Source organism: Centruroides vittatus, unplaced genomic scaffold (genome assembly GCF_030686945.1).
Source record: "Centruroides vittatus isolate TY-2023 unplaced genomic scaffold, ASM3068694v2 contig_549, whole genome shotgun sequence".
Classification (NCBI taxonomy): domain Eukaryota; kingdom Metazoa; phylum Arthropoda; class Arachnida; order Scorpiones; family Buthidae; genus Centruroides; species Centruroides vittatus.
This window is the reverse complement of record NW_027122325.1, coordinates 2,081,097-2,324,889: the sequence shown is the minus strand read 5'-3', so window position 1 is coordinate 2,324,889 and position 243,793 is coordinate 2,081,097. Positions and strand designations below refer to the sequence as shown.

At 29.5% G+C, this 243,793-nt stretch overlaps 1 protein-coding gene across 1 annotated transcript; it reads left to right on the top strand.

Moving 5' to 3' along the window:
* Positions 1–5,590: 5,590 nt before the first annotated feature.
* On the top strand, positions 5,591–178,175 carry LOC136978694 (C2 domain-containing protein 2). The gene is made up of 22 exons (XM_067274458.1): positions 5,591–6,249; positions 32,978–33,079; positions 51,953–52,060; positions 59,750–59,842; positions 61,947–62,096; positions 69,712–69,784; positions 74,612–74,720; positions 78,034–78,095; positions 83,536–83,663; positions 92,213–92,348; positions 102,976–103,440; positions 110,430–110,539; positions 118,705–118,728; positions 125,402–125,443; positions 129,899–130,013; positions 142,722–142,922; positions 163,270–163,293; positions 165,273–165,408; positions 170,314–170,421; positions 171,576–171,646; positions 172,657–172,738; positions 176,081–178,175. Exons 1-22 carry the CDS (start codon positions 5,740–5,742, stop codon positions 176,118–176,120), a joined length of 2,889 nt encoding a protein of 962 aa, XP_067130559.1. The 5' UTR covers positions 5,591–5,739; the 3' UTR covers positions 176,121–178,175.
* The last annotated feature ends 65,618 nt before the right edge of the window (positions 178,176–243,793 follow it).

Here is a 243,793-nt window from a genome sequence, read left to right as displayed (position 1 = left end):
GACAAGAAATTTGCTGCAAACTGAAAGGTAAATTGTACAAGTCGGTTGTTAGACCTGCAATGTTGTATGGAGCTGAGACATGGGCTATAACAAGAGCCCAAGAAAGATTGATGGAGGTGGCGAAGATGAGAATGTTGAGATGGATGTGTGGAGTATCAAGGAAGGATAGAATAAGGAACGAGTTTATTAGAGGTTCTGTTAAGATGGGTCCCTAGAGCAAGAAGATGCAAGAATGCAGGTTGAGGTGGTTTGGTCACGTAGAGCGAAGTAGTGAAGATTATGTTGGAAAGACGGTCGGAAAACTGATAGTGAAAGGAAGGAGGAAGAGAGGAAGACTAAGGATGCGTTGGAAATATGAGGTGGAGGAAGACTTGAATCAGAAGGGATTTAAGAGAGACACCTTTGATAGGAAGAAATAGAGGAAACATATTAGAAAAGGAAACGCCGATCTTATATAAACATGGAAAACGCCTAGATAAAGAAGAAGAAGAATAATATTCAATCCTTCTGACCATAAGTTATATTCATGATATATGCTTATTAAAGTCTGATTAATCATTTATGCTCATTAAATCTGAATATAAATATCTAAACAAGATTTAAAGTTTAATTTAAAAAAAATTGATTTTCTATAAAAAATAGAGATGGGCGAATACTATCTGTGATTACTCGAATACTAGAAAGTATTCGAAATTCGAGATCTCGAATATTAATTAAGTTGATTCGAATACTACGAATACGTCCAATATCGCACAATACATAGAGTCACAGTTATTGATCCAGAGTACCAAAGAGGAGGACAAAATCAAAAATTAAAAATATTTGAATGATTAATAAGTATAATCAGTGCAACTAGAGTTGACCATTGGGTTGGTTCATTTCAGTATGCTATAGGGAGGATTCATAGGACGATACTTTTTTTTGTAATTAAGAATTTTTAATAAATATAAATATTTAATAAAAGATAGTAATGCTGATATAATCTACTAAATTAGCCATACGCACTCGACCCCTTTGCAAGACAAAGTGAAACCTAAGAGAATATATGTGCATTCATAAACAATACTATTACCCCTTCAGTTGCAAAAATGAACCAACTCAAGGGTCAACTCTAGTTGCATCGACTATACTTTTTATTAACGTGGCGATTGTATTGTGGATGGTCCGATAAAACCATATTTTTCATCAGAAATTTTCATCACCTCTGGTTTAATTTATGACAAGAAAAGTAGCAGACTTGATATATAATAGATGTTTGAAATCCTGGTCTTCAGTTTCATTTTTGTCTCTTTCTTCTTTACAAGTACTAAGAAGACTGTTTTCCTTGCCTGTCATGGATTTGGCCAGGCCCACTATTATAAGTTCCGATGGTGATCCAACATATTCGGAAGACTGTCCATGAAGAATTTCTGGGATTGCTTGTCCGGTTTCGATCCCGGGTTCCCCAGAGTGGTAGACTGAAATTAAAATCGGTGAAATTAAAATCCGACCGCCCAAAATTTTGGGAATATTAATAGATGTAAAAACCGCATTTTCGCATATTACTTTCACGATTTAACGTTTGAACTTTAATTGTGAAAATAAATGTAACTTTTAAATTTCAAACGATAGCCCATATCTTATGACAAATTGATTTAAAAGAGTTTTCATACTTCATTTATTTTCCTAATTTGCCAATCAGCGGCCGAGTGGATAAAACTAATAAGAGTAAAAGTCTCTAGTAAGAGGTTGGCATTCTCAATTGGACACTTTATTTCGTCGGATCGACATTCCTTTTTAATATTCGTAAGAAGAAAACTCGCATATAAGTTTTATTTCCGTTGCAGTTTCCCTCGCAGTAATTAGGATTTTTGCGTAAAGTCACTTCAGAAATCTATTGTACATTCAAATTTAAAAAGTATTTAAGAGAATTGACTCAAATTATTTATAAATGAAAAATTATTGTTGTTTCATGAAACTTTTAAATTGAAAGTACTGGCTGTTTTTTCTTCTATGTAATATTCCCTAATTATAGTGTCTGCGAAAAAATAACGTCATATGTTCTTTTGGTCATAGATGTCACTCAATAATCAATATCCATCATTGTTGAATTATGCTGGGCGCATTGTGTGATAAAGCGGATTTAATAGTTGGATAAACAAACCAATGATGTAATCCGTTTCGAATGTTTCAATGTCAATGGTTTGCTTATCCAGCTGTATTAAAGTCGTTTTACCAGGCAACATACCCATTGAGACATTTCATAAACCCAGGTACGTTATTTAATAATAGTAACGACCACTGCTGATTTACTCAGAAAGATGAAAGATTATTTTGTTTCAAAAAATTGTATTATTGTTTAATTAACCAATAATATAATTTCGCAACTTTATCTATTGTCTACTAAAAATTACTGCGCTGCTCTTATGCTGTATAGGCATATAGGCCTACACTTCTTTTTTTCTCAATGTGCATAATAACATCGATCACTTTTTAGAAGTATTTGTATTTGTATCGATCTCTCAGAAGTATTTCAGAGAATTGTTTTCCTGATGACAGGAAAATATTCCAGTCTAATATTTTGTAATGGATCATATTTGTCATCTCTCCAATTCATTATTATTATTAAATATCAATGACCCGTTAACATTAGTATCGTAACAATGGCAAGTTTAATGCTGTCAAAGTTAAAAATTCATTATAGGCCTACTCATATTTTAAAAGTTTGAATATGTAATTTAAAAATATATTGAATTGCCTAAATACGTAATGATAATTGCAAACAATTTGTTAATAGAAAATGATTAATTTTCGGAAATATTTACGGAGAATAAAAAGTATCATGTTTTCGGTTAGTACGCCTACTGTATTACCAAACTTAGGAAATTACCTTATAATTTTACCTAAGAAATCCGAGAGTAAATAACTCGTAATAAGTTTTTCTAAAATAATGTTATATATTATTATAAATAACATAATAAAACAGAAAGAGATAAAAGTTTTAGAGGGAAAAATATTTGTGTCATTCTACAGTAATCGTGATAACAACGCTCATGATATACAAAGATTTATTATTAATTATTAATTAATTAATTATAAATATACTCGTACATGTTCATTTTATCGAAATGGTACACATTTTTACGTCTAATCGTCGTCATATTTATACTTTCTCATTACAAATACTTAGAAATCACGTTAAATTGACGTAAAAGAATAGGTTACGCTAGTCTGATAAAACATGAAATCACAACACGGATGCATTCGTCATCTTCTATTGCGGTAATTGTAGAAATATAGATCTATATCTTGTAATATTTAAGTTTAAATTTTACCTATATTATATAAACAATATTAACTTTTAAAATCATATTTTAAAAATATAAAAGATCGCTACACGACAGTCAATTGGTACAATTTTTTCCAATATCCCTGTAAATCAAAAATAATAATGTGGAAGTGATCATTTCCTACTAATCACAGAGTTCTTGCTAACTTAATTTCTGAATAATTTTATGAATGAATGAGCAAACAGACATACAAAGGAATGCACGGATTAATAAAGTAATATAGAATATATTTTTTTAATTAATTAAAAAATGTAATTGTGATTAAAAAAGTAATTAAAATGTTTAAAATTTAATAATTTATATCATAATAATGTTATTTATTGTAATAAAATATCATAATAATATTATTTAAATGTTTAAAAGTCAGTATACCATATTTATGTAGAAAATATCACACATCATTTACAACGCAGAATACGACTCAAATTTTTGAGCATTAGATATCTCCGACCATTCCAGGTTTATCTCTGTATAGCCTAATCCTTATCTATACAAATAAATAAAACAATAAATTAATGAATATCATGTGAATGTATGAGATCAATTTAAACATTAAAAACTTGCTATTTTCTAGTAATTTTAAACGCTTACTACTCTTGATTTTATTTTTATTTGTGAAGCACTAGCATGCAACAGGCAATACAGTCGACTTCAGTTGTACTCATTATAAACGAAAATATCTACAATAAAATCAGACAATATGATTGACAGATTGAAATTATCATCAGAAACATCATTGAAAAATTATGGATTCAAACGGATTTGAGTCCGTCTACTCACAAGAATTCTTATTTAGCAGTTATCCATCTGATACTAGCTTTTAAATAAGAAAAATAAAAATTTGGCATTGATTAAATCATTTTTCCTAATTATTAATATTTGATGCAAACTAAACTACAGTATTATAACGGCAAGGTTTTGATAAAGTTTTACTCTTCAATTCCTAAAATGAAAAAGTATTTAAATTAAATAATTTTTTTTCAAATAAACTAGTTCTTAAAACAATATAAACGATTTGTATAGGTGTTACTATAAAGATAAGAAGAAGAAATACAATAAATCGCATTTTGACATATATTAACTAGGATATGAACTTCTGAACCTAAATTCGTGTAATTAACATTAATCTACATAAAGTTAGGATTTTTTCTTACAAAAAGTGGACGAAAGATGGACGTTTCAAGTAGGAGTTTCGTTAATACTTGAGATTTCCACTGAGAAGGATTGTTTTTTATTTTATAACAGATAAAAAGTATAAAATTTTTTAATCTTAATTTTAATATTTGAAAAATAGTATTTGAATGTTCGTTCATTTGATTATTAAAATCACTCGATACTTACTGCGTACTTATTATTGCAATAATTTGCTAAAATCATCATCAGAAACACTAGCTAAAAATAAAAAAAAATATATGGGATCATTAACTACAAATAAAATATAATTTTATGAATTAGTGTAAATGATGAAAAGTCTATGAACACATAGGTCCATATGGATAGTTGTATTTATATATTTAAAAAAAACATCCTGTTTCTAAAATATAATCTATATAAAACCATTAAAAAATAACTTCATAAAAATCTTATTCCGGAATATTTTAAACACAGAAAAGACTAGAAGGTATTTTAAACGAACTTACACAATAGTTTTGGTGGTTTTTGTAAAATATTTTCCTAATACAATAAATTAGAAATAATTAATCAGGAAAGTTTAGGCTAATTTATTTTGAAAAAGATAGACTATTGATTAAAGTAGAATTTACAGTATTTTCTTCTAATAGGTTAAAAATTTTGCTCAAAAATAAACAAATTTATTACACGTAGGCTATATTAAGAATTTCAGATAGCCTAAATCGAAATGAGAAAAAAGGCGGCAATTTAAAATATCGATGCAACTTTAACGCAAAATTACAAAAATATATGAAAGCAATAACGAATTTATATTTATTACAACAAAAAAACAATTAAAAATAACAATCTAAAGAATAACCGTAGCACCATTTTATAGATAATAAGCTATATTTACAACTGCGTTTCGCCTCACTAAAGTTAACGCTACGATTTAGACGCGATAATTTTGAAATGAAATTCACACCGAGATTTTATCTGACCGATTAACATAAGAACGGCGTATTATAGTTTATTTTAATTCGCAAGCTAATCTTGGTTTATATCAGTCACCCCGTCTGATCCTTTTCATTTTGACAAAGTGAAGGAAAATCACTTAAGGTTCTTATTTTCTTCGCTAGATGTCCCTACTTTAAAAATACGCAATGTAGCAGAGGAGGAGTAATAACGCTGTTTCTCTGCCATTTTTAGCAAGTATTGGGCGTAGTTTCAAAGGCGGGTTATCGATCTAGTAGTTTGAAAGAAGGAACGAGGGCCAAGAAGCTTCCTAATTCGTCGACGAATGGCTGACATCACGCCCGAATTAATTTTATGCCGACTGAAGGGGATTTGGTCGAATATGGCGGACCGGCTGGAAGATCTGGTGTACACGGACGACTCGAAAGAAATGATTGATATTATTAATGTTTTGTTAATAGGTTGGATTTTATTGGGTTTAATCGTTTACATCGTCGGTAACATCATCGCTAATCAACTTCATAAGTATAAGAAAGGAGAGAAAGCGAAAGAAACACCTGAGCCGAAAGACAGTGCGATAGAAGTATCGTCGGCCAAACCACCTTTGCCTTCCGATTCATTAGTTAATCATAAAGCGAACATTGTGAAAGATGAACATAAATCGACAATCGAACAAACGGAGAAAACATCTATAGCCTTTCCTTCAGCTGAAGGTTCGGATCCTGATGTTGTACATTGGACCAACGACCTCTTGGAATGGGTCCAGCTTCCGTCTTCAACCCCTTTCCTAATCCAAGCATGGATTCGATGTTTGAACGAAAAGATTAAGAAACAGGTAAGTCTCATACTGCTATACCTAAGGATAATATTTATTCTTAACATTTTTCATCATGCAAGATTAAATTTCTTTAAAAATATTGATCTGTCAGAATATTTTTTTATTTTCTAAATCACATTCTTTCAATAGTACAACAATAATCAAGCTATCAGAATGTTTTAAGAGATAATTTTATTTAGAACCTTTGATAAAAAAAAAAAAAAAGAAAATAGAAGATTTTAGTTCAATTAATAATAATAGCAAGATAATGAATTATCTTCTGCATACACCCAGTAGATGATTAGACACTAATTATAGGTGATATTATACTGAATTGATTTTTGTACTGTACCAAAGAAAATTGACTAAGTGCACGTATGTGCTTGTATATTTTGAAAAAGTAACGGTAAACATATCCAAAATATAACCAGTATATGGAAGTTTGTGTGTTTTGTACTGTACGATTGAAGTCTAATTAGGAATATCATAATAGTTTTCGAAATAATGACAATTATATAACATTTATTTAAAAAAGAAATAAAATTTATGAGCATTACAAGTTTTATATCCAATTGTTTGGATTGCATTATGTAGGTGCCATGAAAAATACTTCTACTAGTTTCTATATTAACAGTAAATGAATATTAAAATGCATGTATATTCATTAAAAAAAAAAAATATGCAATACTTAAAGGGTTAACTAAACAATGAAAAGTCTGAAAAATAATGGATTTAAAATTCATTCTTGAAAATCAAAAATAAATCATGAGGGTTAATTAAATTTTAGCATAAGGTAAATAGTGCAAATAATATATTAGTTGACAGTAGATGTGAATTTTAAATTTGAAAATATGCAAACATTTTGTTGAAAAAATTTTCATCACTAGATTAATTTTTCAAAACCTTTTCTGTAAAAATATGCAATTAGAAAGAAAATATAAAGGAAAGTTAAAATGCTTTTGTAGTAATAGACCATTTTTAGAAAGAAAGAACATGGTTTATATTTTTATTTGTTTCTTTACTGATTAATAATAATTATTATAATTAAATTTAGTGTAATTATTTGAACATTAACTGGAAAAAAGCTGACTACAGTGCAATGTACCAATGTGCAGTTGCTAACTATGGGATGTACTGCTGTGAATATATAAGTTTATGATTTATATGCAAAATGATTGTCTACTTTAAATGAAAGTTATCAACATGTATAATAATAATATAAAGATCAGTAATGATGATTATATGTTTCTTCATGTAACACATGAAGTATCCAACAAAAAAAAAAAAGATTTAAAATAAGAAAAGAAAAGATGTAAGACAAATCAAATTTATGCCAATAATGTAGAAGTCTTCTGCTTTTTTACTAAAAGAAGCTGTATTTACAAATGCTTTCTTCAACATTTATAATTTGCAAATTAATGCCTATCAGAACAAATGTTACTTCAAATATTTTGTAACTGCTTGTAGATTTGCTTCGTAATAGATAATGCAATATAGAATAATCATCAATAATGATTAGTTATACTGTATTTCTTTGCATTTTCTGTTATTTCTAATGATTAAACTAAGGATTTAACTAAAATATTTCTGTCAGGATAAAAAATAAAAGTCAATTTATTTATTATTAATTTTATTGGTAATAAAAAAAGATAAAAATGTATATTGCATTAAAGTTTTAAAGTTTTTCTTGCTACTTTTTATTTGTACTGCACTTTTAGTTTCTGAAATCAATGTCCAGCAATAGTCAACTAACATTGTTTGCACATGTTAATGCCATACATTCCTTTTAAAACTTATTTATGTAGTGACACATTAGGAGTATATTAATAATAATGAGAATTTCTCAAGAATGAGATGATAGCTAAATTTAAAATTAGCTTAATAATCATCATAAAAAATATATATAGTACACCTAATAAAGTGTGAGAAAAAAATCATGTTGACCAGTGTACAATTTGACAGTTGATCATAGTAGTTTACAATTTAAAATTTAGATAATGGTTTATGTAAATCCTTGACAATTATTAGTTGTGCTATATCATTTGTAATGCTTACGCATAAGATATTTAATTAATGATCCCTATGTTTAAATTAAACAGTATGTTGCACTTTCCTATAAGTATAATAAAATATACAATGTTTAAAAATAGGTTAAGGAATATTGTAATAACAGCTTAGCAACTAGACTGTACAACTAATAGTCAAACAAATAAGAAACTTTAGAGGTGATCTCACAAAAAATAATTCTAGTATAGCATACTATATTTTGCAATTACTGAAATAATAACATATCTGGTATAAAAAATATTTAGAAATTCTTTTTTTGTTGTTATGATTATGATTATTGATTCTCCAATTGCATTTAGTATCAATTTTATTGAAATAATTGAGGAATGATATGACAAAATTGAAACTGATGATTTAGATATTAACTTGAATTATCTAGCATTTTTTGATTTTATGAAAATTGAGTATTAAAGAATGTCTACTACACATTTTGATATTATTTAATAACATAACTATAAATTTTTAAATGAAATCAATAACTATTTCATTTTTATCATATATAATATGTGAATTTTGAAATTAATAATATTATTATTATTAATAATATTAATAATGAATGTTATATAGTTTTGTATTAGTCAAGATAACATTCTGAATAATTATTTAATTAATATATTAATTATTCTAAATGTTAAAACATAATTAATTGATATTGAAAACATATGAGGTAAGCAAGTTTATTTATTATGAACAGTGGTGGATTTCTACACCGCACACAAGGCATGCATCTAGGGCCTCATAAATCAAGGGGGTCTCAAAATTCAGCTCTCAAAATAAAAATCAGTAGTAAATTTGAAAATAAATTATTCTTTATAGCCATGGATTACTAGATTTTTTTTTGTTTTTAACACTTTTACCTATTGAAACTTAATAATTCTTGAACCAATAAGTTTCAGTTTTCACAACTAGTATAATCTAAACATCAGTAACCTTTTAAATATAGCCAGCCAGATGTAATTTTATATTGGTTAATTTTCAATGTTGTTTCTCTATGTCTCAGTTTTTTTGGACCACTGGTATAATGCCTACCAGAGTAGAATGCACACTGTAGGGTGTAGGGGTAGTGAAAATATTTAGAGGGGCCCTCAAAATTGGATTCCACCTGGAGCCTCTCAAGTGCTAAATCCTCCATTGATTATAAATGATACACATTTGATAGCATTTATTCAAGAAATCAAAGAAGCAAAATTTTCACTATTTTTGAAATTTATAATAATAATCAAAAAGTTTAAAAAATAAATGAAACTTATATATGTAAATATACAAAGAACAATTAGTATTTGAATGATAACATATAATAATTATATGTTATATATAAGAGAGGAAAAAATAACTGAAACTTAGACAGACTGGACAGACTTTAGATTTTATTTAAGGCTTATTCAGAAAAGTATGAGAAGTTGTTGATCTGTCTAACATCCTTAAGTTACAGATTCATTTAAAATTATTCAGTTTGTCAAGTTGACAGTTTAGTAGCTACATGAAAAAAAGATATTTTCTAATATTCCTATATTCATTTATTTTTAAATCTATTATGTAGGGAATTACATCAAACAAACATATTTAGTTTAGAATTAATTATTTTTCATATACTTGAAAAAGTTTTTTAAGGATAGAATATGTTAGAAAAGTTCTCTTGTTCTTTTTAATATTACTGTGTTCATTTATGTTAGTGAAATACATACAGTGTGTTTCTATACGAAAGTAATTATTAATAAAACTTCAGTTTATTAAAAGAACAACAATAATGCATAATAAACAATAAATATTCTCAATAAGTTTTCATTTCCTTGTTGTGCTATTGCTCAATCAGTATATAGTAATTTGCTTCATTCATCAAAAATAATTATCTCTTTTGCATAAAAAGTAGCTATGGGTTTGTAGTTAAAATAGGTGATCCATTTACATTATGAATGTCAGGAACATGAATCAATTTGCATATGAAAAATTGATGTAGATAATTAAGTAAAACATGCCTAATTATTTTTTATTTTAAACTTATGCTTTTTAAATTTTATTAATAAATTACAGATATGAGTGTATATGAATGTAAAATAATACTTGATCTTAACATCAGATGAAACATTTTTTACTGTAAGATACTTTTTACATTTAGTTATGCTTCATAATTTGGACTTAAATTGAACAATTGGAGTATAACTTGCTAATATTATTTTAATTTATTTTAATAACTTCTTTCTTGTTTATTATAAAATTACTCAGAAAAATATATATTTGGTTATAAACTGTCAATATACAGTATTTGTAGACATTAACAAGCTTGTTTATAAGTAAATATAATTGTTTTTCATTTTTGTCATATCAATTGAAATGAATTAAATTATTATTTTAATTTTGATATATATATTGAATGAATAAAAGATTATTTATAAATTTATGTTCTAAATAAAAATAAAATTTATTAGTTTATATTTATGTTGAAACTGATTTTAGGTAAAATTTATTTACAAACTTTTTAAAGAGAAAAATCATATTTATAAACGAAGAATAGATGTAGGTGAGGAAAGTAAAAATTTGTATAGTTATTTCATTCTTCATTAGACATTTACTACATTAAAAATTTGTATATTAGTTTTAAGTTTATATTTATTTTTAAACAACAGTTCAGTCTTATTCTTACTTTATAAAGATTTGTTATGAGCTTAGTTACAATAAGTATCTTTATTAAGAAACTGAGTTAATTTGTTTCAAATTATAATAATTAATATAGGTTAATGATTTTGTCACTCTTTTCATTTTTGTGAAGCATTTACATTTTAAAGTAAGTATAGCAGATTTATATTATATTTACTTTAGAATTATACATACTTATAGAATTAAATTATTTACACAATAAAATGTATAAGTAATTATTTATACAATAAATGCATCAAATTACTTAAAATGCTTTGGAATTTTATCTATAATTAATTTATAATTGTATTTATTTTCATTATTAATAAATTTTTAAATTACAAAATATAAAGTTCATGACTAAATGTAGAGGCTATTGAACTAGGTACTTTCTGCATTGCAGAAAAAGTACTTTTAATATTACTGCAGTGTATGAAGATATTGACCTGTATATTTGTAGACACACCTATGACAATCAATTCCTATTAAGATATATAAGAATTTATATAATGATTGTGCAGTTTTCTTTTAATATAGAATTATATATTTGTTATTCTTGTTATAGATTAACAAATACATATTCTAAAATTTTGATATTAAAAAATTTTAGTATTTATTACAATTACAGGCATTAAATAACCACTAATAAAACTTTTATGATAAGAACTGATTAACAAATTTATAATTGTTTTTGTTCAGAAATATTTATATACCACGTAGCAGAATATTGTCCTGTTTTATAAAAACATTAATAGTAGTAAGTTTAAAAAAGAAGTTTTTGTATTTGAGACAGTCATTAATTAATAATTAAAAAATGAAAATACTTTTAATTAAAATAATAATTGTAAATCAAAAGGGAAAAGATAATAAAACAAATATTTAACATTTTGTAAAGGCCAGAATGGAAATGTGTATTTTATTACATTTTTCCTTCTGATTTAAAGAAAAATTTAGTTCTAAAGTCTACAATGTAATAACAATTTTGTGTTCTGTGCATTTATATATGCTTATTTATGTATATTTTATGATTGTTTTTTTGAATCGAACAATTATTGAAAACAGGAAGGGATGGCATAAACTTGAGAAGGTTTCTATCCAGCATTGAATAGATAAAAACTTAAAATGATGATTTAAGTATAAACATAATTAATATAAAATGTTAAGAAGGATATGGATTGAATATTTACTGACATCATTAATATTAATTTGAAATTGTTCTTTATGTTTTTATTTTCTTGAATTGGTGTCTGTTTTGTTACATTTTGTATCAGTATGTTATCAGAATTATGTATGAATTAATAAGGATATGAAACATCTCCAACTTGAATTTCCTTGACTCAAATGTTTTCCAAGTTGAAGTCTTTTCATGGTCCCGTGACACTGATTTATATTACTTTCAACTTCTCTTACTCAAATTTTAATATTTATTCTACTCAAAGTGATTTTAATTATTGGATTTCCAAGAAATTTTTAGACACTTAGTTGTATATACTGTCCAATATCCATTTGCAGACAACCCATTTCCTGTCCAAAGCGAGAAGACCTATTGCTTTATCTCAACATGTACCTCCAAAACTGTTTGATTCCATTAGTTACATTGAACATTTTGCTGAAAAGTGTTTACATGGACTGTTTAAAACAAAAAAACTATTAAAGATTCTTTATATATTGCAAGAGAGTAAAAAATACAAATCTAATCAGAATTGGCATTTTTCACTCTATTCTCTAACTCAAAGCATCTATAAGTCAGTTTTTTCCTGTCCCTTGGAGCTTTGAGTTAGAGAAGTTTTACTGTAGTATGGTTTAACAACAATTTTTTCATCTTGCTATCTAAGAAAGCAAAGAGTCAAAAATTTAAGATGAATTTATATTATTGTCACATGTAGAATAAAAAAACAAAAATTAATTTTTAAAGAATGTTTTGGTTTAATTTTCAAACAGAAAAAAGACAGTTATGGTAATTTTAGTATTTGCATTAATAATGTAAATATCAAATTACTTTTGTATATTATAGATTACTAAATATAGATTTAAATGTATGTCAGTAGACACTATTGCATAAATAATTCAAATGGTTTTATATTTTATATTTTGGATGCTGACTTATTTTTAATTTTCTAAAAACCACTTAAACTTTTTGGTTAATCAGTTTTTTAAGAATTGCTGTTTTAAGTCTGAGTTTGTGCTACAGTTAAAAAGTTAAGGAATCAAAAAATTTAAATTGCCATTAGGAAATTTAAATATTCTTTAATGAATATTTAAAAAGTTTGTATGTAATCCAGTGATAAAGTATAAAATTATACAGTATTTGTTTTTATTGCAAACATAATATGTTTTTAAAAATACATAATACAATAATTAATAGTTTGGATCTAAATAATAATATAAACTCTATTATTTATTATTGATATAATTTTTATACTAATCAAGTATTTAGAATGAAATTAAAAAAACAAGAAAACACAAAGAACAATTCAAAATTGCTTTGCTTAATTAAAAATTTATACAATGATAAATTTATAACAATTGTAAAGTTTTATAAATTCTTTTTCTTTTCAAAAGTTTTTCATATTTAAACCTTAAAATATTTAATTACTGTTTAAAAATTTATAACAAATATTATATTATTATTATTATATTTTAAACAGCTTAAAATAATGTTTTTCCATTGTGATTTAAGAAATTTTCTTAAAATTTGAACTTTTTAAAGAAAGAAGAAAAAATATATAAGGAAATTACCATAATTTTACTATATTATTTTGGACATCTACAAATTTATATTAATTTAAATTTTCTGCAAAACAAGTTATTTAGAACAAGCAATTATTTATTGTGACATTCTCACAATGCTGGGCTGCAAGCTTTAATTATATTTTTAATTTAAAATATATGCTCTCCACCTCAAATTAGTAGTGGTTTGCCCTTGTACTGTACATCATACTTTTTCTTTAACAGTAGAGTTGTGCTGGTCATCTATTAACTACTTTCAGAGGAAAAGTTTTGAATTGAGATAATGTGACTTTTGGTTTGCATCGGAAGTTCATATATAGTTAATCGGGACCTCCTGCCTCTAAGGTTTCTATATCTGGTCTTGTCTTTCATCTATCTAACTCTGTTCTCAAGATTAAGGAAAGACAGATAAATGGATGGACAGACAGATGACTACAGTGGGAATTTATAGGTCTACAGTGTTTTCAAATTGCAGCCCAATGAAAGTTCTTGATACCTTATCTGTAAATAAATGTGGAATTTTTTGATGTTTAGATATTTTGTATAAAAACATAAGAACAGGAATTCACCTTAGGAAGGTCATTATTTTTATTATTTTTGATGATATCAAGGTTGACTGGTCTCATCAAAAATAATAAAAATAATACCTTCATAGGCCAAAAATAATAAAAATTAACTTTATATTTGAAATTAATATTAGTGCTTTAATTTCAAACATTTTGTCAATTTTTATTAATTAATTTTAAAATATGATCTTGATTTTATCTTAACTCTTGAACTGAGGAATCAATTTTATGTTCAACCAAGGAGAAACATCAAGAAGTAGGATGTAGAAATTACTCTAGTGGAAAATACTCTGATTTGGAACGTTCAAATTAAAATTACATAGTATTTGTAACAGAAATTTTTTTCATTTCAAATTAAACTTCAATAATGATTAAGTAAAGTATCTGTAGGCTAAAGGTCTTAGTTTTATTTTTTATAAGAATAACTTTAATGTTTTAACAATTATTTTAATTATCAAAACAGTATTTTAAAGCATTATAGTAATTAACTTTTACTAATTTTTCATCAAATAAAAATATAGCAAGTTTTACAAAAGAACTATTAAATGATACATTATTTTAATTGAGGTGTTTATGAAATTGATTATTTTAGTAATTTGTTTAGATGAATATTAGTGATTACCTACATATAATTTAATTTATTCTATTTCTTCTTGCGTTATAAATTTTAAGATTAAAAATAATGAATGATATATAATTTTTAGTTTTAATTTTAAATCAACTAACTTGTCAAGCAATTGTTTTATTGGAGTCAATTTAATCTTACACAAGAAATTCTTGAAAGTATTCAAGAAGTCTGCATTCTCAGAGGCTATACAATTTAATTATACTTACCTTCAATGATGATAGAATTGATATCCTTTGAAGATGCGAAAATTTTTTTAAAAGTTTAAGAATTTCTTAATTAAAACCATTTTATTCTTAAGTAAGAAATTCAGTTTAAACTGCATTTTCATATTAACTTTCATATAAAGCATTAATAAATTCTTCATTAACATTTTCATTAAAAAAAATACCAAAATAAAAAATACTGAGGAGTTGTCTGTTTCTGAAGTCATTAGAATATGGATTTTTATTTTATTATTTATAACATTCATTAGAAGTCAGAAAATACTAGACTCTATGATAAAAGCAATATAATATTCAATAAATTATCCTTAAATAGTGATACATAATATTTAATTATATAGAAAACCTAGTCCACATTATATTAATAATCAAATGCCAAAGCCTCAAATTCGTTATTAGGCTATAACTTTATAATATACAGATATTACACAATTTGGGAAAAAAATTAGACGATTAAATTCTATCTTTGTATTAAATTTAATACTGAACACACTGAAACCTCTCTGAAAGCGGACACCTCCATAACGAACAGTTTTCGTGGTCCAGTATAAAAAGAATGCAATTTCATTACAATTGACCTCTCTTAAGCGGACACAGTGGCTTCTCATCGAGTGGACTTCCATGTTTCGCATTTCTGATGTTGCAGGGAAATCGATTAAAAAGAAACTCAATACTGTATTCCCTGTTGAGTTCTTAAAATCGATTTGACTACACAATTTTATTATGACATAATAAAATTTCTGTTGGCAATTTTCCATTGTAAGACAGTTCCATAGCCAGGAGTAAATCATTGGGAAAGCTAGAGGGCTAAGCTGAAAAAAATTGACTGGTATTTTTCTGTTTTTCAAGCAGCACTGGGTCAATTAACTACAGTTTGAGTTTAAAAAGAAGTCACAATAAACTTACACTATTGTTAAGAAAGCGAAAGCATAGTCTATATTATATATATACTGTATGTGGGCTCTGTCGACTAGGCAGAGGTGGCTTAGCAATCTTGTAGATCCCTGTAGCTTTTCGTTTTTTTGTAAAAGTTTGCTTAAGGCACGGTTTCCCAATAGGGTCGGCATTGACCCCTTAGGTTTTTTGAAAGTTTGAGGAAAATATAAAACTTTGTAAATATAAAAAAAAATTATTTTTAAAATAAATTTTTTTATATTTACAAAGGTCATTAAAAAATTTGCAGATTTTCTCGTCTCAAATAAATATAGGAAAATATCTTTTAAAAATTATGTAAGAGACTGTTGTATATTTATTTAAATATAATATGCAATATTGAAGGAAAACAACTTTTTTCTTAAAAGCGGTTGATACACGAAAAAGGTTGGGAAACCCCTTTTTCATGTATCGACCGCTATTATCTGTTATGTCTGTCCTTAGGAAGACGAACACCTTATGACCATAATTACCATGAACAACTTTTTCATTTTACTAACATATCACATTGATGAGTCGGTAAAAAAAAAGGTCCGTGGACATTCATTTAGTCCTACAATTGTCAAACCTGGCCTCTTTTTATCTTATAGTTTTTTTTCACATTTTCGTATTGTTTATGACGGATTAAAAATTTTCTAAATAGCCATCAGCAATATAAACAGTTGTTTTTATCGGTCAAACGTATAGTAAACAGGAAGGACTCCGTATAAGGTACTGGTCCTATTCTGAATTGGAAGAATCCAGATATGTATTATGTTCGTAAATAAAAATAGTGCAGGCTACGTAAAGGATGTTTCATTTAAAAGCAACTTCCACAAAACTACTTTTGGATAGTCACCTCTCTACAACGGCTAGTTTTTCGGCCCTGAAAGTGACCGTTATAGAGAGGTTTCACTGTATTTATATTTAATTAGCCAAATTATAGCCTGATAACGAATCTGTCTTTTTATCATTTGATTATTGGTATATATAGTATTGATTGACTTATCAGTTTGTTTATTTAATCATTATCTAGTCTAAAGTGATGTTAAATTTATTTATTTAATCGAAACTGCTACAAACATTTTAAAACCACAATTTAAAAAATTGAAAAAATGCAATTTTTAAATCAGACTCATATCATTTGAATCAGACTCATATCATATCGTTTTCTTAAGTAGAATTTGTAATATACATATATATTGAATATTTTTTTAACAAAATATTCAATATTTTTATTTTTATTTTAATAATAATGCATTTATGACATTGTTACTAGAGATTACAAAATCAATGTTTTGTTTATGAAATCTGAAATGATTTAGATTTTATCAAATATAGTTTTTATTCTCAGTATGTTTGGATTATTGATTTAATTTCGTATTTATTTCTTAACATTTCAGTTTATAAACTTTTATAATGGCTAAATACTTATTTTCTGTTGCAATTTATATCATCAATTTACATTAAAGATTAATAGAACTTCTATACGAAAAATAGTAAATAAATCAGTTTATATTTAATTTAACATTAAGAAATAATAATAATTCATATAATTTTGTGATTCATTTTGAACTAATGATTAAAATTGCCTGATATATGAGGAATCGTTATCAAACAATTTTAATCAAAAATCGGAAATAGCAAACATTTTAATGTAGTTACAATAGTTATCTCAGTTTAGGAATGTTTCTAAAATATGCTCATATGATTAGATAAAAAAATTTCCTTAAAATTTCTTCAATTTTCTAAGTGGATCATTTTATTATTTACTCCGATAGGATTTTATTACTTAAGATAGATTTATTTACTTAGATATATCTGAAAATTTCAATGAAAAAGTATTTAATTACATTGTACAGTTCTTAAATTTTCGACTATGAAAACAAAGATTGTATTATTTCATAACAGGAATAGATTTGACTTGGATAATAATTTTTAATACTGTATAATGAGTAATTTTGGAAGATGATGATTTTACATCTTCTAAAATTTGCTAAACTTCTAAATACGTGAAATGTTTGTGCAACCGTTGAAAGTTAGCTAATCTTAAAGAGAATATTTTCTTCTACGATAAAGATCGAAAGCACACTATAATATTGATCATTTTATTTTAAAATATAACATTTTAAGTGCGTAAGCCAGTTTGTGTTTGCGCGATTGCTTATATATAGAATTTTACCGTGTGTATTATTTAATGTAACATAAAAAATGTTACATTAAAAATAAAGTCTTCGATCGATTCGCATTTATATTATAAATTTGAAAATTTTAATGTTTAATAAAGATTTTTATTTATTTTGACTTCATGTACAGTACTTTACAGTATTTGTCATCAGTGTATCTATTAATAACTGTGTATTTAGTGGTGTATGCTCGTAAGTTGACCTTGCTTCTTACGTGATCGTATTCGCCTAAATATAACTACCGATAACTTCTTTGTTTTTATTTAAGTAATAATTTGATTAACTTGGATGAACGTGAACATGTTTTTTTTTTTTTTATATTCGATGTACTATCAAAGCGTTTAACTATGGTTCACCACAAACCGTTGAAGTATAACTCCGGAATAGAATAGAATAGGGTGGAAAAATTTAAGTTTCATTTCAAACTTCAGTAGTTTTATAATAATCTGAATTAAAACTATTATAAAATTATATTATTTTTAGTATTTCAGTTTATTGCTCTTATGGAACAATAAAACTAAAATATATTCTTTAAGTGCACACGTTTTTTTATTTCTTGAAATTTACAGATATAATATGAAAGAATTATTTTTGCAAAGAAACATGTAACGCAGAGACACGCGTTATTATTTCGCATTAATTTCTCCAATAATGGGTCATTCGTTAGAATATTTTAAGATTTAGCTTTATAACGTATTTCGAAATCATTTTGCGGTAAAACAAAAACGTTAGATTAGATTTGATAGCTCGTTTCAAAATCTGTTACAGAATTCAGAAAAATCTAGGCTATCTAATCCAATATAGGATTCCCGCTACTTTATTATGATAAAATAATATATTAAAAGTTTTGTTCAGATCTGTTTTAAATAGAATGTGTTCTCATGATGAAAACATTAAAAATTTTAGACGAATTTTAATTCATTTGGGGAAAAGCATTGCGTTGTCTTCAGTCTATGAAAGATGAATAATTGTTGGCACTTTATATACTTGTTTTTGGATACAGAAATGTTCAAATCGATTATTACATAATATACTTATCTTAATTGGTCATAAATATTTATCATTAAATCTGAGTAAACTGTATGAAGTATGCCAGCAAAAAATTGATATATTTTTCAATTATTGTGTAAAAGCAACATAGAATAATCGGTTTAAGTGAATTTTTTGAAATTTTTTAAAATTTTCAAATCAAATTTGAAAATTTAAAAAAATAATTACTTTTTATCAATACTTAATTACTTTGCATCAAAAGTAATAACAAGCTGAAAATTTTCATACAGTGATTTAGATATGACTGGCAAAAATGAAAATTTAAAAAACATTTATGAACTAGTTTGAGATTGAAAACAGATTTGTAATATGCTGATCAATATTTAAGAAATACATTTTAAAAAGCATTAAATCTTAATAATACTAGTTATGTACAAAATGTATTTAAAGTAAGTCGTATATATGCAACTTTTTATCATTCAAATTCTTCCATAAGGAAGCTTAAAATTATAGTTGTTTCCTCAGTGAAGGTTTTTTTGGAGATTTTTTTTTAACAATTTGCTCAATCAATTAAGCATACTGAGAGTTGTCCTAAAGTTGCCGCTTTCTCCAAAAGCGCTCCTAAAGGCTACATTGTGTAAGCCATGAGTGGTGCGTATCTCATTAATTAGTCATCGAGCTCAGTATGTCCGGAGGTGATGAGCTCAGTGAATAGTTTTTTTAAATGAACTCTGCGATTACGTCACTACATCTTAACCATTTATTGATGAGCTTCCATTGATGACATGGAAAACGCTTATTAAATGAACGAAAATATTAAATTAATGCCTTCCGCATCAATATAGATGTACTTGTACAATTGTTTAAGTTGCAACATTTCTATTATTGGATTAGTTAATGAAATCTTAACTGAAATATTTATCTTTATATTTGCTGTTATTTTAATAACGACATCATTATATTTATTTTTTTAAAGTTGACTTGTAAAATTACAAATTATTATATAATTTATTTATTTTTTGACCTGAATAAGACAGAATTTTTTTTTTAAATTAGATAATAAGATTAAAATATGACTTATATATATATATATATATATACTTATATATATATATATATTGTAAATGTTTTATCCTTATAATAAACATTCCTTAAAAGTTTTTTAAAAATAATATTTCACTATTTTTATATTTTAAATTTATTTCTACATATTATTTCTACTTATATTTTTAATTTATTTTACACAAGAATGTTTAGACGGATTATATTCGTCGCATTTTATATAAATGAATCTGTAAACACACAATTCAATTTGTAGAATTTATAGTTTATATACAAATTTATTCTAAAAAAAAAATTATTATTCTTATTATATTCATTTTCTTCTACGAATACGTAGTTTGTATTTATAGAATAACTTTAACGACAGTTTTAATATAAATTTTATATTAAATATAGTAAATATAAAACTTTTTAATATTTCGCACTTTTCCCGCTCTTTTTATATATATAAAATAACGATTTGTAGTAAAACATTCAATATTATAACAAATCACTTTTTCGTAAGTGATGATTTGCCAGCCCGAAAGTACAGTACTTAGGTTAGAAGTTTGTATATAGCTAGAATACTTGTAAAAAGCAGAACTTTTCTCAATTATTAAGATATATTAAATTAGATAAGTTGACGCGTTTGCTATTAAAAGTTTAGCTGTATTTAAATACATCGTTGAAAGAAATTCAAATAAGTTGTGATTCATCATATTTTATAATTTGTTAAAAATGAATCGTTATTTATTTGCACCGAAATGAATAATATACAGATATTTATGATGTCTACGCCATCAGTGTTTATATATAAATGTGAGCAAACTGAATAAATTAGCAATTGTATGAAAGTATGTACTTGTGACAGGTTATGCGTGAAGTTGAGGAACTTGTTTGTAAAACATGCCATTATATAATTATTTCTTAAAATGTTAATAGTATGAATTTAGGACTTATATGTAAGTTTAAAATGGACACAATGAAAGTTCAAATAATTAGCATTTTGAATCATTTGTATATTAAATATTAATACGCATTTATAAAAATGCATACAATTAAATTATTGATGCATATTATTAAGATAAAATGTTTGCACTGCTAGGTCTTCCATTTTATCTGTCTGCTTTTTTTTTTCTTGTGGATGAAGAATTGTGTTATTTGTCTGTTAATTGCAAATTAACTTTGTTAAACTAAAACTTGGTCACTTTATTTCTCCCATAAACCGGAATCAACGTGATAAGATTAAATATAAGTCAATTTAATATCTGAAGGAACGAAATAGAGAAATATGTCACAAGTATAATCTTATTCAGAAAAGTTCATTAGAAAGTTTTTCTTCCTAGAAATAGTTGCTAATATTTATTCATCTGATTGATTTTTAATAGTCAATACGAAATTATCAGTATGTAATTTAGTCATGTATTAATTTTGACAAAAGGGCTTTTTCGTTATTTTTGTAATCTTTAATGAAAATATAATTCTGTTTTTAGTTTTAACTTTGCATTTTTAATAAATAAGTAATACATTCGTTACTTTTATATCCATTTCGTATTATATCAAAATAATTTCTTGATTTAATGTATTTAAATTTCTCTTTGTCACATTTTCGAAAAGCTCAATTTAACCTCTAAAAGCAAACTTAATTGAGATTTATTCTTTATTTGGAGCGATTGCTTATTTTAGTAATTTCCATTTATATTCTGAGCCTTAAAACGAGTTAATTATTCTTTAAATTTTAATTGGCCACCTGCGATCTTTAAATCAACATTTTTATTCGACAATTTTTTCTCTTTTCTTGGTTGAATAATTATTATTTAGTATACACTCTTTAAAAACTATTTCTTATGAAGCACACCGAGGAAAGTATTTTTAATTTCTATTATAAATATTACGATAGAGTTGACCTATTTTTTTCACGACGAAATAAGTCGATGACTCATCTAGATTGAGGAGAAAAAGGAAAACTGCATCAAATGTGTTGCTAGTTATTTTTTCTTATGTTTTGTATGACACGTTAATAAAAGTGTATGAACGTTTTTAAGCATATAAAAAATATAATGTCAATTTACGAAATTTTTAAAGAATTTATAAAAAGTTTATAACTTTACAGTCTGATTACAGATTATACTAAATCTAGGCTAAGCTAAAAGTTTAGTTTAGATTCATAATATTCTGAAACTGATCTAATTTTCAGCAACTGGATCGGTTAAACCTGGAAAAAATAATTTTTTATGGTAAGTCTGTGTAGATAAAGGTCAACGAATCTACTAAACCTACTTCACTAGAAATATTCCTCAAGAAATAAAAAAATAATAAGCTTAACTATCTCAACACAATCTTGACAACATAAACAGAAGAAACGGGAAGGGGTTCTAAAAGGCTTATTAGTAATTAATCTTATTTTCACTTATAGTTGACTCTTGTATTAAATTTATGCAAAATATAAAACAAAACATTTAAAGTATACATTTTTGGTTTTTTTTCATAGAAATTGTCGTGAAATCTCGCAAACCACTCAAAAACATGTAAGAGAGACTATTGTTACCATATACACAACGGCGATACACATGCTGCAACTGCATATCCTGGGAGTTTTGCCGTGTGAAGCGGATTACTTTAGATAGTAAATTTTGTAAGGCATGTTGTGGCCTTTCTGCATCTTCTCTAAAGGTTTCTGGATTTTCTATTGCATACACATAATAATAATGTTTTCTTTTATTATTTCCTTTTATCAAATTTGCAGTAAACTTTAATACTGTACTTCATTCGTTGCTATAATGATGATTTGTACAATATAAAACTTTTATAGAGAGCAATGAGCGAACATATGTAGGACACATATATATATGTCCTCTATATGTTCGCTCATTGCTCTCTATAATATATATAGCTAACATACATATAGAGCAAATGTTTGAGATGAAAGTTAATAATTAGAATAGAGTTTTATTTGTTCATAATACTACAAGAGTGAAATAGAGACCAAAAAAAAAAAAAAAAATACATTTTTTTCCTGATATTAAAAGTTGATGGCTATCATAGTACTGTCACAGGTGATTGCGTCTGCTATTTGACAAATTATATTTTTTAAACGTTTTTTTGTTCTTTTAACATTTTATATACAAAAATTATACAATACATTTCTATTCCTACAATTATATGAATGCAAATAAAAATTTAAGCCGTTTTATCTCATCTCAAATATTAGTAAAATATTTGAGTGTTATATTTCATTATTATATTGATACTTTTGTAATTGAATAAATTTTATTTAAATTATATTTTTTAGATAATAATGTAACATTGTTTTATATATTCGTTTGAAGCTTTGTTTAAAAAAAATTATAAAAATAAATCATCATTAGAATTATTTATATACGTAGTGAAAATTTAAATTTAATTACACAAACACGCGCGCTCACACACGTATATATACATCTATACAATTCAGTATTATCATTATCACTTATTGCGAAAATAATTTAAATTTTGTAGAGATTAATCTTGTTTATTCAAAGTTAAATTTATCTTATAACTTACTATTTTTATTTATTCTTCATTTATATAATTTTATATTTTAAATATGTGTTAATTATAATGTATATAGGTTAATATGCAAATTTCAATATTAAATGTATCTTTTGTTTTTAAACTTATTCTTGATCTTTCTCTTTTTATATTCAAATAATAGTATTTTAATTAACTGAAATCTGTATCAATTATCAGATAAGACAAATTAATTCGAGTAAATCAGCCCTTATTTGTTAATAAGATGTTAATATTTTTAATAATTAACCTTACATTTAAATGACTAATTAGATTTTTATCGTAAATTTTCTTGAAACGTTGTGAATTGTCACATAATATGGTAATAATTCGCGTTTCAAGAAAATTTACGATTTAGACTTTCTAAATACTTCGTTTAATTTTTTAGTCTATTGCTGGTGTAAATTAAGATGAATGAAAGTGAATTAAAACAATTTCCTCGTGCTAACTTAATTTTTATTTCTGGTCAATTTATTTCTTTTTACAAAAGTTTAATTTTAATTTAATTAGTGTATCTATGCTTTGTATGCGTGTGTAATTGTGTTCCACGCGTGTTTATAGATACGCATATACAGGGTGTCTTCTAAAACGCAATCCAGGCCAATGGCTCAAAGAACCGTCAAGAATCATGTTTGCTTTCATACATTATCGAGCAGGGACTATTCATTGGTACATCAGTTAATTTCCCCTTAACCCCAAAAAAGAGGGACTAAAATTATCTCAGCTCCTATTGCAGATCGAACAATAGTTTCAATTATAAAGTTGTAAAGCGGGTCGAATTAGTGCATTTCATATTTTGTTCAATTAAAAAAAGATGAAGTGGGCCCGTTACATACTCCTGAAAATTTGAAGGATTGTGTAAGTTCGGCTTTACTGTAGTGTTGAGCTGCTTTGTAAGTATTTGCGCATTTAAATAGTTTGTAATAAATATGTAAGTGAATAATATATTTTGGTTTCGTTAAAAATCTCACAGGACAAAAGAAGGATATAATTTAGAAGTTAGCATTTTATTCACGCAGTGTGTGTAAAACAAACGAAAAACAGTAAAAGAATTTCCCACCTCACAAACATACGTACCTGTACCTGTATGTACATCTAAACAAAATATCGCTTTATCACGTTATACAACAAAATACGGAAACACGTCCATTTAGCAGTACCTTAAAGAAATCGCCCAGACCTGTTTTTCATTAACGACAAGTGTGTATTTGTTTAATTGTTCACTCGTGAACACGGAAAATCACGTCTGGAGTTAGTATTTGACAGGTACAAGCGGATAAAGTTGACATCATCCAAAAATGGATGGCTGAAGCAAGGACAAAATTAAAATTTGGGCTTTATTCACTCCAGTTTGGATAAAATAAGAAAAACTTTAGGATTTCACTTTAGCTGCATTATCTACGATCTTTCCAATGCAGATTTGGTAAAAAAGAATTTTTCTTTAAATTAACTAGAATTTATTATTTTTCTGTTACATAAAAACTGAGGTGAACGAAAAAACGTTGCCAGTTATTTTACCAAAATATCACTAGAATTAGCTTAACCATCGTATCTTTAAAGCCAAAAATCGTAGATTTAGCTTTAAAGGTTTTGATTTACAGAATACCGATAGGTACTGTACATAGATATCGATAGGTTAAATGGCGTAGGTGTACCCAGAAGCGATCGTAGTAAAAATCTTGTATTACTCATTGTATATATTATTGTATAGGGCCTAAATACAATTGAAAAGGAATAAATGATCAGCTTTTAACGTTTTACTTTCCTGGCTGTTATATATAACAAAAGGAAAGTATGGCGATTGTCAAAAAATGACCCCTCCCAAGATTTTTACATTTTGGACTCAGGACCTTGAAACGTCGAGAAATGCAAAGAAGTTCGGGTATTTTTTCTTTTGTGTGTGTGTGATTTTTTTCCACTCACTTTGTGGCTTTATAACTTCTGTGTCTTTTTATCGAAAATTTCTGAAATTTTGCAGGGAGGTTTATGTATTGGGTGAAATATTTCTAGAAATTTTCAGGAAAATCGGACTATTGGTTCGGGAGATATGGCCGCATCCCCTTAATATCTCCCGAATCAATCTAAAAACTTATAAAGATGAAGGTAACAATTATTAGGAATGAAAACAAATAAAGAATGTCGGGACAATCTAGCAACAACGTTGTCAGCTGTTTTATATTTTTGTGGCACTTAGAAGAACACGTAACTAACTTTATTTGAAGCCATGTGTTCGAAAAAACTTTAGAACACTCATTTTTATTTCTCTTCAATTTTATTTATTAATATAATATAGTCCTGAAGTTGACAAGTTTATCAGAGGCACGAAAAAAAATCACTAGATTGAAAACATCGTCGCCGTATCGCCAGTTGGCGTAAAATTTGGTGATAAATTGTTAGATCTGGTAACATTATCCTGTTCCCACTATCCGCGTAGTAGATAAAATCAAAATACTCATGCTTATAAAAATGCAACATCCGTATAAAGCTTGAATTTTAGGATTTGTTCTTGTTTCATCTACACGTTTTTGATAATATTAGCTTTCTCGCTTGTGACTTAGATAAAGTTAGTATTAGCTGGTTAATTCTTACTATCCGATTCACTCACTGGCTTTAGCCATAACATGTAACATTTGAAAATGATAGAGTATTTGCTTTTATATCTTATGAAAAGTATTATTTAATAATTAATTTTTAAGAGTTTTAATTTTGTTTTTAATTTATTCATAATATATAAAATTATAGTATTAAAATCAAACCTATAACAATTTCATCATCAAGAAATTGAATTGTCATAATACTATAATCGTGATAGATGTTAAACATAAACTCAGCTATTTGGAAATAAATAAAATGTTTATTAAGATTACAGGACATAATTTATTCTGTAGCCAGTATATTAAATGGAATAAAAAGAAAAATAGTAATTTTGTCTCTTGTACTAAGATATAGCTTGAGGACAGTCTAAATCTTAATGAGCAACTATTTTATTGTGACATCGTCACACTGCCGGGCTGCAATTTTTAATCATATTTTTAATTAATTTATTTTAAAACATATGCTCTTCACCTCAAATTAGTAGTATCTTGTCCCTGTACTGTACTGTACTGTACATCATACTTTTCTTGTTAGCAATGGAGTCGTGTCGGTCATCTAACTCCTTTCAGCCCTAATATATGAATTAAAAAGACGTGACTTCTGGTGCAAGCCGGAAGTTCGCATTTGGTTAATCGGGAACCTCCTGTCCCTAAGCTTTCAATATTCGGTTTCGATTTTCATCTAATTCTGTTCTGGAGATTAAAGAAGGACAGACATACGGACGACAGTGGGAATTTATAGGTCTACAATTTTTTTCAAATTGCAGTCCAAAAAGAGATAAGGATATCTGAACAAAATTAACTATCAAGCCATTTTCAAAAACATCACAGATTACTACGAAGACTTGCTACAATAGTTTTTCATTTGTTGCATCCGTGAACTAATAGTATTTCTTGAAACTAATTTAAAAGAAAAACAGAATTTAAATAATTCTGTTTTTTTAAATTAAAAAATGGATTAAACTTTAAAATAAATTTATTTATGAAAAATTTACATTTTAAATGTGCATTTACTTTTTTTTGCACACAACACGTAATACTACAACAATTACAGCGCAACTTGGCTTTTCTTTTACAGAAAGAGTTTGATCTTTTTAAGTCTTTTGCCTATTTTTACCTTAACGGAGACGTCATACAACAATTTTTATTAACTATTGTACGTTTTACAAGCATTACCTGAACCAGTTGAAATTTAATTTTGATAGTTATCAAATTCATTTCATTCGTCTCGTGTTTTATTTAATATTTCTCTTATATCGGTTTGTATAATCATTTGATTAATAGCTCATTGTAGATCAGTATTGGTTTGATTGAAAATTCTTGGCAGAATTCCCTTCTTGAATCGATAAGCACATTCCTACTTAATTATTCATTTTCTTTCAATATGAAAAATAGTTAATTGAATTGTTGAGCTAAAATTTGAAAAAATTATAGACCTATAAATTTCCACTAATTTCTCATAATATCTAATATAACAAATATCTAATAAAGAAATGAAATATGATTTTAAAAATATAAAGTATGATAGAATAATAAAAAATTTAAATTTTAAAAAATTTTAAAATAAAAATTTTAAATTAGAATTATTGTTAATTGTATAATAATTATTATTACAAAATTGTTATCAGAGTGATTGAAATGAATTTCGTATAAATTTCTGGTCGTATCGTGAGGTAGCATTATATAGAATGAATTTATTTTGATAAAATTCAAAATATTCAAACTAAACATTTTTGCTGTAACATCTAATTACTATGATCATATTTAATTAGTTTCTATTTGATATTTGGCATTTTCATTTGAAAATACCTATAAAAATAAATCGAAATGCCAAATAAGTAAATGAACTCTGTATATTAATATATACAGTATAGCTATATGCTCGCAAATAAATGAATCGCATGACACTGCTTGAAATGCCAAACTGGCCGCATAACAGACCAGAATATAAATACTTCAAATTTATATTTTATGTAGCCTATATTTCAAGTTTTATGGAACATTTACACATCTTGCTGTAAAATGTCAACATAACTTACACTGTACGAAGTTGTGAAACTTGTGTATTCCAAAAATTACAATAATTATCGAAACATCAAACGATCAATGTAATGTTTAGATTTATGAATAACGATCAAAATTAGACTTAGCAGTGAGAAACAGTTAATAATTTTTTAATTTTTTTTCATAACCACCTTATGATTGCTTATGAGAAATATTTATATCATCACAAACAACCCAAATTCTTTAGGTCATCGGCAGACGTAACACTGAAGAACCTATTACCTGTCTATAATCTATGCTGCCTGTTAACATCTATGCTGCCTATTACTTGCGAACACTTTTCAAGAGTCGGCCAGTCTGGCCAGTAATCTGTGGTTCTAATAAACATAATTTAAACATATAAATTTAACATATAGAGTACAAAAAAAAAAAAAAACACATCTGATGATAACCTATAGAAGTTAGGTTGAAAACCTTTATTAATGATAACGATGACAACTCTTATGATAATATAAATAAATATTTCTCAGCAAGCATAAAGTGGTTATGAAAAAAGTTTTAGATTTATAATTTTGATGCATTATGTTTTTCTTTAATAAATGTATTTAAATAAATTTATTTCGCAAAGTGGACAATAAACTTGTTTAAATTTCATAACTGGTTGTTAATCTTCTTGTTTGGATAATCAAATACTAAAGATTTTGTGCGAAAAATTTTATACTTTTTTAAATATAAGAGAAATTTAACAGAAAAGAAATAAATAAAAAATAAATAATTTATAATGTTAGTTTAAAATTTAGAAAAGCATATTTGAAAAAATTTTATCAGATATTTAAAATGTTCAAATTTAAATTAGTCAATAATAATATTTTAGTAAAACATTTTAATATTTTAAAATATAAAAGATTTTACGAAGTTAGCAATTATTTTGGAGCATTCTTTAATCCAATTAGAAATAAAAAGATATTGTGACCTGGGAATTTTTAACATTGAAAATACCTAATTTTCATTTGTGTATCGTTAGTATACATATGAACATAAAATATAGACGTCTGTATAATTTCACACTTATAAAAGTTTTGTTTTAAAAATGGAATATGATTACTTAAAAAACATTGTAACTGAAAACTGTTTTCTAAGAAAATATTTCCCATTATTATTAACCGTATATTAATTAACACACTATAAATAAATGATATAAAGAATTTTTATTACACTTTTAATTATAGATTACTGTAACTAAAATAGATTTTTGTGCTTCTAATATATACACAAAAATTAATGTACTGTACAGTATTAAATCGCATATTTTTGCCGTCATATATTTGCGATATCTTTGGGATATATTTTGTTAAAGAACTATGAGAAAAATAAGAGCAAAGCATCTTAAGACATTTTAAAATAAACGAGTTACGCAATATTCGGGGGGGGGGAGAGAAATATATATAGAAAACATTTCGCTTATCAACTTTGCCGGAAGCAGTACTGCAGGAACTGATTTTTATTATGGCAGTGATATTTTTAGCTAGATATTTGTCTAGCAAATTCAATAATTTATATGCAGTGTAATCATATTGCATATAAAGTATTAAGTTACAAAAGAACTCGTTAAAACTAATTAAGATATAGAGGAATATTAACGTATAGGCCAACTTACAAGGAGAGGGTCAGACGTTCGGATCTTATTCGAACGAAACTTGATGAGCACGTAGCTCCAAACACAAACAGCTTCTTGTCCAAATAATAGGACCCACTTCTCAGGTGTTTCCGAAAAACGGACCTCTGAAAATTGAGTATTTAGCTTAAATCTTTGGAAGTTTTATTTCTTCTTGTAGCAGTGATGGCCAGTGGATAAGATGCTAGGCACTGGAGCTACACTAGGTAGGTTCAACCTTTGCAATTTTAGTTCCCCCCACTTATGTGTAACAAAATTATTTTACCGTATCATTTATTACTATTAATGTTCCTCACGTTTAAAGCTTATAAAACGAGATTTACGAAACGTGACGTCATTTCCTGTTTAGCGAAAATGAATATAAAAAATAAAAATTTTATTTAACATTAATTTTATGTAAAATTTTATTATAGATATAACTCTTGGATATACAAGAGTTATATCTAGAGACTTCGTTTTTGCTAAACAGGAAATGACGTCACGTTTCTTAAATCTTGTTTTATAAGCTTTAAACGTGAGGAATATTAATAGTAATAATAATTTTTGTAAAATAATTTTGTTATATATAAGTGTGGGGAAAAACCTAAAATTGAGAAGGTTTGAACCTAGTATGTAGCTCCAGTGCCTAGTATCTTATCCACTGGTCACTACTGTTATAAGAAGAAATAACTTCCAAAGACTTAAACTAAACACTCAGTTTTCAGAGGTCCGTTTTTCTGAAACACTTGAGAAGTGGGCCCTATTATTTGGACAAGGAGCTGTTTGTGTTTAGACCATGTTTTGTTCAAATTGGAGACCTGAAAATTGGCCCTCTCCTTGCTAGTACCTTCAAAAGTAATCGTTTCAATGTTTAGGAAAACAAGCAGCTATTTGCTTGCTTTAAAATATTTTCATTTTGAAACACCGATTTATTTTAAATACTACTTCTAGTGTGATAAGGTTTTAAAATCCATTATTAAATTCATTTAATGTGTTAATTTTTTCAAAGGTCTAATTTGTTAAACCATAAATATTTTCAAATGACAGTCATTAAGATGTTTAAAATTCATTTTAAAATGAATGTATTTAATTAATTATTTATTCTTAATTATTTCTATACAAATTAGGGAAGTTATTGTCTAATAATAAGGATTTGCATGACTTTTTGTTGTAAGTCAATGTTCATATATTGTATATCTATTACACTGCACTACATCTTCAAATTTGTTTTATATTATCATAGAAATAAAGAATGCTGAGATAATGAATACCATAAATTGCCAACTCATAATTGAACACATACTACAGTTGGCTGTTAAAGTAACCAGTGAAGAATTCAGATCAGTTAAAAAGATGTTATTAGCCCATGTATTAAATTCTAGAGTTGAAAGGCTCATTTTTTTTATATTACTACAATTATTGTTAATTTATCATACAATTTTTTTCTTTTAACTTGGATTTTGTGTGTGCATGTATTAGACTAAACTGCAAAGTTAAAATTTATTTGTAAATAATTTCATAAATTTACTAATTTTTTTTATGAATGTGATCTAAATTCTTGTATGAGCAACACTGATTTTTAAAATTTTCAAAGATTTTGTTTTGTTTGATAATCTTGAGAAATTATATCCTGAAGAGGTTCATGTGCAAATGATAACAAAAGTACTCAATTTAATAAAGATGATTTTTGATTTTTCTGCATGATATTAGAAAATGAAGAACAGTATTTCTAGTAATCATGTATTTTTTGAACAAATTATACATTTATACATTTCATATTTTTGGTATTCAATGATAGTTTTGGTATATTATATAACTATCATTAAAATAATTGTTTTTGTTGATTATTATTTTATTTGGAATTATTGATAAAAATGTCATTAAAATATGTTATATTACTTTGATTTTAAACTATTAATAACATCTAAAAATTTCTCTGTTCTATATTAAAAGAAATATATTTGTTAAGTTGGAGACAAACCAAGTTTCTATATTTAATATTAATATTATTGATATGGTTATAATTTTTTAAGAAATTCTAATAAAATAAAATCACAGTGGTAGATAGGTTAATTTTTCACAAACAGCAATAATTCTAATAATATAAAATATGTAAAATAAGAATAAAAATTTTGTCGAAAAAACTGGCATTTATAAAAGCAGAGTGGAATTTTCTTACAAAAATAAACTTAGAAGACTCTCTCTCTCTCTGTGTGTGCCATATCAGAAATCCTGACGTCGGCAAGCACCTGGTGCAGGTTAATAAGTTGTTAGTTAAAGGCACCAAGGTATATCCTAGGGGAAGTTACAACCAGAGTGGTTCCCCGTTGTCTTCTCTGGTGCGGGGATGTTACACGAGGGGAAATGCCTTCCAGGAGGTCTTGTAAGGGAAACTGGCCCCTATTCAGGTATTACAAACGTAGAGAAAACCTGGAAAACTCTACGTGGCCAGCCTGTCCGAGCGTGGTGCAAACCCGCAACCGAACTCCCAGTGTTTAGTGACAGAACCGCTCGGCCACTGGTGGGCTAGAAGACTAGAAATATTTTAATAAGATACAACTTCTATATTAACTTAGAAAAGTTTTGCTATATCTATAAATTCTTATCATTAAGAAATCAGAGTTTTTTGAAAGTAGTCACAAGTTAGGAAAATAGATTCAAGTAAACGTGAATGACTATGTGTTAATTATTTCTTTACCTAAACTGAAATGAATCTAAATTTTTTATCAAAAACTAAGAAATGAATTATAAAGCAATTTATTCAAGTCATTATATATAAAACATGCTTATTTTATATAAAATATTATGTTCATTTCATTTCAAAAATATTCCACTTTGATGCACTGATCCACTTTGGATACTATTTGACAACTGCTGTTTAATATTAAACATATTTAAAATGGATTTAGGCATAGCTGTTAAGGATTGTATTCAAAAGTTTATAATATAATTTAATTATTTTCATTTAAGGATATGAAAGAAGATATAAAAGTGAATTTTGAAGAAATTCAAGCAGATACTAGGCCTTCTTTGACTAATATTAAAGCTGATGCTGAATCTGAAGAAAAAATAGTAAGTTTTAATTTATTATGATAAATTTACATTGAAATAGTAACTGAACATTTTTATTAAATAATTTATATTTTTGAATTAAAAACACATTAACACATAATGTGTTTTTAATACAGAATGAATTACGTAAATACTTCAAGAGACATTAAAATATGAAAGTTTAATGCAATGAAAAAATAATTTTTAATTTGATATACTATATCTTAATGAGAAACACTAGAAAGCCAGATACTTTTACAGGGGTGCTGAAAACATTGCAACTTTTTCTAGAAAAGAGAGATTTGATAAACTGAATATATTCAACAATTACCCCTCATCTCTACATACTTATTACAGTATTCCTTCAATTTTTTTAATCCCTCTGCAACCCAATTACCACTTGATTGGAAGCAAATCTTATCCCTTTTAGGTGTTTTGTTAAAGTTGGGAAGAGGTAATCAAAACATGCAAAAAAAAATCACAAATTTTTGGTTTTTTGCATGGTTTGGAGGACTGTGTGGGGAGCGCTGCTGTCTTGCAGAAGGACACACTTTTTCATTCAGAACCTCACAATTCATCCAATAGATACATATAATAAGTGGTGTTGTTTGCCTGGTTCTTTGGCAGGTTCAAAAATCCTTAGCACTAGCATGAAACCATGCCACAATGGATTTTGAGGCAATTGTGTGATTCAGCTTATGGCTGCATTGAGAAGTATCAGAATCTACTTTACAGAGAACTTTTACTTGTCAAGAACATCACAGATTAGTGGGAAATCTCAAGATTTTAGCAATCATCTTGACTGAAATGTTAGTCTTTGAGGATCAGATTATGGATTTCATTCACATTTTTACCTGTTGTTGCTGAAGTAGTCCATCCAGAGCATTGCTCATCCATTATCTTGAAATGGACAGATCAGAAACATACCACTTATTTCTGAATCATTGTTGAGGGAAGGACAGTCCTGTGCTACAGTTGCCATCATCTTGGAATGTACCTTGTTCACTCCTTTTCCTGTAGGAAGAAGAACTTTATGTCCATGTGCTTCTCAGTGTTGCTAAATTCCAGTCTTTATGCAGCTATCATGAATTCAAATTGTCAAAATAAGTAAACTAACAGTTATAATAGATTAGTGAGAATTTATGAAATTGTGAAAAATGATCTCTGTGCTGTATCGACTCCTTCAAATCAGCAATTTCTGCACTACCTTCAGTTCTAAGATGACAGGCAAAACTCTTCCTTGTTAAAGTTCAGTGAACAGTAGTAAATGCCTTGTAACAAGTACTCCATCAAGTAATGACTGGTACAGATGGTAAATTGCTTGACTTGCCTGCATCATTTAAGTAGTATTGCAATTTTTGACTTCTGCTAGGTGCTTTACATAGATATATAGCAGCTATAAAGACATGCTATCTGAAATCTTGTTTTTCCCTTCTTATTTCTTCCTTCAGCCTGCAGGTGTAGGTGAAACCCAGCAAATTCAAATTCAAATGAAAATGAAACTATGTTCTGGAAAACTTACTTTGCATGGCATCTTAAAATTATGATCAATAGATGTCACCAATATTACAAAATGCCAATGTATGGGTGGTAATTGTACTAAAAATGTCAATTACTAGTTGAAAATACATTATGTTTTATACTGGAATTTTTGCTTTTGTTAGTGCTTTTCAACTTTGTGCCATTTCACTGCATTTTCCCTAACAGGCACACGCCAAAATTTCTTATAGCTATCAGGAGATATAAATGCCATTATGCTTTTAATGTACAGTACTTTGTGGTTAATGTTAGCTTTATTTGTTAGTGAGACTCTTAGAAGTCTTAAAAAATTTTAAATTGCATTTGCCTAACTTACAAATTAGTATTAAGTGATTAGACATATGTCAGTTAGTGCTATGGATACATTTTTGGGAAAGAAAACATTTAATGAAAATGCTATTACCAGATCATCAATACATTGTATAGATGTGCAGAAATGAATGGAACGTTAATGCAATTTGAAATATGTATTTATGCAAATATATAATATATATTATATATATATGCAAATATGTTTTTAAATTTAATTCTGTAAATGTCATTTTAATGAACAATTGATAGATAATATTTGATTTTAGATAAATGTGTAAATTTTAACAATATATAAAAAAAGTAAATCAAACTTGACACAAAAATTATAATATAAAATAAGTATACACCTAAGTGAAAGAATGGAGCTCTTGTTCTGTTCGTTTTTAAGGAAAACATCAAACGTTAATTTTTTTTTTTTTTTTATAGAATTATTTGAAAGGATAAAAATAAATTATATTGAAACTCATAATTGGGGAAAAAACGAAAACGCACCTCTGAACGAGCAATTACTTATGACATTGTCACAATGCTGGACTGCAATTTTTAATATTTTAATTTTAAAAAAGCACCTGACATCCGGTCAAAACCGGAAGTTTGTTTGTTTTAAATTGGGCTTCTGGCTCCTAAACTTTTCATATATGGTCTCAATTTTCATCTACTTAACTCTGTTCTCGAAATTAAGGGGAAATGGACGACGAGGGAATCTACAGCTCTGTAATTTGAAAATTGCAATTCAAAAACGTGAATTAAATGCTAGGTAAAGAAACGGCACTATATAAGATAGCACTAATAGATATACAGTAATACCCCGACATTATTAAAGACTTTGATACAAAAATGAAAATTTGTGAATTGGCAAAGAAGTTTGATCTGCCGGAATCGACAGTCAGAACAATTATAAAAGGTAAAGAAAAAATTCTCGAAGCTGTGAAAACTTGACAGAAGGCCTGAGTTAAATTGAAAAGGGGTTACAAATTTTAGAAAATATAGACTCCAACGAAGAGCGCATTTCTTCTACAAAACGAGAAATAAAAAAATTATTAGCATGCTACGAGGAAATTTTGCGGGAGAAAAAAAAATCTTTGAGCCGTTAGACGAATTTGTTAGATTTTATAAAGCCTTCTACATCAAAATAACTTCAGTTTATGATTTTAATAATATAATTTGTTATACATATGTATTATCTAAGATTTTATTAAACATTTTTTTCTAAATTATTGTTTTCTTTAGTCTCCACCCCCAATTAAAAATAATTTGTATGTATTTATATGCGAAATTATACCCCGACTTACGCGAATTCGACTTATGCGGTTATCGCGTAAGTTCGGGATATTACTGTACTATTCGCGTACTGTACTATTCGGGGTATAATCATGAAATGCTGTAATACAGCATTTCATGATTATATTATTTACAATTTCAAATTTATTTAATATCGAAAAATAAATTATTGAAAGAACAATATTTTCAGTATTTATGAAACCGTGCCGGTGCTTATTCTGCAACTTGAACACAAACTATATGGTGTATTTTCTCGGACACATGGCAAATTTCATCACTAATTTTTCTTCTGAAGAACTGAAGAAAAATTAGTGATGAAATTTGCCATGTGTCCGAGAAAATACACCATATAGTTTGTGTTCAAGTTGCAGAACAATATTTTCATTTTTGCACTTTTATTAAAATCTGTTTACAAATGCTTTATATAATTCCACTATGTTTTTAATGCGTAGATTTAATTTTATAGCAGTTAAATGAACTTATAATTTTATTAAATCAATATTGAAACTAAAAAAATACGAATCAGTCCATATAAGTTAGTTAATCTGAATTTTTATCAGAACGAATTTAATTTGATAACAGATTTAAAATAAATTTTTTTACAATAAAATTCGTTTCATATAATATATTTTATTTAAAAGTGATCATTTGGTTATCTGATTTTATTATAATGAGTAAATGATACTACAAAATACACGTTTATTCAAATATAAATTTGAATATACAGTTTAGGCTCAGAAATAATATTTTTATCTGATATTTATTAAAATTATCATTTCAGTGTGATTATTGTCCACCTCATAAAATTTGAGCCTTGGAAAGGTTGATGTAATATAAAAATCAATGCTATTTATACTATCTGTTTCTATTTATCAAAGAAGATAAGTGGGAACGGCTAAAGATTAATAGAATGATGACACAAATGTATTAAGGTGATTTTGCAATGAAAGAATTATCAATAATTAAAGGAAATATTAGTAATATCATTGGAAAATGTTGGTACAGTACATATATTACCTGAATGTAATATACTGTAAATTTTTTGTTTGTTTTGAATTTGTTTCAAACAGTTAGTTAATTTTGAATTTCGTGAAAATTTAGCATTTTTAATTGCATTTAGCAATTTAGCATTTCGCATTTTTTACATATTTAATTTAATTTAAAAAATAATTGATTTAATTTGTAAATATGTATAAATGTATTAACGTAATAGTTATAATTTGATTTTTTTCCCTCATTACATTTTGGAATATATTATGTTGAAGAAAAATCTTTCTTAAAAAAATCCAGCAACGAGTTGCTTAACTTTCCCGGCAACATTTTGTGGCACCAACTGTTATGATATTTTATTTAGAAAACTTTTTATATTTTTAACTATTATAAAATGGCAAAAAGCTTAATTTTGAGTGTAGGGATGAGTTTTATAAAAAATTGTAGATGCTTATAATGAGTAAATCGATTTACTCATTATAAGCATCTACAATTTTTTATAAAACTCATCCCTACACTCAAAATTAAGCTTTTTGCCATTTTATAATAGTTAAAAATATAAAAAGTTTTCTAAATAAAATATCATAACAGTTGGTGCCACAAAATGTTGCCGGGAAAGTTAAGCAACTCGTTGCTGGATTTTTTTAAGAAAGATTTTTCTTCAACATAATATATTCCAAAATGTAATGAGGGAAAAAAATCAAATTATAACTATTACGTTAATACATTTATACATATTTACAAATTAAATCAATTATTTTTTAAATTAAATTAAATATGTAAAAAATGCGAAATGCTAAATTGCTAAATGCTAATTAAAAAATGCTAAATTTTCACGAAATTCAAAATTAACTAACTGTTTGAAACAAATTCAAAACAAACAAAAAATTTACAGTATATTACATTCAGGTAATATATGTACTGTACCAACATTTTCCAATGATATTACTAATATTTCCTTTAATTATTGATAATTCTTTCATTGCAAAATCACCTTAATACATTTCTGTCATCATTCTATTAATCTTTAGCCGTTCCCACTTATCTTCTTTGATAAATAGAAACAGATAGTATAAATAGCATTGATTTTTATATTACATCAACCTTTCCAAGGCTCAAATTTTATGAGGTGGACAATAATCACACTGAAATGATAATTTTAATAAATATCAGATAAAAATATTATTTCTGAGCCTAAACTGTATATTCAAATTTATATTTGAATAAACGTGTATTTTGTAGTATCATTTACTCATTATAATAAAATCAGATAACCAAATGATCACTTTTAAATAAAATATATTATTTCTTTTCTTTTCTTTCGAAGACACAATGTAGTGACGTAAACTTAAACACTGGGCGAATTTTTCATCCTTTTTATTCGGTTGGAACGCTTTTTTATTACATAACGCGTTTCGGGCCGATGCCCCTCTTCAGCCAACTAAACATTAAAAAGTGAGAGATGACTATATACAAATATTTAAAATAAATATTCGTGACAATATACATAATTAGTTTTTTAGAGGTTGTTACCTTCTAAATCCTGGTAAGAGCTTGTATACCGTTAAAAGCTGGTCCGTACCTCATTCGGTAGTTTAGACGGATGTAATAGTCCAAGGGTACGAATCTTGATAAAAATTCCATAAAAAAGGAAGGTTTAGTATCAGTCTGTAGAAGTATACGGGGTTATTCTTTCACAAATCATATTCGTGAAACCATACCTGAGATTCGTCTTCCGGTGTGTTGTCTAACACTGAGCTCGTACTCCTCCACCTCAACTGCGGAGCACGATCTATTTTTAATTTGCATATGTCTGGTCGAGCATTAGCAGGGGAATGTTCCTTTTTTTTTTTTTTTTTTTTTTTTTTTTAATAGGTTTCTTTTCCGATAAAATTATTCGGGGGTTTAGCGTCATTTTGCATAGCGACAAATGTACGTCATTTGCATAGCGACAAATATTAAAAATACTAAAAGCGGGAAAAAATAGCAATGGCCACGTGCTATGTTCTAAAAAAATCACCGCTAAACCCCCCGAATAATTTTATCGGAAAAGAAACCTATTTAAAAAAAAAAAAAAGGAACATTCCCCTGCTAATGCTCGACCAGACATATGCAAATTAAAAATAGATCGTGCTCCGCAGTTGAGGTGGAGGAGTACGAGCTCAGTGTTAGACAACACACCGGAAGACGAATCTCAGGTATGGTTTCACGAATATGATTTGTGAAAGAATAACCCCGTATACTTCTACAGACTGATACTAAACCTTCCTTTTTTATGGAATTTTTATCAAGATTCGTACCCTTGGACTATTACATCCGTCTAAACTACCGAATGAGGTACGGACCAGCTTTTAACGGTATACAAGCTCTTACCAGGATTTAGAAGGTAACAACCTCTAAAAAACTAATTATGTATACTGTCACGATATTTATTTTAAATATTTGTATATAGTCATCTCTCACTTTTTAATGTTTAGTTGGCTGAAGAGGGGCATCGGCCCGAAACGCGTTATGTAATAAAAAAGCGTTCCAACCGAATAAAAAGGATGAAAAATTCGCCCAGTGTTTAAGTTTACGTGACTACATTGTGTCTTCGAAAGAAAAGAAAAGAAACGAAAATACAAAACACGGTTTCCTCAAGATAGAACTAAAATATATTATATGAAACGAATTTTATTGTAAAAAAATTTATTTTAAATCTGTTATCAAATTAAATTCGTTCTGATAAAAATTCAGATTAACTAACTTATATGGACTGATTCGTATTTTTTTAGTTTCAATATTGATTTAATAAAATTATAAGTTCATTTAACTGCTATAAAATTAAATCTACGCATTAAAAACATAGTGGAATTATATAAAGCATTTGTAAACAGATTTTAATAAAAGTGCAAAAATGAAAATATTGTTCTGCAACTTGAACACAAACTATATGGTGTATTTTCTCGGACACATGGCAAATTTCATCACTAATTTTTCTTCAGTTCTTCAGAAGAAAAATTAGTGATGAAATTTGCCATGTGTCCGAGAAAATACACCATATAGTTTGTGTTCAAGTTGCAGAATAAGCACCGGCACGGTTTCATAAATACTGAAAATATTGTTCTTTCAATAATTTATTTTTCGATATTAAATAAATTTGAAATTGTAAATAATATAATCATGAAATGCTGTATTACAGCATTTCATGATTATACCCCGAATAGTACAGTACGCGAATAGTACAGTAATATCCCGAACTTACGCGATAACCGCATAAGTCGAATTCGCGTAAGTCGGGGTATAATTTCGCATATAAATACATACAAATTATTTTTAATTGGGGGTGGAGACTAAAGAAAACAATAATTTAGAAAAAAATGTTTAATAAAATCTTAGATAATACATATGTATAACAAATTATATTATTAAAATCATAAACTGAAGTTATTTTGATGTAGAAGGCTTTATAAAATCTAACAAATTCGTCTAACGGCTCAAAGATTTTTTTTTCTCCCGCAAAATTTCCTCGTAGCATGCTAATAATTTTTTTATTTCTCGTTTTGTAGAAGAAATGCGCTCTTTCGTTGGAGTCTATATTTTCTAAAATTTGTAACCCCTTTTCAATTTAACTCAGGCCTTCTGTCAAGTTTTCACAGCTTCGAGAATTTTTTCTTTACCTTTTATAATTGTTCTGACTGTCGATTCCGGCAGATCAAACTTCTTTGCCAATTCACAAATTTTCATTTTTGTATCAGTCTTATAATCGATAACTAATATATAATGGAATACATGTAAGAACTCAACCAGTGCGTTCTGAGAAAACGCGCTGAAACAAGAAATGATTTCGTATGAAACACTAACTGCAAACACATTTACAAGATTAACAACGAAGGGAAAATACCAATAAAACTCCATGATAGAATACAACGTCAGCAGAAAGATATAACGCAACAACTAGGAGGAATAATCACAGAATACTATGATAGCGCACAACGATAAAGACGGGAAACCCCTATCCTCACAAAGTAAGTATCGGGAACGTGCGACAGAATATGCAATGGGAACGACAGAATGGCACGATGAGAAAGGATAGAATACAACGAAACGGAGGACAGGAAAACAGCGATAAAACACAACGGGGAAGAAGAAGAAATACACACCAATACCATAGAACAACACAATAAGACATAAGAATCCTCTTAATACCGAAGTGAGTATTGTGCACAAAGTGTTAGGGGAGTTCATAGGAGCTTAGACAAGGAAAAGACAAACTGTCACTACTCAAAAACTTAACGAACATTCTAACACGAGTGAACTTTCGAACTCATCAACATTATCCGGATACAAATAAATTATAAATTAGATAACAATGTCGGGATAATAATATAGCGGCTACGTCCGCATGTATGTATTTAAACCCTTGCAAAGCAAGATACGAAGCAAGGTCGTGAATAAAGTTGGAGTACCAACCTCCTGACGAACTGTCAGGAAGGATGGACTGCTCCATTTAAGGTAAGTGGTGTTATGCGAGGGAAATAATGTCTTCCGGGAGGTCTTTTAAGGGAAGCTGGCCCCTATTTAGGCGTTACAGACATGGAGAAAACCCGGAAAACTTCTCTATTATAGTTTTTTACAATAAGTTTGCTGAAACTAATCCATTTAATCCCACTTACTATGTGCAGTGAATACAGGAAAACAGAATGCTAAGGAAAATGTTTTAAATTAAAGCCTTAGGAAAATATCTAGAGACTAGATTTGACACAGATGGATTAGTAGAACTTGTGGAAACAGTTGAGAAGGGAAGACAGTAAAATAAAGTACAAATCAATAAATAGTGGATAGATTGACTGGGCTGAAGTCTTGATATCGATATGGATGGATGAGAGGAAGTTTTAGGGTGTGGTCAGTGTAATTACTGGAGAAATAAGAACTAAAATATATCGTTTGAGAAAATGTCATTGTGTGCCATTTTATGATTTTCAAATCAAAATTTTAACTAATCTGAATTTCCTTATATAAATTTCATTGAGAATAAGTATACAGTAAATTTAGATGTATTTATGTTCTAAGAAAATGTTACTAAAAATCTGTAAATTTAAATGGAACCATGCAATTACTTTAAATGTGTTTACAGACATATTTCGCAAATACGGCGGATAGCTACCGCATTAAAGAGAATTGCGGCCTTTTTATCACTTTCTACGTATATAAGCAGTGTGGTGGAGTCGGTAAACAAAAAGTCCGACACTGACCTTACCCTTTTTTTAAAATATCACACTACGATTCCTTTTATAAAAAAGATACCACTGGATATCCGAATACTAATACTTTTATGTAAAATTTCTCTATAAAAAGTCGTACTAAAATTCATGATGAAAATGAAAAAATTGATATAACGATTTTACTTTGGAAAAACTTTCCGAGTACATAAAGAAACACACTACATCGTAATAGCCAAAAGAACTCCATTTTTATTAGTTAATTATGAAAAAATTGATTTAAATTTAATTATTTTCGAGAAAGAAACTTAAATACAATAAAACGCAAAAAATAACAATTAGATGAATGACGTAATAAATTAGTGCGTAACATAGCTTCTCCCGCTCCAACTACAACGGGAATAAGTAATTTCCTACCGATGGTTGACTAAACTGAAGTATACAGTAGAATTTTAAAATATGAAATTTGAAAAAAAATTAATTATCGTGAACCGAGGAGTGCAATCGGCTCGAGAACTTAAACTAGTGAATAATAAGCTGAAATAATCCAATTAATTACATTTTGCAGTTTTCTCTTCCTCTTAGTTTGTTGCAGTTAAATTCTGATCTCGGTTTTATTTTTTACATTGTTTTTTATTGTGTTTTAACGCTAAATGATGATATCGAAGCTATAATAGTCGTAAATAACTCGAAACCAATAGAAGGGAAGTGAAAAAATTAATTCGTCAAATCAGCAAAAACAAAAAAAGATATTTAAAGTAAAACATCTAAGATGTAAAAAATATTGTGCTAAATAAAAATTATGGCACCCGAAATGAAAGTCAAAGTTTTTGGTAAATAAAGATAAGCTTGGCGCTTCGAAGCGATACCACAAGCGTTTACTTTCCAGGCGCGATCCCACAACTAACTACAAGTGTTCAGTGGATTTATTCACTGAACACTGGGAAGCCTTAAATTAATAAAATTATTTTTTGAAAGTATAGAGCATATCACGTGAGCTACGCATAAAATTTTGCTATAAAACGGCCTTTATGGGTTAATATCATTTTGATATCTAAATTTATCGAAGTGTCTATTTTTTAAGAGATTTCTTTGGATGATGATTGATTAAAAATTATTTTTCTCACTTCACATTTTACCAATACTAAACTTTGAGGTCGGAGTCGAAAGAATTTTACCGACTTCGATTCCACAACACTATATAACAGCTTAAAAACAGTGGTTCCGAAACGTGGTCCGTGGACCACGGGTCTGCGAGATATTTGTCGGGAGTCTGCAGGCCTATTTTCTGAAAACGCTTTTATTTTATTACTTAGCTTTAAATATTTGCTATATTAAGCTTTAAATGAATGTGATAAATTTGTATATTACATATTAAAATGTTAGGTTGTAATAACTTTTGAAAAAAATAAAAAGTTGGTTATTTTTATTGAATTTTATAATTTATCAATTCTGTTGTTTTAACAAAACTTTTCAAATTAACGCAATCGAAAACCGTTAAAAAGTAATATAAAATACCTCAGATGCTTATTATAGTTTAACAACTAATGAGTAAAAACTAACGGCTGACAATAAGGTCTGCCAAAACTTTGAAAAGTCGCGGATCCTCTTATAAAAGTTTCTGAACCACTGGTCTAAAACATATAATTTATTAACGCATTTATTTTTATATTTTTGAGTCCAGCGTTACTGCTCAGGACTCAACAAAATATACAAAAGTAAAAATAAATATATAACGAGTTTTCTGGGTTTTTTTTTTTTAATTAAAGAGCCTGGCAAGTACCGGGAATAATGAAACGACAATTGAAAAGTGAAATACTGTACTTGAAAGCGAGTACACCTATAACTTATATGTAAAATGAATTGTTTCCTATTAATTTAACCTTGAAACGTTTTAGTCAGTCTGTCGAATATCAAAGGTTTTTATATATTTAATAATGAATTAATTTTTTTCGTAATTTTACTAATGCTTGCTAGAGATATTTTTGAAAATAATTTATATATATAAACAGTGTACAGAATAAAAATCTTGAGAATTTTAACACAAACTTTAAGAGTTTGTGTGTTAAAATTCGAATTTTCATATATTTTCGTGTTTTAATTATTTAAAAATGTATTTATTAACAGAAAATAGTGATAAGATTTGTATGTGAATTTGTAATGTATTTATATCAGCCGGACAGGAAAATGGTTTTAGTTCCGGAGCTAGTAAAAGGGTAACTTTTTTAACCTCGCGATCGATTTTCTTTCACATTCTCAAACAATTGAATATATATTTAATATAAAAATATATTATTTAGTATAGTGGCAAATTTATGAAATCGATGATAAAATTGTGTGTAAATTTTTTAATAAAAAAGGTATTTTGCTATGATACTTATTAAGTGGTTTAATAAATTCGAAGTACCGCGAACATGCTGAAAATAATTCTACTGTTATAAACAGCGAAGTTCACTAATTTAATAAGACTATATTTTATTGTCAGTTGCTGATGTTAATCGTTATTTTCTTGGTAATATTTTATTTATTTATAATAGATCGAAAATCGATTTTATTATATAACTTATTTACAAAATCCGATATTTGTCAAATTAAATACAGAAATATGTTAAATTTTCTTATAATCTTTTGAACAAAATATTAAAATGCTTTTTATTTCAAATTGCCAATGAAATATTTTTCATCGAAATGTGTGAAATTAGTGAATGGATTCTAAATATATTTTTTAATCAACAGTGGATCCAGAAAGTACCCGAAGGGGGACTAACTGAAAAATTTAAAATATTTGAATCATTATAACTTATAATGATTCTTATAATTTATAAGTACTGTACCTGTTATTAATTAACTCGTGCAGGGCGATTGTATTGCGGACGGTCCAATATGCTATACTGTATTTGTATAAATGGTTTTAAGAACATTTTTACTTTGCCGGCTGTTATACAGAGGAAAATATGGCGATCTGGCAAAAAAACGCCCACATCCCCACATTTTTACATTTTTGGACCTAGGACATCTTGAACTTCGAAAAATGCAAAAATTGGGGTAATTTCTGTACGTGTGGATGTGGGGGGAGACACGATTTTGTTAACCCTGTTTGAGGATAAATAACTCCTGTGCTTTTTGTCGAAAATTTCTTAAATTTTGAAGGGAAGTTTGTTTATTGGGGAAATTGATACTATTAAATTTTAGTGGTTAAAGGTCGAGGTGTGGAGAGATAATGGGAGTCAGTAGGGTCGGACTTAATGACGATTTTACTCGTTATTAGAATTTACAGTTTTTAATAAAAACTCATCCCTACCCTCAAAATTAAGCTTTTTGCCGTTTTATAACAGTTAAAAATATAACAAGATTTTAAATAAAATATGATAACAGATGGCGCCACCAACATTTTAAATGTTGCCGGAAACGTTATTTTTTGTCAATTGTTTATAATGTTATTTCGCAAATTAAGTTATAGTTATCGAAGTTATTATGAATTATAGCTTGTTCTATAATGATTTTCATTTCTATGAGAAAATTAAATTTTTTTTTAACATTTCGGGTATATTCTAGATTAAAATATTTTTATACCTTTATTATTAATATTAAATGTTCGTTTTTTATTAAAAATTTAGCTGGAGGTTTATTATATTATGCCATTATATTAAACACGTTTACATTATCGTGTGTGTAAACGATTTTAAAAATTTTCCGATTAAAAAATATATACTTTTAAATTTCCTATTTCCTTGACGTTGCGTAATAGTGTCAAACCAATATATTTTTATAATATTAATACATTAAATTTTGCTCTTTCTTTAAACTATATATTTCTTTTAAAATATCTTATGTCTTTTCGAATAATGACTTCTTATTAAAAAAAATTAAGGTCGTTATATTTGAAAATTTATAAGGGAAAAATTTAAGTTAATGTTTAACTTTTAATAAATTTGAATATGATTTTAAAAAATAAATAATTTTCTAAAGACTGATTCTTTTATAACACACAAGGTATTGTAGTCTAGTGAAATCACATAAACTTGCATCATTCCTACAACTAAAAATAATGATAGCTCTTATCAGTTTCCAACTACTTATTAATTCTTTATTATTGACCTTGAACAAATATACTATAGAAACCATAGCATGATTAAGTTTTATAAATTTTTTAAATTATAATAATAAAATTCTAATGCCAGGAATATTAATGTTGAGTTAATTATATTTTGTATTTTTGTTATGTATAATGAAGTTAAATGGTAAAAAAAAATTATTAATTAAACATATCATTTCCGAATATATCTGCATATTTTTATGTTATGAAATAGCAGTTATTTTTATGTCAAGTTTTTGTGATTTTATGACTTATTAAAATTTTTGGAGTGTTCATTTAAACAGTTAAATTTAAAATAAAACCTGTTTTGAAAAGGAAAATGTATGAAATGATTGTAATTTAAGATATATGATATGGATATTTATGATTAGTTTAGTCATAATAATAAAAAAAATTAGCTCTTTGAACAAAGGCTTATAAATTTAGATTTTAAAATAAGATACTGGATAACTGAATATTTTTTTTTAATCAATCAAACAATCAATCTTTATTATTTGATATAACTTTTGTTATTACAAAGGGGATTAAAAGAACATTATTGTTTTAAGGTAGCTACATGAACAAAGAAATTGTATAATTTATACAAAGTTAGCTTGGAAAAATTATCACCGAGTATAATTTGATAACAAAAATCAGATGGCAGAGTAGCAGCTCGGGTATCCAAAAAGAAGTTACAAGGATCGAGAAGGTATTTTCTCGTATCCATCACTACTGATCCACAAAAAAACACTTTGAGTCGTCCGAGATATTAATTGATTTGCCATTTAGGTTTATGGAGAACCTATTTAATCTAAACTGTGCACCAAATGACTTTAGTTTATAACTAAAATCAGACAATAAATAAGGCATTGGACTCCACATTCCATTAAGGAAGATTTCACTGTTCCAACCTCTTTCAGTCAAATATTGAACATCCCTAAACCAATACAGGTCTCTCCATCGTCGATCACAGTCCAGAAAGAACAGACTCTCACTTAAACACATATAGCTATATGACAATCCTATATTATTTAATAATCCTTTAGTGATAGCAGGCCATGGCTTCAAAAAAGAATTACCATCCATCTTTGAAAGTCTTGTATATGTCAATTTTCGATAATCGTCTTCCGGTAGGTCAACTAGTTTCCTCCAAAATCTAAACAATTTTATCACCAATCCAATTGCGAGGGGAGGTCTTCCCAATTCCATTCTCAATGCAGACCCCAAGACAGATCTGTTAATATGGAACACCCGCTTAAAGTAGAATAACTGTATCGATTCAAACTTGTCCACTAAAAGACCGCCCCAAACTGGGAAAGCATAAAACATACTTGGTCCAATCAAAGAATCAAATAGTTTAAAGTAGTTATTTAATGAAGACGCTTTGATTTTAATAAGTAACGTGATGAGATTGGAAATCCTAGATCTTGCAGAGTAACTTGTTAAATGATAGAGAATGTACCATGTGAAGAAAAATAAATACCCAGATATTTAAAGTTAGATGCAATTTCAAATCTATAGTTTTCTAAACTGAAACTATTTGTTTTTTTAAGTTTTCCACCTCTACGAAAGATCATAAGCTTTGTCTTTTCCAAATTAATTGCCAATCGATTATCTTCACAGTATTTTCAAGTAAGATTAAGTCTTTCTCTAAGCGAAGAAGCCGAATTAGCCAAGAGAAGGATATCATCAGCATAAAGAAGACAGTTAATTTCAACATGAGAAGGTAAAGGTATCATAGAACGTTTACCTCTCAGAAGCCCAGGGAGATCGTTCAAAAACAAAACAAAAAGGATAGGACTCAGTGGTTCTCCTTGAGGTAGCCCTCTATTGGACTCAACATAATCAGTGCTTAATGAAAAAGTTTCTATAAAATATCTAGTATTGGAGAAGAGACTCTTAAGTAAGTTGACAAAAAACGAAGAAAGACCAATGCTTCTAAGCTTATACCATAACAAATCATGATCAACTGTGTCGAAAGCTTTCTTGAGGTCAATAAATGCAGTATATAATTTCCCTCGTTTCCTCGATAGTGATATATGAATAAGATCAGTCAAAATAAATAAATTATATTCGACACCTCTATTTTTAACAAATGCTCCTTGAACAGGTGTAACAATATTAAATTCGTTCATCCAAATCCGGAGCCGATTTGCAACAATAGTTGAAAAGACCTTTCTAAATACATTAATTAAAGCGATTGGTCTATAATTAGTTGGTGTCTGCCTACATCCCTTCTTATATATCATTCTCAAAGCAATTTGTTTCCAAGATAGTGGAAAGGAGCACCTAGACCAAAAGGAATTAAACATATCCAATATATCCAATAGTATTTCTGTAGAAAGGCATTTTATCATTTCATTCCTTATATTATCAGGACCTGGGGCCTTAGATGATCTTAGTTTTCTGATTACAACTTCTAATTCGCTCAGGGTAATAAAGTCATCCAAAAGAGGTACAGTATTATTAAGACTTAAATCGATATAAATTACTGTATCTGGTCCAGCGAAATACTTTTGTAAATAGTTTAACCAATCCGAGGGAGATATAGCATTTTCACACGGTTTCTTAATTCGAAACTTATTGACTAGTGACCAAAAATCTCTAGTATTTTTTGTCTTCAATAATAATGAATTTATTTTAGCCAAAAAGATCTTTTTCTTCGCCTTACATAGCGACTTGTAGCTTTTATTTAATTTACAATATTTGTCAAAGAGGTTTCTTACTTTTGTTTCTTCGAAACATTTGTAGTATTTGGTTCTTAGATTTCTTTAAACGTAGACACTGTGGATCAAACCATTGATAACTGAGTATTTTAGAATTGATTAATTTTTGTTTAAGGATTTTAGTATAAAGATGAAATATTAAATGTTTGAGAACTTTTTTAAATTAAAATTTAGATAAAATTATTGTAAAGTTGAAATAATATAAATATCAAGTATAATAAACTCTGCTTACTGTTATCGTGAATATTATTATTGTTTAATGATATCAAAATTAGGAGGTCTCAAATATGCAAGTTAAAATATACTTGCAAAATGTTGTAATCAAATTCATTTATTGTAGTAGGATAATACTTATTTCTGGGTAAATAGACATTTTTAATATAGGCCTATGTTTATAATTGAAAAGTAAAATATGACGAATTTCTTGTTTTTAATTGAAGATAAATTGTTATTAAAAAATTATTTAAAATACACTGATATTTTAATGTGTTACATTAAATAAAAGAATAGTTTTTATACTGGCTCTATTGTGATCAAGTTTTTGTCACAGTAGAGTAAAAATACACTTGAATCATGTTTCAAAACACTTCAGTAAGGCAGCATGCATTTATTGCTATATCAATATGGGGGAGGATGTCAAGAGGGTGTTGATGAATGCTAACACAGAGAGAGAGAGAGAAAGGTCATCCAAGTGTTTTTGCATACAAAATAATTCATTTATTTTGGAATATTTTGTTGTTAATTGACATTTGTTATATATATGATTGTGTAAATGGTGAGGGGGATGATGAATTGTATTCAGAAGGTGGGGTGGGAGTAAAAAATGAAGCAAAATCTGTCATTTCAATATGTAAATGTCACCTAAAGGGGAAGTTAACTCTCTGTTTTGATGCATTACTAATTGATGAAATCACACATCCACACATTCCACACATTGAATTGAAACTCAACCAATGAGTATAATACACAACCCATTTGATACATCAAAACTCATGACTCTTGATAATATATTGTAAATGTTCAGTTTGAGCGGCCGGATGGCCGAGCGGTCAAGGTTCGCAGCCTGTCACCCTGGGGGACCCGGGATCGAATCCGGACGGGTCGAAAAATCCCCAGGAATTTTTCGGGGGGTGGTGCATCCAGATACGTCGGTCCCCGTCCCTCACCACCCGGCCGCCCCATTGTGAGCCTGGCCGAACCCATAATGGGCTTGCTATAAGAGGCCCTCTTAGTGCCCACAGGGCGGAAAGAGTTACAAAAAAAAAAAAAAAAAAAAAAAAATGTTCAGTTTGTGCTACTGTTTTTGAATTCATAATTTAGACTAAATGAAAAATTCATGCATATTTGTGGATGAGTATAATATGAAATTTATAAATGTTTGAAAATATAAGAATGGCTAAATGTAATATTTTATTCACAAGCAAAAACTCAATGATTGTCATTTCATAAAATAAAGTAAGATTTAACAGTTTATGGGAACCTGCTTTCAAGCTTATTAATACAAAGTCTCAATCTATGAGAACAGCATTCTAAAACAGTTGATGTTTCTAAAATAGTTGAACATGAGATGCAACTCACTGAAATACCACTATTGATTTGATTCATTGTATTGACTTACTTGGTCATTGACCAAGGCTGTTTGTCAGTCAATGGAAAAATAAATGAAGTTTATTACTACAATAACAAAAAATATGCTGAATCTGTGAAATAAGCTATCAAATAGAAAAATTGAATTTAGTATTAAAAATTGAAATTTACTGTCTATCAAAATTACTTGTAATCTGGATTATGTGAAATGTATTTGTGCTTCCAACACAACTACAAAAAATGAATTACAAAATTTTTCTATATATCACATTTAAGGTAGTAAATCCAATATAACCTAACTTTTTATGGCTAAGGCCAATTGGCTAGCAATTCAGTGAACCAGATATTGAATTGTTACAAAATCCCAATGATGCAAAAGTTTATTGACTCCCTATACAAAATGATAGGAAAATATCAGAAAATGTGGAACCTAATATCTCCAAAATGGATTATCAGATCTGAAAAGAAAATGCTTATTGCACATCTGTAGACCCATCTCTATCTATCAATACCTGACCCTCTAGAAGTTTAGGGAACAAATATCTGTTTAGCTCAAGCGAAAATTCACACCAAAGGTGTTAAGGCATAAACAAAACAAATTTCAAACGTGTTTAAACATGTTTGAAATTTGTTCGTTTTTAATTACTGCCTGAGGACAACATTCTTATCTATGTTGAAAGCGCTAACCAGAAATAAAAAGTTAATTCATACCAAAGGTGTTAAGAAGTGTTTAAGTAACTTTTTATTTCTGGTTAGCGCTTTCAACATAGATAAGAATGTTGTCCTCAGGCAGTAATTAAAAACGAACAAATTTCAAACATGTTTAAACACGTTTGAAATTTGTTTTGTTTATGCCTTAACACCTTTGGTGTGAATTTTCGCTTGAGCTAAACAATTGTTAGTATGACATCCACAGTACATATGTAAATATCTCTTTACTTTAATATATAAAAAGTGATTTATAAAGAAAAAAGTTATATATTTATTTATTGCAATTATAATTTGATATTAAATCAATAGTTTTCAATGTGCAAGGACATTTTGCCAATATAAACTAAGATATTTTTTATACATAATTATTAAGACAGATATTTTTATAATGTGTTTATATGTTATTAGATATATTCTTTGATCATTTTTGGTACTTAGTGTCAGTTTTTAATATATTAAATAATATTTACAGATAATAACAAGTCAAATAAAAGTAGAGCAGCTTAGTTTTGTTATTTCTGTAGAAAAAGAATCAGAAAAAATGTTATATAATGTTAAAGTGAAAGACCTGGATGGAAAGGTAATTTTATTTCATTTTTTAAATAGTGTTGTAATAGTAATTATATGAGTAGAAAATGTTGAATTACCTGAAATAAATGAATAATCTGCTTTTTAATTCAAATATCTGTAATTTAGAGTAAGTAACACGGAAATACACAAGATTTTAAATATTTTTAAGATGAAGCTTATCTTGAAGAGAAAAGTTTTAAACTTATTTTAAATTGATAGAAGAACATTCTGTTTTAAAAGTTTTCTCCTGAAAATGAACTTAATTTAAAATTGAGATTTTATATATTTAATTTGTAACAAAAGTTTATGTTTTTTTATTTTATCAATGTAAACAATGAAAATGATATTTACAATATGAAATTTCTTAATAAATTTTTTAAATGAAAAGTGATATATAAATGATGAGAGTATAAAGGAGCTGTCAGATTGATCAAATATAGACATAACCTGTTCAATATTTTATATGTATGTGATAGCTGATCAATTTTATTGTTCTTCTGTGCCTGTTAATTTAAACAGTATTTGTTATTTGAGTCATATATTAGAAATTTTTATCATTGTCATAGTGAAGATCCTTACGTAATCCGTCACGATCTTTACGATGAATCGTCTCGAGTTGGGTTTTGTGACTCGAGAATGTCCGTAAGATGGTTCGAGGAAAGCTACACCTCCACACTCAACAAGTAAATATATACAGTTTATTTACACAACAAATATTTACAAGATGTACAAATTCGACAACATTACATACACTATGCAACAAGGATGAGGTATCTCACGTCGGCTTGTCTATTGGGGACTGTTAGTCTCCAGGGAATTCAGGACGCTTTCGGAGTTGGCTCAACTATACAGCCTGTCCAGTCTCCGCGCTTACCCGTCCTTGAGATCGTTGTCAGAAGAGAACACTCTCTCTACGCTCAGCGGGCTGTCCAAGTGCCTGAGACCACCGTATTATCAGTCTCTTGCCCTTCTCCTCGTTTCCCTCGCATTCCTTACAATTTAAGGGATTCTACCGCGACAACTTGCGGCCAATCAGATTCTTCTTCTCCCCTGGGAGCTTCCAAAGACGTCCGCCCTATTTCCCGACGACGTAGCTTACGTTCGCGTCTGTCCCTTGTTTACATTTTTCCCCAAGCCGGCCGGCACGTGGCAAACACATTGACCCTCAAACGGAGACGCCACTCCTTTGATCTTTCCGGTCGTTTATGGCCCCAACGCCAGGTGTGTCCAATTATCTCTGTCGCGTGGCCTTTTGACTTAGGACGCTAAAAGCGACCTTTACAGTCATTATATACTGAAGTGCCAGTAAAACTGGGATACCTCTCTAATATCTTATAGGTCTATAAGGAGTCGATTCCAACCCATTTTATTTTGCTTGGGGATTATTTTTAGTTAGTTTTTGTATTTATTTTGGGGCATTTTTTATTTTGTTGAGGATATACTACTGCACCTCATTTGGACAAAATTCTAAAACAAAAAGAAAATGAAACTCAACTCGCCACAATGACTGGCAAAGGCATCATCGACCTGGAATTGATATTTTTGGGGGAGATCTCTGAAGGGAAATTAAAAGAATTATGTGAGAGTGATGACATGACATGAAAAAAAAAAAGATCACTAGTCACATAAATGTTAAATATAAGTTTGTAAATAGGGTTGAGTGGTATATCAATGTAATGTCAGCATCCCAGCACTATAAAAAGAGAGATGAACTATGAACAAGCAAGGTGAAGCTAAGGATCAAGTGAGGTTAAGGAAAAAGACTTTAGATTTGGACAGCAGATTAGAAGTTTCTTCATGGTGATAGGTTAGTTCAGGGGTGGCCAACTTACAGTCTACGTAATGGATTTATCCAGCTTGCAACTAATTATTCAAAATTAGCTACTTAACTTCCAATAATTGGTGGAATGGATTTGCAATACTTCTTTATGGTTTTTTAAAAAAAAATTCCATTGTAGGGATTTACAACTTTTGTATTCATCTGTTATAAATTTACACTATTTGAAGAACCAAAGAAAGACCCCACTCACTGAAACTCATCTGCTATTCCACCATGTCACTCATGCTGACGTGTGATGCACAGTGCCTGCCTGTCGACCTTTTTTTTTTCTGCTTATATGTTTCTTCACATTGTAAAATGACAGTGCATGCGTCAGGAACTTCTGTTATTTAACATGATTTAATTTTAATATTTCGTTTGGCCCATGAAAGAATTTTTCTTTCCAATCCGGCCCGGGGACAAAAACTGTTGCTACCCTTGGGTTAGTTAATTGTAAGAATATTTTGTGAAATTCCTGTACACAGTTCAGTTTCATATTTTATTGTCAGTTCTTGTGGAGTTAAAGTGTACTACTTTGTGCCAGCTGAACACCCCCCTTATCATTACTGAGCCACCATTAGCCTGTATGACATGCTGGATCTGTTGATTCGTGGAGTTTTATGCCCACATGACTCTTCTGACATTGCATACAGACAAAAACATTATTAGTAGATTACTAACATGCCCTCAATACAAAACAACCATAGAACACTACCTTTCACAAGAAATATTTTCAGTCCAAGCTCTATGGAAATATACCAGACAATAATGGACAAAAATTCAACCTACACTGGCATATCTGAAGACAATAATCTTACATACAGAACTCTAGGACATACAACACAATGATTATGACATTAAAAAACCCAAAAAGGCATACAGAGACATAACTGGCTAGGGCCTGGCACTCTTTGATCTACCTAGGCTCTTGTGTCAAAAAAACTCTAAATTCAACCAATCATGTATGCCAAACCTCCAAAGTGCCCATTTCTGTTAAAAAATTTTATATTGATTTTATCTGAAAATTAGATCCAGTAGGCTGTATTGAATAAATTTCCATGTAAAATAAATGTTTATTTCAGTGGTTCCCAAACTTTTTTGATTCTAGGCACCCTTGCTAAATGCAGATTTTCCCAAAGCACCCTATGTCAAATTCCAACAAGTACAGTACATTATACAAATTCTAACATTATAAAAATTTTATAACATTTCGTGGCACCCCTGTGAGGAAGCCATGGTGCCTAAGGTGCTGCGGCGCACACTTTTGGAACTACTGGTCTATTGGATAGCAGAGTATTGAGTTCAAGTTACAATCTGATACATCCATATAATTCATAATTGTTTTTAATAACAAATACTTGATTAAAATAGATAACATTGTTTTTGAAGTTATTTTTAATATGTATAGATATTTATATAGTGAATAATATATAAATATAATTCACTAATATATAAATAAATATATACAGTAATATATATAACATAAATAATATAACTGTAATATATATAAATGTATGAAAATAACCAATTCTGTACAGAACAAAATTCAAATAAATCAAAACTGGAACATACTGAAAAAACAACACAATCATGAGAATCCAGCAGGATTCATCTTCATAAAATTAATATTTTTGATCATATTTTAAAGACCATCTTTAGGTACAGTCTTTAGAACAAATGAATCGAATGTAATTTGAAACATAGACCATTTAGGATGTTAGATTGTTTGAATGGAAGGTAACCAGAAATAGAATAAATACAAATTTAAATAATGTTCCATGCATACAGACAAATACAAAAATATTAAATGAGTAATATTAATCCATACAGAAAAAGAGAAATAACATAGAATAAAATACAATTAAAGAATACAAGTTAAAATATATGCCAATTTGTAAAATATAATAAAAGTAAAAAGTAAGATGGGTAAAAAGTTATGAACAAATATCAAGTGGATGTACTGTTTTAAAGTAGTAAGAAACATTAATTTTATTAAATTGAATCCTGCTGAATCCCATGGTTGTGTTGTTTATACAGAATAAAATTTTTATTAATTAATAAAACAATTATTTACATTTATTTTATTATTTTCTGTTTAAAATATTCTTAATATCAGCTGTTTTTTCGTTTATCATCTTTTATATTTTCTTAAAATTATAACTGAGCTATAATAATTTTTGAATTTTAGAAATTTTGCTATTAAAAGCAATTTAAAAGCAGTCTTCAAATTAAATAAGTTAAATTGTTATTATTTTAAATATTAAAAGTTTTAGATAAATATTATTTACATGGAAATAAAATGTATGGAGTATATTAATGGTTCCAAATTATTTTACAGATGATTTTCCACCTATAGCAATTAATTATGAATTTGTCAAGAGGACATACTGTACTTACTTGCATATAAGACGATAAAGTCACACCTCACATACACGATGAGGTGTGACTTTAAAGATAAAAATAAAGAAAATTAGATTTATTAATACAATTGTAATTTTATTTCATTTAATCACAAGTAAAATATGAAATGCATATATATGCCAAAATAATTGACTTACGCAAACCTTTAACTACTGCGTAATACAAATTTCACTTAGAAATCAAATATTTTCTTAACCCCTTCCGGGTTCTTCTTCAGGAAAAAACAAGCTGGATCTTCTTTTCATGTAAATGCACACATCGTCCTGCAAAAATTATTAGCATTTTAAACTTTAAGGAAAAATTGACAATATAATTTGTTCCTGTAAAGCTGGACAATCGGAAATCTTTTTTCCCAATTCTTAACAGTCGAATCCACTCTCTGTCGATTACACTTATGAGTTTCTCCAAATTCTGATTTCCGAATAATCATCCATTTTCACGTGGGAATGGATTAAAACTTATATCAGGTTTTCGTGTGATTTTGGAATTTCAATTTGAATTCAATTCAAAAACTTTGCTTTTCTTATTGCTATTCATCGTTACTGCTGACATTACACAAGAATGTCTGAAATGATTCAGATAAAATACTTTTGTTTTTAAACACCAGAGGATGAGCATATGGTAAAAAATGCGAATACACAGTTTGCAAAAATGCAAAGAATCCTTCGCTTGTGTGTATAGAATGACCTAGGTTTTTGAAGCAATGAAAAATGAATAAAAATATAATCTTATATGCAAGTAAATACGGTATTACAGCATTGGTCTGAGGACACTGCTTTAAATTAAGTTTTAATAACATGAACATGAAGTTTTAGAATGGTACATATACAAGGAACCAGTAACAAGAAAAAATAATTATAACTTTAAATTAACAGCATACAATATGGCAAATATACTTTTTTCTTCGGATATTAAGAGGGTCTTTTTTAATCGTACCCATTATTGATTCATAATGAGGGCGAATAATAGCTGGTTCAACATATGCTGGACAGATCATCCATGAAAAATTTTTGTGGTTGCTTTTAGCCTTGATATTACCTTTCTGTACTTTCTAATGGTTAGTCATATCCTGTATAGTTTTTCTTCAAGTATTGCCTCTTACTTCATGCTCCCACCATCTCCTCTCTTCCCCATTTTTATCCCATTCTATCTTCTCAACCATTTTCTGGGGATAAATCATTTGAGGAATGAAAAACTATTCTGTCATTAAAAAAATTTATAGGTTTTATGTTGGTTTTTACTAGAAGAATCAAATCAGAAGACACTAGCAAAACATTCTATTGGTATATATATGCTATTACTCTAAGAAAGACAATAGAATTTCATAACAAAGTTTTAATGGGATAACTGTAACAATTAAACTATATTTATATACTTGTAGAATAGCAAAATGAATGAATTTTTAATGTGACATACATTCAAACCTGTTTTTATGCGGTCTTTTTTTGTGCGATTTTTTATACGTGCAATGTGTTTTGTGCAATTATTTTTGTGCAGTATACCAATTTGATTGAAATTCATATACCGCGCACGAAAAATCACACAAAACAAATCGCACAAATAAAAAATCGCACAAAAATAGACCGCACAAAAACAGGTTTGCGTGTACATCAGTGATGGTCAGATGGACAAAGGGGTTAAGGTGTCAACCTTCAACTCTGGAAGATCCAGGACCATGTTCAATGCAAAAAATAAAATAAATGGCACCTGTGGTCTAATTATTTATTTAGTACAAGGTACAAATACCCTTTATATTTGTACCAAGGTACAAATATAAAGGGTATTTGTACCTTGGGTTCTTATGGGGATACCCAAGGTATCCCCATAAGGAACAAATATAGTAAATATAATACAGTAGAAAGGTAATCTATGTACAAAATCTAAGTCCATACAGTACATGCAAAAACCAAAACATAATATACAATAAGCATTAAATATATGCAACATTCTGGGCATAATACAATTTCAGCATACAGTCAAACCTGTTTTTATGCGGTGGATAGGGACCGCATAAAAAAAACGCATAAAAAAATCTCACGAAACTTCACGAGTGGCTATAAAAAATAGTTTTCACAACACAATTAAAAAAATATTTTTTTATGCGGTCAATGGGGACCGCATAAAAAAAGTCTCACGTAGAAAATAACTCAAAACCGTACGAAATAGAATTTATTGACAACAATCGTCTGTTTTACATATTTTTGTCCAAGTGGTGTTTTGTTGACTTAAAAAATAAATTATTTCATTTTTCGCATATTCATGCAATAATATTACTATAATAAGTTTATTTAGCTATAATAAGTCAACGTGAGACATGACAAATTGCACGAGACTAGTCGCCAACTATACCGCACAAAAAAAATCGCACAAAAAAAGACCGCATAAAAACAGGTTTGACTGTATAAATAAAATCTCCAGTACAAAAAAATCAGTTTTGTCTAATCAGTGTACTTAAGACATCCCTCAGACAGAGATTGAATGATAGGAAATTAAACTGCATTAAAAACAATAAGAACTATGTTAGTTTAAATATTTTCTTAGATTACTAATATAAATTCAATTGGCTTTAATTTGTTTTTATATCACAATTTAAATCAATACAGCATCAATGGAATTTTCTATTGTTTTTGTTAAAAGAGCAAACATAAAAAATGTAACAAAAGACACAGATAATACATTGCTAGCAGTAAAAGTCTTGCATAAAGACATGCAAATCAATCGGAATACAAATACAATAGTAATATCATTTGAAATAATGCCCATAAAACTAGAAAAAGAACTAATTATTTCCCATAACATAAATACTAACAGTTAGCCATAAGCTTTTCTACCTTAATTTGGGCCCTAAAGAATACTATACAAATCACAACAAGACTCATTTTAATAGCTAATAATGAAAACAAAACAATATACTGTTGTAGAACAACTAACTAAAGTATGATTATTATTGGTCTTGTGGCCAAAATAGTATAGCATAATCAGAATACAGACAAAAAGCAAAATATCGATGTTGTAGAACAAATTTAATATAATAATATGTAATAAAATTCAATATTTTTGACAAAATTTATACAAACATGCCATTTAAACTGTCACTGTGCATATATACAGATATTCAAAAATATTTTGTAAAACTTTTCACACTGATGATTGAGGAAAGCAAATTTCAGAAAATGTTTTGGAATAAAAAAAACTAGAGCTTTTGGCTTAAAAAGGCTCAATTTAAAAGTGACAAAAATAAGTGACTCAATAAACAAACATTTTAATATTATATTTATAAACTTGATATAACACTATAAAAACAAAATTGATGCATATCAAAAACAAAAATTTTGAAGGATTTAAAGGATTCATAGTGATGTTGAATAAATATTAATTTAAAATAGTCAATTGTATTTAATATAAAAAAATAAATAAAAAAATATAATAAGAAATAAAAATTTTAAATTATATTTTTAGTTAAAACTTGATGCCATGGTTGACGAACTTTTGTTCATTGTGAGATTTTCGGAACATCCAGATTTTAAAATAAATGTTTCACCCCAAGATAATGTAAGTAATAATATAAAATCTATCTGAAATTTGTAACATATAATTCATAATTTAATTTTAATACAAATTGAAGTTGCTTTTATTTCTTGTAAATATATGTATGCATATTTAAAAAATATATTAAAACATATAAACCACAGCTAAAAGAGAATGTAATACTTGGAAACACGTTCCTTATCTGCCTTTTTTCTTAAAGCTGCTAGTTGAAGAAACCAGACATAAATAGATTTATTGGAAATATTTTGACTTTGTAAATTCATCTTCAGCTGATATTCTTTTGTAAACTTCCAAAAAAACATTAATGAATGTGAAAAGTTAAGTAAAAAGATAAAACATCTATAGAACTTCTCATTTTAAAAATTTGAATAAAATAATATAACACGTGAAAAGGAATAAATATTCAACATAAGAAGAATAATTTTTTTAGTATTTTAAAAGAATATTTAGTTTTAATATTTTCAATAAGTTACTATTATTAATGATTTGTAAAATGTATAATTCATAATTTTCATTTAACCATGAATTTTTCCTGCAAGTCTTTGAAGATGTCATTTTGTTAAAGATTCAGTCTAATTATAAATTGTATTTGGAACAAAGAAAACTTGTGTGTTTTAGATGATAAACCATATGAATAAAAATAGAAGCAAAGCCTTATACTTATGAGCATGAAGAAAATGCTTTTGAATGAAGCTTTTGCCTTGGTAATAAATATTCTGTATGAATAAGAGTAAGCATTTACTTTGAATTATAAGCATATCCTTCAAAATACATACATCTAGTCAGATGTAGACTCAACTACAAGAAGTGTGGTTTGTTGTTGCTTTTATCTAGGTTTATTTTCTGTTAATGTTTAATCATGGCTGAAGTAGTTAATCTAAGGAAGGTTAAATATTATAAACTTCATTCTACTCCACAAGTTAGTGATTTCATGGCATTATTTAGATTTCAAAAAGAAAGTGCTAAATGGTTGACACACAATTTTTTAGAAGTAATGACTGAATCATGTGGTGGTGTGCTAACTTATTTACAAAAAATGAAAATATGTTTAAGATATTTACCTGATCCTTGATTCCAAAAAGACATAAGAAAAGAACGTGGTTTTTTGTATTGTTAATTTTCTTCATTAATTTTGTTCCATTAATTTGTTTTCCAAATATTGCTTCATATTTGATTAATACATTTTTGATGGCTTTATCTGTTTCTTTTTATGTTAGGGGTTTGGGATTTAGATAAAACTCCTGGATATGAGGCCAACTCATCTAAAATAAACTTTAGTTCACATTCCACTGCAAACTTCATATCATTGTTTTCCATCATTTCTGGTTTAATAAATTGCAAAATTTGGATATCTACACTTATTAACAAAGACCAACATGCTTATGATTAATATGAATTGAATACAGCTAATAAAATGGAACATAGGGAGGAGATTAAATATGTCATAACCTGCACATTGAGAACCTTTTACTCGTTTACCAAAAGCATTTGCTTGGAAATATAAGATAATCATTATTCATATCAAACAGAGGAGATGCTTTTGCTTCTGCCTTTTGCTTATTAGCATTTTATTCATATGGGCCAATGACTTTTTTAAAGTTAAAGTAAAATCATGTTACCAGAAGTAAAAATGCAGTGAATCTTCAACTTATGCATATTTATAGATACCTGTTATGACCCTTAAACTTAAAAATATCAAAGCTTAAACTTAAAAGTATAATCAAAAGGTGTTTAATTTTAATTATCCTTTGAAGTGAATATGTATGGTGTATGCTAAAAATATATTATTTAAGCACCATGTGACTTGACCAGAATTCTTTGGATCAAATTGACCAAATAAGTTGAGAACTTATTACTGTGTGTGCATTTTATTTCATTTGACTGTTATAAGTTCAAAAATTTACATGTGAATTAATAATTTTTATTTAAAATTAGTTTTATTAAAAATAATTTTTAAATGATTTCTATTTTCTATACTTTAAATGATTTCTATTTAAATCTATACTTAATGATGATTAAAATTTTAAAATAATATTGACTAAATTTAACAGTAAAACATAATTTTATAAATTTTAACATTTGAAAAAATTTTTTATTGAAAATTTAGGGTGTTATGACTGAAAAAATTCAAAATAAGGAATCATTCATAGAGGCTTTACATCAAGTTATTGCTACAACTGTGGTTGATATCAATTTTTCTGATGTTGATAGTTTTCCTCAATTCCAAAAAACTAAACCTGGTATTGATTTAAGTAAAGTATGTATAACTTTACAAATTATACAAAGTAATAATATAAAGTTAAATAAATATTATTCATTTATTTTAATTTAATGTCAGCAAGAAATTAATGCCACTCTATTAATTATAATTTATATTTTTGATTCATCTTTTTATTAATGAAAATTAGATGATATCTGGAAGATTATATTATTCAAATAATATATAATTTATATCTTAAAATTTTGTCTGACTGTTTTATGTAATTTATAGTGTAATAAGTTTATATCTTTTTCAGTCTGAATAGAGAGTATGGTGATACTATTAATATTATATTGCTTTTTCATCAGGTTTCTTTCTTCAGTCATTTGCACTATTTCAATCCCATTTGTTAAACTGTAGATCATTATGAGAGAACTCTTTTTCTGTCATTTTTTTCACTTCTGTTTCTCTATTCATAATGCATATAGCAAGAAATAACAGCATAACATGTTTGAGGTTCATTGAGAAATAGAAATATAAGCTACTTTTTTAGGTAGCTAATTTCAGAACATTATATTTGTATTTTAAATATAATTTGAAATTTAATTTAAACTGTTGTTTGATTCTAAAAATGGAACATAACATTCTCAACATTTTAGAATATTCAGAATATAAAATATGTTCCATTTTTAATATAAAACAAACTGGAATAAGATGGGCTGAAAATGTTTTTCTTATTTTAAAAATTGTGGAAATTTGATAATTAGTTTGGCAACATATTGTAGAAAACAGAAATATAAAGTTTTTGTAGTTTAAAAATGAATGAAATAGTCTGTCCAAGATATATTTAGGATACATTTGCATACCTACCTATATCTCAAAGACATCCATTCTCTTTCAGTAGCGAGTTTGAGGCCAAAGTTTTCAATGTGAAAATGTGTATGTCGGACGTTCAGTGTCACTCTCCTGTAAGCCTAGAAGTTTGGCAATGATGTTTTGGAAAGTCAGTGGAATCATGCTTGACATTCCAAAGGCCATTGCCAAACTTCTCGGCTTACAGGAGAGCGGCGCCGAACGTCCGGTGTACACATTTTCATGTTCAAAACTTTAACCTCAACCTTGCTGGTAACTCATTTGGATGATCCAAGTTTCTGGACCATCTAAATGAGTTATTGTAATGGGAAACACAAAAATCACCTTCATAATCCTAGCAATGTATTTAGATGCTAATTTTAATTTTGTTTTCTGTGGTATGGTCATATCATGTTTCTTCATATTAGCATAGAACTTGCATAAAATTTTACAAATATAATTTAAGATCATTTTTCTTTTTACTGATTTGTATTATTCATTATTCACTTTTTTTTCTCTTAAATTTATTAAAAGAGTGTATTTTTTCCCCGCACCTAACATCATACAAATAAAATACAGCTTAAAATATATCTGAGTGTCTATATTTTAAATTGAGAATACTGTGTGTTCATGCACATTTCTCTTCTATTGTTTTGAAGTATGAATCCTAGTAAGAAGAGAATAACATAAAAGGAAATAGTCGTATTTTCTCTTTTCCATTTGCATGAAATATGAACTGGCATTAAGTCTCCTCCTTTTATAAATCCATTAGACTGAACAATTTGAACATATTATTATTATTATTATGTTGGGTTAAGTTAGATATACTCGGTTAACACCGGTGGCTGCACCACCTGGTCGTGGTGGGAGAGCCCAGTAATTTTACTGATCCATAGGGCAATGCAGGCTGGAGCATAAGCTCCTGGTAGGGACACCCATGCCAGTAAGGTCTATGGGGAGAAATGAAGCTAAGAGTGACCACACCCACATTCTGTGGAGATATTTCATCATGGTAATAACTAGATCAAAGTGTGATACCGGCTCGGACGTCGCCCGGGTTAACAAGGTCCGCGTTCGTGGGTTAGGCAGAGGCTCACGTTCGAAAAATAGGCCACAGTCTCCCTTGGTTACCGGTGGCGAAAGCAGCACCGGCCCAAGCATGGCTACTGCAATGCCCTCAACAGATGTGAGGAACAAACCCAGCCTTGGTGTTTCTGTGGCAATGCATCCACAGACCACAAAGGCTGGAAAACCACGCCAACGGATGAAATGGACAGTAGAAATGAACAAGTTTATCATCCGTAGTTACTACACCATCACAAAACTCGAAACAAACATGACAGCATACAGACAACAACTACACCATAGATTCACACAACAGTATCCTCACCTCACTGTCACCGAACAAAGGGTTGTTGATCAAAAAAGAACAATTATACACAACAACCTTATTCCACAAACAACACTTGAACTTATCAAACAACAGGTTGCTGATCAAATACATCAACAGACAGAAACATCTAACATTAATGAAGATCATGTAACCTGTCAGGATAATCCAGCAACAAGCATTGATAATAACACACATACAACAATTACCACTAATGATACTACAGACATTTCCTCATCCATCACTGATAACATAGACATGGATTTAGTTAATACACTCTCACATATATTTCAGGAAACACTCACTAAATATACAGGCACAGATCCCACACAACGACCACGAATACCAAAAATCAACACGTCAAAGGAAGTAGGAAAAACACTAAATTACGTAAACACTCACTTACTACCACACTACATTCATTCAATTTCTACACTCGCAGACATTCATACATTAGTTTATGCTGGAGCAGTCACAGTAGTGACACACCATGGGCTGAAAGTACAATCACAGACAAACACACAGAAAACAAAATTCTATCACAAGCCTGCCTGGCAGAGAAGAATAGAAACACAAATAAATGACATTAGACAGCAATTAGGCAAGCTGACACAATACGCTAAAAACAACATAACACCCAAATTAAGGAAACAGCTCAAAAACATTTTCAAGAAAATAAAAACACACACAAAACATGAACATCACAACACACACATTACAGAATACATTGATACACTAAAACAAAAACTTGCTGCCAAAGCACGTAGACTCAAACGATACAAAACATGTACACTACGAAAACAACAAAATAAATTATTTACAAACAATGAAAAACTCTTTTACAGACAAATCAATAACAAAGCAAACACTGTTACACAGCACAGTGGCACACCAACAGAAGAAGAACTCACAACATATTGGTCTTCTCTTTGGTCCAGTGCTGTCACGCATAATGCTGATGCAGGCTGGATCGAGGAGGAGAACAGAAACTTGCACAACATACCAACTATGCCCTGTGTTGAAATAAGCATACATGATTTCCAATACACTGTTAACAGAACACACAACTGGAAGACACCTGGTGTAGACAACATTCACAATTTCTGGTACAAAAAGTTTACATCACTGCACCAGGAACTAGCTAAACATCTAACACACATCATCATCAATCCACAAGACATGCCAAATTTTCTTACCCAGGGCATCACCTACATGAAACCTAAAAACAACAATACCACAGACCCCACACAATACAGACCAATTACATGTCTTCCAACACTCTACAAATTATTGACATCCTGTATCGCAAACAAAATATACAAACACGTTGAAGAACACAACATTCTAACAGAACAGCAAAAAGGTTGTCGTAGAAACCACAGGGGATGCAAAGAACAGTTACTCATAGATTCAGTCATTCTACGGCAAGCACACAAACAACACAGAAACATACACATGGCATATATAGACTACAGAAAAGCATTCGACAGTGTTCCACACAGTTGGCTGCTACATATTCTACACATGTACAAAATACATCCATCACTCATTGCATTCTTTCAAAACACTATGCAGCACTGGAGAACAACACTACATCTCAGGGTTAGTAACACTTCCATACAAACAAAGCAAATTTTTATTAGGCGAGGAATATTTCAAGGAGATTCCTTGAGTCCTCTCTGGTTCTGCTTAGCCCTGAACCCATTATCCAACATGTTAAACAACACGCAATATGGTTACAATATCAGACACGAAAAAACAACACAGTTTACACTGTCACATCTCATGTACATGGATGACATAAAACTTTATGCATCCACACAAAAACAACTTCATCAACTCCTACAAATCACACATTCATACACCAAGGACATACAAATGGAATTTGGCCTAGATAAATGCAAAACAGTTCACATAGAAAAAGGAATCCTGAAGAAAGAAGATTTTGCACTTGGAAATGGAGACATTATTGAATCCATGGAAGAGGGCGAGTTCTACAAGTATTTAGGATTCCAACAGGCCAAACTAACAGAACATACACAAATAAAGCAAAGATTAATTAAAGAATACCAAAGTAGGTTAAATGCTATTCTCAGAACAGAGTTAAATGCAAAACACACAGTTAAAGCAATAAACACATATGTCATCCCAGTACTCACATATTCTTTTGGAGTTATACATTGGACTCACACAGATCTCGAGCAACTCCAAAGGAAAACAAGAACTACACTTACTAAGCATAAACAACATCATCCTAAATCCGCCACAGAAAGATTAACCCTTCCACGTAAAGATGGCGGACGTGGCCTGATTGACATAGTTAACCTTCACTACAAACAAATACAGTCACTGCGAGAGTTTTTCTACAAAAAACAAGAAACATCACAATTACATAAAGCAGTAACTCTAGCAGACTCAAATAACACACCATTAAACTTACACTCACATCATATGGACACAACACAACATATAAAAAGCATAGACACCATTAAGCAATCGTGGGCTCGAAAGGCACTCCATGGCAGGCATCCTTATGATCTGGCCCAGGATTTTGTTGACAAAACTGCGTCAAACAGCTGGTTAGCTCGGGGATGCCTCTTTGGGGAGACGGAAGGATTCATGATTGCCATACAGGATCAGGTCATAAATACTAAAAACTACAGAAAACACATACTCAAAGATGCAACACTCACAAATGACACATGCAGAAAATGTTACGTCATGCCAGAAACTATACAACATATCACCTCTGGTTGCAAGCTCTTGGCACAGACAGATTATTTACACAGACATAATCAAGTAGCAAATATAATACACCAAGAGCTTGCAAAGAAACACAAATTATTAGACATCCACGAACCATACTACAAATACATCCCACAGACAGTATTGGAAAACAACACGCACAAAATGTACTACGACAGAGCCATAATCACAGATAAAACAATTTACCACAACAGACCAGACATCACACTCATTGACAAACACAATAAAATCACATACATTATAGACATATCCATTCCAAACACTCACAATATACAAAACGCATGCACTGAAAAAATTAGCAAGTACACAGAACTCGCCCAGGAAATAAGGCATCTGTGGAGGATGGATAGGGTGCTTATTGTACCTGTTGTTCTCTCCTCTACAGGTGTCATACCACACATACTACACAAAAGCCTGGGCACATTGGAATTGAATAGAAACACATACATCACACTGCAGAAAGCCACTATATTGAATACATGTCATATTGTGAGAAAATTCCTGAATACAGACACACACACTGATACACTTCTTTAATTTCTGTTTTGGTTACTATGCCTTGACTCTGGTCCGGCATAGTACACAGCCACCGGTGTTAACCGAGTATATCTCACTTAACCCAACATAATAATAATAATAATAGTCTTATAATCTTATAATGTGTTATGGAAACAAAATTCTCATAATAGATTAAGTGATTATTTGAATTTAATGTTAAATTTATAATGTCAAACTATTCTAAATACATAAAGTACTACAGGACAAATCATTTAACTAATATTTACTTTATGTAATTTTAGTGTATAAAATTTTATCATTTTAGAATTTTAGATATAGAATGAAAGGATAAAAGAAGTTAAATGCAATTGTTTTGGTATATTGATTTATGATTTTATAATTCAATTAGTTGAACTGCATCATTTGAAGACAGTTTTAATGAAATTATTTAATAAGCAGTTCCTTTAATGCTATATTGTAACAGATACAAAAATGCATTACTTTTATTGTTTCCATTAGATCATTCATTCACTTTTTAGGTTATCCTTGTATCATAATTTAGATTCATAATTATATCACTATTATCCAAGGATAAATAGCAAGAATAAAGGGAAAGTTTTATTTAGTTGTTAATTGCTGTTTCTCTATTTGATTCTATTTTTTCTAATAAATATTAATTATTTGGTCTTATCTCAAGAAATCAGACTTTTAATGTTTAACATTTTCTTGAAGTAATGCTAACTAGTATATACCTTAAAATAGTATATTATTTTGAATAATATAAATATAGCCCAGTGAATGGATAATTCTTGCAAATATAGTTTAGTTTAATTTTAAAAATAAAATCTAATTTTGATTTCCTTTTTGTTTATAAAAGTTTTATTGTATTATTTAAGTTATTATAACCAGTACCAGCTCAATGGTAACTTGTGCTTGAAGCAAAATTGTTATATGTTGCTAGTATAAATGTCTGTAAGCCTGAAAGTTATATTAAAGCCAAACGATTGCCAGATTAGATCATAGCCCAATCTAATCCAACAATCACTTTGATTTTTGATGCCCCTGCTTCCAGAACAGTTGCCAACAGAGAGCATTTCTAGCACTGGCACCCTTATAGAAACTATTTATAAACAACTTTAATGTACATTTATTGTAAATGTACATTAAAGTTGTTTATAAATAGTTCAGCTTGTAATTTTAAGTGTTACTTATTTTCTTCTTCTTTTGAACATTTTGGCCAGTCATTTTGCTGCCCCTTTTACTTTACCACTTAAGACAGTTGCCTTATCACCTCACCCATTGAGCTGGCTTTGATCATAATACAGTATATCATAAAAGTCTGTAGCAACTGGAACATAGGTAAATTAAACACTACCCATCATGCATACAATCTTTCAGCAAATAATATGTATTTGAATTAAATACAAAACAGAACATTTTCAGTCTCTTTTAGGGCCTGCATCAAGCATTGAACTTTACAGAATGTTACAGACTCTATTTTAGAAGGTTTTTTGAAATTGCTTTGTTTTTTTTTTGACATTAATTCATTTTTAAATATTTAACATGTGTGTGTTACATTTTACATATACTCTACAAGAACTTTGGGAACTTCAGAAAACTAAGAACCTTGGAGGCCTGGGAAATTTTTAATGCATCAATCAAATGGAAAGTACATTAATAGTAAAGACTGTGAGACAATATCTGCCTGTGGCAGATATTGTCTCACAGTCTTTACTATTAATGTATAACAGTCATAACTCTCTAAAGAGAAGCAGATAAATGATATTACAAGATGATACTATAGATAAATAAGTTTTTGTACTACTTGCATGTATCATCTTGTCACAATAATTTTATTTGTTTAACTTTTATTGTATAATAATAATTTGTAGAGTAAATGTCAAATGTAACACATACCCGTTAAATATTAAAAAATGAGTTGACATCAAAAAACAAAATGATTTTAAAAAGCATTCCAAAATAGAATTTCTAACATTCTGTAAAGTTCAACACTTTATGCAGGCCCCTAAAAGAGACTAAAAACATTCTGTTTTGTATTTAATTCAAATACATATTATTTACTGGAAGATTGTATACATGGTATGTAGTGTTTAATTTACAGTATATCATTTTGCTATATTAAAAAATATTTATTTTTGGTTTTAGATAACAAGTGTACAGACTTCTGGAAAATTAATATTAAAATTAATTAAAGCAAGCAATTTAGGAGGAAGTAAAGGTTAATATTTATATTTTCTTACATTAGTTAACAGTAAATTAATAATATTGATACTTAAATTTAAAAATTAAATAATAATAATAATATTTTTTTTAAATATTAAAATAATTGAAACTCCCATGAATTCGTATAAAGTTTATTCCATTATATTAATGATCAATAGTATAGATCAGGGTGGCAAATCTTTTTGAGCCTACATGCCATATAGTAAGCATACTTTGCTTTAAACATGTTTATGTTCAAATTAATTAGAATAAAGTTTTAAGCTTTTAATAATGATATTTAAATAAATTAAATGAATAAATTAGAATTCTTTAATTAGAATAAATGTAGAAAAGCTGTTTGAAAAAAGGATGATCAGGTAATAAATCAAAATGATGATTAAAAAGAACAGATGATAAATCAAAATAATATGATAAAATAATTAACACTACAGATTTAATGCCACAACACTACAGTGTTGTGGTGTTACAATCATGGTTTACAATTAAGATGTACTCGCTACACTTTTGATAGCTTATAGCCACTATCCTCAGGTGAAAAAGAATTGAATACCTGATACGTTACTTGTAGATGATTTCTCCTTACATACCACAGATTCTCTGCCCCTGCTATAGATGAACAATCTACAACTCATGGATCCTAATATGTTGCCTCCAGGCCTTTGTCAATGTAATTTTATTTTTCTGTTCTACATTGTGCTATTCTGCAGCATTAATTAAGAGCATTCAAACTAAACTTAACCAGTGAAAAGATGAGTATGAACTGTATACATTTATTACTAGTTTGCCTATCTGTAGCATATATTATTTTAGTATCTAGTGTACTGATGTTTGTACTCAGCAGGTTTAAAGCCTGCAGCCTCGTAAGAAAAAATGCATGCGACCTACTGCATGCCAATAAAGTTCATTTGTGATCCACTTCCAGAAAAGGTGCTGTAAAGTACTATTTTTAGTATCTTAGGAAACCGACAAATAATTGCGGTCGGCAAAACTTCCGTTAACCTAATGGGTACTTTACGTGGATTCGAGATTAGTGTGCCAGGCCTGGGCTTTTAAGCGTGCACCGAAAAATTAGTAATAATAACGATAAATATCAAGTCAGATCAAAAGTTCAAATATATTTAATTAGCAACTAGAATGTACAAATGTCAATAATCCAAACAAAATTTATTAACGAAATTCAACAAGTCAACCCAACAATAAACTTAGCTACTTAGCTTAACTTAATAGTAATTCCCCTTTGAAAATTCGACAAATCAAATACTTAGAAACTATGAACAAAATCTCTTACTAATTAAATGTCTATCCGTCACCTCACTATACGAAGAACCTATTTCCTCAATCCTTTCGATATCGTCAAATCATCAATCGAACTCCTTTTTAACACCTTGGATCGTCCAATTATCAATCTGGACTTCTATCAGAAAATACTTCGCTTTCGAATTCACCTCGCTCTCAAAGTCACCTCGATTTGGAATTCACCTCTCCTTCTTCGGTTAATGTACGGGTTTTATACTGTGAGGTGACATCACACTTGAGCTGAGTTACTCCCCTTATTTACATACTTAGTTGCTAACATTAATTTTCTTTTCTGGCAGCTTTAAGTTTCCGCAAAGCTTATAAATCGTTTACAAAGTATTTATCATAATTTTCTGGGATGTTAAGACGGTTTATCAAGTATTTCTTTATTAGTGAATGTGGGGACTCCCCCTCCATTTTTTTTTCTGCGGACTGTTACTTCCGCCGGGCAGCGCAAGTGTGCAAGATTTTCCTACGGCGCTTATTTTTTCCGTGAGTTGTTTTATCTTCATTTTTCATTACTAACAAGAGAGTGGTGGGGAACCTTCGTCCTAAATAAACATAAACCCCAAACAAAAGATAATAAAACGGAAAATAATAATAAAAGAAAAATAACGCTCGGACTCAGTTCTTTACAGTGCTCATCACTCAGAATGAATGATTAAAAGTTTTAATAATCCACTGGATTATGCATTGGGTTATTTTAAGGCTAGTAAATAAATAAATACAAATTAATGGTAAATTTAATAATTAGAAATAACTTAACTTTAATTTTTAAATAGGATAAGGCTCGTACCAGAAGATCCGTCGACTTCGACGACGGATCTTCCGGTACGAGCCTTATCCTCCACACTAAAATCATTGTTTCTAAATCTTTCAAACCACTTCTGTGCAGTCCTTGAACTAATTACGATTTGATTATGTACAGTATTTATTTTTTTGGCTGCATTTGTAGCATTCTCACCACTTAAAAATAAAAAGTATAAAACGTGTCTTTTATATTCGTTGGTTACTTCCATTTTAACGAAAATAAACAACTGAAATGTTCACAATTCTGAACAGTATTATATGAATGAGATCCAATTTAACACTTTGATGTAAAAATTATCACACTAGACTGACATTTTTAACAGCAAAACAAGATTTTTCTCAAGGTCATAAAAATGCACACGAACTTATGGACTGACCTGATACATCATCAAACAATGACAGTATTGCATGATCTGTAACTAGTGTTGCTGCCAAAACATCTGGCAGAGCTTTCCACCTTCTCAATTTTTTGTTCCTGTGGACTTGTTTGTTGTTCTTCTAATTCTTGGTCAGGTATAGGTTTGAATCCTGCCTGCACAAAACATTTTTCAATTGTCTTAGTAGGAACAGCTTCCAGGCAGTATATATCCAGCAGATTGCATCAATTATGGCTTTCACAAATTCGGCAACTGTCTTGCATTGCTTTGCTATATTAACCAGCTTTTGAATCAATTGCTTCCTGTATCATAATTTGACCATTTGAATAATGCCATTATCTGACTTGCTAAATTAGATGGTAAAGAATTGGAGACAAACATGTGACAATGTCATGCTGACATTGTCACATGTTTGTCTCCAATTCTTACCATATAATTTACCATCTAATTTGCTGTATTAAAAAATATTTATTTTTGGTTTTAGATAACAAATGTACAGACTTCTGGAAAATTAATATTAAAATCAATTAAAGTTCCCACACAGACTTTTAAATGTAATGCGTTACTCTTTAAAACATTGTAACCAACCATTGCTTTCTTTGAATTCTTCCAGTTTAAGATGTTCTGCAATCTTCTCTGTACTCACCTGTAGCAATCTACCACTTATGGGGATATTTCTTGCTTGGTGGGATTGAAAAAATTCTAGAACTTTCTCATCTGGACTGTCATTCATGCAACAAGTAACTATGTTCAGTTTGGATTACAATTTTCCATCTATGCATGCATTATTGCCACCTTATTCTTACTGATTTGTGATACACTCCTATGATGCTCCTGCATAATTTTCCTTTGGTTAGCCTATGGAGGACATCCTTCTTTTCAATAGTTAACTTAGGTCTTGGTTTAGCAGTTATTTGTAATGTACTGTACAGTACACCTGTTTGATTCAGGATTGCCAGATAGAAACAAAAGTATAAATTGACAAAATTGAGTGCAAAAATTACCAGAAATTTAAAATTTTTTAAATTTAATTTTAAAAAGTAATTTTTTTCTTCTTTCTACTGATACTGTACAGTATTTTGTCCAAATGACTGCTGTATTAAATTGGGTTATTTCTTCTCAATTATTTTTATTTATTTATTTTTGGCATACTACTAATATATCTAGTGTTTTGATGTCTGTATATGTATTTTGTCCAGTTTTCTCCTGGTTTTTTTTAGTAGTATCCCACTTAGCATGATGTGAAGCTATCCCAGATGCTGAATAGAGTACCCCATATACTGAGGAAGGGATATATTATAAATGATAGGATTTTCTCCAGTGCAAAGGAAATACATCTCCCATAGAGAGATTTCACTACATTTATAAAGACATATATATATATATATATATATATATATATATATGTATAACATAAGCAACAACCCAATTTATTTGTCTCATCAAACAATCTTCTGGATTATGTCATTCACAATAGAAATAAATTGAGTTGTCGTTTATATGTTATATATATATTTTTTATAAGAATTAAATTGTAATATTTGAATATTATGTGTAAGAATTTTATCAGTTACTAATATATGTTTTTAATAAATAAATTTATAAATTTGTTTGCTGGGATGCTTGGTGTTCAGAAGTAGTTACATTTTAATAAGAATACTAAAAAACCGATAGAACAAAGAAATACTTATTATTGTATCTATTACTAAAAGCTTTGCGTTGTCACTGCAATCAATGCTCTCTATCCACTGTAGTCTTTTTTAATTCATAATAGTTCCGGAATTTATCTTTTTTCTATTTATCATTATACCTTTTGTCTTACTCTTCATTTTTTGTATAATCTCTAGAATGAACATATTTAAACAGATAAGAAGAAAATGGGCAGCTCTGTTTTACACCCTTCTTTATCTTTACTTCCCTCTCCATCTCATTGATATTTATTTATACATATATATATACACTGGTTCTTCTATAACTGGTAAATTATCCTTTTATCCCTCCTATCTAAATTTCAGTTCTTCATGATTAACAGATAGAAACAATATTTAACTAAATCTACCAAATCTAACATGATTATGTTTTTTGAGAATAAACAGATATACATTTGCAGTTTATAATATAGGCACTTGATGCCTACAGGCTGTTCATTTAAAATAAGTACAGTATATTGTAGAATATTGCTGATATTAATAAAATTGCAAATAAAAATTTGTTAGGTAATGATTATAAATTAGATTTAATATTAAACTTTAATAATAATTAATGTAATATCTTTTTATATTACATTTTAAAGACTGTGTTATATAAAGTGTATAAATATAAAATTTATTTCTTATTAGGTTGTATTGAGCCATATTGTGTAGTTGAAATTGATGATCCTGGTCAAAAGTTTGAAACTGTAGGAATCAAAAATACTAATAGCCCTGTATGGGAGCAACAAATTATATTGTAAGATTATATTATCATATTTTAATAGACATTTATATTAATTAGTTAAAATAGATTAGTAGTATTTTTGAATTTTATTATGTATGACAAGTACTGATTAATTTTTTTTAATCCACTTTAATACTTTATCATTGAGTTTCAGTTAGACATTTCTTTGTTTGATAAACTTTATATAGATTTATGACTATTTTATATAAACTATGTTTGTTTTTGTTCTTTTTAAATATGCAACAGTTACATGATCTTAGATAATCTTATTATTTGTATAATTTTATTAGAATCATTAAATTCTATATAAAGCTTAAGAAAAACACTTTTATTGTAATCAGAATTCAGTTTTGAAACTTAACTGTTTTTATGTGACAGAGAAAATATAAGAAAAATCAGTGTATAACATAAGCAATAATTTTTCAGTTATAATATATTGTTGAAACACTGGAACTTGATCTGAATCAGATATTTTCAAGTTGATATTCATAATCAACAAATTAAAAACATGATATTTATAAAATTTACAAATTTCTAAAAGAAAAAAAATAGTGAAATGCAAGTAATTCTATAAATTTATAGATTTGGCATATAGCAATTGTATGAATTTCAATGATGAAAACTGCAGATGATGATAATTAATCCAATGCTGGATGTAAGACACTTCAAGTTCATTTTACTCCTTCCTGTATCTTCAGCTTTTGTTTTTTAGTTATGCTTTCCTTAAATTAAATCATTACTTCATATTCTTTTCTTTTCTTACTTGTCACTATTCTCTCTCCTTTTTACTTACTGATTTCCAAATGACTTGTAGGTAGAAGGGTCTTTGTCTACCTGTTATCAACTCTTCTAATTTCTGCTCTACCCAATTTTTTTTAGTGATTTTGCATGTATATTGCATCAATTGCTTTAGTCCATTATTGTATCCATGCATTACTACTTTAGCTTTTAATGTTGTGGTCATTACTTTCATTTTCCTCTAAGTTATTTTTCTTTTCCAGTGATTTCATCAGAATGAAAGTTTTTCCTATATAAGCTAAAAAAGTAAAATATATTGATTAAAGGATTAATTGATTGATATATTTTCTTATTGTACATATCGGTAAATTTTCTTTTTTAATGTATTTTAGTTTGTTGAAACTAACTTAAGCAGCTTTATTTGTTTAGCTTTGTTTTCCTTTCTTGTGTCAATATCTATAAGCTGTTCCAAGTAGCAATAGTTCTGAATTTCTTCAATTTCTGTTTAGTTTATGTTAATTGGTGCTGGATTGGCAAAATTTTTAAACATCATTTTTATAATTCTTGATAAATGCAGTAGGATTATTATTATTTAATTTATTAGTTTATAGTTCATATGCATTGTAGCAAATAAGATGGTAGCAACAACAAATTGCAGAAGGGATAAATAATCATTGTTTATTTTTATTTCTTTTCTAATCTAATTTAATCTTCTGTAAACTAAGTGTATGACTAATGTAAATAGTTTTGATGCAAGTTGACCACTTTATCTTATTTCTTTTTTATTGATTATTTTTCTAATGATGTTGTTTACTATGTTATGGTTACTATGAGACTGGTAAATTTTCTCTTTGATATTTATATAATTTTTGTATATGTTCTATGCATTTAAACTGTCAAAAGTTTTCACACTGTCAAGTGCTTCTTGTTCTATATTTCATATTCTATAAAGATTATGCAAAGTAGTTTCTGATATTCTTTAGTGTTATAATTACTAGTTTTACATTTTGTGTATGATCTTGAAATGTGTAAGTTGATTTGAAACCTGTCTGGTTTCATGATTGTATGTCTTTCAGTTTCAGAATTAGTCTATTAGTTATTGATATTAATTTTACAAACATTGTTTATATTGTATATTGTTGTACCACTGTATAATGATGCCTACATGTGCCTACACAAAATTTCTGTAACAACCTTAGTATAATTATTTCTCAACAACTGTTCTGATAATTTTGTTATAACAATTTCTTATCAGGCTATATTACTGCTACTGTTAATAATTATATAGCCTGATATTAATATTTATAGCAGTAATATAGCTTGATCTAATCCAGTAATCATTTGGCTTTAATATAACTATCCGGCTTACAGATGTTTATATTTGTTTAATGGTGTTTTGTTGATTAAGCAATTTTCTCTATAATTCTGTTATGTGGGATATTTCTCCTTAATGAATTAGCAGATAGAAATTTTAATCGTTTATTAAATCAAAATTTTGAACTTAATGATTCTTTTCAGCTGATTGTTTTAGGTAATATTTTTAAAATACTATATATATTAGAACACAATAATGTTCATTCTTTTATTACAATATCTTCTTATGTATATCATAAAATTATCATAGTTTAACATATTTTTGATGTTCTAGAATAAATAAAAACTAGGCCTTTAATTTTACCTATTTAAAACTTAGTAATTTTATACCTCAAGAACAGAATAATTTACTTAATTTTCATTACTTGGCTTTACTTCTTTCTAGATTGATTATTTTACTATATCATTTGGTATCTTAACCTATGTTTTAAAATGACTTAAATTATAAAAAAAGAAAATTTTAAAGGATTTGTTAAATTTATAAATATTATTTATTTATTTAATACCAAATATTATTTTTAAGTATACTAATCTTAGATAATAGAGAAATGATTTGGTTCGAATTGCATTAAATTTTTGATACGGTATATCAGTACATTGAGCTATATAGTTTGCTTAATTTTGTCCATTACAAATAGGTTTGCTTAGCAGTTTCTGTCTCCATAATGACATACTGAATTCAACTGCTTATGAAGAATCACAAGAATCTTGATTGGATAGGCTTACAGAATAATATAATTTTGTAATCCTTTTCATTTTATCTGATAATGAAAGATTATGAAACATGCAAAGATGAAATATTGCATAATATAAATATGATATTAATAGGCATTAATATAAAGTTTGGATTTTAATAATGCTGAATTTTTAATTGAAATATTAGAAAGCAATTTTGTTTACCTATTAATGCAAAAAAGAAACAACATTATCTTTGTATTTATTAGTAATTTGTTTCCTTTTACAATTTTCTTTTTTCTTGAAGCCAATAGATAGTATTAAGTTTAAAGTAATTTATGACTAGAACCTATAAAATATCAACATCTTTCATATAATGTATGTTTATCTGGATTATACTAAGTAGTTACTTTATATTGTAAGAAAAAATAATCTAAATATTTTTTAACTGAACTAATCTGTATATTATTCATTTTTCTGAAATGTTTATTTTAATATTTTATAGATCTAATTAAATACAATAAGAATTTTTTTCCAGCAATTTGAATAACATTTCTTCTGAAGTTTTATTTGAAACTTATGATAAAGGGAAAGAAAAAGGTAAATATGTAAGATAATTCTACTATAATTTTAGTTTTTTTTATTGTAATAAAAATTGATGTGAATTGCCTAAATTTGTTTTCAAAATTTTTTGAAGAAAATTTTTAAAATACCAAATTATAAAAGCATTAAGATATTCATGTAATATCTTGGTGAATAAACAGAACTGCATCGAGTATCATAGATTTCCCAAGATGTAGAAGAAATGGCAAATTATTTTTCAAATTGATATAAATATAATAAAAGTATATATAATACATTGAAGCAAGGATGCAGATAGGACATACACTCAGGGCACCAAGTAAAGAGGGTCTGTAATTTATTTGAATTATTTAAAAAATAATTTATTAGTGCCAGGTAAGAGGGCACTGTGAGGAAAAGTGTGTAAGAGGGCATAGCCTAGCTGTGACAGGGACTAACTTATCACATATTGTTATGTACCAAACATCTGGAACAAGAAGGGTGATGTTGGGATCTTAGTTTGTCCTGGATGACAGAGAATCTTGTTACACCCTGCAATGAACACTTTAATATGGTTACTTTTTTTTAGAGTAGAGTAAGATTAATTTTAGATGAATATACATTAAAACCTGTCTATGGAGACCATACATGGTTCCTTTCGAAAAGTGGTCTTTTAGACAGATGGCCAGCCAAAACAGGTGATGCTGTAATACCATATTTTCACATGTATTTTGCACACTTTTTAGTCATTTCTACTAAGCAAAACTTGAGGTGAGCAAAAATAAGCAAAATTTTTTCAACGATAGAGCTATATTGGTACTGTATTTTATTTTTATCAGATAACTCCATTAACAGGAGTCGTCATGATTTTTATAAGACAGATTTAATACCAATATTTTAAAGATTAATACAGTATTTGCATTTTTCTCGATTATACTGCACACTTTCTTTTTTCCAATGTAATTAATTCAAATTGGTTCTCTCTGTTCCCTCTTCAGTTACATGTATTACGTCATCGATATAGAAGCGTGTCATATCTCTCCACCACTTCTGTTTTGATTTTCATTAGTTTAATCTTATTTTAACTTTAAAAATACTGTATTTTTTAAAAATATTTAATATTTTCTTAAGTACAATAAGAAAAATTATTAATTAATAATAAAACAATTTTATTATTTTTTCTTATAATATGATTTCATTACATCAATGACAATCATGAAATTGAAAAAGGAAGGTTGCCCATAAAACTGATTTTTGCATTAATGCGTTTATTGTTTTTTGAATATTTGCATGTGAAAATTACTTTGATATTATTTTTCTAAAAATATTGCGAAAATAAGATAGGTTGGTACTGAAACTATTTATCACACATGTACTGTATATGAGCTTGAAAAACAATAAATAAAATAAATTTTATCAATTGATGAGATCAGCCAATTAATTGTATTGTGTACAATATTTTATACCCCTAAGGAAAATACTGTAGGTCTACAGTACAATAAATTGTGTTTTCCCACAGTTAAACTTCACCACTAATTGCTGTGTGATAAATCATTTTCACTTTCTCTGATTAACTTTAACATGACTTTCTAATGAAAGCACTTCACATTTCTTTTGTTTTTCAGAACAAACTGAAATGAGTTCCTTTGTAGCCGGACTAATTCATTAACACCTGCACCTAATTTCAAGAGTGGGCGAAGTGCCCGAGGTGGGTTCAAACAAGAGTTTGGACTAATTCATTATATTAAGAGGGGAAAACATTGTTGAGATGGGTTCGAATAATAGTTTAGATTAGATATATTTGCAGAAGTGGTCACTTATTACAGTTGTTGTATGTTGTTTCCAATCAAAAATTATGCCTGCGGTCATGTTACACAGATGATCGTTTAATACAGGTAACTTATACGAAGATTCTATGTATAACTATTTCATGCCAGAAATTTTTGCCCATTTTGACAGGTGCCTGTCAAATGCAGATGGTTGCCTAAGCAGTTTTTACTGTATTAATAAAGAATTAACTTTATCATTAGATAGGGAAACTTTATAACTTACATAAAAGGAGCATTTCACTTTTTTTCTACTTTCAAACAAATGTTTCAAAAATAAATATTTCATATACAGGAATCATTATAACTATTTCAGGATAATACAAAATGTTTTGTATTAACAAAAAGCTTTGTTATCTTGAGCTTCTTGTTTGTTTATTGCTTTATATAAAATAATTATTCAAAAATAAAAGAGTTTTGAATGATAACTTACCATATTTACTCAAATATAAGATGATCTCGTATATAGGATGAGGTGTGACTTTCAAGATCAAAATAAAGAAAATTAGATTTATTAATACAATTCTAATTTTATTTTGTTTAATTACAAATAAAATATCAAATGCATATAATTGCACACATTGTCCTGCAAAAATTACTGGCATTTTAAACATGAAGGAAAAATTTTGTAAAATCAATTACATAATTTATTCATGTAAAGCAGGACAATCAGAAACCTTTTTTTTGCCAATTCTTAATGGTCAAATTCACTCTTCATCAATTACACTTACGAGTTTCTTCAAATTCTGATTTCCAAATAATCATCTGTTTTCATGTAGGAATGAATTAAAACTCATATCGGTTTCCTGTGTAATTTTGGAATTCAATTCAAAAGCTTTGCTTTTCTTATTGGTATTTATCTTTACTCCTGACAATACACAAGAACAATTCAAAGACCCAGATAAAATACTTTTGTTTTTATATACCAAAAGGTGAGAATCTGGTAAAAAATGCAAATACACAGATTACAAAATTTATACAAAAACAAAAAAAATCCTTTGTTCATGCATATAGAACAACCTAGGTTTTTGAAGCAGTGAAAAATGGGTAAAAACCTCATCTTACATGCGAGTAAATATGGTAATTGGTTTGTAATACTTTTGTGAATGTCAAAACTTTTTAATTGTAACAAGTTCATAAAAATCCTATACATCTTTTATTTTGTGTATTGCTGTTTCAAATCTGCTGAGCTTAATTTTTCTAAAAGGAATATATTTATTTGCATTTCCATTGAAAATGATGGGAATTCTGGAATGCAAGTAAATGATGTATTCTTTTAACAATAGGAAAAAGTATATTTGACAAGAAATGCTATTTTTCAAATATTAATACACTGTTTATCACATGCTTGTGTGAGATAAGCAGAGGGTCAGGGGGGAACCTCGCTGACCACTTACGCTGCACGAGTTGGTAAAACCCGACCTCGTTGTCGTTGGATGGCTAGGAGGGCAAAAGTGAGTGGTGAGGTGCGTCAGTAAGTCGACAGTTGTCCTTACTTTGACAGGAGACAGGTTTGACAAATAACAATAAAGGTTTATTAACTAACAAAAGTGCACATACACTGAAGATACACATAAAATAAAGAATACATATAATTACTGCTAACATGCGGATAATATATGCCTAGTGCTAACCGCGAGCTAACCAATACAGTCTAGTGGGAGAGAGTTTACAAAGTCAATATACCTTGATAGGTGGTCCGATGACAGTATGCGATGACCTCCTGGACTATGGAAGCTGGAATCAGTCTTATGTCCGGGACTGGAGACACTGGATTCAGACCTTCCTGGACAATCGCGCCTTTTCCAGAGTTTCTCGGGTTTTTATACAATCGTTGTTGGCATGGAGCCAGTCTATTATTCAATGTTCGATGACTAATTGGCTGACTCGTGATGACTGTGGCTTTTGTTTTCTCTTTTTGATCTGATCCCGATGCCTTGGATATTTGGTTTCTCTTTCTGATCGGATCGGATCTTTCTGCGGGCTCACACTTGCATTTTATAGAACTAACCTTCCATATGTAGGAACATTAATGACTTCATTATAAAATATTTATTTGTATTTCATGAGGTTTACCACTTATTTTGAGGAAAATGAAATGGAAATATTGGCCTTTAATTATTTCAATTTTGTATTTTAATGAGCTGAATTTTGCAATGAGTTATGCATTTGATACTGCAGTACATTCTGTGATGAATTTTAAACTTGTTTATGCAATCTATAATGTCAATTATATTAGTTGTTTCCTTGAACACTTACAACTTTAATTTGAATTTTACCAATGCTAATTTAGGAATTTGTATATATATTTTAGATATTATATTTTGTTTTTATTAACAGTTGTTAATAAAAACAATTGTTACAAAATTATTAAAAAGTTGTTAATCTTAAAAATCCATTTACACACATTAATTGTTAAGTATTTAAATTTTGAAACATTTAAAGTACAAAAGCTTTCTATTTTAACCCACAGTTGTATGTGATTGTGATTTTTCCATATCTACTAGTTTTTCATCATAATTTTTCACCAAGTTAACTTACTAAGTTGTGCTTTCATGATATTCTCATACTACACGCTGCCCACCTGACAGTGGAAAAATTTAGGTTGGAAAAATATTCCACTTGTCAAAGACTCTTAAAAAACTTCTGTGAAAATGTGCTGCTTTGTACATGTTCTTGTGTACAATTTTTTTCCATGTGATTGAATGCATTAGGCAATGATTTTCCACTAATTTTTCATACATAATTGCCATTCCTCAAATTTGATGATTCTGAAAAATGATGTCATTGAACATGACATCAGTCATGGAGGCTTTTCAAAATTGCTTCAAAAGTGAGTCATGATATCATGGATGTTTGTCAACTATGCATGGCATTATGACATGGTTTCATTATGATCTTGAATGCTTGTCTTCTTTAAATCTCTTTTATGAGATTTATAGAGATTAATATGATCTTTAACAATTAAAATTTTTTTCTCGCAGCTTTATTTCATGTCCAAAAAATAGAAGAAAAATCATTTTCTGATTTTGAGAAACTCTTATATCTTCCATCATTTATTTCCAGCTGAACTCACTGGACATTAGTCCATGCTTTCTCAAAGTTTGGAAGATTTCCTATGAGAAAAGGGTTGAAGATATTGTTCTGTAAAAAAACAATATACAACTTTAAAATTTGGCATATGCAGAGAAGACACATTATGGGATTTTTCAGAATCATCAAATTTGAGTAGAAAATTGTTACCTTATGCATATAGCCATGTTAAAAAACACTGCACATGATAATGCATTATGTCAATTTCATTCTTATGTAGATCTTTTTCTTTGTATATTTATCATTTTACATTAAATAAATTTTTGAGCTAGCTTTATTCACGATTTTTAAAAATATAGAAATTAATGAATACCACATTACTGAATTATAATTTTGAAATATTCTATTTTATATTCTATATTCTATTCTCAAAAGAAGAATTTATAAAAAAAGAAAGTACTAAGACATGAACTTATGTATCTTTTTCTAAGCTGTACTGAATTTACTGGTGCAATAATTTGAATTTTATGGAAAAATTTCTCTAGTAATTATTAGGAAAAAAAAAAACTTTAAAAAAGTATCAAATTCAGTTTATTGTTAAAAGTTTTTCTTTGTTTCAGATAATTTTCTTGGTTTGGGCATTGTAAATCTTGAAGAGTTGTCAAAAAATTCCAGTAATAGACATGTTATTCCATTGCAATCACGTCCTTTAGAAAAAGATGATGTTACTGGTGCACTTACAGTTGAGGTTAGTATTATTTATTTATTTTTTCAAATATTAATTGTTTTTAAACGATTATGATAATATATCAACTCTGTGTTCCCAATTTGATTTAGAAAGTGACTTTTTTATTAGAAAAAATACTTTTAATATGTAAGATTTGCCGACTAAAAAGGTGATACCATCAATCCTGCGTCAGGATGAGTCCAAGGGAAACCACATATATGGGCTGTGGTGAAGGAAGCAAATGAAAAACAAGTGTTTTATAATTTAAAACTGTTTATTTGGGAACGTCCATAGCTTACATCAGGTCTATAGTTCTACTTCCTCAGTCCTTTGTCTGTAGAGGCTTTGGGGCGGATGAGTTCAAGTCCTTGGGCATTGTCGACAGGATGAGAATCGCTGCAGCACTCTAGGTGACACAAATTTTCACACTAGCGCACGGTGAACTATCTCCCGGGAACGGTTAGAAGAGACTGTCAGAGAGAAATCCCTTTTGACCTTGAAGTCCCAATTTTATACATTTTCTTCCATCATCCGTACTTGTGATTGGTTTCTCGTCCCCTTTCTCTTTCTCCGATTGGTCTCTCCCTTGTCTCCAGGTGCAAGACGAGACCATCTCGGGTCGTGGGAAAGGTCCGATTTGAGGTGTCCATCTGATACCTCTTTGTCGACTCTGGTCGGAGATTGTTTATGAAACAATAACACCTGCACTCATAATTCAGGCCGTTGTTTGTAATTTCTTTGGCATCTAGAAATTTTAATGATCATTTTTCATCTATCAAAAATTTCCCTTTTTTGAGAAGGTTTATCCTGGTCAAAAATTTATAGATACTCGAGTCAAAGCTATCTGTTTATGAGCACTCGTGCTAGAGTTTACCTTTCGGTTTGACATTGACAGATTGTTTAATATGTGTTTGAGCAGTTCTGAATCTCATTGTTTACATTTTTTGTGTCGCGTTGTTTAGATCAAAGGGTTTTTTTCTCTCTCTTGACACAATTTATCGCTGTAATTTTTAGCGCAAGAATTTCGCGATTTACTCAATTTCGAATCTCATCTGGGAACTCCCAAATATACACAATAAAAACAGTTTGTTTAAATTTTGAAATTGTTTACATAATTTTAAAAATTTATACAATTTTACTTTTTTAAACAAAAAAAGAAACAAAAATATAAATCATTAAATAAATAGTAAAAATTTCTTTAAGAACAAGTTTATGTAAAGATAATATCTTTGTCTAACAAGACTTTTGGTTATAGGTTAAACCCCTACATTTTGTCTCATGTCACTTTCTGATGTGCCATGTTCCATAATATTGATTCATGTCAGATTCAAAAGAGCATGCTTTTTAAAAATTCTAGTGTCTAGTTGCATTCAGGAGCTAGGGTTGGAGGTGATAGCTTGTCCAAACATATTGCAGAATTATGGTCTCTGTTATTTTTAAGTTGATTGTGTGGATCTATGTTCACTCCTCCTTCGATAAACATGCTACTGGACTGGAACGCTTTCTCCTGGATGTTGAATATATTATTGAAGGCCTAAATAAACCCAAAGGAATTCTACAGATGGAGAGCTGTTCCCTCCATATGCAAACTCTCCCCACTTCAACCAGAAGCACTTTTGGGAGAATATACATATATATCTAAGAAATGGTTTTTTTACAATAATATAGTCATCCTCAAAGTGGGATATGATTCTTTTGATATGGGATAGATATACAGTTCTCCGTCAGGTTATGAGCTGTTACATTACTTATGAAATGACACAGCCTAATTGCATTATTTCAAATGAGTAATTAAAGTGTGCAAAAATAAAACTTTTAAGTAAGAATTATTTGTTTCTAAAATTTTAAAGATATTTTTTTATTTAGTATCTGAATCAGTTTTATTTTTAGCAAATGATTTATTTTGCAATTAACCCACTTCTACCTGCTGATATGCAATTATTCCATCAGTTTGGCATTTCAGGTTAGACATAATGTTGAGAAAAATGATGTATTTGTTTACTATTTTTAATTTATATAAGAATAGAATGATGTTATTTGTATTCTGCAGGAATATGCTACAGTAGTACTTTTGTTTTCATTGATAATCCATTCAAAAACAATCTGTGAAATCCAAAACTGATGAAAACCAAGGCAATTATTTCCATATGAATCAATGTAAATCCAATTAATTCATTCTAAACACTCCAAAATTTATACCAAAAACACATTTTATAGAGAATAAATATAGTGTTTAATACTAAAAACAATAAGAAATTAATATAAAATGAATGACTTGTTGGGGAATGAATCCTATAAGAATGAATGACTTGTTGGGGAATGAATCCTATAGCCTCTACGTAATCTTTGAATTTGGACATAAATTTTTCGGTCCCAGACTTGTCCAAACTCGCACCTTCTCTGTGCCTAGGTATGCTAGTTCACCTCTTGAATTTTTCGAATCAGTTTCTGCTGACCTTAAAATCACTAAGTACACTAGCACTTGTCCCAGGCGTTTTCTTAATGAGATTGGCATACAACAGTCTGGCCTTTTCACATATGATGGCCTCCAAAACAAAATTGCCATCTAACTGTTTTTGATTGATCCAAATTAACCTCTTGATGTATTAATTAATTAGAACTCTATATAAAAATCAATAAAAAATACTTAAAACTGAAAAAAAAACGAAAGAAATGTGTTAATTTTGAAGAAAAAGCTTCAAAGTACAATTTCCTTTTTCTCGCCTTAGCGCGAAATCTGACACCGATGAGTCATTGTTTACACAGCTGGATGACCTTGAGAACAGCTGGTGTCCTCTTTCGCGGGACATTCTCATGAAACTCTCAGGAGGAGAAGGGTAAAAAGTAGGGTGAATACTAGATGGCGGTATATTTCTAAATATTTTTTTAAAATTACGATTTTAATTGAAATTTCCGACCCCCCCGACTTAATTAAACGTATATATAATAAAATCTATTAATTAAAAAAATTAAAAAACTATTGGATGTTGTTTTTGACAACAGAAAATAGCTTTAAATAACTTTACCGAAGTAAAATCGGCGCTCTAGAACTTTAGAAGGATGAATGAAGTTTTATAAAAAAATCCCATAAAAAAACAATTGAGCGTTAATCGTGCGTCATTAAAGGTTAATTAAAATCGCAATAAAATTTTTTCGCGCGGGTAAAAATTTTTCAAAAAATTTGGAGACAGAAAACATTCCAAAGATGCAAAAAAAAAAAAAAAAATTTTCCGGGCCAAAAGTACCGTTTTGTTTGTAACGCTATGAAACTTGCCCGAGTTAACTCGGGTCCGGACGGCAAGTGGTTAATAACTGTTCGACATCTTCAATTGTTTGCAATTTCTGTTTTGTTAGCACATTTATGTCTTTCGCTACATTAGCTTTTTTTATTGCTTCCTTTTTCGCCACAGTGGAATTTATCATGGATTACAACTTCCTGTACATGCGACCAATTTCAGCAATCCTAATGCCACTCGTATTTTTCAATGACTTCCTTTTTCAACTTGATCATGTTCCTGGCTTTCTTCTTTGAAGGGCTGCTGGCTCTGGAAACTTTCTTTGGTCCCATGATAGAGCTAAAAGGAAATGAAAGAAATGGAATTGTTTGGTTAGACATGCAGGGTAATGCTCACATGAGAAACAATGCCACACTGAGCAGAAAACGCATGGGTTGCCTTTTGTTTTTGAAAAATTAGCAGCGAGGTCATGTGGGCATGCTGATGAAAACCAAGACAAATTTTTTGTGTAAATTTCCAATATTTTTCTCAAAAAAGGTAATAAAATGTAGTTATACTAACTGTGTTAAAAGCCAAGTTGGAGTTGTAACAAAGCAGTGTGTAGGTGCAATTTTGGTGTGGGGACTAATAAGTGGATGTACTTACATATCAAAGGTTAATTTTGTCATTTCTTTTAGATTTGAGTTTTTAAGGCTTGAAGAATTGTTGTTATCTAAGTTTTACCTGCAACTTTGAAATGTGAATTGTTATTCTAAGTGAAGGAAAGTATAAAGTAACTAGTAATCCTTTAAATCAGTGGTTGCAAACTGGTGGTCTGTGGAGAAATTTTGAGATCGATCAACTAAAGGTTATGCAAAGTATTATGAAAGAAATACAAAATGCTTGGCTGCTTTTCTCACTTATTGGAGGTTTTTATATGAATCTAAACCAAACATGAAATGACGGTTATCAATAAATAATAATGTCAATAAATCAATAAACAATCAACAATAAATAATATTGTGAGTTCGATTGTCGTCCTTTATGGAAAAGAGCCAAGAATCCATAAACTTATTTTGGTTAATGTTACCTTAGGTTCCGAGATGGCGGCAGGGGAAATTTTTCCCTATCTTGGCGACTGCGGCGGGGAAAAATTTTTTCTCTAGAGTCGTGACGTCGACGCCATTGAGAATTTTTCCTCGTTCGGTTTCAACCCCGAGTTCGATGTTGCCGAGTATCCTGTAACCTCGAAACGGCGACGGTTGTGTGTAAATTTGCGACGGTAGAGGGAGCCTTTTCGTGACGTCGTGCGAGAGTAATGTCGGCGGGAAATTCGTAGTGGTGTTACGAACAAATATGCAAATGCTCGATCTGTGACGTGATTTCTGTTCATTTCAATGCAATTTTATGCAAATCGACTAGTTTCCAGTTGGAATCGTTTACTGCAGTGTTGCGACGAATTGCGTATTGGAATAATTGCTGTGGTTTTTTTTCTGGTTACGATATTTTATTTTTTTTTCCACACCACCTCCCCGCGTTTAGTTTATTGGCGATTATTCGATAATGAGTAGTTTTACCGATTTGAGTTTCAACGACGAATTTCGGTCAAGTTGCACCACCCGTGATTTCTACAAGTCAATGGAAGACGACTTTTTGGAGCTATGTTTGCCTCCTCGTATCGATAACGCATTGAAATTTTCGAAATTTGCTGTAAAATTAGGCATACAGCCGACCGAGTCCATTTGCATTCCGTGCGATTCTAAATACAAATTATATCATCGGAGTAATAGAGAAAGCTGTTTCTTGCGATGTAGTAAGTGCGGAACGAAGACTTCTGCCTTTGAAAAAACATTTAAAAGTAAATTTGGCCACATTTCTTGGGGTTGCATTCTGTTGTTTATATGGCCAAGTAGTAATAATTCGAACACAAGGAAACGCCAATCGACAAATAAAAGAGCAGCCGAATCGAAAAGAACAGGGAAGAAAAGAGCCGCACCAAGAGAAAAGGAAAGTATCCAAGCTGGCAAAACCGAAAAAAGAATGGATTGGAAAGGAAAAAAAAAGTAGGAAGAAGTAGGCAACCACCATCGAATAGTGAGTAAAAAAATCATCTTTTTTTTTTTTTTTTTTTGGTTATTTCGGTTAACGTCCGTGGAGTCTGCAGAGAAAATCAAGATGGCGGCCGGAAACGCGGCTATCTTGAATCGAGGGAAAAATTTTTTTCCCCATCGCAGTCTCCAACGTAGGGAAAAATTTCCCCCGCCACCATCTCGGAACCTAGGGTAACATTAACCCTTATTTCAAACAAGCAGCAACAAACTTCAAACTAATTTGTTATATTTAAACAAGTGAATTTCATATTAATAAAGTAAAATTGAACTTTTATGATTATTATTCTATAGATGTTTGTATTGTTTAAAAAAATTTGTGATAGTGGTCTGCAGGATTCAAAACTGTGTCAGTTTAGTGGTCTATGAGATCAGAAAGATTGGTGGCCCTGCTTTAAATTGTCATTCAAGTAGCAATAGTAAGTGTTTTAACATAACAAAAAGTATTTCATTGCAATAAGTTGTTTTAATTTAATCATTTTAGTTCATTTCAAATTAAATTTTGTTGTTTTGAATGTTGTGCTTTATTTCAACAATATTGTAAAATTTCTCTTTTTCAAATCTGACATTAATTAACTTTATGGAACATGGCATGAAATTGGAAAGTGACACATGACACAAAATGCAGGGTTTAACCAATAAATACCAAAATTTTTTGTTAGACAAAGATATTATTTTTACATAAACTTGTTCTTAAAGAAATTTTTACTATTTAATGGTTTATATTTTTGTTTAAAGAACTGCATAAATTTTTAAAATTATGTAAACAATTTCAAAATTTGAATAAACTGTTTTTATTGTGTATAATTAATAATGAACCAGGATAATATTTCTATAGACTAAAATTCTTTCTTCCACGTAAAACCTTCACAATCCAGTATTAGGTGTTTATATAACTGCTAACGTTTTCAACCCCGTCGGGGTCTTCTTCAGGCACAGCACAAACATAGTTTCAAATGCCAGTGAATGGAACGAAGAAACCGAAGCAAATTCTATTCCAATTTTGGAATCTTGAAATTGGAAGATAAGATGGAACATTATGCTCGAGCTGGGATGTTATCTACGCATGCGTACTATTACGTTCGCTGATCCTTGAATGTAAAACGGATTAATACAATATTAAGTTATTTGTGGGTGCGCATTTCCCTCATAGCAATATTTCCAGGCTTGCGAGATGTTGATTGCATCCTTGTAGTTGATGCATGTGTTGTGCAAGCCCGCTTTATATATCTCTAGGGTCTCAAGTGTTCTGAGTTGGTCCGTGTGGTTTGACATTCTGATTATACGAGCATTTTGGAGGTCGGCAGTGATTCCCTGCTGTGTGGCATACGTTGCCAGTGTGGTAGATAGTTTATTGTTGGCAATGTCGTACCTGTGCTCACGGAGGCGCTGATGGAGGGAGCGTTTGGTCAAACCCACATAGACCAGACTTCTATTAAATCTGTCATCCCACAGGGGAACCATATATATGCCCGGTGCGTTTTTCATGTCCAAATTGTCCTTCCCATTTCGAAGTAAGCTGTATACTGACCTCGGCCTCCTATAAGCTATTTTATTTTGGGTGCTGGATGCGATTTCTCTGTATATCGCATCTAAATGGTGGTTGTACTCAACTATTTTTCTTGCACTATTATCAATGGATCTTACCCCGGCTTGTAGGTTGTTACGAGTATTTCCCCGTGTGTACTTGCATGCTATGTTGTACACTATGTTCCTCTCATAACCGTGTTGTGATGCCACTTCCTGGATACGGCTAAGCTCGGCTAATGTGTCTTCATATTTCGAGTTATGCGTGAATGCGCGCTTAATTAGTGCCCTAAAAGCCGCTATCTTATATGAATATGGATCCTCAGAGAAAGCTGGGATGAACAGAGGTACATGGCATTTTTTGTAAAATACCTTATGCGTGGTCTTATTGTTCTTTATTTGAATGTCCAGGTCGAGGAAATGCACGGAGGTGTTGCTTTTTTGTTCCAATTTAACGCTTAGCCCATACCCGTTGCTGTTCATTGCGTTGATAAACCTATTGATGTCCGGTTCTGCCTTCCATATGATAAGGATGTCATCTACATACCTCCTGTAGAGGAGGATGTTGGTAAGGAATGAAGGGATGATTTGTTGTTCATGTCTCCTTATCACTAGTTCGCATAAGTCACCCGATAGTGGGCTGCCCATGGGGACACCTCGTTTTTGTACGTATGTTTTGTTACTGAACCGGAAAAAGGATGAGTAACAGAGGATGTGCGCCAATTCTAGGATCTGCTTGCGGTGTGGATAGGCGTGGGGTCGGGCTAGTAATACATCCCTGATCTCGCAAAAACACGGCTGTATTTTAATGGACGGGAATTGAAAACATTAGCAGTTATATTAACACCTAATACTGGATTGTAAAGGTTTTATGTGGAAGAAAGAATTATAATTCATCCAGTTTACAGTAAGAAGTATAGTTGCTATAGACTAAAATTTTAGAATTTTAAATTTCATTCTCTATAGTTTTCTGATTTAATATTAAAAGTATATTTTTTTAATAAAAAAGAGAAGACACTTTCTAAAGCAAAGAGAACACAGAGCTGACATAATAATCATTTAATAATGTGTGTTCAGGAAGCCCCAACTAAAAACTACAAAAGTTTTGTTCAGATTTGTATTTTCTAACATACACACACACACACACTCTTTGTCAGTATAAGTTGTCAATTAACCTTTCAACAGTGGAACAGTCAGATGTGGCGCTATCACTTAGTTGTGGAGAAGAAATGTGGGAAATTTTTAGTGTTTTTTCTCATTACCGTTTCGGAAAAAGATTTTGTAAACAGTTATGTCTAGTAAAGAAAAGTCTTTTTTATTGTTACATAATTCATTTTTTATGTGAATTTATTTTTGTGGTAGTTTTTGGCTAGTTTTTTTGCGATACCCCCAAAAGAATTTAGCGAATATATACGTCCCTCACCATTGCCACACGATCACCCTTGACGAATATATTGGTCGCTCACTGCTGAGTGGTTAATATAGGATACCAGAAGTACATGAAGTCATTGTGCATTTTGTGTTTTATGCACAATAGCATACATATTTATAATGATGAAAAGTTTTGGATTCCATCATGTTATATTTTCTATTGAGTATTTTTCCTTTTATAGGCTAAATTAATTTGATTTTATATTATTAAAATATGAAAATATTTAATGAATATAACCAGTAGTTTCCTAAATTTTATAAAAAATTTTTTTATTTTTGAATGGATTAGTTTTCATTTCTGGATGAAGAAGGCCATTCTGTATCTGGTATTAATATAGGTAAAATAGTTGAAACAAATAGTCGTGTCACTCCTGGTGGCACTGTTATTACAACAACAACAATTAAACGAACAGTGGATGGAAAAGGTATGATTTGAAGTTTTTTAATGTTGTTTATAAATTTTAAAGATTAACTTACAATTTAGGTATATTTATTATTTTTATTTGCAATTAGAATTGTCAAGATTAGATATTCAGAATACAACTCTTAAAGTTGATATTATTTTAAAGAAATGGCTTTCAATAATAAAAATGCAATAATTTATAAAATAGTTATTATTTACTTCATTTATTTCATATGAAATTAATATTAGAAGATGACTATGTATAGTAAAATTTTAAATATAAATTTTTTCTTCTTATGGATTAGCTAAAATTATTTTATTCTAATAAGATTAATTTTTAGGTAGGTACTTGAATACATAGATTTAAATGAGAGAAAAATTAATGATAGAATTTAGTTATTTGAAAAGTTGTAGCAAGGACTGATATTAAAGGCTGATTACAATCTGCAGTTAAAGCAGTTGTTAAAAGATATCATAATCATTAATTATAAGATTGAATTGCTGGGTAATTTTATATATGACTTTTAATTTGCATTAAATTATGAAAAAAATCATTTTAACAATAATAAAAGTTATAACAGAATATATTATTGAAATGATGTTTTTCTCAGTTTAATAATAAAATAGGCAGTCATCTATTCTATTTCTTCGTGGCTCTAAATCATTATTACAAAAATGTCAGAATAAAATCATAATAAAAACTTATACTGTTAAATGATTTTACATTAACTGAAAATCATTTAACAGTATAAGTTTTTATTATGATTTTATACTGACATTTTTGTAACAATAATTTAGAGCTATGAAGAAATAGAATTAAATATTCTTAAAAAAAGTTAATTAATCCATATATTATAAAAAGCAAAGTACAAGGATTGATTGATAAATAAAGTTTCCATTACTATAAAATTAGTTATGAAAGAGAGAATAATGTGACCAGTTTTACAAAACAGTAAAATCATTTATTTTAATTATACATAGTCACTTTTCAACACAATCACCATTAACAGTGTCAAATTTTTCAAATGTTTAACTTTTTCATTTCCACATGAAAATTCTTCTGTTTTTTTTTTCTTTATTCATTTTTGAATAGCAGCTTGAATTTCAACACCCAAGGAAAAGCTTTGACTTTTCAACACCACCTTTAATGTTGGGAATAGAAAACATCCTTTTTTTATCCAGCAAAGAAATTTCTTTGCTGAATAAAAATAAGATGTGTTTTCTGTTAGTTTTGGTTATTCACATCCAGGAAACAGTCACAAGTCTAAGGATACTGATCAGGGCTATGGTCGGCGGCCGGATGGCCGAGCGGTCAAAGTGGCAGCCTACTGCTCTGGGGGACCCGGGATTGAATCTGAACGGGTCGAATAATCCCCAAGAATTTTTCGGGGGTGGTCTGTTCGGATATGTCGGGCCCCATCCCTCACCACCCGGTCGCCCCATTGTGGGCCTGGCCAAACCCATAATGGGCTTTCTAAAAGAGGCCCTCTTAGTGCCCACAGGGCGGAAAGAGTTTAAAAAAAAAAAAAAAAAAGATCAGGGCTATGGAAAAACCTGTAATTTTAGATTCTTAGCATCTTTGTTGTCTTCTCATTACAATATAGTTTTTTTATCATTGTGCAAGAAAAAATTCTGTTCTTTCTCACATTACCCTGTAAATGCATAAATTGAGTAGTTATAAAGTTTCACAATACTTTAACAGATTGATTGCTTTCCCTTTGCCAGATTGTTGCTTTATACAGAATGAATACAAGTCAATGTTTAAATTTGATTGTTATGTATAAATACAATGCAAAAATTAAGACTGCTCACATACAGACTAGCTACTTATGGTTACTATTAAATGATGCTGGTTGCATTTTTTTTAACCTTGCATTTAAGGGAATGCTATGGTAGGAGACTCCCTTATTTATCAATCAACCTTGGTATATTAATTTTTGAAAGGTTTTAGTAGTAAATTAGGCAAATATCTGACAATTGGCATCTAGTTTCATTTTAGCTTTATTCATTTCATTCTGTATTTTAATAATAAATAAATCATTTATATTTAATTGAAATTATTTATACATAATTCCAGAAACAGATTTGCCAGTTTTATCATTAAATAATTTAAAATAATCCTTGAAAGTAGAATGTTTTATAGGTAAATAAATTTGTACACAGGTTGTCTTCTCATTTTTCATTAATAATTTTATCAGCTTTCCAGCTTAATGTTCTCAGAATTTTGAATTTTGTTAAACTATCTTTAAAATTTCATGTTTAAAAAAATGGATTTGAAAATATCAAAATTCTAGAACCATTAATCTCTTTCTAGGTAATTTATTATACAATAACAAAATTATATGTGAAAAAATTAAAATTTAATTTTTCTTTGATATTATGATGTCAAAATGAAACAAGTTTCATATTAAAAAATTTGCAAATGTGTTTTTATAAAAACCTTTTATAAATATTTTACGAAATTATAACTATCATTATGAAAAAAATAATAAAAATTAATATTTTATTATTTAATTCCTGCCTGTAATCTGTAGCAACATAAGGTTTGCAGGAGTAATTTTTTATTGACAAAAAAGTTTATTATTATCACATAATTTCTGCAAGTTATTGTTATAGTTTATTTGTGTTTTGGTACATTATTTTCTTAAGCAATGAAATACAGGTATCCCTTGCTTAATGTGGGATTTGATTAACATGCGAAATTAATTGTGGCAATCTCTCTGTATAGGCAACAGAAGTTTTAATTAATGTGGCTTTAACATCTCTTCACTTAACATAGATATGTTTTTTCAGCAAATAAAGTATTGGTGAAGTTACTATTTTGTGCTGGGGGTGATTCTAATATATTGATAGTTATTAGTTTAAGTATGATACTTGTGAAATTTAATGCATTACTGCTAATATGATATTGTATTCTTTGTTTAGAAGTTTATTTTAAAACTTTACATTTTTATATGTAAAGGATATAATGCTATACAAACAGTAAAAATACTGTTATTGTATGGGGAAGATACTCATAAACATAAGATGTGCCAAGTGTGGTTTTGAAAGGTTCATTTGGGAAATTTTGGACTAAAGGATACAAAATGTGTGAGGTACCCAAAAGCTGTTGAGAAGAGAAATTTCAGGAAGAAATTGTAAAAAATCAACAAATAACAACTTGTGAACTTGCAATGAATCTTAGTGTGTCACTGACATAATGATTATGTTTTACATGCATTAAGTGGAAAAAAAACTGACTGAATTGAGTATAATTTTATCTTGTGAAGGTAGGCAGCTCTAAAATTTCATTTTATTTTTAAATTAGTTACACATTTTTATCATAGAGAACTTTTCTTACAGATGACGAAATTAAAATAAAAATATTTGTTATTAACCAAAAATTTATTCTAGAGAGTGGTGGTTCAATCAATTACCAAGGTACCACTGTATTTGATATATGCAGTAGCATCAAGGAATGAATTAATTGTATTAATCAAGGAATACCTGTAATGCAATTTGAAATAATGTAGCATGTTGCAATAATCTTTTTATTTAATAATAATTAAATAAAAAGAAGTATTCTCAAATCTAGGAAAGAAATTAAACATTTCATTTTAACATGTACACTGAAAGTTTAAAATTTAGAATTATAAAATTCAATTAGTCCTTGATATATGCCAAAACTTGTATCATAATTTTTTGTGTGTAACTTTTACCATGTACATGATCCAGAAAAATTGCTAGCACATATAATATGTATTTTGTTTTAAATTGTCTTTAAAACACAAATAATCTGTGAGTTATAAACAGGAAATTACACTATATTAAAATTATTTAAGTCTAAACAATTAGTCATATTCTCAATAGGCTAGAAATTATAGTACATCTGTATAAAAAAGTATATGGAATTTTACAAAATTTAAAAGGTTAGAATAAATGTATCACTTAGTTATTTTAACCTACTATAACCATTTTTCTGGGTGGATTTTGACTTTTTCATTCTTTTTATTTTGTTCATAAAATATCAAATTTTAGGTTTCTAAAGAATTTTGGTTTCTTTCTTTTCAATTTGTACCTGAGGAAGCCAAATTAGATTTGTTCTAAAATATTTTTATAAACTTGTAGCATTCTATAGACTTTTCATGCTTTTAATATTCAAATTCCACAAACATTTAAAAACTAGCAACATTTTACAAACAGTTTATTCTTTTTATTCAAATGTTATGTTCCATGATATATTTTGGAAGTTTGCAATGAATTGTTTAGCTGAAGTTGACTCAATGAAGTCTAAAACATTTCCAATGGGTCTTTATCTAGTTTGGCTTCTTCAAATAGCAAATTAAAAGGAAGAGAGGTGTAAATTAACCAATGTATCAAATTATATTTTTTAATAATTTAATAAACATAAGGAACTGGCAAATTTGTTTTTGAAATTATTTATTTAATTTTCAAGTTGTTTCAAATGATAAGAATAAAACAAAAACTATTCACTATTACAGTGTATATACATATATCTGTAGTTCTGAAATTAGAATTGCCAATTATATTAGATATCTGATAAATTATTACTAACTAATTTACTATTATTATAAACATTATTAAATGCAAAATAATCAACTATAAGTATCATAAATTAGCTATGCCTGATGATTTGAAAACTTTAAGCAGATATCATTTTTATAATATCACATACCTAAGTAAAATATCTAAAATAAATTTTCTTTATACAGAAAAGTAATTTTAGTTCAGAACAAACTGAAATGGCAAAGCCCAAAGATAAAACTGCAATGCACAGAAGCTTACACAAAATCAAATCTTATGTAGACAAAAGTCCAAGTGTAGAAAAATCTCATTGATCAAAATATCAAATGTTTATTGTTATTATATCAATTGTTTTATAACTTTGCACCCAATTATTATTTATTTAAGAAAAAAGATTAAAACTGAAGTTGGCCAAAATAACATTATATTTTTTTTATGTGTATACAGATTATTGAAGAAGTTTAGTTGCATAAATTTGTGAACTTCAGTCTTACAGAATAACATTTTTATTTTTAATATTTTAATAAAATATTATAATAATTGTTTCCAAAGTAAAGGACAAGTCACATGCAGAGAGTTTGGTTGATATGTGAATTGCTTGTAAACAAAAGTAAATAATATTTTAAAATTTACAAAATAACTAAAATGTGATTGCAAAATACTCATTAAATATTATTATTCAGTTTTTTAGTGATTTTTACGTAAATTCTTTCAAAAATCATTAACAATTATATATGTATATTAACACTGGTTTTTGTTTGGTCCTACAGGTGTCTAGACTCTCACTTCGACACCCTTCCCTTGATAATTTTGAACTATGCAGACATACATATAAATATAATACTTACTCTTCAGTTAATGTAATAGAGAAAAAACTTTATTTTGAAGTAACATGTGGTGATATAAAAAAGATATCTTGAAGTTTTTAAAGTAGTATTGATATTTATTCATAAATAATTTTAATGGATATTGACTTTTAAATGAGGCCTAAATATTTTGATTCAGTGAAGTTCTTATGACACTTTGAAATAGAATTTATTGTTAGCATTGTAATTACTTAATCAAAACTTTATAGATGTTGTTATATTTTTACTTTATCTAAATATTTGTATTTATAACTCTACCTTCAAATCAAACATACAAAACACTAAATAAAGGCTCTATTATAAAATAGTGTTAAAAATTCTTGAACTATTGCTTAATCTAAGAAACATAAATGAAAATTTTAAATGTTCAAGAGAGATAATTACTGCAGATTCTTTGATGTAGTGTTGCCTGAAGCTTGATGATATGCATATTACAAATCTAATAACAGGGCTATTTTGTAGTTATAGTCTAACTTAAATAAGTATTCAAAGTTTTTCAAATTTCAAGATCTGACTATTATGCTCTATGAGAGAATCTTTTCAGCTTGAATTCCTTTGAATGACACTAGCAATGATGATTCATACATAAATTAACTTAAATGCAACCCTAAGAATAAGCTCAGAGAAATAAAGAAAAGTTTACTGTAAAAAATCCAAACTATCTTTGTCCAATACACTTTTGTGAAAAAATAATTGAATTACCATAATTCTGTACAGATAACTCATAGGTTATATGTTTATAAACATAAATTTCAAAGCACTTGTGGATTGTGCAATGATGTGGGTTATCTGCTGATTTTAACTTGTAATTACAAGTTCTTTAGTCAGCTTTTCTTTTTGTCTATACTTACCAAGAACATTTTTATAAATTGTGAAAAATCCTTTGTACACAGACAGATTCATCTGCTATCATAATTTTTCCATAAACTATCAAAGATGCATTGTATGTTTTGCATTTAGTTCTCACCTGTTTGTTTTCTGTGCATTAATTTAAACTTTAATTTATATTACTAAACATTTCTATTTGAACTTGAACTTCTATCCTGAAAGCTGATAAATTTTTGATAAGCTACATCAATTTACATATTACTTCAGTCAATACAAGGCAGTCTACCTGTATTTCTGTTCCTTTTTGCTGTCTTGCCATTTCCAACGAATCCCTTTTCTATCATCATTGTAAAGTTACTAATATAATCAAAGATAAACTTTACATTGGTTTTCATAAATTTAAATTGTTTTATAAAAGAATTTGCTATTTTTCTTAACTTAGTTATTGGGACAAAATTCTGAAATTCTATTTGTTGTTTTTAGAGGATTTTGTTGTTTTCTTATTTCAGGGTGACAAATTTTGTTTATAGGAACATCGCCTTAGGATTTTAAATAAAAAACATAAAAAAATAAAAATAAATATATAATAATTCTTAGAGAACTATTTAGAAGTTTATTTTTATAACACAACTGTTGATTTTCTCCTATTTTAATTCTCTATAGTGAATAAAAGCTCATCAATTCTTGAATCCATGTTAATGGATGTCATTGCCATTAAATTTTTTCTATTTAATTTTTTTAGTTTTTTTTAACATTTACTATAATTATAATTATTATTAATTGTTCAGCAACCATTTTTTTATTTTTGTACTTAATGCACTTTAAGTAGCTTTGTCTTAAATATTCTCTTCATATATTTCATTTATTTTATATTTGCATCTATAATGAAACTTCTAATAGAAATAAACAAAAGAAATAGGAGAGGGGAAAAACAATGCTTGAGATGATTGCATACTGATAATTATATTTTTTACTGCACTATGCCATTGTAGGATATACATTGGGCAGGATATGAGAAGGTTTTGTTTCTGTTCTACTAATTTTTTACAAGGCATATGCTACTATGTGGGTTATATGCACAAAATTATGGTAATATAGGATCAATCTAAACTTATATTTCAATAGAGTCAATTATAACAACAGAGAATATGTCAACAGAAAAACAAATAAACTGGATGAAAATAAATAGTTTAAATGGAAACCTTAAATTTCAGTAGTATATTTATAACAAATAAACATTGTTAGCCATCTTAAATGGCCACCAGATTCTAGAACAAAATTATTTAAATACAAATGTCATGTAGTTGAACAACAAATATTTGACCATTAATATAAATATAAATTTACATTTAATGGTTAAATATATGGTAAAAAATCTACTGCTGGATTATAAAGTTTGTACAGTACAAATATAAATATCTATTAACTCAGTTTTTGATTAAGGCTAAATGATTGCTAGATTATATCAGGCTTTAATATGGCTGCTATTAGTGGTAAGCATTAAGCACCATCGTAATAATAGCACCAAGCTTTATAAATAAATTAAATGTTAATTTATTTATAATTATTTATTTATTAAATTTATCAAATGATGACTCCTAATGCTACCTCTAAGCAGAATTCTGAATATTTATTTATTAATAATAGCCATATTATAGCCCAATATAATTCAGCAGGTTGTTCAACCTTATAAGGTTTGTTTCAGTTAGAGAAAATGAAAAACATTAAGCAAGATCTATGTAATAGTAAGCAAAAATGAAATGAATAATCTGTTCATATATATAAACTTATATTAATAATTAAGAAACAAAATGATTTATTTTAACTACTTTAAATCATTTGACTATTGAACAAATTTAAACTTTAAACTTTGCTAATTTAAGAAGATTTTTAAATTTCATTTGATTGTCGTCATTGTAAATAAATCACTCCAAAAACACTGAAGGGCTTATTAGTTTATAATTAATAGAATAGTGGAGGATTATTAATTTAACACTAAAATTTATACAAAATAAAAAGTTTTGCTGATGTCACATTTAATATAAATATTCATTTCTTGTTTAAAAACTTTTGTATAAATACCTTACAGTTACTTTTATTTATTTCTATAATTGTTTTCTTTTAATTAGTTATTTCACTTTTGTTAACTACATTGACTTTTTGTAGCAATAGATGTGATAAAGATCATAATTATTTCCATGTGGAGTAATAATAGTCTGATCTTGTAATTTAAAAAGTTCAGAGGTTTATAAAATCAAAGGTTAATAATAAAAATGAAATTACAAATTGTTATAAAATGGGGTTATAAATATTCTATAAGTATTTAAATAAAGAAGTTAAACAGACAACTTTTTATAAAATTCTGATTATTTAATTTTCTTGAATAATGGAAGAGGAGTATGCTGTATGATATAAAATATGCTATATAATTTATTAAAAATTGATTTTAAAATATAATAATAATAATAACTAAATCTATATTATTAACTTAATGAAAATCTAATTATATAAATCACTTGTAGATAATCAATTTTTCTCTCTTATTGAAGTTATTTCAGTATATTTATGATTTAAAATAGTAACTCAATAACAATTTTCAGAAATATTTACATAAAAGTTTTTGAATAAACTAAAGAAACATGTAAATAAAGCATTTTAATATATTAAGGAATTAATTTCTTATTTGAAATTTAATGTCTATAGTGCAATTTCGATAAAATAACAATTTGATTGCTTATACAAATTATGCTAATTAAAATTCTAATTATACAAGGTTTCGTATATATAGCATTCTTAATTCAATTTTATGGAATATTTAGTTTCATTTAAAAATAATAATTATAATTATTATATATTAACATCAAAATCTTTTTATATTTTCTTTTTGACATCTTTATGGATAACAGGGAGCTAAAATGAAAATAAAAAAGTACAATTTAAAAAAAAATTAGAAATGAAGACTAGAAATAAAATTTATTTTGTTTAAAGAAATTTTTTAAATATTGAATTCATTATTACAATATTAAAACTTATTTGCTAAATGAATCATTGAATTGAGGGTTGGATGTCACACTGATCTTTTGTTTAAGAGAGAAAGGAAGAAATTATCACAAAGGTGTTAATTACGTATAAATATTGCTATATTTGCAAGAGTTTTCTAGGTTGAAAGCTCTTGCAAATGTAGCCATATTTATATGTACCGTACGGACTATAAGACGCACCTTAATTTTTAAGCAATTTTTCGAAGAAAAAAGTGCGTCTTATAGTCTGTAAAATATGGTAATTAATGCCTTTGTGATAATTTCTTCCTTTTTCCCTTAAATGAATCATGAAAGTTTGACAGAAATGAAGTACATAATGTGTGTCAATGATCTCTTTCAGGCAAGCTTTGAAACTTTTTTTATCTCATTTATATAGTATGTTATTATTTCTTTACATTTTTTATGTTTATAGTGGAAACAGATTAGAATTTTCACTCCAGTATATCTAATCTGTATAGATATAGTAAAATTTTTATAAACATTAAATTTGACAGAATGTTTAATAGAGAGATATATTTCGTATCTTTGTAAAAATTATTTTGAATTTGTGAATTCAATTACTGGAATCAAAATTGCCCCATAACCAGTAATTCAAACTGTTAGAACAAACATGAAGTGTTTTTGAACTTACATTTTTCTTTTTTAATTACAGATTATACTTTATACATCATACTGAACAAAGCTTTCTTTATTGTAATAGAATAAAATAAATATAAATTAATTATATAAAAGTAAAAAATTAACAATAATACAAACAAAATTTTCTGTTCTACTGGAATGACAAATGAATGACAGCTAAGAGAAATTTTTATTACACCTCTATAAATACTCTGTAAATGAAATTAATTGCCACTTTAGCTGGTAAAAATTAAAACTTGAATTCTACATTTTTATATAGAATTTCAATTTAAAACTTAATGGATAAAATTATCAAACTTTTATTTACCACTATGAAAAAACTATTGATCTAAATTTCAGTGTTAAACCTATAGAAAAATTTTAACAGTACTGTGCTTATTATTCAATGTAATTTCCAAAAGTTGTTAAAAATATGTAAAAAAGTTTATAAATGAATGTTTAATAAACTTTTTACTGAAAATTAAAAATAAACATTAATTTTTTTATAATCATGTTATCTATATGTTTCATTAGTTTATTCAGAAAATATATTATAATACGATAAAATAAATTATAACTAATTAATTTTTTATTTATAATTAACTTGCTAATATTTTTATTATATAATAATAATAATTAACATTTGTTTTAAATTTTCTTTTGCTTAATCTATTTATTTAAGTTCTAATATTTTATTTTATCCTTATTTTTGCATGTTTTCTTATGCATGTTTTATTTATTTTTCTACTTACAAATTAAATAAATACTCTAGTGGAAACCAGGGTGATATTACCAGATTCGACACATACTTCTGCACCTTCTGAAGAACTTCAAAAATTTCAAACTACATATAAAATAGATAATAAACAAGATTGCAGCACTAAATTTTCTGATCAAGAAGATATTTCTCATTCTTCTCAAACTGTCTCTAAACTAAATCATAGCATGAATGATTATTCCAATTTTTCCACTCCTAACTCTTCACTTTTTTCTGATCTTTCCATTAATCCAACTATCTCAGCTTTTAACAAAACATCACTTGTTTCTAATTCCATTTCTGATCCGCCACCTGTGTCATCTGCTTGTGAAACTCCATCGATAGACACTGTAGTTTGTTTATCTGCTCCAGCTGGTTCCTCAGATCTGCCACATGGTATGGCAGATACTGAAGAAATCAACAAAGAAGAAGCTATTATTGACAGAACTGAAGCAAACCACAAAATTTCTGCTACTGATGGTGAGCTTGTCTATGCTATCAAACAAAAAAAATTATCTTGATGCTTTTGATTTGGCTTTTGATCAATTAACTAAGCATTCCATTTATATCAAAATTTATATATTAATATCATTGATATAATTATTTAATTGCATGTTTAACATTATTTTTACTAACTTAATAAATTTATACAAATATTTTAAAATTATTTAATTCAATAATCTTTAATATTCTTAATTTATATTAAATAATTTTTTTTGCAAATTTTTCATTTTTATGAACCAGTGTTGAAATGCATAAATAGCATTAAATTTAATTTAAAATTTTAGAATATCTATCAGTTCTTATATCATTTGAAAGAAACCAAATCTGAATAATACTTCAGTAATCATGGTATACATTTTTTAAATTATTATAGTTTTTAAATTTTTTTATTTTTTCAGATGATTATCTTGAAAGATTAACTCAGACATTTCAATTACAAAATTTTCATGTATTTCTGCTTAACATAAATAACAAAGTTTTAGATTTTTGTACCAATTTTAGGATGAATTATTAATTTTGAAAACATTAACAATGATAATATACTATTTAATCATATAAAATTATTTATTAATTTATGTAATGTTATCATGAAAAGATGTATTAATATTGGGCTTATGCAATGTTTTCAAGCCAGAATGAATAAAGAAAAGGCTCTGGAAGCCTTTTCTTTATTCATTCTCAGAAAAACTGGCATTTAATTTTATGTCTATACAAATAAACATAACATCGTTAATAATATGCCTCAAATTATGTTTTTGAAACTTTGCTAGATGATGATTGATAGTTTTTTTTCTGATTCCTACTTCTTTGGATGCTACATTTGTATTAAATAACCACACCATTATAGAAACCTTAAAATACAGTGATATTTTTAATTTTAAAACGTTTTAGTGGTGTTTTAGCAACCTTCTTCAGGATAAAATGGCAATCTGAGTGATTTTTCATTTGAAACAAACAGAAGATAAACATTTCTGTTTGTTAACATTTCTGTCTGATAAACATCTATACACAGTAAATATATAACAAAAGCTACATGTCATTCATATGTGATCAAAAATTGAAGCTGGCTGTTAATGAACATTGGAACCAAAAGTGAAACTGAAACTAGAAATGCAAAACAAAATACAATGCTGAAAATGTAATAAAACTAGAAATGCTACTCAGTTGCCAATGTAATTGATTAGATAGTCAACTTCTGAATTTTAAATTTAATGCTATGATGTTACCAATAGAGAAATTCTATTTTTAATCTTGTTTTTTTAAACAAATTTTTATCTCTATTAATTTCTATAACTTTCTATTTTTTCTATTAATCCTATTAATACTTTTTATTTTTATGTGAGCACTACCAGAGTGAAGGGGAAAATGTTTAATCACTGGAAATGTAGATGAAACAGGGAATTCACACAAAAAATTGTATGAAAATATTTCGAATGTCATCATTTCATACAAACACCTTATTTTGACACTCAAAATAAAGTGTTTATGTGAGGAATTGTGGTAACCCTAGTTAGATATTTCTACAGCTTTTATAAGCTTTTATGTCCATATCTTCACAAGATTGTAATTTCTTTAAAATCAAATTGGTATTCACTGTATATAGATGCATGACATTTTCACATATGAAATTCACAAATGTTTGCTATTTTAAAAAGTTTAGATTTGCAGATTGTTGGGTTTTTTAGACTTTTACTATACTATAAAAATGTTATCTATTATTTTACAATATTCAGTACAATACATTTCACAAAAATCAGATAAAACAATGTTTCAACTTAAAAAAGCTAAATATTTTTGTTCCATTGTTCTATTTTAAATCCCTGATGAATGCATTGTAATGTTATCAAAAGTACTAGCAAAAAATATATATTTTAATTAGCTTAAATTACATTTATTGTGTTTGAAAGTTAATAACATTGTAAGACAGTTCTGTAGTTTCTGATTTAAAAACATGATGAAGTGATTATCCATTTTTACTTTTTACACAACTGCTGTTTTAGAGTGAGAATATATAAGACACCCAATTGTTTGTTCCAAGAATTTTCAACCCACTGCAGTTCACCTTCAGGGAATTCACTCATAAGTCTAACTTCCAGAATGCTTTATTTGATAATTTGAATGTGTTGGGTATTTTACTTTAGATTGCATCTTTATAAGTGAAAGAATATGTAGTAGAATTAATGGATATCACATTTTATTATTAATATTAACAAAAACTTTGTTTTTTCCCCACAAATTCAAGAATTTAACATTTTAACGCTGTGAGTAGAACTACTTGAAAATTTTGATGATTGGAATTTTCTCTATATATTTCAGAAATTAAAAAGTAGATATCAAAACTTTATTTAAAGATATTGAAATAATATTTATTGAATTTAGTCCTTTTCAAATGTTATAGTAACTGATAAATATTTTAAAGTTTTCAATTACTCGAGACATTATTTTTGATAGTTAAACCATCAGTATATATTTAATATATCACAAAACCAGTTGAGAATAATTTACAGAAATATTTAACATCAGAACATAATGATTGAATTTAATATACGTAAAGATTTGTAAAAAAAAAAAAAATAGTGACTTTGATTGTTCTTATCACAAAGAATCATTTCAGTAATTATAAAACATAATGAAAGATTGTTGTATCTCTATGCAAGCATAATATTGTTATATATTACAAACATGTGTTTTAATCCTTATGATTTTTAAAATAATTTTCAAATGTTAATAAAGTGCTATGCACATAGTTATATAAAACCATTTAACAATTAGCAGATATTAAGAATGTTTTGAAGTAATTTAGTTTGATTGAAAACTACACAATATATTGGTGTCCAATTTTGAAATCAAATCAAATTGTGTTTTCTACTTTACTTATTCAAAAGTTTCTTATAGGTGGTTCTTCATTCATCTAAATTTGGCATTTAAAATTGATGTTAATTTGAAATTTCAGTATTTACACTATAACCAGAATTAATATTTAAGCTATAAAAAAGACACACAACCTTTCATATAAATCCATAGGAAATTTTGAATTTATAAAAGTCTCCATAATAATGATATATTGAAAGATTTTTATATTTAATCATGTCAAATATTTCGAATCTCTTCATTTCATCTTCAGGATATGTAAAATCATAAAAATAGTACAAGTAATAAGAACATTGACAGCATGAGATTTATGAAAATATAAAAGATTAACTTTATAATTAAATACAATTTAATTAATTTGAAAATGATATCATCATTAGACTATTATATGAAGTTTGATGTTAAACTGTTGTTTTATTCTTTTATTGTTTTTTTTTTCATATTATTTGATTTTATTTGGTTCATAAAAATTTTATTTATCCAAAAATGAATTCATGATTTATAGTATAAAGATGTATGAAAATATATAAACAGAAGGATGAACGAAGATCAGTTTAGGTTGTGAGAGTTCAAATGTCGAGTTACAAAGGCGATTTATTAGCCACTTCAAGGGGTGGAAATGTATTTGGCATTCTTGCATTTATGTCATTTATGATCTAATGACTAATAAAAATCAAAATAGTGATTTGTTTTTTATAGTTGTAATTTTTCAAACAATTTTGCTTTTTTCAATGAATGATTTTTTAAACATTACGCCTAAGCTGCCACAAAGATGTTAAGATCATAAATGTGAGAATACCAAATATCTTTTCACACTTTAAGTGTCTGGCAAATCACCTCCATAACATGACCTTTCAACTTTCACCACATAAATGCTGTTGTCATAATTGTAATAAGTTTCTTTTTCATTACTATTATACTACGGTTCTTGTTGAATGAATGAATAACTCAGGAAAAGTTTATGGTTTCTTCGTACCATAAGCTTAATTCCAACAATAACACTAGTTTAATAACATTAACCTGCATGAGAATAAGTAGTGATTAACAACTTAACCAGATTAGTTTTTTCTCCAGATTAAAGAATATTGTTCAGCTTTTTACAATCAATCCTTCTCCCGTATTCTTATCTTCAGCTAGTCAATGGCTATGGTTAAAATTCATCATCTGTAAGAGTATTTGAACTGATTCTTTGTTGTTGTTTTAAAATATTTTGTATGTAATTAATTGTTTCAGAATATTGAAGGTTGGACATTGTGTTTTTGTAAGGTTGGTTATGGACATTAATAATATGACATTCTTGTTCTTGTTGTCTACTATTTAGAGGTAAATATAATAGATATCCTATTTGAAGGATATGGGGATTGTAAAAATGTCCATCTAGAGGTGTGTTATTTTGGAGTGTTCATTAATGGAGGTTTCACTGTACTTGATAAATTAATAGCAATATGATTTCATTAATCTATGTATTAATTTCATTGATTTTTATCAATCAGTTAAACATTTCAAATATCCTTTTTTCCACAGTTGTGAAAGTGTAATATATTTTTATAATGTAAAATGTTTTAAATATTGTAATATTTCAAATTAATATTGTTAAATATTGCATCTTTAATATTAATATTAAGAGATAAGAAATAGAAAATGATTAATTTCAGAGATGTTGAATGCATGAAAAACCAATATAAGTAATTCCTAAACAATAATAGTAATAATAATAATTAATTTATATTCAGGATGAGGATTATACCTTTTCTTCATCTGTAAAATAAAAAAATTAAATCTCAGTAAAATTCATTGGATATGCTCTCCGGAATAAATGTGGAAAAAATTTATTCCAATTTTCATTAGCAGAAAAGGTGTTATGCAACACAAGATGTCTCTTTTGTAATAGCTTAACAGCGTAAATCAGAGCAAAAAGAATATAAGGAAAAGATGTTTCTGGAATGCATTGATATTTTCTGATAGTTACAACTGTATTTCTATGATTTTTGTGGTGGAGTTTAAGAATGTATGGTTTTATAAAGTTATAGTCATATCTTCCAGTATTTATACTTGAATAATGAAAAAAAGTATTTTATTTACAGCAGATTACATTCCTGTACTTCATCTAATAATCAAAAGTAGATTTTTTTCTGAAAAAATTGTCTTTAGCATATTCTGAAAAACTTATTATCCAAATTTTATTTTAATTCCTATTCCAGCAATGCTGTATAGGAAATTTTAATTATAAGTAGCCATTATATTGTGAAAGCATTTACACAATAATATAGAATTACAGTGGTATCTTGTACTTCAAACAACTCTAACTTTGAAAGCTTAGAGTTCAAATGATGATTCAAAGTTTGAACTGCATATAGAATGAAAAATGCACTGGAAGCATAAAATAAGCTTCTGAACAAGTATATAATCTCAAATTAGCAATAATGTGTTAAAATTCACCACTGTTATAATTAAATCACACATTTATGTTAAGTAACAACAGCTATTAAAAATACTCAAAAAATTTTTCTGTTTAACCCAATGTTGCCTTTACTTATTAATCATGGTATCCAAGAAGTGTGTAGAGGCAACAAAGTGTAACTAGTGGAGGAAGGCTTGAAAAAGGCTAAGTTGAAAAAGGAACTTGTCATGAAGCATGAAAGCAGTACATGTGTGGTGGATCTGGCAGCCATGTTTAAGATGATGAAGTAGACAGTGTATGACCAGTAAATGCAATTTTCATTTTATTATACATTATTTACATATTTTATTTATTGTTTTAGTGTTTTTATTTATTATTAGGGCATTTAATTTGTTATTTTTGTCTTAAATCATCTGTATTTTTGCTGTTTTAAGTTAATCAAAATGGGTATTGTTTAGGGTCTGAGAATGGATTAATTCGATTTCCATTATTTCTAATGGGAAAAATTGCTTTAGAGTTCAAACTGCCTCCTGGAATGAATTAAATTTGAAGTACAAGGCACCACTGTATATATAATTTGTAATTTTCTGAAGAAGAATGAATAAATAATTGAAGTCTTAAAATCTTAGAATATTCACTTCATGACTCCTGTTTTCTTATACTACATTACATTATTTTTGGAATAAACATGAAGTATGTGATTAATTGTAGATAAGAAAAATAATATATAGTTTGAGAATTATTACAATAATTTTTTTATCAACTTTAATGATCATATTATTTTGATTATATGTTAAATAAGGTTGAATTGCAATAAAATACAAACCTATATACTGTATGTAATAGAATATACATTGTTTTCTAAAGTTATTTTGAATTTTATATTGTTTTTCTTATCAAGAAAATTAAAACTTTTTGTTGAGATATTAATAATATGACGTTCTTGTGAACTAGGACTTGTTATACTGAGTGAAGAGAAAAACACAATTTCAATTAAAATATTTTTACTGTAACAAGATTATGTTACAGTAAAAATATTTTAATTGGAAATTGTGTTTTTCTCTTCACTCAGTATAACAAGTCCTAATTCACAAGAATGTCTCAAGTAGACAAAAGTATAATAAAAACAGGGCCATGTGGTAGATTTTCTCAGTATGATGCAAGTCTTTGAAATGCTGCCCCTTAAATGTTTTATATACTGCTCCCTTATGGTGTCGCCTGATGCGGCTGCCTCTCTGTATCATAGCACAGCACAGCCCTGAATAAAAATACAGTATTTAATTTCTGGCTAACATTTTACAGTGTTGTAAAAATTAGCAAAGAAAACTGAAAGTAAACATAGTGGTTACAATCATTCTCAACTGGTTTACTTTTTATCTTTTCATTCTATGAAGAATTTAGAAGATAATTTTAATTGAAATTTATTATTGTTTTATTTCCATATCTGTAACAATAATTTTTAATGTATTTTCCATAGTTCATTTTATTTTTCGTATTTTCCATAGTTCATTTTATTTTTCATATTTTTAATCATTCATTTAATTTTTATTTTTTTTTACATATTACTATTGTAAACAAGCAATTACTATAATATAAAATAATTAAAATTGGTTAAACAGGTTATTTTTAGTTTCTAATTTATAAGAAAAAATGTATAAGATTTGTTTTGTTAAATAAATTTAATTTAATTTAGAAGTAGCAGAAGAATCTCTAACTGATGCTGCTCTTCGAGAATTAGAAAGTAGAGGAAAAAGTGGAATGCCTGCAAGTAAAAGTACTCTAATAATACACAGTGTTGCAAGAGTAAGTTACTTTTTATTGCTTTTTATTTTTTTTAAAACAATAATTATGAGACACGTTTTTAAAGTAATTCTGGTCACATGTAGTGTCTGTGCAGATGACACATTCAGTTTTGTTTAGTGTATTTCAGTTGTTCACAATGATATCTGAAAATGAGCAAGAAAATTTAAAATTCTACCAGTTATGAAATAAAACCTGTAATCAAGTTTCTGAATGCTTATGATGATTGTGTCTCTAAAATTCATTGACAAATTTGTGAGGTGTATAGTGACAATGCCATGAATGATGGAATGGTAAGATGCTTGTGTATACATAGTTCAATTCTGGGAGAAGATATGTTTGATAAAGAATGCAATGACTGTCCAACAGTTGTTACAGATGAGTTGGTCAAGCAGGTGAAAGAAGAAGTACAAACAGAAGATTTACTATTTCTGAATTGAATATGACATTCTCTCAAGTTTCTTGTACAGTAGTTTATGAAATCATTACAGAATATTTGCAGTTCCAGAAATTTTGTTCAAGACCAAAATTGCTGACAAATGAGCACAAACAAAAGCACACAAATATACTTAGTGTGATTTTGTTGAATGGATAAAATTTGCTTTGGATGATAATTTTTTGTAAATGATAACATAGCTTATAGACAAATAGGCAGTGTAACAATAGGGCCCGTTTTTGGACCTAAATTAGCAGAAATAGTTATAAGTAAAATAGATACACAGATTTCTAAAATAAATGGTATAATTTCCCTGTATTGATATGTAGATAATTATTTAATAATATATAATGAAAAATTGATAACAGCATATAAAATTTTGAATAGAGTAAATACTTTTAATACCCAAATTAAATTTGAAAGAGAATCAAATAACTTTAAATTATTTAGATGTAAAAATAGAAATGAGAATAAGTTAGATTATAAAAGATACTAAAATCGTGTAACATAAATAAAGCAATAGGCTTTTATTCAAGCATGCCCAATTATGCTAAGTATAATACCTTATTTACTCTATTATTGTCTTTACCTGGGAAAAAGAAAATGGGGAAAAAATTGCATTTTTAGATCTAAACATCTCCAAGTCTCAGGGAGGCATAATGTACTTTGTGTTTCATAAATTTAACAACATATCCCCTTTAATCCCTGCCACAACATACCATTTGCAGCACTACATCAATGCAGCTATAGCCCCTTTAATTAGAAGGGCCTTTCTGTTGCCTTCCACACAAACTGCTATCAATATTGAACTTATTGCCATTCACTCAGCAGTAAATGCAGCGGGTTATACTAATTCCAAATATAAGTATATCTTGAACAAGGTTAAAAGATCTCTTTTTCCCACCACCACTTTACACATCCCAATGGAATGCACAATTGTCCATCCCTCATTACCATTCTTGGTCACATTACTGCCTGCATTTGCCGTATTTTTAGACAACATGCACTATTTCTGCTGGTTACTCCACGACTAAATCTCAGGAGGCTGCTATGCAATGACAAGGATGCTACTTCCATACTAGAGAAGTCTGGGATATACTCTATCCCATTGGGAAACACTTCTTTGTTTGAAAAAATTTTATTTGAGATTGTGTCTGCCTGAGGATGATGTTTTATAGCACATCAAAAGCACTTGCAAATATGGTGGTATTTATATGTAATTGACACCTGTGTGATAATTTGCTCTTCTCTTGCTATAATACCTTTTGTATGGATATATTAATAACTGTTAATAGAACAACAGACCCCATTGCTACACAAAAAGAAATGGAAAATATAATATTCAAAATACTTTTGAACATCTATCCATATAAATTATTTATAACAGTATTGTAAGATTCTTAGTGTTAAAATAGAAGACAAAAAGCATTACAACAGATATATAACTTTCCCGCATATTGAAAATTTTTAGAAAATATTTAAAGTAAATTTAAAGAATAAAATATCTTATTAATTTCAGAGATAAATAATTTATCAAGTAAATTTTTTAAATTGAGTAATTTAATCAAAAAGAAGAAAAATATAATTAAAACAGATAATATAAATGGTAGACAAACAGGTGTAATTTATAAATTCAATTGTAACAAACAGGATAACTATTCATACATATCTAAAACCAGTGGACAATTAAAATGCAGAATAAAAGAACACTTAGCTACAGTACATTTAAAAAAATTAAATATGGCAATATATTTACATACATTACAGCATAATTGCTATATTGAAAAATTGTAAAAATTATTATATAAAAAAAAAGTATATTTAAAGGAAATTGTTAGAGAATAGAGAGGTTAAGCAAATAAATGATCAGTGTATAGAAATTGTTGTAAACAGTTACTCAATATGTAGATTATCTGACTATATTATGGTTTACTGTGACTAAACCCGTGTTAAAAAATGTGTGGATACTGAACTTGCAAATCATCCATATTATGTTTATAGTATTTTAAGTTGCTATAAGCTTTTTTAAAATGTAAGCTTTGTATTATTTTATTTGTATTAATTAAAAAATTTTTAGAACGTTGGTGTTCAATTTTAAATATATTTTTTTTTTCTACTGTTGTTATGTAATTATGCCAAAAACATCTTGTATTACAGAAATTTTTGGAAAATGTATGATTTGTAAAAAAAGTTATCTAAATGCTATTTTGTAGTAAACATCAGAAAAATACTTGTTATATCTCCATTTCAGTGAGCCATATATTTATCTATAACTTATGTGTAATGTATCACTTATTGAAAGATGTATTTTTCATTTATTTAAGTCTGATGAGGGCAAAAAATTTTAATACAAGTAATCTTAAATGCAAGTCTTCTGGAAATATGAAATATAAAAATCCTCCAGTTTGGATATTTTTCACAAAGCATTAAAAAAAATAGGAAAAGTCACATGGCTTCAGCACAGACATTCTTGAGTCATTTTTGCAATGAAGGTGATGACTTCCTTGGTCATACTGCGATAAATGATAAAACCTGGATGGTTCATGTGATTCCAGAGAGTAAGAAACTGTCAATGCATGGCATCGTGGTTCATTTCTAGTGAGACAGGTGAAGCAGACACTTTCCACCATAAAAGTCATGTGCATTGTCTTTAGGACAGACATAGCACTTTGCTCATTGAAGTTCTGGCTTGTGAAATGACAGTAAATACAAATTGATATTGTGAAACCTTGAGGAAATTGCAAAGAGCTATTCAAACCGAAAGGTGAGGCCTACTCTGTTCTGACATAGTTTTGTTCCACAATAGTTTTAATGCACAGCTGCATTCTGCAAATGAAACAGCTAATTTGCTGAAACAATTTAATGGAATATTTTGATCATTCACCTTATTCCCCTGATTTTGCTTCAACTGATTTCAGTCTATTCTTTCAGATAAAGAAAGTTTTGACTGAAAATTATTTTGGAAGTCATAGCAAAAAGACAAAGAAATATGAGAGATTAGATGAATACTTTGGTGGGTGACTTCTATGAGAAGAAAATAAAGAAACTTATTTTCTGATATCAAAAATGCTTTAATGTCAGAGATGATTATGTTGAAAAATAAGCTCAACAGCTAATCAAACTTATAAAATAAAAAAAGTAGTTTTTTTCTTAATCCTGTTTTATTCAATCTGAACTTACTTTATGAATGTGCCTCATACATATATTTTAAATTGTAACAAATACAGTCAAACTTCTATATAATAAAGTCACTAAATCCTGAAAAACAAATTCACTATAGGGAAATTTCATTATATAGAAAATACACTTTTTGGTAAATAAAGTATTATTTTAACATAATTTTTTCATTATTTTATATAATTTAATATAAATGTGATATGCAGTAATAATGTAATATAAACGTAGTTTTAATTTTAAGTAAATTTACATTTATATGTTAAAATATTTACTACTTAGTTTAACTACATTTTTGTTAAAAAAAAATTGTAATTTTTTATTGCACAGAAAATTAAAAAATGTTCTCTCTTTGTAATATGCTTTACACTTACTAAGAGCATTAAAACTGCTTTATCTACATCAACATAAACACTGGTTCTAGCACATTTTTCTGTAGATCTCACATCATTGGCTAATTTCAAAATTAATTTGCAATTTGTTATTATGATTGGTATGATTATATATGGATATTCACAGGAATTCCAAACTTTGCTACAATGTCTTTCTTTTTTGAGCCTTTATCAACTTACAACAACAGATTAATTTTTTAGTTATGCTTAAACACTATATTAACCATTCTTCAAATTCTAACTGGATGACTTATTAAATAAAATAAAATCTCACTAACCTCAAAAATTAGTCCAGCAGTTGTCAAAATTATTACCTTTAATTACCCAAAATTATTACCATCTTCAACATTCATTAATTGTAAATGGTTTATCTGTGATTACAGCATTTGGTCCTAATTTCTCTCTTCTCTCTCTCTCTCTCTCTCTCTCTCCATTACAACTGGTAGCCATGTGGGGGGGGCAGATTATGCAATGGTTTTAAAAGCTAATGATCAGTATTTCTCATACCCAAGCTGTGGTTTTACACAGGATTTACAGATTGATACCTGAAATTGAACCTAAATTTGAACTCGATGGAGTAATTGACTTTTAATGATTAGTAATCTTTACAAATCCATCCATCGAACAAAGCGATAATAAATACAAATATGTAACCTTGTATATCTTTGCAGTTAATTTTAGAAATGTAACACTAATGTTTTCGATCCACCCTAGGACCTTTTTTCAGGTGTTCTGTAAAAATTTTTTGGTGTGATCCAAGTTCAATTTAGCTTCTGATTTTAAACGTTTCAGTTTCAAAAGAAACGTTTGAAATGAACATTTAAAATCGGAAGCTAAATTGAACTCAAATTGCACCAGAAAAGTTTTTATAGAACATCTGAAGGATTAGGGTGGATTGAAAATGTTAGTGTTGCATTTCTAAAATTAACTGCAAAGCTATACAAGGTTAGTGTGATGTATTTGTATCTATAATCTCTCTATACACCGGAATTTGTAATAATTAAAATAACCCTTCTAACCTTTTAGACCGGGTAAAATAGAACGACACCGGGTAAAAGGTTAGAAGGGTTATTGTATTTGTATCTTTACAAATTAAAAAAATTTATTATATAGAAATTTAACTGTTATTTAGAAGCAATTTTTACATCATCTGTGGCTGATAGAGCAGTGTACAATGCAAAAATTCATTATGTGGAGAAATTTGCAATATATAGAAGTTCATAATATAGAAGTTTGACTGTATTTGAATTTATAGTTTATGACTGAAAAAACCAAAAAAATCTAAAAATAAATTTCAATACTTTTTGGACAACTTCATTTACTGTTGTTTTATTTATACGTATTCTTTACATAAGTAAGTTTCATAAATTTCATGTAATCAATGATACACAAAATTAAAATATTTAATGAGTACTTTTATCTGACAAAGCTTGAGTGAAACAAGCAAAAGTATTCATTAAACATTTTAATTTTAATTTTGTATATCATTATTTATGTGAAATTTATGAAATTTACCTAGCCCTAATGAGTTTTAGCACTATTATGCTTAATTTTGTATCATATTTTGTAAACAAATGCTAGTATGTAAAACTACTTTTGATTCAGCTTTTTTTTTTCTTTGAGAACATTCTAAACAATTTTTCTTGTTTAAGGGCTGTTCAAATGAAACTGAGAATTCAGTTATAAAACAATGATGAATGTGTTTATTCGAAAGAAATCTTCATGATCATTAAGACATTTACAAGCCAATGAATACTATCTTTAAGAACTGGGCTAGCTGCTGAAAGAACCAAGTTCTTACTGCTTCTTGAACTTCATTGTTTGGTATGAATCAATGTCCTTTGAGATGTTTTTTAAGTGGTTCAAAAATGTGGGACTAAGATTGGAACTGTAAGCAGGGTGTCTAAACACTTGTATCTGTGGAGAAGTGGGTGATGTGCAGTCATTCTTTTTCAGCAGTAAAACTACACCAAATGAAAGATTATCGGGGCACTTAGTTTTTATGGCTTCTTCACAGACACATTGCATTATTTTGGATGGAAAGTGTTAAGATACCTTACATATAGTCCCAATCTTAGCCTGTGGGCTTCCAATGACTTCCACTTTTTTGGACCTCTTAAAAAAATCTTGAGACAATAATTTTGCATCAGACAACAAGATTCAAGAGATAGTGAAAACATGGTTCTCTCTGCTTCCAGCCTAGTTCTTCAAGGACGGTATTCATTGGCTTGTAAAATGTTGGAATAGATATCTAAATTATCATGGAAACGTCCTTTGAATAAACACACTTATTGTTTTACAATCTGATTCTTACTTTCATTTGAACTTTCCCTATTTGATTTTCAATTTTATGGAATTTTTATTTCTAAAATTTTAGATTCACTTTTAAAGTTATAAATTTATAGGTTTCTGATAAATCATATGTAATAATGAACATAATTATTGTCAGGATTTTTCAAATTAGTTATATCTTAATGTAGAATGCTAATGATATATAAGTTTACTGTATTTTTATGTATATAACTTACGGTAGCCTGTAATCTACAGAAAATTACTTTAATGAAAATAAAACATTTGCATAACCCATCCCACATAAAATCTACAACAATAATATAGAACAGCTATTGAAAGCACAAAACTTACTGCTCTGCTATTTAGAAGATACCATCTCACAGGCTAAAACATTATTTACCTATTTCAATTTATTATAATTATAAAATAATTGAAACAAAAAAGCAAAATGTTGGGGAGAAATAGCCTAAGCTCCATGCTTTCAATATATAAATGTCAATTAAACAACAAATTGTTTTTATCATATTGCTTCATTTCTGTTTTATTTATCAATTAATAATAATAAAATATGTAATAATGAGTTTAGATATTCCAGTGATCCATACAGTGATGCCAGAGGGAACATAAGCTTCCAGTTGGGCCACTTTTGGAATTCATTTTTTGTAAAATATTAATTCTTTGTACACTTAATAGGTAAAACACTTAACTTTGTACATCTAGTAATTACAGATTGCAGTTAATCAAGCATATAAAGATCTGTGAGCAAAATAAGCAATCTGTGGTCAACCTGATAATAAATGATCATTCAGGTTATATCTGTAATTTTAAATATTATATCTGTATTTTAAATATAATTTGTAGTCTAAAAGAAATTCATTTTGGCAAAGTTTGAATAACAAGTATAATATATCCATTTAGAATATGAAACTTATACATCGATTCAAGAACTATTTTTTAAGATAATTAGAAATATGTTTATTATTAAATTTATTGACAGACGAATCTCTACCATAAATAAATTACTTTAAGCATTAGAAAAATAGAGTAAATTTTATATAAGCTTAATCCTTTTGCAAATATACATTTATAAGCAACAAATTTTCTCAATTTTGTAGTGGTGATTTACCTGATTTATAGATCATATGAAAAAAGTCTTTAGATTACACTTCAGTAGATTAAGTTGCTTTTGCATAAGCTGAGATTAAAACATGACATTTTTATTTCTCTGGGTAAGGAGTGGTGAACATATGGCAAATGTGCCCAAAGTGGCACATAGTGAGAAATCATCTGGTACATAACGTATCATATATTTTCAGTTTATCATCAATCACCTTCTTTACATTTATTCTAATTAAAGCATATTCATTTAATTTCTTTAAATATCATTATTCAAAGTCAAACTTTGGCATGCACAAACATTTTTAAAGGTAATTATGCTTAATATATGGCATGTACACTCAGAAAGGTTTGCCGTCCATGCTCTAGGTTATGAAATTATCTTATATACATAAGAAATGTAAAAATGTTTCAAAGAATCAAGATGATACATATTGATATTTATGTGCAAAACAATCATTAAGATAATTTCATACATTTCATGCTAATATTATTATAAGGCTATATCTTAGTAAAAAAATTAATTTATATATTGAATTAGTCATTTGAAAATGTTGAATTATTTTAAAATTATTAAAAATTAATGCTTCATATAATAAATATTTTAATTTAAAAAAAAAGGAAATCAACAAACAATTGCCTTTGATTATTTTTGGAATATTTTAAAAAATTTTACATCTTTCAATTTTTCAAAATACTTTATAATACTGTTTTTAATTAATTTTTTTTATTTTTTATTTTGTGCTATCCTTCTTCAGGAAGCTATTCGTCCAACTGTAAAGGTATGTTCCCTTGAAAAGCTTTTGTTACCCTCCCTTTATGGTATAAACATCAATGTGGTATTAACAAACTCTAATTAGTTTTTCTGTTTAAAATTTTAAATTTATAGTTATTTTAAACTATTATGTAATATTAAATATTGTAACTAATATAAATTTTAAGAAGTAGCTTAAAGCAAAATTATTTACAAATGATCAATATTTTATACAGGTATATATATAAAAAAATTACCATATTTCCTTGATTAAACCTCAGGGTGAGTTTATTTTAAGATATGGGTTTTTCTCTGAGGCCAAGATTTCGTTGTAACAGGAGATGAATGGGTAAAAATTGAAATTCTTAAATTACTATTAAAGCCATTTATTGACTGTATTTATGGGTTACAACTACAACATTTGAAATAATTACTCTTCTCATTGTTAACCCAATTCAGTGTTTTCTGATTCAGTTGTTATATTATTATTCATGTCTTTTTGATGTCATTGTTAGATAAATAGTATCCTGAAGACCAATACATAGATACTCAACCAAACAATTGTGTTAATCACTTGGGCTATAAATCTGCTACTATGAATGATTAGTTACGAAGTAATTTGGTACTAGAAGTAGATGTTAAGTGCAATCTCTTATCTAACTAATCATTAATAATAGTGGTTTTTTAGCTCGATTAATTGAGGTGATCGTTTGGTTGAATGTCATTGTTAGATTCAGAATCCTGACTACCATCTGATTCAAACTCACCATCTCATTTCAATTCAATGCCCGGCTCATTTCTGATGATGGTTAGATGTTGTCTTCCTGTCATACAAGGATATTCATTCTTGAAGCAATGGATCATATTGTTCTCACCTTCTGGATTTGTGGTAATAGTGCATGACTTAAATGGTGATTTTCAGTTCTAAATCCTCCCAGATCTCTTTCATCCGAGAAGTAACTGTGGAATATACTGTGGTTTGTTTTCTGCCAGTATACTGCTTGTTGGTGTCTTTAGCCACCCAAATATATTTTCTCAAAGTTTTTCTTTCAATGCATCTTTTGTTTAAGATGCATTGAGTGCTTGAATGTGTTAGGTACATCCAAATAGAGTGATGGTGGTCTTAACATTGTAATTTTATTTCCAAAAATATTCCTGTGAACTTTGTCAGGAGTACAGTTGATAATTATCAAAAATTATTTTGAGTCTCTCATTGAAGATAGTATTTTTGTAAGAACAGAATTAGCTAGAACTTCAATTAATTCATTCTGAATTCTTTTTCCTAGATAATGGACATGAGTTTCTCCATCTTTAATTTTTTGTCAATGTTTTACCAAAAGAGTGTCAAATTTACTTAAAAATTTGATAAATTTTCAAAAGTTTCCATTATTGTGGATAGTTTGTCATGACTGCCTCTATAATGCAAAGTTTGATTAGAAAGAACTGTTACTAAATATATCTGATTAATACATTGCACCAATGATCCCCTTTAATGAGTTGTAATTTTTGTTGACCGGTTTTATTTTTTCTAACTAAATTGCTAATTCCATCCAATTAACGTAGTTATTTTTCTTTTTATAATTTCTTTCATGTGATGCCAAAATGGAATGAATATTTTTTCAATAATTTATTCCATCCTTAATGAAAGATGTTACAAAATTACTTTCATCAAAAAGTTTATAGCAAAACCAGAAAACTTTATTGAGCAACATAGAATATCATAACCAATTACACTGTCATTCTTCTCCATTAAGCAATTTTCTAATGTAATTAAGTAAAAATTTACTTTTCTTTTATTTGATGAAAAATTATAGGTTTTAATCTGTTGCAGACCATGTTCTAGTAAAATTTATAGTATTCTGTCAAATCCTTTGCAACTATGATCAGGCCATTTAGCAAATTCATCATATTTTATATTGAGCAGATTTTCTTTGGGTTCATCACTTTTGTTGTTTTCAGAACTTTGGGGTTCAATTTCACACCAATTGTATTTTTTTTGAGTAAGTTGTTGATGTATTTGCATTAGCCTGTTTAATTTTTATTTACTTCTGAAATCTGTTAATTTAAAAATTTTAGGTTCCTACTCTTTTTTAAAAGTTTTCTTTTTCTATTTTGTGCTCCTGCTAATTTTTTCCTTTTCTCTGACATCTCAATATATCAAGGACTCTAAAAATGAAAATAAAAAAGTAATTTCGAAATTAAGCATTTGACCTCAAAAATAACATTAAAAATTACTGAATTTTAATAAACAATACTTAATTGATATCTTTGTTTTATAATCAAAACTACATTAATGTAATTAATCTTTATAGACTGATATAATAAAATCTAGAAATACAATTGCATTTCTTTTCTTGCTCAAAATCTAATAAATATGAAATATAATAAAATATATATATTATAATTGTTTTTAAAATTCAAATGTAATCTATTTTGTAATCATTAAAATCAAAAAAGAATCCCATTCAAAAGTTTATAGTTTTTAACTTTATATTAATAATTTAGAAGAACTGGAAGATTATAACTATTAATAATATAAAAATTGTCGTCGTGTGTGTGTGAATTCCTTATAACTCTTGCAATTTTTGTCCAGTACAGATGAAATTTTGGTTATAGCCATTTTTATGTTCTGACAGAAAGTATATTCTTCTTATTTTGTGGAAATATTAACTATAGAATAAACGTTTTATCGATTTCAGATTGGTGATCACACTTATGTTGCAGTGGCATCAATGACCTCATTTAGTTCGTGATTGACGACAGAATTTCCCTTAAGTTGCATTTTTAAATATTTTGGCAAATGTCATATTTTAAACTTTCTTCATTAAATTTAAACTTTAAAAATAGATAGCTGCATCATGTCACTTCTTTAAAAAAACCATTCCATAGTGACATGTGAAGTTCTAAAGTAATGATTTAATGAGCTCGTTATTTAGAAATTGTTACTGCTCATGTAACTCACGTAGGCCACATACAATTCATCTTTTGTGTTTATCAATGTGGAATAAAAATATTGACTATTTTGTCAAAAAATGCCTAGGGGAAAGTATAAGAGTAAAATTGGTCAGGTAAATTCTAGATCTAAAAGAATAAGAATAATTGAGACTTCTGAAGGCCCTGAAGTCTGACTTGAGCAATATAGAGTAAGAATGGCTTTGTCAAGGGCTGCAGAAACAGCATCACAATGTCAATCATCAAAACAATATTAAGGTGTTTATTACTAAAGGAAAGACAGCAAGGAAATCTTTTAAGAGACAATAGTGTTTACTCAGAATGTAGTGAATAAAGAAATTTTATAAAGAAAGATTTTAATATGAAGGCCTAAATCTGTTTGTGTGTCTGTAAGGGAATTCTCTATAACTCCTACTATTTTTGTTCACTCCAGTTGAAATTTTTTTTCCCCTTTATGTTACAACAGATAGTATAAACTTGTAGAAACATTAGCAACTCTTCTTGAATTTCTTGAAATCTCTACTCTTCTCAATTCTTCAATCTCTATTTTCTCATAAAAAAATATTCTGCCATGCTTGACAGGGAATTTCTACTGTAATAATAATGTGCAAATTCCTCCTTCCTTCATATCATGCATTTTGTTTTAACTGTAATCTACATAACACATTTCATTATCTTGCTATTTTTATAAACAGTGTTCAAAGAAAATGTTCATCTAGTCAGCTTTGTTGAAGAGAGAATTTTCTAGAGAGAGAGAGTTTTTAAATGTAAATGTTTTGCTCTATCTTGGGTTGGCAACCTATAGCACACAGGATGATTTTCAGTGGCACTCTGGTTGAATAGAAATATATTAAAAATCATACTTTAATTATTACTTATACTTTTAAATAAAAACCATAATTTAGTATAGGCCATGGTACATTAAAAACAATTCTCTTGCTTGTATATTTATATTACAGCACATGCGTTTACACTCTGTGTCACCCTCTACATGTTGTATGTGTGCTTCACATGTAAGAACATAATTCAATTAACAACTTAACTTCAAAATTATATATTTTTGAAATCTATTATAACCAGACCAATTTTGATAATATATGTAACAAAATTGGTAGAATCATGTCGGCATCTGGAATAACACCACTTGGAAGGTTGCCAACTCCTGCTCTATCTTTTTTGAACATTAAATAAAAGCCAACTAGATAAGCTTTTTATTTGAACACTTTTAATAATAATAAACAAAATACCAAAACTACTTGTATTTTATAAAGAATTGATTTAGGACTGTAAGTTTTCACTATACACTATATAGATGCAAAACAATAATATAAATCATGCTTTCTTTCTTGTTTTTTTGATGTTATAATGTGAAGTTAGGAAGTTTGAGACTGACACAATTTCATCAACTAATTGTTTCTATTTTCCACTATCACTGTTTATTGTCTAAAAAATGCCTCTCCTTTTAGTACTAGATTCCTCATGTATTGAATAATCTGCACAATCTACATGTGACAGCTCTGAATGTATACACAATATATCTAATTAAAATAAATACACTTCTGAAAATTTTACTTGTAAATCACAGTACTACTACTCAAACCTTTAAAAAATGCAATATAATTCAATATAACGCTTTTGTTCTTATTTTTAAGTTTAAATTTGTTTTTTTATGTTTTGAAGAAGATTGTTTAAGATAGCTGAAAATATTTTGAAATTAAAATTATACTGCATTTATAAATGCTTAAATAGTAGTACTGTGATAATTGATAAATGAATTCTTTTAATTGATGCTGGCTGCAGTGTCCCTAAATTTTTGCACCTTGGGTGTCTGCCTATGTTGTGTCCATAGCTCAAGCCAGCCCTGGACACAACAATAACGCTTTAGCCTTCTTTGCCACCAACATCAGATCCAAGTGCATTTGCATGAGACCTAACTTATACATTTGGCAAGAAACCTTCCATAAAACACATTGAGATATTGCCAATATGCAAAACATACAAGAAAAATGTGGATAATAATTACAAGGACACTAATACCCCCTCTATCAAGCCTGGAGATCTTTATTTAAGGTCCTTTTTTAATTTCCTACATCTATTTACCTTAACACCCAATCAGAAGGCATCTTTTCATTATCTAAAATCAATATTCAAATTTTTGTTCCATTTTTGAACATTGTTTTCTTAACCTGAAAATGATAGCTCAAATCCATTGAAAACATTTGTTTATTCATATTTATGCATTAAATTATTTCACATATTTTACTGGAATTTAGTTTTATTAGTGTTTTTTTCATCTTTAATTAACTACTATGTAATTTTATATTAAAAGGAATTTTAATTTACTAATTAATGTAGAAATTTATGGAAAATTAAAAACAATTCTTGTTTTTTTTTTTCATAATACAAAAAAATAAAGAAGATATAATAGTACAAGAAAAGGTTTTTCTTGTACTATTTTTAGAATTTGTTGACATATTATATTTCTAAATTTGTGTGTTACAAATAAGTAAATAAAATAATAACATACATTGCTTGTCAGGAGAATTCTTATCTATCTCTGGATATGCTTTTCATAGATTTGCTATTAGGAATCTACAGTGTAATTCTATACTTTTATTACTTTTAGAATTTTTTATTATTATTTCATTGTAAATTACATTTAATGTGAATTCAATATTATTATACTATCTATATCAGGTGTCCAACCCGCAGGCCGCATGTAGCCCAAGGCAAGTTCCAATGCGGCCCAATAAATGTGTAAACAAAACTGACAAATTTTTTAATTTTATTTTTATTTATTCATTTCAATGGCATAAACTCAAAAAAGAAGTTTCACAAAGCCATAAACCTTTATATATATTTTATTTTTGAGTGGAAAGGAAATGTTTTCAAATACTTGGAAATGTGTGAATGAGGAAGGAATACTAAGTAAAGCTGGAGTTGTGACTCAAAGGATTATAGACCCAAATTTGGGGAAAGGAGAGAAAGGCCAAAAGATAAAAAGTAGTGAGAAAGGTTAAATAGACCTTCTGTTATGCAAATATTGACCCTTAATTTTCCAGTCTTCCTCACTTCTTTATCTTTTGTCCTTTCTCTCCTTTTCCCACATTTGGGTCTATAATCCTTTGAGTCCTAACTCCAGCTTTATTTAGTATTCCTTCCAGCATTGCAAGATTTGGCTACCCTTTTGTTAATTTGACATAAAAAATATCATTTGGTGCATTGGCTACTTTTTTGGCTACATATTATTTATATATATATTAGTTGAATAAAAATGTACTTTAAAATGGTGTTTCATCATTTTTTATTAATTAGAGACCCAAATAAAACAAATATTTGTTTTTCAAATAAATTTTTCTCTGTCTGCTTTATAATAAATGAATTTATCTATTTCTAAGTAAAAATTGAAAGTTTCTGTAAAAGTAATTTTTTAAAATATCCTTTTTCGTGATAAAGTTCTAATACTTATTACTGTAATCTAGACATGTTAATCCTTAAAAATACTTGTATATTTAAGGATTGGGCCACAAGTATATATAATATACTTGTGGCCTAAAACTCTATGACTTCTTCCAATGTTGCCCAGAAAAACAAAAAGGTTGGATGCCCCTGATCTATATAGTTATTATGAAATAATGAAATTTTAGTAGTAATATTTAAATATCTTAATATTTTTATTAACTTATAAACTTTGCATATATATTTATAAAATTCTGATTTTTTTTTATAATTCTTTAAATTTTATGCAGGTGAAGTTGGATAAAAATGGCAGATGGCATGAAGTTTCACAGGTAGAACAGTGTGCCATTATTGGGCTCTTATTTACTGTTTGGTATGCTTTATTTCTTGGTGATGAGGCTGCATGAACTTTCTCTTATTTATTTATTTTGGCTGTTTATCTGTTTTAAGATATTTGTTTTATTCTTGTGCTTCATTATTATTTAAAATTTATTTTAGTTTTGTATTAATATGTGAATTCAGATTTTTAATTATGATATTAAATGCAAAGAAATAAATTCAAACATTGAATTCAAAATTACTGGTTTCAAATTTATACTGATACAAGCTAATGCTAACTTCTTATGTAAATGCTCTAATATCATGCTCTTGCTAGACACAATGTATAACAAAATTTTTCAAATAAAAACTCAAAAAGCAAATTTAATGTTCATAAAATTCTTAAAAGTTAACTACCATATTCCTTTATGCTTTTATTCTTCCAGTCCATTTATATTAATAAACTATTCTGTAATTACAAATGCTTGAAAATTCCAGGTTTAGGCTTTTAGGTGCCTTGGCCCAGTAAGCTTTGGTGCTCCTTTATCCCAAGTTCCATGTACAGTATATTCAAATTTACAAAATGCAGGAACTCCCCTAGTTACAGATGTTTAACTTACAAGCTTTCAGACTTACAAACAATTTGATTGTACATCTAAAATTTAAATTTCATGCAGATTCATCTCTTGCTGGTCTTGAGTGGTGTTAAAGTCAGTCTTTAGCCAGTAATAAATAATAAATTTTTTATAAATAATTTGTAATAAATAATTTTTTCTATCGTGTATCGTCATCTTAATTTTTGGACAAATTATCTATTTATTAGTGTTATTTCGTTAATACAAAGTTTAATCTGCTGCAGACTAAATTTTTCTTTAAAAAATTATCAAATAAAATCAAGTTTTCACATTAAATTGTATTTTTCCGTATGATTCTTCATAAATCCATTTAATTTTTTCCATCTTTCATTTTGTGCAAATTTGGAGTTCCATTGCCACTCATGAAATGGCATTGAAATTGGTAAATTTGCAATAATGGTGCTATTACTTGCAATTTTTATAAACTTTTACAATTAGTGCTTCAAAAATGTTCCAAAACATAATAGTAAATATAAAAGTGGAGATAAATGCAAAAAGTGTGGCTTTATTACCATGGAAACTAAACTTGACATTATAAAACTAAGTGCATTAAGTGGAAAAAAAACTAGCTGTGAAGCATCTGTGGCTAAGCAGTAGTCAGCAGGTAAATGAGCATAATGTATTCTATCAAGTACATTGAAGAATTAAATGCTAACAATATATGACTTTTCTGTGTACAAATGTAAGCTTTAGTTTTTGACTTACAAACATTTCAACTTACAACAAAATCTCTGGAATCTAACCTGTTTGTAAGTAGGAGAGCACCTGTATTCACATTGCTGTATATCACTATTATAACTTGAATTATTTTGTCAATGTATTTGAAATGTTATTTAGTTAATAATTTATTATAAATGTATATAAAAAGGAGGCATTAATTATAAAATTTTGCATTCTCAAAATTTGTTACCCTTGGTCAGGGCCAAAAGGTCCATTTGTAAATCTGAAACTAACTCTTGATTAATCTAATCACCAAGAAATTCCTAATATTAACTATTGTTAGGTCTATGTTTTTTTATATACTGTTATTTTTTACTGCACACCTTATATTTTATGGACACCATCAACTGGTCAATGGTTATCTGGGCAACAAAATAAGATATCAATAATAGACAAAATACAAATTTTTTATTGTTTTCGTTATTAAAATCACCATTCTTTTTTTGATCTATTACATGATAAATAATATTATTTTTAAAATGAGTTAGAGTTAAAAGAACAATTTTGTAATTAACAAACATGTTTATATACATGTTACATACTTTATTTCTTTACACAAGTAAATAGAAAAATCTCAAGGACAGTTGATATCTACCCCAAAATTAACAAATATATGTAAAAACAAAGACAATAATTACATAAAATTAAAAGTACAGTAAATACAATATGCATTAAAACAAAAAGTATAAAAGTTTTTCAAAATAATTCGTTTTTGAAAAACTTTTCTTTGATGTGTTTTGTTAACTGCTTCTGACATACAATAATTAATGATGTTGCAGTACATTGTTCTGAAACATTTCCTAAGTTGGAAATAACTCTTAATTCATATTTCATAAGTCTTAATCATATTTATATTTATATATATTTTACTAATATTTACAAAAAGAAAAAAATTCACCAAACTATGCTTGCTAAGGGTGCAAAATTTTTAAATTTCTGTCACCCAATTAACCATTGCCAGTTGTCAATAGTTTAGAAGAAAATTTTAAAAGTGAGAGGCACCTATTTTAGAAGAAAATAGCTTACTCACTCTTACTTCTAACATTTTTTTTTTATTTTTCATTTCCCTATATTGGCATCATATAAACTCCTGCTATGTCTTCCATTGGCCCTTTTTCTTTCACTTCTAAATAAGGTAGCATTTCTTTTGAAAACAGTTCAGTAGCCCCTTGTTATATCACGGATTCGGATATATCGTGCTTTCCCCCCAAATTTTAAAAGCACTTGAGTCAATAAATTTTAAATTATCAATTGCCATTGAATTTCTTTTTGCAATGAAAAACAGTATTTTATTCCTATCATTGTCCTCAAAACTATTACTGCAGGTGAAACAAAAAATTTGTCAAGATGTAAATAAGCAAAACAGGTGGACAGATTAATTATCATTTATGCTTCCTTTTGATATTAAAAGTTCTTTATTTATTGGTTTTAATAACTGTCTCATCATTTACAAGTTTCTGTGAAATTTCGAATTCACCACTTAATGTGTAAGGAAAATAATAAAGGAAAATAAATAATAAATAATCTTTGTTTCTAAATGGAAAGTTCTAACATTTTGATACAGTATTTTACTTATTAGAGAATTTTTAATCTATAATTTTATAAGTTTTGATGTACTATTATATGTTTAATATTTATTTTTAAAATTTTTAATTATTGTATATATAATTTTTATTGAAAAATATAAATTACATGAATTTCTAATAAGTGATTTATTAGAAATATATTACTGTATAATAAAAATTCCAAGTGATATTTTGTTTTTGTGTTGACAGTATTTATCTTTAAATGTCATTGTTAAAGAAACAATAATGCTAAATGGGCATTTGTGATATCAGTGTTTATATAAATGTCAATTAATACGATGTAATGACAAATAAAATTTGTTATTAAAAAACTAAGCTTATTTTATATCAAAAACACTGGCTGATGAGAGAATAGAGGATAGAGATTCCATTACATGTATAATCTGTTTACTGAACACCCAGATTTTTTAGTACTCAATTATATCAGGCTTTTTCTCTTTCTCAACAAGTGTGATATAACAAGGGACTACTGTACTTTCTTTATCTTTTGAAATCCAGTAATATTTTAATTCAGCATTTTTTTAAATTATTTTTTTATAATTTCTATTCCTAACTATGGGGTGAAAGTACTTGAATATATAGTTTAAAATCTAAAATTAATTTATTTTAAAAAATGAAATATAGGTTAAATTTAAAATATTTTATTAAAAAAAGTTATAATACAGAATTTAAAACGATAAGAAATTTATTGTGTGATTATTATTCCAATGATATATTTATTTTTTTATTTTTATTTTATATAAATTTATATTGATGACTCCTGAAGCTATTATAATCGTCATTCTAATTATGGTAGTTAAAAAATATTTGATTAAATAATGTACGTTTACTTTATCTGTGTAAATTTAATGAAAAATGAACAAATGCAGACCAATTTATTTTACTTACAGACTTCTAGTTTTTTTTACAATTTCTTTAATTTTTAATTTTTGATGATAATATTTTATTTATTTCATCTTTTGTTGTTATAGCATAAAAAACATTTTTAATTGTAAAATATTTAAGATACTTTGAATAATATAATTTTATTAGTTAGTTTAATATACTAAAATTTTTTATTGACTTGAAAATTACATGGTTCTTTTTGGTTAATGGGATGCCAGAAGACTATCATGTTTAACAATTTAGTCCACGCGACTGTGCCAACTTCGAGTAGCCCTTGACTGTTCGTGGAGTACTTGATGTTATATTGTTTTAGGGGTGTGGATGCAAATCATGTATCAATAGAATAGGAGGTAGACTTAAAAACTGATCTTTGGAGATGAATATCTCACTACCCCCAAAATTGTTGAATTTTGGGGGTAGTGTGAAACCCCTCATTCAGAGCTTGAATATTACCTGGACTGTACATATCAGCTGGCATCCATTAACAGAAAAGTACCAATTACACTATTAACTACAAAATGCTGAGTTTTTTACAAATTTATATAATACAGTATATTTATAATTTTTTTTATTATAAATAATTTTTAAATTATCAATGCTTAATTTTCAGTCATAACTTAAAAATGTAAATGATTATTTTCAGCAAGATAGTCCTGGTGGTCAAAGTGGTGATTCCACACCTTCTAGCCCTCAATCAAAACAAGAAGGTTCCTCTACTATGGCAAGTACTTCATCTTCTGCAAGTGAAAGAGATGATGGTAAATTTTTAATATATTTTATTCAGATAATAAATTACAAATAAATAATTTGAAATAATGGATAACTTTTATTCCTAAACATTTTTTAAATACTTTTTTCTGTATTTTTTAATCTTTCTAAGAAGATAAAATAATTAATTAAAAGCAATAATATATTTTTAATTTTTTAAGAACATTAATGTTAGCTATTATTTTGGCAATTTAATGTAATTAATATTGTACTTTAATAAAATATGGAGTTAAATAACATTATGAATTATAAGGAAACTATGAATAGAAGTGTTATATTACTGATTCTTATTTTAAATAAACTTTATGTTAATATATTATTTTTGTTTTCATTATAATTTTGCTACATTACAATTACATCAAGGAAATTTTATAATTATTTTAATAAATTTTGTAATTGTTTTATATATGATGATTTATTTGGTTTTCTTTATTAGTTAATTTTCTTACTTTTATATTAGTAATTTTCTGTGTTTATGGTATTAATTATTTTATCCAGATTTCTTAAAATGAAATGTAAATTTATTTCATAGATAAGTTACAAGCATGATTAATTTAGTTAAAATTATAGAGTAATATTGTCTGCATTTTTTACAACTCTGATGTCTTCAAGTTACTCTGACTTAAATTTAGGAGAAATGACAACTCAGAATTATCTAATTTAATTTTGAAGACATTCTGTTACCATGACAATCAGATTGTATCATACTAAACTTTATACAAACAAAATATAAAACATTCAATAAGATTTCAGGGCCCAGATTCACAACAGCATTGTTAATTACAGCATCATATTCTTTTGACATTGTTAAATTTTACAAATTTAAATTGAAATTGCATTTCACAAAACTTGTTGTAACTTGATCCACTAATTATGTCCAAATGCCAGTATCTGGTATATTTTTTCATTATTTTGTTTTGATTAAGTAAAGAGAAAGAAGTCAAGGAATTAAAACACAGACACTTTTCTTGTAATTCTTATTTAGAAAGTGGATGAAAATAAAATTAAAATAATAGAAAGAAAAATTTATGCATTTACTACAACTTGTCTTTATTAATTAATAATAATCATTTTATTCAAGTTTTTATAATTGATATATATCAGAAAACAGGAATTTAATATACTTCAATTCCATTTTTCAGAGTACTTTATAAATGTCTGTACTATTTTCAAAAGAGTTCTTAAGTTCAATTAAAAATAAATTTTCTCAATATTTAATAATAGTGAGTTAACTGCATCATTGTAATAATTTTGATTTGCCAGACAAAACAAATGATAAATTTTTGAAGAACTATACACTTCATCAATTATTTTAATTAATTAAGAGAGAAAAATAAAATAAGATGAAACACTTAAAACAGGATTAATCATTAATATATTAATATTATTCACCAAACACAAAAAAATTAGAGAACAAATATTCTTAAAAGCTTTCAACAGTTATAGTCAAGTTAGAACAAAATAGAAAGACGATAAACTAATTTTAATTCTAGACTAAATAATTTTTATATTCTAAGTTATTTGGAATTTGTTTTGGAAAATATTGGATGGATTTATGAAGAATTATAAGAAAAAATACAATTTAATGTGAAAACTTGATTTTATTTGATAATTTTTTAAAGAAAAATTTAATCTCCAGCTGATTAAACTTTTTATTAACCAAATAACACTAATAAATAGATAATATGATCAATTCAATTTAAATATCAAACATTTAGATTAAAATGTAAATAATTGATAATGAAATATGTTAAAAGTGTGTTATCAATGTAAAAGTTAAAATCTTAAATAAAAAAAGCAAATGGATGAATAATGCTTATTAATATTCAGTTTTGTTATTTTATATTGAATATTACATTCAATAGATCAGATCTCTGGAATTTTGATTTTGTTTTTAAAGTTAATAGATATAATTGTAAACATCAGATTCATAACGTTACATATATAGGAAGATTGCTAATACTACTTTTAGCATATTCTGAAAATAGTACTAACATCTCTTTGGCATTATTTCCAGAAATACAGTATAAACAAGATTTCAGCACCTCTAGTAAGTAAAATTTCTGATAGACCATTTTGAAGAATAATCATTAAAATTTAAAACATATTTCATCAGCTTTTCATCCAATGGTTATTCTTTATAAATTATATAAATTATTTACTTGTACATCAAGAGTTGTTTGCAACTTTTTCATTGTTTCTTCATAAGGAATGCAGATCTAAATATATGTATAAATTTAGGGCAGTTGAATGAAAAAAATTTAATTGTTATCAGACTTATGATTAAGAAGAATTGTATTCATTGTGTTATCTTTAATCACAAACTTCAAGTTACAACCTGATATATAATAAAACAAATATTTAAAGAATATCTTTTCTTTTCTTTTGTTTTGCTTAACTTATTTGTTACAATCACTGACTAAATTGAAAACATTGAGCAAACTATCTTTAAATTCAGGTGAAATACAGCATTACAGTATAAATTTGTCAAAATAATAATTACTACTATTCAATATTTACAGATATTGAGGATGGCCTTAAATAAGATCAAAAACATTTTATGAATAAAAAACAGTAAACAGTTCCTGATATAGTAGTTATTATTTTGACAGATTTGTTGAGAAAAGTGTAAATTTTTTTATTAAGCATAAGTCTGATAAACAAAAAAGTGTATTATTTAGTACAATATTATTGACACCAGAGGTAGATTGATTTAACATTTTGTCATCTCTAGAGGATATCTTTTCTTTCTTTCTTTCTTTTTTCTTTAAAAACTAGGAAATATATCTTTCTTGTTCTTCTGTTAGGTAAAAATACATATAATAATGGTAATAATAAAAAATTGTTTAACCAAAATTACATTTATTGTATTTACATACAAATGTGTGAGGTATCCTTTCGTGCTGGTTTAATGTTTTGGCACTTGAACAACCATTTACATACAAAAAATACCATAATAAATTAAAGAAAAATTTTTTATTGAATATCATAATGGTCCTTTTGGAACATTTTTTTCAGATTTAATCAATAAAGCATGGACAATTTTTTTCTGCCTTACTGATTATTACATCCATAAAAAGAAATTCAAAAATAGTAATTCAAAAATAGTAATTAATAATTTGTTTATTGAAATTAAATTTAACTAGAAAAATTTTGAAAATATGATGCTTCATATTCATTTTAGCTAAAAGTTTAATGATGATATAAAAAAAAAACATTGATTTTGATATATCAGATTCAATTACTAAAAGTACCAAGGTACCAAGGCATTTAAACTATTTTCCAGTATTATCAATCCTAAATTCTTATTTACTGTGGGTAAGAAAACAAATATTCTGAAATACGGTTTGTCGCTGCTGCAATTAATCTTAGAGTAGTGTTCACACATTTTAAACAGTTGTATATTGAAAAGTAAACATTTATGAACTCATTGTTGCAAATCCAACTGCACATACTGATACTGTCATATTTTCATCTTGCATAAATATTCTTGCAGATATAAGCATTTCTCAATCATTGTTTTTTCTAAAAATCTTAGAACACTTACAAATATGGATAGTATGCTTTCTTACTTTCTGAATTTAAATCTCTTAAATTAATAAGAAATAAGAATTTATTGTAAAACTGTTCATATGCAGGTTACCATTTTTAACCAACTTTCAAGTGATCTAGAACAGCAAGAATGCTTTAATTTGAAATTCATCAAATGAGCCATTGATTTTGAAAGTGGGGCAAGTCCATTTTATGTTATTGCTAGATATTTAATGGTTTGCATTTGAATGGGTTTAAAAATATTCATAAGCAGTGATAGACTTATTTTATAGTTTTTGGTCTTATTTCACGTAAATTGGTTATCATGCAATAATGGTTATCTGCATTAGGTGAAAAAAAATTATGGTTTTGGTATGCGTTAATGGACTTGCCTCACTTTCAAAAGCAATGATTTGTTGAAAACGTTGCTTTTTCTTTAAACGGAATATAATTATAATAACTAAAAATTGAATATTTTATTTATTTACTTATTTACTTTATATCAATATTTCTTACATCTTTCGGAAAGCTACAATAAAACAAAAAATAAATTTAATTTTATAGGAAAAAGTGGAGAAAATAAGAAAAAATATTCATTTGCTCACATAGACACAATGTAGTGACAATTTTCAAACACTACATTGTTTGAAAATTGAAATATAAAGATGAATAATTTGCCTAGTGTTTGAAAATTGTCACTACATTGTGTCTGTGTGAGCAAAGAAATAAAAAACACGGTTTCATCAGAATTAAAAAAAATATATTCAGTAATAAGTTGTATGCATATAATTATATTTCTTAGTTTATATGGTGCAGAGTTTTAAAGTATTCATGATGAATGGGTGGTGCATATAGTAATAAATCCATCATATCTTCATATTTTTTTTTAGTAATTGGCCTAATTTTCGCATTTAAAGATGATAATACTATTTTTCCAAAACTACTTGGCCTACCCCTAATTGGTGATAAATCAAAAGTTTTAAATTGCAAATCTTTTTCTATCAGTGTTTTATAAAACAATTTATATAGCATATTTCTTGAAAATGTTATCCAGAAAATATTCAACCAATTGACAGTTTATCAGGATTTTTTGTTCTTTTCAAAATTGTTTCCTCCAGAGGTTTGGTTGAATAGAAGTCTTTACTTTTCACTTTATATACTAAAAATGCATTATGTTTGTGACATTTCTATATTAATTTGTAATAATTCTGGGGAATATACAGAAAAGTGGACTTGCCTCACTTTCAAAATCAACTCACAATAAATATCATTGACAATATAAATTACAAGTAACAAATTTACACTGATATTAAAAAATACGTATTATGAATTGATTAAAAACATAAATTTTATGTTAATTTGTAATAAAAATCAGCTTTAACTATTTTTATTTTTCAAAAAATGGACGTGCCCCACTTTCAAAGTCAATGGCTGAAATAAAAATTTGCTTTGTCTTTTAAAAAATTCTGTTATATTTAAAAAACATAATTGTGCCAACTGTTTAACAATGTTAAAAACTACTAATTTTAAAGTTCAAGAAAATGAATACACATAAATTGAAATATGCCATTTCTCTTGAATATTATATTTCAATTTCAATATTTTATATTTTTATGTCTGTAGTAAAAGTTATTAGTTTTGAACTTTTTGCAAATATATGTATTGTATATTTTTAATTTGTAACTGTTGCATAATATTGTTCTGTTCTACCATTTTTATTAAATTTTGGTATTGTGATTGCCTGAAAAAGAAAAATTTAATTTATCCAAAGTACTGCCATTATGTAAAGTTTGTATATATTTGTATCTAAAGTTTATATATATTTACCTTGAACATTACAGTTAATTTTTAACATCAGTAATAATAAAATGCATATACATTCACGGATCTAGCAACTCTTGTTTGCTTATTTTATTTTATTGTCATTTAATTATTAAAAAACAAATTTGTGTACAGTACTATATGATAAATGATTGATATACTGATATTTTCCTGAAAAAGTAGTATAAGATCCTTTGAAAATCTATTAAAATATACATCTATTGCTTAAATTTACATTTGTAATTCTTTTTTGTTCAATGCTTGCTGCACCTGATTACATATATATATTCTTACAGATAGATATATATAAGAATTTTTATAAAATATATAATTTGATATATTAAAAAAATTTTCTACTCCTTAAAATTTATAGCCTTGGGCTCCTATTTACTAGTCTTATCAGAAATCCACTCCAGTATGACACTAGCTATTCTAATATAAATTGCTTAGAATGTGAATTCAGCATGGATTTATTGTCTATCGCTGTAGTGAACAAGCATTCTGTTCAGTGCTAGGATCAGTTTTATAAAATTCAATCATAAATTTTGACATCAAATTTTTCATGTTCAGGGTGATCATCAGATGAAATACAGTAATACATGTACCTCAGTTTTCGTTGACTTTGGTTATCGTCCATTTTGGTTTTTGTCAATTTTTCCCATGAAAAATTTGTCTTGGGTTTTGTTGTCGTGCCCACCTGACCTTGCTGCTAATTTTGCAAAAATAAAGGGCAGCCCATATGTTTTCCTGCTCAGAGTATGTTTCTCATTGTGTGAGCATTATCCCCCCCCCTGCATTCAGCCAAAATTTTATTGCTTTCCTTTCCTTTTAGCTTCATCATGCATGGGACCAATGAAAGTTTCCAGAGCCAGCAGCCTTTCGAATGTCATGTTAAATGTTAATTTATTCTTTAAATTAGTCTTTTATATTCATTTTATTTTAATTTTTTATTGTGTTTTGTATTAAATTCTATATTTATTCTCTATAAAATGTGTTTTTGGTATGTATTTTGGAGTGTCTAGAACGAATTAATTGGATTTACATTGATTGTCTATAACAAATTAATTAGATTTACATTGATTCATATAGAAATAATCACCTCCATTTTTGTCAGTTTCAGATTTTGCCAATTGTTTTCGGATGGATTATCGATGAGAACCAAGGTATCACTGTATCAAAGAGGAAATCAGTTGTTATTTTCCTATAACTTTATTGTATATATCATCATTTGCAGAATATCAGAAATGTTTAAGCTTTCTTTTAATAATTCATCATATACTGTTTCTCTTTTGATTCTGTATGCATTTTTAACAAATGTTTTTTATTGTTGTTTATGATAGTTCAGAATATAAGAAATAAATACAGGGTTCCTACGCACCTGGAAAGTCAGGGAAAGTCAGGGATTTTCATTCGTTTTGGAAAAAGTCATGGAAAGTCAGGGAATTTGTCGAAAATTGTCAAAAAGTCAGGGAATTTGTCGAAAACTGTCAAAAAGTCAGGGAATTTGTCTCCTTAACTGCCTTGTTGATTTCGTTTGCTGAATATGGCTGACTAAGCGTAGCCATCTGCAGGCGGAAGAAGTAATGCTGCAATATTTAATAAGAAAATATACTAGAATCCGTTTTGAATCTGAAATGGCTCTTTTCACCGTTCTAACGCCATATAATTTTACATATATAAATAAACAACAACTAACCCGTTACATATAAAGATCAACAACTGCCGAATTATCGGGCTAGCAAATGGCTATAGTAATATTAATAATTAAAGTTAATTTGCTACTAGAGTTAGGCGTTAGGCGCCATCTCTTGCTAAATTTAATAATTAGAATTTTAATTAAATAATTTAAATAAATTTAGGCCTAACTGGAAGAAAAGAATCGGCCCGAAGCAGGATTCGAACCCGCAATGTAATGACCGTCGATGGTGGTATAGTAATCTTATATCAACTGGAAGGGAAGATCGGAGCGAAGGTCCGGGTAGCGTAACTAGTAACGTGTCTGCACGGATAGCAGAAGTTGCGGGTTCGAATCCCGCTTCGGGCCAATTCTTTTCTTCCAGTTAGGCCTAAATTTATTTAAATTATTTAATTAAAATTCTAATTATTAAATTTAGCAAGAGATGGCACCTAACGCCTAACTCTAGTAGCAAATTAACTTTAATTATTAATATTACTATAGCCATTTGCTAGCCCGATAATTCGGCAGTTGTTGATCTTTATATAATTTTACAGTTGTGAATTAATAACAGGATAAACTACTATTATGTAATAGTGTTTAATTTTTAAGTTTAATAATTCAGCGATTATAAAAAGATGAATTTGTTAATTAGAATAAAAAATAACTAATTAAAAATTAGTTTACAAACTTTTAAAACTTGAAATCGTAATTTATTAGATTGTTCACTTCAAAATAGCTAAACATATCAGTAAAAATCCGTGATTTAGTTGTTTTTCACGTTTAAAACATTACTATACAACATAAAAAATTATAAATAGCTACCTGACATTTACAGTAAAATGCTGGTGCCGACTAGTAGTTTTTTACATGTGTTGTTACAACTTTCCTTGAAAAGAACTCTACTGCAAGCGTATTTTTCCCCCTCTCCCGTTAATTTCTGCAACTTCGATACATAGTTTAATAATTAGTTTAACAGAAATAATGTTGGGTAACAAATATCCACTGATTTTGGCAAATTTAGGCATCATACTTGTAATAGATATACTGTAGTTATCGTTTTGAAAATCATCTAGATAATCCGATAGTTTAACCAATGTTAACTTGCTTATAATTAATTATAAATTTAAAAAGCTGGTAAATTTTTAAAAAAATTAATTAAATTACTAAAAAATTAAAATAAATTTGATTATCTTTTGTGCGAAACAACAACAAAACAATTTTTATAGTTATGTTGCAAAAGAAAAAAATTTGTAGTTACGATTCTATGCGCTGAACTTCTATATTTTATTAACATATAATTGTAATTTCGTTTGATGTTTATTTCTGTACACTCAAACCTGTTTTTGTGCGGTATATGAAAATTTCAATCAAATTGGAACATAATTGACTTCTGTAAAATTTTTTAAAACTCTATTGGATGTTTTCTATGACATCAAGTTTTTTCATTTTTTATTAAGTAAAATTTTTTTCTCTTACCTTTTTTTCGGTCCCCTGGTATTTTAATAGCATAAAAATCAGAAATATTGTGTTAAATGTAGACTGCAGGTGTGAAATATCACGCCTTGTTAAATGAAAGAATAACACTTCCTGCAGCTATATTTATCAAATAAAAGTATTTTTTAACGATTACTTTAAACTTTTTATATAGTTTTTCTGTAAAACCACTTTTTGCGGGAATTATTTCCCGGCAAATTTTTTTAATGTTAGATTCGTATTTAAGTGGAAATAATTAATATAAAAAATAAACTTCTTAGAGGAATTTTTCCCCCATTAGAGATTGCAGAAAAAGGCCCAAGGAGTTAAAGAAGCAATTCCTAGTTATTTCGTACGATTTTGAGTTATTTTTCACGTGAGACTTTTTTTATGCGATCCCTATTCACCGCATAAAAAAAAATACTTTTTGTGTTGCGAAAACTATTTTTTATAGCTACTCGTGCGTTTTTTTAATGCGTTTTCTTTTATGTGGTCCTTATCCACCACACAAAAACAGGTTTGAGTGCATTTATTTTATTTATTTAAATTCTATACATTTTAAGAATCCTAATTTTCGTAATACTATGACGTCATAGAAATACAAGTCTCACTAAAATAGAAAAACGTAAAAAAATTAAATTATTAGATGAAAAAAAAGGAATGAGTAAAAATTTTTTTATAGAAACTTGAGAAATAGTCAAGACAGTGCAGCTCTCAAGATTGATCATTTGGATTGGAGTTGGATTTTCCATTGTTTGAAAAGACAATGTATACTTCTGTGAACTCGGATTCTTCGATTGACGTAAGTAAATCGGAGAATCCATTAGATCCCCATCATAAAGTGTGGGTGATGGTCCGAAACCAATCCAGGAAACGATTGAGGGCTACCTTTTCCTTCCACAAATTAACAGTTGCCTTTCAAAAGGAGGACTTTTCTAACTCAGGAAAAACACGAGTGATATATGTTAGTGCTAGACATCAAACAGAAATCAAATGAACTTTCCTTTCCGGATTGTTCACTGAACATTGCTCCGGATTCCACTACCACCACTATGAACTTAAGACGAGAAACGAAGACAACTTTAGCTATATTGTAAGCATATTTTTACAATAAACGGGTTAAATGGTAAAGAGGTGTCTTCGTCCGTCTGTACCATGTTTCCCACAACTTATTAGTCCCTCGACTTTCCTGACGTTGCGAGAATTAACTTTATCCCTTTTATTTTCCCAAAGGAAAAGAGTCATCATATCTCACAAGTGAAATGTGAAGTTTCAAATCTTATGTTCTAATTGACGTTTGAAATTATGTTAAACCTGAGGAAGGCTATTTAAGATTGCTGAAAACATTAGTTCATTTATTAAAATTTGCTATAAAAGTGAGAAAGATGGTTTGTGATATGATTTGCAATAATTATAAGATTTGTAATTAAGGGTTAAAATAGATAAATTTTGTCTGCATTCTTAAGAAAATTTTATGCAAAGACAAAATTTAATGCGAAATTAAATAATAAATAAAAATTATTAAAAATAATTATTAAAACTCTGGCCTTTACACCAAAACCAAAATCAAAATGGCGGCAACAAAACATTTTTTTTCTTTTAATGAGTTGCCAATTCAGCTAATTTTTTGCTAGATTTAGTGGATTTGTTAGAGAAGCTATAGTAAAAACTTACACCTATCCCTCTTTATATACAATCTATTTTTACACCATTTTGAAATAATGTGGTTGACAAAAGAAAACTATTTCTTTTTTTACATAATCGATTTTTTTTATGAGGGAACAAATGCTTTATTTGAAAATTTTTAAATTTAACTTTTTGTTAAAATTATGTTGCTGTTTAAAAAAAGTTACTCTTTTTGTTGAAAGATTTTAAAATTATGTGTTTCTAAGTCAAGAGTTCATTTTAAGTACAGTACAGTACTATTTGTATATCAAAGCATAAAATCAACAAACAGTATTCTATCTTGTATTTACTAGATTTACATACAAATAATATTGATAAATAATGATAAAATAAAAAGCTCATGTTTCATTTGTAAATTGCTTATTTTTTCATTACATTGAAGTTGTGGATTCTATCATACATTTTTCTACAGGATGTATGCATACTGTATTTTTTTAATGTGGCAGTCTTTGAAACATACAACTAGGCAAAAAGAGGGATAGATATACTCAATGTTCGCAGTACATAAAATGCTGTTTTATTATGTCGATATTCCATATTGTAAGAAATGTGAGGGTCTGGGAATTTGGACAAAGTTGGTCAGGGAAAATCAGGGAAAGTCAGGGAATTCAAAACAAAAATTTGAGTAGGAACCCTGTAAATAAATAATACAGTTAAAGCTGTCACTTTTTTAATAATGTATGTTTAGAATAATGTCAGCTGATCCTCTGTTAGTAAAATTGCATATGGTAATACTTATGAGAATGTTTGGCTAGCTGAAATAGGTCTTGCAATATAGTCTGATACTTGATACTTGATACTAGATCTGATACTTGATACTTGATAGTAATCCATATAGAAATATGAGAATTCATTTGGGGTGAATTTAGGAATAAGATGTAATTTGAAATCTTTGCATTCTTTAAGATCATTATTATTTTATCATTTATTTTATTATCTTAGAATGCTTTATATAAATAGGACTAAGATTTGCATTGATTAATATATTAACTGTTTTCATGATTAAAATTTTTAATCTTAAGCTTAAAATTAATCAAATACTGAGTGGATTTGGGAATAAAATGTAATTTGAGATTTTATCTTCAGAGCCACCTGAAATGGATTTTCATCTTTTACATGGATTATGAATTGTAATTTATGAAATAAAAGGTAAATTATCAGAATATATAGCATCTGGCTAAATATTTCATTAGAAGAAACCACTAGTCTATTGTATGTAACTGTTGGTTACTACTGAAAAAATTAGCATTGAATTTCTAGATTGTTCATCTTAATCTTTCTTTCTTAAAGTTAAGTAAACTTCAAAGACAATAAATACGTTCAAATCACATTCTATTCAATAAAGATCAATGAGAAGATTAATAATAATCTTAGCATTTCAAAAATTTTTTGAATGATTGATAATTTAGATTTATTGGGTAATCATAAAAATGATATATTGAAAGCTAACAAAAATTAATTTTGTTTCAAAGAAATAATTTTTTTTGTTAACAAATCAGACTTACTATCCTTTGGAATAATCATGATTGCTTGTTTGTTTGTGTGTGTGTATTTTATAAGGATTGAAATTTTTAATTATAGCAATACTGTATGAATAATATAAAAGACAAAATTTAATGTGTACATAGATGAAACAATGACAAGTGATGAGTGAGTCACTATAGTTTTTATGATATATATTGATCTACATCTGCATCAATGGATTAAGGTAAAGTTCTGTACATTATTATGAGCAGGCAATGATATTATCATATAGAGAGATAAGGATCAAATATCTATTTTATATAGTAATTAGCCAAATTAAACTTTCTTTCTTGGCAATTTAAGGTAGATTTTCTTATTAGCTTTCATGAAAATTTTTACTGTTGTTTAGTTCTTTCCAAAATTGATCATCTTGTAAACTAAAAGAGCTAGTGTTAAAAAGATATCTTAGCTGCTTTCTTCAAATAAATTTTCTTCGGAGCTATAAATCATTCAAAATCATTGCTGTTATCACAAAAGATGGATAAGTTGATGTTACCAAATTGTAAATTTACAGCATTATATATTCAGATTCTTTATTAATAATGTATGTGTTTTTATATTTCTTGTTATAAATTTCAGTTTTACTAATAATGCTTGTTTAATGCAATTTAATTTTTAATACTGATGATCATCTAATATATAAAAAATGTAACAAGACATTTAAAGAAAATATATTTCTTGTTAGACTATACATACAAATGAGTCCAAATCCTTCTGTCCTTTCACACACTTGTAGATTTGTTATTGCCTCTACAAGCGTGTGAAAGGACAGAAGGTTTTGGACTCATTTGTATGTATAGTCTAACAAGAAATATATTTTCTTTAAATATGAATTCCTCCTGGCATTTTTTAATGTAATTTAAGAAGACATTTGTGTATGCATATATCCCACATATAAATTGATTATTGTGATATGAAGATTTTATTTTATTTTATAGATATATTTCATATAGAATATTCAAATTCTAAAAATTACTTTCATTAGTTCATAGATCCCGACCAAAAGAAAAAAGATCTTTAATGGGTACTTTGAGAAGAAGATTAAGTTTACGGAAAACCAGATCAAAATCTATGGAACAAAAAGCTGATAAAGATGAAACTAGAGTGCCAAGTAGCCGCAGTGTTTCAGCTGATCGTTCTCGATCTATGCCAGAGTCAAGAGAAACATCGTCATTAAGATCATCGGGCAAGTATTTTATTTTATTAACAAAATTTATATTGTTATTGATTATCATTCATGAGATATTCGTGATGAATTGTAACATTATAATCATATCAAACCTATTCCCAACAGTTGAAAATCTGAAACAGATAACATTTATCCTAACTAGAAAAAATAATTAGTAAAAACATTATATACATCTAATCTAAGAATATAATTATAGAAGTTTTAAATGAAATGCAATATCTATCATATTCATTTCATAAAAATTAAGTAAAATAAAACACTCAAACATAAATGTTTGAATAATTTTTTACACTAGATTTTTGATTTCTGTCAAAAACTTAAATTTTATGTATATGGTTATTAAATACAGAATTTTAAAACCTGTTATGTAAAGATATAAATTTTATAACTGCAGTCAAAAGTTTTTATATAATTTACATCCTCCAATTAAAAACATTTTACAAAACATAATAAATATTTATTATAAATAGAAATTTTGAATTTATAAAATTATTCAGTTTGTCAATCCATCACTGTCAGTGCTCAGTTGTTTCAAAGATTTCCAAAAGCAGCTAAGAATTAGTTTTAAAAAATGACTTTTCACTGTTTACACAGAATTGTGACAAATACAAAGCAGGGCATTTAAACCTGAAAAAAAATTAAAGATTGCCAAATCAAAATGTTGCAGAGGAAAATGTTTAAAATAAAATGTGTTTGTTTTGAAGGCAAAAGGATAACAGGTTTATTTATTTTGAGCATGATTTCAAGGTTGCATCAAGGTCAACTTGTTATTTTCGAATGAAAACATATTTTTTGTAGTGGCAGTTGAATGTATGCAAAATAATATAACTTTTACCTGAAAGATTTTTGTTTATTGCTTACATTTAAATTTTAAAGAGAGGCTAACAACATTTTTTTTTTCCAATGTAGAAACTAATATTTTTATTAGTAATATACAAAAATTCAATTTTAATGAGTAAATTAAGCTAACAAGTGTTCAAAATATTGACCTTCAATCCTAACAATTTTTAAATATGTTCAAAAAATTATGGAAAAATTCCTGAAGAAAAGCTTTTAGTTTGTCACCATCCCTTGCCTGTTTTTATACATTACCATGTACTTTTGTAAATAAATAAATATTTATTGTATTTATACAATAATAAATACGTTTTTTTATTATATATACTTGTGTATATGTGTATAAATATAAATTGTTATACTTTTGACACTAACAGCTCCATCATTAATTTTCAGACAGAATAAATACAAAATTGCTATTAAATTTTGTATAAGATACTATTATGTTTTTATTAATAAAAGCTATCATACAGTTTCATAAAGAAACTGTATGATACTTTTACTTCCATACATAACATGCAATATCATTAATACTATGTATACATAAAATTATAGAGTTTTAAGTAAATTTATATAAAGTATTAATACAGAATAGATATAAACAAAATATATGTAAATATTTTTTATATTTGGAAAAATAAATATGAATTCTTATGGGATTCTAGGTGGAATACTTTTAATAATAAATTTTATTGTCATATAATAATTCATTGTAGAAAAAAAGCCTTTAGAAATATGACTACTCTTTTGCATTTATATTGATAAAAGCCTGATGTACTTGTTAACTAATTGCATTTATATAAAAAATTGCATGTATATGTTGCATGCATTTATTTAGTATAATCATTATAGTAGTATTGCACAAATGTGAATAATTTACTTTATATGTATATATGTATTGTAGTTATTTTATTTATTTATTTTTTACTTTTATTCATGCATTGCTGAGAATTTTGTGATAAAGGTAAGAAAAGATGATGTACAAAATATATAATAGCACGGAGTATATGTTGATTTTATTGTTTATAATTAAAATTGCATGAATGTTTGAATGTTTAAATGTGAAATTATAAACGTTTGGTAATTTTGTGAACTTTATCCATTGAAAATTTTTTGCACATATTATTAAATAATTAAAAGCATAAAATTTTCAAAACAATCACTCACATTTATTTATTTTACTTTCATATGTATTCACTTAATAATTATCTAAATCAAACACATTAAAATAAAAATATTATCAAATTGTATCTTTAACTAGAAACTAATGAGTAATATGGTATGATTTACAATTAGTTAATACAAAAATTTTACTTGCAAAATTTTTTAAATTAAAAACTTGTTTGAATTATTTTGAAATACTGTTTTACTTTCTATAAATATTACAGTGTAATCCTAATTATCTCAGATAATGTGGACCAATGCTATGTTGGATACCTATAAACTCATATAAAATGGACAGTTTTTCATTTCAAATTAAAAATTATGAACATAAAAAATTTATATGGATTACTTTTAAACTTATTTTTATATCTTAGTAAATTTTATCTTATATAAGAATAATGTCTTTTACATCATTTATTATACAGCTAATAAGGTATAATAGTTTTAAGAATAAAAATGTGTATTATTGTACTGTAGTTATATTTTAAGTTGAATGGTTTGTTTCACATTAAAGTTAAATAATAAAAGATAACAGAAACAAAGTTATTTGTTTCTGTTATCTTTTATCTGTTATCTGTTACTATTTTAAACTTTCTTAAAAAGTCCTTTAGAGATTTTATTTTATATTGGTTTCTCTCTTTTTGTCACAATGCTCCAGAATTATATAAGCATCATTTTTCATGATTGGGGACAAATTGTCCCAGATATATCAGATTCCATCTCTCACCACCTAGCCATCTTCATTGTGGGTCTGGCCAATTTCCAAAGGATGGGCATGGAAAAAAGCTGACTGCCTTTAGAGTGGAAAGAGTTTAAAAAAACACTTTAGCTTCAGCCATAGCTCAGTGCATTCACAGCAAAGCTTTTATAAATTATCAGAAAAGTGGTGTATTCAATTACAGGCTTGCCTTGCATAAGACAGAACCTCAGATAGTCAGGGGTCTATTGTATTATAATTACTATGCCATTGACAGTGTAGTGATTGGAAGGACTGAAGATAAACTTTAAGTTCACTGTTCATTGGAGTTCTTTTCATTTTGTGTTCCTGCACGGGGAATACTCTAAAGATCGAGTACTTCCCCACAATACAGTATCTGCATGTACCAATGAATATCAATTGGTTTTTGTCAAAAATTGGACAACACTATATCACTCTTGCTTCATGCACAGCTCAAGAGGTATTGCCATTTTATCAGTCCATTATTTTATATTCTTACACATCAACAGTGTTGCCAGTGGCATTTACTGTGGTCTCTGACTTGGAAATGTCATGTGTCAAAATTACTATGCTATTACTCATTCTCCCAACTTTCGGTGGCATTTTTTCAGATTTCTATTGAATGTGTACCTTGTGTGTATATATATATAGAGTAACAACATACTAATTATTATTATTAAAGTCATGTGCTAATAATAATGATAATAATAATAATAATAATAATAATAACTCTCCCGTGGTCACCACCTGGTCGTGGTGGGAGAGCCCAGTAATTTTACTGATCCATAGGGCAATGCAGGCTGGAGCACAAGCTCCTGGTAGGGACACCCATGCCAGTAAGGCCTATGGGGAGAAATGAAGCTAAGAGTGACCACACCCACATTCTGTGGAGATATTTATTATGGTAATAACTAGATCAAAGTGTGATACCGGCTCGGACGTCGCCCGGGTTAACAAGGTCCGCGTTCGTGGGTTAGGCAGAGGCTCACGTTCGAAAAATAGGCCACAGTCTCCCTTGGTTACCGGTGGCGAAAGCAGCACCGGCCCAAGCATGGCTACTGCAATGCCCTCAACAGATGTGAGGAACAAATCCAACCTTGGTGTTTCTGTGGCAATGCATCCACAGACCACAAAGGCTGGAAAACCACGCCAACGGATGAAATGGACAGTAGAAATGAACGAGTTTATCATCCGTACTTACTACACCATCACAAAACTCGAAACAAACACGACAGCATACAGACAACAACTACACCATAAATTCACACAACAATATCCTCACCTCACTGTCACCGAACAAAGGGTTGTTGATCAAAAAAGAACAATTATACACAACAACCTTATTCCACAAACAACACTTGAACTTATCAAACAACAGGTTGCTGATCAAATACATCAACAGACAGAAACATCTAACATTAATGAAGATCATGTAACCTGTCAGGATAATCCAGCAACAAGCATTGATAATAACACACATACAACAATTACCACTAATGATACTACAGACACTTCCTCATCCATCACTGATAACATAGACTTGGATTTAGTTAATACACTCTCACTTATATTTCAGGAAACACTCACTAAATATACAGGCACAGATCCCACACAAAGACCACGAATACCAAAAATCAACACGTCAAAGGAAGTAGGAAAAACACTAAATTATGTAAACACTCACTTAATACCACACTACATTCATTCAATTTCTACACTCGCAGACATTCATACATTAGTTTATGCTGGGGCAGTCACAGTAGTGACACACCATGGACTGAAAGTACAGTCACAGACAAATACACAGAAAACACAATACTATCACAAGCCTGCCTGGCAGAGAAGAATAGAAATACAAATAAATGACATTAGACAGCAATTAGGCAGGCTGACACAATACACTAAAAGCAACATAACACCCAAATTAAGAAAACAGCTCAAAAACATTTTTAAGAAAATAAAAACACATACAAAACATGAACATCACAACACACACATTACAGAATACATTGATACACTAAAACAAAAACTTGCTGCCAAAGCACGTAGACTCAAACGATACAAAACATGTACACTACGAAAACAACAAAATAAATTATTTACAAACAATGAAAAACTCTTTTACAGACAAATTAATAACAAAGCAAACACTGATACACAGCACAGTGGCACACCAACAGAAGAAGAACTCACAACATATTGGTCTTCTCTTTGGTCCAGTGCTGTCACGCACAATGCTGATGCAGGCTGGATCGAGGAGGAGAACAGAAACTTGCACAACATACCAACTATGCCCTGTGCTGAAATAAACATACATGATTTCCAATACACTGTTAACAGAACACACAACTGGAAGACACCTGGTGTAGACAACATTCACAATTTCTGGTACAAAAAGTTTACATCACTGCACCAGGAACTAGCTAAACACCTAACACACATCATCATCAATCCACAAGACATGCCAAATTTTCTTACTCAGGGCATCACCTACATGAAACCTAAAAACAACAATACCACAGACCCCACACAATACAGACCAATTACATGTCTTCCAACACTCTACAAATTATTGACATCCTGTATTGCAAACAAAATATACAAACACGTTGAAGAACACGACATTCTAACGGAACAACAAAAAGGTTGCCGTAGAAATCACAAGGGATGCAAAGAACAGTTACTCATAGATTCAGTCATTCTACGGCAAGCACACAAACAACACAGAAACATACACATGGCATATATAGACTACAGAAAAGCATTCGACAGTGTTCCACACAGTTGGCTGCTACATATTCTACACATGTACAAAATACATCCATCACTCATTACATTCTTCCAAAACACTATGCAGCACTGGAGAACAACACTACATCTCAGGGTTCAGTAACACTTCCATACAAACAAACCAAATTTTTATTAGGCGAGGAATATTTCAAGGAGATTCCTTGAGTCCTCTCTGGTTCTGCCTAGCCTTGAACCCATTATCCAACATGTTAAACAACACACAATATGGCTACAATATCAGGCATGAAAAAACAACACAGTATACACTGTCACATCTCATGTACATGGATGACATAAAACTTTATGCATCCACACAAAAACAACTTCATCAACTCCTACAAATCACACATTCATACACCAAGGACATACAAATGGAATTTGGCCTAGATAAATGCAAAACACTTCACATAGAAAAAGGAATCCTGAAGAAAGAAGATTTTGCACTTGGAAATGGAGACATTATTGAATCCATGGAAGAGGGCGAGTTCTACAAGTATTTAGGATTCCAACAGGCCAAACTAACAGAACATACACAAATAAAGCAAAGATTAATTAAAGAATACCAAAGTAGGTTAAATGCTATTCTCAGAACACAGTTAAATGCAAAACACACAGTTAAAGCAATAAACACATATGTCATCCCAGTACTCACATATTCTTTTGGAGTTATACATTGGACTCACACAGATCTTGAGCAACTCCAAAGGAAAACAAGAACAACACTTACTAAGCATAAACAACATCATCCTAAATCCGCCACAGAAAGATTAACCCTTCCACGTAAAGATGGCGGACGTGGCCTGATTGACATAGTTAACCTTCACTACAAACAAATACAGTCACTGCGAGAGTTTTTCTACAAAAAACAAGAAACATCACAATTACATAAAGCAGTAACTCTAGCAGACTCGAATAACACACCATTAAACTTACACTCACATCATATGGACACAACACAACATATAAAAAGCATAGACACCATTAAGCAATCGTGGGCTCGAAAGGCACTCCATGGCAGGCATCCTTATGATCTGGCCCAGGATTTTGTTGACAAAACTGCGTCAAACAGCTGGTTAGCTCGGGGATGCCTCTTTGGGGAGACGGAAGGCTTCATGATTGCCATACAGGATCAGGTCATAAATACTAAAAACTACAGAAAACACATACTCAAAGATGCAACACTCACAAATGACACATGCAGAAAATGTCACATCATGCCAGAAACTATACAACACATCACCTCTGGTTGCAAGCTCTTGGCACAAGACAGATTATTTACACAGACATAATCAAGTAGCAAATATAATACACCAAGAGCTGGCAAAGAAACACAAATTAGTAGACATCCACGAACCATACTACAAATACATTCCACAGACAGTATTGGAAAACAACACGCACAAAATGTACTACGACAGAGCCATAATCACAGATAAAACAATTTACCACAACAGACCAGACATCACACTCATTGACAAACACAATAAAATCACATACATTATAGACATATCCATTCCAAACACTCACAATATACAAAACGCATGCACTGAAAAAATTAGCAAGTACACAGAACTTGCCCAGGAAATAAGGCATCTGTGGAGGATGGATAGGGTGCTTATTGTACCTGTTGTTCTCTCCTCTACAGGTGTCATACCACACACACTACACAAAAGCCTGGGCACATTACAATTGAATAGAAACACATACATCACACTACAGAAGGCCACTATATTGAATACATGTCATATTGTGAGAAAATTCCTGAATACAGACACACACACTGATACACTTTTTTAATTTCTGTTTTGGTTACTATGCCTTGACTTTGGTCCGGCATAGTACACAGCCACCGGTGTTAACCGAGTATATCTCACTTAACCCAACATAATAATAATAACTCTCCCGTGGTCACCACCTGGTCGTGGTGGGAGAGCCCAGTAATTTTACTGATCCATAGGGCAATGCAGGCTGGAGCATAAGCTCCTGGTAGGGACACCCATGCCAGTAAGGTCTATGGGGAGAAATGAAGCTAAGAGTGACCACACCCACATTCTGTGGAGATATTTATTATGGTAATAACTAGATCAAAGTGTGATACCGGCTCGGACGTCGCCCGGGTTAACAAGGTCCGCGTTCGTGGGTTAGGCAGAGGCTCACGTTCGAAAAATAGGCCACAGTCTCCCTTGGTTACCGGTGGCGAAAGCAGCACCGGCCCAAGCATGGCTACTGCAATGCCCTCAACAGATGTGAGGAACCAACCCAACCTTGGTGTTTCTGTGGCAATGCATCCACAGACCACAAAGGCTGGAAAACCACGCCAACGGATGAAATGGACAGTAGAAATGAACGAGTTTATCATCCGTACTTACTACACCATCACAAAACTCGAAACAAACATGACAGCATACAGACAACAACTACACCATAGATTCACACAACAATATCCTCACCTCACTGTCACCGAACAAAGGGTTGTTGATCAAAAAAGAACAATTATACACAACAACCTTATTCCACAAACAACACTTGAACTTATCAAACAACAGGTTGCTGATCAAATACATCAACAGACAGAAACATCTAACATTAATGAAGATCATGTAACCTGTCAGGATAATCCAGCAACAAGCATTGATAATAACACACATACAACAATTACCACTAATGATACTACAGACATTTCCTCATCCATCACTGATAACATAGACATGGATTTAGTTAATACACTCTCACATATATTTCAGGAAACACTCACTAAATATACAGGCACAGATCCCACACAACGACCACGAATACCAAAAATCAACACGTCAAAGGAAGTAGGAAAAACACTAAATTACGTAAACACTCACTTACTACCACACTACATTCATTCAATTTCTACACTCGCAGACATTCATACATTAGTTTATGCTGGGGCAGTCACAGTAGTGACACACCATGGACTGAAAGTACAATCACAGACAAACACACAGAAAACAAAATTCTATCACAAGCCTGCCTGGCAGAGAAGAATAGAAATACAAATAAATGACATTAGACAGCAATTAGGCAGGCTGACACAATACGCTAAAAGCAACATAACACCTAAATTAAGGAAACAGCTCAAAAACATTTTCAAGAAAATAAAAACACACACAAAACATGAACATCACAACACACACATTACAGAATACATTGATACACTAAAACAAAAACTTGCTGTCAAAGCACGTAGACTCAAACGATACAAAACATGTACACTACGAAAACAACAAAATAAATTATTTACAAACAATGAAAAACTCTTTTACAGACAAATTAATAACAAAGCAAACACTGATACACAGCACAGTGGCACACCAACAGAAGAAGAACTCACAACATATTGGTCTTCTCTTTGGTCCAGTGCTGTCACACACAATGCTGATGCAGGCTGGATCAAGGAGGAGAACAGAAACTTGCACAACATACCAACTATGCCCTGTGCTGAAATAAGCATACATGATTTCCAATACACTGTTAACAGAACACACAACTGGAAGACACCTGGTGTAGACAACATTCACAATTTCTGGTACAAAAAGTTTACATCACTGCACCAGGAACTAGCTAAACATCTAACACACATCATCATCAATCCACAAGACATGCCAAATTTTCTTGCCCAGGGCATCACCTACATGAAACCTAAAAACAACAATACCACAGACCCCACACAATACAGACCAATTACATGTCTTCCAACACTCTACAAATTATTGACATCCTGTATCGCAAACAAAATATACAAACACGTTGAAGAACACGACATTCTAACAGAACAACAAAAAGGTTGTCGTAGAAACCACAGGGGATGCAAAGAACAGTTACTCATAGATTCAGTCATTCTACGGCAAGCACACAAACAACACAGAAACATACACATGGCATATATAGACTACAGAAAAGCATTCGACAGTGTTCCACACAGTTGGCTGCTACATATTCTACACATGTACAAAATACATCCATCACTCATTGCATTCTTTCAAAACACTATGCAGCACTGGAGAACAACACTACATCTCAGGGTTAGTAACACTTCCATACAAACAAACCAAATTTTTATTAGGCGAGGAATATTTCAAGGAGATTCCTTGAGTCCTCTCTGGTTCTGCTTAGCCCTGAACCCATTATCCAACATGTTAAACAACACGCAATATGGTTACAATATCAGACACGAAAAAACAACACAGTTTACACTGTCACATCTCATGTACATGGATGACATAAAACTTTATGCATCCACACAAAAACAACTTCATCAACTCCTACAAATCACACATTCATACACCAAGGACATACAAATGGAATTTGGCCTAGATAAATGCAAAACAGTTCACATAGAAAAAGGAATCCTGAAGAAAGAAGATTTTGCACTTGGAAATGGAGACATTATTGAATCCATGGAAGAGGGCGAGTTCTACAAGTATTTAGGATTCCAACAGGCCAAACTAACAGAACATACACAAATAAAGCAAAGATTAATTAAAGAATACCAAAGTAGGTTAAATGCTATTCTCAGAACACAGTTAAATGCAAAACACACAGTTAAAGCAATAAACACATATGTTATCCCAGTACTCACATATTCTTTTGGAGTTATACATTGGACTCACACAGATCTCGAGCAACTCCAAAGGAAAACAAGAACAACACTTACTAAGCATAAACAACATCATCCTAAATCCGCCACAGAAAGATTAACCCTTCCACGTAAAGATGGCGGACGTGGCCTGATTGACATAGTTAACCTTCACTACAAACAAATACATTCACTGCGAGAGTTTTTCTACAAAAAACAAGAAACATCACAATTACATAAAGCAGTAACTCTAGCAGACTCAAATAACACACCATTAAACTTACACTCACATCATATGGACACAACACAACATATAAAAAGCATAGACACCATTAAGCAATCGTGGGCTCGAAAGGCACTCCATGGCAGGCATCCTTATGATCTGGCCCATGATTTTGTTGACAAAACTGCGTCAAACAGCTGGTTAGCTCGGGGATGCCTCTTTGGGGAGACGGAAGGATTCATGATTGCCATACAGGATCAGGTCATAAATACTAAAAACTACAGAAAACACATACTCAAAGATGCAACACTCACAAATGACACATGCAGAAAATGTCACGTCATGCCAGAAACTATACAACACATCACCTCTGGTTGCAAGCTCTTGGCACAGACAGATTATTTACACAGACATAATCAAGTAGCAAATATAATACACCAAGAGCTTGCAAAGAAACACAAATTATTAGACATCCACGAACCATACTACAAATACATCCCACAGACAGTATTGGAAAACAACACGCACAAAATGTACTACGACAGAGCCATAATCACAGATAAAACAATTTACCACAACAGACCAGACATCACACTCATTGACAAACACAATAAAATCACATACATTATAGACATATCCATTCCAAACACTCACAATATACAAAACGCATGCACTGAAAAAATTAGCAAGTACACAGAACTCGCCCAGGAAATAAGGCATCTGTGGAGGATGGATAGGGTGCTTATTGTACCTGTTGTTCTCTCCTCTACAGGTGTCATACCACACATACTACACAAAAGCCTGGGCACATTGGAATTGAATAGAAACACATACATCACACTGCAGAAAGCCACTATATTGAATACATGTCATATTGTGAGAAAATTCTTGAATACAGACACACACTGATACACTTCTTTAATTTCTGTTTTGGTTACTATGCCTTGACTCTGGTCCGGCATAGTACACAGCCACCGGTGTTAACCGAGTATATCTCACTTAACCCAACATAATAATAATAACTCTCCCGTGGTCACTACCTGGTCGTGGTGGGAGAGCCCAGTAATTTTACTGATCCATAGGGCAATGCAGGCTGGAGCACAAGCTCCTGGTAGGGACACCCATGCCAGTAAGGTCTATGGGGAGAAATGAAGCTAAGAGTGACCACACCCACATTCTGTGGTGATATTTATTATGGTAATAACTAGATCAAAGTGTGATACCGGCTCGGACGTCGCCCGGGTTAACAAGGTCTGCGTTCGTGGGTTAGGCAGAGGCTCACATTCGAAAAATAGGCCACAGTCTCCCCTGGTTACCGGTGGCGAAAGCAGCACCGGCCCAAGCATGGCTACTGCAATGCCCTCAACAGATGTGAGGAACCAACCCAGCCTTGGTGTTTCTGTGGCAATGCATCCACAGACCACAAAGGCTGGAAAACCACGCCAACGGATGAAATGGACAACGGAAATGAACAAGTTTATCATCCGTACTTATTACACCATCACAAAACTCGAAACAAACACGACAGCATACAGACAACAACTACACCATAAATTCACACAACAATATCCTCACCTCACTGTCACTGAACAAAGGGTTGTTGATCAAAAAAGAACAATTATACACAACAACCTTATTCCACAAACAACACTTGAACTTATCAAACAACAGGTTGCTGATCAAATACATCAACAGACAGAAACATCTAACATTAATGAAGATCATGTAACCTGTCAGGATAATCCAGCAACAAGCATTGATAATAACACACATACAACAATTACCACTAATGATACTACAGACACTTCCTCATCCATCACAGATAACATAGACATGGATTTAGTTAATATGCTCTCACTTATATTTCAGGAAACACTCACTAAATATACAGGCACAGATCCCACACAACGACCACGAATTCCAAAAATCAACACGTCAAAGGAAGTAGGAAAAACACTAAATTACGTAAACACTCACTTACTACCACACTACATTCATTCAATTTCTACACTCGCAGACATTCATACATTAGTTTACGCTGGGGCAGTCACAGTAGTGACACACCATGGACTGAAAGTACAATCACAGACAAACACACAGAAAACAAAATTCTATCACAAGCCTGCCTGGCAGAGAAGAATAGAAATACAAATAAATGACATTAGACAGCAATTAGGCAGGCTGACACAATACGCTAAAAGCAACATAACACTTAAATTAAGGAAACAGCTCAAAAACATTTTCAAGAAAATAAAAACACACACAAAACATGAACATCACAACACACACATTACAGAATACATTGATACACTAAAACAAAAACTTGCTGCCAAAGCACGTAGACTCAAACGATACAAAACATGTACACTACGAAAACAACAAAATAAATTATTTACAAACAATGAAAAACTCTTTTACAGACAAATTAATAACAAAGCAAACACTGATACACAGCACAGTGACACACCAACAGAAGAAGAACTCACAACATATTGGTCTTCTCTTTGGTCCAGTGCTGTCACACACAATGCTGATGCAGGCTGGATCAAGGAGGAGAACAGAAACTTACACAACATACCAACTATGCCCTGTGCTGAAATAAACATACATGATTTCCAATACACTGTTAACAGAGCACACAACTGGAAGACACCTGGTGTAGACAACATTCACAATTTCTGGTACAAAAAGTTTACATCACTGCACCAGGAACTAGCTAAACACCTAACACATCATCATCAATCCACAGGACATGCCAAATTTTCTTACTCAGGGCATCACCTACATGAAACCTAAAAACAACAATACCACAGACCCCACACAATACAGACCAATTACATGTCTTCCAACACTCTACAAATTATTGACATCCTGTATCGCAAACAAAATATACAAACATATTGAAGAACACGACATTCTAACGGAACAGCAAAAAGGTTGCCGTAGAAATCACAGGGGATGCAAAGAACAGTTACTCATAGATTCAGTCATTCTACGGCAAGCACACAAACAACACAGAAACATACACATGGCATATATAGACTACAGAAAAGCATTCGACAGTGTTCCACACAGTTGGCTGCTACATATTCTACACATGTACAAAATACATCCATCACTCATTGCATTCTTTCAAAACACTATGCAGCACTGGAGAACAACACTACATCTCAGGGTTAGTAACACTTCCATACAAACAAACCAAATATTCATTAGGCAAGGAATTTTTCAAGGAGATTCCTTGAGTCCTCTCTGGTTCTGCTTAGCCCTGAACCCATTATCCAACATGTTAAACAACACACAATATGGCTACAATATCAGGCATGAAAAAACAACACAGTGTACACTGTCACATCTCATGTACATGGATGACATAAAACTTTATGCATCCACACAAAAACAACTTTATCAACTCCTACAAATCAGACATTCATACACCAAGGACATACAAATGGAGTTTGGCCTAGACAAATGCAAAACACTTCACATAGAAAAGGAAACCTGAAGAAAGAAGATTTTGCACTTGGAAATGGGAACGTTATTGAATCCATGGAAGAGTGTGAGTTCTACAAGTATTTAGGATTCCAACAGGCCAAACTAACAGAACATACACAAATAAAGCAAAGATTAATTAAAGAATACCAAAGTAGGTTAAATGCTATTCTCAGAACACAGTTAAATGCAAAACATACAGTTAAAGCAATAAATACATATGTCATCCCAGTACTCACATATTCTTTTGGAGTTATACATTGGACTCACACAGATCTTGAGCAACTCCAAAGGAAAACAAGAACAACACTTACTAAGCATAAACAACATCATCCTAAATCTGCCACAGAAAGATTAATCCTTCCACGTAAAGATGGCGGACGTGGCCTGATTGACATAGTTAACCTTCACTACAAACAAATACAGTCACTGCGAGAGTTTTTCTACAAAAAACAAGAAACATCACAATTACATAAAGCAGTAACTCTAGCAGACTCAAATAATACACCATTAAACTTACACTCACATCATATGGACACAACACAACATATAAAAAGCATAGACACCATTAAGCAATCGTGGGCTCGAAAGGCACTCCATGGCAGGCATCCTTATGATCTGGGCCAGGATTTTGTTGACAAAACTATGTCAAACAGCTGGTTAGCTTGGGGATGCCTCTTTGGGGAGACGGAAGGATTCATGATCGCCATACAGGATCAGGTCATAAATACTAAAAACTACAGAAAACACATACTCAAAGATGCAACACTCACAAATGACACATGCAGAAAATGTCACATCATGCTAGAAACTATACAACACATCACGTTTGGTTGCAAGCTCTTGGCACAGACAGATTATTTACACAGACATAATCAAGTAGCAAATATAATACACCAAGAGCTTGCAAAGAAACACAAATTAGTAGACATCCACGAACCATACTACAAATACATTCCACAGACAGTATTGGAAAACAACACACACAAAATGTACTACGACAGAGCCATAATCACAGATAAAACAATTTACCACAACAGACCAGACATCACACAACATAAGAAGCCAAAATGTGATTTTAGAAATGTCTAGAAAAAGAACAGCTTGAAATAGGGCTTTAGTCTAGCATTTGCAGATTAGGAGATTATGAAGTATATCTCTCAAGTATTTCAATTTGAGCTCTTTTCTAGATATAAAAATTATCCAGATATTATTAATATAGATTTATGATATATATATTCATAAATCAATATAAGTAACAGCTTGCTTAGACCACTGATGAACTAGACACTATGTTATTCTTTATTAACATAGAAAAAAAAATATGTAAATATATATATATAGAATATAGAATTACATATTTCTTTATTAATATAGAATTAATCTCTTTATTAATATAGAAAAACATATATATATATATATATATATATATATATATATGTTTTTCTATATTAATAAAGAATAACATAGTGTCTATAATGTATGTGATTTTATTGTGTTTGTCAACACAATAAAATCACATACATTATAGACATATCCATTCCAAACACTCACAATATACAAAACGCATGTACTGAAAAAATTAGCAAATACACAGAACTCGCCCAGGAAATAAGGCATCTGTGGAGGATGGATAGGGTGCTTATTGTACCTGTTGTTCTCTCCTCTACAGGTGTCATACCACACACACTACACAAAAGCCTGGGTACATTACAATTGAATAGAAACACATACATCACACTACAGAAGGCCACTATATTGAATACATGTCATATTGTTAGGAAATTCCTGAATACAGACACACACACTGATACACTTCTTTAATTTCTGTTTTGGTTACTATGCCTTGACTTTGGTCCGGCATAGTGCACAGCCACTGGTGTTAACTGAGTATATCTCACTTAACCCAACATAATAATAATAATATATATATTATTATTAGCACATAATAATTAATATGTTGTTACTCTTTTATTTACCTTTAATTTTATACTCTAAGTGGCATACAAACTCCTTGTCTGATCTACAAAGAATTCTCTGCATATCTTCTACAATTGCTAAGCTATAATTTTAATAACTTTCTTGGCAATTGACTTCTATATATATTTTTTTTTTGGAAAGAATCAATGGTTTTTAATAGTTTTGATCATCTAGAATGTTTTGTCTTGCAGTGTACCCAAAAGGTTTTGATAGGTTGTGTTTAAGGTATATATTAGGGGCATTTTTCTGCTTTTCTATAAAATCATATTTTGGCTTCTTATGTTGTCAATAATTTGTCTAGTTCAGTACATCATCATCCTATCAAGCCAGAATAAAATGTCTGCTGTTAATGAAAAGGATAAGTCTTTTCTTAATGCACTTATCTAATGTGGGGACAGCATGACATTGGGGTCACTGATTTTGATCAAACTTGGTGAGGATATAGTGCATCCTCAACAACTGACATCTGCCAAGCAGTAAGGTGCAATACTCAAAATTAAATGAGAAAATTGAAGTTAAAAATTGCAAATCATTTAAAACCATTCAAATTTTCAACATTTATAGAGTTGCTGGTGGGGACATGCTTGTTTCATAATCGAGAAATTGGTGTTTCTTCAAATCTTGTTGGTATCAATTTAATTATTTTTTCCATAAAACTATAATTTTCACTTTATTCTTGGTAGTTTTAATTTATTATATTTATTTAAAAATTATTTTTAAATATTCATGTACTACTGAATAGAACTTCCTCAAAAAACTGGAACAGTATATGTAGATTCGAACATACACCTAAGCACTAATTTTCCAGCAAATAAACAAAATTTACAAAATGTCTATATTGTAAAAGCATCCTTCAAAATCAACACCTAATTGCAGCCAAGGTTCTTCATCAATTTTGGAAGTTGCAAAGGCAGTAGAAGAAAACATTAAGCACCCTAATATTTTCAAATGGAATAAGGTATGCATGATTCTCCTCCAAATTAGTTGATGATGGCAAAGTGTTTTTCAACATTAACCAAGTTTGTTTTTCTAGTGACATAAGTAAATCATATTGAAAAAATCAGCATTTATTCAATGTGCACACTGCAGAAATGTTTATTGTTTCACATGCTTCTATGACAATTATCATCCATAAAACTGTACTCCCAGAAAGCAAACAGGTTGAGTAATGTTAATAAAAATGTGTTTTTTATTAATAAAATTGGCCTTGGATAATGATAATTTTGTTTATATCTTATTGTCTTCCCAAATAAATTATAAATAAATGCTGGTATGAATCCCACATGTACATGAATATTTGAAAATAATTTTTAAATAAATATAATAAATTAAAACTACCAAGAATAAAGTGAAAATTATAGTTTTATGGAAAAAAAATTAAATTGATACCAACAAGATTTGAAGAAACACCAATTTCTCGATTATGAAACAAGCATGTCCCCACCAGCAACTCTATAAATGTTGAAAATTTGAATGGTTTTAAATGATTTGCAATTTTCAACTTCAATTTTCTCATTTAATTTTGAGTATTGCACCTTACTGCTTGGCAGATGTCAGTTGTTGAGGATGCACTATATCCTCACCAAGTTTGATCAAAATCAGTGACCCCAATGTCATGCTATCCGTGCATTACATGAGTGCATTAAGAAAAGACATCCTTTTCATTAACAGCAGACATTTTATTCTGGCTTGATAGGATGATGATGTACTGAACTAGACAAATTATTGACAACATAAGAAGCCAAAATGTGATTTTAGAAATGTCTAGAAAAAGAACAGCTTGAAATAGGGCTTTAGTCTAGCATTTGCAGATTAGGAGATTATGAAGTATATCTCTCAAGTATTTCAATTTGAGCTCTTTTCTAGATATAAAAATTATCCAGATGATATTAATTTAGAATTATGATATATATATCATAAATCAATATAAGTAACAGCTTGCTTAGACCACTGATGAACTAGACACTATGTTATTCTTTATTAACATAGAAAAAAAAATATGTAAATATATATATATTTTTTTCTATGTTTTTCTATATTAATAAAGAATAACATAGTGTCTAATTTATCAGTGTGTGGGGTTTGCCGATAGGAGTGTAAGGAAGCAAAGGTGGTCGAGCGGTCAGACGGTCTTGTGGGGGTGGACTGACTCACTGAGACTGGTTGGCCATCAAAAACCGTTTAATAAACATAGAAGTTTTCTTACAATTTACTCTTGTTCGAAGAGGTAAAACCACACAAAACGCGCAACTGACTGTCCCCAAAAGAGTTTGTCCAAAGTTTGTGTTCAGGTGTCTGGTAGTTCGACGTGGACGACGAGAAGACGATAGGCCCCGGGGCGAATGGCACATACTTTGGCGGTTTCACTCGAGGCGAACTGATGATCTAGAGATGGCTAGACAACCACATATCCACGATGCTTCCTCTGGGTTCGAAAGGGATCCTTTCCTTCTGATGTATCGGGAGCACACACCACCAAGGGAGGAAACTTGCGCATCCAAGAACTCCTTAATGTCCTTGAAAACGGCGGTTTTATAATGTTTCTCCCCCAAGTCGCCTCTCCATTGGTCTCTCATTGTCACCTGGTGCCAATTCGAAACCCGATGGAGGGCGTGGGAGAGGTCATCGTCGCGACAGAACTTGATTCCTTTCGCGGCGCGAGTTTCTCGAATTTGCCTCTTTCATTGTTTAAATACAAGAAAAAAAACTTCCATTAAACAATGGAAATCTCCAATTTCGTTCCCTTTTGTCGACCCCTGTTCGGGTCCTCACAAGTGGTCTAAGCAAGCTGTTTCTTATATTGACAGAGAATAAATATCAATATACAAAACATCAAAAAATTAGTAAAGTGATTAATAATTAAAATTTAATAATAATTGTAATTTGTATAATTGTAATAATACAATTTGTAATAATTGTATCTTGCAATCCTTAGCATAACTGGTAATATACCAATTTAACTTACAAGACATTGTAGCACAAATTTGAGCCCTATTCTAAGCTGTTGATTTTTCTGTTTGTGTATATTGTAAATTTATAATTATGTTAATTTTAAAAATTGAAATTTTTAATATTATTATAATAAAAATTATATCTGTCTGTGTTCATCAGTTTTGATATGCAAACTGATGGACAAGTCAAAACAAATTGAGACTGATTTTTCCGGTTGAAAGAATAGCTATACCTTTGATAGGAAAAAGTCACGATAACAAATTCCAGATCTTATCACTGTACAGATATTGATGCATCTGTCCAAAAAATTACACAGAAACCCAATACTTTATTTGGCTGCTAAAGCACATAGAACAAATGTCATATGTTCCTCACAACAAAATAAAATAAAGCAGAGCTATAGCTACAGGAGTCTATGGGTGACTAATCCCCATTTCCCATCAGCATTGTTGTCATTGCCAATATGTGGTATATATAATATGTTAACATTTTCAACAAGTTAACTTAGACTGCTGTTATTTTTTACAGCTGGACTACTTAATAGGCCTAGTACTGGTGGGAAAAGAAAAATAACTGTAAAGTATAAAAACCAAAACTAGTAAAACTTTAGCAATTCATACAAAAGAGAAAGTACAGTCAGAAATTTTTCAGCTTGCCTCTTTAACACAGTAATGATTTATTTCTGATTATAGGACTGAAATGGAGGTTGCAAACAGTATGCAGTACTTAAATTTTGCTGAGGCTTACAAAAAAACAATTACACATGCTTTATGAAATGTTGAAACAAGCATATAATAAAGAAGAACTTCATTCCATTGGTTTAATGGAGCTTTTCTTTACTATATGCTCTACTTTTTCTCTAAAGGGCAGAAATCAATCTTAAAGCAGATCTACAATTCCTATGAGAGTGTTGACAAGGAATAATGAACCAACATTGTGTCACCACATTTATCAGTCATAGGACAGCACTGTTTGTTAATTCTGCACACTGTTCATGGATATTTCCTGTTGAATCACATTCATAGGAAATGCCCTAATCTCTATGCCAGTGGTTGGCAGCTATGCCATGAAAATATTGTTATTGTGGTGATTAAGTTTTTGGCCAAGAAAAATATCTTTTGCATCCATATCTACTTACAGCCCAGATTTGGAAGCCTGAAACTTTTCCTATTTCCAACACTGAAGTTGCAGGAACCCATGTCTCTGTAACAGCTGTGGTCAAAGCATTGGAGGCAATTCTGTAGTGCATCTCAATTGATAGGTTACTACATATCTTCAAAAACTAGCAAAAACAATGACAGAAGTGTGGTGATTTCTATAAGAAATTCTTTGAAAAAGACCACAGTCACTAAGTCAATATGATGATTATCATGTAAGAAAAAAATCTGTTTCAGTTTGTTATGACTTGCACACACATTGTAATAAAAATTTGTTTAAAACTATTGATTGTAATATATAAAAAAATTAAAAAATATTAAAGTTTATTTCAAAAATTTTAAATTAATCATTGAATATATATTAAACTAATATGTTTCTATAATATGACCATAAATTTATGATTATATTTTTTCAATTTTTGTAGGTAATAATTACCTCAATGTACCAGGTAAGATTTTTTGTTCAATTTTTAAAAATCTTAAATGTAAATAACATAATTTTCATGGTTTAAAATTTTTAGATTTATGATTTAAAAATCTACTTTAAAAATACAGAATAACTACAAACAAAATTATAATATATAGTGAAGAAGAAATATTGTTATTTTCTCAAGTCATTTTTTAAAAAATGTGATCATATAGCACAATAAAAAAGTAGCCAAAATAGAGAAGAAACATTCTTTATTTCTTTTTTCAAAAAGTATAACTACAATTATAAGCAAATGTAAGAAAAAACTAAAATATAAAATAATGACAAAAATTTTGCAAAAAAATTCATTATACAATTTTGTTTACTACACAGTAAACATTTTTCACAATTTATTAAATTTAATATTTTGTGGGCCTCTTTTGCTTTCACCAGACATTGTTTTGGCATTGATGGCTGCCAGCTTTTTACAAAGATTTGAGCTGGTTGCTTCCCAAATGTTTTGCATGAGTTCTTTCATCTCTGTCTTGAATTGAGATGCTAAATTTAAATGCTGATTATATCAATATATTTTTACACTTGTGAAATGTGTAGAAGAAAAGAAGGATATTGAATAGTGACTTGTAATTACAAACTCAGTTTTTAGTTAATAACTAATCAGAATTAAATTACGTAAATTGAAACATGCAACAATTTATGAATCATGAAATGGGTTACTACATTTATGGGTTTTTAACATTTTTTAATCAGAAATATTTGTATATATAAACATAATTTTTTTTTTACTGATTTCTAACTCCATTTACAAATCCAAGCTTGAAACAGCAATCCTTTTATTGACTTATTTTTACATTATTGACATAAAACCACACTTTAGATTCTTTTGAGCTCTCTTCAATCATTATCAGCATACAATTCTTGTATAATATTTTACAAGTTACTGATTTTGATTAAATTACTATACTGTTATTTAAAGTGACAAATGTCACTTTGTTTGTAATTTTAGAAATAATATTGCAACATAAATTTTGTGGTTACTTTCAAAGTTTAAATATATTTATAAAAATTTAAAAATCTCTGAAAAGATATTAAAACTCTTTTAAAAGTTTATAGGAATATCTTAAAAAATTAATTAATCTAAAGTTAAACAATAATTTATTGCTGTCCTTTCAGTTTACTTAATTATTTCCACTAACCTTTTCTATATTATTAATTTTTATGCATATTTATTTTTTTTTAATATAATAAATCCTCTCAAAAGAATGGAAGATAATTTTAATCTATGCCAATTAATTTGTGTACTCTTTCAAGATTTGTAAGTTTTGGAAAAATCATACTAAATACTGCATTTTATTTCCTGTATTAAAATTTACATTGTTATTATGCAATTTTGTGTCTAAATTTATGCTTACTATCTTTTTTCTGTATTTAATATTTTAATGTGTTTTAATTTATATTATAACTAGACATTGTGCAATGAATATAAGATTGAAAATATCTTAAATTAGTAATGATAATAAAATAAATTAAAACTATTATACTTACCTTACTGTTAATTAAGCTTTAAATTATCTGCTTGTTTCTTCTATATATCGTATTTTTGTAAACATGCATTTATATTACATATAGAGAGCATGCGTGCATTTATTATGTATTGTAACATAATATAATTATATAGTTTTTAATAGATTTATATTATTAGAGGAAAGTTATTACATTGAATATTTTTTAAATTTTATCTAAAATAGTTTATCCTTTTCTTGTTTAAATATGCAATGTTTGGATATTAGTCAAAATGTTAAGAGAGTAATTCTTACTGTTATAAACATTATGGTATCAGTTGTCACCATATATTTAATATGAAAATTGTACAATATTTTGATTTATAAGTTTTGTTTTTTTTCTAATCTTAAATGATTTAACATTAGAAAAAAAATCTTTACACTTAATTATTGTGCAGAAATGATTATATTCTCATTTACATTTACTTTGCTTTTTTAGGTGGTAGCAGAACAGAGAATGACAGTACACGAAGTAGTATTAGTGAGGCTTCTGGTATAAGTAGTTCATCAACTCGAACCTATCTTAGTGACAAATCTACATTGGTTGTTGAAGCTAATGAAAATGGTGTAATAAAGTTAGTATAAAAAATATAGATATAGTATTTAAGATAGAATAAATTTTTGATGTTAATTGTTTCATAGTAAGCTTTTTTCTCAACTCAGCAAATAAATAATCTTTAATAAGAAATGAACATACAGTACACTAGGTCACAAAAGTAGCTGGACACCTATAAAATGGAAGCGTTCTTTAGTTCTCACTCATTTCTCTCATAAAATAGGAAAAAAATAATGACAGATGTAAAATCTTCAGACTGTTTTACACTACAAAAAATATTTACATGTAAAAAACATTGATCAAAAAGAGAAAAATAAGTTTATTTAAAACGTTTTCACATCACAAAAGTATCTGGACATAAATAAATAATGATAAAACAAAATATTTTATACATTTAAGAATGAGTTGGGTTCCTTTTTGCTATGATAATATCTAAACAATTAGGCATTCATCCAAATTTTTATAACAGTTTTTTCTATTAAATTCAAAACTCTGATGATGATGTTTTTAAGATCAGTTTTATTTGTTATTGATTCTGTTCTGATAGTTCATTCAATGTGATCTATATGCTCAATTGGGTTGATGTTGGGCAATTGTGGAAACCAAGGAAGCACTTTTATACAGTGCACATCAAGAACCTGATTTTTGAAATGTGCTTTGGATTGTTGTCATGCTAAAAACAAACCTTTACCTTGACTTTAATTTTCTTATTGATTTCTGAAAAATTTTATTTAAAATTTGTTTATTCACATATTGATTCATTATTCCATCAATAAATTGCAGTTTTAGCACTATTTGCAGACATACAACTTCGAATAGCACTAAACCGTCTCCACATTTCACTGTAAGGATCAGGTTTTTCATTCTAAAAGATTCTCCTGCTTCTCTCCATACTTTCAGGCAATCATTTGAACCAAACACATTGAATTTGGATCATCCGACCTCAAAACTGATTTTCAAAATGATGTTGATTTTATATAAAATCAAAAACATTAGCTACAATAACATTACCATCAATAACAAAGCTTTACTTTTGGTTCCTTTCTATTGACAAATAGTTTAGCAACAAAATCTTTATAACTACTTGCTTTTAAAGTTTTTTTCAGTTTCTGTAGATGTATGTACTCCACATTCTTCAGAAGCCTCAACAGTAAGCTTAGGAGCAATTATTCATGGATTTTTCTTCACTTTACTGACAAATGATACATTTCTGTCACATTACTGTATTTCAGGACATCCAGATTGAACCTTATTAACTACACTATTTGTCATAAGGAATTTTATAATAGTATCTTGAATTGTGGATTTTCGAATGTGAAACTTTTCTGCATAAATTCGCACAGATTTCCTTTTTTGCTATTCCTTAATAATGTCAAATATTAAAAATGCTCACATTTTAAATAATAGAAATGTAAGTAAAAAGAAATTAATCAATTAATAGGTAAGAGAAAGAGATACAGTGGTTATGATTTATCAGATATATATTGAACAAGTAATATAAAAAAAATTTCTTTAAAGTCAATTCCTACTTAGGTCAACAAAGAAAAATTTTATTCTAGTTACTTTTTATTAAATAATTACAATTAATATAAATATGTATATACATATGCTAAATATCTTATATAAGAGAAATTTTTTTCCCCATATAAAACTAAAATTAATTAATTAAATTTAATTAATGAATTAATATTTGAAAAAACTGTATTAACATCAAGTGTCATCCACTACAAGTTTAAAAAAATGTATTCGAACTTGAGTGGAGGAATAAAAAGTATTTTATTAATGATTGAAAATTTGAACAAGATATATAAATATATATAGGGAGAGTGTGAACTAATAGTAGGAATTTAATAAAAGAAAATAAAAAATATATATGTGTGTTACCGCCAAAACCCGATTTTACGCCGAACTAGTTTTGCCTAGGCCAAACTAGTTTGGCATAAGTGTGTCAGGCCAAACTAGTTGAGAATTATTATTCAAGTATATTAATGGTTAATTTAAGTTCATCATAAAACACAAATAAGTTTATTTTAAATTTTAGTTTGATTTTAAAAGTTATTTCTATCATTTCGTTTGAATTTTTGAAAATATTTTCAAAAGTTAATTAACTTTAAAAGTGCATGGCTTAATTAAAAAAAACAAAAAATACAAACTGATAAGTACTGATTAGCTTATTTTTATTTTATAGTTTTGTACAAGTGTTGTGTCACTTCTAATCAATACCGTTTTTGGTTAATGTTACCCTAGGTATCGAAGATGGAGGCTCGTCTCCGATTCCAGCAATCAGAAGACAGGGAACAGTGGGGACGCACATTCTAGCCTAGCCTAACCTAACCTATTCTAAAAATTTGGTTGTTAGTAATTATGGTAATTTATTAGAATAGGTTAGGTTAGGTTAGAACGTGCGTCCCCACTGTTCCCTGTCTTCTGATTTCTGGAATCGGAGACGAGCCGCCATCTTCGATATCTAGAGTAACATTAACCCCGTTTTTTATAATTAAGTAGACTATGTTTGAATAAATATTGTTCATCTAATTGATTGCCTTTTAATTTAATTTTAGCCATTAATATATTTAACCATTAATATACTTGAATAATAATTCTAAATTAACTTGGCATAAAATCTGGTTTTGCCGGTAACATATATATATAAATTTTGCCTAGGATGTTTAAAGTAATTTGACAAGAATAAATTTTACATTTATAAATTATGAATTATAAAATTCTAGAAATATTCTAAATATAGAAAAACCTGCTAATATAACTTTTCAATTTTTATGATTTTGCAATTATTAAATTTTAAATTATCTAACAAGTAATATTAGGAAAAGAAGTTTCCAGATGATGGCTTAGAATTGTTGCTTATTTAAAATGAAATTTTTTATTAAGTTAACTCAATCTAGAAATTGTCTATAATTGTATATATTTTAATGTTACTAACAATAAAAATATATTCATTCTGTAGCATTTGGAATTCACTAATAATACATTTTGAGTTTTTAAAAGATTAAGAAAATTCCAGAAATAATTTAAATGCAGGAAATACAAAGACGAAAAGGCAATAGTCAATTTCTGTCTTAGATGTAAATATATTTTATAATTATATCTTATTCAAAGAAAGATATTCTTTCTTCTTTGGTAAAGACCTAATGAATTATAATGAACAGACCATCCAATAGAATGATTAGTTTCTGTTTTGTTCAATTTATTGTCAGAAAATGTTACATGAAGATGTATTTTTATACCAGCTCATAACTTGAAAGCTATTTAATAATAATTTAATTAAATTGTGCATGAATGTTAGTTTAGTTAAGAAGGAAGAAATTTCTATACTGTAGAGCAGTGGTTCTCAATTTTTCCCCCCTCTCTTAATTTTTTTTGTGGACCCTCATAGACATTGCACAGGAAAAAACCTTATATTTTTCAACAATAAAAAAGAAAGGAAAACGTTCAGAAATGTCACTGTCAAGTGACATGATGCTGATGGTATAAGATTCTCATAACAAACCCAGGCTTTATAATCGCTCTTTGACCTTTGTCAATGAGATATATATGTCGTATATGTATTTGATATTTTAAATAATTTATATTTTAACCCTAAGCAAGAAATGAGTAATAAAGAAATTGACAATATATATACTGTAGAAATTTAATTCTCAGTAAAACAATTGTTCTGAAGTAGAATTACCCTATAGATCACTAAAATATCACCATGAACCCACAATTTGGTCTTTTTTTTTCTGTGGACCCCCAATAATGTTACATGGGTGCCTAGGGTCCATGTGGATCCTGGTTGAGAACTACTGCTATAGAGTTTAAAAAATGGAAGTGAAGAAATTAAAAATGGTAATGACAAAATCATTTTTACTTTCAATCATAAAAAAAAAAAAAATGGCAGAAAATAATGCTATTGTGTGTTAAATTGTAACTTAAACATTAATTAATCAATCTATAAAACTATTATATTGGATTTTCATTTGATATGTAAAAAAAATAAAGTAAGGCCTATTAGCATGACAATAATTGCATCACATGTCTTACCTGTCAATGAGATTTCATTTTTTTTTGAGAAATGACTATTTGTTTTGTTCAGAAATGAAAAGTTTATTTCATTAGACAATATTTAGGATTTTCATAACTCGGTATAATTTAAAATTTTTTATTACTAAATTATACTTCCTCAATATATATGGAGAGCTAATAAAGACTATATGTTTGATGCTGTCATTACTTAAATAACATTTTTTGTTTAATTTGACCTATTAGTAGAAAGTCAGTTGGTTATTCAATCATTGGTAACTTGAATCTGTCACCAGACAGTTACATTTTTTTTAAAATCTAAGTTGATTATTTGATAATGCAGTTTTATTTTCTATTTTTACATTATTCAAATTTGATTTATGTATGTTTAGAAATAAAAATTTTCCTTCATTCACTATATTTTTGAATTCAACTATATTATTTGTCCTTAACAAGGTTTATAATGCCTGATGCTCATATTATCAGCTTTAGGCATTATAACAATTACTTTAATTAGCTGAATTTGAATAAAATCGTAAACAAAACAAAAAAGCAAAGTCTAAAAAATGGAATGTTGAATTTTTACTACAGATTTCTAGATTTTAAATGTCTTATTACATAACTTCATCGATAATTGTTGGATCAAGTTGATTCAACTGGCAGAATATTGGACTGGTTTTCAAAAAGTTGAGATTAAAAATTCATCATTTAACAATCAGCATTTTTAAATCTTCAATAACATGGTTATGTTGTAAACATGATGTTAATGAGTCTTTTTCAATATAAAGATTTAGATTTATAGACTATGTAAACTATTTTTAAAATTTCCAAATATCTTACTATTTATAACATAAATGTTAATGAAATATGTTTTTATGTTATTGACATGTAAATTGTTTTATAGGCGTTACCTGATTCCTACTTCATTGGCCAACAGAAGTAAGTGGAGAAAAAAAGGAGTAAAATTACATGTTTATAATGATCATGTATTTGTTGCCAAACATTTCTCAGGGTAAGATAACAGTTTTAAAATATTGTAGTGCTCTGCTACTATTTGTGTATATTAATTTCTTTGTATCCTAAGTTTTAAGTTATCCATGTCGGGTGTTTGCTTTTGTCACGCGTGAATGTATTTTCCGTCGTGTCGCGTACCACTTTTTGGGTGGGTGTTGTTGATTGGCTGATGGTTGGCTGTTCATCGGACCACATGATAGGAGGCAGAAGTTTTGGACAGTGGGAAATATAAAAGGGAAGGACCCCACAAGAAGACAATTTTTTTTGTCCTTTACCTGTGTGGTTCTTAGACACCTGGATCGGAAAAAGTAGAAGTTAAGGTCTCCATACACGCCATTGACAAAGGATAGAAGATTAGTGAGTCAGAGGAGAAATTGACTTGCATCGGCATGAGGACACTATAAGGAGTGCAATCTCCTTTTCGTGGAGAAAGATTCTTCAAGGTTAGAATTCCTTACTACGGTATTTCATCGTTAGTAACATTTTACTGACACGTGCTCATCAACCTTTTTGTTACGGGATATGGACTATCGCATGATTATGTAGAATTGTACGCATGCAGATCAACGATGTATACTCACCTTGTAAATAATTGTAAAATAACTATCGGACATGTAATTAGTTAGTGAATAGATGTTATTAATTTTTTTCTGTATTATTAATCGATACTTGACCGATAACTATCAAGATGCTATCGTCTGTTAATTGCTATATATACATGTATCTTGACTGTTATAAATTGTTTCATCCATCTCTTGATTTTGAGGTGTGTTATATTGCACTCAGCACTCTTACCCCACTTAAGGTCGGGATTATTTCGGTACTTTCTAGACACTACAATATTATGTTATGTTAATAAACTTACATTCTTACATTGTTCACATCATATCTCTTTTCTTTCTTTTCAAAATTATTTTTATGTGAATTTTAGTGAGGGATTCAGACTTGTCCAGAGCCTCACAATTCACTGATTAATTAAACAGTTTATTCTATTTATACAATTACTATTCAATTCAAATTAATTGTTTAATTCCTTATTTATATTTGATTATTTTTTATTAACATTTTGTGATATTAATCAATGTTTTAAAGAAAAGATTTGCGATGTTAAATAATTATTATAAGTTTATTATATCACTATTTTTCTTATAGGCTAATTACCTGTCAAGTTTGCAACAGACGTCTTTCACGACGACCTGGTAAACAAGGTTATGAATGCAGAGGTAAGTATTGCATGTTTTCATTTTAAATATATTTATGTATATATATGTATGATAAGTTATATATATATATATATATATTAGGGGCTCAAAGACCAAAATCACTCATTGAGAGAAAAAAACAGCCACAATGCATTGTGGCTAATTCAAAACAACCACAAAGTGAAATTCATGTCATGGCTTTTGTGATATTTGACCACGATGTGTTCTGATTAGATTAGGTTACTCGGACAGGTTGAAATTGGCTCAAATGTTTTAGTTAGGGTGACTGATGTTGATTGGGGACATGCAGCTCCCAGAAATTTTTTAGCTGTTGTTATGAGCATTAATTTATCAGGTCTCTATCAGTTAAGAAACAAGGGTCTTCTTGATCGACTTTATGCTCATAATGAATTTACAATTTCTGAGAGTAACTTTATTAACATTCAGGACGTACTCTCAACTTCACACTTAGCTCAGCGTCCACGTTAACATCTGGAAGTAAGCAAGGGTTTATAATGTGTCACTGTAACAAATACTGTATTGATAAAAAAATGCAAATGTCACTGTAATAGTTCTTGTAAAGATAAATAACTCTGAAACATTCTTGATTCTCATAAAAAAAAAAGACTGATTTATTAATAAAAGTTTCTGACAAAGTAATTATTTTTAGTAAATTAGTTGTTAGAAAATGTTGACATATTGAGTACTGCAACAGATTTTCACAAATGATTACATGTTGTTGAAAGTAACCAAGTAACTTAACTAACCTAACCTAACCAGAACGTGTCATGGTCAAATATCATGAAAGCCATGACACGAATTTCACTTTGTGGTCATTTTGAATTAGCCACAATGCATTGTGGTCATTTTTTTTGCTCCATGAGCGATTTCGGTCTTTGAGCCTAGCATAATATATATAATTATTTTTGTATTCAGAAATAAAAGTTTTTAATATATATATTTTCAGAGTTGAAGAAATTCAATAAATCTTCCATTTCGTGAAAGTAATTGGAATAAATTATTTTTTCTAGATTGTCATATACAATGTCACAAACCATGTCATGTCAAAGTTGAAGGATTTTGTCCCAATAGCACAGTCAATACCATGGAAGTGTAAGTGCTAAACTATAGTTTAGATTATATTTCAATTATAGTGATATATTTTGATCTTAATATATATCATTTCAAAATATTTGAATTTGCAGTGTACTGATTATTATAAATGGCTTTTGGTAGAAGTTGATAATCAATCCAGAAAATAAATTATATTAAATGGTAGTAATCATAGATATTACAGATTTCTGTTTTCTGGTATTAAATTGCAGTAAATTAATTACAGAAAAAGTCTTAAACAAGAAAAATGAATCAATGAAAAGTTTTTGATACTGATAAAATATTGTCTTTAGGAATACAACAAAAACAGAAAACTCTTCTGATTTCAGCACCGAGTGTAAAGCAACATTTTCGAGCTATCACTTTGCTCTTCCTCAGGTCAATTGGTTCCCTGGATGGAGTGTAAAGCAACATACACTCTGTCCAGGGAACCAGTTCACCTGAGGAAGAGCGAAGTGATACTTTGAAAATGTTTGTCAACCACACTATATATAGTATATACGTTTTACGCACCGGTTATAGGTTCCGGACAGTATAGAATACAATAAAAATAGAACTGGAGCATGCATACAAGTTTCAAATTTAAAACAAAGAGTTCATATAATTTTAAACTACTAAAATACAAGGTGGTACAGATTGCTGGTGTGGCACAGCACAGAGTGATCTCATTAAAAAACAAACAAGGAAACCAAGGGAATTTCCTCAAAATTCCCCAAATGAAAATGTTTGAAGTCAACACTGTGCAAGAAACTCTCTAATTCAAATTTGTCTGAGGGCCCATGAATTTGTAATGTGCCACTGGACTTCCTAAAAGTCTTGATCCAGCTACAGCATACTCTTCAGATCCACTCAGAGATCTTGCTCTGCTCCAGTTGCATAAGGGTTGCCTTCAGATCTGGGGACTCATTTGCCATGAACATATCTATCTTTTGTGTTGAACCTTCTGTAAGTATTCTTAATATGTATAAAAAGTAGTTTGCCATTGCTTTCTTCTATGCAGTACCATAGTTAGTACAGTTGCTGCAACTATGCCTGTGATAGTCTGATCGCAAGTTCCTCTGATTGTTGGGCTGCAATTTGAAAACATTGTAGACCTATAAATTTCCATTGTCGTCTCTCTCCATGTGTCATCCAATTGTCTCTCTTAATCTTGAGAACAGAGTTAGGTAGATGAAATCTAAGACCAGATATGGAAACCTTAGGGTTTGGAGGTCCAATTAAATATATACAAACATTCAATGAAAATTGGATGTTGTGTTATTTCAATTCAAAACTTCCCCTGAAAGCAATTAACAGATGACCAGCAGAACTCTGTTGTGTAAAGAAAAGTATGATGTACAGGGGAAAGCCACTACTAATTTGAGGTGGAGATATTTTAAATTAAATAAATTAAAAATATGATTAAAAACTGCAGCCCAGCATTGTGATGATGTTACAATAAATAATTGTTCATTTATAATTTGGTTTGTCAGTACTGGCTGTTCTGCTGCCAACATCTAGGTCTTTTAAGGTGTTCCTTTCTTGTCTTGACTTGGACTTGTCATAGGATATATATGGCATTTTATAGAACTGCATTTACCAGACACAGTTTACACTCTCCTGTTGATTCTGCCACTCATGATCTGCAACTGTTTAGTTACCAATATTACCCATTTATTTGTGGTTAACTTGACTATTACAGACTATTTTAGTATCCATCAGCTAAGGATCCTACCTACTCTCTAGTTGAGGAGTTGTATTAGAAAACTACACTCTTAATGTTAATCTATTCACCTTGATTCACCTCAAAAGCTGAAGTAGAAAAAATCTCATCTTCCATGAAAAGGAAAAGGATGTGTGCTCTCTTTCCCTACTTTGGTTAATTTACACATCAAACTGTATATGGCTATTTTCAAGAAATAAAGTAATAATGTGGAATAAGTTAGTTATTATTTTTATGCCAAAGTAAATAGCAGGAATCCTTGATGACATTTTACAGATTTCGAAAAATAGATGTTGAGATCAAAGATTGTATAAAAATGTTCCTTTTTTCGGAAATTTTAACACTATGTGGAAATAGAATTCAGTATTCACCAAACCAGTCAATCACTCAACCTTTTATTGCATATACAATTGTACAGTACATGCCCAGTACTGCAGAGCAGATCTCTGTATTCATCAAACCACTTGCGATTCAATGCATGTGTTCTATATCCATTCATGATTCCTTCATAACTCACAACCACTGTGCTGATATTAATAAAATTTGCCATAAAATATTTAAAAATATATATATAAAATAAAAAAAACACAATAAAATATTTTGCTAATGACCTATCATGATTGATAGTATAGTCCAACATTATGATGTACTATTTTCTTAACAGTAGGCCTGATTATTCAGATTGAAATTCCCAATAACAGACAAAATGGACATAGAACATACTGATCCTTGGGTGTGATATGGTTATTTTACACATGTGAAACTTTACACACAAAATTGTTCAAGTAACCAATAAATCAGAGTAACTGTTCTACTGTACAGTACATGCCCTCCAACTCCATGTTCTAATGCATAAATTTGATGAACAGTTCACTCACAGGAGAATGTGACTTGGGAGTAATCCTCCAGGTATTGAAATTATGTCTTTTAAGATAGCTAAGATAGGAATCTCACCCTTATAAACAAGACTTGATTCAGAGTATCCCATAATCAAAAATCACAAAAGTCTGGTGATATCTTGTAGCAATAAAACTGCAAAATTTTCTGCACTTTAGAGTAGGGCATATTCAATTGCTTCGAAATCATATGCACACTACAGCTGCCGTAAAAATTCTCTGTTTGCTGTTTTTAAGTTGGTTGCCAGTTCAACAGGTTTGTAATCTCTTCCTGGTTTTATGTTGAAAATTCTCATTTCCTGAAAGTGCAAAATCATTTTTCTGAGAAATGGTCAGAGGACTTTATTACAAGGATTTTAAATGACAATTCCTCAAGTGTACTATCAAAGAAGCAGTAATGCTAGTAGTAAAATTTAATAAGTAATGCAGAATCAGATTAGTGACAATACCTGATTCTTACCTTATCTACATTGAATAAACTTTAGGACTTTTTAAGTCTGAACTTTATAATAATATACAAATTGCAGTGAAATTATTGTCAAATTGTCATGATTTGATAATAATTTTTAATGAAATTATAAATCTTGAAATTTTTATTTTTGAATAGTTTATGTAGATGTAATCTTTGTACATAAAAATATTTATTTTATTTAGTATTAATTTATATTATTTTAATAAAATAGTAATTATAGTTAAATATGCATGTATGTATGTATATATATATATATCTATCTTTCTTTATAGTGAATATGTGCAAGATACCTCAAAACCTAAACAAAGTTGATTAAATGACTGTAAAAAATTACATATGTTCAATTTCTGTCAAGCTTGGAAGGTTTATGGAATAAATCTGCTATCTACACAAGGTTTCTGCATAATCTACATGCTAAAAGTTGCTAAATTACACTATTTCATATTATTTTAGATGAAAATATATTATAGATTCCAAATAATAAAATTTATTAGAAAATTGTAGTGTGTTAAAAATTAAAAATATCCATTTGTTTTAATCTCTTGAAAATATGGTTTTTCAAAATTTTTACATAAAATTTGTATATCTGAAATTTTTAATCTTTTTGTAAGTACATTTTGTATTTTGTGATTGAAATAATTTTTTCCTTGATTATTTTATTTTCTTAAATACTGTGATGATATATTTTTAAGTTGATTTTTATTTTTAAATGTTTTTGTTATTGTTATAAATGGACTGCAGAGCAGTATTGTGTACAATCAGCAATAGATAACAATTAAAGTTGATTCATATCAGTTTTTATATATTATATTTTATACAGGAAAAAAGAAAATTTTCAGTTAAAATAAATCATTATTGACTTAATATTTCAATATGTAAATAGCATAAATCAAAAATATTAATGCAGTAAATTAATGAAAATTATTAATTTATTGCATTAATTTGTTTTTTTGAAAACTCAAATATAATTTTAACTATTTTATTTTATCATTAAATATTATATTATATATAAATTTATTTAAATGATAAAAAAAAAAATTATCATCTGGAATGATACTGATGCATTGATTGAAATCAATTTTGCAAGAATGTAGTAAATAAGAATTTTGATTCCTAACGACAGTTAATCATTTTGTATTGCAGTTTCTTAACATAGTTATGTCTATTAAAGTGGCAATTGGATATTTTGCAAAGCAAAAAAGTTGTTTTTAAGAAAATTTAAAAACTAACAGTTAAAAATTTTTGCAAATGATCACTTATATAAAAATTCTTACTGAAATGTGAAGTATTGTATAATGTTTAAATTAGAATCAAGTTGTTGACAGCTATTTGTAATCATAATTAGAATCTATCAATATTTTTACCTATACTATTATAGAAATGTATAACATTTAATAGAAAGCTTCCACTGGACTATGCATATTTATACATTTTTTACTCATTACTGCCATATTGTTTGTTATAGGATACCTGAGTTTACCCAATAGCCTCATTGTTTATAATTTTCGTCAAAAGAAATTAGTTTTAAGTACCATCCATGCTGTCCGTCCTTTTGAAATTAGCTGTCATTAAATTCTATGATTGTTAAACAAAAAGTTATTTAAAGAACAGTTGATGTTACAAGTAAGTGAATATATTTCCAATATGCCTACATTAAAAACAAAACAAAAAAAAATGATTATGCCTTGCATATTTAAAGAATTTTTATAAGATTCTTTTTCTCTAATTCTGTACAAAAATTGATATAACAGCCTTTGAAAATATTTTCAGTATTTATTACAGATATACTCAATTTTGTCAGTATATTGTTAACCTTGTATAACAATATATAAATATACTGTATTATATAAAATACATTCTATAAGGATTCCTTTGTTAAACTTTCATTTTTATACAAGTTATAAAAAAAACTATGTATGTACACCTATTATTTTGAAATCATTATTCTTCCATGTAATGCCTACTGTATAATCTAGAAATGCTTATCAGATTACCAATTGTGCTTTCAAATTATATTTACTGTCTGCTGTATAATTCAATTAGAAAAATTCTAGTCAATTAAAATTTATATATTTACAAGAAATTAAATATATATTAATATTTTAATATTTAAAATGTTTGAATTTAAGATTTTTTTTTAATTCAAAATATCTCAAATAATTTATGAAATTTGTTAAAATTGCTGATCTATGGAATACTTGTTAAACAATAAAATTTATGGACTATTTTTATTGGATGGTGCTGATGTTAATTTGAGAATCATATTCTAATTTTTGTCATGATAATCTTGATCGAAATGGGAACACTGTTGTCTTGGATGTACTTAAAAATATTGCTAAGCTAAATAAAGTAATATATTTAAAAATAGTTTTTTTTTACATTAATTTATTATTATTTCTTTATTGAATTTAAAAATGTGTTATCAAAAATATGAATTTCTATTGAACATTTTTAACTCGTTTCCACAAAATTGACTACAGTAGAAACTCGTTATAACGAATTTCGGGACTGGAAAAAATGTTTGTTAAACTGAAAATTGTAATGAAAAACATAAATAAAGTAATTTAGTCTTGAATTCATCAGTTTAATTCTCTTCTCCGATTTATATTCTTCCTGCGCTTTGGTTTCTAAGAGTATATTGGGAGGGGACTGACCAAAAACCCGGCGACCCACTGTGGATTCTTAATTTTAAAAAACGCTAAATCAAAATTTTAAGTTGTTTTTTTGATTATCAAAATCGTTTTTGCTTATTGATACAGTGGTAAATAGGGCATTTATATTAATACAATCGTAAACGATAGCTGAAGATGCTGGATCAACGGAGAATTAAACAGTCAAGATGCAATCGTTAGAGCTGCATGTCAGTTGCTGCACGTTGCGAACAGTTTTCGAGTGTCACTTCAAACAAATCCAAATAAGTGCGATTTACGATAAATTGTGAATCTTCAGGTAGGCCTACTTATTTTTCTTTATTATTTACTTCACAATACCCACGTTAAATGTCCTACGGATTTGTTGTATTTTTGTGAAAGAAATAACTTTTTGTGGATTTATATTAGCCTATACTTCCGGTCCCGGCCCATTATTAATATTTTTTGTGGCATATTCCTCATTCTGTCTAGTAATAAACCTGTGAAAAATTAACGGAGACTTTTTGCAGTATGAGTGAATATACTGCTGTGATTAAAAAGTATTGGAAAGGTTTCATTTAAATTCTGCGTGTCGTCGTTTGGTACGACTTTCGACATCTAGCAGTAATTCGTATTAGGGTTGCCAACATTTGCCAACTACTCGCCTGGAGGATTGCCCTTCAAACTAAACAGTCACAATATTTCATTTATTCAACAATTATATTATCATATACGAGTACAGTATATATATTTATATATAGTATCACACAGTTAACAATCCAACATTATTTTATATAGTAAGTGTAATTGTAATGCTTCTCATTTCTTAAAATTATATATATTTTTTTTAATTTTGCTACTTGCAATAATTTTTTTTGTAATGTTAAAATGAATAAGAATGAAAAGCTTCGCAGCTCATGTCGAAATTAATTCGAATGCCTAACTGTGCTTTAACGAGCTCCACTCGCATTCTACTTCTATCATTTCTCCAAGCAGATTTCATTATAGAGAAAATTCTTTCGACAAATGCATTGCTTACAGGTACACTTAGAACTTTACTAACAATTTGTTTAATTTCAGTCACATCAGGGTTTTAAAAATAGACACCCATATTTTTTCTGTTGATAACTCCTCATTTCAAATTTTTTCTAAATTGTTATTTTGAATTAAAATTATTTGTCATATAGAATATCTTCATTATAGTAATAAGTATTAAAACTTTATCACAAAAAAGGATATTTTAAAAAATTACTTCTACAGACAATTTCAATTTTTATTTAGAAATAAATAAATTCATTTATTATAAAGGAGACAGACAAAAATTTATTTGAAAAACACAAACATTTGTTTTATTTGGGTCTCTAATTAATAAAAAACGACGAAACACCATTTTAAAGTGCATTTTTATTCAAATAATATATTTATAAATAATATGTAGCCAAAAACGCAGCCAAGTGAAATTTCTGTAGCCCAAAAAGTAGCCAATGCGCCAAATAATATTTTTATGCTGATAAAAGAATAGCCAAATTTTGCACAAAGTAGCCAAATCTGGCAACGCTGCCTATGGTAGCGAAATATGGCGACCTTCCAGTAATCTCGATGACATGAATGTGTAGTAATGAAATGTAGATGGCGCTTATCGTCATGATGATTTTTTATGCAAATTATCAACAAAAGTTTTCGATCTGGAAATATGAGGAATAATGTGAATGTTACAGAATAATTAACAAACCGATTTTAAATTTTAATATTAAAGAATAATAAGTAAAACATTGATATTCCTGGTGAAATTACTAGTAAAACTGGAGACTGGATAAATGTCACCAAAACTGGAGTCTCCAGGCGAAAATGACACGGTTGGTAACCCTAATTCGTATGTTGTTTTCGTTTGCAAATAAATAAACGCTTGTTTTGTGTGTGAAAAATTTTGCGCTGGCGATTTTTCATAACGTCGAGTGTAATTGAGCATAGAATGTGCATTAAATTTTGTTTTATCCTGTTTTAAATGTTATTTTTATTGTAAACTATACCTCACAGACGTATGCAGTTTTCGCGATCGTTTACATTTGCCTCTTCTCTACATATGCTAAATGTTAGTTGATATGTATTTTATGAACCGTCTGTTTCGATTTTTTAAGCAACATTGTGAAGTGCTTTGTGCTTGCTCTCCAGTAAAACGTATCTTCTGTTTTCGTTAGTTCACTTTTCTGGCTACTTTTCTTTATATTATGAATATAGTTTTCAACATTGTAACAATGTTGAAAACTATATTCATAATATAAACGTTATACTTTTCGTAATTATAGATACTTGTCTTGATTATTTCTTAATTTTACAATCAAATTTATTAACTATCAATAGATGTATATTTTGTGTGTCTTTATAGAAATTAATTCTCTTATCTATATGTTGTCAAGACTGTCCATAATTCTTAAAAGGTTTTTGGACTTTTGTTGATTTATATTAAAAATATGAACGAAAGAAAAATGTAAACAAAACTCTGTAAAAGCACGTGTTTTCGATGTCACGTGACAGGTTTGTTTGTGACGATATAGTAGTTTCCTGTGACGTAATCAAGTTTCTGAGACTGTTATGTATGTAAACCTCCAGGGGATAACGCACACCGAATTGCCCCTTGATCTAATTAGGTAACCCTGCACCTCTGACTTTTGTCGTGTTCCTTTGTCTTCGGTCAGTCGTGCGTTAGATGTAGTAATACTTAGACCTGGAGGCACAACATTACGTCTGTATTATCACAAAGTTACGTTTATATTATAATAAAGTTAATTATATACATTAACAAGTAATCGTTTATTTTACGGACACTTGGCTACTGATAGAGAGATTAGAGACCTCTTGCGGTCAAATAGTGAACTTTGTAGTTACGACTGAGCTAACATGACAAATTCGGTGAATTTTTCCTCTGGAATAAAGAAACGAAATACACCTATACCTCGTTTTACACGGTACTTCTTTTACACGTTTTCGCTTTTACACGGTTTAAAAAATAAATGCAGAAAATAAACTGGCTATGATCAAAAGGAACAATTTTTAACTCTAATCTACATCTATATTCCAATCCACCTTAATTATATGTCATAGTTGATATTTAGGATACTAGGTTGACAGTTTTATTTCAATCCGTCAAATAGTAACCGATAAACCGATATAGGGTACTCCCCCATACTCATGAAGTGTCATTCATTGCACATAGTTTTAAACCAGAAAATTTTAATTTTTCATATTCATAAGTAACAAACGATTACATTATTTTTAATTACATTTTTTACATTACATTACATTTTTATGAATCTTTCATATTTTATTTTTTGTTCCTTTGTACTTTGTATTTAATTAATAAAAGAATATATTTTTTTGCCTTTTAATATTTTTGTTTGATTTGTGTACCTTTAAAAAATTGAAAAAAAATTCATAATTAATAAACAACGAAATTATGCGTTTTATGCATACTTTTTGATTTACACGGTTTTACATTCAAAAAGATACAAATTCGATTTACACGTTTTTCTCAGGAACCTATCTTCCGTGTAAATCGAGGGATAGGTGTATTTGTAGCGTGGTAAGATGTAATTCCACAGGTTTTTTAATTTTTTTCTTAATGAAAAAAGACTCAGAAGAAAGGCGGGGGGCTCAGATCAGGGGTTCTCAAAGTGGGCGTTAGCGCCCCCCTGTGGGCGGTGAGTAAATCTAGGGGGGCGCTGGAGGCAGTGTAATCAACGGTGACCAAAGGCAAAAGTTGAGGTCACTGATGGGTTAGGGGGCGTTGGGTATAACTTTATGGAACAAAGGGGGCGGTGGATCGAAAAAGTTTGAGAACCCCTAGCATAGATTAATGCTGTACGCAGGCTTTACTTTTTCTATCTTCAATAATTATAAAAGCATTCCTGAGGTTTGATGGATATTTTATTTCATATAAATAATAATGTCTGTCTGTCTCACTGTCTCTGATGATGGCATCTGGAGAACAGCACAGATATGGCATTTCTGGGTAATGCACTCTTCATTGAGCAGATAATATCTGAAGAATTTTCTATCCGTATATTGTATTTGGATGAGCTGGAGATATGTGTTGGTTTGTTTTCCTATATATTTTTGTTGTTCCAAAAAATCTGTAAGATTTATTGCTTGTTTTTTTTAAAGTTGCTGGTGTACTCCAAGCTTGTGGTAAACTTATTCTTGATTTTATTTTTTCTTCTTTACTAATAAAAAATTAAGACGTGCTGCATGCTTGCAAATACCAAAAAGTCCTGCTCGGCATGATCAAAAAGCATTAATCATTTTCATTGGTCATTAAGCTGAAAAAATAATATACTGCCATTAAGTTAATATGTTTATGTTGATTTCTTTTATCAGTTGTCTTACGTCCTATGTTGACAACAAATCTTGCATGTACTGTACTTTTTTCTTTTGCAATAAAACATTAAAGCGATTTTTAAAAATTTTTGCATTAATATTTTTATTTTACACACAAAATATACGTGTTTATAAAATTATATTTTAAAAAATCATCAAAAAGAGATGTAATAAAGATGATTAACTTTCCTTTGGCAACTTCTACTGGAATTTGTTAGCTACATTTATGTACGGTACTTGCCTTTGTGGAATATATTTACAAAAAACTGTATATTTTAGAATATTTTGAGTAACATTATGAAAATGGCCTTTTTATTTTAATTTTTCCCTGCTCTAATGAATTTTCTACAAACAATTATCTCAAAAGTGACAGGAAATAAAATTACTTTTTAAAACTATGTACAGTGTACAGTACATTGCACCGATGATACACGTGTTTATAACTACGTTTTTCAAATTTCCACTGCAAGAGGGCGCCATCTAATTTAGGCAAGATGCGTATTCCTTTGTACCTTTGTTTTTAGGCGGGAATATCTCACCCCATATTCTTAAGGGATTACAAAGACACTCCTGTGTCACGTGAAAATTTCAGTTTAGTTTTATACCTCAAGCATCGAAATGAATTCATATCACATAAATTGAATTCACACAAAATAAAATAATAAATCGAACTCAATAATTATAATAATTGATAAATGTATTTTGGTTTATGCTTCTCAATAAAGGTACACACTTCTTCGTAACATTAATCGTATCTACTAACTTAAGGTGGTTATTTATATGAGAACTTCTCACATCAGTGAAAATGAACACGAAATTTCTTAAATTTAATATATATTTAAGTTTACAAAAAGAGATTTACAATAATTAAAACCAATATGTGCAAAATATGTAAAAATACACCCAAAATGCACTTCGGACTTTAAAATAGTCCCTCTTCGGTTGGTCCTCCTCAATTAACAGACGAGAGGTATATATAAAAGTTATATTAAAAGGCCGTAATAAGGACAAAGACATCACAATTAAGAAACTGGTGCCATCTCACTAATGCGGTATAGTAACTTCGTATTTTGGCTATTTCCCTGGAATTTGATTGTAAAAGTTCATAAACAATGTACAGTCAAACCTGTTTTTATGCTGTGGATAGGGACCGCATAAAAAAAACGCATAAAAAAATCGCACGAAACTTCACGAGCGGCTATAAAAAATAGTTTTCGCAACACAATTAAAAAAAGTCTCACATAGAAAATAACTCGTTTTAAAATCGTAGTCTTAGTCTCTAAATTACCTTCCTCTTCGCTTTGTTTTTGCCCTTATTCATTTTCAGGGAATATGTCTAAACATTAGTGATGTAACGAATAGTATATTCGGCTTCAGCCGAATACCGAATATTCGGCCAGCAGCGTGCCGAATGGCCGAATATTCGGCCAAACTATTCGGCCTGATTAACGCACATATAAAAATTAGCGCGCAAACCTCATTATGCAAGGATCGTGCACCCTGCTCTCTATTGGCCCGATGTCACCGATTTTTTCTTCCAGTAGGTCTAAATTATTTAAATGTATTAATTAAATTATAATTATTAAAGTTAATATGAGATGGAGCCTAACGTCTATCTCTAGTGCCAAATTGGTTTATAATTTATGTAATAGCCGTAAATAGCCCGATACGATTCGGCAGTTGTTGGTATTTAGATGTAAGTTATAACTTATAAGTTATTTTATTTGCAATCGATCTTTTTAACTCTTTAATTACGCAGTAAAATTTTATTTTTACTACGTATTTGTAGACTGAATAGTACCCTAAGGATATATACTTTAGTGGGGACATATGGTCTAGTTTCTCCCCAGATGTGAAACAGTTCAAGTATATTATTGGGAGGTTTCTATTTGTGAAGTTTTGTGATATTTTGTTGCTATTGTTTTTGTCAATATTTTTAAAATTAACATGATTTCAAATGTTATCTTTTGCATATAATGAGAAATGCCCATTCTTTGCTTTATATATAAAATAAATTATATAGTAGTTACTCATCTTCTAGAAATAAATAATTATTTCATTAAACACGATAAGTTTCAATAAAACGTTTCGTAAATCATTTTAAAATATCGTAAAAAATATTAAAATATACAAGAATACGAATATAACATAATTAACTAAACAATAACACTAATGCCCGATACGTTCTAACCCAAGGACCTAGAATATATTCTAGGACCTTGGGTTCTAACCTACATGCCATCAATGCCATAAGATATCGGGCTAGATAAAGGCTATATTATTATTTAATTACGAAATAATTTACTAGAGTTAGACGCTATTTCTTATTAACTTTAATAATTATAATTTAATGTTTAGCATTAATAAAAGTTTCCAAAATGATTGATTTACTGTGTTTTTGTTATTTCTTACTCCCGTTTTTAGGTATTCGGTATTCGGCCGAATAGTGATTTAAATATTCGGTATTCGGCCGAATAGCGAAAAATAGGCCGAATACTGGGTAGTAACCGATTATTCGTTACATCACTACTAAACATAAAAAAAAAATCCTAAAATTTTATATCTAAATAGAAAAAATAATACAGTACATTTACGCTTTGAAATGAATCTTGCAATTAATGGTCCAGGAATGTGAAAGCACTTTGAAGGTTTAATTAACGTAATTAAAACAGACGTAGAATTTATTGACAACAGATGTCAGCATTTGACTGCATCGTCTCGTCTATCGTCTGTTTAACATATTTTTGTCCAGGTGGTGTTTTGTTGACTTAAAAAATAAATTATTTCATTTTTCGCATATTCATGCAATAATATTTCTATAATAAGTTCATTTATGCTATAATAAGTTTATTTAGCTATAATAAGTCAACGTGAGACATTACAAAACGCATGAGACTAGTCGTTAACTATACCGCACAAATAAAAAATCGCATGAAAAAATCGCACAAAAAAGACCGCATAAAAACAGGTTTGACTGTACTTTTACAATCAAATTCCACGGAAACGGTTAAAATATGAAGATGTCTACCTTTTATTGAGAAGCATAACGAAAATACATTTTATCAATTATTATCATCATTGAGTTCGATTTATTATTTTATTTTGTATGAATTCAATTTATGTGATATGAATTCATTTCGATGTTTGAGGTATAAAACTACACTGAAATTGTCACGTGACAGCGGATTGTCTTTGTAACCCCCTAAGAGTGTGGGGTGAGATGTTCTCGCCTAAAAACAAGGAAACAAAGAAATTGGTAGATTCCTTTGGGGGTTGGGTCAGTACTGAGCAGAGTGTCAGGTGCTCGAATGTTGCACACAGTTGTGTTACAATTATTACAAAGACATTGTGTATATTTATTGAGAAGCATAAACGAAAATACTTTTAAACATTTATCAATTATTATTATTATGTTTTGAAGAAAAAAGGATACATACTGTATTACTTTCTAATTATTACTTGTAATATATTCATAAGTTTAAATTTCATTCGTTTCTGACATGACATTTATCTCGTATCGGGGTTAATATGGAGGTTATTGCATAGTCGCTTATCCTCCGAAGAGCCGGCCGAAGCTTTCTGCTTGACCAAAATATATTAATTGTGTATTAATTGTATCACAATTTAGTCAGTAAATAAAGTTTAGTGTTATAAATAATTTTTTAAAATTTACATTTGTTGATCCAAGGATGTACTGTACCATGATTTCCTCCAGAGTCAAGCGGTCGCTAGGTATGAGCGAGACTTTTATTGATTAAATCCTTCCATTCTAAAATAATTAACAATTATCTAAGTGGGACATAGTCGGAGGTAGGAAATTGCTTCTTTGCAGAAGTTTAAAAGCATACCGGAATACCGTAACTGATGTTTCTCTGAAAGCGAAGTTTACCGCTGAGTATTTGTATGTCATTTTCAAAGGGGATGTTTCCACACTCCACGTTATAAAAGCATTCCTAGAGACCACACGTGGTACTCCCACTATAGTAACAATTGTAGTGGATCCATTTGCAGGGTTATAAACTCGGGTGTTTAAGTAATAATGTAAAGAAATTTTAAGCAATCAGGAAAAGTGCTAGAACAAAAGATTTTTTCCTTCCTCACACCAACGCGATATATAGTCGTTATATTTATCCTTAAATCATCAAAAAATTAAATTCAAACTATCAAATCAAGCAAACTATTCGTTGTAGTACTTCAAGCACCACGATTCTGAATTATCGATTCGTATTAAATCTTAAGGCATATTTTGTTCCTGCTTATATATTACTTCGTCTTCTTTTGTTCTATTTTGAATATATTTAAGAAATTTATTTGTTTTCATTGTATTATTTTAGCTATATCCTCGTTTCATAGTTCCGTAGTTCACTATTTGGGTATTAATTGTTCTGTGATTTTATCGGTATAATGCGATGTAATCTAACATCGTGTTATTATAAATAATTGTTTATCTTTAACACAAATATTATTTTAATATTACAAATGTAAACGTGACAAAATTACAAGACATGAAAATGAAAAAACTTTAGTCATTCTGTTTATTTGTATATTTTGTAAGGTTTAAATACTGAATACTTTGAAATCATTCTGCTACATAATTTAACTCATAAGCTGACTAAATGGAATGAGAAATCTAATTAAGTAATAATTTGTCTAAAAACGAGTTGGTGTTCAAAAAAATATGTATATTTATGTTAAATATTGATATAAAATAGGAGGTGGTCAGATGTATATTCCAGTAAGGTCAGTCGGATGCTAAGAGCTTACATCCGCCGCGTAAAAAAGATCATTGATTTTCAAGAATCGGTTTAAAACACTTTCCATGCAACTGCATAATTTTCCTTCAGAATAAATGACCTGCAGAATAAGAAGTATAAAATGTTCTTAGGTGAAAAAACGACTTGAACAACAACAAACGACAAACTCAAGTTTATATACAGAAATAAAGTCGTCATCCGAATTAATACACTTCCGATCTGACGGGTGCAAGGGGCGTGCAGCTTTTACCAAATTATCATTTTTTAATACAAACAAACACAAAAAAATCAAATCGATGTCGAAAAAACGAATCAACGAAACGGTTGTGTCTAATTCACAACTCTTGTCCGAACGATTCGGGTAAAAATGCTAAAAATCCATCCACACTCTTGCAGAAACGTCTCGACATGAGTCGAGCCCCGGCGAACAATATACTTTATTTAATAAGGTATGGTGTTTTGTAGTCCATTAAATAAATTTTAAGGGCAGTATTTATGAAAATAGATTGTTACGAAAATTGAAAGACGCAACAACTTTTTTCCGAAAATGATGGGTAGCAGTACAGGAAGTTTGAAAACCACTGGTTTACAAGGTATTTAAACGCTTATTATTTCTATATTTAGATGAAAATAACAAGAAAAATAAAATAACATAGCAACAACATATTTAAATATGTTCTCTAGTGAAAATTCCTGTACTTTTTGAAAATGTTTTCAAAATTAATCATTTAAATCATTTGTTCCCTACCGCTCTCTGTGGGCAGTGAGTAAATCCGGGGGCGAAAAGAAACAAGTGGGAGGCAGGATACTGAACGGTGACCGTAGGCAAAGGTTGGGGTCACTGACAGCCTTTCCCTTTCTTCTGTTTAACGGGTAAGATGAAACATTGCGTTTAATGGTTTCCAGATGTTGAGAACAATGCACGGTAAGAACAAATTGTGAGGTTCATCGAAAAGTTTTCCTAAGAATATTGTCAAGCCTTTCTCACACAAGAGGCAACAACTGAGTTAGGGGATGTTGGAGGCCTTTGGGTATAACTTTATGCAACAAAGGGCTGTAGATCGAAAAAGTTTGGGAATCACGGATTTAAATCATTAATACGAAATTCTCAAAAAATTACTACCTCTGTCCCATAATAATAGTAGCAGGTGAATATTTAAACGGGAATTATTGACGAATACAGCTGTAAGTTATGTTGAACCGCAAAATTGCGAAGCCTTCAATCAATATCGATTTTTCATGACATCTGTCATTTGTTTTAACACATTTTTCAATTTTTGGAATTATTACAAACGATTATTAATCTATTTATTACAAATTATAAGTATTTTTCTAATTTTATCCGCTGATCGAAATCGATTGTTTTATTTCAGTTTAATATCAACCATTATAAAAGTACGATGAAAAAAGAGAGTTTTCAAGTAAAGATCGAGTTGCGATTGTTCAGTTCGTGATTGAATCGAAAAGAAAAACGAAAAGTTTCAGAAAGGTGCAATTATGTTAACTGCAAAACAATTTGAATGTAACAGAATGAGCATAACTGTCTGAACACTCAAAATGAAAATTAAGAGTAATATTTTTAATATAATCATTCTTTAATTTAATCTAGTTTTTTGATTATAAACGTTGTGTTCTATAATTATTTTCTTTTGCTACTATTATTATGGGACAGAGGGAGTATAAACAAAATGAAACTATAATCATTGAAGCAGAGCATTAGAGAAGCTTCTTCTGAGGCTTACAGAATTGAATTCGTTCTCAAAATCCGTTCGATAGATTTTGATTAAAGTTTGCCATTTTCCATTAATTGCGATGCGGAATTCAAAATTGCAATCAAAAATGTGGGTTTACGACTTCGTTTTCGATATACAAAGGTATTACAGTGACAATGTCTATGCTCTCCGTACCTGGCTAGTGCAAGGATCGTGTCTCTCATGGCCTGCAGGTACTCTTTAGTGGCGGCAAGTGCAAAGTTCACTTGTCCCGCGTCAGTCAAATACTGTACAAGAATTGCCTCTTCTGTGCCTAAAAAGTGCAGGGATCGCTTCTTTCCTTCCGGCTCCGCTTTAATTCTATCGCGATACCCCGAAGTCGCGCGATGTCCTAGTTATAGATATAACAACATTAAACAGCATAAAGTACAAAGAATAAAATTGTAGATATGATTTTTTTACAACTTTGCGGTATGTATACAAGTCTAATTAAACTATTCAGTAACCCCCTAAAAAAGTTGTGATAAATAGACCTGTAATCCATAGAGGAAGTAAAACTAATTATCCAGTGGTCCCTTCAGTTTTATCCAATCTAAGAAGCTTCTATAATAATTACCGCAAATTTCGCCATGAGTTCGAGATTAGGAAAGAACATTGATCTGATGAAAAACTAGCTCTATTAACTTTAAAATTATCTAAACAATAGATTTTTGCGGAAAATGTCCAAAATAATTAATGCTAAACAGATTTCTTCTGTAAAAATAAACAAGTAGAAAAATTCGAATGTCCGAATGACCTTGAAGAAATGTCCAATCAACAAAGTATAATTGCAATCACAGAGGCGCCAAATTTCTAGGTCGGCTGATAGTGCACTTTTAAAAAATAAAATTCAAATATCATTTAATATTATATTAATATAATGATCGGCGATGAAATATGGATTTTTTAGATATGGATAAATATGGATCTTAAAAGATCCATATTTGGGTGCAATTTTTTTTCTGGTATGAGTCCAGAACTCCAGTTAAGATGAAAACGTTGCTTTCATTGGCCTACATCGCAGTGATACATAGATTTTGATAGAATGAAAGAATTCACGTTATCGAAAATTGTAATACGTGTACACGACGTCATTAAAGGACTATATCTATGACATGTAAATGATTAGAATTTTTTATCATCTGTTGTAGAAATAATATACGGATCACAAAAAAAAAAGTGTTTTTGAATGAAATCTGAAAACAACGCGAATTGTTAGTTTGTAAGATTAGTTTTTTCAATTGTTAGCTTTAATTACATTGTCGATAATGTAATCTTGATATATTTACGATTAAATGGTTTTATATATATTTTGTTATAACGGAGAGAGTAAACATTTTATTGAAAGTATTAAAGTTAGCATTTTAAAACTGTTACTAACTTCCTCCTTTCAAAATATTACATCAATACAAATGCAATATTTGCATATTTTTTTAAATATGTGAAAGAAAATACAACATTAAATACACAATAGAAGCTCACAACAGAATTAATTTTGTAAATCAAATGTTCTTATTACTAAACAATTTATCATTTTATTTTCGGTAATAACATTTCATTAATCTATGATTAAACGGTACGTGACATCTCTGAACAAACGTCTATTAAAACTGGTTTTATCAAATTTTCCCCAGAGGAAAATGATTTTTTGGCTTTAGCAATTTGAAATGCAACTAGATATGAGCGTTTTATTAATGACTTATTCTGAACAAAGTTTTGTTTAAACGTTTTTGTCTGTAATACTAATTCTTGTTTTTTACGCTCAAAATATTCATACGGTTTATTTTCTAGCTCGGAATGTTTAAAGTTCAAATGTCGTAACATTTTCGATGGTTTCATAGCATCATTTACTAAAACTTCCTGGCAAATGATGCACATCGGACGTACTGTACGTCTTCTTCCGTAGATTTGGGCCAAAGAATAAAACCATATTTTAAATATTCATTGTTGTAGTGCCTGATAAAATGTTTTTTTTTTTCTGATGGCCCCCAAGTTCTGTTTCACTGTCATTTTTCAGTGACTTTGAAATGGTATTCAAAAAACGAGATGGCGTTCCTTGTTTACGGTTCATGTTATTAAGAACTAAAAAAAAATTTTTATTAGCACCTATAAATGAATTAAAAATTATGAATAAACTTAATTTTATATTTGTCAAATCCAGTTAAACATAATAAATGAAAATTTGTTGGACGACAGAGATGGCTTAGAGACAAGACTATGAATGATTTAGTGATTTTAGTCGACCCAATGTTAATATTAAGAAAGAAAAGTTTATTTTACGTCTTAGCCATCCGAGAGCAGTAGAATAAATGTACTAGCTTTTACAATAGTTGTGAGTTACGACACCCTTTGGACTCCTGACTAAAGTACACATATCTTTAGTAAGTGTAGGGTGACAAGAAATCCACGAAACTCGCCACAAACAATATTAGCTACAAAATTTTATTATCATCATTTTTTTTAATAACAAAAGTTTTTAACACAGAGCGGTCAAAATTCTCCGCAGACCGGTGCCGGTTGAGAAACGCTGATCTATACCATTTTATAACGTAACTGTCTTAAACTTTATAATCCTTCTTTATTTGATTTTATACAGTCACCCATGTACACAGATTATATCCAGTCAATTACCCAATATTTTCTTTAATGTCAATTTGTAACCAATAATCAAATATGTAAGTTATAAAAGAAATTTTACAAATATTATATGTATGACGTAATCCTTATCTATCTTCATTTTGTAAAGTATAAGGACTGAAGAGAGTCATTAAGACCCGAAACGATTTCCTTCAATAAAACCTATATCGACAATTGCTCCTTGTATATGTTACCGAAAAAAAGCCAATAGCTTTTATTTCTTTAAAATCTACAACAAAGCCAGTAACGAAACATTTAATTAAAGTAATAAGAAGTCTATAAAGCGCAGCAGTGCCGTAACTAGCCATTCCTGTGCCTAGTGCAAGAATTTGCATTTACGCCCTTAATTAATTAGGTAGAAAATAATAAAACAAATACAGGCATTTTGGGCCGCCCTACAACTGGGTCCTATGCGGGTCCACCTGACTAGTTACGGTACTGAAGGTACGACTAACAATGTTGTCGTAGCATGTGTCGGCGGGTGGTATAACCTAGATCAGCGGTCGCCAACCGGTGTCCGCGAAAAAATTTTAGTGGACCGTGGATAAATTTGGACATCGATCGACTCAAAACTATACGAAGTATTACGAAAGAAATGCAAAATGCTTGGTTGCTTTTTCTCACTCATTGGTTTTAGATTCGAATATAAAAAACTCCGAACACGATATGACTGTTATCAATAAATAATGTGAGTGAGATTGTCGTCCTCCGTGGAAAAGATTCAAGAATCCATAAACTTATTTCGAAGCAGCAACAAACTTCACATTTATTTGTTGAAATTAAACAAGATTTTGTATTAAGAAATTAAAATAAAATGGAACGTTAGTGATTATTATTCTATAGATATTTGTATCGTTAAAAAAATTTATGATAGTGGGAGGTCAGAAAGGTTGGGGACCGCTGACTGATGTTCGAACAGGCCTAGAATTAGAAACATTCAAATTTTTTTTATTTGATTGCCAATGGATTTCTCGGACTAGTCGACGTAATAAACGGATTTTGAATAAATTAATTTAAGAAAACAATTATAGTACGATTCTAGTTAAAAATTTTAAACATACAATGAGCTTAGTAATACGTTTATAATAAAATTCCTTATTAAATGCAACAATTATTCAAGAAACTACTGTTTTAAACTTTATTGTTTATTAAAATAATAAACTGAACATATTAACATAATTTGAAATATTATTAAATTAATTAAACTATATATAACAGCGAGGAAAATAATAGTAAGGGCTTATCACACCAATGATAATGGGCACGAAAGCTCAGGGATCAAAGTAAAAACATTGAATAAAAACAAAAAGGGGTGTACTGTACAATAAAAATGACTACATAAGTATGGAACCGACAAATCCAAATGCATTTCGGACTAATAGAAAATAGTCCCTCATCAGTTGGTATTAACTAAAGGTTTTAATATACTTAAAAATTATACAAGGTAAAAAATAAACTTAAAAGTATGCCTAAAACTACACAATATAAAGATTAAAATGCCGTTATAACTGTATGAGCAGTAAGCATTATCAATGTAGACAGGTGTAATAAATCTTCATAACGTTGCAGGGTGGCATGTGGTACAGAGTGCTGATACAAAAACAGTTGAGTTAGCCCAATTATTGGTTTACAGTTATGAACTAATGTTATACAGACAGATTATATACATACCAAAAACAGTAAGACGACAGAGTTGCAGGTGCAGGTATTACTACAATGTTGTTACCTTCCACATCTGGTGACAACATATGATACAATTACAAGTTTTCTACAGTATTTACAACATAGTATCGTAACATCACAAGATATAATTGTGCCATCCTTCGTCAATTTTAACATTTGAATTATCATTAATTCTATTAACATTATTAATTTTTAAAATCTCTACGTGTTCAAAATATTTCCGTTTATAGGTGTTAGTTTCGAATTTTAGTGCTTTTATCAATTTCGCAACAATATAGATTGCAGTATTTAGCAACTGCAGAGTATTCGGAATTGTATTTGACAGCGTTAATGCGTTTTTTTCTACGAACAACAAGGCATCTTTTTGTTTCACCGACATAGATCATAGGATTAGTGCAGTTGCAGTTAAACCTGTACATAACATTACTTTTAATTAAAATATAGAGAATTTTTATTCTAATTTTATAAAAATTTATAAATTTTCAGTTTTTTGAAAATATTTTTCTTATATGTTACTTCAAAAACCTGTCTCCTAATCCACTGTTACATCACATCAATCAAATATCAAATTTTTATCACATAAGATTATCGCTAGTATTAAGGTACAATATCTTCCAATTGTAATATATATTTAAAAAAACAATGAATCGTAATTATAAAGTCACTATAGAATTATTGTCACAAAATACTGTCCCGACATTCATATCAAAAATAAAATAGAGGGAAGAGCAGAAGAATCTTGAGAGCCAAATCTGTAATAAGATATAGTTTTGTACATTTTGCAAGATTCTTACTCTAATATACAATTATACGAAATACCCGAATATACCACATACCTTCTCTGCTAGCACACATCCTTCAGGAAAAAGTGTAAATCCAGTAAAAACAGGAGATGAAATCTGCAAGAAGGAAATTATTTTGTACATTTTGCAAAATTTATGCATATAAAAACCTTGATATAATTATATCAACTATGCACATACCTTTGTGCTAGCAGCGATGTTTTACGAGGCATTCCGCATGCAATCCTTTGCCGCAGCGTGTGCAGACTCTTGTTGACGTCCTTTTCTCTTTAGGAGTGCTGCACACGACGCAACGGTATTGACTTCTACCTGGTAGCTTGCGGAGCCCTATCGGTCCTCGAGGATCTGAGGGGAACACCACATCTTCCCTCTTATCTTCCCTCCATTCACTCGCCAGGTTCTCAATTACCGCCGCAAGATATGAATGTCGGGACAATATGTGTTCTGGACCTTGAAAATTTTCTTTGTAAAGAATGTAACTATTCAACACCATCCTGGCTATGACGTTGAAAGCTACTTTCTTCCAATACTTATTTGTTCTCCTTTCATCCAAATATGCATATAACATCATATCCGATGTATCAACCCCACCCATGAATTTATTATATGATAAAACTACTTGTGGCTTTGTTTTAGCCACCCCGCGCCTAACAATTTCGTCCTCGCGTGCCCTTGCATGGCTGGATAAGAGAAGAACAGGATCCTTTTGCGATTTTCTTTCGCGGAATGCACAAAGTAAAATCGGACCAGACCTGAAATACGAGGTCTGGCCGACGGAAAATTTTTTTTTGATTTGTGGCGGTAAGTGCTTCCGATTCCGACGCACCGTCCCCGTGACATAAGTTTCCAGGGAATACAGGTCGCGAATAAGGGGTACCGACACAAAATAATTATCGACGAAAACATGGTAGCCCTTACGGTTGTAATTTCCAAGATCCAATAACCGCCTAACGACAGTATACCCCAAACCAAGTTTCGAGATGCTGTCCTTCTCCTCCTGGGACTCGGCCCCTCGATAAGTGAAAAATCCCAGGCAGTAGTGCGAGAGGGAGTCACACAGCATCCAAAACTTGATTCCCCAGCAATGATGTTTTTTATTGCGCATATACTGAAGCAGGCGGGTTTTGTTCCTGGTACCTACCAATGTTTCGTCGACGCATATTTCTTGGTGAGGAGTGTAGTAATGTCGGAACACCCTATTCGCATGATCCACCAAAGGTTGATATTTGGCACACGGATCATAACCCAAATCCCCAGGGCCAGGCAACTTACTATTATCCACGAGATGAAAGAATCGAAGCAAGTGACAAAAGCGGTGCTTAGAAAACATTTTCCGAAACCACGGAGTGGCCTGGGAGTCAGAAGTGGACCAGTATGACGCGATAGTAGCTTTTTTGATAAGTCCCATATTCAAGAGACAGGCCAAAAACCCCTTCATTTCTTTAACAGTTATACTTTTCCACTCCTTCAGATATTGGGGCACATTCCCCCCCATGCCATTTATGACTTGCTTGGCATACCTGTTCGATTCAGCCACCATAAGGGAAAGCAAAGACATAGTGAAATAAAGGTTAAAATAGTGTATAGGGTGAGAATCAGAAGAAGGCATGTGCTTGGGGCCAGATTGTTCTAGGAAAGGGAAAGGATCAGGGGAAAGTTGTTCTGGTGACAGAACCTCAAGGTACTCGTCATCGGAATCAGCAGCACTTTGAGAAACCTGACGAGAGCTCGTTTCGGCGGTCGTATCGTCTTCGTCAGATTCGAAATCTGACATGTCCACAACGTAGCTTAGATCAGAGTCAGATTCACTATCGAAATCTGACAACTGATCTAAGTAATTGGATCCTTCCAGTTTAGACGATTTGCATTGAGTGGCCATTGTTGAAAAATTTAAAAAAGAGATTTTGAAATCCTAATTTGGAATAAAAGACACGTGTTACAATCGAGCATACAAGTAAAAGGAATTAAGAAAAATAAATTGCAGATACTAATCGAATAGCGAACGCACAATCAACTAACAAAGAAATAGGCTTACCTTAATTTAAGTAAGAACCAAACTTTCTGTCCTGACAAAAGTGCAGAAGTGATTTCTAAACTCGCGACTAACGGTTTTATACACACTAAAGGCCACCTGGTGGAGTGTATGTAGAACAAGCGCAAGCAAGGTCTAGAAACCTTGAGACTTTGAGCGCAAGAAATAGCATAACACAAGAAACAATAAACAGCTACTAAATATCAAGAACGGCTTTCGCATAAAAAATTAAAATATTGAAAATTAAGTGTTCTAATAACATTTTTGTAAAACGATTTTATAAAGCACAATAATATATTCTTATAAAATAATCGTTTATAATAATATACTAACGTTGTTCCTGTCAAGTGCACAGAAAGAAATTTTTGTTCAGAAAAATCCAATATTTTCATTTTGTTATTAGCTTTAAAACTTCTAAAATACTTTATTTTATGCACTGCGCGAAATATTAAAAAATATTTCGCGCAATAAAAGGTCTATATATATACTGTATGTATTCTTGTGGGAGTCAATGCAAGAAAATGTTTCGGAACTCCTTGTAACTACAACATTTTATGTAATAGATAAAATATTCTGTTTTCTATATACAATATACACGGCTTAAATTCAAAAACACTTAAAAATATTTAAAAGGTATACAATATCATCATCAGAATATTTTAATTTATAAGTTTTTAAATAAATATTAAAAAACGACAACATTGTGCTAAGAAAATACATATAAATAAATATATATTAAAAAAAAGTATTTGACACAATTCTTATAAACATAAATTAGTGCAATTAATACGTTATGAAACGTTTTACTTAAAACTGTATATTCAACGAAAATAATATTCTAATATGTAATCGATGCAACTAGAGTTGGCTGTTGGGTTAGTTTATTTTTGTGTCTTTAAGGGGTGATAGAATTGTTTACCAATACGCAGATACTCCCTTGGGCTTTTTGGTGGGAACTAGTGATGAAACGAATATTCGGTTACTATTCCGCCTATTCGGCCTATTTTTCACTATTCGGCCGAATACCGAATACTTAAAAACAGGAGTAAGAAATAACAAAAACACGGCAAATTAATCATTTTCGTATTTAGATTTAACGTTATCGAGTTAGTGTTATTTGTTTATATTTATTTATAACTTATAACCTGCACAAAATAAAAAATAAAATAATATTAGTCACATGTATTCACAATTTATAATTACAAAGATCAGCACACGTACACACCTATTCGTTCGAGAATCGTCGCACATCTGAGGGTATGACCCTGCCTATCCTTTTTTTTAAGCGGTCGTCTTTGCTCTTCCTTTTCTTTTTTCTCTATCGCTCTAATCCAGTATGCCTGCGCATACATCATAATGTGCGCGCACGATACTTTCGATTCGTCACTTTTCCGTCATCTATTTCCCATTTTACAATCACGTGACTCATAGCCTGGTGATAACGGAGAAAAGAGACAGAGAGGACTCGGTATAAGTCACAGTTATGATTTCACAGATTCGAGACAGCTTGGTAGCCCGTACGGCCCCAGGCTTTCGCCCGTGCATTCTAAGTGACTTTCATTACAGGCATTTAGCTTTCCGAAGTCTATAAGAACAATTATTTCGCATTGACGGCCGCGAATTTCGCGCCAATAAGCTGCCTCGACTTGTTCGATTATGCTATCAACTCAATTTTATATTTATTTTCACATTTTCACTTCGCGGTCTTTCTCTGTTCTTTTTCCGTTATTTACACATGTAGGCCATTTCATTCCGTTATTTCGTGTAGGTCATCTGATATCATCACTTATCACATACTGCCATGACGCTCCTGTCTTTAAGGAGTGATAGAATTGTTTACGAATGCACAGATACTCCCTTGGGCTTCATTTAGTAATAAAATTTTGTAAAAATACCCCTAAATATAATTTGTAAATTGTAACTTTTATGTACAGTACTTTAATTTTGAATGACCAAACATTTAGCTTGTTTTAGTCGTTTTCGATTTCATATCTGGTTTATTTTGAAGAAACCGAGATGGTATTTATACTTTTGTAACGGATTGCAATTTTATTCATAATAAATCTATATATATAAAAACGAATGTATGTCTGTGTGTGTCTGTGTGTGTGTGTGTGTGTGTGTTTGTCCTTCATGCATTACCACACCATTTATCCGATTGCCATGAAACTTCGGGAAGTTGTTTAATACACTCCAGCGAAGGTTTCTGGCATATGTGAAGACCACCATTTCCCCCTTTCAAAAATATATTTATATATGGATTAAGGCTTTTATGTCCAACAGATGGCGCTAACTTCCGACGACCTAAGTTTGCTTTTCTGTGAGGCATTATGCTTTTCTGTGAGAATGGACTAAAGCAGATCATTTTCTACCTATCTATATAAATAAAATATAACGTTTAGGCGGAATGCGTATTCCTTTGTACCCTTGTTTTTAGGCGGGAATATCTCACTCCACATTCTTAAGGGATTACAAAGACACTCTTGTGTCACGTGAAAATTTCAGTTTAGTTTTATACCTCACACATCGAAATGAATTCATATCACATAAATTGAATTCACACAAAATAAAATAATAAATCGAACTCAATAATTATAATAATTGATAAATGTATTTTGGTTTATGCTTCTCAATAAAGGTACACACTTCTTCGTAACATTAATCGTATCTACTAACTTAAGGTGGTTATTTATATGAGAACTTCTCACATCAGTGAAAATGAACACGAAATTTCTTAAATTTAATATATATTTAAGTTTACAAAAAGAGATTTACAATAATTAAAACCAATATGTGCAAAATATGTAAAAATACACCCAAAATGCACTTCGGACTTTAAAATAGTCCCTCTTCGGTTGGTCCTCCTCAATTAACACACGAGAGGTATATATAAAAGTTATATTAAAAGGCCATAATGAGGACAAAGACATCACAATTAAGAAACTGGTGCCATCTTACAAATGCGGTATAATAACTTCTTATTTTGACTATTTCCCTGGAATTTGATTGTAAAAGTTCATAAACAATGTACTGTTACGATCAAATTCCACGGAAATAGTTAAAATATGAAGATGTGTACTGTACCTTTTATTGAGAAGCATAAACGAAAATACATTTTATCAATTATCATCATCATTGAGTTCGATTTATTATTTTATTTTGTATGAATTCAATTTATGTGATATGAATTCATTTCGATGCTTGAGGTATAAAACCAAACTGAAATTGTCACGTGACACAGAAGTGTCTTTGTAACCCTTTAAGAATGTGGGGTGAGATTGTTCCCGCCTAAAAATAAGGAAACAAATCGATAGCCCACTCCACGGGACAATGACAGAGTGTCAGGTGCCAGAGTGTCGCCACAGTATGAAGATAATAAGTTTTGTGTTACAATTGTTACGAACGAAGTTGTGTACATTTATTGAGAAGCATAAACGAAAATACTTTTAAACATTTATCAATTATTATTATTATGTTTTGAGGAAAAAAGGATACATACTGTATTACTTTCTAATTATTACTTGTAATATATTCATAAGTTTAAATTTTATTCGTTTCTGACATATAAAATATATTATTTATCTCGTAGCGGGGTTAATATGGAGATTATTGCATAGTCGCTTATCCTCCGAAGAGCCGGCGGAAGCTTTCTGCTTGACCATTCAAAATTACTCGCGATGAGCCAGGGGAAATGCCTTCCGGGAGGAATTTTAAGGTTAACTAGCCCTATTTAGGCGTTAGAGACGTGGAGAAAACACGGAAAACACCACCTGACCAACTCGTCATGGCGAGGCGTAAACTTACGATCGACCAGTGTTCATGGAACGGAACTGCTTGGCCAATATATATTATTTGTATACGTACTGTACATAGAAGATAGTTTCTATCGTAATCTTCGGATGGCAGAAAGTAAAAATAATAGTTCAATCACATTTTCAGTTTTTGTTTTGGTCTTAAAATTTAAGTAATTAAACTTAATTTTGAAAATTGTGAAATATTTTTGTATAAACCAAATTGAAGTATTATTTTTGTTTTTTCTATTTTTTAAATATAGCATATTTTGGTTATGTGTATTAAAAAATGGTTGTAGAAATAATTGTATGAATATTTTTGTTTTTCTAATGCAAATTTATACTACAATTTATTATCATGTAAATAAATAAACGAAAAGACTTGTAAGGTCTTCAGATTCAATTTTCGTTCAAAGAAGGCTTATACTAATATATAGTCCTAGACATGAATGCTAAATTTCAATTAATTTATTTTATTTAAAATTTAAAGATATTAATTTTAAAAATACTTTATACAATTTTAAACTCTTTGTAACTATTATTAAGTATAACAAAAATAGAAATTAGATATTTAGTAAATTGCAATATATATTTAGTAAAAAATACATATTCATATGCAAAATTATCCGTTCATAACACCGAGTTATTTCATTTAAAATAAAGTTTTCTTTAAATCAAAAACGTATCTATAATTGTCCATATTTAGTTCAAATTATTTAAATTTAAAAACTGTGGGAATTTGGGAAGGTTTCTAAAGGCAGTTATCGTGCCACTTTTAAATGCAAATTAAGAGTTAATATCGAATGCTTTTCTTATGTAAATAAAAATTATTAATTTAAATAACAATTGTTGTAACCTGCTGCTATTTTAAGGAACAACAATACTGTTTGATTTAATTAAGATAAGTATAGACAAAAAGAATTAGATTTAATGGCAAGTAATATGGAGTTAGAATGTTTACAAACAACTTTAAATCATATGGTTTTTTCCGCGTAAATTTATTGGTTCAATTGTGCCGTGAAATAAATAACAAATGAAAAATACTTCTCTAGAGCAGGGATGGGCAACCTGCGGCCCGCATTCATATATTTTGCGGCCCGCGACGCATAAAATGTGAATAAATTTATCAATTTTCCAGCTTAAGAAAGTATACAGCAAAAATTCAAATGTTATTTTCTACAACTTATGTATGTGAATAGTTTTTCCCGCAATGAATTTAGTAAAAACTAAAACAAGAAACCGGCTAACAGACACATGGAAACTAATTTAAAACTAGCAGTGACGAATATTTAACCAAATATTTCCAATATATTACGTTTACATCAGTTCCAGAAGCTAAATTAAGTATACCTATGCTAATTTATAATTATATATGAATAAATAATTCTGATTTACCAACATGTTTTTTCTCTTTCTCTTGTATGCGGCCCGCATCAGTTCAAAAGTCTTAAAATGCGGCCCTTACATAGAAAAAGTTTGCCCATCCCTGCTCTAGACTCTTCAGGCAGATTAAAAAGTTAATCAACCCCATTGTTCAGTTCCGTTTACTTCCTCTCCCCTTACCGCGGGGGCAGTGAGGTTCGGAGAGGCAACGGTACAGTAGGGATGACCGATAGTGCATTTTTGTCTGTCGATAGCCCTATCGCGATAGCTTCTTACTATCGAACGACAAAATTAAAAAAAACAAAAAAAAACCGAAAGACATTTTAATTTCATGTGAAACAATTTTCAGATCTTAACTGTATAACAATTTAGTCAGTAAAAACTTTTTCTATTGATCCAAGGATGTACCATTATTTTTCCTAGGGTCAAGCGGTCGCTAGGTATGAGCGAGACTTTTATTAATTAAATCCTTCCATTCTAAAATAATTAACAATTATCTAAGTGGGACATAGTCGGAGGTAGGAAATTGCTTCTTTACAGAAGTTTAAAAGCATACCGGAATACCGTAACTGATGTTTCTCTGAAAGCGAAGTTTACCACTGAGTATTTGTATGGGGATGTTTCCACACTCCACGTTATAAAAGCATTTCTAGTGACCACACGGTGGCAGTCCCACTATAGTAACAATTGTAGTGGATCCATTTGCAGGGTTATAAACTCGGGTGTTTAAGTAATAATGTAAAGAAATTTTAAGCAATCAGGAAAAGTGCTAGAACAAAAGATTTTCTCTCTCCTCACACCAACGCCATATATAGTCGTTATATTTATTTTTAAATCATCAAAAACTTAAATTCAAACTATCAAATCAAGCAAACTATTCGTTGTAGTACTTCAAGCACCACGATTCTGAATTATCGATTCGTATTAAATCTTAAGGCATATTTTGTTCCTGCTTATATATTACTTCGTTTTCTTTTGTTCTATTTTGAATATATAAGAAATTTATTTGTTTTCATTGTATTATTTTAGCTATATCCTCGTTTCATAGTTCCGTAGTTCACTATTTGGGTATTAATTGTTCTGTGATTTTATCGGTATAATGCGATGTAATCTAACATCGTGTTATTATAAATAATTGTTTATCTTTAACACAAATATTATTTTAATATTACAAATGTAAACGTGACAAAATTACAAGACATGAAAATGAAAAAACTTTAGTCATTCTGTTTATTTGTATATTTTGTAAGGTTTAAATACTGAATACTTTGAAATCATTCTGCTACATAATTTAACTCATAAGCTGACTAAATGGAATGAGAAATCTAATTAACTAATAATTAATTTGTCTAAAAACGAGTTGGTGTTCAAAAAAATATGTATATTTATGTTAAATATTGATATAAAATAGGAGGTGGTCAGATGTATATTCCAGTAAGGTCAGTCGGATGCTAAGAGCTTACATCGCCACGTAAAACAGACCATTGCTTTTCAAGAATCGGTTTAAAACGCTTTCCATGCAACTGCATAATTTTCCTTCAGAATAAATGACCTGCAGAATAAGAAGTATGAAATGTTCTTAGGTGAAAAAACGACTTGAACAACAACAAACGACAAACTCAAGTTTATATACAGAAATAAAGTCGTCATCCGAATTAATACACTTCCGATCTGACGGGTGCAAGGGGCGTGCAGCTTTTACCAAATTATCATTTTTTAATACAAACAAACACAAAAAAATCAAATCGATGTCGAAAAAACGAATCAACGAAACGGTTATGTCTAATTCACAACTCTAGTCCGAACGATTCGGGTAAAAATGCTAAAAATTAGTGATGTAACGAATATTCGGTTACTACCTGTATTCGGCCGTCGGCCGAATACCGAATACCTAAAAACAGGAGTAAAAAATAACAAAAACACAGTAAATTAATCATTTTGGTAACTTTTATTAATGCTGAAAATTAAACTATAATTATTAAAGTTAATAAGAAATAGCATCTAACTCTAGTATTAAATTATTTCGTAATTAAATAATATTATAGCCTTTATCTAGCCCGATATCTTATGGCATTGATGGCTTGTAGGTTAGAATGTATCGGGCATTAATGTTATTGTTTAGTTAATTATGTTATATTCGTATTCGCGTATATTTTTATATTTTTTACAATATTTTAAAATGATTTACGAAACGTTAACTTATCGTATTTAATAAAAGAATTATTTATCTATTTATCATAGAAGATGAGTAATTAATATATAATTTATTTTATATATAAAGCAAAAAATGAGCATTTTTCATTATATGCAAAAGATAACATTTGAGATCATGTTAATTTTAAAAATATTGACAAAAACAATAGCAACAAAATATCACAAAACTTCACAAATAGAAAACCTCCAATAATATAATTGAACTGTTCTACAACTGGGCAGAAACTAGACCATATGTCCCCACTAAAGTATATCCTTAGGGCACTATTCAGTCTACAAATACGTAGTAAAAACAAAATTTTAGAGTTAAAAAGATCGATTGCAAATAAAATAACTTGTATGTTATAACTTACATCTAAATACCAACAACTGCCGAATCATATCGGGCTATTTACGGCTATTACATAAATTATAAACCAATTTGGCACTAGAGGTAGACGTTAGGCTCCATCTCATATTAACTTTAATAATTATAATTTAATTAATTAATTTAAATAATTTAGACCTACTGGAAGAAAAAATCGTAGTGACAGCGGGCCAATAGAGAGCAGAGTGCGCGATCCTTGCCATAATGCGGTTTGCGCGCCAATTTTCGTACGTGCGTTAATCAAGCCGAATAGTTTGGCCGAATATTTGGCCAGGAGCATGGCCGAATATTCGGCCAAACTATTCGGCTGAGGCCAAATATACTATTCGTTACATCACTACTAAAAATCCATCCACACTCTTGCAGAAACGTCTCGACATGAGTCGAGCCCCGGCGAACAATATACTTGATTTAATAAGGTATGATGTTTTGTAGTCCACTAAATAAATTTTAAGGGCAGTATTTATGAAAATAGATTGTTACGAAAATTGAGAGACGCAACAGCTTTTTTCCGAAAAAGCAGTACAGGAAGTTTGAAAACCACTGGTTTACAAGGTATTTAAACGCTTATTATTTCTATATTTAGATGAAAATAACAAGAAAAATAAAATAACATAGCAACAACATATTTAAATATGTTCTCTAGTGAAAATTCCTGTACTTTTTGAAAATGTTTTCAAAATTAATCATTTAAATCATTGGTTCCCTACCGCTCTCTGTGGGCAGTGAGTAAATCTGGGGGCGAAAAGAAACAAGTGGGAGGCAGGATACTGAACGGTGACCGTAGGCAAAGGTTGGGGTCACTGACAGCCTTTCCATTTCTTCTGTTTAACGGGTAAGATGAAACATTGCGTTTAATGGTTTTCAGATGTTGAGAACAATGCACGGTAAGAACACAAATTGTGAGGTTCATAGAAAAGTTTTCCTAAGAATATTGTCAAGCCTTTCTCACACAAGAGAAAATGGGTTAGGCCGCAGGGGTGGCCAACAAGTCGATCGTGATCGACCGGTCGATCGCCAAGCCAATTTTAGTCGATCGCTAGCGATGTCTTGACTTAATGTATTATATTTGTAACCGAACGCAACTGTATGCATGCAGTTATGATTCGACTTATAAGCAGTGAGTGCACTTCGTACTGAAACACAGTGTATAAATAAACATAGTATGTATTTCAAACTCCTCCTCCCCACTTAGACTATGCCTAACGGCCGGATGGCCGAGCGGTCAAGGTGGCAGCCTACCGCTCTGGGGGACCCGGGATCGAATCCGAACGGGTCGAAAATCCCCAGGAATTTTTCGGGGGGTGGTCCGTTCGGATATGTCGGGCCCCGTCCCTCACCACACGGTTGCCCCATTGTGGGCCTGGCCGAACCCATAATGGGCCTTCTAAAAGAGGCCCTCTTAGTGCCCACAGGGCGGAAAGAGTTAAAAAAAAACAAAAAAAAAAAAAAAGACTATGCCTATGACAACAAGTCGATCGCGACACATTTTTACGATAAAAAGTAGATCTTTTGTGCACAAAAGTTGGCCACCCCTGAGTTAGGGGATGTTGGAGGCCTTTGGGTATAACTTTATGCAACAAAGGGCTGTAGATCGAAAAAGTTTGGGAATCACGGATTTAAATCATTAATACGAAATTCTCAAAAAATTACTACCTCTATCCCATAATAATAGCAGCAGGTGAATATTTAAACGGGAATTATTGACGAATACAGCTGTGAGTTATGTTGAACCGCAAAATTGCGAAGCCTTCAATCAATATCGATTTTTCATGACATCTGTCATTTGTTTTAACACATTTTTCAATTTTTGGAATTATTACAAACGATTATTAACCTATTTATTACAAATTATAAGTATTTTTCTAATTTTATCCGCTGATCGAAATCGATTGTTTTATTTCAGTTGAATATCAACCATTATAAAGGTACGATGAAAAAATAGAGAGTTCAAGCAAAGATCGAGTTGCGATTGTTCAGTTCGTGATTGAATCGAAAAGAAAAACGAAAAGTTTCAGAAAGGTGCAATTATGTTAACTGCAAAACAATTTGAATGTAACAGAATGAGCATAACTGTCTGAACACTCAAAATGAAAATTAAGAGTAATATTTTTAATATAATCATTCTGCTACATAATTTAACTCATAAGCTGACTAAATGGAGTGAGAAATCTAATTTGTCTAAAAACGAGTTGATGTTCAGTAAAATATGTATATTTATAATTTTAGATATTGATATAAAATAGGAAGTGGTCAGATGTAGATTCCAGTAAGGTCAGTGGGGTGCTAAGAGCTGCCGTAGTTTGTTTTCTAGGTTACATTACAAGTTTCCAGGGGAAAAAAGCGATAATTCACTTGTATGTCTCCACTTTAGATAAGCGGTCTTGTATATTTCTAGAACTACAATGTGTCACCTTCATTACAGTAGGGTAGGAGACAAGCATCACGTGTTCATTCCGAGTCACTTTCTACGTTAGAAATCTCCTTACTTTAAAGTTTCATCGTTTTTTCTCGATTTAGATTATATTTAGTTAGTATAAGATGTCCTTATAAAAATTGTAATATTATTGCTGCAGCTGACGTTGACTTGATAGTACTTTTACTTAAAGTTGAGAAACATCCCCTCTCCCTGACTATTATTAAATATACTTCATATTGAATGTTCAATTAATAATAATTATCTTATATTAGTCATGTAAGAAAAATATCTGGTAGAATCATATTTCAATGTTAAAAGTTATAGCGACTTTGCAACCCATTGTTTAGTTTCGCTCTCTACCGTAGGGGGTGGTGGGGTTCAGAGAGGCGAGAGTATGTTTCCATTAATTAACTTGAGAAACATCCCCTAAATAAATACATAACATCTGTTTTACCCTTTTAGAAAGTATATTTAACTATTATGTTTCAAGTAATCTAAAGCCTTTTATATATAAATTCCAATTTCATCAATATTTTAGTTATTAGTAAAGATAAAATTGCTGTTAAATTAAGATTATTCATATCGTAGTAAGTATGGTTGTTGTGTATTCTAATTCTGTGTGTATCGTCCTTGTAATCCAAAAAATGATTCTGGTAGACGATCATACAGCAATGGTTAGGAAATTTTCGTTTATTTAATCAAATGCATTTCGGGTTGGTTTATCTCCCAACCCCTCTTCAGTGCTGTCAAAGAATACAAAATATGGTAAGGTTTCCGACAATATTAAACATCACGTAAATTGGAATACAATAATATAAAACTTACATATCATATGTTGGTACATTTTTAAAAATATTTTTTTGTATTTTAAGACAAAGGTGTATTACATTCTCTATAACATAAAATTTTTTTTGTGATTTAATACAATTTGATAAAAAATATACAGTTATTCAATTTAGATTATTTATATAAAAACTTACATTTGCAGTGGATGTGCATTGTTCCTAATGAGGGTGAAGATGAGTAAAAACTAAAAAGGCAGGCGTTTATCCTGTCTTAACCGTGTTACAGTTTACTAACAAGTGCTGTAATATTATCCAATACATTCTTGGCATTCCGAACATTGGGGTGTGCTTTTAACGATGTTTAGCGTATGGAGGTGTCCTCTATTAATTTGTACCATTGGGGGTTTATTGTCATACCATCGGAAATATTAATAAGATGCTCTTTAGGATGTTTTCTAATTTCAATGTGTTCTTTAAATTTCCGTTTGTATGGATTTTTCTCAGAATGTAAAATTTTGATATTGTTTTTATTAATTTGACAATTATTTTCTATTGTGTGGGTGTACCAAGGGGAAGTGTTATGTTTAAGGAGGATAGCGCTATCACGCCTTAAACATATCACTTCCCCTTCATGTTCTTTAATTCTAGTTTCTAATATTCGGCCAGTTTCACCAATGTAAATTTTCGGGTTATGACAGTTGCATTCTAGTCCGTTGACGACATCTGTCCAGGGCCTCAAGCCACGTGTGTGACGTAGAACCGTTGACGTCATACGTCCTGAGGCTCTGGTCATAAACTTTATTTAATTTGCATAAAGCCGTGCGGTAGGATACCGTGTATTAAACGATTTATTCAATCTTCTTTCGTTGGAATCTTATTAAGGTTACGTTTTTTGAATGATTTTTTTGCTTTATTTCAATTAATTACCGATTTTATGGTCCCTTGTCGCGTATCAAATTGTTAAACTGCAATTCCGGTTCGTTTATTACATTTATTACCGCTAAATCGGTCCCCACTGTTTACAGAGCTAAAAATAACTCTTAAGAATGTTCAAACGGTCATTCAAGGACACTAGCTGAGACAGGAGTTGTGGCAGGCGATAAGCGTTGCGCCACGCGACGCGTGACGCGCGCGGCGCGTGTGTCATGCTTGTCAAACTTTTTGTACGTGATAATATTACCGCTAAATCGGCCCTTAGTGTTTACAGAGCTATAATTAACTTTAACACGTGTACACAACGTCTTTCAAGGACAGTAGCTGTGACAGAAACAATTATTTTATTGTGGCGCGCGCTGAGTAACGCGTGACGCGCGTGTCAAAGTTTTTTTTACGTAATAATATTGAAAACATTGTTTTTTGAGACCATATAAAATATTTTGAAATTGTACTTTTAACAATTATTTCTGTGTATAAAAATTTAAGTTCGAAAAATAATTTTAAAAAATTGTTTGTTAACATACTTTATTTTTTATTTATTCATTTATTTATAATGCAAAAAATAAAGAAATAAGAAAAAAGATACAAAATATATACAATATTATTTTTAAATACAATACAAAATTATTTATTATATAAAATAGTAAAAAAATAAGAAAAAAACATACAAATACAACTAAAATACAAGTTTTGTATGATAAATCTCCATACACGGAGTTACACATAGCGCAACATCACACTTCTTGCACTCATATCGGGTTTGAACGCGTTTTCTGGGGTTAATTTTTGAATTTCCACAAACGTGGCATCTTCTGTATGGTTTTTTGCTTTTTTCCGTGGGTGGTATAAGAGAGAGGAAATGTTTTTCTAGTTTTAGTCTCTTTGGATTTTCATATTTACTCGGACGTCCACTTTTTGTATGACAGTAATCATATGAAGGAGTGTATTTATCGACAATTTGCTGTATAAGTTCGAGTCTGAATTCTGAAAAATGTCTATATTTGTTTGGATGTTTATCTGTATATAAGATGTAAGAATTATAAGTGCATATGTCTAAAAAATGAAAAAATAACTTTTTATACCATTTGACGGTTTTCCTGGGTGTTTGGTTATAACTCAGGACCGCGTCAAGGTTATCAACTGCTCCCATATTTCCATTGTATTTTAGTACTGTAAGTGGTTTTGTGGTACTTGTAGACGTTGAAGTTGATGCCTCAGTTTCCATTTTATGTGGGAGAAAGTTTGTTAGCATTCTCACCTCTCTCCTATCCACCCATCGTTCATATAACATACTATCCGTATGGAAAACGGACACTTCTCCTCGGACTAATTTTTTTCTATCGTTTGGCAAATTCTTCCTGTTTTGCCGGACAGTTCCGCATGATTGAATTCCTTCTATTTTTAATCGTTCTATTAGTGCAGGAGAAGTGTAATAATTATCAATATATAATTTATGGTTTCTGCCGTAATAATCCTCCAGGAGCGTAAGTACTACACTTCCAGAATGTCCAAAAGCTTTATATGTATCAGCAATTTCTGTAGTTTTACCAGTATATACGATTATATCCAAAACAAATTTTGTTTTGCAATCAGCTAAAATATACAATTTTATACCGAAACGGGAACGTTTTGAAGGAATATATTGTTTAAACGAAAGTCGTCCCTTCCAAAGAAAAAGCGATTCGTCTATACATACATTTTCATATGGATAGAAATATGACTTCCAGGAGGCTTTTAGATTTTGGAGTATGTTTCCGAATTTAGAAAGTCTATTTGCTGGATCTATTGTTAAATTGTTTACAAAATGGAGCATTCTAAGCAGAAGCTCAAACCTACTTCTGGACATAGTGTCGGAAAAAAACGGCGTTGAAATTTTTGGATCACTACTCCAGTAGTCACGAATAGCATTTTTCTTAACACTCCCCATTAGCATGCATAGTCCAAAAAATATCATTAGTTCTGTAGTTGTTGTTTGTTTCCAAGAATCTTGTATATTAGGAGATAGTAAATTTTTTGCACTGACCTGTTCAAAATAACGATTCGTTTCGTCTGTAATTATGCAGATGTTTTCTTCAGTAAATAACAGTTCGAATATATCAAGTTCAGAATGTCGATCCGTAATTACTCGTATTCCAGATTTGTTCCCCTGGAAGGGAAAGGAAGGAGGAGAAAACTCCGCGTCTTCACTCCAGTTATACCCAGCGATTGCGCTTGTGCCTGGTAGGCCAATGTCTGCTTCATCTTCTAATGATGAATCTTCAGATGATGTAGGGATATATATGTCTCCCTCATCTGATTCGGAATCAAAAAGATATTCCTCGATCTCTTCGGAAGTTTGCATTCTACTCGCCATTTTCTGTTTGAGTCAAAACGTAGAACACATGTAGAAAGACAGATGACGTGACAGTGGTCTTATACAGGTTGGCAATAAATGTAACCGTTTTAACCAATAATATTCGAAATAGAAACGCCATATGTTTTACTTTGGATCTGCTGAACATATGTCAACCTAAGGAGTAAACACGATCATTATTTAGATCGGTTTATTGTTATAATTTGTTTATTATAGCAGTATCTGTTATAAACTATAAATCGATCTAGAATTATGATCGTGTTTATTCCTTAGGTTACCATCTGTTTTTGTTATATACTTCTATATATTGATAACTTATAATTGGTTTATTACAGCAGTATCTGTTATAAGTTATCAATATATCCAAGAATATAACAAAAACAGATGTTTTTCACATAACCTATAAAGAATGGATTTCGAAAAATTTGTCCAGGTACCAATTTGAAATGAAGCGAACAGACATACAGTCTATATGCAATCACATGTTTTCAACTTTCTGACCTTGATAGCAGCTGTTGGTCGAAGTTCGTGGGACGTTGTCATATACTGAACACCCCGGGAACTCGAGAATCTATCGGGGTGAGCACAAGTAACCGTAATTACTCAAATATAACGAGATTTTCGATCATTAAAACAATATGTAAATGTTTATTTGCCAAAACAAGCATTCTTAAAAAATTTTTAAAATACGTTTTTTTATTTGCCGAGATTATTTAACGCAAAGGCATGTGTTTACTTTCAAAGAAAACAAACGCACGTGTCTTGCGTCCCGGGGTTGAAAGTTTATAATTACTTCCTGACTCAACGGGGGAGTGGTGGGGTAACTAGGTCATGTTAAGTCCATTAACGAGTTTTAAACGTATTTTTGCTTCGAGAAGTATATGTTAAACACACTATAAATATTTTTTAAACGAATATTACAATATTCAAATATAATTAGCGATGAATTAATTTTTTCCAGAGAATAGGCAACATCCGGAAGTCATGAGTAAATTTTTCGACTGGAAGTTTCTGATATGTAATCTTCTGGTCTAAATAAAGTCAAATAACATGAAAACTAGTAAAATTACAGCAATAATATGAAGAAAATAGCTATTTCTCAACGTTTGTTTAGGTCTGACTCCGCTCACGTGACTTTGAAAGACATTGGTTCTTCGCGGGAAAATCCTGAATAGACGGTTCTGAGAGAACGCTCATTGGTTAATATAGATTCAATCATGATAGAAATGACTAATTAGAGAGTAAAAGGCGTATAAACAAGAAATTTAAAGCCAATTAACGGCAAGAAAGTCTCCCATAGACTTAATATAGGAAGGTGGTTTCCCGGGAATATTTGACTAGAGATGAACTGATTTGTTGGTGTACAGTCAGACAACCTGAACAAAAGCCAATCCAAGTAATTTTATTGTGAACATTTATTAAATCTTACATATTTGGAAATAATAAAAAATAAGTATCGCTTGTCACAGCGGGGAGCCGCCGCCATGACAGCGCGTGTAACTTGACACTCCCCTGTCATAAATCACAACTTTGAACGTAAACATCTGGCCTTCTACTGCAGCTAGAATAACGCGGTTTGTTTTGATAGACGTAAAAACACTTCAAGTTTGTAATCAGTATGTTAAACAATACAATTTTTTAAATTAATTTTTTTTAAATGAAAATACGTCGAACTTTTGACTTTTTAAAAAACTTTTTCTTGTCAATTATATAAAAAAATACGATAATCAGAGAGACTGAAGTGTTTGTAAACAAAATAAAAAGAGAGCGCGTGTCTAACGCAAAAATTACGAAAAATATGGCAATTTTAAATTATTTTACAAAAAATCCGAGCTTCAAGGCGTGTGTTTTTTCTCATTTTTTTTCAAAAATTCAGTCGTCATCGGGCATTCTAGTCTGTAAACTGTTCCAACACTTTTAAGGATGTTTGTTTTGTTGTTGTATTGTTTATTAACGTTATTATGGATAGAGTTAGATATTTTGTTGGTCAAAGATGGTGCCAAACTGATGTTGTCTTTTTTAAGGATTTTATTACAGTTTTCAAAGATGTTTTTATATATGGGAAGGGCTTATATATTTTGTCTGGTTTGTATTTCGTATTATATCTGTGTTTTCAGTATTGTTTTTGCCATGCGTTTAATTTCGATTTGGGATAGTCGTTAAGGCCCCGCGGTGTACGAAAACTCATCAGACATTTTACAGGATTCCCTTGCAGTAGATTGAATATTCGGGTGTGTGTGGAAAATGCAATCGCATAATCCTCTAATCGATGACAACTTGCTGCACACTGACATGAGTGCAAGATTTTCTCTCTCGTCTTTGCATTGAAATATTTCGTTGCTGTGTGGTTAGATTTGGAATGTCGAGCAAGATTCCACCGACTTTCCAAACGTCATTGTCAAACTTCTAGGCTTACAGGAAAGCGGCGCTGAACGTCCGACGTACTGTACACGTTTTTGCGTTTAACACTTCGGCCTCAACTTCGCTATTAAATGTTGTCATCAAACATTAGCACGACTGCTACACGGGTGCGGAGAACATTAGGTGTTAAGGTAATTAGCCAATTAGAAAACACCAATTTTGATTAACTTTTAACAGAATTATAATACCATAAACAGATGGAAAACATTTTTTTTAGTAGCGATGATTCGGTTTGTAGGCGTAACAAAAATCATCAACGTTCAGTGCAAGTCCATAAAGTCTTTATATCCTGGAAACTAAACTCCAAAGGCAAACATTTTTTATTTTCACTTTTTATTTAGTCTAGTATGTATGTAGTAATAAATAATATTTAAAATAATTTTCATATGTAGCCTTATTTTGGGCGTGAATAGATTAAACAAAGACTCATCAGGCTATCCCATTGTTACCGTGTTCAACGTTGGACTAATAAAAAATTATCTTCGATCATCGATAAGCCAAGACCGATTTACATCTCTGTCTATTCTTTCAATAGAAAGCGAAGTAGCAAACTCAATCAATTTTGATGACGTAATCAAAGATTTGGCGGCGAAAATAGCGAGAAAAATTATGTAATATTCATCTTACAAAAAATATATGTAACATCCTTTGTACTTAAATTTCACAATAAGGAATTATTTAATTGTAAGTATAGGATTTGAATGTATTCTGGTCCCGCAAAATTTTTGAATCGGGCCCGCAAAAAGTCATGCCGGCCCTGTGTCACATTCCCGGTCGTACATCGCGTGAGACAGAGAGAGGGAGAGGCAGTAGCACTGATCTAAGGTTTTGCGTTACCCAACACCGATTCTAAAGCGAGAAACCGAACGCTTGGTGCAGGACACATCTGCGTTTTCTCTCCGAAAGAGAAGGAAAACACATTTTCTGTAATTTACGAGAAGTTGTAGAAAAGAACTAAAAGATTCTTTGGTGAAAGTAAACGTTTCGTCGACAGAGTTAAATTCACTGCCTTGGCAAGAATGGACTTGACGAAGATCGGAGAGAATTTAAAAAGGCTTTCTGTATAAAGTTTATGGACAATTTGTTTGTTGTAGGAAGATTCTCTTTGTTTCTAGACTTTATTCGTAAACATTTTTGTCTTTTTTTTTTTGTATGCTTGATGGTAAAAAATACAGTATTTCAGAAATGACAAAAATTCGAATTATTTAATTTTTTTAAATAAATTAATAAAAAAAAATTCCCCGTTTAACATACTGGTTTCGATACAAGTCGAGAAGATTATATGAAACTTTGTGATTTACGACAGAAAGGTGTCATATCAACTGAGACATGCTAACATGGTTAAACTAGGATTCTTATAAAGTTCGAAATGTATAGTTATGCTATAATAATTAAGTATTTGATTACTAACTAATGATTATTACGTAAGAAAAAGTAAAGAAAAAGAAAGTGTTTTATTGACCTAGTTAAAACAACAAAGGGCAAAGTTTAGGTAATAAATTAATATAAAAAAGTGTTTGATATAGACCTAATTTCTATAAATTTAAATCCATACAATAAAAAAATATTTCAGTTAAATTAATAATCGAAATTGAGAATCTGGACTTCAAATTCCGTTATTTAAACAGGGAAACTTTGGAAAACAAAATAAATTGCGAGAAGTTCGAGAGAAAGACGACAAACATCTTGTTTTGGTTCATCAGAACAACTTTCTCCGAATCTGTCGAATATCCCGATTTTCTTAACCCTCTTACGCTCAACCTGCAGAATTTTCTGCAGTTGTTTTACTCCCTCTAACGCTCAAGCTGCAGAATTTTCTGCAGTTCAGAGTTAACGGTTTAGAAAAAATATTACTTGAGAACTATACATCTTAGACTCTCGCAGTTTTCACGATTGTTTTCTTCTGTGTTTAATTTACATAGAAAAAATTGTTTTGGATTTTTTTATTAAATAGATTTGTTATTTTGAATTTTTTTAAAAAACACAACTCAAGGTCATCTATAGACTAGAGGTAAACGTTCCTTTTTCTGTCTTTTTCTTTAATTTTTGTGCTAATTTTTGTGTTAATACAAATTTATTTAGTTCATTACATATGTCCATTATACTTTTCATGATTTCTGATGATATATATATATTTTTTTAACGTAAAAGCAATATATAAAAGTCACTTTTGTTGATTTTTTTATTATTTTGTTAGTTTTTGTACTAATTTAAGCTGTTATATGTTTGTTATTGACGGCTTTCTGTTATTTTTCACAGTTTTGTTCACTTTTGTTAATTACTTTATAACATATAATAGTGACAAATATTGTAAACAAAAGCACGTGTTTTAGTGGTGACGTGAGAGGTCATGTGACCGCAGAAACGCCTGGTGACGCCATTCTACTTCCTGTGACCTACCTATGACGTAATATCCAAAACATCAAAATAATTTAGTATATTAAATGTTTTTTATTATTTAAAACTATAATTTCGCTAAATGAATTCATTTATTGTTGAGATATTAATGATAAATTAAATTTAAATATATTAAAAGAATAAATGAATTTTATTATGAAAATAATAATAATAATAAGTTATTAGAATAAAAACTACAGAAAATACATTCTAATAATTATTTTGTAATATATTAATAAGTTAAATATATTTTATAATATATAAAATATATTATTTCAGTATGGAAAAGATAATTTCTGTTCTGATCTCCAGATGGCATTAATGTAAATATATTCCGTTTTTACTTTATATTTAATTTAAAAATTTAAGTAATTCTACTTAATTGAAAATTTGTAAAAATATACAATTCTAAATGTTAATATTTTTATGAATCAAATTAGAAGTAACATTACTTCTATTTTTTTAATAAATAGTAACTTTATAAATTGCATATTTTTTGTTTAATGAAAAGAGAGGCTGTAAAAAAAATATATATATATAAATATTTTAGTTTTTTAATGCAATCACATAACATTTACACTAAAATGTATTAACAGGTATATAAATAACTTGGGAAGGTCTTTACTTTAAAATTTCGTTACAAGATGGCATACGTGTAGCCTGTCATAAATGCGGAAAAAAAATTATTATTTTTTACTGCAAGTTACGTAATCGTAACTCTAGTAATTACGTAATTACTTGTACTGACGCGCGATTAGCGCTTAATTATTTTTTATGGGATTTTTTTATCGAATTAATTTAATTAATTAACAGATTTTATTACATACACGTTGAATAAAATATAGAGGACAGAAATAGCAATAAAAATTGGAAATTTTGTAAAACATTTAGAATTATACTGTTATACTAAATATACATTGTTTTAAAATAAATTTAATTAATAATTTTCTGAATAGAACTGAAAATTTATTTAATAACTATGTTTCGTAAGAACTATTTTAGGCTGATTATTTTGATGATTTAATTGACAAAACTAAGTTTTTAAATAAAAGTTTACTTATGCAATGAAATGTGATATAGTTAATTGTTTAAACTTAAAAGTTTATTAAGTTTATTTTTAAAATTTGTGATATATGTGATATATAAAAAGTGATGACGTTTTATTGATACTAATAGTATTTAATGAAAAGATTTTTTTAAATGTTCATTTAATAAAGATTAAACATTTTATACTTTTACAAAATTTCCAATTTTTATTGCAGTTTCTATTCCCTATATTTTATTAAATGTAGATTAATAAAATCACTAGAAGTAAAACTAGGGTAGAAGTTATTGACATTCCACGGGTGGGCTAAATTATGAGCGTAAGACTTATAGGTTTATCAACAATCTCTGATCAGAGTGGACAACTTTCCTTTTTCAATTTCGCGATTGTCGTTAATGTAATGAAATTGTATTATGAGAAGAAATAATAAAATCGTTTTATTATTAATTAATAAATTTTTATTGAGCTTAAGAAAATATTAAATAATTAAAAATACATTTAAAAAGATATACATTTCATTTTGTTTTGATATTTCCATTTCTTCTTGTGAAAAGATATTTCCATTGCTTCTTGTTTTATTAATTGGTCAAGAAACTAATTCATTAACGTTGCCAGTTTTTAAAACACTTTATATTTAATGACAAGTTTTACATTATCACAACACAGTGTTAATCTTTCAGAATTACTATAATTATTTATAAATTTGATTTAATGAAGTGTGAAAGCATTAAATAATTTCACAATTATTATATAACATTTAAAGACATATAAACTTTTAGTTTAAATGTCTAACTTTACAGACCATACAATTAAATAATACTAATTATTTTTGAAAAATAAACCATAATACAAAATATACTTTATCTATCTTCTAAACATATATATTTTTTAATCAAATTTAATACAATAAACCCTATAAAGTGTAATTAACTCAGATTTTAACTACATATTGTTATAGATTAAATACAAATTAAAATGTAAAGTACCATAACAAGAACAATTGTATTATTATTTGATAAACATTTTTTTCATTTATTTTTCCATTTGAAATAAAAGTGAGTTTTGCAAGCCCAAATGGTAAATTAACAACCAAATTTCCTACTAAAATAAATATTTTACTTATTCTGTAGAAATTATTCTAGTAATGTAAAATATATATATATATTTGTTATAAAATTGATGATTAAATAAATACAAGAAAAAAATAAAGTTTAAAAGATTGTATTTATAGTACAACCTCTTTACAGTTTATTTACTTTGGGTTACTAGTAGAATGTAAAGTTTACATAGATCTGCTGATAATATCAATATAGGCCCTCTAAAAAGATTTTCAGATCTGCCAACACTGATTTTGATTTGTCTAAATGGAAATTGTGTAATTAAAAACCACATATGATCTTAATTGTAATATAAGACCTTTTTAAATCATTAAGATTTAAAAATGGTGAGAAGTAGGTTTCTAAATTAGCTTTGTAACATTACTTCATATATAAATACCATTTATTTAAAGTATAAAGTCTTTTGAATTTAACAATTATTTTAACATTTAAAATGTATAATATTATAATAATATTTATTAATTTTATTATACATTAATAAAAAAAAAATATTATATACACAGAAATACTTCAACTCTGATAGCATTGTTAAACAATACAATTTTTTAAATTAATATTTTTAAAATGAAAATACGTCAAACTTTTGTCTTTTTAAAAATTTTTTCTCTTCAATTATAAAAACAATTACGATAATCAGAGAGAGAGAGAGAGAGAGAGAAAGTGTTTATAGACAAAATAAAAATAATAACCGGATTTTATCATTTTCTAATCACATCTTCAATATTTCAAAACTGAATTCAGTTTTCATCCAGAAGATAAACTACACAAAAAAAAAACTTAAATTGAAATCATCAATTAGAAAATTCTGTGGCATTTCTAACAATTTAGCTAACCAGAACGAGAGAGATAAAGATCTGCAATCAAGGTCAAATATTTGCAAACACTGGTGACCGGCCTGTGTCTATTTACAGCTTGTTTTTAAAAAAATTTTAAATTTTAAGATTCCAATAACCCACGGTTTGACACAAGAGATTGTGGCACTTCTTTTTTTATCATATTCTTTTTGATTATAATGTTAAACAAATATTCAGTGTATAAATATAAACTAAAAGTTATGAAATAAAATAAATTATTATTATTTTTATTTCAATTTAGCAAAAATAAATTTTTCTAAAACGTATATGCATTACCTTAATTAAAGCACAGACTGCTTTTATATAAAAACCAATTACTAATAAAAAAAACATTACATTTATCTATCTACGTTTTTAAAATTCAAGATAAAAATTGAATTAAACAGAAGAAATCCATATGAGTACTTATTATTTTTTTAAGATATTATATTTAAATAAATGATCTTAACTTTTCTGTATAACTTGTCATCTTAAACAGTTATATTTCCTAAGAATAAAACGATTTTACTACTACAGTAAACAAAAATTGTATTTATAGCATTTAAATCTCTTAAAATATCAAAGTCTTGTTTTAAAAGCTATTAATTTTACATGACTTTTGCACTTTATAATATAGAAAATACATTAAACAAAAAAATTTTTTGTTATGTATTTTGTTAAATTATTAAATGAATAAAATTGACTGTGACAATCAGAGCCTGTTACAATCTACTCTCTTTCTACGCTATTTAAATATCAGTAGTTTTGTACACTTTAACATCTCATTTTTATATGATACAGGCTTACAAATATCTGTTAACTTTTGAAACTATTATATTTGAATTTCGTTGATTTACAAATATATAATATAATTATAATTAACACATACAACATATGATTATTGTTTTAAAACATAATTTATATAACTATTAATAATTAAATGTAAGTTTACACTAACATTTAAATGTTTCATTTTCAAGAAAAGCATTATAAAAAGAATTAAAAAGATCGGTTTTATTTGCTGACTGTATAACATGATGTACTGTACTTCGTAGAAAAAGAATGCACCTCTCCCGGGCCCCCGGGCTCTTGTAAACTTACAGCAAATGTTTATGATGCACTTTCTCCCTTCATGACTAATTGGGGGGGGTATGGCTTGGGTAATGTCCTCAAAGTTCGTCAATATATTTTTCTGCTTCAGATAGTGAATATTTGACACGTACCGACACGGTAATATTCTAGGATAGGGGAAGGGGGGTTAACCCCCCCAAACGATCTCTCCTAGAATATTACCTTTGACACAGTTTACATATTTTTTCCAACGCTTTTACAATATAATATACTATAATAAGCGATTACGCAATTCCCCGGAAGTAACGATTTTCCCCGGTAAATTTTTTGATTGGAAGCTTTTGATAAGAAATTTTCTGGTCTAAGTAAAGTCAAATAACATTGGGTGAGGCATCCCAATTAATTTCATATCATTAACTGATATCGCTGATTTAATTATTATAGCGAGTGAATTAATAAATAAATTGCGCGTAAATAAATTTTTTAAAATTTAATAAATTCCGATTAATTTATTACAATTAATTAGATATTTATTTATAAAATATAATTGGTATTTTAATTTGTATAGTGAAGTTTGATAAAAACTGTAATGATAAATTATCCTGGAAGAAAAACTGAATAAATGTGTTTAGAAAAATAGACACAGGCTTACAAACATCTGTTAACTTTTAAAAGTATTACATGTTAATTTCGCTGATTTACAAATATGCAATATAAGCATGTTCAATCTTTATTAAATAAACTTTTAATTATAATAAAATTTTATTTAAATATTAGTAGTTTTGTACACTTTAGCATTTCATTTTTATAAGAACATGTTATTATAATTAAATATTTAAATTTCCAACAAGTGTTTGAAACAACTTTTTACTCTTAAAAACCGTATTCTTCTTCAAGTTCTGGAGTGAGTAAATAAACAGTCACAAATAAAACCTTTGTAGAGTGTTATTTTACGTTAAAGTCAAATCACTGTCTACAAAGGTGATGTTTGTAATTGTTTAGTCTTACTTTAATTAAAATTTTTCGATTTTCAATTCTTGAAAGTTGATTTGGGTTAGTGAGAACAATAGTTTAACACAAGGCAATGGTATTAGATCAGTGTTTCTCAACGCCCCAAGTGGGCGATTTTTCCATGTTGGGGCGATTAGTAACAATTTATATTTTTGGGGGCGAAAAACAATTTTCTGGGGGCGATATAGCAAAACATTATATTAAGAATAATTAGATATTTTATTCATTATATCGTACAATAATTAAATAAATGGCATTCCTATAATCCTTCTTCCTTCCACTTTTAAAAACTCCTTTATTGTTTTTCTACACATGCATTTCGGGCCAGTGTTTTCTTCCTGGTCCCTCTTCAGTGCTACAAAATAAATTTATTTTCTGAACTAAACAACGCGAGTAGATGACATTGTAAGAAACACTTTAAAACCGTTTCACTATACCCTAAGTTCTCCTTATGTTTCTTCACACTTTTACGGTACTTCTGTGTTCCATTTATGTTTCCTCCAAACACCCACCGCTGTTTCTAGGACGAAAATAAACGATAATCAGAGAGAGAGAGAGAAAGTGTTTATAGACAAAATAAAGACAGAGCGTTTCTAGCGCAAAATTTAATAATAAATAATGACTAGACAGCGGACTTCAGGCAAATGCCTATTTTTTCCCTTAGCATATACATGGATAAGATTTTGTATTAATATTTTTCATGAACACATTGACACATTGACTGATTGGAATATAAAATATAGAACAAATTAAAATTATGTAACTTTGTACTTTAATTTTAATGTAAGCCTTTATGAAATTATAAATTCTATATTAACACTATTTTTTTATCCCATTATTCATTTCTCATAATTTTTTTTTATTTTTAATTTAAAAGTAGTATTAGTAATTTATAAATTTTCGGATAAAGTATAGGCCTACTTATATAAAATTATCAACATTATATTGTCAACATAATTGCGGACCATTTCAGCTATTGTTGAAAAGTGAAATTAACAAAAAATAATTATTAGAATAAGCGCTTCCATCTATTGTATTTAGAACATTATAAAAATTGTAACAGTGTTTATTTATAACAATATTTTAACACATTCTGATTGTGTTATTTTGTCATATAAGTTTAGAACGTTTTAATTTATAATTTAAAGGTTATATGCTTGATTATTTCTTATTATTCTTTTTCTTCTGAATATTTCGTGATGGTCCCGTAAATTTTGGTTTAATGTGTTTTTCTGACTCAGAGAAGATGCAGCTGGGTCCAACCGTCCAGAAGGTCAGCAAAATTCCGTTTTGAACAGTAAGATGACCTCCACCCTCCCCGGGGGTCGCTCGCCCTCCCATTTTCCACGACTTACGATTGGGGACGTGTCAATTTGGTCCGGGAATGCGACATTTATATCGTGTTACACTCCGATGTTTTTAAACGTTCCACAGAAAATCGTTTCAAATTAAATGAAATTCTTTCCATCATCATTAATTAACAAATATTTTATAAATAAATATGAATGAAAATTAACCCTTAAATGCATATGGTTGCAGATATACAACAAACAGTTTAAGTCGCTATAATTGTAGACCTACTTGCTAAAATATTGCAAAGTACTGTACAGTAGGGATGACCGATAGTACTGTCGAGTGAATTTGCTTTCATCGATAGTCAACTATCGAATTATTGTGTTTAATGATACTTTCGCGATAGTATTTCTAACTATCGATAGTTACGTTGACTTTATTATTTTGGAGAAAATAAAGGCCAAACGAGCGATTATTTGTTGACACCGTCACAATGTCGGACTGCAATTTTTAATCTCCTTTAAATTAACATCATTATTAATAATGTTTTAAGAATAGCAATTTGTAATTTGTTCATTTTATATTATTACTAAATTAATTTCGTTATAGTAAAATACTACAAGTTTTTAACCCGTTTATAAATGTTGCTTGATTTAGCTAAAATATGAGATTTAATTCATAATATAGCCTATTGGATACTGTATGGTAATAAGGCAAAGGCTTAGTATTTGTTTATGAAATTTTAATTGAGATCTTGGAAAAACGTTTTTTAAAATATTTTAATTGTAATATTCGACATCAAAAGCTATGTTTATTGACACAGTTAACTATGGATTGAGGGTTGGTTAAAGTATTATGAAGCAGTCATCTACTAATCTATTGTATTCTATTTTATGCCTCTGAGGTTTCTAATAATACGATCTATTTTTATCATACATAATTCAGCTAGCTTAGGGGGCCTATACATGAATAATACCGATTTGTATTGAGTTATCAGCGGGGACAATAATTAATTGATTACTAACACATATGTTGTGTTAGTGAACTTGTGTTATTAAATTTAGCGTAGGTAAGTTTGTATTTTACTTGATATGCATTGTAAGTCAACTATAATTTCCTCATAATTAATTTTTGTAGGACCGTTAAAATTTAAGCTTGTAATAGTTAAGATGTATTAAACAGTTAGTTTTATTTACAATTAACTTCTGTTCCCAAGTTATCCGTGTGTTAATGGTCAGATGTGTTTTTTAACAAATTTATTGTATTTTCGTAGAGCGTATGTGTTATTATAGTCAATAGTGCATTTAGATTTTACATTTAACTTTTTAAATTTTAATTTTCTTATTCTGTATTTTTTTAAAATTAATTACTGAGTGAATTATTAACCTGTTTATTTTCTTCACGCATGATCTTGCATACACTTCGTTGTGGTAGTAGATAGGGTAATGGTTCGAAGTTCGATGTTTTTTGTTAAAGTTGTCTTCAGATACCAGATATCTTTTGATAGCCTGTTTAGTTCTTCCTCTATATCTTTAGTATTCCTTGAATTTTGAGGATTCATGATATTATTTAACTAAACGTTCTGTTACTGGTTTTGATGTGGAATGACCCGAAATGCATTTCCACCAATAAAACCTATATCAACAACTGCTCCCTGTATGACGAGTTCTGAAAAAAGTCAATAGCTTTTAATTCTTTAAAATCTTATTAATTTATTCGATAGATGAACATTAATTATTTTATATAAATTATAATTCTGGCGAGTTTATGAAAATACTGTATCAATACATCATCCGAGTTATTACAACAGTTTGATTTAAGATGTCAATAAATCCTCATGCTACCCGCGTATTTCAATCAGTTAACGGTTCATCACTGAAAAATTCCTCGGAAATCTCTGGCTTTGTTTCCATCCATCCATATGTGTCAATAAATAATACGCTCTATCATTAACATCCGTACGAATCGTCATGTATCGTTTATTCATAGATTAATAATAAAATATTATTATAGAAAATAAAATGATAAATCGTTTATAAATAAAAACATTTGATTTACAAAATTAATTCTGTTGTGAGTTCCTATTGTGTATTTAATGTTGTATTTTCTTTCACATATTTAAAAAAATATGCAAATATTGCATTTGTGTTGATGTGATATTTTGAAAGGAGGAAGTTAGTAACAGTTTTAAAATGCTAACTTTTATACTTTTCAATAAAATGTTTACTCTCCACGTTATAATAAAATATATACAAAACCATTTAATCGTAAATATATCAAGATTACATTACCGATAATGTAATTAAAGCTAACAATAGAAAAAACTAACCTTACAAACTAACAATTCGCGTTGTTTTCAGATTTTATTCAAAAACCTTTTTCCTTTGTGATCCGTATATCTAAGAAATTTGCACCTTTAGCCACTAAAGAGGCTATCCTCGTACCTGCAAGCCTTGGGAGACACGATCGTCGCACTAGCCAGGGACTGAGAGCACAGACATTGTCACTGTAACACCTTTGTATACCGAAAACGATATCACAAACCCACATTTTTTATTGCATTTTAGGATTCTGCATTGCAATTAATGGAAAATGGCAAAGTTTAATGAAAATCTATCGAACGGATTTTGAGAACGAACACAATTTTGTTAGCCTCATAGAAGAAGGTTCGCTAATGCTCCGCTTTGATGATTATAGTTTAATTTTGTTTATAATTTTTTCAGAATTTCTTATTAATGATTTAAATCTGCGATTCCCAAACTTTTTCGATCTACCGTCCCCCTTTGTTCCATAAAGTTATACCCAATACCCTCTAACCCATTTTCTCTTGTGTGAGAAAGTCTTTTAAAATATTCTTAGGAAAACTTTCCTATGAACCTCACAATTTGTGTCTTTACCGTACATTATTCTCAACATCTGGACACCATTAAACGCAATGTTTCATCTTACCCGGTAAATAGAAGAAAGGGAAAGGCTGTCAGTGACCCCAACCTTTGCCTACGGTCACCGTTCAGTACCCTGCTTCCAGGGCTTCCCTGCCGCCCACTTGTTTCTTTTCGACTCGAGATTTATTAAAAATTAAAAATAAACTTAACTACGCTAAATTCAATAATCAAATAACACAAGTTAAAAGGTTTCTAACTGATAATCAATTAGCCTAATTATTGTCTCCGCCGATAAATCAACACAAATCGTTATAATGGATAAACAAAAATATGAAAACATTAAATTTAGTCACTTCACATCAAAATATTGAACTAAATGAAGATTCGACATCACACATACGTGAAAACCTACAAAAAATAACCAAGATGTTTAAAAATCTAATATTAGTACAAATGATTTTAACACTATTTTAGATTACAACTTAAGAATCCATAAACCCAATATTAAAGTTAAAATACATAAATTGCAAGAATCATACAGACCATTAGTAGATATTATATTTTACGTCTTATACAACCTCGAAAAATTCCTTAAGAATAAATTAAATCCGTATCACAATTCTAATGATAGCATTAAAAATACAGACCAATTTATTAGAAATCTCCAAAAACTCAATATTGATACTAACAGCAGAACGTTAAGCCTAGACATTAAAAATATGTATCCATCTATACATAAAAACTTTATAATCGATACATTAACTAATTTAAGTTGTGATAATTGGATAATTGAACGGGTTCAACTTGTTTTAAACAATAATTATTTTACTTGTAATAAAAATTTTTTTAGAAAATCCGACTATCTTTACTGAATCATTCATATCCCTTAGTGATGCTCTTGAAAGCACTCACTACAGTGGCATGGATGGCAGTGAGCTTTCCCTTGCTTTGTTTCAACTGTCAGTATATTACTATCGTTCATTTTTGCATTTTAATTCCTATTTTATGTCCTCTTTTTCAGTCTAAATTTGGTTAGTCCTAGTTGTAAGTTAGAGTAGGGACTCTTAGCTTGGTTTCCGGTTAGGTTATGATAGGTTAGGTTAAATTAGATTAGGGTTTGTTACCTTTAGTCGTCTGGTTAGGTTCGTCCTAGGTTATGGTACGTTTAGTTAGTGAGTAAGTTAATGTTAAAAAAAATACATAATAATTTTAAAAAAATTTAGAGTCTTGCTCGTTTGTCTCTGTCGGTCTGTTCGTCTGGTCTAGTTTATCATTGCGTTCGTTTGCTTTTCGCGTTGTTTTATTAGTATTAAGTAGATAAGTCTTTCTACTATCAGCCACTTGACACTAACTTCTACACTTAGCTATTCGTGGCGACACTCAATTGTTGGTGTTAGCTACACTCAGGTTTTCTTTTAGACCCTTCGGGAGACTACGGCCTTGCAGCCTAAAATCTGCACGTCAACACCAAACATAGAGGGTACTGTAGCCTTATGTACACCATTCAGAGGGATCCTACCTTTCTCTACAGTCTATCTCCTCTCCCTCCTACTTATCCTCCCTCTTTTAAGCCAGCTAAACACTTCGTGTACGGCGGATGCTTTTCTTGTATGTATCTTTACGGGTCATATATAGTAGGGGTGGCCAACTTTTGTGTACATAAGATCTACTTTTTATCTTAAAAATGTGTCGCGATCGACTTGTTGTCGTAGACATAGTCTAAGTGGCGAGAGGGAGGTGTGAAATACATACTATGTTTATACACTGTGTTTCAGTACGAGGTGCACTCCCGCGAGCTATGGGTAGATAAGCAAAATATATGTTCAAAACTATTTTTTATTTTTTAAATCACTTATTAAGTTTTCAAGATTTAGGCTTATAAAGAAAATAAACTTCCAGACCCAACTTTTGATATTTGCAGCTACGAGTTCATTCCGTACAGGCGGTACCTAAAAAACATCGATTTTTCGACACTTTTTCAAGATAGATTTTTATTAACTTAAAATATAATTTAATTTTTTAAATCAATTACAATGTATAAGTTGTGGTACTATTTGTTCGTAAATATGAAAAAGTTGTTATAAAAATGCACAGTACGGCTGATAATTTGATTATTAGATTTTACTTTCGTGATTTTTTTTGGGGGCCAGGAAAATTTATCATGGAAGAATGATATAAGATTTTTAGACTTATTCTTTGCTAATCTATCAATAGCTCGAGGGAGTGCACTTTGTACTGAAACACCCTGTATACCTCTACCCATAACCCTACGTAAAAAACAACGTAATTATTTAACGGGCCAAAAAACTCACGTCCAGGGAAATTAAAACAACACGAATAATTATTAACAATATTTATTAATTCAAATTAGCTACAGGTAAAGACAGATTTAGGATTTATTTTATTACGTTAACATTAATGGGAGGACTGAATTTGCACGTCTCTAACCAAGGAAACATAATTAGGTGTATATCCTGACAAAGATAGTAATAATGAGTCTTCAGTATGGGAATCGGTCAGGACAGAATGATGTTTAGTCTTCGTTAACTTTAAGTATGAAAATGCTAATTCACACAGGTATGTAGTTCCGAAACAGGAATAAATATATTCGCTACATTTAGTGATACTGGGATATTTTTCTCGGTTGACGTATCTCCAATAATCCAAAAATATAGAAGTCTCTTGCAGAAAACGCTCACTTATCAAGTAAATAGATAGGTAAGATTAGACACAATTTAATTTAAAACATAAAGAAAAGGTACTTACATTTTAAACATAAGAAAAATTGAAATTCAACGTTGTCACCGTGGATAAATAATATTGTTAATACTAAAGAAAAGAAGCTACCGTATGACAGTATCAAATGTTCAAGCTAAATGGCTGTGTTTTCTACGAGTCTAGTCATAACTGCATGCATACTGTTGCTTTCGCGCGTTACGTCCACGTGTTGCGTTCAGTTACAAGTGTAACAGATTAAGTCAAGACATCGCCAGCGATCGACCAAAATTGGCTTCGCGATCGGCTTGTTGGCCACCTCTGATATATAGGCCTTAAGCTAGCTGAATTATGTATGAAAAAAAATAGATCGTATTATTAAAAACCTCAGAGGCATAAAATAGAATACAATAGATTAGTAGATGACTGCTTCATAATACTTTAACCAACCCTCAAACCATAGTTAATTGTGTCAATAAACATGGCTGTTCGTATCGAATATAATAACAACTTGCCGTTTGTAGACATCACAGTCCAAAGGTCTCATAACAGCTGAGATTTTTTTAAAAATATATTAAACCATGGAATGTAAGGAAAGTCGTTAACTATCATTCCAGTACACCTATGTATATCAAGAAAAATGTTTTTAACATGTAGGCCTATATCACCAAAATTAAAACACGTACGAGCGATTACCTTGAACAAACTAAAGAAATAGAACACATTTATAAAATCTTTCAACTAGACGACTATCCCAAATAAGATAATAGAAAAATGGCTTACCAATACCAACTCTACTACAACCCAAAAAAATATAATACCAACTCAAATGGCTTATAAAAAAGTTACTTACATCCCCACAGTATTCGAAAAAATAAAAAAAAACTGTTAACACCACATAATGTAACTCTAGCCCCAGTATTTACTAATAACATTAAAAAGTTACTTAATAACTAAAGAAAACATTCAAAATATTGATATAATGCAACAAATTAACGTTATATATAGAATATCCGGCAGCTGCCAACCGAATTACCAATACATAGGTGAAACTGGAAGAATCCTAAAAATCAGACTAAAAAAACATTCACGTTCTATTAAATTTAATTACACTAATTCTGCCGTAGCCACACAATGCAATGGTGAAGGTTGTCAGATTTCAGTCAATGATTTAGAAATGCTCAGGGTAGGAAAAAAATATAAAATCTGGAAATTAAAATAAAAACTTATAAAATGAACTCAAACGACGGTCTAACTATTAGTGACATCTGGAAACCACTCCTTAACACAAGTGATTTCATTCCACCCCAACTCTCCCAGATGACCCCCATCGGTGCCTTCCCATATAGATACAACTGCATTCTGCAAGTGCAACCGTGAACTTAAGGATGATCCGAACTCTGCCCCTCTACCTTATGTAACATTAAATCTTTTGCTATTTTAAATACCACCTATCTCGTATTTTCTATCCATCTACAGCAGGGATGGGCAACCTGCGGCCCCCGGGCCGCATGCGGCCCGCGTTAGTATATTGTGTATAACGAACTTTCTTAACGGAAAAGACGTTAGGATCGGCCGTTGGAAACGACCGTTAGGAACTTCCGTGGGAAGAATCGTTAAGTTTCGAATCGTCAACCATCGGACGATTGGCCGGCGGGAAATGACCGTTGGCGGCCGTTGCGGGAACATTCAAATTTGATTGGAGCAGGGTTCGGATCGGATGGTGTGATCGTATCGGAGGTGATCGGATCGGATCGGATCAAGGGAGATCGTCGTTATCGAGGTGCTAACTAACTCTCTCGTGGGAAGTTACGTGTTTGTGTATGAACTTGTTCCTGACTCGGAGGTTTTGTTAATTACAAGTCTGTTTGTTCGTAAGGAGTTCTTTCGACGAATTTGTACGGGAATAGTCGGTTGTTGTTGGAATTAGTGTTGTGCATATTTAATTGTAACTCTAAAGTGGATTATTTTGTACATTACTGTAAATATAAAATTTGTGTTTTCGTCAAACCGACTGAGTGGTTATTTTGAACATTACTCACTATCTCGTATTTTCTTCATCTACAGGTAATAATTTAGGGGAGACCGGGGCAACTTCGGCATACGGGGCAAGTTTGTCACTCGCATTTTTTTAAAAACAAAATAAAAGAGACTCTCTTTAGAGGTTAGGCAGTTGAGTTTTATTGGTGGCTTGTTGAGTGGGGTGTTTGTATTTTTCTCCAACAAGCGCAGTTGAATTAACAAGTAAATTGTCATTTTCATTCAATTTCATGTAATATTTTGCTTCCATTTATATGGAATTGGCATGTTTTGTTATAATTCCATAATAACGAAAGTCGCTTTTCCTGTTAGAAGGATAAAACATTAACTTATTTACGTGACCAGATCATGGCTTAGTACCCTATTCTCAGGGTTCCACTTAATGTTTCTAAATCGTTACTATCGGGGGGGCATCTTCGGCAGCGTTGCCTATCTTAAACAATTTGCTGTTAAACATATTTCATTTCTACTGTTTATTTGAGTTCACTAATTCATTTTACTTTATATTGCTTTTAACTTGCATTATAATGTTTTCATTTATTATATGTTTCATTTTTTTCGTAATTAATTTTTTTTTACATTTTCTTTACTTAAATATGCCTTTGATCTTGCATTTCGTTGTTATAATATTAAATACGTCTTTGGAAGAATATTTCTTTGTTTTAATAGTGAATTCCAACGTATACATTGTTAATAACACAAATTTATATACCTCCCTGTGTTGCTCCATTACTGTTGCCGAAGTTGCCCCTGGTATGGGGGCAACTATCGGCAACAGTAATGGAAAGTTGCAGACAAGTTGCCCCGTGTCTCCCCTATACCAGCGTTTCTCAACCTTTTTTTGGCCGCGGACGGTGGTGTTTTTAACAAAAAACTTTTACTAGATATTAAAGAATTACTACAGAAGTAAATTGTAAAATTATTATTATCATTTATTTACAATAATATTTAAATGTAAATATAAGTAATTATTACAATTATTTTATATAAATAAATCTTTGACAAAAATCACAGAAAACCATAATAATATCACAAAAACATTGCGTATAGGACACAATAAAAAATTAGTCTTACGATTACTAAAAAATTATAAATTTAAAATATTTATTTATTTTGTATACATCGCTAAGAAGAAGATTGCTGCTGCTCTTCTTCGGTAAACTTTTCAATTGTGGGTTCTAAATTAGTCAAGCTGAGTCGGAGCGGTGAAATAAGTGAAAGTCGTTTCTAAATTTATTTGTTATTACCGTCATAGTTGAAAATCTCGCTTCACATAAATATGTTTTTGCGGAGGGGACTAACATTTTCATCGCTTTCTCGTATAGAGATAAATATTCATTTTTCGTTTTGATCCAAAATTTATCTATAGACATTACTGAAAACCTAGTTTTTAACGTAATATATGAATTAATCTCAAGGATGGACTTGTATTTTCTGTTACGTAATCTAATTTACTACTTCTCTCGTATATTATGAAAGGATTTGTTATCCACAAATTCCTTTCACATGTAGTTTTTTTCAGATGGGAAATATTTTTCGAAACTGTTACTTAAAGATTGTAAGTGTTACTCAATGATTATATTTGATTTTTATAAGTTTATATCTTCCTGCGAAGTAACAAACTCAGATTAATTATTAAATATATCAGCGTTATTATTTTTTACCTTATCCAACCAAAAATTAATTTTTTTCTTAAATCCACCTATTTTATTAAATAAATGAGACGCATTTATTGCAGTTCCTTGTAAATTTAAGTTTAAATCGTTAATGCATTAAAATATATCACTTAAATATGCTAGTTTTGCAACCCATTCTACATTAGACAAGTGAATTCTTAAAGGACTCTTTTTTTTTCTACAAAAAATATTTCTACTTCCGTCCTTAATTCAAAAAGCCTGGTTAAAATCTTACCTCGGGAGAGTCATCTAACGTCTGTATGCAGCAATAATTGTTCATATTCCGCACCAACCTTCCTACAAAATACTGCAAACAATCTACTGTTTAAACTGCTATTTTTTTAATAAAATTAATAATTTTTATAGATTCCGCTAAAACGTCATTTAAATCTGTAAATAAACTTTTCGCTGCTAAATTCTGTGAATTATACAGTGGATAATCAGTAAATCAGAATTAGCTACTTGTTGAATGCTTTTAGTAACACCACAATGTCTGCCAACCATACATGCCGCCCCATCAATACATACGCCTACGCAGTTTTTCCCTTCTAAGGAGTGTTTAATAAAATAAGAATTAAGTGCGATAAAAATCTCATCACTTGTTGTGTATGAATTCAGTTCTACACAACACAAGAATTCTTCTTTTATTTCTTCCAGAATTAAATCAATATATCTGACGTAGCAAATTAATATGGCCTTTTGAGAAATATCGCATGATTCATCAATTTGTATCGCAAAAAAATTTGATTCCTTTACCTTGTGTAGTAATTGATGTTCTACATTCTCTGATAATTTTTCAATTCTTCTTCTTATACTATCATTAGATAAGAGAATAGATTTAATTTTATCAGTAGTCAGGATCCAAACATCTCTGAACAAACGTCTATTAAAACTGGTTTTATCAAATTTTCCCCAGAGGAAAATGATTTTTTGGCTTTAGCAATTTGAAATGCAACTAGATATGAGCGTTTTATTAATGACTTATTCTGAACAAAGTTTTGTTTAAACGTTTTTGTCTGTAATACTAATTCTTGTTTTTTACGCTCAAAATATTCATACGGTTTATTTTCTAGCTCGGAATGTTTAAAGTTCAAATGTCGTAACATTTTCGATGGTTTCATAGCATCATTTACTAAAACTTCCTGGCAAATGATGCACATCGGACGTACTGTACGTCTTCTTCCGTAGATTTGGGCCAAAGAATAAAACCATATTTTAAATATTCATTGTTGTAGTGCCTGATAAAATGTTTTTTTTTTTCTGATGGCCCCCAAGTTCTGTTTCACTGTCATTTTTCAGTGACTTTGAAATGGTATTCAAAAAACGAGATGGCGTTCCTTGTTTACGGTTCATGTTATTAAGAACTAAAAAAAAATTTTTATTAGCACCTATAAATGAATTAAAAATTATGAATAAACTTAATTTTATATTTGCCAAATCCAGTTAAACATAATAAATGAAAATTTGTTGGACGACAGAGATGGCTTAGAGACAAGACTATGAATGATTTAGTGATTTTAGTCGACCCAATGTTAATATTAAGAAAGAAAAGTTTATTTTACGTCTTAGCCATCCGAGAGCAGTAGAATAAATGTACTAGCTTTTACAATAGTTGTGAGTTACGACACCCTTTGGACTCCTGACTAAAGTACACATATCTTTAGTAAGTGTAGGGTGACAAGAAATCCACGAAACTCGCCACAAACAATATTAGCTACAAAATTTTATTATCATCATTTTTTTTAATAACAAAAGTTTTTAACACAGAGCGGTCAAAATTCTCCGCAGACCGGTGCCGGTTGAGAAACGCTGATCTATACCATTTTATAACGTAACTGTCTTAAACTTTATAATCCTTCTTTATTTGATTTTATACAGTCACCCATGTACACAGATTATATCCAGTCAATTACCCAATATTTTCTTTAATGTCAATTTGTAACCAATAATCAAATATGTAAGTTATAAAAGAAATTTTACAAATATTATATGTATGACGTAATCCTTATCTATCTTCATTTTGTGAAGTATAAGGACTGAAGAGAGTCATTAAGACCCGAAACGATTTCCTTCAATAAAACCTATATCGACAATTGCTCCTTGTATATGTTACCGAAAAAAAGCCAATAGCTTTTATTTCTTTAAAATCTACAACAAAGCCAGTAACGAAACATTTAATTAAAGTAATAAGAAGTCTATAAAGCGCAGCAGTGCCGTAACTAGCCATTCCTGTGCCTAGTGCAAGAATTTGCATTTACGCCCTTAATTAATTAGGTAGAAAATAATAAAACAAATACAGGCATTTTGGGCCGCCCTACAACTGGGTCCTATGCGGGTCCACCTGACTAGTTACGGTACTGAAGGTACGACTAACAATGTTGTCGTAGCATGTGTCGGCGGGTGGTATAACCTAGATCAGCGGTCGCCAACCGGTGTCCGCGAAAAAATTTTAGTGGACCGTGGATAAATTTGGACATCGATCGATTCAAAACTATACGAATTATTACGAAAGAAATGTAAAATGCTTGGTTGCTTTTTCTCACTCATTGGTTTTAGATTCGAATATAAAAAACTCCGAACACGATATGACTGTTATCAATAAATAATGTGAGTGAGATTGTCGTCCTCCGTGGAAAAGATTCAAGAATCCATAAACTTATTTCGAAGCAGCAACAAACTTCACATTTATTTGTTGAAATTAAACAAGATTTTGTATTAAGAAATTAAAATAAAATGGAACGTTAGTGATTATTATTCTATAGATATTTGTATCGTTAAAAAAATTTATGATAGTGGGAGGTCAGAATGGTTGGGGACCGCTGACTGATGTTCGAACAGGCCTAGAATTAGAAACATTCAAATTTTTTTTATTTGATTGCCAATGGATTTCTCGGACTAGTCGACGTAATAAACGGATTTTGAATAAATTAATTTAAGAAAACAATTATAGTACGATTCTAGTTAAAAATTTTAAACATACAATGAGCTTAGTAATACGTTTATAATAAAATTCCTTATTAAATGCAACAATTATTCAAGAAACTACTGTTTTAAACTTTATTGTTTATTAAAATAATAAACTGAACATATTAACATAATTTGAAATATTATTAAATTAATTAAACTATATATAACAGCGAGGAAAATAATAGTAAGGGCTTATCACACCAATGATAATGGGCACGAAAGCTCAGGGATCAAAGTAAAAACATTGAATAAAAACAAAAAGGGGTGTACTGTACAATAAAAATGACTACATAAGTATGGAACCGACAAATCCAAATGCATTTCGGACTAATAGAAAATAGTCCCTCATCAGTTGGTATTAACTAAAGGTTTTAATATACTTAAAAATTATACAAGGTAAAAAATAAACTTAAAAGTATGCCTAAAACTACACAATATAAAGATTAAAATGCCGTTATAACTGTATGAGCAGTAAGCATTATCAATGTAGACAGGTGTAATAAATCTTCATAACGTTGCAGGGTGGCATGTGGTACAGAGTGCTGATACAAAAACAGTTGAGTTAGCCCAATTATTGGTTTACAGTTATGAACTAATGTTATACAGACAGATTATATACATACCAAAAACAGTAAGACGACAGAGTTGCAGGTGCAGGTATTACTACAATGTTGTTACCTTCCACATCTGGTGACAACATATGATACAATTACAAGTTTTCTACAGTATTTACAACATAGTATCGTAACATCACAAGATATAATTGTGCCATCCTTCGTCAATTTTAACATTTGAATTATCATTAATTCTATTAACATTATTAATTTTTAAAATCTCTACGTGTTCAAAATATTTCCGTTTATAGGTGTTAGTTTCGAATTTTAGTGCTTTTATCAATTTCGCAACAATATAGATTGCAGTATTTAGCAACTGCAGAGTATTCGGAATTGTATTTGACAGCGTTAATGCGTTTTTTTCTACGAACAACAAGGCATCTTTTTGTTTCACCGACATAGATCATAGGATTAGTGCAGTTGCAGTTAAACCTGTACATAACATTACTTTTAATTAAAATATAGAGAATTTTTATTCTAATTTTATAAAAATTTATAAATTTTCAGTTTTTTGAAAATATTTTTCTTATATGTTACTTCAAAAACCTGTCTCCTAATCCACTGTACATCATATCAAATAACAAATTTTTATCACATAAGATCATCGCTAGTATTAAGGTACAATATCTTCCAATTGTAATATATATTTAAAAAAACAATGAATCGTAATTATAAAGTCACTATAGAATTATTGTCACAAAATACTGTCCCGACATTCATATCAAAAATAAAATAGAGGGAAGAGCAGAAGAATCTTGAGAGCCAAATCTGTAATAAGATATAGTTTTGTACATTTTGCAAGATTCTTACTCTAATATACAATTATACGAAATACCCGAATATACCACATACCTTCTCTGCTAGCACACATCCTTCAGGAAAAAGTGTAAATCCAGTAAAAACAGGAGATGAAATCTGCAAGAAGGAAATTATTTTGTACATTTTGCAAAATTTATGCATATAAAAACCTTGATATAATTATATCAACTATGCACATACCTTTGTGCTAGCAGCGATGTTTTACGAGGCATTCCGCATGCAATCCTTTGCCGCAGCGTGTGCAAACTCTTCTTGACCTCCTTTTCTCTTTAGGAGTGCTGCACACGACGCAACGGTATTGACTTTTACCTGGTAGCTTGCGGAGCCCTATCGGTCCTCGGGGATCTTCCTTCTGCATCTTCCCTCTTATCTTCCCTCCATTCACTCGCCAGGTTCTCAATTACCGCCGCAAGATATGAATGTCGGGACAATATGTGTTCTGGACCTTGAAAATTTTCTTTGTAAAGAATGTAACTATTCAACACCATCCTGGCTATGACGTTGAAAGCTACTTTCTTCCAATACTTATTTGTTCTCCTTTCATCCAAATATGCATATAACATCATATCCGATGTATCAACCCCACCCATGAATTTATTATATGATAAAACTACTTGTGGCTTTGTTTTAGCCACCCCGCGCCTAACAATTTCGTCCTCGCGTGCCCTTGCATGGCTGGATAAGAGAAGAACAGGATCCTTTTGCGATTTTCTTTCGCGGAATGCACAAAGTAAAATCGGACCAGACCTGAAATACGAGGTCTGGCCGACGGAAAATTTTTTTTTGATTTGTGGCGGTAAGTGCTTCCGATTCCGACGCACCGTCCCCGTGACATAAGTTTCCAGGGAATACAGGTCGCGAATAAGGGGTACCGACACAAAATAATTATCGACGAAAACATGGTAGCCCTTACGGTTGTAATTTCCAAGATCCAATAACCGCCTAACGACAGTATACCCCAAACCAAGTTTCGAGATGCTGTCCTTCTCCTCCTGGGACTCGGCCCCTCGATAAGTGAAAAATCCCAGGCAGTAGTGCGAGAGGGAGTCACACAGCATCCAAAACTTGATTCCCCAGCAATGATGTTTTTTATTGCGCATATACTGAAGCAGGCGGGTTTTGTTCCTGGTACCTACCAATGTTTCGTCGACGCATATTTCTTGGTGAGGAGTGTAGTAATGTCGGAACACCCTATTCGCATGATCCACCAAAGGTTGATATTTGGCACACGGATCATAACCCAAATCCCCAGGGCCAGGCAACTTACTATTATCCACGAGATGAAAGAATCGAAACAAGTGATAAAAGCGGTGCTTAGAAAACATTTTCCGAAACCACGGAGTGGCCTGGGAGTCAGAAGTGGACCAGTATGACGCGACAGTAGCTTTTTTGATAAGTTCCATATTCAAGAGACAGGCCAAAAACCCCTTCATTTCTTTAACAGTTATACTTTTCCACTCCTTCAGATATTGGGGCACATTCCCCCCCATGCCATTTATGACTTGCTTGGCATACCTGTTCGATTCAGCCACCATAAGGGAAAGCAAAGACATAGTGAAATAAAGGTTAAAATAGTGTATAGGGTGAGAATCAGAAGAAGGCATGTGCTTGGGGCCAGATTGTTCTAGGAAAGGGAAAGGATCAGGGGAAAGTTGTTCTGGTGACAGAACCTCAAGGTACTCGTCATCGGAATCAGCAGCACTTTGAGAAACCTGACGAGAGCTCGTTTCGGCGGTCGTATCGTCTTCGTCAGATTCGAAATCTGACATGTCCACAACGTAGCTTAGATCAGAGTCAGATTCACTATCGAAATCTGACAACTGATCTAAGTAATTGGATCCTTCCAGTTTAGACGATTTGCATTGAGTGGCCATTGTTGAAAAATTTAAAAAAGAGATTTTGAAATCCTAATTTGGAATAAAAGACACGTGTTACAATCGAGCATACAAGTAAAAGGAATTAAGAAAAATAAATTGCAGATACTAATCGAATAGCGAACGCACAATCAACTAACAAAGAAATAGGCTTACCTTAATTTAAGTAAGAACCAAACTTTCTGTCCTGACAAAAGTGCAGAAGTGATTTCTAAACTCGCGACTAACGGTTTTATACACACTAAAGGCCACCTGGTGGAGTGTATGTAGAACAAGCGCAAGCAAGGTCTAGAAACCTTGAGACTTTGAGCGCAAGAAATAGCATAACACAAGAAACAATAAACAGCTACTAAATATCAAGAACGGCTTTCGCATAAAAAATTAAAATATTGAAAATTAAGTGTTCTAATAACATTTTTGTAAAACGATTTTATAAAGCACAATAATATATTCTTATAAAATAATCGTTCAAATAATATACTAACGTTATTAATTAATGAAATGTTTTACTTAAAACTGTATATTCAACGAAAATAATCTAATATGTAATCGATGCAACTAGAGTTGGCTGATGGGTTAATTTATTTTTGTGTCTTTAAGGGATGATAGAATTGTTTACGAATGCACAGATACTCCCTTGGGCTTCATTTAGTAATAAAATTTTGTAAAAATACCTTTAAATATAATTTATAAATTGTAAATTATATGTACTGTACATTAATGAACGAAACGTTTTGTTCGTTTTAGTGGTTTTTGATTTCTGTCAGTTTCGGTCGTAGTTACAAATTATGACTGCTTTAATTAATCGTAGCATGTATTAGTGAAAAGTGAAAATAACTTAAATTTATAGATGTGTTTATCTATAAATTGCTATATATAAATATCTTGCTTAAAAATGAATTTTTTCCATAGAAAAATAATACTGTAAGATTATGGGATGGAATTATGAATAAAATAAAATAATGGGGGACGTAAAATTTGATACTCTCCCACCGATGGAAGTGGTATTATTAGTAGTAATTGAACATTCTGTAATATAGATAAGTATATAGCCTAAAAAAAACATTATTGTTTGCATTAATTATAAATTCATTAATCACACGACACAGCCATAATATTGTTTGGATAGCATTATTTTGAAAAGGAGACAGGACAGTTATAGAGAAAAGACAGGATTCAAGACTAAAACCTCCTCTCATTCACACTCAATTATAGGTGGAGGAGACGAAATGTTTGCGAGGGGAAATTACTCGACATTTTTTTCTTAATTGGCGCAACTTTAAAATGTAGTACATATTCGAAATCAGAACACAATTTTTAAAATCAGTATATCTTGTCACTTTAGATATTTTAGAATTTCTTTAAGGCTGGAGGAAAGCCTAATATAAAAGCTAAAAGCTTAAATGCACATAAATTTTGGTTGTTTTATGAAGTATATGCAATTTCTAAACAAATTTCAACATCAATCAATCAATCACCTTTATTTATATTAGGCTTTTGCCTGTTACAAGAAGGTGGGATGGTGTGGTACATAACATCACATGATCTCTTAAGCCAGGGATGGGCAACCTTTTTCTACGTAAGGGCCGCATTTCAAAACTTTTGAACTGACGCGGGCCGCACACAAGAGAAAAGAGGGGGTACTGTCGGTAAATCACAATTCTTTATTCATATATAATTATAAATTAGCATAGGTATACTTAATATAGCTTGTGGCACTGATCTAAACGTAATATATCGGAAATATTTAGCCAAATATTAGTCACCGCTAGTTTTAAATTCGTTTCCATTTGTCTGTAAGTCGGTTTCTTGTTTTAATTTTTACTAAACTCATTGCAAAAAAAAACTATTCACAAATATAAGTTGTAGAAAATAACGTTTGAATTTTTGTTCAATATCTCATTAAGCTGGGAAATTGATATATTTATTCATATTTTATGTCACGCGGGCCGCAATAAATATTACTACGGCCGCATGCGGCCCGAGGGCCGCGCGTTGCCCACCCACATACGTCTTACGACCCTAGGTTTTACTGACGTCGTGATTAACTGTTTTCCCCTGGCAGTCGGCGGTCTTACAATATTAACTCAATTACAGAATCAATATATTAAATTGATTAAGGATAAAAAATTTTTGAGCATAATTATATAGATTATATATAGTAGTCTTTTTAGCTTTATGAAAAAAAGAATACATAAAGTCTTCACTATTTTTTAAAAACAAAATCTCAATATTATATCTTTTCCGCAACTCTTGAGTTCTATTACAAGAACAGGTGCAAAACAGATGAAATTTAGACATAGCAACCTTACAACTTATACAAAAAAGTTTAGAGAATTGATAGATAGTTTTATTAATCAGAATAATTTCTCTATTTAATCTTAATTGAATGAAAAACTTTTTAACATTGAAGGATAAATCAGAACCAGTATAGTTATTGATGTCTGGATAATTCAAAACAAATTTATAACAATTAGAGTTCTTATGAGTTTTAACCTCGTGTATATCTTGCGCCAAGGATATTTCAAAAGCATTCTTAATCAGTTGTGTATTATATATTTCATTTGAGTCTGTATTATATATAAATGGAGTTATTGAGAACCCAAACATATTAAATACAGTAGACACTTGATAAACCCAATTTGGTTTAGACTTATTATTAAGCAACTTATTATATAATAACTCCAACAATAAAAAAGGCAATGATCCATTGTCTCTCAATCGACTTAAAAATTTAACATATCTTCTCACGAAAAAAGGTCCCAAATTGAATCTATTTAATTCAAGGCGCAACACCGCTCCAGAAATATTAAAATCCAACGAAAAGACTTTCCGTATAAACCTATTTTGAATAATTTCCAGTTTTTTAAAGTACAAGGGACTCCAAATAGGTGCAGCGTATCCACATGAGTTTAAAACAATGGAAGAGAATAATCTAAATTGAACTTTTATATCACGAATTTTTAATTTAACAAATAGTTTAACTAAACTGTTGATCAAGGTAGAAGCTTTAGTTTTTACTCTCTTAAATTGTTCTCCGAATGACATGGTAGATGTGAACGTAACACCCAGAAATTTCATCTCTGGGACGATTAAAAGCCTTTCCTGACAAAGAAAAAAAGACATGTATTTTTTTGGTAAATTAGTACCATTTCGAAAGATCATTACACAAGATTTTCTTGGGTTAATTTTTAACTCTGAGTCTTCACAGTATTTTTCCAACGCTTTAATTTTTCGTCGAAGTGCAGCTGCAGTCGGCGCTAATACAACAATATCATCAGCATATGATATGGAATGAACTATCTGATCTGAAAAACAAAAACCGTCATTGTCATTTGTAAAACATGTATTTAGATCATGTAGATAAAAATTAAATAGATAGGGAGACCATGGGTCTCCTTGTAGCAATCCTCGGTTTATTTTTATACTTGGCGATATGGTATTATTTTGTTTTATATTGATATCATAATGCCCAAACAACAAACCAACTGCATTAATCAGATTAACATCTGCTTGACATTTATACATTTTATTTTGTAGTTTAAATATTGGAACAGAATCATATGCCTTTTCTAAATCCAAAAAAAGGGCGAATACTTTATGTCGCTTTCTTAGTAGTTGTAGTTGTATTATTGCCGTAAGTACAAACAATGTTATAAGAGTACCCCCATCTTTGTTAAAGGCATATTGAGTATTGTTTTTATATCCATTTATATCTATCCATTCATTAAATTTTGACGATAACATAGATGTATATAGTTTCCGTAAACCGGGCAATAAAGCAATCGGTCTATAGTTAGCTGGTTGACTTTTATCTCCCTTTTTAAAAATCATATATAAGATTACTTTATTCCAGTTATTAGGTATTGAAGACTGACCATACAAATCATTAAATATTCTGGTCAAATATTCGATCATTGGCTTAGAAAAATTCTTTATTATTGAATTTGTTATATTATCGTAACCTAGGGCTGTTTTTTCTTTCAGTTTATTAATATGAGAACATAAAACTTCCGTATTAAACATATCTCCATTTGATTGACTGTTTTCTCCATCTAGAAGGATCGTGTGTCTTCCATTATAAATTGAATAACCATGCGAAAAATCACTAAAATACTTTTGCCAAACATCGTAAGAGATAAATGAGTTATTAGTACGCTTGGTATTTATACGAAATTTATTTATAGTCTTCCAAAATAGTTTAGAATCCTTTTGTTCAATTACTAGTTCACTGACTGAAGAACAGTATTTAATCTTTTTGGCCTTAACTATGTTTCTATAAATTCTTTTGTTAAGCAAATATTGTTTTAAATCATGATACGAATTAGACCTTCGAAACTTCTGTAAGCTTCTTCGTTTCTTGATTTTATAGTAATAGCATTTTTTATCATACCAAGATTGTTTAAACCTATTAATTACGTTATTTTTATTATTTTTAAAAAAGAAGGATTGTAGAGAATCCATTAGCTTATTATAGTTGCTACATGGATCATTGGTCATTTCGTGTAGTATTAATTCATCGGAAATAAATAATACTTCTTTCTGGAATTTATGAAAATTAAACTTGGCTCTCACTTGTTTCACAAGATTAGAAGGAATATGAGGTTCTTTGATTAAGCCAATGGTTTCCTTAATCCCTTTTAACACTAAGTTCACCGGAAAATGGTCTGATAAATCCAACTCAAGAATTTCCATAAACAGGCATAAATCCATCATAACTTGAGAGCCTATAATATAGTCAATAGTGGATTTTCCACTATGTGAAATAAAAGTGAATTCAGCCGGATAGTCTCCTATAATTCTACCATTCAGTATAACTAAATCATTTTCCTGAGAAAAGTTTAATAGTGTAGAAGCCTCTTTAGAAATAAACTTATCTTTCGATAGTCTTTTATTATATATACGGTCACTATTACCTTTGTACTTCAAATCCATAGACTCTCCTATACGAATATTAAAGTCACCACCAACAATCCAAAAATTTATAACATTGATCCATGAGTTGATAAGATCTTGTAATTCTTTAAAGCATATTATTTTGTCTATAGACGGAGAAATGTAAACCAGAATTAGTCCAATTCGTGTTTCTCCCCAAACTATTTGTAATGACTGATCAATATCTATTATCAGAAGAATAAAGGACTTGGTAGTATAATTTGAATGAATGAAGTTTCAACATACTGCATACCGGTAATTACAGTATAATTCTTTATAATTTATGCAGTATTTTTCAACGTTAAATAGTAATAATTTAACACTTCCTTCATCCCATTAGAACATAAGGACCAAATCTCAAGTTGTAATTTTTATAATAAATAAAATGTCAAGTGGGTATGGTATGAACATCATTCCTATTGTTCTTATCCAGATGTTTCCTTGGTAGAACAATACAGTATACTTGTAAAGTATTGTCTTGTAAACAGAAAGGGAACAAAGGAAGCGCCGATCTAGTTAGTTGGATTCAAGGGTGGTCCAATCACAGCTCTTCCTCGGGAACAGCTTTCACAGATGTTTACCACTTGACAAGTGGTTAACACTTGTCAGGTGGTAAACATCTGTGAAACATCTGTGATTGGTCGGAAGTTCCCGTCCAAAAAGTCTTTACATTGGAGAGCGAGCGAGATAGAAGTGGAAAAAGGGGTCGGGACTGCTAGCACGAAAGGCCTAACCTCAGCGGGAGACTTTCGTGAAAGAGATGAGTATGCTCTCTTTTCTGCAGAATATCTCAGGGACGGATAAGTGCCTAGACCAGTGGCGTAGCGTAGTGGGGGCGGCAAAATTTCACAATAAATAATAATAATACAATACACCTGTACAATACACAATAATGATGATTGTTTTTGCCGAAAAGTTCTTTAGAATTACTAATTATTTTAGTCTTTTAAATTGAGATACCTAAATAAGGGGACGGCGAATTTTCCTCCGTCTCGGGCGGCTGACACCCACGCTACGCCACTGGCTTAGACCGGACGAACAGTGCAGGTAGAGTCAATCCACCAACCGGCCGAGATACCCCACGGACTTAATTTTTTAAAGGCCAAACTGGAGCGTGAAGCATCACGGTTTGTATACTCTGTTTCCAACTTGTAAAGTTTGTATAAATTTGTAAATAAAGTGTATATACTGACTATCTTGAGTGTGGAAGTGGGCTTCCAACGGACCTGATTTAGAACGATCTTACTGGAGATCAGAAAAATATGCTACAGGTTGCCAAAATAATGAACATTAAATCATTTTGACATCATTTTTTACCTTCTATAACGAGAACAATTGATTTAAGTGTGCATTTTACAC

What these genes read in the sequence shown, in the direction of transcription:
- LOC136978694 (XM_067274458.1), top strand. Translation starts at nt 5,740, where the DNA reads ATGGCTGACATCACGCCCGAATTAATTTTATGCCGACTGAAGGGGATT. An exon ending in TAATACACAGTGTTGCAAGA is followed by an intron (nt 110,540 to 118,704) that starts GTAAGTTACTTT and finishes ATCCTTCTTCAG; the next exon opens with GAAGCTATTCGTCCAACTGT. An exon ending in GATGGCATGAAGTTTCACAG is followed by an intron (nt 125,444 to 129,898) that starts GTAGAACAGTGT and finishes GATTATTTTCAG; the next exon opens with CAAGATAGTCCTGGTGGTCA.